This window comes from Macaca nemestrina, chromosome 19 (assembly GCF_043159975.1).
Source record: "Macaca nemestrina isolate mMacNem1 chromosome 19, mMacNem.hap1, whole genome shotgun sequence".
Lineage (NCBI taxonomy): Eukaryota > Metazoa > Chordata > Mammalia > Primates > Cercopithecidae > Macaca > Macaca nemestrina.
Window position 1 is genome coordinate 22,724,550 of NC_092143.1, and position 232,562 is coordinate 22,957,111.

Here is a 232,562-nt window from a genome sequence, read left to right on the forward strand (position 1 = left end):
TTCAGAATCTTATCAGATAAATTTAACAAAGGAATTTAAATAATTAAAAAGAATCAAGCAGAAACGATGTCCCAGGAGACAAATGTGCACTGAGATGAGAAAAGCGTGAAAACACTGAAATGTTAGAAGAAAAGATAATCCAGATGTGTTGATCCCAACCTTGGCTGCACGCTAGAATTACTTGAAATCCTTTTTTTTTTTTTTTTTTTTGAGGTGGAGTCTCACTCTTGTCACCCAGGCTGGAGTGCAGTGGCGGGATCTCAGCTCACTGCAAGCTCCGCCTCCCAGGTTTACGCCATTCTCCTGCCTCAGCCTCCCGTGTAGCTAGGACTACAGGCGCCCGCCACCTCGCCCGGCTAGTTTTTTGTATTTTTTAGTAGAGACGGGGTTTCACCAGATTAGCCAGGATGGTCTCAATCTCCTGAACTCATGATCTACCTGTCTCGGCCTCCCAAAGTGCTGGGATTACAGGCTTGAGCCACCGCGTCCGGCCAGAATTACTTGAATTCTAATGTGAGCAGTTGTAAATCCTGATGCCTGGCCACACTAAACCAATCAAATCAGTAATTTTGAAACTCCACGGGTGATTCCAGTGTGCCTGCAGACTTGCCCACCACTGGTCCAGAACAGCCCTCGACAAACCTTAACCTGCATATAAATCATTTGCTTTTTTTTTTTTTTTTTTTTTTTTTGAGACAGAGCCTTGCTCTATCACCCAGGCTGGAGCACAGTGGTGCAATCTTGACTCACTGCAACTTCTGCCTCCAGGGTTTAAGTGATTCTCATGTCTCAGCCTCCCAAGTAGTGGGGATTATAGGTGTGCATCACTGCATCTGGCTAATTTTGATATTTTTAGTAGAGACAGGTTTCACCATGTTGACCATGCTGGTCTCAAACTCCTGGCCTCAAATGCTCTTCCCACCTCGGCCTCCCAAAGTGCTGGAATTACTGGCATGAGCCACTGCACCTGGCCTGAGTCATTTGCATTTCTTTCTTTCTTTCCTTCCTTCCTTCTTTTTGAGACAGAGTCTGGCTCTGTCACCCAGGTTGGAGTGCAGTGGCTCAATCTCAACTCACTGCAGTCTCTGCTCCTGCGATCAAGCCATCTTCCCACCTCAGCCTCCTAAGTAGCTGGGATTATAGGCACATGCCACCACACCTGGCTAATTTGAGTGTGTGTGTGTATATATATATATACAGTTTGTTTGTTTGTTTGTTTTGTAGAGATGGGATTTCGCCATGTTGCCCAGGCTAGTCTTGAACTCCTGAGCTCAAGCTATCTACTAACCTCAGCCTCCCAAAGTGCTGGGATTGCAGGCATGAGCCCCTGTACCCGGCCAAGATGCTGCATGTCTAACAAGCTTCCAACTGCTGCTGCTGCTGGTCCAGGGACCATACTTTGAGGAACAAGGCTCAAGAAGGTAGGTGGCAGGCCAACATGCAAATGATGAACAAGTAGCAGGATAGCAGGCAAGAGTTTGAGAAGCATCTGCAGCACATTATTTTTTTATTGTGGGAAAATATACACAACACAAAATTTACCATCATAACCATTTTTTTTTTTAATTTGAGATGGAGTTTTGCTCTTGTTGCCCAGGGTGGAGTGCAATGGTGCAGTCTTGGCTTACCGCAACCTCCGCCTCCGAGGTTCAAGCTCCTGCCTCAGCCTTCCAGGTAGCTGGGATTACAGGCCCCTGCCACCACGCCCAGCTAATTTTTTTATTTTTAGTAGAGATGAGGTTTTACCATGTTGGCCAGGCTGGTCTCGAACTCCTGACCTCAGGTGATCCATTTGCCTCGGCCTCCCAAAGTGCTGGGATTACAGGTGTGAGCCACCACGCTGGGCCTCATCATAACCATTTTAAAGTATACAGTTCAATGACATTAAGTACAATCGTAATTGTGCAACCATCACCACCATCCACCTCCAGACATTTTTCATCTTCCCAAAGAACTACTCTGTCCCCATTAAACACGAACTCCCCTCTAACCCCTCTCTCTAGCTCAGTGGTCCCCAACCTTTTTGGCACCAGGGACTGGTTTTGTGGAAGTCATTTTTTCCACAGACCAGGGTGGGGGATGTTTTTGGGATGATTGGAGCTCATTACATTTATTGTGCACATTATTTCTATTATTATTACATTGTGAAATATAATGAAATAATTATGCAACTCACCTTAATGTAGAATCAGTGGGAGCCTGAGCTTGTTTTCCTGCAACTAGATGGTCCCATCTGGGGGTGATGGGAGACAGTGACAGATTATCAGGTATTAGCTTCTCGTAAGGAGTGAACAACCTAGATCCCTTGCATGCGCAGTTCACAGTAGGGTTTGCGTTCCTGTGAGAATCTAATGCCGCAGTTGATCTGACAGGAGGCGGAGCTCAGGCAGCAATGTGAGTGATGGGGAGTAGCTGCAAACGCAGATGAAGTGCCACTCATCACTCGCTTGCTAGCCGCTCACCTCCTGCCGTGTGACCTGGTTCCTAACAGGCCACAGACACTCGTACTGGTCTGTGGCCTGGGGGTTGGGGGCCCCTGCTCTAGCCTCTGGCAAACACCATGCTACATTCTGTCTCTATGAATGTAACTATTCTAGGGACCTCACATAAGTGGAGTCGTACAGTATTTGTCCTTTTGCGACTGGCTTGTTTTACTTAGCATCATGTTCTCAAGGTTCATTCACATGTCAGAATTTCTTACCTGTTTAAGGCTGAATAGTATCTCATTGTATACATAGATGCATTATTTTTGAGCAAATTGATCTCTGTAAGAAAACTGATCAGCTGTTTTGATTATAGAAGAACATACCCAGGGTGCTTCAGAGCAAAGGGAATCTATTAAACAGCACCAAAGTCACTCCCCTAAATGGGCTGTCCTTTGTAATACGAAGATGACCTCCTTCTAGGGGTTCTGATCCGCCATCCTTTTCCCATTCAACATCAGTCGGGAAATTCCTGGTTATCAGTGGCATAACACGTTAGTTAGCAAGTAGTCAGCTCTGCACTGTGATGACGAAGCTCAAAGCTAAGCTGCTGGAATAGGGCCAGAAGGATGAGGTCACCAGCGAGCCTGACTCGCATAATCTCAGGTGACCTCAAAGTGACAGAGAAGCTTTCAGTGGATACGCCTCAGTGACAACTATGCAAAAGCAGCAGACCCTCTGGGGACAGCACTAGTAACCAGTTTTTCCTGGTAGAGGTACTGCTGCCTTAGAAAAAGGAGGAAAAAAAATCCCCCGAAGGAAATGAACAAGGAGTTCTTTGCTGAACTAAATGAAAAGGTTGACACCCAAAAATAAAACAATGTAAGAACATTCCAAAGGAAATACTGGATCTGCATTTAGAAACATGAGAACTTATTTCCAGCAAGCCAGTAAGAACCAAACTGACCACCTGTGGGGAGGGTTTTTTTTTTTTTTTTTTATCACTCTCAAATATCAGGAAGCTTTCCCCAAGGTCCAATCCTGATATAATCTCACCATGATCCCTGCGGTCTGGGGTTGACTTTTTCCTTGGAGTATAAACTTTTCCCTGTTGCTCTTTTTCTGTGCTTATTTGGCATTTGTGAAGAAGGACTTATCTAGTTAGCGCTTGAACAGGAGGGGATTTTCTGCTCTGTATTCCAGAAACAGCCTAGCAGGATCTTAGGTCTGAGAATTCAATGGGTCTGGGATGGAATGCTTCCTCTTTGGGCAAGTTATTTATTCATACTACCACAGTTTCATTTATCTCATTGGTAAAATGAAGCTGAAGATCACTTCCATATAGGATTAGCATAACGATGACATGAGATAGTGTTTATAAAATTGTCTGGTCAATTCTCAAAAGAAGACAACCAACAACAAACGTATGAAAAAAAGCTCAACATCACTGACCATTAGAGAAACGCAGATAAAAACCACAATGAGATACCATCTCATACTAGTCAGAATGGTGATTATCAACAAACCCAGAAACAACAGATGCTGCTGAGGCTGTGGAGAGATACGAACACTTTTATATTGTTGGTAGGAATGTAAATTAGTTCAACCATTGTGGAAGACAGTGTGGTGAGTCCTCAAAGACTTAGAACTAGAAATACCATTTGACCCAGCAATCCCATTGCTGGGTATATACCGAAAGGAATATAAGTCATTCTATTATAAAGATACATGCATGCATATGTTCACTGCAGCACTACTCACAATAGCAAAGACATGGAATCAACCTAAATGCCCATCAATGATAGACTGGATAAAGAAAATGTGATACATATACACCATGGAATATTATGCAGCCGTAAAAAGGAGCGAGATCATGTCCTTTGCAGGGACATGGATGGAGCTGGAAGCCATTATCCTCAGCAAACTAATGCAGGAACAGAAAACCAAACACTGCGTGTTCTCACTTGTAAGTGGGAGTTGAACAATGAGAACACATGGACACAGAGCGGAACAACCCACACCAGGGCCTGTCGGTGGGGTGGCAGGGGAGGGGGTGGCGGAAGGAGGGAGAGCATCATGGTAAATAGCTATGCATGCTGGCATTAAATACCTAAGTGATGTGTTAGGTGCAGCAAACCACCATGGCACACGTTTACCTATGTAACAAACCTGCACATCCTCCACATGTATCCTGGAACTTAAAATAACATTTTAAAAAACTAAAAAAAAAAAAAAAAAAAAAATCAATAAAAGTGTCTGGTTACAGGGCACACTATAAATGTTGGTATGGATGTCCTTTCTGTATTTCTAATACAGGCACTGCTAGGTAGAGGGAAGCCAAAGATGAGCAAAAGCAGACAATGCCCACCCTCAAAGGGCTTCCAGTGTAGAGGGAAGACAGAATGGGAAAGGAACAGAGTGCTATTAGAATTATGACAGCTATGATGAGACTCTTTTGGCGAAGCTTTCTCCTGAAAGAGACCACTGACCTGCAGCCTGGAGGGTAAACTGGCCTTAACCAGGTGAGCGATAAAGCCTGTTCCAGGCCAAGGCCTCAAGGTGGCAAGTGACAGTGTTTGAGAGAAGACAGGATAGCTGGAGCCAAAAGAGAGAAGTTGAGACAGAGTGGAGGGAGGTGCCAGACTGGGCGGAGTGTTGATAGCCATGCCAGGTAGCTTTGTCTTTATTCTGAGACCATGGGGAGTCCTTGGGGGCAGGCAGTCATTGTTGAAGGCTAACATTTCACTTTTGGAAAACTCCTTGGTCCCAGAGACAGACGATGGCAGACCAGGATGGTGATGATGGAGACGGAGACAAGAAGATGGATTGGGAGCTTTGGGGGCCATAAAACCATAGGTATCACATGGTATTTGCTCTAGACGCATTTGGAGAACAAATTGATGAATAGGATTGATGACTGGCCCAGACATCAGTCTGAGACACAGGAAAAATGGTGTGTGTATAATTTGGCTATAACAAGGAATGAAGGAGTGTGCACAACTTGGATGAGCCCCAGAAACGTTCTGCTGCGTGGAAGACATCAGTGACAAAGGACCATGTAAGTGATTCCATTTCTATGAGATGTTAAGAATAGCAAAAACGATTGAGACAAAGGAAATCAGTGGTCGCCAGGGTTGGGGAAATTGAGGGGTGACAGCCAAAGGGTATGGGGTTTCCTCTTGAAGGGATGAAAATGTTCTAAAGTTGATTGTGATGATCATTGAGCAACCCTACGAATATACTAAAATCCACTGAATTGCACATTTTAGAGAGGTGCATTGTATAGTATATAAATTATCTCTTTCTCTCTTTTTTTTAGCTATGTCCTACAGGAAGGAGTAAATTATATCTCAATAAAGCTATTACCAAAATAAGCCACATGGAGAGAAGAGTGTGAGAAGAAGGCTCATGGTCATATGTACTGCTGCTCACTGCCTGAATAGTCCAGTGGGCATGATCCCCAGGGTGCTGAGATGGGCATTTCCTAACCCAGCATCTTCCCTGGCCCTTAACCCCACTCTCTGATGTTAGCCCTGACTCCTTCCAGATCAGATGAGATGGTTCTGTCTTCAGACTTCCAGGAAAGGAAAAGAGAGGACAGTGTATTCTTTTTTTAAAATTAATTAACTAATTATTATTATTATTATTTTTTTTTTTCTGGGACAGAGTCTCGCTCTCTCACCCAGGCTGGAGTGCAATGGCATGATCTTGGCTCACTGTGACCTCCACCTCCCGAGTTCAAGTGATTCTCCTGCCTCAGCCTCCCGAGTAGCTGGGATTACAGACATGTGCCACCATGCCTAGCTAATTGCTTTTGTATTTTTTAATAGAGATGGGGTTTTGCCGTATTGGCCAGGCTGGTCTCGAACTCCCAACCTCAGGTGATCCGCCCACCTTGGCCTCCCAAAGTGCTGAGATTATAGGCATGCACCAACATGCCCGGCTCAGCAGTGTATTCTTCTAACTACTTCATTGCTACCTACTTCACTCTATGGATCTGGGGCAAAGAACTGTCATGTGACAGCAGCTGCCACTGAACAGTGACTAAGGGAAGGACAGAAACTCCTACTCATCCTCCAGGTCTCTATTTAGATGTCACCTTCTCCAAGAAACCTTCTGGGACTTCCAAAAATGAGTCAGAGCCCCTTCTCTGTCTTCTCACGGGCCTTCCCCCTCGTGAACACTTGTCCTACCAGGGACTGATGGCTTGTTTCCTTGCTCTCGGCTCACTGAGCTCTCACCTCCTCCAGGGCCAGCACTGAGGCTTGCTCACCAGTTGTATCCTCAGCACTGTGACAGAGGCTTGTGCAGATTTTATGGCCACAGCAGCCAAAACAGATATGGGTCTGAGGGAGGTGCTAGGAGTCCGCTACTGCGGGGATCAAAGCAAGCATGAATGAGCACGTGCAGATGACCTCACGCTTCCCTAGAGCAGGGATCACGCCTGCATTGCTCAAGCTCTGGGCGTCTCTCCTCCTTCCAAAACAACTCCAGGTTGTGCACAGAGGTGACACACACTGACTGGCCAACCTCTCATCTCCTACCCTGTGGGGGAGCCAATGCTCATACCAAAGTGCTTTTATTTTATTTTTCCTTTCCATAGATTGTCTGAATTTTTGAGATTCTGGGTTTAAATGAATGAATACTTCATATATTTTATATATATATAAAAATATATATATATATATAAATATGTTATATATATATATAAATATGTTTTTTATATGTATATACAAATAAATATGTTATATCTTCCTGCTGAGGATGGTTGAGTTTTAAGGTTGTTTGCATCTCTCCTAGACTTTACCCTGTTTTTTACTCACTGTGTTCTTTCTTTAAAAGATGGAAAGCTTAGTCTTCTCATTTATTCCAGCCAGGAATGTATTCAGCTGTGAGTGACAGTGAACTGAGAGCTAGTTGGCTTAAACACATGAAGATTTTATTTTCTCACTTAAAAATAAGTCCAGAGTGGGGCAGTCTGGGCTGAGGGAGTGGCACCATGATGTCATCAGGGAATCATACTCTTTTTATGTTTCTGGTCTACCCTCCTCAGTAAATAGCTTTCATCTGCAAAGTCCCCTCAGATCCAAGATGGCAACCACTTAGCAGCAATCATCATCACATCGCTGACTAGAAGACGAAGGAAAAGGGTGTGTTTCGGGACTTTCAGAGAGTCTTTGGACGTCTCATGTAACATTCTGCCTACACTTCATGGGTCAGAACCTTATCATATGGCCACATGCCGCTGAAGGGAGACTGGGACACATGGTCCTTTAGCTGGGCATGCTGCTGCCACCAAATTATATCAGGATCTGTGACTGGGGGAAAGTGGAGCATGGATGGTGGAGCAGGTGAAGTCTCCATCCTCCACCATGCAATTAGCTTCCACTGCTTTGTGAGTGCAAATGACATTCCAAGTGAAAGTCTCCTTGCACCCGCATTGACAGGGCTTCTGTGCCTTTTAACCTGGGTCCATCTTTTGGTTCTAGAACAATGGGCAGTGGCCCCTTTTGGCTTGAGGGGGTCTAAACACTGCCTGCTCCAAGAGCTCAAGACAATCTCTCTTCCTCAGACTTGACTGCAACTGCTGCCTAAAATTTCACCACCAAAGAGTTACGCCGTTGAGACGAAATAGTAATTTCTATTTTAAATGAAGGTCCTCTGAGAAGGGTTAACACATAGAGCTGCACCCTGTCATTCCTCTTTCATCTAGCAGGAGCGGAGACAGCGAATCATGGGGAGAGGAGAGACAGCAGTCCCGTCACAATCACAGACGTCATTGCTTGAAGAGGGAGGGGCTGGGTTGAGCCTGGGCAGGACCCGGAAGATCAGAGGGTGAGTTTTTCCAGCACCTCAGTGGGGAGAGACAAGCCCATGAATAGAAGCTATTGTAAGGGAATGTAGAAAGTGGCCCTAGTAACTTAGAATCAAAGACTTCGTTTTGAAAGGGAGCTTAGCGATCATCAGGTCAAACATACCCATTTTACAGACGATGAAATGGAGTCTGAAAAAGGCCAAGTGACCTGACTGAGGCCCACAAAGGGCTAGTAGCAGGCACAGGTGTCCAACTCTCCTGATTCCTAGTCCAGGAATCGTTAGAAGTTGTTGTTTTCTTTCTTTCTCCTTTCTTTCCTTTTCCCCTTCCTTCCCCTGCCCTCCTCTTCCCTCCCTTCTCCTCCCCTTCCCTTTTGACAGGGTCTTATTCTGTTGCCCATGCTACAGTTCAGTGGCACCATCAAAGCCCATTGCAGCCTTGACCTTTTAGGCTCAAGCAATCCTCCTGCTTCAACCTCCAAAATAGCTGGGACTACTACAGGCACATGCCACCATGCCCAACTCTACAAAATTTTTTTGTAGAGACAGGGTCTCACTATGTTGCCCAGTCTGCTCTTGAACTCCTGACCTCAAGCGATCCTCCTGCCTGAGCCTCCAAAAGTGCTGGGACTATAGGCATTAGCCACTGTGCCCAGTCACAGGTTGTCTTTTATTTTTGTTCCACAGAGGACTAGGGCTCCTTGGAGAGGGCTGAAGAGGAGAGGAAGGAGGGGTGAAGCTCTGGGTCCTATCAAATGTGAACCCAGGTTTCATGGAGGCTGAAGTTTATACAATTGAGGAAGAGGAAAGTTCTTTAAGGAAAAAAAAAAAATTACAAAATTTGGCCAGGTGTGGTGATTCATGCCTGTAATCCCAGCACTTTGGGAGGCCAAGTTGGGTGGATCACCTGAGGTCAGGAGTTCGAGACCAGCCTGGCCAACATGGCAAAACCCCGTCTCTACTAAAATAAATTAGCCAGGCATGGCGGCATGCACCTGTAGTCCCAGATGCTTGGGAGACTGGGGCAGGAGAATCGCTTCAACCCAGGAGGCAGAGGTTGCAGTGAGCCGAGATCATGCTACTGCACTCCACCCTGGGCAACAGAGTGAGACTCTGTCTCAAAAAAAAAAAAAAAAATTATGAAATTAATAATGTAAAATTAGGCATAAGGTTTTGGAGAGTCTCTGAAGTTTAAGTGTCACTAGGTTTATGGTAAACCTGACACAGGGGCCATCCATTGTGCCAATCACGTCAGGTGATCCAGTCTCTTTTGTTTTACACATGATTCTCCTGTTTTGAGGTGTTAGAGTTAAAGAAAACAACAACCGAAAGCTGAATATAAAAATGTTTAAAAACTATCATTATGCATATCACTGTCACTCAGCACAGCTGAGGACCAGATAGGTTAGTCCACACAATCACCTGCCAGCGTTTGATTGCCTACATCTTTGAGAAATTAAGTATTTTAGGTGAGTCACAGGAAAGATGCTTGTGTAGGCCTTCAGTGCTGGGACTCAGAGAAGCACAGCAATCCTGTGCTTTGACTCACAAGATGGAATGTGAGCAATTCTTGATCAGGTGCCCCACAGATGTCATGGATTGTTTAGATTTGAATACAAGTGGATTTTTAAACTGCTATCCAATGAAGTATACCTTAAAAAGCCAAGATTTTCTTCTGCATTGTTTCAGAACTGTTAGGAACTGGATTAGGAAATATGATTTGAAGGAGAGAAAATATGAATCACTTAATCATCAAAATTCCCACCTTTTACTCATTCATTTGTGATAAAAATATTGAAGATTGTGATTAAATGCCTATATGTTTTGTGTAAGGAGAGCTCATCATCATATTTTGTGAATTAATTTATCAGATTAGCTACCTTGGCTCTAAAAGGTAAGCAATGCTTTTAGTCAGTTCTAAATGTAAAGAAAATGTGAAGAGGATAGGTTGGGCAAGGCATCAAGTGGTGGGAAGAGAAGTCTAGGGATCCAGAGAACAAGAAAGACTCCAAATGGAATGGCCTGGAAAAGATGTTTCATTGTTGCCAAGCTTACCCCAGGCCAATTGCAGTTGGATAAAAGTAAGTGTAACTGAGAAAGATAATCCAAATTCAAATCTTTTTGTTGCTGTTTTTTAAAAAATGCATCCTAAAAAACTGCATTACTTTTTTCTTTGAAAAAGTAGGCTAGGCATGGTGGCTCATGCCTATAATCCCAGCACTTTGGGAGGCCAAGGCGAGCGGATCATCTGAGATCAGGAGCTGAAGACCAGCCTGGCCAATATGGTGAAATCCCATCTCTACTAAAAATACAAAAAATAGCCGGGCATGGTGGTGTGCGCCTGCAGTCCCAGCTCCTCAGGAGGCTGAGGCAGGAGAACCACTTGAACCTGGGAGGTGGAGGTTGCAGTGAGCTAAGATTGCACCACTGCACTCCAGCCTGAGCAACAAGAGTGAAACTCCATCTCAAAAAAAAAAAAAAAAAAAGAAAAGAAAAGAAAAAGAAAAAGTAATGCATGCCTACACTAAGGTACACTACAGTAATATTTTAGAATCAGAGGAAAAGCTTCCAGAAAGTGGAAAGCTGGTTACATACAAAGGATTGGGAATCAGAATAATATCAAGCATCTGACAGCAACACTGGAAATCTAGAATATATTGAAAGAAAGCCTTCAAAATTCTAAGAAAAAAAAATGCATTCCAACCTAGAATGCTATACCCAGCCAAACTATGAATGCAGACAAAACACATTTTTAAATACACATGATTTGCAGGCCCCGTGGGTTGCTTCTCCAACAGCTATTCCCCCAATCCCTTCTTTCCTATTGTCTGAGACCTGTTCTCACAATAGAAGATGTGAATGATATATATTCATTTTCTGAGACTTCCGTGTAAGTAGGATATGACCCAGTTTCTGACAAATGAAATTAGCCAGCTGCTGTAGCCACCTGTGACCTAAAGAGGACACATCATCATTGCTGTGATGAAGGCACAGCAAGGGTATGAAAAGTGCCTGGGTCCTGATGACATCATTGAGCTGCTAACCATTCAGAGAATTAGAGATGAGATAATAATAGTAATAAAAATTCTATTTGTATTCCAGAATACTATTATTTATAGTTGAAGGCATCCTAGCTGATACCGTAGGCCTCAAAAAAGTTCTCTCTCGTGTTCTCTTTTTCAGATGTGCTCCACCAGAACTAACAAGTACAACAAAAAACGAATTCTCAGGATCATGACAGTGATCATTCCATCCTAGAGAAAGAGGACACAGTCCACAGCCAGAAATGTCTCATGGGGAAAAAAATGCAAACAGCTGAATTTTGTGTCTGGCCATACTGAGAGGCACTTTATGGTTATGTGAGAAATTTTGGAACTGAATTAGTGATAGGCACATGGAAGACGAAGTACATGAGGGGGAAAGGCAATTACTAACTCAACACAAATCTAAGAAACTTTATGAGAAAGGAAGTGCAATGATACTATACCACATGGCTTAACTGCAAACATTATTTCCATAGTCATAATAAGGTGTCCACTGAAAATTGATTTAGCTATAAGTTGCAATCTAATTATGATTTGAAATTGGAGTAGGAGCAAGAGTTTGTATGGGAGGGTGTCAGGAGTGGGATTCGTAAGCCAGTTAAATCTGCCTCACTGAGAGGAATTCAATAGATAATGTCTAAAATGGGAAAACATCAAGACATGGCCAAAAGAGCTTGTTATTAGTAATATGAAAGTGAATGAGCCTGGACAACATGGTGAAACCCCGCCTCTACTAAAAAATATAAAAATTAGCCGGGCGTGGTGGTGGTGGCCTGTAATCCCATCTACTTGGGACGCTGAGGCAGGAGAATTGCTTGAACCTGGGAGGCGGAAGTTGCAGTGGGCAGAGATCGTGCCACTACGCTCCTGCTTGGGCAACACACACGGAGACTCCACCTGTGGAGGGCGGGGAAAGAAAATAAATGTGCCAGGCGCCGTGGCTTACGCCAGTAATCTCAGCACTTTGGGAGGCCGAGGCAGATGGATCACAGGTCAGGAGTATGATACCAGCCTGGCTAAGATGGTAAAACCCCGTCTCTACTAAAAATACAAAAATTAGCCGGGCGCGGTGGCGGGTGCCTGTAGTCCCAGTTACTCCGGAGGCTGAGGCAGGAGAATCGCTTGAATCTGGGAGGTGGAGGTTGCAGTGAGACGAGATCACGCCACTGCACTGCAGCCTGGGCGAAAGAGCGAGACTTCGTATCAAAAAAAAAAAAAAAAAAAGAAAAAGAAAAAGAAAAAAGAAAAGAAAAGAAAGTGAATGTAAGAACCAACTAAAAGTTTAAAACGAGTGTCTCTGGAGAGTATCATTTGAGCCTGAGAAAAGAGGGCAATGACAGGACTGTTGTCTTCCCTTAGAAACTCTGAAGTACTATTTGAGTTTAAAATATATATATGTGTGTGTGTATGCGTATTTTTTGCCAAAAAAATTAAATTAAGAAAACATCCAGAAATATGGTAAAAAACAAAGGTTCTACAGTTTAAAAAAGCAGGGAAAAATACAATAAAATAAAATAGTTTCAACTATACAAACATATATGTGAAAATTAGTCTCCCATCATAAAGATGAGGACCATTATTAACTCCTTGTGTATCTTTTCAGTCTATATATACACATATGTGTGTGTAATATATGACATATATTAACATATGTTACACATACATAGAATATATAACACACATATTACATTATATGCATATAATGTACATTATATTATATGCATAAAATATACATTATATTGTATACATAATATACATTGTAATATATACATACATTAAACATTATATTATTTATTACATTATATTATGTATGTTACACAAATGGAAACCTATAAACATTGTACACATGAATTTTATTTATGTATACAGAAATAAACTAGAGTTCCTTAATTTTTTAAAAAATGGCAGATTAGTATGTTATTGCATGGAAGTAACCTCTGTGAATGGACACTGAGGCCACTGTTGGTCTTTTGCAGAAAAGGCATGCAGGCATGAATATATGTGTACATTTACCTTTGTATAAATGTTCAAGTATATCTCTAGGATAAATTCCTAGACATAAATTCTTGGGACACATGGCCTGTATCTTAAAATTTTGATATAGTTCTGAATTTCCTTTCAAAGAAGTTGCATAATTTGTACCCCTACCTACAGTATGTGAGTGCCTGTTTCCTCCTAAACATTGCCAGTGTTTGCAACACCAGACTTAAAAAAAAAAACAACAAAACTTTGCCAATGTGATAAGCAAAAATTTGTTTCTCGTTGTTTTACTTTGCATTTAATTTGCTTTTCTTTAACTGGGAGGGACAGTCACTCATGCTCACTGGAAATTTAGGAAAACACAGAAGGCTATGTTCATACGCACGGTACACTCCTGTGATTTTATGGAAGAATTTGAATACCCTTCTTTTTATCACTCCAGTGATAGCAACAAAGGCTTACTCATATCCTAGTTCTAACAAGACAAAAATTGTTTGTATGCTGAGGCACACTGTTTCTAGAATGAAATACAGACGAACAGATTACAGCCTGCAAAATAACAGGAACCAGATAGAAATATGACCTTCAGAAGCCCTTAACATAGTGGTGGGTTGTGATAAATGAGATATTTCTGGAAACCGATTTGGTAAATGCATAAACATCCAAGAATAACAAGTGATTAAAGAAATCATCAGCAGGAGAAAACACTATACAACTATTGAGAATTATGACTATGCCAACCATTCATTCATTCTATAAGAATTGATAAGCACCTGAAATGCTCTATTTAATGCTCTATGCCAAAAGAGATCAAAAAGAATAAGACTCAGGCTGGGTGCGGTGGCTCACACCTGTAATCCCAGCACTTTGGGAGGCCGAGACTGAGGCGGGCAGATCATGAGGTCAGGAGATCGAAACCAGCTTGGCTAACATGGTGAAACACCGTCTCTACTAAATATACACAGAAGATTAGCTGGGCGTGGTGGCAGGCGCCTGTAGTCCCAGCTACTCAGGAGGCTGAGGCAGAGAATGGTGTGAACCTGGGAGGCGGAGCTTGCAGTGAGCCGAGATGGCACCACTGCACTCCAGCCTGGGCGACACAGCGAGACTCCGTCTCAAAAGAAGAAGACTCAGTTTTATGTCTAATGGGCTCACGGTGCAGTGAGGAACGAGATAGGTAAACAGTGAAAATACATTGGGAAGCTTTCCCTAGAAGTCAGGGGCAAAATGCTGTGGAAACAGCAAGAGCCAACTAAATGTTGGAAATTTTCATTAGTTCGGGGGAGACTAGGGCAAAGCTTTCCCAGAGGAAGCCACTTGGGAACTGAGATGTGAAGGATGACAGGATCAGGCAGATGAGGTAGGGCATTTCAAACAGAAGGCGTAGCAAGTGCTCTTCAGAATCTAGTAAATTTCAGCTAGAAGCAGTGGCTCAGGCCTGTAATCCCAACACTTTGGGAGGCCGCGGAGGTCAGATCACTTCAGGTCAGGAGTTCAAGACCAGACTGGCCAACATGGTGAAACCCCATCTCTACAAAAAAATACAAAAACTAGCTGGGCGTGGTGGTGCGTGCCTGTAATCCCAGCTACTACTTGGGAGGCTGAGGCAGGAGAATCACTTGAGCCTGGGAGGTGGAGGTTGCAGTGAGCTGAGATCGTGCCACTGCACTCCAGCCTGGGCGACAGAGTGAGATTGTCTCAAGAAAAAAAAAAAAAAATCTGTTTAAACTTCTATTCACAGCAGCCTGGAATTAGCCACATTTAGGGTACAGGTCAGGAAGGATGAGGAATAAAGTCCAAAAGGTAAATGTGTTTTCATGACACAATGGAAAATGATGAGAATAGAGCCTAAGATAATACATACAAACTTCCTACAGTTACATGAACACATGGCTACATATACAAACAACAATCGCAAGTTATTTTGGAAAATTATTCATGAACTGTCTGTATTAATTATACTCATTAAGTTTAACTGATTTACATTATCAACATCAAGTCAATGTAATGTTTATTACATTTCCATAAAGAAAGACAGTAAGTAGTTTATTAAAATCTCTTCCTTGTAGAAAAGAACGGTAGACAATCCTACACATTTGCATGCTTATGAATACGAAAGAAAGGGAAGTGAATTTTAATAACATGATAAGTCCTCCTCTAACATTTTATGCATGTTAAGTCTGGGTGATTGCCAAAATAATTGAGACACATTTAGTTACTTGATGTTTAATATTTCTTTTGCAATCTAATTTCTTATTTTAAAATGTTAGTCAGAAAAAAAGAAGTCACTAAGTAGTAAAGGAAGTGGAAAGCCCAGTCACTCAGAAGGAATGTTGGAAAACTCATTGTGCCAGAGAAAATAGAATATATCATCTGTATCTGTTGTTTTAAAAGCCATTTCGAAGGATATGGGGCAGATATTTGAAAATTCTAATGTCACTTATTGCTAGGACAGATTCACATAAGAGGTATCTTAACAGATGTAAAATGCTGGAGCTGGTCTGGATAATGACTGTGAAGAACTTTTAACTGAGTTAATCTTGACTGCCAAGCAGGGGTTACAATAGCACCTAGTGCAGCATGAACCTTTCCATTGGAATTAAATGCTTAAGCTTAAATGACCACTGGGCTTAGCACAGACTGAATACAAGCAGTAACACCTCCCTTTAAACGTATCTTTTTATCACTTATCTTGTCAAAAAAAAAAAAAATTCCAGGAAATAAATTTTCAGTAAAACTGAGCTAGCTCTCTTGGCAACCTCCCTGGCTTTCCTATCCACATCATGCAAATGTACATAAGACTGCTGCCAAGAAAAGGAGGGAAAAAAGAAACAGGAAATTATGAACTATGAAAGTTGAAAATCATTGTTACCCTCTTTTAGAAATGGCTATTTCTGGGCTCCATGGCTGCAGTGAGCAATGGTCACCACTGCACTCTGGCCTGGGTGCCAGAGGGAGACCCTGTCTCAAAAAAATAAAAAATAAAAAGTAAAAAGAAATGGCTGTTTCTGTTACATTTCATGATTTCCCCCAGCAGCTTGTTGGTTACTAAATGAGAGTGACTTCTAAATAAAACCAGCGTGTTTATTCAATCCCATCTGAGAACGCTGAGAAAGGGTTGCTGAAGCTGGTGGAATCAGGGCTCTGCCAGGACAAAGAAGTCACCTCTCAGTGACTCATGTAAGATGCATTTTAAAATTGTTGCATGTGAGACACTTCCAATGATTGCCCTGACAAGGCACCCCAAAATTTGGCATGGTTCTTTCAGAAGGGATCAGGTCGGTTTCCGGGTGAGCTAATTCCTTCATCAGCAACACCAGCTGATGCACTCTGAGAACCTCCTTCCTAAGACGCGGAAAACTTACATAGGGGAAATGTTCTAGGATAAGGTTGTGGAGTTGTGTGGGTGTTTTGTTTTGTTTTGTTTTGCTTTTTTGACACAGTGTCTTGCCCCGTCACCCAGGCTTGAGTGCAGTGGTACAGTCACAGCTCACTGCAGCCTTGACTTCCTGGGCTCAAAGGATCCTCCCACCCCAGCCTCCTGAGTAGCTGGGACTACAGGTGCGGGCCATCACGCCTTGCTAATTTTATTTTGTATTTTTCGTAGAGAAGGGATTTCACCATGTTTTCCAAGCTGGTTTCGAACTCCTAGGCTCAAGCAATCCACTGGTCTTAGCCTCGCAAAGTGCTGGGATTATAGGCCTGAGGCACTGCGCCTAGGATAAGATTTTAACATGCCTCCATCTAGTGGGTTCCATGCAAGATGGATTTTCAAAGGATTTGTCTCATCAAAGATGAAACTCTACTTTCTTGCAAGTCTTTTTTCAAATGCAACTTTTCGAGAAGCCTACCCTGACCATATTATTTAAAACTGTGACTCATCCTCCCACTCCTAATCTCTTAATCCTGCTTTATTATTATTATTATTATTATTATTATTCGCTCTGTCGCCCAGGCTGGAGTGCAGTGGGGCAATGTTGGTTCACTGCAACCTCCGCCTCCAGGGTTCAAGCAATTATCTGCCTCAGCCTCCTGAGTAGCTGGGATTACAGGCGCCCATGACCATGCCTGGCTAATGTTTTGTATTTTGAGTAGAGACGGGGTTTCACCATCTTGGCCAGGCTGATCTTGAACTCCTGACCTCGTGATCCACCTGCCTTGGCCTCCCAAAGTGCTGGGATTACAGGCGTGAGCCACCGTGCCTGGTCTATTATTTTTTAATGTATAAATCTTAAACATACAGGTCAATGAATTCTTGCATATGTGTCTACTCATATAATTACCATTCAGATTAACAACTTTTTACAGCGTTCCAAAAGGCAGCTCCTTCAGGGACCTTCTCCCAGTCCAGCCTGTTCTATTTTTTCAAAGCATTTGCCACCTTTTAAGATGGTGGCACAGTGGCTCACGCCTGTAATCCCAGCACTTTGGGAGTCTGAGGTGAGTGAATCACAAGGTCACGAGTTCACGACCAGCCTGACCAACATGGTGAAACCCCCGTCTCTACTAAAAAATACAAAAATTAGTCTGGCCTGGTGGCCATGCCTGTAACCCCAGCTACTCGGGAGGCTGAGGCAGGAGAATTGCTTGAACCCAGGAGGCAGAGGTTGCAGTGAGCTGAGATCACACCACTGCGCTCCAGCCTGGGCAACAGAGCGATACTCTGTCTAAAAAAAAAAGATACTTGACTGGCTCGTTGATGTACCCAAGCAACTAGAAAAGTGCCTGACACATAGTAAGCACTCAATAAATATTTGTTGAATGAAAGAATATAATTTTATTTCAAGACAGAGACTCACTCTGTTGCCCAGGCTGGAGTGCAGTGGCACAAGCTTAGCTCACTGCCTGCCACTTCAGTCTCCCAGGTTCAATCGATTCTCTTGCTTCAGCCTCCTGAGTAGCTGAGACCACAGGCGCCCGCCATCAAGCTTGGTTAATTTTTGTATTTTTAGTCCAGGCGGTGGCTCATGCCTGTAATCCCAGCACCTTGAGGGACCAAGGCAGGTGGGCCACTTGAATTGGGGAGTTTGAGACCAGCCTGGGCAACATAGTGAAACCCTGTCTCTATAAATAAATAAACAAGTAAATAAATGGAGACATCAGAATGATACCGATCAGACCTAGGTACAGGTGTGGATTGGATGCGTCCTTGTGTAGTCTCTTCTATGTAACATTTTCTTGGACAGGTTGAGCACTTGGTAGTGGATCTGCAAGGAGGGGGTGTCCCCTTTAATCTGGAATCGCTTCTTGATTCCTTAGGTTTGCTGGCATGTATCCAGATAGGGGCAGAGTCTTCCTAAAGGGCTTCCCTCCTTTGGAGTCTGCTGTTCCTTGCATGCCATAACCCAGTCTTGAGAACCTGACCTACCTTCCATTGCTCCCCTCTCCCAGTCAGTTGCAGGTTGTGGCCACTTTGTGCCGTATCTCTCCTCTGTGGTGTCCCTTGAATTTCCCCCTTTTCAGTTCCCCGGGCAACCCCTCCGTATGTGGTTGTCCCAGCCTCCCAAGTGATTCTCCCATCTTTAGTCTTATCCTCTCTAGACTGTCTCCCTATTATTTTTGCTAAAACACAGCCTTGATCATGTTCATGGTCTGGTCCTAAACTGTCAGTGGTTTGCAGGTGCTACCAAAAAACACGTCTAAATGTCTTAGATCAACCAATGTCACCAACAGGCCCCATGTTCTCTTGCATCGGCACCTTTGTTCTGTTGTTAGCTTCAGAAAAGAAGTGCTGGAAGAGACTATCTGGTCCAATCTCATTTTACAAATGAGGAAACTGAGGCCTGGAGAGATTGAGTGATTGACCAGCAACTAGTCAGAGAACAAGTTTGGCTCATGAAAAGGAAGCCCAGAGCAGCCTCGGGGTTGGCATCAGACAAGATCCAGCCAGTCGGCCACCCGTTGAATACCCTCTCCACACAACTCTGATCCCTAAAATTGTGGATCTTTGAGTTCCATCAAGCACGGCCTCCTGTAGGAAGCCTCTGTGATGATCCAGTTGGGAGTCTGGACTCTGGGGCACAGATGTGAGCCTCTAGGTGACTGGGAATCTGTCTAGGAGTCCTGGTTCCTCTATTGCATTTTAAGCAAACTCTGATCTTTGACTTTCCTCAATTCTTATCTCAACGACTCCGTCCATAGTCGGGGAGCCGTAAAAGTCTACTCAAGAAGGAGGGTAATGTCTATACTGCCGGGGAGGCGCGATTCACCCGCTCAGACACCAGTCAGCGACGAGACACTGAGTCCAAAATTTCCACCTACGTTGCGTGGTTCACGTGCCGCACCTTAACTCCTTTTGACTCCAACCCCAAAACACTTGAGAGCGTTTGGACTCGGCAGAAAGCCTGCTGGCTGCAATCACAGGATACGTTTCTGGAAGTCTTGAGGTGCGGCCTCTTTCTTCACCCTCCACGCGGCGAACCTTGACGCGCACTCGATGACCGGTCCCCAAACGTGACTTGGCATCAAGAGGACACAGCTCTCCTTACCGAGGGAGCTCAGGTCCCGGGCGCGCTGCGGCCCCGCCAGCTTTCCAGGCTGGCTCAGTCCTCGACCCAGGGTGACGGCCAAGTCAGCCAAGGGCGGCGGGAAAGTGACGCTGGGCTGGAGAGGCGGGGTGGCGAGTGCGGCCCCCGGGGAGCCGGGAGCGGCTGCAGCAGCCAGGTCTCAAGCTGGGCCAGGCAAGGGGGTCGCGGGCTGGACTCGGAAGACTGACGCGGGTGCCCACCTGACTCCAGGACTCACGGAGGGCGTGGGGCAGGAGCTGGACCTGGGCCGCCTCGGGCCGCCTCGGGCCGCCCCGGGGCTTGCAGTCCAGCCCCTCTCCGCCCTGGGGAGGGAAACAGGGAGGGGAGAAGGCCGAGCCCGCCTCCAGCCCCAGCCCCAGCCCCAGCCGGGCTCGGCGGCTGCGGCTGCTGGAGGGTGACGAGAGGCACCTCCCCGAGCGGAGAAACCAGTTTGGCCGGTCCCGCGGAGCGGAGAGAAAAGGGCGGCTGCAGAGGAAGGGTGCACCGACGCGGGGCGGGGAAAGGCGGAGGAGCCACTGCTGAGCCACGAGAGCCGGAGGTGCCGCCGCCAACTGGACACGCTTCCCGGGGCCCCCGGCCAGCCCCCGTGCGCCATGCAGCGCTAGCGCGGCGGCCAGGGCTGGGGCCGAGCGGGTGGTGTCTGCGGCCAGGTGCGCAGCGAGCGTTCGGAGCGGCGGGCACCCGGCGGATGCCCCAGCCGGGGCCCAGCGAGCGCCAGGTAAGGAGGGGAGCGGCGCCGGGGGCCCCCGGACCTCCTCAAGCCCACTGGCCCGGCGGTGTCCTGCAGGTCCCCTGGCCGTTCCCGCCGCACTTTGGAGATAAGGGATGCGGCGGCAGCAGCTGTCCGCGCCCTAGTACTCCCGAGCCCGCACAGGTGGGTGGAGGTTCTGGGAGCCCCCGTGGCCTCGGGGACTGCGAGACACGGCCAGCTGGGCGGGCAGCGCTGCGGAGAGTTCCGTGGGGTTTCACTTGCCTAGAGGAGGGAACTCTCGGGGTGTTTGGGTTCTTCGATCGGTAGCTACACACACGTCCGGGGGTTAAGCCAGGTAGGGCTTGCGGCTCTTTGGGGGATGCCGCTGGCTTCTGTGCGGTGGCTACCGCCCCTCTGGGAGTCCCCAGTGACCAGGTTCTGCTGGGGCGCTCTGTGGGAGCAGATGCCAATGTGTCCGAAAAGGACTTGCGGACCAAACGTACCTGACCGCAGCCCACCTGCCGGAGGGATGGAGGGGTGAGATCGCTCTCCTCCTCAGCTCCTGCGGCAGGGCAGGGTACGCGCAGACAGCTTCCGTGCGCTTTATTGTGGGATGGGGAGGGGAGGTGATGGGGAAAACCGACACTGTTTTTCCGGTGACTGTCGGGTCGCGTCCGCCAGCCCAGCTGAGATGGCTGCAGGCATCTCCTTCCCTCAGCAGTTTGGTGCCCGGCGCTGTCACCTCGCTGTGTGCACGCAGAGGGACTACTTGTTGGAGGGGCGCGGGGAGATGTTGCAGAGAATGGCCCAGTGCTTTCACACGCCCCGCCCCCACTTCTCCAACTTTCTCCTTCTCCCCAAAGTGAAAGAAAAGTCCTGAAGTGTCCGCCCAACTTTTCCAAGGGAGGCGTGTGCCTGTGTTCCCTGCCGGGGTTGGGCGGGGGTGGGGGGAGGCTCGGAGCGCAGATCCGTGACAGCTGTACGGGGCAGACTGAGGTGCAGTAAGGATGCAAAATGGGAGAGAGGGATTGACACGCAAAAGTAAGGGAGACTTGGGCCGCCTTTCTGCCGGGTGAGTCCCCGCTCAACCCTACCCGACCCCCTTGGCCTGCACACGCTGCCCCTGGGGGGCTGCAAGCCCTTCCTGGGTAGCTCCCCACACCGCCGAGTCCCTCTGCCGGAAACTGGCCTCCCTGTTGGCGTGGGAAAATATTCGCTCTCATCTTCCTGGTTCTATTGCCTTCAAAATTTTGCCCCTACCCATGGGAAATTAAAAAGAAAACACTAGTGGGATGTTTGGAGATCACCCAGCACACGATAGGTTATCGATGAAGGTTAACTGCTTTCAGGAAAAAAACTAAAAATACGACGCGTGATAAAGCCTCTAGGGATAGTGAATATGAGCCCGTAAAAATGGGGGACACAACAGCGGATGTGAAGGAGAAGCGCTAATTTTCATCGGCTAAGGAATACTTTTGTGTTAGACCTAAGAAGCCATTCATTAATTCTGGGCCTATTGTTGAAGGCTTTATTAAACCCTATTATAAATGCATAGACTGTGCACAAGATGATTAATGCTTGTTAGCTGATTACTTTCTGGGGGAGAATTCCCGCCTGCCTGCAGTTAACTCCTCTGAATCCTCTTAATGATTTCCATTATGTAGTGGAGCTTTCCTTGCTATAATTTTGGGAAAGAACATTAACCGCTTTGTGCATTTGTCATTTTCCAGTGGCTGTATTTTAGTAACTTTTAGTGATTCTTTGTGTGGGTTATAAAGGGCCGAGCAAGACTCGTGTGGTTATTACTGTCCAACACAGATGCCACCTGTGTGAGGTCAGCTCTGGCTCCTTTCAAGGTTTCCTTATGGATTTTAAGGAACATACACAGCTGTGTGCACTTGTTAGTACATCCTAGTGATAGAACTGGGAGAGGTTTCGTTTTGTTTTTTGTTTAATAGAGGTTTTAAAATAATAATGTGGTAAAGCAAATGGCTTAGCAAAAAGAAGTCTTCGGTAGTAAGGCAAGTTCAGGACTGATTTTATGTTTAATCTGATTTTCAGTCTAGGGCATCTTAGTGCTAATGGAGTCACTACCAGATCTGGCTATAGAATGTTCCTTTCCTTTCCTTCCGTCCACTCCTCTTTCCTCTTTCTTTTCCTTCCTTTTGAAGCAAGGAGAAGTGGAAAACATACGAATTTAGATGCCCACAGATTTCAGTTCTTTTAATTGCTAATTGTATAACCTTAAATGAATTCTTAAGTTTTCTGAACCTCTGTTGAGGGCAGAAGATACTATCAATCTCTTTGAATTGTTGAAGGAATTAAATCAGAGAACATATGAATATTCTTTATACATAGTGTTTGAATGTTGGTTTCTTTCTTTATTAGACTGATATCTAAAAATACTATTATTGCCAGTATCTGGTATATTTTTAATATTTTATTGCTTTACGAATTAAAATTCCAATTTAGTTTTTATTAACCAACATTCTCAGAATGCAGGTAATTCTTATAACTCTAGAGAGATTTTTACGAGTTACCTTTGCTCTTCGGCGTCGGTCACTGAAAAAGAAACCGATGCACTCATGAATGCAGAGGAACTTGCTTTTTAGGTACCAGAACAAGTTGTTTTTTAAAATTTTTTTATAAATCAAGCAAATAGAGACAGAGCCTTGTTATGTTGCCCAGGCTGATCTAAAACTCCTGGCCTCAAGTAATCCTCCTGCCTTGGCCTCCGAAAGTGCTGGGAAGTGCTGGGATTAGAGGCATGAGCCACTGTGCTTGGCCCTAGAACAATTTATGTCCCAAATCTCTCTAAAAAAGAGATGCCTTTTAAATTGCTTAAGCACTTAATTTTAGAGTTTGTTTCTATACTTGCTTCTAGTTTAGTCTCCTGGAAAGTTTTTCTTTGTGGTGTCTTCAGGTATCTTGTGAGTTTTCAGGTCTGTTGACATTTCGTTAGATTAACTGTATTCATGCCTGTAGGCTTTTTCTTACTTATTAAGTAAAAATTAATTTGCTATCAGAAGTTAACATAAAAAGAAGATAGGTTATCTTTTCATTTCGTTAACCAAGTTACTCCTGAATCCCCATTCCTGTGCTCAGCTAAAAGTAATACCTAGTCTAAGATCTTTTGAGGTCCTCTGTCACTGAAGACCTGGTATTGTGGAGGAAGATTCTGAAAGCATATGTATGTGCATGTATGTATATAGATATGTGCATGTATATATACGTGTGTATGTGTACATATCAGTCTTGTTTCTCATTTTCTTTTCTTTTCTTTCTTTTTTTTTTTTTTGAGACAGAATCTTGCTCTGTCACCCAGACTGGAGTGCAGTGGCGTGATCTCACTGCAACCTCCTCTTTGCTGGTTCAAGCGATTCTCGTGTCTCGGCCTCCCGAGTAACTGGGATCACAGGCGTGTGCCACCATGCCCAGCTAATTTTTGTATTTTTAGTAGAGACGGGTTTCACCATGTTGGCCAGGCTGGTCTCAAACTCCTGGCCTCAAGCAGTTCACCAAAGTGGCCTCCCAAAGTGCTGGGATTATAGGCATGAGCCACTGCACCATGCCTCATTTTCTTAAAAAACAGATAACTTTTATCATCTGAATCTTAAGGCCATATTAGTACTTTCCCTGATACTTATAAATGCATTGCACTTTTAAATATGTTGCTGCCCAACCCTTCCACAATGAGAAATACGTTTCATAACTGGTCCCTGCAAGCAGTCCAGAGGCAGCAGTGAAACAGAGGTTGCCGGGCTTGGAGGCCTTTGACCTGGATTGAAACGCAGGCCTCATAGCTTCCTAGGTGCATAACCTAGGGCAAGTTACTTTGCCTCTCTAGGCTTCAGTTTCCTAATCTGTAAATGGGATAATAATAGTACCGCCTCACAAGGCTGTGATGAGTTCCAAATGAGATAGCTGAGGTAGAGGACTTAGCACACAGCTCAGTAAAAGGTAGTCATTAATACATTGTTGTGTTGTTGCTATGACTTTGTAAATATCACTCACCCAGTCATTGCCTTTCTCCTGGGCTATGTAGGAAACAGGAATCATTCTACAAGTTAGTATTTACTTTGCAAACATCATTTGCACCAGGCACTGGAAAGACAGAGTTCCCCAGAGCAGGGGCAAGGTTCTAATCTCCGATCTACACTATTGTTCTTAAGCCCAGGTGGCTCAGAGGACCAGAGTGCTCGTTTGCCTCTTAACCTTGCAGGAGAACTTGTGAGGGGGCCTGGTTGCTGTCTCACCTGGGTGCTACCTCCTCCGGCACGGTAGAAGCCCGAGGAATGCTCCTGAGCCCCCTTTACCCCTCACTTCAGTTGTCTCTTCTCTCCCTCATCCTCCACACTCCTGTTTTCCTATTTTTAATTTTTGTTTATTTATTTATTTTAGACAGGGTCTTGCTCTGTCATCCAGGCTGGAGGGGAGAGGCACGAACATGGCTCACTGCAGCCTTGACCTCTTGGGTTCAGGTGATTCTCCCACCTCAGCCTCTCAAGTGGCTGGGACCGCAGGTGTGTGCCACAGTGTGCAGCTATTTTTTTTTTTTTTTTTTTTTTTGTAGAGACAGGGTCTCACCATGTTGCCCAGGCTTCTCTTGAACTCTTAGGCTCAAGCAGTTCTCCCGCCTGGGCCTCCCAATATGCTGGGATTACAGGTGTGAACCACCATGCCTGACCCACACTCCTGTTTTTTTTTTGTTTTGTTTTTTAATTACTATTCTGTTTAAAACTTGACAGTTTCTGAACCCTGTGGCTTCTTGAAAGGTTCATTGCTCTCTGTGGTTTTCTTAGTTGTGGATCCTGGGTAGGCATTGCTAATGACAGAGAACCTTGGTACCTCTGCTTCATGAAAGTCTATGGGGTCCACAGAGGGCCTGAGTTGGGTTTCTTCTTTGGTGAGAAAGCAGATCAGAGGCCTGGCGCAGTGGCTCACCCCTGTAATCCCAACACTTTGGGAGGCTGAGGTGGGCGGATCATGAGGTCAGGAGTTCGAGACCAGCCTGGCCAACATAGTGAAACCTCGTCTCTATTAAAAATACAAAAATTAGCTGGGTGTGGTGGCATGTGCCTGTAGTCCCAGCTACTCGGGAGGCTGAGGCAGGAGAATTACTTGAGCCTAGGAGGCAGAGGTTGTAGTGAACTGAGACCTTGCCATTGTATTCCAGCCTGGGCGACAGAGCGAGACTCCATCTCAAAAAAAAAAGAAGGAAGGAAGGAAGGCAAGCAAGCAAGCAAGCAGATCGGGTGTTTGCTCTCTTTCTGCTAGGGACCTTGTCCCTCTTTGCATGGAGGGATGGTTTCCTTAGGTCCCGGGGGGACAGCCCAGACCACTTCTGCTGGGAAGATCTGTGTTCTTCTTTTTTTTTTTGAGACGGAGTCTCGCTCTGTAGCCCAGGCTGGAGTGCAGTGGCCGGATCTCAGCTCACTGCAAGCTCCGCCTCCCGGGTTCACGCCATTCTCTGGCCTCAGCCTCCCGAGTAGCTGGGACTACAGGCGCTGCCACCTCGCCCGGCTATTTTTTGTGTTTCTTAGTAGAGACGGGGTTTCACCGTGTTAGCCAGGATGGTCTCGATCTCCTGACCTCGTGATCCGCCCATCTCGGCCTCCCAAAGTGCTGGGATTACAGGCTTGAGCCACCGCGACCGGCCGATCTGTGTTCTTTATCAGTCTTTCAATCTAGTATATTTGCATTTAATAGGTGACAAATGGGCCTGGAAGCTGTGGTGGGGAAGGAGTGGGAAACCAGCTGTCAGTCTGACATTGACTCCTGGAGAGGAGGGTCACCTGTGTTCCCAGGCAGCCTTTCAGTGGCGAAGGCCACCATCCCCCCAGCGTGACTGGGAAGCCTGGCACTTCTGCATTGAGTACTGTGGAGCCTGACCTTTGGCTAGTAGCTTGGTCTTTATCGACAGGGCTGTCGTTTATGGCTTTGTTACTTTGCTGCCGAGTGTCTTTCGTTCCACCGGAGTTGCGGTTTGTTTGATTTTGTGCAAGTAGTGTTTGAAAACAGTTTTCTAACCTTTGTTAAAATTGAGTTGCACTAGAAAATCCTCTTTGGAAACCCTCAGGCACCAAATACTGTCCTTCACTTAGTATCAGAATGTCTCTTCTTGCTGTTTAGGGAAGCTTCCATGGATTGGATGCACTATTTATTTTATAGAGTGTGGTGTGATTTGTGTACAAATCCTTATTTTCTCTTCCTGGAACTTAGTGAATTACTGACATGATCCTCTGAGATTTCTGTGCATGATCTGTAAATCCAGGAGGAACACTTAACATTTTCTATAAGAACATGGCTCACACCGGTAATCCCAGCACTTTGAGAGGACAAAGCGGGCAGATCATGAGGTCAAGAGATCGAGACCATCCTGGCCAACATGGTGAAACCCCGTCTCTACTAAAAATACAAAAATTAGCTGGGCGTGGTGACGCATGCCTGTAGTCCCAGCTACTCCAGAGGCTGAGGCAGGAGAATCGCTTGAATCCGGGAGGCAGAGGTTGCAGTGAGCTGAGATTGCACCACTGCATTCCACCCTGGCGACTGAGTGAGACTCTGTCTCAAACACAAACAAACAAACAACAACAACAACAACAACATAGGTAACCCTTTGACTTGGGTGGTTTAAATATTCACTCACCGGGGAGATGGGTAGGTTTTGTATATTTCATGCTGGGAAATAATGCTCCTATCTTTATATTGAAAAATTAAAGTGTGAGTCCTCTAAGTCAGGCACTAGTAGCTGCTGTATCAACTTCCAGATGCTATAACAACTTCCAGTTTTTTTGTTTGTTTGTTTGTTTGTTTGTTTTTAATTTAGAGGCAGGGTCTCAAGATATTACCCAGGCTGGTCTCCAACTCCTAAGCTCAAGTGATTCTCTCACCTTAGTCTCCCGAGTAGTTGGGAATACAGGCATGTGCCACTGCACCCAGCAACCTCCAGAACTTTTGTTACAATAAGGACTCTTAGGTGTGTGAAGTTCATCAGACTACAAAGATTGTAAGAATTAAAAGAAAATCTGTGCCCTGATTTGTACCAGTACAACTTTGAGAGGAGGAGAGGTTCCTCATGATCTTGTCTTCTTAGTGTAGAAGTATATTTCATGGGAATTTTTTTTTTTTTTTGAGATGGGGTCTCACTCTGTCCTCCAGGCTGGAATGCAGTGGTGCGATCTCGGCTCTCTGCAACCTCTGCCTCCTGGGTTCAAGTGATTCTCCTGCCTCAGCCTCCCGAGTAGCTGGGATTACAGGCATGGCCACCAGACTGGGCTAATTTTTGTATTTTTAGCAGAGATAGGGTTTCACCTTGTTGGCCAGGCTGATCTTGAACTCCTGACCTCAAGTGATCTGCCCACCTTGGCCTCCCAAAGTGTTGGGATTACAGGTGTGAGCTACTGTGCCTGATCTTTTTTTTTTAATGTAAAATATGCATAACATAACATTTACCATTTTGATCCTTTTTAAGTGCACAATTCGGTGGCATTGGGTACATTCACACTGTTGTACAACCATCACCACCATCCACCTTCAGAACTTTTCATCATCTCAAATAGAAACACTGTCCACGAAAGAGTAACTACCCCTTTCTTCCTATTTCCTGGTCCCTATAACCTCTATTCTGCTTGCTCCATGAATTTGACTATTCTACAGTACCTCAGGTTAAGTAGAATCACACAATATTTGCCCTTTTATGACTAGCTTATTTCACTAGTGGAATGTCCTTAAGGTTCATCTATGTTGTAGCATGAGTCAGAATTTCCTTCCTTTTTAGGGCTGAATAATATTCCATTGTATGCACATACCACATTTTGTTTACTCATTCATCTGTGATGGATATTTGGGTAGTTTTCACTATTGTAATTTTTTCAATTAAAAAAATTTTTTTAGGACAAGGTCTCACTCTGTGGCCCAGGCTGGAGTGCAGTGCTGTGATCATAGCTTACTGCAGCTTTGAACTCCTGGGCTCAAGCCATCCTCCCGCCTCAGCCTCTCAAATGTCTGGGACTACAGGCACTCACCACCACAGCCAGCTAATTTAAAAAAAAAAAAAAAGTGTGTGTGTGTGTGTGTGTGTGTGTGTGTGTGTGTGTGTGTGTGTGTGTGTAGAGATGGGGGTCTTGATATGTTGCCCCAGGCTGAACTCCAAGGCTCAAGCTATCCTCCTGCCTTTGCCTCCTAGTATTGATATGACAGGTGTGAGTCACCACACCTGGCCCACCTCTGGCTATTGTGACTAATGCTGCCATGGACCTGGGCATACATGTATCTATTTGTTCATGTCAGTTTTTGAGCCCCCTTTACTCAGTTTGGTAAAATGTATCCTTCGTAAATGAGATGGGCAGGGCCACATATTATAGTATTTATTACCATGCTTTCCTCCAGAGTAGCATGGAAATAAGAATGCAGGGAATGTGGGAGCAGGGTGGTGTTGAAGACACCTGAAGGCAGCACATGCCTCTCCTTTTCACCTGCAGCTGCTCTCACTGAGCTGGCAGTCATATGCCATTCTTTCTTTCTTTTCTTTTTTTTTTTTTTGAGACGGAGTTTCGCTCTGTCGCACAGGCGGAGTGCAATGGCGCAATCTCAGCTCACTGCAACCTCTACCTCCCAGGTTCAAGTGATTCTCCTGCCTCAGCCCCCCAAGTAGCTGGGATTACAGGCACGCACCACATGCCTGTCATATGCCATTCTATCATCCAACTGGCCTGTGCTATGGGTGACTCTTTCCTCTGTGTCAGGGTGGGTGTAAAAGCCCCGGGGTTGTAGCCCCACCATCTGGCCATCTCTGCTAACCACAGCCACCTTCCAGAGATGACATTCCATAGAATTGACTTTTTTTTTTTTAATTTTAATAATGTCAAGTTGTTTTTCCCCTTAGGGTAGAATCCATGGCAAGGCAAAAGGTCAGTTACAGACTATAGCATGGCAGAGTTATCCAATGTTCCACCTCTATAACAATGTGCTTCTAGGTGTCCTGGTATAAAAGCCAGACGCCTTTATGTAATAATTAGATGTCAATCTGTTAAAGACACCTTAATCTGTAGTTTCTAGAGAACAATAGACTCTCATATGAGTTTATACTCATACTGTGCCCTGAAAATTAGTCAAATAAAGATTTGCGTGTTTAAAAAGCAGGTTTTTAAAGTAAAACAAAACACACAAAAACTCATCAAAGCTTGAAGCCAACCAAAAATACTATCCCTAGGTGTCCACCCACTTTCCTGTTTAATGCCAACTCGCTGCAGAGGCCCTAGGGTAAGAGTACTTGGCTTATCTAGCTGTTCCTCCAATGAGTGAGTGGGGAAGGGAAGGAGAAGAAGGAGGTAAAGGCAGAGAGGAAGGGGAGCCAGGTCTTGCAGAGCTTGCCAGGCTGTGTAAGGACTTTGGCTTTGATTTCTTGGAAGATGGCGGCTCAGTGCAGGGCATTGCTCCTTGGAGTGGCGTGATCTGTGTGAAGACCCGCCCGGGCAGAAGGCTCCCAATCCAGGAGTTCAAGCAGGAGACAAAGCCAGGCAAGTGAGGGTGGAAGCTTTTGCCAGGGGGGTAGTGTCCACCAGGATGGTGGCTGTGGAGCTGAAATATCAGATTCTTGAGAAAGACAGAGAAGAAAGGACACAGAGAGAAGGGGATCGGACACAGGCATACGTGCAACTTTTATTTTGATAGATCGAAGTGCCAACAGGACTTCCGGAGAGATTGGATGTGGGGTGTGAGAGAGAGAGGAGCCAAAGATAACCTTCTCGGCAGAACCTGGGTCGCAAAAGGAAATCTGAGTTTCAAATGCTGGAAATTCGCTGGGCTGTGTTCAGATCACTTGCAACTAGGTTATAAAGAGGCTCCTCAGAAACATACATATAAGGCTTTGGTTCAGAGAACTTTGTGTTTACCATCAGCCTGTCTTCCTAGTTTGGAGGAAAGGGCATTGTTAGAAAAGAAAGTCGGTTTTCAGGAAGCAGAGGACTTGACTTCATTGACAGGAGAGTGGCCTGTAACCCACAGGCTGTCCTGCCAGGGCGGCTGTCGCAGATATTGCCACTCACAAGCCCCTAGTCCCCTTCCCTATCCTGTTGTCTTTTGCCTAATTGGGAGGTTAAGCTCTTTCCAGCCACTCCCCATCTCCATACACATGGATTTTTTGTTTTAAACAACTATATTGAGATCTAATTCATGTACCATACAATTCAGCCTTTTAAAATATACAATTCAGTGGTTCTTAGTATATTTACAGAGCTGTGCACCCATTGCCACAATCTGTGTTAGAACCTTTTCATCACCCCCTAAGAGAAATCATGTACCTTTGAGCTGTGCCTCGTTTATCTCCTTGTCCCTGCAGCCCTGGCAGCCTCTCATCTACCTTCTGCTTCTACGGGTTTGCCAATTCTGGACATTTTGTGTAAATGGAATCGTATGATATGTGGTCTTTTGTGATCATCTTTTTACACTTAGCATAATGTTTTTAGTGTATATTATGGTCGGGTACGGTGGCTCACACCTGTAATCCCAGCACTTTGGGAGGCTGAGGTGGGCAGATCGCACAAGCTCAGGAGTTCGAGACCAGCCTGGGCAACATAGTGAGACCCTGTCGCAATTTTTTTAAATTGTAAAAAAAAAAAAAAAATTAATAAAAAATTTCATCCATATTGTATTGTTTGTCAATACTTAATTTCTTTATATTGTCAAACACACTAGCTACTTTTGCACATGATACATTCTTGAAAAAATGCACAGGCAATGGAAATGTGTGCTAGTTGCAAACAGACTGACATGTTATAAAAGGAACGTTTTGTGCCCAGAGAGCTACAAATATGTGTGTGTGGATGTAAGTGTGCATTTGCTCACCTTCACAATTGATTACAGAGTGCACAGTGACTCTAAACACAAGGGGCCTTCTGGTGGCCTAGTGATTTTCTTTCATTCAGTGATTCAACAATTGCTTATTAAATACCCACTACATTGCCAGGTACTGCCAGTAAATACAGTCAGGAACAAAGCAGACGTGCCCTTCCCCTCAGGGAGCTTACAGGGTTGTTGAGAGTTCGATGAGAGATAGAGACTAAACAAAATACTGAACAAAAGAGACATGAAACAATTCGATATTAGAATTATAATCTGTGATAAGGGCCTTAAAGAAAAATAAGATATTTCTAAGAGAATAATGAGGACCTACTTTAAAATGGCCTAGGAGGAACCCAGGCATCCACTGACAAATGAATGAATAAACAGAATTGATGTATCCATGTGATTAGGATATCTCTCAGCCTTAAAAATGAAGGAAATTTTTGCTGAGCACAGAGGCTTATGCCTGTAATCTCAGCGTTTTGGGAGGCCAAGTCTGGGGGACAACTTGGGACCAGAAGTTCGAGACCTAGCTTAGCCAACATGGTGAACCCCTGTCTCTACTAAAAATACAAAAATTAGCCAGGCGTAGTGGTGGACACCTGTAATCCCAGCTACTCGGGAGGCTATGACACAAGAATCACTTGAACCCAGGAGCGGAGGTTACGGTGAGCCAAAATCGTACCACCGCACTCCACCAGGGACAGCAGAGTGAAACTCGGCCTCAAAAAAAAAAAAAAAAAAAAAAAAAGAAAAGAAAAGAAAAAGAAAAAAGGAAGGAAATTTTAATACATGCTACATGGATGAACTCTGAAGACATTATGCTAAATGAAATAAGTGAGACACAAAAGGACAAACAAATATTTTGCGATTCCACTTATACGAAGTGCCCAGAATTGTCAAGTTCATAGAGACAGAAAATTGAGCAGCGGTTGCCAGCGGCTGGGGCAAGGGGATAATGGGGAGTTAGTGTTTAATGGACCCTGAGTTTCACTTTGGGAAGATGAAAAATTTCTAGGGATGGGTGGTGGTGGTAATTGCAGAATCATGTGGATGCACTTAATATCACTTAGAAGGCGTTAAAGGCCGGGCGTGGTGGCTCATGCCTGTAATCCCAGCACTTTGGGAGGCTGAGGTGGACAAATTGCCTAAGGTCAGGAGTTCAACACCAGCCTGGCCAACATGGTGAAACCCCATCTCTACTAAAAAATACAAAAATTAGCCAGGTGTGGTGGTGCATGCCTGTAATCCCAGCTACTTGGGAGACTGAGGCAGGAGAATTGCTTGAACCCAGGAGGTGGAAGTTGCAGTGAGCAGAGATCGCACCACTGCACTTCAGCCTACGCAACAGAGCAAGACTCTGTCTCAAAAAAATAAAATAAATAAAATAAAAGTAGTTAAAATGGTAAATTTTATGCTTTGTCTATTTTAGCATAATTTAAAAAATGGCCCAGGGAGTGGGGCCTCTTGAAGGAGGTTATACTTAAGTTGAGACCTAGAGGATAAGAAGGGACCAGTCAGGGGAAGAGTGGTCCAGTCAATGGGAACAGCATGTACAAAGGCCCTGGGGTGGGTGAGAGCTTAGTACTGTGCTCTAGGAATTGTGAGAGGCCAGAATACCGGGGGTGACAGCTCGGGCTGCCATTGTATGAGGGAGGGAGGCACCAAACTGCAGAGAACCTGATAGGAAGTCACTAACATATTTTTAAGCAGTGGAGTGATGTGATTTGATTCCTGGTTTTGGCTGATAATCCAGAGACTATAATATGGGGAATGGGTTGTTTGTGGGGGTGGGAGGGGGGGAGTAGGGCAGGATATGAGGCCAGAAGCAAGGAGAGGAAATTTGGGAGGCTGCTGCAGTGTCCATGAGAGAGAGGGTGGGGGCTTGGGCCCGATAATGGGAGTGGGGATGAGAAGTGGAAGGTAGGAGCTTCACTTCACAAGGGGAATCCTGGTCTTCGTGATGGGCTGGATTTGAAGACGTAGAAGAGAACTGTCGATAATTCTCAGATTTCTAACATAGGTGACAAAAGGTGATGGTGTCACTGAGGGAAGGAGTAGTTTTAGAAGATGAACGTAGCTTCGATCATGTTTAGTTTGAGTTGCTGGGACACCTGGGTGTGGTCGGAGGTCAAGCATTGGTGATTCAGAAGTCTGGGCTGGAGACACAATTTTGGGAATTGCAGCATAGGATTGAGTTTAAGGAGCTGCTTGTGGATGCTGGAAGCGCTTCAGAAGCCAGTGCTTCCTATCGTTGGTATCAGCCTTTTAGTTTGGACTAATTTTTATAAAGTAATCAACTATGTTTTGGCCTCAAAGTATGTACATGTGAGCAAAAAAAAAAAAAAAAAAAAAAAGCATTTGTGCAAAGTCACAAGCCCTGCTTTATGGACAAAGATGACAGGGTGGAGGGCTGATGCAGGGCTGCCTAGTGGACGAGACCACCATACATGGCTCAAAACGTTCTCATATGTGGGAAAGGGGCTCTTTGTATGGTACAGGAACTTGCTAAAGCCAGGGAATTTCTTGTAGAAAACCGACTTTTAAAATTGGCTGGTGTGGCCTGACTTAAAAACCAAATCACTCTTTTCACGTGTGTAGGGTGGTATAACAAAGTAGTGCTGCTTTTGTGCTTAATGTACTGTATTTCCACATGTTGTATCGACCCACTTAGGCCCATGGTGTATTAATTTCCTGGTCTCTTTTTGCAAACAAAGGAATTATAACTTGCCTGAAGTCTCAGAACTAGTAATTGACAAAACCAGAAATTGCAGTCGTGTTTCCAGACTCACAAGGCGAAGGTTCTCTCCAAGAACTCACAGGGGAAGGTTGGAAAATCGATCCAAATGACTCAGAGATAGAGTTGCCAAATTTAACAAATAAAAATACAGGACACAGTTCAGTTTGAATCTCAGACAAACGGTCAGTAATTTTTTTTAGTATAACTATGTCCTATGCAATGTTTGAGGCTGACTTATACTGAAAATGATGCGTTCTTTATGTTAATGTCCAACATAACTCTGTGTCCTATATTTCATCTGGTAACCCACCCAGAAATGAACTCTTGGAACACAAAATCATTTGTAATTTGTGGACTTTATATTCAAGCTCCTTATAGAAACTCCTGGATCTGCCAAGCATTTTGTTGCATTTGGGGGTGGGAGTGGGAGGAGGACTGATTTTCCTATTCTCCTTAAAGGGCTGTGTTGTGATATTTTTTCCATCTTCAATAACTATGATTTGCAATAAACAGCAGCCCGGTTTTGGGAAACAAGCCCAGGAGATGTCAGCTCTGGTGAGTCACTGAATGGTTGGCTGACCTCAGCTAATAATAGCAATTCTTTACATTTTTAAAGCACTTCATAGTTTTAAAATCTCCTCATTTGGGAGTTGGCAGGACAGGAATTATCCCCATGGAACAGATGAGAAACACAAGGGAAGCAGGGTTTGGGGGAGTGGGTGGTGCCAGGAACTGGGTTAGGTACTCTTTTCCTAACTTCTAGTTCAGTGATGAGCAGTTAATTTTCTTTTCTTTTTTCTCCTTCCTTCCTTCCTTCCTTCCTTCCTTCCTTCCTTCCTTCCTTCCTTCCTTCCTTCCTTCCTTCCTTCCTTCCTTTCTTCTTTTCTCTGTCTCTGTCTCTCTCTCTCTCTCTCTCTCTCTCTCTCTCCCTTTTTCTTTCTTTTTAAGATAGCGTCTCACTCTGTCACCCAGGTTGGAGTGCAGTGGAGCAATCTTGGCTCACTACGACCTCTGCCTCCCGGGTTCAAGCGATTCTCATGCCCCAGCCTCCCAAGTAGCTGGGATTACAGATGTGCACCACCACATCTGGCTAATTGTTTGTATTTTTAGTAGAGATGGGGTTTCACCTATTGGCCAAGCTGATCTCGAACTCCTGGCCTCATGTGATCCTCCCGTCTTGGCCTCCCAAAATGTTGAGAGCCACCACGCACGGCCGGTTAATTTTCTAAGATCCATTTTTTTTGTGCTTCAAATGATGGACCTGATGTTTTATAGGATACCCTCTCATTGTAATTCCATGCCTCTCTGTGACCTCATTTGTCATAAGCTTCCAATTTTAAGATTTACAGGTTGTAAATAATTTCAAGCATTGTAGGTCCAGATGACAATAAAATATATGTGTTTCTGGTAGCGGGGATATATAATAGGTTTTATTTTGTTCATTCCCTACTCACTTTGTCTTGTTTTAGAGATGGATCTCACTCTGTCGCCCAGGCTGGAGTGCAGTGTCTAATTATGGCTCACTGCAGCCTCAGACGCCTAGGCTCCAGGGATCCTCCCGCTTCTGCCTCCCAAGTATCTGGGACTAATATTCACTTTTATCCAGTACTGTTATGTCTACACAATGGATACTATATAGGTCCCTTTAGAAGATCTGCAAAATTTCAAATGAGGCTTATTTATTTCAAAGATATTTTTTCTCCATTTTGATAGATGTTAAACCTCCAGAAAAAATACTGACATTCAAAAAGGTACCTAACCCCTAAGGTTTGACAAACTTTAGAGCAATTTTAAAGGAATAGACTTTTTAAAAATTAAAAATCAGTAAATAGCAGCAATCAATGGACTCTAAAAGCCGGCTTTGAAAAAGAAGCTCATGGCAAAGAAGCTAAAATTGCAAGAGGAAATGGTATAGCGGGGCCAACGCTCCCCACCCGCAGTGTTCTACATGGAGCTCCACCCGCAGTGTTCTACATGGAGCGCCACCCGCAGTGTTCTAGATGGAGCTTCACCCACAGTGTTCTACATGGAGCTCCACTGCAGTGTTCTAGATGGAGCTCCACCCACAGTGTTCTAGATGGAGGTCCACCCACAGTGTTCTAGATGGAGCTCCACCCACAGTGTTCTAGATGGAGCTCCACTGCAGTGTTCTAGATGGAGCTCCACCCACAGTGTTCTAGATGGAGGTCCACCCACAGTGTTCTAGATGAAGCTCCACCCACAGTGTTCTAGATGGAGCTCCACCCACAGTGTTCTAGATGGAGCTCCACCCACAGTGTTCTAGATGGAGCTCCACTGCAGTGTTCTAGATGGAGCCCCACCCACAGTGTTCTAGATGGAGCTCCACTGCAGTGTTCTAGATGGAGCTGCACCCACAGTGTTCTAGATGGAGCTCCACCCACAGTGTTCTAGATGGAGCTCCACCCACAGTGTTCTAGATGGAGCTCCACTGCAGTGTTCTAGATGGAGCTGCACCCACAGTGTTCTAGATGGAGCTCCACCCACAGTGTTCTAGATGGAGCTCCACCCACAGTGTTCTAGATGGAGCTCCACTGCAGTGTTCTAGATGGAGCCCCACCCACAGTGTTCTAGATGGAGCTCCACTGCAGTGTTCTAGATGGAGCTGCACCCACAGTGTTCTAGATGGAGCTCCACCCACAGTGTTCTAGATGGAGCTCCACCCACAGTGTTCTAGACGGAGCTCCACCCACAGTGTTCTAGATGGAGCTCCACTGCAGTGTTCTAGATGGAGCTCCACCCACAGTGTTCTAGATGGAGCTCCACTGCAGTGTTCTAGATGGAGCTCCACCCACAGTGTTCTAGATGGAGCTCCACTGCAGTGTTCTAGATGGAGCTGCACCCACAGTGTTCTAGATGGAGCTCCACCCACAGTGTTCTAGATGGAGCTCCACCCACAGTGTTCTAGATGGAGCTCCACTGCAGTGTTCTAGATGGAGCTCCACCCACAGTGTTCTAGATGGAGCTCCACTGCAGTGTTCTAGATGGAGCCCCACCCACAGTGTTCTAGATGGAGCTCCACTGCAGTGTTCTAGATGGAGCTGCACCCACAGTGTTCTAGATGGAGCTCCACCCACAGTGTTCTAGATGGAGCTCCACCCACAGTGTTCTAGACGGAGCTCCACCCACAGTGTTCTAGATGGAGCTCCACTGCAGTGTTCTAGATGGAGCTCCACCCACAGTGTTCTAGATGGAGCTCCACCCACAGTGTTCTAGATGGAGCTCCACTGCAGTGTTCTAGATGGAGCTCCACCCACAGTGTTCTAGATGGAGCTCCACTGCAGTGTTCTAGATGGAGCTGCACCCACAGTGTTCTAGATGGAGCTCCACCCACAGTGTTCTAGATGGAGCTCCACCCACAGTGTTCTAGATGGAGCTCCACTGCAGTGTTCTAGATGGAGCTCCACCCACAGTGTTCTAGACGGAGCTCCACCCACAGTGTTCTAGATGGAGCTGCACCCGCAGTGTTCTAGATGGAGGTCCACCCACAGTGTTCTAGATGGCGCTCCACCCACAGTGTTCTAGATGGAGCTCCACTGCAGTGTTCTAGATGGAGCTCCACTGCAGTGTTCTAGATGGAACTCTTAGGCCCACTTTTTATCAGATGAAGTTGTCGTCTTTTAGATTTTTTTGTGTGAGTCATAAGGAAATCAGTAAGCATAAAATGGCTTTAATTGCACTTGGCAGAGGACTAAGGGTATATAAAGATTGGTGACCATTGTGAGAACTAAAGTACATTTTATTTGCTTGTAAAATTTTGTTTACCATGATATCTTAGGCATTATACAATGATTTCCGGTCCAGAATACCCTTAGAATTTAATATGAATATTACAAAGTTTCTTGTCTTCAAAATTTTATATTTGAATACTTATTTTAATATCGCTTAAATATATTTCTAACATAACATCCTGTCTGGCAGTCTTTGTAAACTCTCAAATTTGTCCAAGTTCTAAGTTGTTAGGGGTCATTTTTCTGTTCCAAGTTGATACTGTTCTCCATATCTGCTATATTTCAATACCCCTTACTAGGCATTTAAAAAGATAATAATATCTCTTTCAAGCAAATCTTAATTTTTAAAAACACCCTTTAACATTTTTTTGCGTTTCTAGTTTCCATGAACCAGTAGAGGAACACATTGTGTTATTGAAATAAAGGGGCTTCGCTGGGCACAGTGGCTCACACCTGTAATCCCAGCACTTTGGGAGGCCGAGGTGGGTGGATCACTTGAGGTCAGGAGTTTGAGACCAGCCTGGCCAACATGGTGAAACCCTGTCTCCAATAAAAATACAAAAATTAGCCAGGTGTGGTGGCACGTGCCTATAATTCCAGCTACTCAGGAGGCTGAGGCAGGAGAATCTCTTGAACCCGGGATTCAAGAGGTTGCAGTGAGCCGAGATTGCACCGCTGCATTCCAGCCTGGGCAACAGAGCAAGACTCCATCTCAAAAAAAAAGAAAAAAAGAAATAAAGGGGCTTAGATTAGAAGATACCCAGCAACATTCTCAGCTTGAATGTCCTGTTTATGTTAAATTTAGTGGATTCTCCCCTCCTCTGCCCTGGACCAATTGGTCTCCACTTAAAAGGTGATCCTGGGATTTTTGTTTAATTTCTTTGCTTGTTTCTCTGACTGTTACAGGCACATTTTCAGACTAGCTCTGAGCATCGTATAGTTGCAAATATTCCAGGAGGTGCTACCTCCTCCTGGAAGATTTTCTGATTCCTTCGCTTTCCCACACCAAGGTGAGGGACCTCTCCTTTGTTCTGGTGGTTCCCTGTCCATTCTCATCCTAGCATGGGTGGTACCATCTCGGAGGTGGTAGCTGGCTTTTATCTCAGATGTGGCTTGATCAGTGGTGGTTGCCTAGACACTGGTTCTCAAAATATGGTCCTGGACCAGCCATATCAGCACAACTGGGGGTTACACTCTAGACTCGCTGACTCAGAAGCTCTAGGGTTAAGACCCAGCAGTCAGTGTCCTAACAAAACTTCCCGGTGATTCTCGTGCCTACTCCAGATTGAGAATCCCTGGCTAAGAGGTGTTTGATGAGCAGGATTCTGAGGTCATGTCCAGCCACAGCAGGAAAAGGTGTGTTAGGATTCCTTAGTCCTGTCACCTTGAGCAGGTGAGAAGCAGGACAGATGTGGGCCCAGGGGTGTAGCATCCCTGAGTTATATTGTCATTGCTGGTCTACTTGTCTGTATTTACATTAGTGGCCACCTCGGTGAGACTAGCACCTTGGCAAGACTCATGTTGTAGCTCAGCCCCCAGCGCAGTTCTTAAATTGTAGCAGCTGTTCTATAATTACATATTAAATAGTGAACTCAGAAACATGCCTTTCCACACTGAGAGGCACTAGCATTAGCTGCCATTATTAGAGGCACGTTTTACGAGAGAGAAGGCCATTGAACAACATCGAACCAATAATTGTTGGCTATTTTTATAGTGACTCTACAATAAAAAGAATCCACCGTAGCCTAATTAAGTGAATTTTATGACTTTTACTCCTTCCTAAGTTGCCAGAGGAGAATAATCAAGTTCTTTCTTAGACTTCATAACTTAGTAAAATAGTCACAAACACAAATAGATACTTACAGCCGGGCACAGTGGTTCACGCCTGTAATCCCAACACTTTGGGAGGCTGAGGCCAGTGGATCACTTGAGGTCAGGAGTTTGAGACCAGACGGGCCAACATGGTGAAACACCATCTCTACTAAAAATACAAAAATTAGCTAGGCGTGGTGGCGTGTGCCTGAAATCCCAGCTACTCAGGAGGCTGAGGCAGGAGAATCAGTTGAACCCAGGAGGTGGAGCTTGCAGTGAGCCGAGAACACACCACTGCACTCCAGCCTGGGCAACAGAGCAAGACTCCATCTCAAGAAACAAAACAAACAAACAACAACAAAAATAGATATTTAAAGATTTTTGCACTAACTTTTGGTACTTATTGCCATATTTTGGAAACGTAACAAAAATACCAGGAATTTTTTTAAGCATCTACTTGGGAAAAAATGGACTCTTGTGGCATTTTAGTTTGGGTTAGAGATATTTTTACAAATGGTACTTGGAAATAAACGCCATCCCATAACTCTGAGCTATGAAATATTTACATACAGGGGAAAAACCAGCTAACAGCTGTATCCACTCATTGTTCTATTTTGGGTTTATGTTGTTGTCAAAAGACAAAGGATAGAGTTTTCAAGATCTTGTGTATTTTGGGGTTAGTATAACTCCAATTGTTTCCCAATTCGATGAGGCAGCAGCCACCTTAATACTAGGTCTGGTTTTTTAAAGTCAATTTTAGGTGCTTGTCAACAAAGCCGGAACATGAGAAAGTTGAAATGATTTGTGAAGCTCTGATCCTGGCCTGCCTGTGAACTTTTTGAGACAGAAGACAGGCAGCAGTTTATTAAAGACTTTGTAAAAGTATACTTAACTTAGTCAACCAGATGTGACTTTTGCTCCCTGGGGAACATTTTAAGTTGCCACAATTCAGGATGCTACAACTATCTAGTGGTCAAGGCAAGGGATACTTCTAAATATCCTACAATATGCAGGTCAGCCTCCACAACAAAGAAGTATCTTACCCAAAATGTCACTAGGGTTGAGGTTGAGGAATTCTACCCTAAACCATGGGTAGGAGTCCTCTTAAAACACTATGGTCCCACAGGACTTAGTCATAGGCACGTTTCATACTCTCCTGCATGCCCCTAAACACAGCACCTTGAGCACTGAACTCTGACATCAGTTGAGAAGATGATACCCCTCTAGCTGGTGCTTAAGCCTTCTGGCTTAAGCCTGGACTCGATCTCTGACCCCTTTCTCTTCCAGACTGCATCCCGCCTTCATTTCCAATCCATCTCCAAGGCCTGTTGCTTCTACCTCTGGAAGACCTTGACTCCACCCAATAACCTCTATCTTGGCTGCCATCCACGAGGTTCAAGCTGTCATCCTTCCTCTCCTGGACCATTCCAGTAGCCTTCTCACATGAGGGCTACGTTTCTACCCCGCCCCTTCCAAACCAGAATACCCACTCAGATCCTGCCAACCCTTTCAGTAGCTCATGCTGTGGTTTTAACAACAGCCACCTTCTCTCCACAGCTCACCATGCCCAGCCTGCCCCGACCCTGGCTTCCCCCTGCAAATTCCATTCTTTCTCTACTTCAGTTTCTGAAGCATGATGAGTCCCTTCCTGTCCCAGGAACTTCAGATTTGCTGCTTTCTCGCTTGAAAAGCTCTTCCTCTGAACGGCTCCTTATCTTTTGCCTTTTGGCTAAAGTGTCATTTCTTCAGTGTAGTCTCTGCCCACCCCAGTTAAAGTTAAAGTAGGAGTCCCTCCTGAGTTATGCCCTCTGCTCCTCTTTCTTTCTTGAGTAGCAAGGATGTAGAGAACAGGGGAAGCCCAGAAATACTGTTGAAATGACAACAGCTCTGTCACCATGTGCCCTTCAATGTATGGTAGAGGAGACAGCTTTTGTGTTTTCTTCAATGCTTAATTTCCTTTTTTAGTTTTACTTTTATTATTTGTTTTAAGACGGGGTCTTGCTCTGCCACCCAGGCTGGAGTTCAGTGGCGCGATCTCAGCTCACTGCAACCTCCGCCTCCCAGTTCAAGCAATTTTCCTGCCTCAGCCACCTGAGTAGCTGGGATTACAGGCGCACGCCACCATGCCTGGCTAATTTTTGTATTTTTAGTAGAGATGGTGTTTCACCATGTTGGCCAGGCTGATCTTGAACTCCTGACCTCAAGTGATCCACCTGCCTTGGCCTCCCAAATTGTTGGGATTGCAGGCATAAGCCACCATGCCTGGCCCTCAGTTTCCTTTTATATTGTCTCTTCTTGTGAATATCAGGAGTCTTGCTTCACTTAAGGCAGCATCTACCAGGCATATTTGATATTTTTAAAGTTCTTATTCCCCGCAGTCTTTCTGTATTATTAAAGGAAATAAATACATAAAAAAGACTTGTTTGTTAAACCATATGTGTCCACCCTGTTGTGTGCCTGTCATCAGTTTCAGAGGACCACAGTAAGCACGTTAGCACTTTTGTTAAACATAAAGATACGTAAATATTATCTTATCCATGCCTGCGTTCCATCAGATGCCCTCTTTCCCCTGTAATCTTTACAGTTTCTATTTTGTAGTCTCTCTATAGAGCGTTCTTAACCTGGACAGTGTGTTCTCTGTCACCTATCATACTTCTAGGAATGTCCCTGCCTCCCATCAGCCAGTGCATCTTTAGAAAAGACAAACTAGGCTGGGCACGGTGGCTCACGCCTGTAATCCCAGCACTTTGGGAGGCTAAGCTGGCAGGTCACCTGAGCTCAGGAGTTTGAGACCAGCCAGGCCAACATGGTGAAACCCCGTCTCTACTAAATATAAAAAAATTAGCTGGGCATGGTGGTGGGTGCCTCTAATCCCAGCTACTTGGGAGGTTGAGCCACGAGAATTGCTTGAACCCAGGAGGCGGGTTTGCAGTGAGCCAAGATTGTGCCATTGCACTTTAGCCTGGGCAACAAGAGTGAGACTCTGTCTCAAAAAAAAAAAAAAAAAAAAAAAGACAAACTAGAATTAATCTGAGCCAGGTATCATTTAGACAGTAAATCTGTTTTCCTAAAAGAATCATATTATAGTCAAGGCTCAAACAAATAGATTTCACATTATCTGGAGCCTTTCTAAAAATGCATAAACCAGAGGTGACTGAAGAATTTTCTGTCTGTGTGTATGTGCGCCATTCATTCTTGACTTTTTGATAAATGAGATTCTCAAGTTCACCTGGGAAGCATCAAAAACATTGATGCCTGAGTTCTCCTTGCCAGAGAGTCTTATTAGCCAATCTGGGATAAACCTGGCTGATTCTCTCATGCATAGTCAAGACAGAGAACAGCTTGGAAAGTAGACACCCTATAAAGAGTAGACTCTTAATAGGATGCCTACACGCATAAAAAATTTACTTGGGTTTATGGAAATGTCTAGATATAAACCTGTGGGGAAAATGATGGAAATAAATGAATAGTGTAACTTAAGGATGCTGGATTGGCGTCTGCAATGCAGCAGCTGTGGGTGGCCTTGATTAGTTTTACCTAATTTCATAGCTCATATATGTGTAGTTATTTGCTACTGGCAAACCATTGCTTCATCTTATTTTCGCAAATTCTATAGACAGCAGGTTATCTTTGCATCTTCTGCCTTTCTGCTCCATTCTCCAATTAAATGGATTTCACTGCAGCAGCTTTCTGGCCTATGGCAGAGGCCTCCCATGTGCTTCCCAGGCTGGGTTAGGTATGGTTTTGCTAAGCCTCCACTGCAACCTGAGCATATTGTCTTCTCCTGGCATTTACTGTATTTTAAATATTATTATTACTGTTTTTTAGAGATGGGTTCTCGCTCTGTTGCCCAGGTTGGAGTGCAGTGGCTTGATTATACACAGCTCACTGCAGCTTTAAATTTCTGGGCTCAGGCCATCCTCCAGCTTCAGCCTCCTGAGTGGCTAGGACTACAGATGTGTGCCACCATGCTTGGCTAATTAAAAAAGAAAAAATATTGTACAGACAGGGGGTCTCCTTATGTTGTTCAGGCTGGTCTCAAACTCCTGGCATCAACATCAAGTTATCCTCCCATCTTGGCCTCCTAAAGTGCTGGAGTTACTGGTGCGAGCCACTGCACCTGCCTATGTTTCCCATATTGAACTGTAACAGTTTGTGTTAGGATTTAAGTTATGGTGAGAGATCACCATATCTTCTTCATCCCTAGAGTCCACAACCTAGTGGGCATTCAATAACTGATTAATTAATGAATATATTAATTTCCACTTTACAGATGGAGACACTGAGGCACAGGGAGACTAAATACAAGTTCAGCACTCTCACCTCCCCTAATCTTTCTGAGCTCTGGATTCCTCTTGTAAAAATAAAGAATTTTGGAGATTTTTTTCTAATAACCTATATAGCTCAAAAACAGGTGGTTCTGTTTTATAATTTTAACAACTCTGCAGTGTTGCCAAAACTCAACAAAGTGCTCTCCAGATGGAGTGAAATAGTCTCAAGAATAAAGATAATGATCAAAGTAATTCACCTACTGGCAAGAATGGAATTCACATTACACTTCAACCTAGATCAGGAACTCAGTCCCATCTTCTGAGGATTAAAAATCACCTCGGGAGACTTTAAAAAAGTAGAAGTTCCTGTGTTTTATCCCTTCCCTTTCTGGAGTTTCCCAAGTGATTTTGAAGAAGGCCAATCAGCATTTAAGCTTCCTTTTTTGGTGTTCTTGGAGATTACTCATATCTGACCAGCAGTGGTTATGTGAACGGTCTTCATGTCTGATTTTAACATTTTAAACAGTGGACTGACCCAAACACAACTCTGTTTGGGCAGCCGGCCACTGACCAGGCCACATATATCATACATACCTTGCTGAGACAAGGAAATTGTCTTCTGTAGAAATTCTGACGGAACCAGAGACGTGGCTGTCGAGGCTGGACTCTTGACCAGTTAGAAATCATTTTCCTAATCAGTTATGTCAGGATGAGGGGTGGGCACATGCTGGAAAAACAAAAGAGAGAAAGGTGAAACCACAGCTTGCTTCTACTGGGGTGAAACTGTCCACAGAAAAAATAAAGGTTTTTTACATATCGTGTACAATATCACCTCCATCAGGCAACCTCTTGGTTGAAGCCAATTAAGAGATTTTGAAGGTTGCAAAATGTAAGGATTGAACAAGTGTATTTCTTAGAGTTTAAATGAAATCCCTCCAGCGTTTAGAAGTGGCAAACTATAGGGACTCCTGATTGCTAAGTAATTATGACTTCCTTTCCCTCCATCTTTCCAGAAGCTTGTTTTCATTTCCGGTTCGCCCACGCTCCACACCCCCACACCTGCCTGCCTGAATTGGAAGCCAGCCCACCATAGTTTTAATTGTGAAATTCCCGAAGCTGTTAATATATGTAAACATACAACAGGATGTTTCCCACAGCGTGCATAGTGACTTGGGAGACAGGCCAGAAGACCTCTGTTTTCAAACTGGGTGAATTCTATGAAGTCTTCAGTTAGGTTTAGAGGTAATTATACATTTATGCATTTTTATTTTAAAAGGACTTTAAACAAATTTCACAAGTTGGATATTTTTGAATCCTTTCAAGGGTTTACTCAAGTAAGCAAAAGATTAAAAACGAATGTTTACCTTTTTCTAGCTTCAGATTTTAAACATTTCTCTACATTTATTGACATCTTCCAAAACAATTTTACATAGATAGACAAATTTGTGAAATTTGAGATTCATAATAAATCTGTTATGAGAATTAGAAACATGGGCTTCAAGGCCAGTTGGTTTATTCACCATCTAAGCTCTAGCATTTGTTTATATGCTGTGGTGATTTATGACAGGTTTAGCCAAAAGAGACTGTTTAATATTATAAGTGTTAATTTACCTATGTTATTTTTTTTCATTTTTTGTTTTTTTTTTGAGATGGAGTTTTGCTCTTATTGCCCAGGCTGGAGTGCAGTGGGCAATCTCGGCTCACTGCAACCTCTGCCTTTGGGTTTTCAAGCACTTCTCCTGCCTCAGCCTCCCAAGTCCCTGCGATTACAGGCGTCCGCCACCACACCCAGCTAATTTTTTTGTATTTTTGGTAGAGACGGGGTTTCACCGTGTTGGTCAGGCTGATCTCGAACTGCTGACCTCAGGATCCACCCCCTCGGCCTCCCAAAGTGCTGGGATTACAGGTGTGAGCCTCTGCGCCCTGCCCTGTATTTTCTTTCATTACAAAAGTTAAGAATGGATAATTATACCAAAAATAAAGTAGAAATACCATGTTCGGTGTTGCTAACATTAAAAAGTGAACATTAGGCTATACCTGACACCAACTTTGGATTTCAAAGGTTAATTTTACATTTTCTTTTTGCCCCTTCTGGGAGCCTTTCAGCTCTGTCTGTGAGTGCTCCTAATTATCTGCCTCTCTCGATGCTGGTTTGAGTGAAGTAATTTCTCTCTGCTGCTGGACCTCTTTTTTTTTTTTTCCGAGAGAGGGTGTCACTCTGTCACCCAGCTGGAGTGCAGTGGTGCAGCAACGGTTCACTGTAACCTCGACCTCCCAGGCTCAAGCGATCCTCTCACTTCTGCCTCCAGAGCAGCTGGGACCACAAGCACATGCCTAGCTAATTTTTGTATTTTTTGTAGAGATGGGGTTTTGCTATGTTGCCTGGGCTGGTCTCAAACTCCTGGGCTCAAACAATCTGCCCACCTCGGCCTCCCAAAGTTCTGGAATTACGGGCGTGAGCCATTACACCCAGCCCTGCTAGACTTCTTATGCTTGGTCCATAAGAGCCTTCTCAAGTTACTTTTGGCCAAATTTGGAACCTTTCTAAAATATCTCAGGATTCTTGTTAAGTGTAATTTGTGATTTCTTCTGTTTCTGGGAAATCCCCTCCCTTGAGCAGGGGTTAGACCTAGTGATGCCCTTCTAGTGAATAAAATATGGCCACGGTTATGGGATGTCACTTCTGAGGCTGGGGCACAGAAACACCCCACTTTCCTCTTGCTGCTGCTCTCTCACCCTCTCACTTGCTGTAAGAGAAGCCAGCTGCCCCATGGAGAGACATGCATGGCAAGGAACTGAAGCTAGCCTCTGGCCAACAGCCCATGAGTACAGAATCCTGCCAGTAACCCTGTGAGTGAGCTTGGAGGTGGATCTCCCCAGGCAGACCTTTAGATGACTGCAGCCCTGGCACACACCTTGACTGCAGCCTTGCAAGGAGATCCTGAGCCATACCCAGGTTCTTGATCCATTGAAACCGAGATGATAAATACTTGTGGTTCAAACTGCTAAATTTCAGGGTATTTTGTTAGGCAGCAACAGATAACTAAGGTAAGGGCAAAGATTTACAGTACAATTAAAGTTGCCGCTTGCATGTGGGGAGCTCACTACCTGGTAAATGCTTCTGTTGTCAACCATCACTGAAAAGTCAAGATGTGATACCATCATGTTTGTTATTTCCTGATAAAGGGCTTCCACAGTTTCCAGGCTTCGGTTTTGTTCCACCTATTATTTTGTTTTTTCATTTAATTTTTGGAATAAGTAATACATGCAAATGGTGCAACCTTCAAAAGGTACAAAAGGGTATTAAGTGTCAGTCTTGGCCAGGTGACGTGGCTTACGCCCGTAATCCCAGAACTTTGGGAGGCTAAGGTAGGAGGATCGCTTGAGCCCAGGAGTTCATACCAGCTTGGCCAACATGGCAAAACCCCATCTCTACAAAAACTACAAAAAATTAGCTAGGCATGGTGGCACAGGCCTGTAATCCCAGCTACTTGAGAAGCCGAGGTGGGAGGATTGCTTGAGCCTGGGAGGCAGAGGTTGCAGTGAGCCGAGATCCCAGTGCACTCCAGCTTGGGCAACAGAGTGAGACCCTGTCTCAAAAAAAAAAAAAAAAAAAAAGTGTCAGTCTTCCTGCCTCCTTTTATCCCAGTTACCTAGTTCTCCTACCCAAAGGCACTGGCCATCACCAGTTTATTGGTTATCTTTTTAGAAATCATCTTTGTGTTTACAAATATATACATTCATATATCTTTTTTCTCCTGAAACAAATGACAGTGGAATTTGACTTTCAATGGCCTGTCTCAGGAAGATGGTAGACATGTGACAGATTGAAATCTTACATAGTTTCTGCATTGGATTCCAGCATTTGGATTCCAACTCTCAATAGATTAGAACTTAGTCTGGCTGGGCACTGTGGCTCACACCTGTAATTCCAGCACTTTGGGATGCTGAGATGGGCAGATTGCTTGAACCCAAAAGTTCAAGACTAGCCTGGGAAACATAGCGAAATCCCATCTCTACAAAAAATGTAAAACTCAGCTGGGTGTGGTGGCACATGCCTATAATCCCAGCTACATGGGAGGCTGAGGTGGGAGGAATCACTTGAGCCCAGGAGGTCGAGGCTCCAGTGAGCTGTGATCACACCACTGCACTCCAGCCTGGGCAACAGTGAGACCCTATTAAAAAAAAAAAAAAATTGCCTGAGAAAACAGATGGAAAGGAAGATAACAGATTGCATGACGATCGGCCTGGAGTAGGACTTAGAGAAGCCATCTGGAGTATTGAAGACATCCACATGAACAGCTTTTGAGGAAGCTTCCACAATGGAGTATCTTGTTGACCTTTGAGGGAAGAGGGGGTGAAAACATATTAGAAAACGTCCCAGACAATTGTTCCAGCCTTTTCTCCCATGTTTTCTAGCCAACTTCTCCCAAAGAAGGCTTCATATTTTGAAAAACAATTGCTTTTTTTTTTTTTTTTTGGTGACTTGGTTCCAGTCACTTACAAGGATCTAAGGTGACTCTGAGTTAGACAGGAAATGAGTCCTGAGAACAGATGTGAGGGGGAAAGAAAGGGCTTGCTGTTTTCTGTCCCCTCCTTTCTCTCACCAGAGCAGGCAGATCTGGGGGACTGTGGCTGGTTGTGTGGGTGGACTCCCAGGCTCCAGAACAAGTCACTCTTTCCCTGCCTGGCCCTGAGACCTCGTCACTTATCTTAACCTCTTCATGTCTCTGTTTCCTTCCTGCAAGGTGAAGGTCATTAAACGAGATAATTAAAATGACTTTCAAGAGTGGTGGAAGCCTGACTCAGGTGAATCACATGAATACGAGGTGGTACTATAACAGTCATTACCTTTAAAATTGTAGCGGCATGCCCAGCACGACACAGTGGAGGCAAAGGCTCATTGGACAGAACTCGGCTGAACACCAATGTTAGTTTTGTTTCTTTAATGTGTAGTATCGGTTCCAAATGGAATTGAATCATCAAGTATGCTTACCTGGTTTGTTATGCCAAGTAACAAGATTGGCCAATCCTTCTTATTTATTGTTCAGAAACTATGGAAGAAAGCAGCCAACAAATGATGATGGTTTTTCAGTGACTCATGCCTCCTTTGATTAGAATCCAATGTAGCCTACTCCTTATCCTGGCATCATTACTAGACATTGCCTTTTATTTTGACTAAAGGAGCACACGAATGGATAGATTTTAAAGAAATGCCTAGGCTGGGCGCAGTGGCTCACGCCTGTAATCCCAGCACTTTGGCAGGCCAAGGAGGGCGATCACCTGAGGTCAGGAGTTCGAGACCAGCCTGACAGACATGGAGAAACCCCATCTCTACGAAAAATACAAAATTACCAGGGCATGGTGGCGCATGCCTGTAATCCCAGCTACTCAGGAGGCTGAAGCAGGAGAATCACTTGAACTCAGGAGGCAGAGGTTGCAGTGAGCCGAGACTGCCCATTGCACTCCAGCCTGGGCAACAAGAGCGAAACTCCATCTCAAAAAAAAAAAATTTTTTTAAGCCTGGTTGTTTCACTGCTCCCTGACAGAATCTCTTGCTCTAGGTAGAACAACCAATTTCTTATTTTAGGCTACTCATCTGTGACCTTGATAATATGGAGTTAGAATTCCTTCCTCCTTTCTATTTCTTTCCCCCTCGCTGTCTCCTTCTTTCTTTCCTCCCTTCTCCTTTCCTCCCTCTCTTCCTGCTTCTCTCCTTCCTTCTCCCCTTCCCTCCATTTCCCCTCTCTCCTTCCTCCTTCCCTCCTCCTTTCTTTTTCTTTCTTTCCTCTCTCTCCCCTTCCTTCCTTCTCTTTCTCTTTTCTTTTTTTGAGACAGGGTCTCCCTCTGTCACCCAGGCTGGAGTGCAGTGGCATGATCATTGCTCACTGCAGCCTTGACCCCTGGGCTCAAGCAATCCTCCCTATTCAGCTTTCCAAGTAGCTGGGACTACAGGCACATGCCACCACACCCAATTAATTTTTGTACTTTTTGTAGAGACGGGGTTTCACCGTGTTGCCCAAGCTGGTCTCAAACTCTCCAGGCTCAAGCAGTCCACCCCTCTTGGCCTCCCAAATTGTTGGGATTACAGGCATGAGCCATCACACCTGACCTCTCTGGCTCTCCTTCCTTCTCTTTCTCGTCTCCTCTGTGCCAGGTACTGCCCTGGGTGTTCATCATACAGCAAAGAGAAAAGAGACAAGATCCCTGCCCCTGTGGAGGTGGCATTCTTGTGTGGAGAAGAGAATAAACACACTAATATGTGGTATTAACATTTATCTCATGTTGATGATATGTGCAAGGAAAAATAAATAAGCGTGAAGGGCAAAAGAGGTGAGGGCTTACTATTTTGTCCAGGTGACTCAGGGAGCCTCATTAATAAGATGACCTTCCACTTAGTCAACAAACATCTGTAAGGTAGTTACTGTGTATTGTACTCTATTCTAGGTGCTGGGGATGTAGCTAAACAAAATAAGCTAAAATCCCTTCGCTCTGGGAGTATACATTCTGGTCAGAAGAGATTATTAATAAATAAATTTTATTTTATTTATTATTGAGATGGAGTCTTAGTCTGTCGCCCAGGCTGGAGTGCAGTGGCACAATCTCAGCTCACTGCAACCTCCGCCTCCCAGGTTCAAGCAATTCTCCCGCCCCAGCCTCTCAAGTAGCTGGGACTACAGGCACGCACCATCATTCCCAGCTAATTTTTGTATTTTTGTACAGATGGAGCTTTGCCATGTTGGCCAGGCTGGTCTCAAACTCCTGACCTCAGGTGATGCACCTGCCTTGGCCTCCCAAAGTGCTGGAATTATAGGCATGAGCCACTGCGCCCAGCCTAATAAATTTTAAAGTCTGATAGCAGATGAGAAGTGTTATGGACAACAATGTAAAGAAGGGGGACCGGAAAGGCTGGGGTTTTTTAATATGGTGGTGATTGATTGGGCTCCTAAAAAGGTGACATTAGAGCTAGGACAGTAAGGTGAGGAGCTATTGGGGAAGAGTGTTCCAGGTACAGGAGCAGGTACTGTGTGGCCCCAAGCTCCAGGACCAGGGAGACACCAGGGTGGCTGTAGGTGAGAGGAAAAGAGGGCAGATAGATTTTGGGTTTTACTCTGAGAGAAGTGAGAACCCATTGCAGGGTTTCGAGCCAAGGAGTAACTCCAACTGATTACCTTTGGAAAGAATCAGCCTGCCCCCCGTGTTGCAGTTAGACCGAAGGGCGTGCTTTCTGGGGCTACCTCTAATCCAGGTGAGGGAGAGCAGAGCTTCAGCCAAGCAGGTTGCAGGGAGGTAGGGAGAGGTTTTAGGTTCTGAAAACATTTGGAAGGCAGAGCCTAGGGCTTGCAGATGGATAGGGAGCAGGGTAGGAGGGAAGATGAGACTCCAGCATGACTCTAGGTGTTTGGCATGAGCACCTGCGAGATGGGGTTGCCTTTTACTTACTGCTGGGAGGAAGCCTGGGGGATAATGGAGTTATGAGGGAAATTGAGGGGTTCAGTCTTAGGTTTGAGTAGACACTTGAAGTTTGAAATTTAGCTTCTTTTGGCAATATGGAAACATTTGGGGGCACCACCCTCTTCTTGAACAAAATGCTAATAAGTGCGTATAGAATGTCGGGGCCAAATAAGAACCTTTGCAGAGTTCAGCTGCCTGCAGCAGTTACTAAGGCTAGAAATTGGCACTTTGAAAAAAGTGTTTTTCCTCCCAGACCCCCTGCCCGGATGAAGTGAGTTGTGAAAGGCTGCCTCTGCCTCCGCCTCCGAAAGTTCTGCCATAAATCCCATCCTTTCTGCCTGCACCACCTTATTAGCCTCTGCCTTTAGCCCCTGTCGCCAGAGGACAGTAGGGACTTTCTGCAATCTTGTCTTGGCACAGATTAACACCATCTCTTCCTGGAGTCCTTGGTCAGGGTTATCATTTCTTTTTTTTCTTTTTTTTTTTTTTAGACAGAGTCTCGCTCTGTCACCCAGGCTGGAGTGCAATGGTGTGATCTTGGCTCACTGCATCCTCTGCCTCCTGGGTTCAAGAGATTTTCCTGCTTCAGCCTCCTCCTGAGTAGCTGGAATTACAGGTGTGCACCACCACACCCAGCTAATTTTGGTATTTTTAGTAGAGATTTGTTAGTAGAGCCTTGGCCTCCCATAGTGCTGGAATTACAGGCGTGAGCCACCGCGCTAGGCCTAGGGTTATCATTTCTAAAATGCAAATCTGATTAGAACAGTTTCTGCTGTAGAGGCCCCAGGCTCTTTGCACAGACGGTTCCTGCACTTCTGCTCCCCACCTCCTTACCTCTGCAGATGCTTCAACTTCAGGGACCAACTCACTTGTTCCAGAATAGCTTCCTAGGCCCCCTTCCCTGCTCTATGTCCTCATTGTCCCTGTTTCTTCTCCATCACAGTGGACATGCTACTGTGGTCTGAATTCTTAGGGTTTACCTTACTCCAGACTTTAAGCTTCACAGGGACAGGAGCCACGTTCCTCACCAGCAGCTAACTGAATACCTGTCACAGCGTCAGGAGGTGGTGTTTACTCAATGCACGGGGGAACTCGAATGGCCTCTCCCTGCTTAGCACACAAATTCCAAACACCTCTAGCACCCAAGGCCTTCCCAGCCTTGCCTCAGTCTGCTTTCCAGTCTCCTCTTTCAACTCTCTTCCTCCTCCTCCCCTGTCTACCGGCGCTTTAGTAACTCTAAACTAATCCTGCGTGCCTTCAGTGCTGCAGAATATTTGCCCCCAGGGATTTCTTTCCAGAAATGCCTTTCTCCTCTCACTTTCTATTTCCCAACCAGATAGTGGCCCGGCTTGGGATTTGACCTTCAAGGCCAACTCAACAACCTTCCTCTCTCTCTCCATCCCTGACCATCAAGTATAATGACTGCTTTCTCTTCCACTTCTCCCGCTAGCAATACTCATGGTGAATGTCATGGTAAGGTGTTTATTTGCCACTATTCATGCATAGACTACACACTTATGAGGATGTGGTGTATATTTCATGTGTTACTTTAGATACTTTGTAACTTTATATACATATATACTTAAAGTACTGTGTATACTTTGTATATATATAATGCATAATTTGTTTATTGGATTGATGGGTGGGTAATAGAGGAACAATGGAATTTTACATTTTAGAAGGCTTGTTCCTTTAATTATCTTAGCTCTTTTATAAAGCACTGATATGTAACAAAATTACAGGTTTGAACTCAGAAAGCTTGCAAAGTTTTTGCTTTTGTTTTGTTTTTAGGATAACTTTAGGGAGATTTCTAAGTATTGTGTAGGTTCAGTTAACCAATATAATATGTTTTTTAGGAGTATAAACATTATAGAGATGTCTGCCAAATAGTCAGTATGTTGATTGTAGCTTTAATTGTGAAAACTGAAGTGGGAACAGCTAAAGGCAGAGCTAACTGGTTTCCTCCCAGGTATTTATCATGAGTTGTGTGCCTCAGGCTGTGTTCCCTGTTGAATGTGGTTTTTCAGGTTGTTCCGACAGCACTGCTAAGTGTGCCCTTTGACATCACTAGAGAACTAATTTATATTGATGGTGCCACTCATATCTTTGGAAACTGGATGTGTTCTGATCAGCTCATTGATTTCTAACCTGTAGGACTACAGTAAAATTTAGACCTGAGTCACCACGCAGAGCCTCCTGCTGCTGTGTGTGACCTGAGTGAATCAAAATATGCCTGGACAGCTCATTATTTAACAGAGAGAAAACTCTGCCTTTGGCTTTTGAAGAGCAGATGCCCAAACGTAACTTGTCAGCCTGATTTTTTGGAAGCTTGAGCAAGGGAAACCTGGTAATCTCAGACCATTTAAAAAGTGAATTGAAGGATCAGGAAGTAAGGGAATTGCCTAACAATAGGAGATGCCCCACACCCAGTGCTGAGAGAGGTAGACTATATACGATTCATAAAACTGTCTGAATGCATGATGGACTACTCCCATATCCTCTAAAGGAGGTAGTCTGACTCCTACAGAAACAGCTCCATTTTGATTTTAGGAGGTGGTTGTGATATAAGACTTACCATCTTAATTCTGCCATCAGTTGCAATCAGCATTAATTGCAGATCTCTTCCTGACAAAAATTCAAGTCCAGGCATGGCGCAGTGGCTTGCATCTGTAATTCCAGCACTCTGGGAGGCCGAGGTGAGCAGATCACTTGAACGGGAGTTCGAGACCAGCCTGGCCAACATGGTGAAACCCCGTCTCTACTAAAAATACAAAAATTAGCTAGGTGTGGTGGCATGTGCCTGTAATCCCAGCTATCAGGAGGCTGAAGCAGGAGAATCGCTTGAACCTGGGAGGCAGAGGTTGCAGTGAGCCGAGATCATGCCACTGCACTCCAGCCTGGGCGACAGAGCAAGACTCCATTACAGAACAAAACAAACAAAATTCACATCCATGTTCCTAGCAGAATGGTGACTTTAACTCGTATCTGACTGTCCCTTTGCTGTTCTGTCCTTAACATTGGGGCATGTTGACACGTTTTCACCTACAGGTATGTTGCCATGAACTTGCGATCTGCCTCAGTAGGCGAGCCCCAGTGTACCTGACCCTGCGTGTGGTTTGCCCCCCAGGGGTAGCGTCCCCACTGGCTGGCTTGCTGTGCACCTCAAGGTCCCTGTCTCAGACTCTCCTTCTCTTCTATCCCATTTCTACCCATCTGGAGCTCCTGCCTCAACAATTTGGCTCCAGGGGTATTCTGTTCTGAGGGTGGGCTGGCTGGAGGCAGGAGAAAGAAGCCTTGTGTCTCACAGAGTGAGGACAATCCCAAACTGGGTGGAGGCATCACACATAGTGACTAAATTCTGTGGTGCCATTGCATATAGAACACAGGCCTGTCAAGGCAAGTGGCATTTTGTGGACTGCTCTGGACAGATCTAAACAAATTTTGAGACATCTAACTGAAATGTGAAATCTTGGACTACAGTTCCCATTGGCAGCTCGGGTGGGTGGGCACCTAGGGAGGCTTGCTAGGCTGAGGCACTTCTGCCTGAGTGCAAGAAAAAGCAGTTCTCATTAGCCAGGCATGGTGGCACGCACTTGTAGTCCCAGCTAGTCAGGAGGCCGAGGCGGGAGAATTGCTTGAACCTGGGAGGCAGAGGTTGCAGTGAGCTGAGATCGCACCACTGCACTCCAGCCTGAATGACAAAATGAGACCCTGTCTCAAAAAAGAAAAAAAAAACAAAAGCAGTTCAGCAGTTCTCAGCATGAGCGTTTTATGAGCAGGGTGCTGGGCTAGCTGGGTTTTAATCTGGGCTCGACTTCACACTTGTGAGACCACGGACAAGTTTCTTGACCTCAGTGTCTTCATTTACACAAGGGGAATAACAAGACCTATGTTATTGGATCCTTGTACATTTAAATGCATTTGTGTGTGTTAAATGCTTGCTATGGTACTTGACACATAGCATTGGCTCAATAAATGCTAGCTGGTGCTATCATTAATACATTATGAAATCAGAATTACAAATAAAGGTTCTTCGATCAGATCTACTATTTGCTGTGCATTTGGGATGCCCTGGGCTCAGTGCTCCTGAATGAGCTTACTTTCCCCACACCCATCTCAATTATCTACTCTGGAGTGATCTTTGGCTGTTTCTTGCCATTTGAGATAGTCCGATGGCATTTATGACATTTTAAAAATCAACTTAGAGGAAAGTGTGTGTGTTTTCATGAATTAAGGCTGAAACCAGTTGCCTGCTGGCTTAATGAAGTACTAGCAGTTTCTTGCTTTACCCCAGCACCTCCAAGGAGCCTTGCACTGAATTTCTTGCTGGTGGGTCTTGGTTTTAACTAAACGAGGAATTGGTGAATGAATGATCTTCCATTCATAGTGGGTTTGGAGTGGGAAGGTCCATGGGCATACCTAGAAAGGCTCTAGAGGAACTAGCTTTATTTGAACCCAAGGAAGGGGTTTAAGAGCAGAGCAGGGAGAAGGGAGCCAGTCAGATCTGGCAGGGCAGGCCCAGGAGGAGATACGGCTCTGAGGATGGAGGAGATGTGAGGCAGGCAGAATGCATGGCTCTGAGGAATGGCGGCCAAGCCTTCCTGGCCATCAGAGGTTTTGAGCAATGCATACACTTGGTTCTGCTTTCTTTCTGAGCTGCTCCTCCCCTTAATATGCCTGGGTCAGACTACGGTTGAGCAAGGAAGCTGTCTTGTCTGAGTGTGCTTCCCAAAGCCACCTGTCCCTCACCATCAAGATCGGGATACTCAGCCACCCACCTTACTCAATGGGAAGCTGCCCACCTGATCCTTCACGGGAAGTGGGAGGTGGGCTTTTTTTATCCAGGCTGGTCAAGTCCTTGCAGAGCAGCTGGGAAAACAAGAACATCTCTGAATTTTTATTTGTAAAAATTATCATCTACCTCTGGCTTCTTGGGCTTTTTAACTGGTTACAGTGTTTGCTGCTATGGTCAGCCCAAGGGTTAAGCCTTTCTCTTGGGTGTGTGTTTCATTTTACGGCATAAGTCATTTCCTCCTTGCATCAATTTCCACTTCTATCCTTGGCATAGGGATTTGTTACCAGCTTGGCTTGCAACTATCTCTTGTGTTTTATTTTTAGAACTTAGAGTAAGGATTAGCTATGTAATATTTTGAATCCTTCATACTGACTTTAGTAAAATACACAATAGAGAAAGGTTTAAAAGCTTAGTTTTTTTTGTTTTTTTTTGTTTTGCACATAAACAGTAAAAATGGCCTTTTAGAATTCTAATCTGGACTATATTTTCCTCTCTCAATTCCCTTGACTGGTTATTTTTAGGATTTATGGATAGCTTTGGAGAATAGGTATGATTCTAGGATTCTTCCTAGTGGCTTAAGAAAATTCTTTTTTCTTTTTTTTTTTTTTTTTTGAGACAGGGTCTCACTCTGTTGCCCAGACTGGAGTGCAGTGGCGTGATCTTTGCTCACTGCAACCTCCGCCTCCTGGATTCAAGCGATTTCCCCGCCTCAACATCCCCAGTAGCTGGGACTACAGGCACATACCACCACACCTGGCTAATTTTTGTATTTTTTAGTAGAGACGGGGTTTCACTATATTGGCAAGGCTGGTCTTGAACTCCTCACTGCAGGTGATCCGCTTGCCTCAGCCTCCCAAAATGCCAGGATTACAGGCATGAGCCACTGCTCCCAGCCAGAATTCCTTATATCTCATTACAAAAGTGACATCTAGGATATTTGTAGATTGTACATAATGTATAATCGTTAACTGTCTAGCTTTATACCCTATAGATTTTTAAAAAATCAATTTAGAGCTCTGTGTGTATATATTTGTATGTGTGTGTGTTTTCATGAATGAAGACCCAAACCAGTTGGTTGCTGGCTTCAGGCAGTAGAACCGAAATGCCTGGCAAGTCTTAGATCTAATCCTGCTTATACTTCATTTCCTGGACCAGTGCTGGCTTAGGGAACTTTCCGGGATGATGAAAGTGTTCTGCCTTTTTTTTTTTTTTTTTTTTTTTTTTAGATGGAGTTTCGCTGTTGTTGCCCAGGCTGGAGTGCAATGGCACGATCTTGGTTCACTGCAACCTCTGCCTCCTGGGTTCAAGCGATTCTCCTGCCTCAGACTCCTGAGTAGCTGAGATTACAGGCGCACACCACCACGCCTAGTTAACGTTTTGTATTTTTAGTAGAAACAGGGTTTCACCATGTTAGCCAGACTGGTCTCAAACTCTTGACCTCAGGTGTTCCACCCGCCTCGCCCTCCCAAAGTGCTGGCATTACAGGCGTGAGCCACCGAGCCCAGCCCGAAAGTGTTCTGTCTCTAGCCACTAGTCACGGGTGGCTTGTTGAACACTTGAAATAAGGCTAGTGCGACTGCTGATCTGGCTTCTAATTTTAGCTAATAGCCACACATGGCTCGTGGCCACTGTACTGGATGGCACAGTGGCCTTGGGTTGTTCTTACCTGAGCAGCAGAAGGCTTTCTGAGGAACTGGAGCTTGGATTGTGTGAGATGGTCCGAGAATTAGAGGGGCCTGTACCACTGCCCCCTTCCCCACATGCTTAGACTGCGACTCTACTGTACCTATGCCTTCTCCCGGAGGCGATGAGCTCACCTTAGTTCTTAGAGCTTCAATTCTTGAATGCTGCAAGCCTGCCTGAGGTTGGCTTCCTGTTACCCTGTGGATAAACTCTAGGCTCCTAATGCCCTTTTTGATAGATCTCACCTCTCTCTTCCTTACTCATTACTTTCCCCATCACTCTCTGACTGCCCATGACATGGAAAGATTTGCAATTTCAAGAACAGGCTGTTCTTACCTCTAGACCTATGCAAATCGGACACTCTCCACCTGAAATGCTCTATCCCTTTCGTGCACCTGTCTGACTCCTACCTGTCCTCTAGGTCTCAGGTTATATCTCAATTTCTGCACCACCTCCTCTGGGAAAGGTTTCCTTGACCTCTCCTAGGACAGATGGGTGCCTTTACCTACTATGTGTACTGAGTGGATTCCCATCACAGCACACTTGATTGAAACTGCTTATTTACCTACGAGTCCCTCTTCCTGCCCTAGAGCTTCTTAAAGGGTGGTCCCTCTACTGGCAGCACTGGCATCACCTGGGAACTTGATGGAAATGAAGAGTCTTAGACCCCAGCCCAGTCCTCCTGAATCAGAAGTCCTGAGCATAGGGACTAGCAATTTGTCCTCAACAAGCCCACCAGAGGATTTTTCATATGTGCTAAAGTTTGAAAGCCATTGGGCTGAACTCTTAGCCCCATGAAGGTAGGATCCATGATTTTTGGTTTGCCACTGTCCCTAGCTTTTAGCACACTGCCTGGCTAGATACTTGAGAAACACAGCCAGAGAAGAAATCCCAGTTATTCTTTTGGCAACTTGTCTGATCAGGAATTTTTTTAGTTGAAATCAGTTTAAATCTCTTCTCCTTTCTCCAAAGGAGATAAAGAACAACTGAGCACTTTAAAAAAAATTATTGTCATCCAGATTCGGTGGCTCCCACCTGTGGATCACCTGAGGTCAGGAGTTCAAGACCAGCCTGGCCAATATGGTGAAACTACGTCTTTACTAAAAATGCAAAAGATGAGCCAGGTGTGGTGGCAGGCACCTGTAATCCCGGCTACTGGAGAGGCTGAGGCAGGAGAATCACTTGAACCCGGGAGGCAGAGGTTGCAGTGAGCCGAGGTAGCACCATTGCACTCCAGCCTGGGCAACAAGAGCAAAACTCTGTCTCAAAAAAAAAAAAGAAAAAAGAAAAAAAAAAGGAAGAAAGAAAGAAAAGAAAAAAATATATTGTGGTAAAATATACACAACATAGAATCTACCATCTTAACTTTTCTTTTTCCTTTTTTCTTTTTTCTTTTTTTGAGATAGAGTCTTCCTTTGTCGCCCGAGCTGGAGTGCAATGGCGTGATCTCAGCTCACTGCAACCTCCACCTCTGAGGTTCGAGCGATTCTCCTGCCTCAGCCTCTTGCTGCCACCACGCCCGGCTAGCCTGCCACCACGCCTGGCTAATTTTTGTATTTTTAGTAGAGACGGGGTTTCACCATGTTGGCCAGGCTGGTCTCAAACTCCTGCCCTCAGATGATTCAGTCAGCTTCCCAAAGTGCTGGGATTACAAGTGTGAGCCACTGTGCTCGGTCTTAACCCTTTTTTTTTTTTTTTTTTTTTTTTTGAGATGGAATCTTGCTCTGTCACCCAGGCTAGAGTGCAGTGGCGCGATCTTGGCTCACTGCAACCTCCACCTCCCAGGTTCAAGCGATTTTCCTGCCTTAGCCTCCTAAGTAGCTGGGACTACAGGTGCCCACCATTACGCCTGGCTAATTTTTTGTATTTTCAGTAGAGATGGGGTTTCACCATATTGACCAGGCTGGTCTCAAACTCCTGACCTTGTTATCTGCCTGCCTTGGCCTTCCAAAGTGCTGGGATTACAAGCACGAGCCACTGCACCTGACCCAACCATTTTTAATTGTACACTTCAGTGTCTTTCAGGGCATTCACATGGTTGTGCAACCATCACCACTATCCACCTCCAGAACTTCTTCATCTTCTCCAACTGAAGCTCTGCACTCATAAAACAACTCCCAACCCTTGGCAACCATCATCCTACTTTCTGTCTCTGAATTTGCCTACTCTGCATTCCTCACATAAGTGGAATCATACAGTATGTGTCCTTCTGTGACTGGTTTATTTTACTTAGCATAATGTCTTTAAGGTTTATCCATGTCATAGGATGCATGTGCCAGGATTCCCTTTTTAAGGACAAATGATAGTTCCTTGTCTCTATGCCACATTTTGTGTATCCAGTTATCAGATAGCATTTGGATTGTTTCTACGTCTTTGCGTTTGTGAATATCGCTGTTGTGAACATGGGTCTACTGTATAAATATCTGCTCAGATTCCTGCCTTCAATTCTTTTGGGTATATACCCAGAATGGGATTGCTAGATCCAATGGTAATTCTATATTTATTTTTTGAGGAACCGTTATGCTATTTTCCATAGTGGCTGCACCATTTTATATTGCCACTGGCAGTGCAAAAGTGTTTCAACTCCTCCACAGCCTCATCAACACTTATTTTCTGTTTTTTGACAACTGAAAGTGAAAAGTTAATCCAAGAATAGTGTCAGGCCAGGCATGGTGGCTCACACCTGTAGTCCTAGCACTTTGGGAGGCCAAGGCAGGTAGATCACTTGAAGCCAGGAGTTTGAGACCAGACTGCCTAACATAGTGAAACCCCATCTCTACTAAAAATATAAAAATTAGCCAGGTGTGGTGGCGGGAGCCTGTAATCCCAGCTACTGGGAAGGCTGAGGCAGGAGAATCACTTGAACCCAGGAGGGGGAGGTTGCAGTGAGCTGAAATTGCACCACCGCACTGCAGCCTGGGCTGCAGAACAAGACAAGGAAGGAAGGAAGGAAGGAAGGAAGGAAGGAAGGAAGGAAGGAAAGGAAGGAAAGGAAGGAAAGGAAGGAAAGGAAGGAAAGGAAGGAAAGGAAGGAAAGGAAGGAAAGGAAGGAAAGGAAGGAAAGGAAGGAAAGGAAGGAAAGGAAGGAGGGAGGGAGGGAGGGAGGGAGGGAAGGAAGGAAGGAAGGAAGGAAGGAAGGAAAGAAAGAAGGAAGGAAGGAAGGAAGGAAGGAAGGAAGGAAGGAAGGAAGGAAGGAAGGAAGGAAGGAAGGAAGGAAGGACTCCCTGGATCAGGTGGCTGCACAGTCATGGCGGAGGTGACCAAAGCCACATGTCTCTAGTTCGTCGGGAAAGGTGATTGGGACAAAAATGCAAAAGACTGCTAAAGCAAGAGTGACCACGCCTGTTCTGGATCCCTATTTATTAAAGTATTATAATAAGTGGAAAGCCTCCTTTGTTCATCATGGCCTTTGGCAGTGCACAGCTGGGGATATCATGCTTCTCAGAGCTTTACCCGTCCCATGAATGAAGCATGTGAAACATGAACTGGCCAAGAATGTTTTCAAAGTTGGAAAAGTCATAGATCCAGTGACAGGAAAGCCCTGTGCAGGAACTACCTACCTGGAGAGTCTGTTGAGTTCGGAAACTACGCAGCTAAGCAAAAATCTGGAAGAACTCAGTTATCTCTTTAGCACAGTGAAGGAGGAGTGGAAGAAGGAGCTAAAGGGAGAGACTGATGTGTTTGTATTATGGAAAAAGAAATTTTTCCAAGCTTCATCACAAACAACAACAACTACAACAACAGAAGAATTGTGTCAGAGGAAGCGAAAGTTTTTCCAAACTTTCTTAAATTTATTTACTTGGTCATTAAAACCCATACCTTGAGCACTTATTGTGTGATAATGAGAGGCGACAACATGCTAGCAGCCCTCGCTCTCAGCACCTCCTCCAAGCAGTGGGACATTTACTATCGCCGAGTGGTGGGCACCAACGGACCCCTTTCGCTTGCTATTCTGTCCTATTTTTCCTTAGAATTTCGGGGGCTAAATACCAGGCACCTGTACGGCCAGTTAAAAGTGACTAGCGCAGCCGCTGGGCTAAAGACACGGGTATCAGGCTTTCTGGGAAAGGGCTCTCAAACAACCCCTGACTCTTTGGAGTTGGGAGCATTGATTTGCCTAGAACCAGCTTCCGCTTTTCCTGTACTTCTGGGCTGAGCCGAGGGTTGACAGAGAGGAAAGCCATGCAGCTCCGGGGTCCCGACAACAAGTTGGTTGACCCCGCGGCCATGAGCAGAACTGTCAAAGGCATGTCACCCAAGTGAGACTCGCCCATCTCTCCTATCTATCCTGACCCTTGCACCCCTGGGTCCTAATGCCTGCCAGACAAACTTCCTCTCCTCTCTCTTCTCTGAGGCTAGTCCTGCTTCTAAAAATCACTCCCTGTCTCTGGTGCTTTTCTATTTTCTCCTATAAGAACAACTTCTAGTATAAACTCCAGGACTCTGTTACCTTCTTGAGGCACCTGGGCTCACCAATCAGAAAGACATAATTTTTGCCCAAAGCCCCGTTGTAGGGGGGACTACCTGGAATTTTAGGATCCCTTCTCAGACAAGCAGGCCTAACAAAAGCTATTCCTGAAGCTAGGATATGGGGAGCCTCAGAAATTATATCCTTCCTATTCATATAAGTGAGGACAAAAGGTGCCACTCTTCCAACCCTGGAGATCCCTTCCCTCCCTCAGGTTATGGCCTCCACTTGATTTTTGGGGCACAACATCTTCATAGGACAGGGGTAAAGTCCCAATACTAACAGGAGAATGCTTAGGACTCTAACAGGTTTTTGAGAATGCGTCGGCAAAGGCCACTAAATCTGATTTTTCTCAGTCCTCTTTGTGGTCTAGGAGGACAGGCAAGGTGCAGGTTTTCGAGAATGTGTCAGTAAGAGCCACTAAATCCGATCTTCCTCGGTCCTCCATGTGGTCTGCTGCTGCGTCCGTGAGCACAACTCTTCCTATCAGCAGGGTCCAGGGACCGTTGTGGGTTCTTGGGCAGGAGTTGTTTCTGCTGCTGTGTCAGTGAGCGCAACTATTCTGATCAGCAGGGTCCAGGGATCCTTGCGGGTTCTTGGGCAGGGGGAGAAACAAAACAAACCAAAACCACGGGCGGTTTTGTCTTTCAGATGGGAAACACTCAGGCGTCAACAGGCTCACCCTTGAAATGCATCCTAAGCCATTGGGACCAATTTGACCTGTAAACCCTGAAAAAGAGGTGGCTCATTTTTTTTCTACACTGTGGCTTGGCCCCAATATTCTCTCTGATGGGGAAAAATGGCCACCTGAGGGAAGTACAAATTACAATACTATCCTGCAGCTTGACCTTTTCTGTAAGAGGGAAGGCAAATGGAGTGAAATACCTTATGTCCAAGCTTTCTTTTTATTGAGGGAGAATACACAACCTTGCAAAGCTTACAATTTACATCCCACAGGAGGACCTCTCAGCTTACCCCCATATCCTAGCCTCCCTATAGCTCCCCTTCCTATAAATGATAATCTTCCTCTAATCTCCCCTGCCCAGAAGGAAATAAGCAAAGAAATATCCAAAGGACCACAAAACCCCCAGGGCTATTGGTTATGTCCCCTTCAAGCTGTAGAGGGAGGGGAATTTGGCCCAGCCCGGGTACATGTCCCCTTCTCCCTCTCTGATTTAAAGCAGATCAAGGCAGACCTTGGGAAGTTTTCAGATGATCCCCTGATAGGTACATAGATGTCCTACAGGTCTAGGGCCAACCTTCGACCTCGCTTGGAGAGGTGTCATGCTACTGTTAGATCAAACCCTGGCCTTTAATGAAAAGAATGCGGTTTTAGCTGCAGCCTGAGAGTTTGGAGATACCTGTTATCTTAGTCAAGTAAATGATAGAATGACAGCTGAAGAAAGGGATAAATTTCCTACCGGTCAGCAAGCCATCCCCAGTATGGATCCCCACTGGGACCTCAACTCAGATCATGGGAACTGGAGTCGTAAACATCTGCTGACCTGTGTTCTAGAAGGACTAAGAAGAATTAGGAAAAAAGCCATGAATTATTCAATGATGTCCACCATAACTCAGGGAAAGGAAGAAAATCCTTCTGCCTTCCTCGAGCCGCTACGGGAGACCTTAAGAAAATATACTCCCCTGTCACCTGAATCACTTGAGGGTCACTTGATTCTAAAAGATAAATTTATTACCCAATCAGCTGCAGATATCAGGGGAAAGCTCCGAAAGCAAGCCCTGGGCCCTGAACGAAATTTGGAGGCATTATTAAACCTGGCAACATTGGTGTTCCATAATAGGGACCAAGAGGAACAGGCCCAAAAGGAAAAGCAAGATCAGAGAAAGGCCACAGCCTTAGTCATGGCCCTCAGACAAACAAACCTTGGTGGTTCAGAGAGGACAGAAAATGGAGCAGGCCAATCACCCGGTAGGCTTTGTTATCAGCGTGGTTTACTAGGACACTTTAAAAAAGATTGTCCAATGAGAAACAAGGTGCCTCCTCGTCCCTGTCCACTATGCCGAGGCAATCACTGGAAGGTGCACTGCCCCAGAGGATGAGGGTTCTCTGGGTCAGAAGCCCCCAACCAGATGCTCCAACAACAGGACTAAGGGTGCCCGGGGCAAGCGCCAGCTCATGTCACCACCCTCACTGAGCCCCGGGTATGTTTAACCATTGAGGGCCAGGAAATTGACTTCCTCCTGGACACTGGCATGGCCTTCTCAGTATTAATCTCCTGTCCTGGATGACTGTCCTCAAGGTCCATTACTATCCGAGGAATCCTGGGACAGCTTCTAACCAGGTGTTTCTCCCACCTACTCAGCTGTAATTGGGAGACTTTGCTCTTTCACATGCCTTTCTTGTTATACCTGAAAGCCCCACACCCTTGTTAGGAAGGGATATATTAGCCAAGGCTGAAGCTATTATCTACATGAATATAGGGAACAAGTTACCCATTTGTTGTCCCCTGCTTGAGGAGGGAATCAACCCTAAAGTCTGGGCATTGGAAGGACAATTTGAAAGGGCACCCAGTCCAAATCAGGTTAAAAGATCCCAACACTTTTCCTTATCAAAGGCAATATCCCTTAAGGCCTGAAGCTCATAAAGGATTACAGGATATTGTTAAACATTTAAAAGCTCAAGGCTTAGTAAGGAAATGCAGCAATCCCTGCAACACCCCAATTTTAGGAGTACAAAAACCAAATGGTCAGTGGAGACTAGTGCAAGATCTTAGACGCATCAGTGAGGCAGTAATTCCTCTATATCCAGTTGTACCCAACCCCTATACCCTGCTTTCTCAAATACCAGAGGAAGCAGAACGGTTCACTGTTCTGGACCTCAAGGATGCCTTTTTCTGTATTCCCCTGAACTCTGACTCCCAGTTTCTCTTTGCCTTTGAGGATCCCACAGACCACACGTCCCAACTTAGGTGGACAGTCTTGCTCCAAGGGTTTCGGGATAGCCCTCATCTGTTTGGTCAGGCACTGGCCCAAGATCTAGGCCACTCTCAAGTCCAAGCGCTCTGGTTCTTCAGTATGTGGATGATTTACTTTTGGCTACCAGTTCAGAAGCCTCATGCCAGCAGTCTACTCTAGATCTCTTGACCTTTCTAGCTAATCAAGGGTGCAAGGTGTCTAGGTCGAAGGCCCAGCTTTGCCTACAGCAGGTCAAATATCTAGACCTAATCTTAGCCGGAGGGACCAGGGCCCTCAGCAAGGAATGAATACAGCCTATACTGGCTTATCCTCGCCCTAAGACATTAAAACAGTTGCAGGGGTTCCTTGGAATTTTGCCGACTATGGATCCCTGGTGAGATAGCTTGGCCCCACTATACTCTAATCAAGGAAACCCAGAGGGCAAATATTCATCTGGTAGAATGGGGACCAGAGGCAGAAACAGCCTTCAAAACCTTAAAGCAGGCCCTAGTACAAGCTCCAGCTTTAAACCTTCCCACAGGACAAAACTTCTTTTTATGTGTCACAGAGAGAGCAGGGATAGCTCTTGGAGTCCCTACTCAGACTCGTGGGAGAACCCCACAACTAGTGGCATACCTAAGTAAGGAAACTGATGTAGTAGCAAAAGGCTGGCCTCACTGTTTAAGGGTAGTTGCAGCACTAGCTGTCTTAGTGTCAGAGGCTATCAAGATAACACAAGGAAAGGATCTCACTGTCTGGACTACTCATGATGTAAATGGCATACTAGGTGCCAAAGGAAGTTTATGGCTATTAGATAACCACCTACTTAGATACCAGGCGCTACTCCTTGAGGGACCGGTGCTTCAAATACACACGTGCGTGGCCCTCAACCCTGCCACTTTTCTCCCAGAGGATGGGAAACCAATCAAGCATGACTGCCAACAAATTATAGTCCAGACTTATGCTGCCCGAGATCGTCTCTTAGAAGTCCCCTTAGCTAATCCTGACCTTAACCTATATACCAATGGAAGCTCATTTGTGGAGAATGGGATACGAAGGGCAGGTTATGCCATAGTTAGTGATGTAACCGTATTTGAAAGTAAGCCTTTTCCCCCAGGACCAGTGCCCAGTTAGCAGAACTAGTGGCACTTACCTGAGCCTTAAAACTGGGAAAGGGAAAAAGAATAAATGTGTATACAGATAGCAAGTATGCTTATCTAATCCTACATGCCCATGCTGCAGTGTGGAAAGAAAGGGAGTTCCTAACCTCGAGGAACCCCCATTAAATACCACAAGGAAATCATGGAGTTACTGCATGCAGTGCAAAAACCGAAGAAGGTGTCAGTCTTACACTGCCAGAGCCATCAAAAAGGGGAAGGAGAAGGGAGAACAGCAGCATAAGCAGCTGGCAGTGGCAGCAGAAAGGAAAGAGAGAAAGAGAAAGGTGGGGAGGGGGGAAGAGACAGAGAGAAAAAGAGGGTGTCAGAGAGAAAGAGAGAAAGAGACAATGAAGAAGTCAAAAAAGAGAGATAGAAATAGTAAGGAAAAAATGGTGTGCCCTATTCCTTTAAAAGCCCCCAGAGTAAATTTCTAAATGTCTACCCAGCCAAGGCATATTCTTCTTATGAGGAACATCAACCTATATCTGCCTGCCTCCCCACTAACTGGACAGGCACCTGTACCTTCTTCTGTCGAAGTCCCAACATTAACATTGTACCAGGAAATCAGACCTTATCAATACCCCTCAAAGCTCAAGTCTGTCAATGCAGAGCCATACAACGAATACCCCTACTTACAGGGTTAGTAATGGCTACTGCTATAGGAATCAGAATAGCCGGTTTATCTACTTCATATTCCTACTACCACACACTCTCAAAGGATTTCTCAGACAGTTTGCACTCCATCCAAGGCTTCATTTTATTTTATTTTATTGTTTTTTGAGACAGAGTCTCACTCTGTCGCTCAGGCTGGAGGGCGGTGGTGCAATCTCGGCTCACTGCAACCTCTGCCTCCTGGGTTCAAGCGATTCTCCTGCCTCAGCCTCCTGGAGTAGCTGGGACTACAGGCGCTCACCACCATGCCTGGGTAATTTTTGTATTTTTAGTAGAGACGGGGTTTCACCATGTTGGTCAGGCTGCTCTCCAGCCCCTGACCTCATGATCCACCCACCTCGGCCTCCCAAGGTGTTGGAATTATAGGCGTGAGCCACCGCACCCAACCAACTCCATCTTAAATAAAAAAATAAAAAGTATCTTCCTTATTACCTTGGTGAACAAAGAGGAGGATATAGTATAGCCACATTTCCTTGTCAGAAGCTTCATGAAGATGAGAAGAGGTTGCAGGAGGTTCGGGTTAAGTGCCAGAAGGTGCATTACTCTTAGACTGGATCTTGTGGAAGCCACTAACTGCTCTTTCCCTTAAAAGAAACCATGTTCAGTTTGGTGAAGGTGGAAGAGCAAGGCGAAGGTGGAGATGGGCTGGCCACAGAGGGGGTTCCTCAGGCATCTCTGGGGCTGCAGACTCTGTTCCCAGCTGGCAGGGCCTTAGGGTCAGGCCCTTTCCCTCTGTGGATCTAGGACAGGTAGAAGCAGAAGCTATTCAAGTATCTCATCCACCCAGGCATTATTCTAGAGTGATTGTGTTTATGCAATGTTAATCCTGAGACTTTGTTAATCATGATATTACTGTACTGAATTCATCTTTGGCTTTCTACCAGGACTTAAAATCACTATGTGGGAGGATAATTTTTAGTCATTTCCCCCCCTCCCCCCCCGATCTTTGTATATTGGAGAGATTTGGAGAGATTGGCCAACTTGGAATATCCAGGTACTGCAGTACCAACCTCCTTCTTGCTGGTGTGTAGAGGGTTTGGAGTGATAGCTTCTTTCTAGTGCCTTTGAACTTGGGTGCTAGTGACAAAGTGAGTGGACCTCCTAGCAGCTCTCCTACATGATGGGAATGGTAGGAGAGTGGTAGCAACTGCCAGTCAGAGACAATTAAGCTGCAGTTGGCAGTTGGCTTGCACGGGGCAGGACTAGGAGTTTCCTGACAGTGATGGTGGCCTGTTCTGAGTCATCCAAATAACTTTTTTTTTTTTTTTTTTTTTAAGACTGAGTCTCACTCTGTTGCCCAGGCTGGAGTGCAGTGGTGCAATCTTTGCTCACCGCAAGCTCCGCTTCCCGGGTTCACACCATTCTCCTGCCTCAGCCTCCCGAGTAGAGTAGCTGGGACTACAGGCTCCCGCCACCACGCCCGGCTAATTTTTTTTTGTATTTTTAGTAGAGATGGGGTTTCATTGTGTTAGTCAGGATGGTCTCCATCTCCTGACCTCATGATCCGCCTGCCTCGGCCTCCCAAAGTGCTGGGATTACAGCCGTGAGCCACCACGCCCAGCCCTTCCTGGTTTCTTTGATAACCACTTACCATGAGTTACCAGATTATCTGTCAGGGATTAAAGGTTCACAAGGTGATTTTTGAAAAATTTTCAGTGAATATTTACTTAGTTGCTACTATTGGAGCTACCACCTTAGATTGAAATTTTTCCTAGGGAAGGTCCCTGGAGTCATAAATATCTTGCCTAGAGGTTGATAAATTTACTGCAGTAATTTACCCCAGTTAAGGAAAGCTAGACTTTAAGGACCTAGGGTGGTAGATGAAGACGTCTGTCTTGGAAAACAGAAAAAGAAAGGGAAGTAAGCCATGGTGGGATCTATGGATTTCTTTTTTCTTTTTTTTTTTTTTGAGATGGAGTCTCACTCTGTCGCCCAGGCTGGAGTGCAGTGGCGCCATCTCAGCTCACTGCAACCTCCACCTCCCAGGTTCAAGTGATTCTCCTGCCTCAGTCTCCCGAGTAGCTGGGACTACAGGGGCACGCCACCACGCCTGGCTAATTTTTGTATTTTTAGTAGAGATGGGGTTTCACCATTTTGGCCAGGATGGTCTTAATCTCTTGACCTCGTGATTCTCCCGCCTTAGCCTCCCAAAGTGCTGGGATTACAGGCGTGAGCCACCATGACCAGCCTATGGATTTCTTTAAAAAGTTTTCCAGGAAAATGATTTATACACAGACATAAGACATAAATATTTCTCTACTTGCAAACAGTTGCCTGAGAAGTGACTTCTAGTGATTATAGGAGATATTGCTAAGTGGAAAAAGCAAAGTGCAAAAGAACATATATATTCTACTTTTGTAAAAGAAAAAAGGAAACATATGGAAAAATATAACTATCTTCTTTTTTTTTTTTTTTTTTTGAGACGGAGTTTTGCTCTTGTTGCCCAGGCTGGAGTGCAATGGCACAATCTTGGCTCACCACAGCCTCTGCCTCCTGAGTTCAAGTGATTCTCCTGCCTCAACCTCCCAAGTAGCTGGGATTACAGGCATGCGCCACCATACCCAGCTAATTTTTTTTTTTTTTTTTTTTTTTTTGTAGTAGAGACAGGGTTTCTCCATGTTGGTCAGGCTGGTCTTGAACTCCTGACCTCAGGTGATCCACCCACCTCAGCCTCCCAAAGTGCTGGGATTACAGGAGTGAGTGAGCCACCGCGCCTGGCCTATCTTTTTATCTTTATAAAACACACAGAAAGGATAAACAGAAAACAGTAAAGTCGATCACCAACAAAGGGTGGCTGGGAACAAGGAGAAGGGATTATGTGAGGAAGGTTACTTTTCTAAGACACCCTTTTGCATAGTTTTGGCTTTGGGGAGCCTATGTCCTACATATTCAAACATAAATTTAAATCAAGGATGGGGCCAGACTCGCTGGCTCATGCCTATAATCTCAGCTCTTCGGGAGACTGAGGTGGGAGGATCGTTTGAGCTGAGGACCAAATGCTCCTCCCACTCAAGACCAGCCTGAGCTACATAGTGAGACCCCCATCCCTATTCTTTTAAGTTATATTTAAATATTAGTATATATATATATATAATAGGGATAGGAGAAACTCTAAAACTGAGAGCAACATGAAATGAAGAAACCCAACTGTATTTCAAATGAATTCCATAACCACAGTGAAGAGGGGAAAAACAGAAATAATCCAGGGAGCTATGAGCACAGTATTCTATGATATATGCTCCATCTTGTCACAGTATTCTATGATATATGCTCCATCTTGTCTAAAGTTGGCTGATGAGGGACACTTGCAAAGAAATGTTAAACTCTTATGGTATACTTTATGTAGTGATACTGGCAAAGCAACTCTGAAACAGCTTTAGGTGTATTTTAGCACTGAGCAAATGAGTTATTGTTTTGGAGAGCCAGGGTTCTCACTGAGAAAGAAGGAACATATAGATACGAAATGGGAGATGGGGGAAAAGAACATTGTGGGAATCAATTGGAATTGGAGGAATAGGTATGAACTGATTTCTGAAGTGCATGCATGTATAAGCATTCCCATGTAGCATGCGTGTGTGCATAAGTGTATATGTGTGTGTGTGTGTATATATTTTTTTACTTAGCTTGTCCTCCAAAGGACCAAGAAGCAAAGCCACCCCACTAGTAACAAGCACATCAAGTGCCAAGATCTTGGTCTCTATTATCATTTCCCATTCAAAGGAACCAGGGCTACCGGAAGAAATGGCTGATTACAGGCTGGGGCAGGAGAGGTACAACTTGAGCCTGGAACATCTTGTTATTGTCACATGGTATGGACATGCTGAAAGAATGACGGGAGCCTGTCACAAGGACACAGGTGCTAACTTGAAAGTGCTTTTATTGGCCAAACCAGGGACCATGTGGACACCAAAATAATTATGGACAGTAAGGAATTATATGCCACTGGAAAAAAAATAGGAATTTACACATCCATATTAATTACTAACTGATAAGCGGAAAGTAGGGAGGCTATGCTTACAGCGGCATGCCCAGGCTGACTAATGTGCGTGGAGGGAATGGGTGCTGTGAAATCGTCCTTTCATGGCCATTGTAGTAGAGACTGGATCAGGGGAGTACCGTCCATGAATGTCACGTTTAGGAGGAAATTGTGATAAGGAGCAGGACATTTGCGATGTCTTAAAAGTGTCTCCCCACAAATTACAAGTTCAAAAAATATATACAGTGGAGAAATCAAACAACACGTTGACCACATGACCAAAGTATAAAATCAAAATGCAATCACTGACAAGGGGCGGAGACCTCATGTGCCTCCAGATGTCACATCTGAAAGGACACAGCATCACCTATGTGATGTTCCAGCAAGAACAGAGACCTTGAATTCAATCCCAAAGAAATGACCGAGAAAGCCCAAAGATGGGAGATTCTGTTTAAAAAGAGAGAGAGAGAGAGAGAGAGAGAAGGAATACCATAATCTTTTAATGTCAGTGTTGTAAATGACAAATACAAGTTGTGGAGGCTGGGCGCGGTGGCTCACGCCTGTAATCTCAGTATTTTGGGAGGCCTGTGGGGAAAAGAAAGAGAGATCAGACTGTTACTGTGTCTACATAGAAAGAAGTAGACATAAGAGACTCCATTTTGTTCTGTATTTGAGATGCTGTTAATCTGTGACCCTACCCCCAACCCCAAGGTGGGATGTGCTAGCGGCAATGCTGCTCTTTATGCATTAAAAAGGTTTATGGAGATGTTTACATATGGATATCAAGGCACAGCACTTTTCCTTAAACTTATGTCACAGAGATCTTTATTCATACGTCTTTCTGCCGACCTTCTCCCTACTATGATCCTATTATCCTGCCACTTCCCTTTTCTAAGATGGTAAAGATAATGATCAATAAATACTGAGGGAACTTGAAGACTGGTGCCAGCGCATGTCCTCTGTGTGCTGAGCGCCGGTCCCCTGGGCCCACGTTTTCTTTCTCTATACTTTGTCTCTGTGTCTCATTTCTTTTCTCAAGTCTCTAGTTCCACCTAACGAGAAACGCCCACAGGTCTGGAGGGGCAGGCCACCCCTTCAGAGGCCAAGGTGGTCAGATTGCCTGCGGTCAGGAGTTAGAGACCAGCCTGGCCAACATGGTAAAACTCTGTCTCTACTAAAAATATAAAAATTAGTTGGGCATGGTGGCGGCCACCTGTAATCCCAGCTACTTGGGAGACTGAGGCACAAGAATAGCTTGAACCCGGGAGGTGGAGGTTGCAGTGAGCCAAGATCGTGCCACTGCACTCCAGCCTGGGAGATAGAGCTAAACTCAGTCTCAAATATATATATATATATATATATATATATATATATATATATATATATATGTTGTGGAAATGTTTCAGATTAAAGGGCATGGCTACTTAAAGTAACACCTGATTCTAGACTGCATCCTGTGCTGGAGGAAAAATAATACTATAACTGACATCATTGGGTCAATGACAAAATCAGACTATTAGATAACTGTGAATGTTATTGTTCATGTTAAATTGTCTAAAGTTGATAATTCTACGGTGGTTATGTAAGAGAATGTGAGAGACTATCCCTGAAGTATTTAGGGGTAAAGGGGGATAATGAACTACGTAACTTAAGCTCAAATGGTTCAGCAGGGAGCCTGGTGTCTGGGCGCACGCAAGCCCTCCTCATCTGTCTGTCCCTGGCAGAGCTGCGCTGTTAATTATGTTATGGCTGGGGACTGAATGGAATTGGAATCGCACTGTTGTGACTGTGTAGAGAACAGGAGAGAATATGGGATTCTCTGTTTTCAAGACCTGGAAACAATTAGAATATTGATCACCTCTAACTGCTTTTTAAACAGTTAAAAGTTAAAAGCTCCCTTTGGGAGTTTGCCTATGTAAACTTCGGTGAGGCCAGGCAGCTGACCAGAAAGGGAGACCAGCCTGGGATTCACCGATAATGACTACATCAGTCAGTCAACACACATAATCCAGAATTAACTTAATTAAGCAGTCAGTGTGAAACTGTCAAAACCGCAGGACATTTTATCAAGGGTTTTAATTTTTTTTTTATTTTTACAAATGGAATGCTTCATGAATTCTTTTGTCATCCTTGCACAAAGGCCATGCTAATCTTGTCTACGTTATTTCAATGTTAGTATATGTGCTGCCGAAGCAAGCATATATCAAGGATTTTTTTTTATCTTGGTAGAGAAAAAATTAAAAGATTCAGCATCTGTTATAATCTTTCCCTTCCCAAATGTTGATGTTGTTATATAATGCATGAATTTTACCATTTATGTACGATGCTAGCATTAGAACCATTTAATAAGGCAGTTCTGATGGGAGTGTAACATGAATATATGAATACGTTCAGCTCTGGGTTCTCCAATGCACAATTACACATTGTTGGTAAACAACCTGAGACTATTTTAGGCTGGCTGGTGTAATGTGTCTCTTACTGGCAAGATATACACTGGATATTGTGGCAGAGGTGTCAGATATAAAGACAATTTCTATTTCTCAAAAAAACAAACACCATAAACAAAAACACTTTATCACTCTGAAAAATCCCACATTTACTCACTATGCAAAGATACCAACTCTAAGATGCTTTGTTCATATTATATTCGAAATTCCAGAGTTTGGGGTTTGTGACATGTTTCAGGAGATCTGAAAGAGGCAGTAATGGATACACCCCAGGCTGCTTTGCTCTGAGCAGCTGGTAGAGTAAAATATTTAATGTCTTTCTCACTACTAGGGTGACATTTTCCTGTGGCCTGAGCACAGTAGGTTACGAGTTAGGTATTTCCCTTGCTATTAATGATTCAACACACGAAAGTAAATTTGAGCCCCGGCGTGGGCTGTAGTAACTTCTCAGCTGTCCCTGAAGTGTCAATTTGGTGATGTGTTTCTTCTCCTAGTATTTAGTTCTCTCACATAAGAATAACAACAGCTAATAGTTACTAAGACTTCCTTTGGATCAAGCCCTATTCCAGACCTTTCCATATATTGAATCATTTTATCCTCACAGCAGCTGTAAAAGGCAGCTGCTATTGTTTTTATTCATTTTACAGATGATAAACTGAAGAACAGCAATATTACTTCATAACCTTTTTTTTTTTTTTTTTTTTTTGAGACAGAGTCTCACTCTGTCACCCAGGCTGGAGTGCAGTGGTGCGATCTTGGCATACTGCAACCTCCCCCTCCAGGGTTCAAGCAATTCTCCTGCCTCAGCCTCCTGAGTAGCTGGGATTACAGGCATGTGCCACCATGCCTGGCTAAGTTTTGCATTTTTAGTGGAGACAGGGTTTTACCATGTTGGCCAGGCTGGTCTCAAACTCTTGACTTCAAGTGATCCACCTGCCTCAGGTTCCCGAAGTGCTAGGATTACAGGCGTGAGCCACTGTGCCAGGCCGAAACTGATTCTTAAAAGAAAAAAATTGTAATGCACAAAAAAAACAAGTAAATGCTAAATATTCCTGTTTAACCAAAGAGCAAATATGCCTCCTCAAGTCCAGTGCAAATGCAGTGGCCCCAACTCATAAAACATGGTTTTCTATAACATTTTCATTTTATTAAATATTCAGGAGTATTTCTTTTTTTTTTTTTTTTTTGAGACAGAGTCTTGTTCTGTCTGTAGCCCAGGGTGATGTGTAGTGGTGTGATCTTGGCTCACTGAAACCTCCGCCTCCCAGGTTCAAGCAATTCTCCTACCTCAGCCTCCCGAGTGTAGCTGGGACTACAGGAGTGCGCCACTACAACCAGCTAATTTTTGTATTTTTAGTAGAGATGGGGTTTCACCATGTTGACCAAGCTGGTCATGAACTCCTGACCTTAGGTGATCCATCTGCTTCAGCCTCCCAAAGCACTGGGATTACAGGCATGAGCCACTGTGCCCGGCCTATATTTCATTTTTTAAAATAATCTCCTTCTAGGCCGGGCGCGGTGGCTCAAGCCTGTAATCCCAGCACTTTGGGAGGCCGAGGCGGGCGGATCACAAGGTCAGGAGATCGAGACCACAGTGAAACCCCGTCTCTACTAAAAATACAAAAAATTAGCCGGGCGCGGTGGCGGGCGCCTGTAGTCCCAGCTACTCAGGAGGCTGAGGCAGGAGAATGGCGTGAACCCAGGAGGCGGAGCTTGCAGTGAGCCGAGATCGCGCCACTGCACTCCAGCCTGGGCAACAGCGTGAGACTCCGTCTCAAAAAAAAAAAATAAATAAATAAAATAATCTCCTTCTAACTGTCTATGAAAAAATTATTTAATATCTGAGTTTTCAAGATGGAGCCAATGGCTGCACAAAGCATGTGTTCCCTTCAGAGCCTGTGTTAGTGATTAGTACACATGTGCCTTACACAATGGTGACCTAATGTTAATACACTGGTTTATTTGAAGGAGAGTTTTTGTTGTTGTTGTTATTGGTGTTGTTTTGATTTAGAAAGATTTCAAATGTATGTAGAAATAGGAAAATGAACCCCCTTGTTCATGGCAAAGGCCAATGTTGTTTTTATCTATAGATCTGTCCACTTCCTCTCTCTTCATATTATTTCCAAGCAAGTTCAACCGATGCATCTTTCCATTCAACCTGGTTTTGAAATTTGGTTTGTTTCACTTGTTCATACAGGTGAAAAATCGAGGTGGTTTGCTGAGTATACTTTGAGGAAAGCAAAAATGTGTATCAAAGTAGTTATATTACTGGCTATCTCTTCCCTTTTGACACAAGAGTGATCTTTTTTTGTTGTCGTTTAATCGGGGTTTTTTAAGCACTCCACTTATCTTGAAGTTATTGTCATCTAGAAAATATAGAATGTCTTAAATAATTACAGTTCTGTGAAACCTTACCCTGGGGGCAGGAGACAGTGTGATTGAGGGGAAAGGATGCAGGATTTGGATTCAGATGCTAAGATCTGGTTCTGGTTCCTCTACATCTTATCATTTCTGAGAATCTGGATACAGCCTTGAACTCCGAGCTCGATTCTACATTTGGTAGTTCTTTATGAAAGGTCTACTGTGTGTTACATGCTGTTTTGGACAATGGAGCTATTGCAGAGAATAAAATGAAAATAATCTACTTTTCAACGATGTTTTATAGATAATATGTTATTTGCAAGCTGTGAAGTGCAATTATAAAGGTTTTTATTGTTTTCCTACTCTGTTTTTCACTTGAAAACTTAAGTTCCCTGATGTTTCAGGTTTACAATAGTTAATAATAAACTAAGTTTTATTGAAGGAGGAAATATTATGAATTATATCTATGTGTCTTCTGAATTTCTGATGAAACGTATCACTGGAATGCCTCACTAAGTGGATATCTGGGGCCACATACTGTGCCCACTGCTAAGGGATTTACATGGGATCAAGATTAAGCTTCACGAGGACCCTGTAAGGTAACCATTATCTTCATGTTATAAATGGAGAAGTGGGAGCTTAGTAAGAATAGTTTTCCCAAGCTTCTGCAGGTGGTAGGCCTTAGAGCTGGGATTTCATCCCCTGTCTGTCTATCCTCAGACAGGAGCCTTTAACCATCTCTTGATTCTGCCCCACTTGAGAAATAAGAGGAATAGGCAATGGTCTTGCACCTTTAGATTTTCATTATTATTATTATTATTTGAGACAGGGTCTCACTCTGTTGCCCAGGGTGGAGTGTAATGGTGCAATCATGGCTCACTGCAACCTCTGCCTCCTGGGGTCAAACAATCCTCCCACCTCAGCCTCCCAAGTGTGCGCCATAACTCTGAGCTAATTTTTGTATTTTTTTGTAGAGATGGGGTTTCACCATGTTGCCCAGGCTGGTCTTGAACTCCTGAGTTCAAGCAATCTGCCCACCTCGGCCCTCCAAAGTGCTGGGATTATAGGCATGAGCCACCATGCCTTGCCTGCACCTTTGGATTTTTACTATGTTAGAAAGAAAAACAACCACAGTACAAGCCATAATGCAAAGAATGGTTCAGGCAATAAGTTGTTAAAGCACAAATGATAAAGCCATTACATTGGGATTTGAGGACCTGGAAAAGGAATGAAGGTGCCTAGCTGCCCTTGTGAGTGTACTTGTGAGGTGGGCAGAAGGTGGCTGGAGCTAGGGTGGGGCCTGCAACGGGCAGGGCCAGAGCAGATAGAGCCTCTCCAAGTTCTAACGCGTGTATGAAAATCTAGTAATTTCCATAATGAAGCACAACAGAAATGTCTATCAAATAGATTTTGAAGATAATTTGAAAGCCTTGCAGATCCCCATTTGACTTATGGAAGCCGTTTCTTGAGAGTCCTTGATTCTGATTTCAGAATATGGTGAGTGTAATTGTATTTTGTGTTTGGTCCAGACAGCAAACTAAATTCCCTTTTTTATTTATTTATTTTATTTTTTTGAGACGGTATCTTGGCTCACTGAAACCTCTGCCTCCTTGGATCAAGTGATACTCCTCCCTCAGCCGCCCAAGTAATTGGGACTACAGCTACACCACCGTGCCCTGCTAGTTTTTACATTTTTTTGTAGAGCTGTGGTTTCACCATACTGCCCAGCCTGGTCTTCTAAGCTCATGTGATCCTCCTGCTTTGGCCTCCCAAAGTGCTGGGTTACAGGTGTGAGCCACAGGCACAACCCAAAATTCCTTATTGATAGCCTAAATTACTAATGTTTAAACCATAACGTGCATTGATAATATTTATTTTCTTATTCTATTTTATTTTTTGAGATAGTTTTGCTCTCACACCCAGGCTGAAGTGCGGTGGCACAATCTCTCCTCACTGCAACCTCTACCTTCTGGGCTCAAGCGATTCTTGTGCCTCGGACTCCCAAGTAGCTGGGATTACAGCAGGTGTGCGCCACCACGCCCGGCTAAACTTTTTGTATTTTTAGTAGAGACAGGGTTTCACCATGTTGGCCAGCCTGGTCTCGAAGTCCAGTCTCAAGTGTTCCACCCACCTTGGCCTCCCAAAGTGCTCGGATTACAGGCGTGAGCCACCGTGCCCAAGCCAAACATTGATAATATTTAAATACTCATGTGACACATGCACAAAGTTAGTTGTCGTGGTTAGTGCAACATTGTTTCTGTGCGTGGGGTTTGAGCTTTGGAAAACTAAGACACAAATTCACTGTAGACAGATCTCTTAAGATGAAGGAGGAAAAGAGTAGGTTGGACTTTGAGGATGGATGGGGCCATAGCCAGAACGAGCCTAGGAACAGACATGCGAGGCAGGCCTAGCTGAGGAGCACTTGGAGGTGACCTGTTTTGTGGCCCAAACGCCAGCTTTTGATCTTGAGTGTAGCCCAGGTTTTCATTGATGAATACTGCAAAAGAACCTATGTCACAACACTGAAATATTTGAAAGGATGGCATCATATAAATCCAGAGCACAGTCTATTCACAGCGCTTTTAAAACATCTTTGAAAATATGTTAATTAGCCCCAGATATCTAATAGTAAAGTTCAAATCCATGTGACATTTAAAGGCTTTTCAGTAATTTTCTTTGAGTTGTGCAGTGTGCAGGTACTCCTGATTTATTTCTGACTGCCGATTTAGGGACTATTTAAACCCCTAGTTTATTCTGTCTTTCTTTCTTTCTTTTCTTTTTTTTCTGTTTTTCTTTTTTTCTTTTCTTTTTTTTTTTTTTGAGATGGAGTCTCATTTGTGCTGCCCAGGCTGGAGTGCAGTGGCATGATCTTGGCTCACCATAACCTTCACCTCCCAGGTTCAAGGGATTTTCGTACTTCAGCCTCCCAAGTAGCTGGGATTACAGGCTTACGCCACCACACCCGGCAAATTTTTGTATTTTTAGTAGAGATGGGGATTCACTGTGTTGGCCAGGCTGGTCTCAAACTCCTGACCTCAAGTGATCCTCCCAACTTGGCCTCCCAAAGTGCTAAGATTACAGGTGTGAGCCACTGCCCCTGGCCCTAAACCCCTAGTTTATCCTTAATGTTCTTCTCTCTATTCTTACACTAATTCCATTTTCTTTCCTTTCTTTTTAAAAAGAGCTCTGGGAAGTCAGGAGGATCAATGTGTTAAAATATCGAGTTCAGACCAGTTAGATTTGCTATTGTTGGGAATTTATCCCTGGCATTGATTTATTGATGGACAGCCGAGGGTTTGCTCACAAGAGTAGAGGTGGGGTAGGAAGGAGATGAGTTTGCTGGAAGGGAAAGAATCCCCTAGACAATTCAGCCAGAGCTTGCTTTGTCCCCAGACCTACAGGGGACAATGACAGTGAGCTCTGTTTCCTAAATAATGGATCAATCTTCCTGACTCAACTCAGAGTTCTATAGGGAGTCTTCACCCAAATCAGGTTAATTTGGGGGTAAGTTTTCAGGTTAATAACATGTTGAATATATAAGAGCTTATAATAGCATTAATTGAGTAAGATAAAAATCGTAAATAGTAGTTTGATAACAATAAAGTTAAAGAGGATTGTTTTCTTTATCACTGGAGTCCAGTTGCATTCAAGAAAGTCATTTTCTCTTTATAGGAGATGCAGGTTGATTGACGTCTAGGTCTATGGAGAAGGGGGAATGTGGAAAAGCAAAAAATACGCAAACATTTTGGTTGGCTTTACATTGTATTTTATGTCAGAATCATGTATATATATTCTCTGTACTACTTGCCTCTGTGGGGCAGGGACTGGAGATGGGGTGAGCATTACTCAATCAAACCGAAGCCCTCATCACCATGTGCTACCGCACCCATGAAAGTACACAGAGATTTTAAAGGGGAAGCAAACATTGGTTGGGAGGAGAAAATATCACAGCAGAAAACGTTCTAGAATACATTAGCATTTTTCCTGGGGTCATGTGTTTTTTAAGAGGTGGAACAGAAAACGTCTTTAATGGGCACTTCTTTAAAACTCCAAAACATTTCAAAGATATTTTAATACATGTTGGATACTTTTACAGGTGTACCTTTTCTCTTAAATGCAAATCAAAATAGATGTTTGCACAAGGCCTGCATGAGTCATCCCTAGTTCAGTAGCCTGGCCTTATTTGCATTAAACACCAGTTGCAGTTCCTTCTGGTTATTCTCTGCAAATAACTCTTAAACCTGGGTAGGCTGCAAAATTAAATGAAATTAAATTAAACTTTAAAACAGCATGCTTAACCTTTGGGTAATTAGAAGAGAGAAAAGAAAACATGGTCATTTAGGTCTTATTTATATAACTTGTTATGAAAGGTAACCAGGCCGGGCGCGGTGGCTCAAGCCTGTAATCCCAGCACTTTGGGAGGCCGAGACGGGCGGATCACGAGGCCAGGAGATCGAGACGATCCCGGCTAACACAGTGAAACCCCGTCTCTACTAAAAAAAATACAAAAAACTAGCCGGGCGAGGTGGCGGGCGCCTGTAGTCCCAGCTACTCGGGAGGCTGAGGCAGGAGAATGACGTAAACCCGGGAGGCGGAGCTTGCAGTGAGCTGAGATCCGGCCGCTGTACTCCAGCCCGGGCGACAGAGTGAGACTCCGTCTCAAAAAAAAAAAAGAAAAAGAAAGGTAACCACAGTTTTTCCTTTTGTGCACATAGTCGTTGGCAAAGGTGGATTCAGAATTTAAAGACATCAAGTAACAAATTTGCAGTACCTGACTGTGAAGCCTCTGTTTGTTGGAATTAAGGAATTTGAAAAGCCCTCTGCAATGTTAAAGCTACACATTAAAGCCATATATTAGTTAGCTGGGGCTGCTGTAACAAGGTACCACACACAGAGCAGCTTAAAGAACAGAAGTTTATCGTATCACAAATCTCGAAGCCAGAGTTCAAGATGAAGGTTTTGAAGGGCCATCTTCCCTGTGAGGGTGCTGGGGAAGGATCTGTTTCAGGATTCTCTCCTAGTTTCTGGAAGTTCCTTGGCTTGTGGCAGCATGTCTCCAAGGGATTTTATTCCTGTTACCCCTCGTATGTCCTTGGGCAAAGAATTTAACCTCTCAGTTAGGTTTCTTTTTCTTTTCTTTTTTTTTTTGGATTTCTAAAAATCTTTATTGAGGCTTAATATTAGAAACTTGCAATACAGTCTAACTGATTTTTGACTTTGTTTCTGGGCTATTAATGATTTTATATAAGGCACTATTTGTAATTTCAGAACAAATAATATGGTCACATTTCTTGTTCCTAATAAATTGGTACTACTTGGGATCAATGGATGATTGAAAAGCAACAGCAACAAAAGCCAAAATAGACAAATGGGATCTAATTAAACTAAAGAGCTTCTGCACAGCAAAAGAAACTACCATCAGAGTGAACAGGCAACCTACAGAATGGGAGAAAATTTTTGCAATCTACTCAGTTAGGTTTCTTTATCTGTAGAATGGGGATAATAATTCGATCCTCAACAAACAAACTAAGCTAATGAGAATACATAGTGCAGAGCCTGATGCATAGAACACATAGTTAGCTCTCTGTAAACGCACGCACTGTCATCCTAGGAAAACTTCCTGGGAAGTTTCAGAAGCCTTACATCAGAAGTCTTACCATGGGTCCTTAAACTGATCAGATTTGTAGGAGAAGCTTGGACACACTCCTTTTATTTGACCTGTTCAAACTCCGAAAGCCAGAACAGATAGAATTGCTGACTGTTGGTAGGAAGCTCTGTAGGTATTTCAAGCCAAATGCAAATATTTCCAAGGGACCTATAAAATATTAACCATATGTTTGTAGTAGAATCTTGGTCAAAAACTTAGGATGTGAACTCTGCTGCCTTGGAAGAATTTGTAATCTAAGTTGAGAACTCTAACCTGACTTGAAATACAGCACAAGAGACAGTGATTAAATATCTCAGACCCAGAATTTGTAAAGGTGTTAACCTTCAGATGGAATGAGAGGTAAGACTCTGTTGACCAGTCTTAGATGTTCAGGAAACCATGGTAGTATCTAGAAAAGATACCAAGTAAGTGCCCTAATCATACTTAATATGCCAGTCACCTTAGTGTCTGTTTAAGCTTTGGAACGTGTTTACATATAAATATTTGGAAATTTCAGACATTTACATATGAAAAGGTGCCATGTGGGAATTTTAAGAGCATCTGTTAGCATTTTCAGCTAAGCCACAGCTTTGGATGCAGATCACTAGGGACAGCCACTGACTTTTCTTTCTTTTTTTTTTGAGACGGAGTTTTGCTCTTGTCACCCAGACTGGAGTGCAGTGGTGCGATCTCAGCTCACTGCAACCTCCGCCTTCCAGGTTCAAGCAATTCTCCTGCCTCAGCCTCCCATGTAGCTAGGATTACAGGTGCCTGTCACCATGCCCAGCTAATTTTTGTATTTTTAGTAGAGATAGGGTTTCACCATGTTTGGCCAGGCTGGTCTTGAACTCCTGACCTGAGGTGATCCACCCATCTCGGCCTCCCAAAGTGCTGGGATTACAGGTGTAAGCCACTGCACCCGGCCAGGGCCACTGACTGTCTTTGTCAGTGTCTTTGTCACTGGCCCCTCTCCAGCTGTCTTTGTCACTGGCCCCTCTCCAGGGCACTCAAGGTCCATTGTCCTTAGTGCTAAGCAATGGTTGGGGATCTTTGCTGAGGATCAGAAAGGGCTCTTGGAGGAAAAGGTGGACCCAGACTACATGTCGTGCAGCTCACCATCCTTAGGAGGGAGATGGAATCTTCGGTTTACTAACATACCGGAAAGATATAATACAAGGGACAAAATGTGGCAAGTTTCATCTCTTCTGCCTTGACATGTAAACCATCCCTTCTGAGCTCACTTCCGTGCACCATGGACACTGGGTTCCATGAACCCACTTCCATGCTACCATTTTTGTTTTAGTAATCATTGACAAAGAGACAGAATGATATTAAGACAGTATCGGTGGCCGGGCATGGTAGTGCCTCACACCTATAATCCCAGCACTTTGGGAGGTCAAGGCAGGTGCAACACTTGAGGTCAGGAGTTTGAGACCAGGCTAGACAATACAGTTAAACCCTGTCTCTACTAAAAATACAAAAATTAACTGAGCGTGGTGACGTGCACCTGTAATCCCAGCTACTCAGGAGGCTGAGGCAGGAGAGAATTGCCTGAACCAGGGAGGCGGAGGTTGCAGTGAGCAGAGATCGCACCACTGCACTCCAGCCTGGGTGACAGAGTGAGACTCTGTCTCAAAAAAAAAAAAAAAAAAAAAAAGTAAGCATCAGTGGGCATAATCCTAATCGCCTGATCCAACTTTTCACCCCCTTTGAACAGCACTGGGACAAATCATAAGAGAGCTGGGGACAAACAGACCTGGTAGAAACCTCAATATGTGACCCTAGAGAAGTAAGTCACCTAACCTCTCTAAGCCCACAAAATGAGGATAAGCCCTTCCTTTTGTGTGTGCTGTAAAAATTGCACAAAATGTACCCAGTATATGAGCAATTGCTCAGCAGTGTTTGGATATAGGGGGTGGATAGCTATTATTAATTGCTGATTATTTTGGAAGGAAAAACACACAGAGAATTATGTATCTTTCAGTGCAAATGTTAGCTCTAAAAACAAACGTATTATTTACAAAGCTGCAGTTATAGAACACAATTCTGATTTCTGCCTCACCCCCACGGTTAATACTGTAAAACATTTCCTATGTTTGATCTCATAGTGTTATTACAAATAGCTGTTATTTTTAATAGCTACACTAAAACGTAAAATTTGTAGGTCAGGTGTCATGGCTCATGCATATAATCCCAACACCTTGGGAGGCTGAGGTGGGAGGATTGCTTGAGGCCAGGAATTTGGGATCAGCCCGGGCAATGCAGTGAAACCTCGTCTTTACAAAAATTTTCCCAAAATATTAGCCAGTTGTGGTGTCATGTGCCTGTGGTCCCAGCTACTTGGGGAGACTGAGGTGGGAGGATCGCTGACGCCCAGGAGGTTGAGGCTGCAGTGAGCCATGATCACGCCACTGAGCTCCAGCCTGGGTGACAGTGCAAGGCCCTGCGTCAGAAAAAAAAAAAAAATTGTAAAACCATGAGATCTTGTTGGACACTCATGTGGTTTCCATTTCTGCTTTTTATAACCAATGATGCCAATCAAAAAAATTTGTGGCCAGGTGCGGTGGCTCAGCCCTGTAATCCCAGCATTTTGGGAGGCTGAGGCGGGCAGATCACCTGAGGTCAGGAGTTTAAGACCAGCCTTGTCAACATGGAGAAACACTGTCTCTACTATAAATAAAAAACTAGTCAAGCATGGTGGTGCATGCCTGTAATCCCAACTACTTGGGAGGCTGAGGCAGGAGAATTGCTTGAGCCTGGGAGGCAGAGGTTGCAGTGAGCCAAGATCTCCCCACTGCACTACAGCCTGGGTGACAGAGCAAGACCTCTGTCTCAAAAAAAAAAAAAGTTTGAGTAAGAGTCCTTTTATTGAAGTGTTCCTGTTGGAAAAGGCTCTGTAAATGAGGTGATTGCTTCAAATATATCTTTAGCGTTTTGGGTACATAAAGCGTTGCCATCAGTAATGTATATATTAATTTCAAGGTCAGTAGCAAGGTGGGTGAGGATTCATTCATCTCCACTGCTGACACTGAAAATATTGAATAGTAGCTGGGCATGGTGGCTCATGCCTGTAATCCCAGCACTTTGGGAGGCTGAGGCGGGCAGATCACAAGGTCAGGAGATCGAGACCATCCTGGCTAACATGGTGAAACCCCATCTCTACTAAAAATACAAAAAATTAGCCGGGTGTGGTGGCGGGTGCCTGTAGTCCCAGCTACTTGGGAGGCTGAGGCAGGAGAATGGCGTGAACCTGGGAGGCGGAGCTTGCAGTGAGCCAAGATCGTGCCACTGCACTCCAGCCTGGGCGACAGAGCAAGACTCTTTCTCAAAAAAAAAAGAAAAGAAAAGAAAAAGAAAATATTGAATAGCGTCAACTGAATAGGCATAAAATGGTGTCTATGTTTTCATCAACTTGCCATTCTTTGATTACTAGTAAGAGTAATCTTTTATTGTATCATTTTATGTGTTTATTATTTCTATTTACTTATCTGCCACTTCTACTGCCTTTTCATTCAAACAAGCCATTCCTAGTGAGTCTGGATGGGTAATATAAGTTGTCTCTCTGTAGATCAAAAGTTTCAAAGTTTATATTTTGTTCCAGAAAGCTATGATGATTCGTATGTCTTTCGGGAGTGCAATCCTTGTATTAATAGCTTGGTGACTCTTCTAACATTAAAATGAATTCAGCTTGACAGACTTATTTTACCCTGGGGGGTTTGCTTCCAAGTAGCTGTCAATTATAAAGCTCCTATGACTTTGTTTTATTCAAATGTGAATATAACTTTAAAGCCTAATTATAGAGTCAATAGTAATGGGGTAAAAATGAGACCATTGTCCCTAACAAGTAAGGATGACGCTTGAATATAAAAATAACAAGGCTTTTATCCTGGTAACTTTCATTATTTACTATAAAAAGTACATTGTGGATTGAGGCGGAGTCTCCAAAATAAACATCTGGGGAACTACAGCATTCTTATCCTATGGGAACCAGCCCAGTCTTTTATTTACTTTTTTTCCCTTCCTTTTCTAGACAAAAGAATGGCAGCCCCACCCTGCCTTCATTTTAAGCACATTTTTCTAGCTGCCACCACCCCAATTCAGGCCGGTATTTCTTTTTTCTATTTTTTATTTATTTATTTATTTATTTATTTATTTATTTTGGTACAGAGTCTCACTCTGTCGCCCAGGCTGGAGTGCAGTGGCGTGATCTTGGCTCACTGCAACCTCCGCCTCCCGGGTTCAAGCGATTCTCCTGCCTCAGCCTCCCAAGTAGCTGGGACTACAGGTGCACACCACCATGCCCAGCTAATTTTTGTATTTTAAGTACAGATGGGGTTTCACCATGTTGGCTAGGCTGGTGTCAAACTCCTGACCTCAGGCAATCAGCCCGCCTTGGCCTCTCAAAGTGTTAGGATTGCAGGCGTGAGCCACCGCGTTTGGCCCAGACCTGTGTTTCTTCTTGCTGTGGTTAGATTCACGCACTGAGTGTTGCTGCTGAGTGTGATGGTGGAGGTAATAAGGTGGAACCACTTGGTGTTCCCGGTGAAGAAACTGTGACAAGGAGATGCTGTTTCGAGGGTGACTTTTGAACAGTCTCCCTCCTAGGATCTTACCTTCCCTGCTACTCACACTCTTCCCCCTGTCAGATGAGCGCTGTGCAGATCAGATTTCTTTCTTTTGCCTTCCACGGGCCCTCTCACTCCCTAGAATAAAGCCTTGTCAAGGCTGCATGGGCCACCTTACTTTTGAAGGTGACTCCAAAACGACCTTTCCCCAGCTCTGCTCTTTCCCCCACATCTCCCAGCTGTACTGGTGCTGGGCCTTTCCATTGCATTTTCCTGCCTCTGAGTTTTTTCTTTTGGTTCCTTAGTATCTCTCTCCCACCCACCCCAAGTTCTTGCTCACCTCTGTGACTCCCAGGTTGCCCAGCTCAAAAACCGCCTAGGAAATAATGATTGATCTCACTTCACTCTTCGGTGGCATACACTGGGAAGCATTTTACATTTTAGAATTCATTAGCGTGGGATAGATCTGCCTGTGGGCCTCAAAGGTTGATTGATTTTGCTTGTCAGATTCTTCCTTTGCTTAGGGTTTTCTTGTGATTGATGATGTTGTTAGCAGGCGTGGGGAAGGGAGGGAAGCAGGTGATGTTGGGAGTGGGAGCAGGCTCTGATGCTTCCTGGGCAGAGCCTGTATTCCAGTCTGAATCCACGATTTGCGTTCACTGTACCACAGAGAGCGCAGAGCTGGGATGTGTGTGGAGAGCGCCTGAATAGCTAGGAGTTAAATCACCTTGGGCAAGCTTTGAAACCACCCCAGTTTTTTCATTAGTAAGAAGGTAATGACATTGCCTGGCAACTCGCCTCAGCATAATTCCATGACAATTGCATGAGACAATGTGTATGAAAAATCCTTTGTCCTGGAAGGGGGCTACCTTATATGGATTAGAAGAAATACAATATTACTAGGAAATGCTGGGAGCCCATGGCAATGTTGGACTAAGAAATCCTTTGAACCTTAGCCAGGGGAATGAAAAATCTGCTCATCTCTGAAAGGCCAAGGTGTTGAAATTTCCCCTGTATCTTTTCTAATGACCGCCATTGAAATTGTGCAGAATGAAACAAGAGCCAGGCTTTTTTTTTTTTTTTTTTTTTAATAGAGACGGGGTCTTGTTCTGTCACCTTCCCCGAAGTTCGGTGGCATGATCCTAACTCACTGCAGCCTTGAGCTCCTGGGCTCAAGCGATCTTTCTGCCTCAGCCTCCCAAATAGCTGGGACTAGAGGTGCCCAACTAGTTCTTTAAATTATTATTTGTAGAGATGGGGTCTTGCCATATTGCCCAGACTCCTCTTGAACTCCTGGCCTCAAATTATCCTCCTGCCTCAGCTTCCCAAAGAGCTGGGATTGCAGGTGTGAGCCGCCACACCCAGGCAGCCAATCTTCCTTTGTGAGAAAGGGCTCTGGGGTGGACTTTCTGAGGAATAGGGGGTGAAGCTATGGACCCAGGGCAGCCTTTTCTATCATGTGTAAAGATCCTGGCTGAATTGTCCCCACTACATTGATACTGTTGATCCCTTAGTTTTATGTTATTTATCCCAGGCTTCTAGATTTTTTTCGGTCCTGCCTTGGGAGGAAAAAAAATGTAATCCTGTTCCTGCTGGGAACTGTAATTATGCTGTTTCTATAATAGTATAAAGTTTAAATTTAATGTAGATCTTAGATACATTTTATTACTATTGCTTCATGAGATTCTTTATCTAATTACAACTGTCATCAAGTTTGTCATTTTACTTTCAAGAATACTGAGCATTGGCCGGGTGCAGTGGCTCATGCCTGTAATCCCAGCACTTTGGGAGGCCGAGGTGGGTAGATCACTTGAGGTCAGGAGTTCGAGACCCGCCTGGCCAACAAGGTAACACCCGTTTCTACTAAAAATACAAAAATCAGCCAGGTGTGGTGGCATGCACTTGTAGTCCCAGCTACTGGAAAGTCTGAAGCAAGAGAATCATTTGAACTTGGGAGGCAGAGGTTGCAGTGAGCTGAGATCACAACACTGGACTCCAGCCTGGGCCACAGAGTGAGACTTTGTCTCAAAGAAGTAAATAAAAGAATACTGGGCAGATTCCAAACAGGGTCTGGACTAACTAGGATAATAGAGAAGATTTCTGCTGCCTTTTAGATGGGAGCTCTATGGAATACCTTGGGAATAATAGTGGCCACATTGAGTGCCTGACCCTAGAATTATTACTTGTGACTAATGGTATGTGTATTGGTTATCGATTGCTGTGTAACAAGCTACTCCAAAACTTAGCAACTTAAACCAACATGCATTTATTATCTCATGGTTTCCATGAATCAAGTGTCTGAGCACAGCTTAACTGGGTTCTCCATATCAGGATTTCTCACAAGGCTACAATTAAGGTGTCAGCCCGGCCAGATGTCTCATCTGAAGGCAGGACTGAGGAAGGATCTGCTTCCAAGTTCATATAGTGATTGCAAAATTCACTGCATTCCTTAAGGGACTGAGGACTCCAGTCCCTGCTGGCTGTTGGTCAGTGCTCACTTCGTGTCTTGCCGTGTGAGCCTCTCCATAGGGCAGCTGCTTCACCAAAGCCAGGAAGGGGAAAGAGTTGACTGGCAAGAAGGGAGTCATGGTTTTTTATAACATAATCATGGAAGTGACATCCCATTACCTGCACCATATTCTATTGGTTAGAAGCAAGGTTCAAGGCTGGGGGCAGTGGATCATGCCTGTAATCCCAGCACTGTGGGAGGCCAAGGTGGGTATATCACAAGGTCAGGAGTTAAAGACCAGCCTGACCCACATGGTGAAACCCTGTCTCTACTAAAAATACAAAAAATTAGCCCAGCATGGTGGCGCACTCCTGTAATCCCAGCTACTCGGGAGGCTGAGGCAGGAGAATTGCTTGAACCCAGGAGACGGAGGTTGCAGTGAGCCGAGATCACACCACTGCACTCCAGCCTGGGCAACAGAGCGAGACTCCATCTCAAAAACAAAAAAGAAGCAAGGTTCAGGAACTCAGGCTTATTTAAAAAAAAAAAAGAGGCCGGGCGAGGTCGCTCAAGCCTGTAATCCCAGCACTTTGGGAGGCCGAGAAGGGCGGATCACGAGGTCAGGAGATCGAGACCATCCTGGCTAACACAGTGAAACCCCGTCTCTACTAAAAATACAAAAACTTAGCCGGGCGAGGTGGCAGGCGCCTGTAGTCCCAGCTACTCGGGAGGCTGAGGCAGGAGAATGGCGTGAACCCGGGAGGCGGAGCTTGCAGTGAGCTGAGATCCGGCCACTGCACTCCAGCCTGGGTGACAGAGCGAGACTCCGTCTCAAAAAAAATAAAAAAATAAAAATAAAAATAAAAAAATAAAAAAATAAATAAAAAAAAAAAGAAGAAGAAGAAGAAAGAAGGAAAAGGGGCTGGATACAGTAGCTCATGCCTGTAATCCCAGTACTTCGTGTGGCCAAGGAGGGAGGATTGCTTGACCTCAGGAGTTCAAGACCATCCTGAGCAAACTAGCAAGACCTCATCTCTACTAAAAACCAAAAAAATTAGCTGGGTGTGATGGTGCACACCTATAGTCTCAGCTACTTAGGAGGCTGGGACGGGAGGATCACTTGAGCCCAGGAGATTGAGGCTGCAGTGAGCTTGATCACACCAGTGTACTCCAGCCTGGGTGACAGAGCAAGAACTTGTATCAATGACAACACCAACACCAAAAAAAAAAAACAAAAAAAAGGAAGAAAAAAGAAGCAAAGCACCTCATGTGTATGCCACACTCACAAGGAATTAAAGATGTGAACACCAGAAGGTGGGATCACCAGGGGCCATCTTAGAGTAGTAATTTATATTTAGTATGGAACATATAGTAAGAAACACATATAGCATAGAACATATAGAAATATAATTCATACTTATAAATTATGATATGTTAAATATTTTACAGCATTGTCTTTAATAATAATAATAAACAAAATGAGGAAAAACACATTTCAGAAATAGTCTTTCTTCTTGTGAACTTTAAAAGCCATTAAAAAAAAAAATGATGAAGGACCAGGCATGGTGGCTAACACCTGTAATCCTAGCATTTTAGGAGGCTGAGACAGGATAATTGCTCGAACACAGGAGGTGAAGCTGAGATCGCACCATTGAACTCCAGCCTGGGCAACAAGAGCAAAACTCTGTCTCAAAAAAAAAAAAAAAGAAGAAACCTATCATAGCCAGTAGTATGTCAGTAATGAGTAAGGGTGTATTCTAATAAAACTTTATTTAAAAAACAGTTAGTGGGCCGAATTTGGCCCATAGGCTATAATTTGCCAATTCTTATCTAGACTATAGTCTGGTCTAGTCAAGCCTCCTAAGGACAGAAGCAAACGAGCCTCCTATATGACAGACTCTGGTAGGGGCTAGTGATGAACAAGAAAGATCGGTCCTCACCTGTGATATCTTTAGTACCCTACCAGAAGGCTGGTTTAGTTTTCTGTACATGGTAAAATCTTGGGCAATGGTTTTTGGATGGCCTCAAATGACTCAGACTCCTAAAAAGTTCCATCTTGTATGACTTCTGAACTTAGCTGTTGCTGTTCTCTCCCATCATTGCCCTCGATCTTTCATCCTTAGTCCAGTGACTTTGTGAATCTGTTACCATGTGGTAGGTGTGACCTGTGTAAAGACGGTAAAGAACTTCGGTGTCAGACAACTCTCTGAGCCCTTGAGGACTTTATTAAAAGTTGATTTGCTCTTTCCCCAGATCTTTCAGTGTCAACTGTGTAGTAGGCACTGAGTATTCACAGACCAGTCTGTTCTTGTAGAGCTTATGGTCTGGTGGGAGAGGCAGATAAATAAAAGCAAATACATATTTACAAATCATGGCAAGTGCTAGGAAGGAAACAGAAATGTAAGTGCTCAAGGGGGCCAGTGGTAGCAGGAAGAGGAGGGCAGAATCCTGTTCAATACCATGAGTGGAAGAGGACACTGAAGTGGAGACCTAACGAATGAGAAATCGGCCGGGCGTGGTGGCCCATGCCTGTAATCTCAGCACTTTGGGAGGCCAAGGTGAGCAGATCACCTGAGGTCAGAAGTTTGAGACCAGCCTGACCAACAAGGAGAAACCCTGTCTCTACTAAAAATACAAAATTAACCAGGCATGTTATCCCAGCCTGTTATCCCAGCTACTTGGGAGGCTGAGGCAGGAGAATCGCTTGAACCTGGGAGACGGAGGTTGTGCTGAGCCTAGACTACACCATTGCACTCCAGCCTGGGCAAAAAGAGAGAAACTCTGTCTCAAATAAAATAAAATAAAAAGTAAAATAAGAGTGAGAAATAGCAGTCATACAAAGAACTGGGAGAAGAGCATTCCAGGTACTAGGAAGAGCATATGCAGAGGCTCTGGGGCAGGAAATGCTTTGTTTGCTTGAGGAGCTGAAAGCAGGGCCGTGGGGCTCAGCAATCGTGAGCAAGAAGGAGGGTATAGAAGTGTGGAGAGCCCTTAGAGTCGTGAAAAGAGTTTGGACTTAATTTAAAGTGATGGGAATCCATAGTGGATTAGTGTTAATCCACTTGGGCTGCCATAACAAAATGCCATGTACTGGTTGACTTAAACAACAGTCGTTTATTTTCTCACAGTTCTGCAGACTGGAAGTCCAAGATGGAGGTGCCAGCAGGGTTGGTTTCTGGTGAGGCCTCTCTTTGGCTTGTAGTTGGCTGCCATCCTGCTGTGTTCTCACATGGCCCTTCCTCTGTGTGCATGGAGAAGGAGAGATCATGTGTCTATTTCTCCTCTTCTAAAGACACCAGTCCATGGCCGGGTGCAGCACTTTGGTAGGCTGAGGCAGGCAGATCACTTGAGGTCAGGAGTTCAAGACCAGCCTGGCCAACATGGTGAAACCCCGTCTCTACTAAAAATACAAAAATTGCCGTGGTGGTAGGCACCTGTAATCCCAGCTACTCGAGAGACTGAGGCAGGAGAATCACTTGAACCCGGAAGGTGGAGGTTGCAGTGAGCCGAGATCGCGCCACTGCACTCCAGCCTGGGCAACAGAGCGAAACTCCACCTCCAATAAACAAATAAAATAAAATAAAATAAAGCTATAAAACAGCAAAGCCAGTCATTTTTGCCTCAAATACTCCTCCAATTCATCCCCTCCTCTCCATCTCCATGGCCACCATCACCTCTCCCTGGAAATGCTACCAGATCCCTCTAACTAGATTTTGTTGCCCAGGCTGGAGTGCAGTGGCGTAATCTTGGCTCACTGTAACCTCCACCCTCCCGGGTTCAAGCAATCCTCCTGCCTCAGCCTCCCAAGTAGCTGGGCTTACAGGCATGTGCCACCACGCCTGGCTAATTTTTTTGTATTATTAGTAGAGATGGGGTTTCACCATGTTGGCAGGCTGGTCTCGAACTCTTGACCTCAGGTGATCCACCTGCCTCAGCCTTCCGAAGTGCTGGGATTACAGGCGTGAGCCACTACACCCTGCCTGTTTCCTAGCTTTAATAGTTGACTTATCTGTATTCCTCAAAACTCGCAGTCAGTCAGTGGCTCTGTTCCCTGTGCCTAGCGTAGTACTCTGCATCTTGCAGGTGTTTCCTGGGTGCTGAGTAGATGCACATCTGTCTACAGTGTCCTGGAGTGGCAGTGAGAGACATTATCAAGTTTCCAAATCCATACCGGACACAGCACCTGACCTTAGGAATCATTATTTAGACCTGGGAAAAAACTCTTTATGTCATTTAGGGCTTCAAACAAGTGATTTCTCCCTGTTTTTCTCTTTGGTACACTAAAATGACAGCCAAATTCCTCCCATGTGTGTGTGTTTCACACACATGCACACTGTAGAGAAATCAAGTTGAGGACATTTCTTCACTCTCAGTGTAGAGCTCCCTGCCCCTGCTTTCTCACTGAGCCTGTGCAGATTGTGTGGGTGGCGAGTTGGTCGTGCAAGGCCTTGCTTGCTTTGAGTCAGGGACATGTGGGTTGTCAAATCCATTCCTTTGTGCTTGCTTCCTCTCTCAACCTCACAGGGCTGGAGACAGTGTTAATATCCAGATGCCTGGCAGTTTGGAAGCAATGATGAAAAGGATAACTTACAAAATGTTTGTATAAAATGCACTTAATGCCACAGAACCCTACACTTGAAAATGGCTGAAAGGAAGCTGAGATGGGAGGATCGCTTGGGGCCAAGAGTTTGAGACCAGCCTGAGGAACATAGGGAGAGCGTATCTCTTTTAAAAAAAAAAAAAAAAAAAGCCAGGCATGGTGGCTCATGCTTCTAGTCTTAGTTACTCAGGAGGCTGGGGAGCAGGGTAGGAAGATTGCTGGAGCCCACAGATTTGAGAGTGTAGTGAACTAGGATCATGCCACTGCACTGCAGCCTGGGTGGCAGAGTGAAACCGTGTCTGAGAAAACAAACAATGGTTTGTGTCATCTGAGATGCAAAAAAATAAGAGAGAGAGAGAGAGAAAGAAAATCGACCAACCAACAAAAAGTTTAAACTCTCCAATAGTACACCTTTAAGAAATTTGAAAAAAAAAAACATAGGGTGAAACAAGGCCTGGCATGGTGGCTCATGCTCGTAATCCCAGCACTTTGGGAGGCTTAGGCAGGTAGATTACTTGAGCCCAGAAGTTTGAGACCAGCCTAGGCAACATGGCAAAACCCTGCCTCTTCTAAAAATACAAAAATCAGCTGGATGTTGCAGCTTGTACCTGTAGTCCCAACTACTCAGGAGGCTGGGGGGGAGAATTGCTTGAGCCCAGGAGGCTGCAATGAGAAAAACAAAACAAAATGGCAAAAATGGTAAATTTTGTTACGTATAATTTGCAACAATAAAAAATGTTTCCATATGATACTTTCAGAGTCACATTGTTATATACATTAACTATATATATAGATATATATATCAATGTATATATATACACATTGTTTTATATATATATATATCTCTCTCGGCTGTAGTAACCAAAACATAATATGGGCAAAAAAACAGACACATAAACCAATGGAACAGACTAGAGAACCCAGATATAAATCTCCACATGCAAAAGAATGAAACTGGGCTCCTGTCTCTCACCATACACAAAAGTCAACTCAAGATGGATTAAAGACTTAAAGGGGACCAGGTGTGGTGGCTCACACCTATAATCCTAGCCCTTTGGGAGCCCAAGCCTGGAGGATCATTTGACCCAGGAATTCAAGATCAGTCTGGACAATGCAGTGAGACCCCATCTCTACCAAAAAAAAAAAAAAAATGGCATGATGGCATGTGCTTGTAGTCCCAGCTACTTGGGATGCAGAGGTAGGAAGATTCCTTGAGCCCAAGAGTTCAATGTTGCAATGAGCTATGATCGTCCTACTACACTGTAGCCTGGGTGACAGAGTGAAAACCTATCTCTCTCTTAAAAAAAAAAAAAAGGCCGGGCGCGGTGGCTCAAGCCTGTAATCCCAGCACTTTGGGAGGCCGAGGCGGGCGGATCACAACGTCAGGAGATCGAGACCACAGTGAAACCCCGTCTCTACTAAAAATACAAAAAATTAGTCGGGCGCGGTGGCGGGCGCCTGTAGTCCCAGCTACTCAGGAGGCTGAGGCAGGAGAATGGCGGGAACCCGGGAGGCGGAGCTTGCAGTGAGCCGAGATCGCGCCACTGCACTCCAGCCTGGGCAACAGCGTGAGACTCCGTCTCAAAAAAAAAAAAAAGAAAAAGAAAAAAAAAAAAACTAATTAAACTTTATACTAGAAGGAAACATAGGGAAAATGTTTAGGACATTGGTCTAGGCAAAGATTTTATGGCTAAGGCCTCAAAAGCACAGGCAACAACAACAACAAAAATAGACAAATAGGACTATATTAAACTAAAAAGCTTCTACTCAGCAAGAGAAGCAATCAACAGAGTGCAATGTTTCCTGTTGAATAGGAGAAAATATTTGCAAACTATTCATCCAACTAAGGGCTAGTATCCAGAATATACAAGGAACTCAAACAACTCAAAAACACATAATCCCTGCAGCCATAAAAAAGAATGAGATCGTGGTCTTTTCATGGACATGGATGAAGCTGGAAGCCATCTTTCTCAGCAAACTAACACGAGAACAGAAAACCAAACACTGCATGTTCTCACTCATAAGCAGGAGTTGAACAATGAGAACACATGAACACAGGGAGGGGAACATCACCCACTGGGGCTTGTCGGGGGCAGGGGGGTGGGGCAAGGAGTGGGAGCGCTTTAGGACAAATACCTAATGCATACAGGGCTTAAAACCTAGCTGACGAGTTGATGGGTGCAGCAAATCACCATGGCACATGTATACCTATGTAACAAACCTGCGTGTTCTGCACATGTATCCTAGAACTTAAAGTAAAAGAAAAGAAAAGAAAATAGCCTGTAGTCCCAGCTACTCGGGAGGCTGAGGCAGGAGAATGGCGTGAACCCAGGAGGCGGAGCTTGCAGTGAGCTGAGATCCCGCCACTGCACTCCAGCCTGGGTGGCAGAGCGAGACTCCGTCTCAAAAAAAAAAAAACAACAAAAAACAAAAAACAAAAAAAAAAAAAGAAAAGAAAATAAAGACTTAGTAGGGAAATTTAGATTTAACATGGCGATGCCGATTTAGTGGAAAAGATGACTTTTTAAAAATTTAGCTCCATTTAATAAAAAATAATTTTAAAATAGTATAAACCATGAAAGTATATGTACTGCCAGGAAAGTATACATATAACCAGGAAAGCATAAGCATAACCAATGAAATTGTAAGTACTGCCAGGAAAGCTTGTGCTTGCTACTGAAAAGCTAAGGCCAGAGGTAAAGACTATGGATTTGGGGAGTAAATATTCTTTGAAGGCGGAAGAGAATGGCCTGAGGTGCTGAGGACCGGGAGTGCTAGGAACTCTGCCTCTGTGACTATAGGGCTCTTTAGAACTGTGCCACCGTACAGCATCATGCAATAGAATCTAAGTTATTCTTTGTAATGAATGCCAACAATATTTTTAAATAATAATAATACCATTAAAAAGTGAGCAAAGGACATGAATAGACATTTTTCAAAAGGAAACATACAAATCACCAAGAAGTATATGAAAAATTAATGGTTAATGTTTATTGAGTACTTATTGTAGGCTATGCACTGAGTTGAGCATTTTGCATGCATCATCTCACTTAAAATCATGTATGTCCCAGCCTGGCCAACACGGTGAAACCCTGTCTCTACTAAAAATACAAAAATTAGCCAGGCGTGGTGGTACACACCTGTAATCCCAGCTACTCAGGAGGCTGAGGCAGGAGAATTGTTTGAACCTGGGAGGCAGAGGTTGCAGTGAGCCAAGATTGCACCACTGCACTCTAGCCTGGGCGACAGAGCAATACTCTGTCTCAAAAGATAATAATAATAAAATAATGTATGTAAATTGTTGAGATTTTGGAAAATGAACAAGTGTGTGTGTGAATAACTGGGTGTATGCTATACATATGGCTTAATAACTTACCTATTAAGGTCATTAATGCAATGTCATCAAATACTCTTCTGATCATCTAAATTGTTGCACATTATCCTAGAATATCAGATGCCACAATTTATTTATATAGTCGACAATTGTAACCCAGCTTGCTTTTGGCTTTTACTGTTTTACATAATACTTGGCAAAAATCCTCATATAAATATTTGAAAATTTTGTAAGTGTGCATTTGTGAATGTAAAAATTATTTTAGAGGTCTAAGATTTGGTGCAAAACGTGCAATCAGCTACATAGTTCTACTTGAGGCAATTTTCGTTCAAAATATATCATAAACCATAATACAAAAATAGAGCGTAGACCTCTCCTTGTGAAGCAGTTGTTTTTGCCTTTTTTTTTTTTTTTGAGATGGAGTCCTGCTCTGTTGCCCAGGCTGGAGTGCAGTGGTGCTAGCTCGGCTCACTGCAAGCTCCGCCTCCCGGATTCACGCCATTCTCCTGCCTCAGCCTCCCGAGCAGCTGGGACTACAGGCGACCGCTGCCACACCCGGCTAATTTTTTGTATTTTTCATAGATATGGGGTTTCACTGTGTTAGCCAGGATGGTCTCGATCTCCTGACCTACCCACCTCGGCCTCCCAAAGTGCTGGGATTACAGGCGTGAGCCACAGTGCGTGGCTGCCTTAAATTTTTAATAATTATTGTGCAAGTTATTTAGCATTCCAGTGTTTTGATTTTTCTCCTCTGCTGGGTAGGAATAACAATAAGACTGTTATTCACCATGGTGGTGTGGGAAGTTTCAATGACCCCATGTCTATAAAGTGCTTAGTACAAGGCTTGGCATGCAGTTAACACAAAATAAATGTGAGCTGCTGTCATTAACAATACTGACTACACGGCACCGTGATGCTTATGTAAATGTCAGGCTGTGTGTCTGTAACCTGAGGTATTTGTGTAAATATTTTCCTAAAATAAATATAACTAAGGTTGTTCTTCGCACTTGTTTGGAGTCATCTTATGCGGTAGATGCTCAAGCACAAATTGCAGATACAGAGTGGGCAGCGGTAGTTGGGAAGATAGAAAAGCTAGGGAGTGTTCCTGGGAAGTCAGTAAACTTGGAAGATCTAAGGTTATATTAAAAATGTTGTGTCAGAACAAAGGCTCGGAATGTTAGTGTTAGCAGAAACCAGATATCTTAGAGCAGTGGTTTGTCAACTTTGCCAGCAATCCACAGGAAGAAATTCAACTCCATTAACACCCACAATGCAAATAAACGTGTGAATGTGTACAACTGTGTTATCAAGCAGTACTTATTCTTATTATATGTGCTATAATCAGATATTTTATAGTCTGTTTCATTTTAGTTTAATGTTGATTGTTACCCACTAAATTTATTTCATTGGGTAGAGACCCCCTAATTTTAAATATTGCCTTAAAATATATATATATATATATATACCCTTGTTTAAAAATAAAAGGTTTGCAGTTACATATTTTTTTAAAATCTTACCCAAGCATTTAATCAGTACTGAATGGTTTTGTTCTTATTTGCATGTTAAGTTGAATTTGGGGGTACTATTCCAGAATATTTACATGTCAGTAAGACAATGTTCTGTAAAAGGGGCATTGTAACGGGATACAGGCAGGATTCAACCAAAAACTGGGCAAGAGTCATAATCCACTCTGATTTCTCTTTCCTCTTAAGCAGGTAGTTCCAATTTGCCGGCAGAATGAGTACAGAAAGAGACTCAGAAACGACATTTGATGAGGATTCTCAGCCTAATGACGAAGTGGTTCCCTATAGTGATGATGAAACAGAAGATGAACTTGATGACCAGGGGTCTACTGTTGAACCAGAACAAAACCGAGTCAACAGGGAAGCGGAGGAGAACCAGGAGCCATTCAGAAAAGGTAACCACATGAAGTCCCGGTGACTAGGTTGCTTATAAATCCTCATGTGGGTCGTGGCCACACGTGCCAAAGATGATCGGTCCATTTTGTGTGGTCTAGGAGGGAATCTCTGATGTCTTCTTAGGATGCGACTGACAGAATGGTGGATGGGCTTGGACAAGTACCCATTGTGCTTAATATGAAGGGCTGGGAAAGCATATCTGACAAGTTCTGCAGAGAAAATACATTAAGGTCTTTGTTAGTGTGTATATTTGTTTGTTTGTTCGTTTGTTTGTTTTGTGTGTGTGTGTGTGTTTGTTTTTTGAGACAGGGTCTCACTGTGTCTCCCCAGCTGGAGTCCAGTGGTATGAACTTGGCTCACTGCAGCCTCGACCTCCTGGACTCAAGCGATCCTCCTACCTCAGCCTCCTGAGTAGCTGGACTACAGGCATGCACCACTATGTCCAGCTAATTTTTGTATTTGTGCGTGTGTTTGTGTGTGTAGATGGTATTTCACTATGTTGCCCAGGCTGGTCTCAAACTCCTGAGCTCAAGAGATCTGCCCACCTCAATCTCTCAAACTCCTGGAATTACAGGCATGAGAGCTAGGATGCCTAGCCAGTGTATATATTCTTAAAACGGAGTTATGTGTACAAGAATCTGCATGTTACCGCACCCAGAAATTTTTAAAGGATACATATCAATCAATCTTTAGATGTTTACTATTGGTATTGTTAAACTGGCGGTATGAGTTATATAAATAACCACCCTTTTGTGTGTGTGTGTGTGTGTGTGTGTATGTGTATATATATATCCGTGTGTGTGTGTGTGTGTATGTATGTATGGTCTGCCCAGGGTCAGGTCAGCCTCAGAGGCAGGGCCTAGACCAAGGCCAGCAAACTTTTTCTGTAAAGGGCCAGCAAGTAAACATTTTAGGCTTTGTGGACCACGTGGTCTCTGCCAATGTTTTGCGTAAGTAGCCATAGACAGTACGTCACTGGGGGCAGTAGAACTTGGCTTGCTTTTACCATAATGCCTTTTCCTTTGTGGCTTTTCTATTTCATCTGCTACTGGTTCTCCCACCCTGGCAAACAGATGTGTGTTTCTCTTGTAGCTCTTCTCCATGAGCAAGCTGAGACTTTTCTCTCTGGACCCCAGGTTTGATATCAGGCTGAAAATATTTCTTCCACGGTGTTCCCTAAAATTCTAACTGAACAACCTTAGCATCACATTCACAGAAATCATTATCATAGTGTTCCGGTTTCAGCCCTCCAGACACGCCTCCCTGCAGCCTTAGTCAGAGAAGCCTCAGATTTTAGCTGGTTTTCCTGAGGTCTCTGTTCCTGCCATTCTGCCCTTGCACGTTTTCTAGAAGCCTGTTTTTCCCCCTTGCCAATCCCCACCCCAGTTTCTCTTTCTTGAGTTCTGCTACCTGGATGAGCTATTTTTTTCTAATAATTTTCACCTGTAGAAAATGTGACATGCCATGAAATCCCATTTCTGCAATGATTCTTCCTGTTCCTGTTCTCCCTGTGGGGAGATTCTCAGTGTGGGGAGTGCATATACCCTTGGGAGCCCCATCTCACCTAAATTTGGGGAGGCCATTGACTCCTGTATGTCGTTTGTCCCCTACCTCTCCATAGTAAACATTTAGATGCATTACCTCTTACAGTGGGTTTCCGGATTTAATTTCAAGCTGTTGAGGACTGAGCTTAAGTGCCTTCTCCCCTGAAGCAGAAGGTACTAAAATCATGATATTTGACCAGAATTAAAATGGAATTCCCGCCGGGCACAGTGGCTCACGCCTGCAATCCCAGCACTTTGGTAGGCTAAGGTGGGTGGATCACCTGAGATTAGGAGTTCGAGACCAGCCAGACCAACATGGTGAAACCCCATCTCTACTAAAAATACAAAAATTAGCCAGGTGTGGTGGCATGTACCTGTAGTCCCAGCTACTTGGGACTACAGGAGAATCACTAGAACCCAGGAGGCGGAGGTTGCAGTGAGCCGAGATGGCACCATTGCACTCCAGCCTGGGCAACAAGAGTGAAACTCCATCTCAAAAAAAAAGAAAGAAAGAAAGAAAGAAAGAAAATGGAATTCCCACCCACCTGAACAGGAAGGTGGCCTCTGTCATAACAGGTCCAGACTGGATATTGGTGAACTAGCTAAAGCTGAAGCAGCCGGACAAGTTACAAGGAAGTTCTAGTTGATTGCCCAAACAGTGAATAAAATATGCTTCTTCCTCATTCCTTTCCCCCACAACTGCACTGCTTAGTCTCCTATCACAATTTTGGAATCTCTACCAAATGTAGATATCTGATGGGGTGGCAGGAGAATTGGCTCCATGGGGTCAAGGGTCAACTTCGCTCTTGGTGCTTGGTGGCACGCCATCAGACGTGTAGTCTGGGACACAGCAAAGGGACCGGGATTGGGTGCCTGCAGAAATGTCAGAGAAGCATGTAGTGGGTGGAAACTCTCATCCCCTGTTTTTTACCAACTCTGCCTGCCCATTCTGGTGGTTAGGGTCCTTTCCTGATGGTTCAGTTTGCAGGTCATATGTTTTGTAGATTTCTACTCTCGGCATATGGGCATTAAAAGAGCTCAGTCTTGGCCGGGCACAGTGACTCATGCCTGTAATCCCAGCACTTTGGGAGGCCGAGGCAGTTGGGTCACTTGAGGTCAGGAGTTCGAGACTAGCCTGGCCAACATAGTGAAACCCCATCTCTACTAAAAATACAAAAATTAGCCCAGCATGGTGGCGCACACCTATAATCCCAGCTACTCGGGAGGCTGAGGCAGGAGAATCGCTTGAACCTGGAAAGTGGAGGTTGCAGTGAACTGAGATCTCACCACTGCACTCTATCCTGGGTGACAAAGCGAGACTCCATCTAAAAAAAAAAAAAAAAAAAAATTCTCAGTTTTGAATCTTAGTCGTGTTTTCCAAGGATGGTTTATATTCCTAGGCAATGTGGGTGGTTCTCGCTTCTCAAAACCCATATCAAATGACTTTGCCTGTGACTTTTTACAAAAATTCTTATTCTAGTACCTCTCTGTGCCCTTCCCAAGCACACAGATGATGTTCAGTAAATGCCAGACCTCTTTCCTCCCATTTCCCGTCTGCCCTGCCTCCCTCACAGCCAGTCTGCTCTCCCTCTTTCCTCCCTTCCTCTCTTTGCCCTCTTCATCCCTCTTTCCTCCTCTTTCCTTTCCTGCCATATTCTCATTTGGACAATTTCCCAATTAAGTTCAGTGTAACCTTGACTTCTCTTTCTTTTTTTAATCATCATCTGTCTTTCTTGACATTTCACATCCTGAATAATTTCCTGCAGAGGATCAGTTCTTTAAGACATCAGAATATGAGTCACCCGGCGAGGTACCACCAGGCTGAGTATCACCAGGGACCAGCACCCGTTCCAGCAAAGCACTGCCTAAGCGGCCTGAACTGCGCTCGTTTCTTTAATGAGGATTGTAGAAGTTGCTTTCTTTTTTCTTAAAGAAAGGAAATCCCCTAGCCCAACTAAGCTTTCCTGTTAAACAAGTGTTTTGAGAGACCCATTCGGAGTACTTTTCAGTAAAAGGACCTTTATTGTGTTTTGTGAGAAGGAAGGACAGGCACAAACATGCTGTTAGAATGTGCCATGCAGAAAGATAAGCCCACAGGTTCGAGTGGAGTAACTTTACCCTTTGTCTAAAGATGGAGCAAAGATTCTCAGAAATGAGCAGCAATGTTTTCAGTGCTATGGGATGAGCTCCTTCGTTTCCTGATGAACACACTTCTCAGCATGTGTTCTAGGAAACACTAGTTTTTGTATTTTTGGAGTTTTGTTGTTTGTTTGTTTTTGTTTTTGTTTTGAGACGGAGTCTCTCTCTGTCACCCAGACTGGAGTGCAGTGGCGCTATCTCGGCTCACTGCAACCTCTCCCTCCCAGGTTTAAACGATTCTCCTGCCTCAGCCTCTAGGGTAGCTGGGACTACAGGCGTGTGCCACCATGCCTGGCTAATTTTTTGTATTTTTAGTAGAGACAGGGTTTCACCATTTTGGCCAGGATGGTCTCGATCTCCTGACCTTGTGATCCGCCAGCCTCAGCCTCCCAAAGTGCTGGGATTACAGGCGTGAGTCACCGCACCCAGCCTTAAAGTGATATCTTCATAAAATAATCTGAAATTAAGAATGTGGGGTCTTTAGAGCATCTATGAATTAATATTTAGTTGGAACCAACACAGATAAAGACGGCTCATTGAAACATATCAATCATAGGATATCCTAGGGAATCTGTGAAAAGTGCTGAGGGAGCTGTTCCACTTAATAAGATGCATTTTCCATTTTTGGCACATACCACATTTGGTAGTCTACTCTGGCTACTTAATTTCCTTCTTTCTCTGATTGGCTGTAAATTGCCATCCACCTCCATAGCCTAAGGACACGAGTAATCGAAGCTTGTAAAGCCGCGGGGTGAGGGGTGTTCCTGCACTGAGTGATTACTGATGGGGAAGGGTGGTGATACTGTGCCATCTCATTTTATTCTATTTATTCATTTATTTATTTATTTGTTTATATGATAGAGTCTCGCTCTTGTTGCCCAGGCTGGAGTGAAGTGGTACGATCTCAGCTCACTGCAAACTCCGTCTCCCGGGTTCAAGCGATTCTCCTGCCTCAGCCTCCCAAGTAGCTGGGATTACTAGCGCCCACTGTCATGCCCAGCTAATTTTTGTATTTTTAGTAGGGACGGAGTTTTGCCATGTTGGCCAGGCTGGTCTTGCACTCCTGACCTAAGGTGATCCGCCCACCTTGGCCTCCCAAAGTGCTGGGATTACAGGCGTGAACCACTGTGCCCAGTCTATTCTATTTATTTTTAAGATCTTGGGCAACATGCTCATTTTAGAGAATTTGCTTTCGAGTCATGTAATTTATGATTGAACCTTGGGTACGAATCTCTTTCTCATGGAAACCTAACTCAGCTGTTGGTTTTCTTCCTGCTACTTTGCAGCCCAAGTTCAGAAGTAGATTTTTAATGACAGAAGTCACCATAGGAAGACACTCTCCCTTGCACTAACTGGAGGTTCTCAGTCCTGCCTGTACATCAGAACCTCTTGTGGAATTTTTACAAACTCTCTAGGTGCCTGGACCCAGTCCCTGCAGATATAGAGTGGTTCTGGGATGAGACAAGGGGAAGAATCTATCATTGAAAATGAATTCAGTGGCCTGAATATTTTCTCCCTTTCTGTTGTCTCTTTACTTTGTTGATTGTTTCCTTTGCTTTACAGAAGGTTTTTAACTTGTGATCTCATTAGTCCGTTTTTGCCTTTGTTGCCTTGCTTGTGAAGTATTACTCAACAAATCTTTGCCCTGTTTAGTGTCCTGGAGAGCTTCCCCAGTGTGTGTGTGTGTTTTTTGTTTTTTGGGGTTTTTTTTGAGACCAAGTCTTGCTCGGTCACCAGGCTGGAGTGCAGTGGCACGATCTTGGCTCACTGCAACCTCTAATTCCTGGGTTCCAGCGAGTCCCTTGCCTCAGCCTCCCAAGTAGCTGGGACTACAGGCATGCGCCACCATGCCCGGCTAACTTTTTGTATTTAGTAGAGACAGGGCTTTACCATGTTGGCCAGGATGGTCTTAATCTCTTGACCTCGTGATCCACCCACCCTGGCTTCCCAAAGTGCTGGAATTACAGGCATGAGCCACCACGCCTGGCCTTCCCCAGGGTTTTCTTGTAGTCATTTCATAGTTTGGTCTTAGATTTAATTCTTTAATCCATCCATTTTGATTCAATTTTTGCATATGGCAAGATATGGGGTCTACTTTCATTCATCTACATATAAATATGCAGTTTTTCCCTGCATCTTTTACTGAAGAGACTGCCTTTCCCCAGTGTATGTTCTTGGCACCTTTGCTGAAAATAAGTTCACTGAGGATGATGAATTTATCTCTGAGTTCTCTATTCTGTTCCATTGATCTATGTGTCTGTTTTTATGCCAATACCATGTTGTTTTGGTTATTATAGCTCTGTTGTATAATTTGAAGTCAGGTAATGTGATTCCTCCAGTTCTGTTCTTTTGGCTTAGATTAGCTGTGGCTATTCTGGGTCTTTTGTGGTTCCCATACAAATTTTAGGATTGTTTTTTCTATTTCTGTGAAGACTGCCATGGGTATTTTCATAAAGATTGCATTGAATCTGTAGATTGCTTGGGTAGTATGAACATTTTAACAATATTCCAATCCATGAGCATGGACTATCACTCCATTTTTCTGGTGTCCTCTTTAGTTTCTAGCATCATTGCAATCAATTTATAGTTTTCATTGCAGAGATCTTTTACTTCTTTGGTAAACTTAATTCTTAGGTATTTTATTCATAGCTATTGTAAATTGGATTAATTTCTTGATTTCTTTTTCAGATTGTTTTTCATTGGCAAATAGAAAGGCTACTGATTTCTGTATGTTGATTTTGTATTTTGCAACATTACAGAATTTGTTTATCAGTTCTAATAGTTTTTTGGTGGAGTCTTTAGGCTTTTCCAAATATGAGCTCATATCACCTACAAACAAGGATAATTTGACTTATTCCTTTCCAATTTGGATGCCCTTTATTTCTTTCTCTTGTCTGATGGCTCTAGCTAGCACTTCTGTTGAAAGTGGGCATCCTTCACATGTTCCAGATCTAGGAGGAAAGGCCTTTAGTTTTTCCCCATTCAGTTTGATACTTGCTATGGGTCTGTCATATATGGCTTTTATTATATTGAGGTATGTTCCTTCTATACCCAGTTTTTTGAGGATGTTTATCATGAAGGGATGTTGAATTGTATCAATTATTTTTCAGCATCTATTGAAATGATCATATGGTTTTTGCCCTTCATTCTGTTGACATGACATACCACATTAATTCATTTGTGTATGTTGAACCATCTTTGCATTTCTGGGATAAATCCCACTTGGTCATGATGAATGATCTTTTTAATGTGTTGTTGAATTTGATTTTCTAGTATTTTGTTGAGGATTTTTGCATCAATATTCATCAATGATATTGGCCTGTAGGTTTTTTTGGTTTTGTTTGTTTGTTTGTTTTTGTTTTTTGATGTGTCTTTGTCTGGTTTTGGCATCAGGGTAATACTGGCCTTGTAGAATGAGTTTGGAAGTATTTCCTTCTCCTGTATATTTTAGAATAGATCGAGTGGGATTGGTATTAGTTCTTCTTTAAATGATTGGTAGTATTCAGTAGTGAAGCCATTGGGTCCTGGGCTTTTCTTTGCTGAGAGACTTTTTATTACAGCTTTGATCTTGTTACTTGTTATTTGTCTGTTTGGGTTTTGGATTTCTTCATGATTCAATCTTGGTAGGTTTTATCTATCTAGGAATTAATCCCTTTTGTTCTACATTTTCCAATTTATTGGCAAATAGTTGCTCATAGTAGCCACTATTGATCTTTGAATTTCCATGGTAACAGTTGTAATGTGTCCTTTTTCAGCTCTGATTTCATTTATTTGGGTCTCTCTTTTTTTGCTTTTTTTTTTTATTTTATTTTATTTTTTTTGGTAGTCCAGCTAAAGGTTTGTCAATTTTGCTTATCTTTTCAAGAAACTAACTTCTTGATCAGGCACAGTGGCTCACACCTGTAATCCCAGCACTTTGGGAGGCTGAGGTAGGTGGATCACTTGAGCGCAGGAGTTTGAGACCAGCCTGGCCAACAGGGTGGAACCCTGACTCTACTAAAACTACAAAAATTAGCCAGGCGTGGTAGCACTTGCCTATAGTCCTGGCTGCTCCTAGCTACTCAGGAAGCTGAGGCACAAGAATCGCTTGAACCTGGGAGGCGGATGTTGCAGTGAGCCGAGATCACACCACTGCACTCCAATCTGGGCAACAGTGAGACTCTGTCTCCAAAAAAAAAAAAACAAACCAAAACAAACAAAACAATTTTTGTTTCATTGATCTTTTGTATTGTTTTCTTTGCTTCAATGTCATTTGTCTCTGCTTTGATTTTTATTGTTTCTTTTCTTCTAGTAACTTTGGGTTTGGTTTGCTCTTGCTTTTCTAGTTCTTTTTTTTTTTTTTTTTGAGACAGAGTCTCACTCTGTTGCCCAGGTTGGAGTGCAGTGGTGCGATCTCGGCTCACTGCAAGCTCTGCCTCCTGGGTCACACCATTCTCCCGCCTCAGCCTCCCAAGTAGCTGGGACTACAGGTGCCCGCCACCATGCCCAGCTAATTTTTTTTTATTTTTTAGTTGAGACGGTGTTTCACTGTGTTAGCCAGGATGGTCTCAATCTCCTGACCTCGTGATCCGCCCGCCTTGGCCTCCCAAAGTGCTGGGATTACAGGCATGAGCCACTGCACCCAGCTCTAGTTCTTTCAGATGCATCATTAGGTTGTTTGAAGTTTTTTTTATTTTTTGATGTAGGCACTTATAGCTATAAACTTCCCTCATAGTTCTGCTTTCATTGTGTCCCACAGGTTTTGGTGTATCATGTTTCCATTATCATTTGTTTGAAGAAATTTTTCAGTTTCCTGTTTAATTTCTTCATTGACCCACTGGTCATTTAGGAACATGTTTAATTTCCATGTTTTTGTATAGTTTCCAAAATTCCTCTTATTATTGATTTCCAGTTTTATTCCATTGTGGTCAGTCAGAGATGTTTGATATTATTTCAATTTATTTTAATGTTTTAAGACTTGTTAAGTCTTATATATGACTTGTTAAGTCATATATGTGACTTTATATATGTTCTGTCTTTGAGAATGATCCATGTGCTGAGGAAAAGAATGTGTATTCTACAGCTGTTGTATAAAATATTTTATAAATATCTATTTGGTCTATAGTGCAGATTAAGTCTGATGTTTCTTTGTTGATTTTCTGTCTGGAAGATCTGTCCAATGCTGAAAGTGTAGTGTTGATGTCTCTGGCTATTATTTTACTGGGGTCTAAAACTCTCTTTAGCTCTAGTAATATTTGCTTTACATATCTGGGTGCTCCAGTGTAAGGTGGATAAACATTTACAATTATTATATCCTCTTGCTGAATTGACCTCTCTATCAATATGTAGTGACTTTCTTTGACTCTTCTTATAGTTTTGTCTATATATTTTGTCTGATGTAAATATAGGTGTCCTGTTCTTTTTTGCTTTCCATTGGCATGGAATATCTTCTTCCATCCCTTCATTTTCAGTCTAGGTGGAGTATCTGTTGTAGGCAACAGATAATTGGGTCTTTAAAAAAAAAAAAAAATTCTATTCAGCCACTCTATGTCTTTTGATTGAGAGTTTAGTCCATTTACATTCAATGTTATATTGATAAGTAAGGACTTACTCTTGCCATTTTGCTATGTTTTCTGGTGGCTTTGTGGTCTTCTCTTCCTTCTTTCCTCCCTTCCTTTCTGCCTTTTAGTGAAGGTGGTTTTCTCTTGTGGTATGCTTTAATTTCCTGCTTTTTATTTTGTATGTATCCATTGTATGTTTTTTGAGTTGAGGTTACCATGAGGTTTGTAAAAACTGTCTAATAACTCATTATTTTAAGCTAAAAGAAAACTAATAAAAACTCTACACTTTAACTTCCTCCCTCTGCTTTTTAACTTTTTATTATTTCTATTTATATCTTATTGTGCTATGACTTGAAAAGTTGTTCTAGTTACTATTTTTTATCAGTTCATCTTTTAGTCTTTCTACTGAAGAGTATTTTACATATCACAGTCACAGTGTTACACTATTCTGGGTTTTTCTGTATACTTAACTGTTACCAGTGAGTTTTGTGCCTTCAGGTGATTTCTTATTGCTCACTAACATCCTTTTTCTTTCTGATTAATGTACTCTCTTTAGCATTTCTTGTAGGACAGATCTAGTGTTGATGAAATCCCTCAGCTTTTATTTGTCTGGAAAGGTCTTCATTTCTCCTTTATGCTTGAAATATATTTTCTAGGGTAAGAGTTTTTCCTTCAGCACTTTAAATATGTCATGCCACTGTCCCCTGGCCTATAAGGTTTCCACTGAAAAGTCTGCTGCCAGACGTATTGGAGTGCCAGTGTATTTTATTTGTTTCTTTTCTTTTGCTGCTTTTAGGATCCTTCCTTTTATCCTTGACTTTTAGGAATTTGATTACTAAATGCCTGAGGTAGTCTTCTTTGGGTTAATCTGCTTGGTGTTCTACAACCTTCTAGTTCTTGGATATTGATATCTTCCTCTAGGTTTAGGAAGTTTTCTGTTATTACCCCCTTGAATAAACTTTCTACCCCTTTCTCTTTCTCCACCTCCACTTTAAGGCCAATAACTCTTAGATTTGCTTTTTTAAGTCTATTTTCTAGATCTTGTAGGTGTACTTCATTCTTTTTTCTTTTGTCTCCTCTGACCATATTTTCCAATAGCTTGTCTTCCATCTCACTAACTCTTTGTTCCACTTAATCAATCCTGCTATTAAAAGACTCTGATGCATTCTTCAGTATGTCAGTTGCATTTTTCAACTCCAGAATTTCAGCTTGACTCTTTTTAATTATTTCCATCTCTGTTACATTTATCTAATAGAATTCTAATTTTTTTTGGTGTTGTCTTGAATATCTTTGAGTTTCCTCTTTGTTGAGTTTATCTGATAGAATTCTGAATGTCTTCTCTGTACTATCTTGAATTTCTTCGAGTTCCCTCAAAATGGCAATTTTGAATTTTCTGTCTGAAAGGTCATTAAGTTTTGTTTCTGCAGGCTTGACCCCTAGTGCCTTATTTAGTTTGTTTGGTAAAGTCATGTTTTCGATGCTTGTGGATGTTCATCAGTCTGGGCATTGAAGAGTTAGATATTTACTGTAGCCTTCACAGTCTGGGCTTGTTTATACACATTCTTCTTGGGAAAGATTTCTGGGTATTCAAAAGAACTTGGATATTATGATCAAACCCATATCTGCCTTAGGGGGCATCTCAAGCTCAGTAACACTGCATTTCTTGCAGACTATCTGAAAGAATTATCTGGATTATCAAGCCCAGACTCTTGTTCTTGTTGCTTACTTTCTCCCAAACAGAATCAATCTCAATCTCTCTCTCTCTTTTTCACTATCCCTCTCTCCCCCTTCCCCCTCTCTCCCCTCTTCCCTCTCCCCCTCTCCCTCTCTCTGTCCCTCTGTGCTGGGCCACCCAGAGCTAGGGGTGTGGTGATACAAGCACCACTGTGGCCATCACCACTGAAAATGTACTGAGTCAGACCTCAAGCCGGCACCGCATTGGGTCTCACCATGGCCCACTCTAACCGTGATCTGGCTACTGCCTATGTTCACTCAATGCCCTGGGGCTCTGCAATAAGCAGGTCTTGAAACCAGTCAGGCTAGCTTTAAGCCAGTGAGTTCCCCCAGGCTGCAGCCAGATCCAGAGATGCCATCTGGGAGCCATGGACTGGAGTCCAAAATCTTAGAAATCTACCTGGTGTCCTATCTATTCTACTGTGGCTGAGCTGGCCTCAAACCATTAGCCAGTCCTTCCCACTCTTCCTTCTCCTTTCCATAGGCTCAGGGGCCTCTCCCCATTTCACCACCAACACAGGCCCATGAGGAGGGCTGCCAGGTTACTGCTGATGTTCAATAAAGGCCTACAGCCTCTTCAGTCAGCTTGTGGTAAATGCTTTCAGTCACCCTTCAGCGCAGTGAGCTCCCTTCTGGCAAAAAGCAAGTCCAGAGGTGTCATCCAAGAACCTAAGGCCTAGACTCAGGGACCCCAAGAGCCTGTTTGTTGCTTTACCTCACTGTGACCAAGGTGGTACCTAAAGTGCAACACAGGCTGGGCGCAGTGACTCATGCCTGTAATCCCAGCATTTGGGGAGGCTGAGGCAGGCAGACCACTTGAGGCCAGGAGCTCAAGACCAGCCTGGCCGATATGGTGAAACCCTGTCTGTACTAAAAATTAAAAAAAATAAAAAAAAAAATAGGCTGGGTGTGGTGGCTCACACCTGTAATCCCAACACTTTGGGAGGCCAAGGTGGTTGGATCACGAGGTCAGGAGTTTGAGACTAGCCTGATCAACATGGTGAAACCCCATCTCTACAAAAAATACAAAAACTAGCCGGACACAGCTGGGCACGGTGGTGCATGTAATCCCGGGACTTTGGGAGGCCGAGATGGGTGGATCACTTGAGGTCAGGAGTTTGAGACCGGCCTAACCAACATGGTGAAACCCTGTCTCTACTAAAAATACAAAATTAGCCAAGCATGGTATTGCGTGCCTGTAATCCCAGCTACTCGGGAGGCTGAGGCAGGAGAATCACTTGAACCCAGGAGGCAGATGTTGCAGTAAGCCAAGATCGCACCACTGTACTCCAGCCTAGGCAACAAGAGTGTAACTCCGTCTCAAAAAAAACAAAAATTAGCCAGGGATGGTGGCATGCACCTGTAATCCCAGCTACTCAGGAGGCTGAGGCAGGAGAATTGCTTGAACCTGGGAGGCAGAGGTTGCAGTGAGCTGAGATTGCACCACTGCACTCCAGCCTGGGTAAAAGAGCAAGATTCTGTCTCAAAAATTAAATTAAATTAAATTAAATTTTTAAAAAATTAGCTGGGCATGGTAGTGCACACCTGTAATCCCAGCTACTCAGGAGGCTGAGGCATGAGAATTGTTTGAGCCCAGGAGGTAGAGGTTGCAGTGAGCTGAGATCACACCATTGCACTCCAGCCTGGGCAACATAGCGGGACTCCATCTCTGAAAATAAATAAATAAATAAAGTAAGTGCAAGACAAAGTACCCTTTACTTTTCCCTCTGCTTTTCTCAAGCAGAAGGAATCTCTCACCATGGCCACCACAGCTGGGAATGTACTGGGTCACACCTAAAGCCAGGACGTCTCAGCCTCAATTAAGGCCCGCAGCCTCGGATATTAACTGGGTATTGCTACTGATTATTCAGGGCTCAGAGGCTCTTTCATCAGCAGGTGATGGACTGCCAGAGCCGGGTCCTTGCCCTGCAAGGCAGCAGGCTCCCTTCTGACCCAGGATGTGTCTAGAAATGTTGTCTGGGAGCTAGGGCCTGAAATAGCCTCATGACTCTGCCTGGTGCCCTATCCTACTGTGACTGAGCTGGTATCCAAGATGTAAGACAAGGTTCTCTTTACTCTTCCCTCTCATCAACTCAAGCAGAAGGAAGAGGTCTCTTTTGGAGCAATGAGGTTGGCAGGGAGCAGCCGCCTAAGCGTTCCGCCGGCTGCTCTGGCTGGTGTCTCAGTAGGTCATGTGCCTGCTAAGTCAACTGCTCCAAGTCCAGCTCAGCACTAGGACTTGCCTAAGAGTTGTCGTTCATGTTGGCCTACACTGCCTTTCGAGTTTGTTTAGAGCCCCAGAGAACTTTGGCCCTCGGTGACGAGGCTTGCGAGAATTCAAGTTCTGACCAAGGTACGGGAGATTTCCCTCTGGCTAGGGCTGGTCTAAATGCTCCCTCTATGGTCTGGCAACAGCTGAGTTCAGCCTGGTTTTGCTTTCTACTGTCTGTAATAGTGCAGCACGGAGTTTAATGCAAAGCCTGGTGCTGGGGTTGAGGGAGGGGTGGCATTGGCAATTCAAGACTATCTTTCCTGCCCTCTTCAGTCCTTTTTCAACAATATAAAGTTAAAACCAGGTGCTGTGAGTGCCTGATGTTTTGGTTCTTTTAAAGGTGCTTTTTTTTTTGTAGAGAGTTGTTAAATTTGAAGTTCCTATGGGAGTTACAATTAGTGCAAGCTTCTATTTGGCCATCTTGCTCCTCTCCATATTCGCTATATATATAAGCCAATAGAGGGAAGGAGTGGAATCACAAACATTGCTTTAAAACAGTAATACATGTAAATGAATCCAATTAGAAAAGGGTCCAGAATGGGCTGGGCACGGTGGCTCAAGCCTGTAATCCCAGCACTTTGGGAGGCCGAGACGGGCGGATCACGAGGTCAGGAGATCGAGACTATCCTGGCTAATATGGTGAAACCCCGTCTCTACTAAAAAATACAAAAAAACTAGCCAGGCGAGGTGGCGGGCGCCTGTAGTCCCAAATACTCGGGAGGCTGAGGCAGGAGAATGGCGTGAACCCGGGAGGCGGAGCTTGCAGTGAGCTGAGATCCAGCCACTGCACTCCAGCCTGGGTGACAAAGCGAGACTCCATCTCAAAAAAAAAAAAAAAGAAAAAGAAAAGGGTCCAGAATGAAAATGAAGTTTTCCTTCCTGCCTCTTCTGTCCCTCAGTCATGCAGTTTCCTTTCCAAAAAAATACTGCTGGACTGGGCACGGTGGCTCACACCTGTAATCCCAGCACTCTGGGAGGACAAGTCAGGAGGATAGCTTGAGGGCAGCAGTTCAAGTTCAGCCTGGTCTGCAAAGCAAGACCTCATATTTACAAAAATTTTTAAAAATTAGGTGCACTTTTGTCTCAGCTACTCCAGAAGTTGAGGTGGGAGGATCGCTTGAGCCCAGGAGTTCAGAGGCTGCAGTGAGCTGTGAGCATGCCACTTGCCACTGCACTCCAGCCCAGGTGCCACAATGAGACTTTGTCTTTTAAAAAAATAACAAAAAGAAACTACGGCTACCAGTTTCTCAAAATATATCCTTCCAGAGAGATACACATGCTTGCATGCACAAAGAATGCTTACAAACTTGTTTCCTTATGTGCCCATACACATATGCAGAAACATACTTGTGCGTATGTGTGTACACATATGCATTCATATTGTGTATGAATTCTGTGCATCACATAGCTGAAAGCACAAGATGGCAGATACCCTTATGCTTTTGCCTCTTAACAGTGTAATTTGGAGGTCATTCCTATCATATTTATGGGGTCACCTCATCGTTTTTTTGCGCACCGCATAGGCTTTTATTGTAATCATGTTTAACTGGCTACTCCTAGTAGGCATTTATGTTGTTTCTAGTCTTTCTCATAAATAGGGCTGCATTGAAAAGCCCTGCAGTAGGTACGTGGGGGATATTTCCTAGAAATGCGATTGTTCGCTCAGTGCATATGTGCGTGTTAAATTTTCAGATCTGGCCAAATTGCTCTCCATAAAGGTTACCTCGGAGCGTCTGTGTCTCTGCTCTCTTTTCAACCTAGAATGTCATCCCAATCATTACCATGTGCCAATATTTTGCTATTACAGGGTAAAAACTACTATCTCTGTGAAGAATTGCATTTCTCTTTTAGGAACTTGAATATCTTCTCACAGGTTTAAGAGTCATTTGAGGCCAGGTGCAGTGGCTCATGTCCTTTATCCCAGCACTTTGGGAGGCCGAGGTGGGCAGATCACCTGAGGTTAGGAGTTCAAGAGCAGTCTGGCCAACATGATGAAACCCGGTCGCTACTAAAAATGCAGAAATTAGCCAGGCGTGATGGCGGGCACCTGTAATCCCAGCTACTCGGGAGACTGAGGCAGGAGAATCTCTTCAACCCGGGAGTCAGAGATTGCAGTGAGCTGAGGTTGCATCATTGCACTCCAGCCTCAGCGAGAGCAGCATTTGAATTTCCCTTTGTATGAACTGTCTTTTCATGTCCTTTACCCATTCTCTCTTCAATTATTTCTATTGTTTTTTTTCTTCTTCCTTTGATGTTAGACTTTTTATCTTCTTGTTTTCCTTGTTTGCTGCAGTGTGTACCAACCAGCACAGCTTCTTGGTTGTTGGTAGGTCTGTAAGCAAGCATTTGGTGCCAGCACAGAGAGGATGAGGGGAGGGCTGCACTCATCTGCTCTTCCAGATGGAAGTGATCAAAGGACGTGGTGATCATGGGAACACTGTGGAGAGCACGTAGCCACATTTAAATATATTGACAACACATCCATTTAGTAGACTCGGGCTGACTTTGAGCCACATGTCACGTGGCAGCTGTTAAAATCATCTCTACATGTACATGGATGGTTTTGATGACACACCCTTGTTAGCTTTGTAGCTTTTAGCTAAAGGGCCATATGGTGAAGGTGCATTTCTTGCTGGTACATTTCTTATTTCTTCTCTTTTCTTTGTCAATATATCCATTCTAGAAAATGAGATGAGCCAGGCACAGTGTGGTGCATGCCTGTAATCCCAGCTGCTCTGAAGGCTGAGGCAGGAGGATCACTTGAGCCCAGGAATTTGAGACCAGCAGAGGCACTGGGCAACATAGTGAGACTCCATCTCTTAAAAAAAAAAAAAAAAGGAGAAGAAGAAAAGAACAGAAAAAGAAAAAGTGGCCAGGCATGGTGGCTCAAGCCTGTAATCTCAGCACTTTGGAAGGCCGAGGCAGGTGGACCACCTGAGGTCAGGAGTTTGAGACCAGCCTGATCAATATGGTGAAACCCCAGCTCTACTAAAAATACAAAAATTAGCCAGGCATGGTGGTGTGCGCCTGTAGTCCCAGCTACTGGGAAGGCTGAGATAGGAGAATTGCTTGAACCTGGGAGACAGAGGCTGCAGTGAGCTGAGATCGCGCCACTACACTCCACCCTGGACGACAGAGCAAGACTCCGTCTCAAAAAAAAAAAAGAAAAGAACAAAGAAAAAGAAAGGACAAAAAAGAAAATGGGGCAAGATGCCTACTTTTTCTGTAAATTATCTTTGTAGTCCAAGTGTCCAGTAAAGTTATCTGTTCCAAGCAGACACTTAAAATAAATGTTTGCTCAAAAAGGTCAATTCCTCTGCGTGCTGTTTTGTTGCCCTTCCAAAAGGCATGTGCGTCAGTGCAGCACTTCTTGACTCATGTTAACAGGTGTTCTGTGATTTTTTTAAAAGTGCCTGGGATTATATTAATTTTAGAAAAGCTATTTTAAATATTAAAGCATTTTGAAACATTTAACTTATAAAATACAATCAGTTTATTTGCTACAGGGCTTTCTCACAGCCTTTAATGTACCAGCAAATCCATTGAACTTCCAAGAGAGGGTTGCAAGGTGCTGTCTTCTGCAAGTGTGTTTGTCCACAGAACTCTGTTTTCATACTTTCATGGTATCTCATTGAAATACAGCTCAAGCAATTAGCCTAAACTCATAGATGAACCGAGTAGACATCAATTTCTTTGTCCCCTGATTTGTCTGAATTAGGCCAAACAAGGATCTTTAACTGGAAATAGGGTTATTGATTGCTTGACTGCAGTCAGATTTCTAAAATTGAGTAAAAGCGTGTTTGTGGTTCGATTGCAGACAAAGACATACTGGTTACTTTCTCCAGGCTCCCCACAGTATTGGCAGAAGCGTAAAATTAAGAGATCAAGGTCATTTCTGGTAACCCCTCACTGCTCCTACTCGAGGTCAGATGCCAGCCTCTCTGTCTGAATCATCCAAACCAAATTGGCCAGGGATGAGGATATAGTGCTGGGACCAGTCAGAGCTACCACCAGCTGATGGCTTAATTATGAAGCCAATTTACAGAGCCACAAGGGGGATGGACCAGAGGCAGGGTGGGAAAGCTGTTTATGTCCAGCTCCTTGACAGGGCAGTTTCTTCTTTCTGCTTGAGTATTTCTAAAATTGACTTTTAAAAAAATCCCTTATTGGCCTTTTCTGTCTTCTTGAAGAATCTTGTCTGTTGTTCTTCTCAGCCTTCCTGAAATTTGGAACAGTGGTTCTGAACAGTGTTCTAGAACACTGGTGGCTGGGATGTGTCACAAGTCATCTGTGAGCTAAAGTAAACCGAGAAAAGTGCATGCATTTGCAAATTACCACCAAATAGAATGGATTCAAGAGTACCTTATATAAGATCTTGTCTACCTACTTTGAGATCTCCTTTTTGAGTGGAAGGCGCTGTTCTGATTGCATACATGATTACAGTGCTTATGAGTGGCTTTATATTTCCATTTTTATTTTCCCTTTTGATAAGATTGCACTTGAGCTACAAAGATACCAGGAACATTTTCATTTGTAATAACACAACTGTTATGATTACCCGATGAAAGGCAGCCAAAATGATGCGAGAAAAATGTTCAATAGTGATATTGTGGCTTTAAAAAAGCAATCAGGTTAACTATTTGCATTCCTCAATAGTCTACACTTGTTACTTTCTTTTTTTTTTTGAGACAGAGTCTCACTCTGTCACCCAGGCTGGAGTGCAGCGGCACTATCTCGGCTCACTGCAACCTCTGCCTCCCAGGTTCAAGAGATTCTCCTGCCTCAGCCTTCCAAGTAGCTGGGATTATAGGCATACACCACCACACCCCACTAATTTTTTGTGTTTTTAGTAGAGGTGGGGTTTCACTGTGTTGGCCAGGCTGGTTTTGAATGCCTGACCCCAAGTGATCCACCCTCCTTGGCCTCCCAAAGTGCTAGGATTACAGGCGTGAGCCACCATGCTTGGCCTACACTTGTTACTCTTGCCATATAGTCTGTATTTCCTTTGGAGTAGGAGTCTAGAAAATACATCATTTTGCTGGGCACAGTGGCTCACGCCTGTAATCCCTGGCTCATGCCTGTAATCCCAGCACTTTGGGAGGCCAAGGCGGGCAGATCACCAGGTTAGAAGTTCAAGACCAGACTGGCCAATATGGTGAAACCCCGTCTCCACTAAAAATACAAAAATTAGCCAGGTGTGGTGGCAGGCACCTGTAATCCCAGCTACTCAGGAGGCTGAGGCAGAAGAATCGCTTGAACCTGGGAGGCAGAGGTTGCGGTGAGCCGAGATCACACACTGCACTCCAGTCTGGGTGACAGAGTGAGACTGTCTCAAAGGAAAAAAAAAAAAAAAGGATAATACATTATTTTAAAAGTGAAATATAATATTTTCAAACGTATATATTTTTATTATTATAGTTGTTAAGACTGATATTTTTGTAATTTTTTACTTTCAAGTGTCTTTGAATATATTCCTATCTCCACAAATAGTTGTGCCACATCCATCATTCATTTCTCCTCTCTGCCAATTTGGTGGGGATTCGTCAAAACCTAGTTCACTCCATTATGTGCGTCACTCAAGGGAGCTTCATCCAGCATGCATGTTCATGGAGAACTTGATGCCAAAGAGGTGCTTCCTCGTTTTCTTTCTTTTCTTTTTTTTTTTTGAAATGGAGTCTTGCTCTGTTGCCCAGGCTAGAGTGCAGTGGTGCAATCTGAGCTCACTGCAACCTCCACCTCTCGGGTTCAAACAATTCTCCTGTCTCAGCCTCCTGAGGAGATGGGATTACAGGTGCCCACCACTGCACCCAGCTAATTTTTGTATTTTTAGTAGAGACAGGGTTTCATCATCTTGGCCAGGCTGGTCTTGAACTCCTGACCTCGTGATCCACCCGCCTTGGCCTCCTAAAGTGCTGGAATTACAGGCGTGAGCCACTGTGCCCGGCCTGCTTCCTCATTTTCTTCCTGATTTATAGTATGCTTGCCTCAGCTTTCATAGCAGCGGCATGCTTATTCCTTCCTCTAGGCATCAAGGTATCAGCAGGATCGATTTCTTCTGAGAGCTACAAGGGAGAGGTCTGTTCTAGCCCTCTCTCCTTGGCTTGCAGATGGCCATTTTCTCCCTGTGACTTCACATTGTCTTCCGTCTATCTCTGTGTCCAAATTTCCCTTTTTGTAAAGGTATCAGTCATGTTGAATTAGGGTCCTCTCTAATGACTTCACTTTCATTTGATTACATCTGCAGTGAGCAGTTTCCTCAAATAAGGTCACATTCTGAGGGATGGAGATTTAGGACTTCAACATTTGAATCTGGGGAAGACACAATTCAACTCATAACAACATGTTAATTTGGTACTTATGAACTTCTCTCCCTTTTTTTTAAAGAATGTACATGGCAAGTCAAAGCAAATGATCGCAAGTACCATGGACAACCTCACTTTATGAACACAAAGTTCTTTTGTATTAAGAAGAGTAAATATGCGGTGAGTTGTTAACTTTCTGAATTGTTTTTATTAAAATGCAGTTTCTTCCAGTAGCTGGCATGCTTACTACCTTCTTGCTACACCTGCCTTCTATGTAACCACCTGCCTGGGCCTATTGATAATCATTATTATTTCTATAGAATGTCATTTTTATTGATGTTTATCTTTGGGGTGCGTAGAGGGTGACTTGAAACAAAACAGAATTATGTAGATTGAAATTGTCTCTCTTTTTTAAATTTTAAGCTCTCTAAAAATGTTTTATGAAAGAATATACAATGACGGCACAGAAACCTCCTGTTTGAAAGTAATGGGTTTCAAAGGAATCTCTTAAGAACTTATCTTCCCCTTCTCTGCCTGGAATGGATTTAGAGATTTTAAACATATTTTCGACTCAGAAATACTTATTACCTTTGGAATGTGATAAAGAATGCTTAAAGATTAAACATGAATTGCAAAAATTAGCCTGGTGCGGTGGCATGTGCCCATGGTCTCAGCTACTCGGGAGGCTGAGGCAGGAGAATCGCTTGAGCCCAGGAGGCAGAGATTTCAGTGAACTGAGATTGTGCCATTGCATTCCTGCCTAGGTGACAGGAGTGAGACCCTGTCTCAATAATAAAAATAATAAATATTAAGTGTGGGCTTAAATGTTGTAAGATGTGTGTTTTAGTTCCAAGGGCTTCCATAACAGAGTACCACAACTGGATGGCTTAAAACAACAGAAGTTCACTCTCTCCCGAGGCAGGGATCAGAAGTCTGAGATCTCGGTGTTGGTAGGGTTGGCTCCTTCTGGAGCCTCTGCAGGAGAATCTGTTCCCTGCCTCTCCCCTGGCTTCTGGTGGCCACTGGCAATCCTTGGAGTTCCTTGGCTTTCAGATGAAGTCAATGCAATCTCTGCTTCCATCTTCAAGGGGCACTCTTCCTGTGTGTGTCTGTGTGGCAGCTTTCCTCTTATGGGGACCCCAGTCCGAATAAACACCTCATTAAATTAGAGCCTGTCCTAATCACGTCTGACTTCATCTTGATTATCTCTGCGAAGATCTTATTTCCAAATAAGATCCCACTCGTAGGTATTAGCGTTAAGACCTGAACATACCTTTTGCAGGACACAATGCAACCCACTACAGTACCTTTTGCTCTTTCTTACGTAGTAGGTCTTCTGTCTCCTCACTTAAATAAAAGCGTCACTTTTCCTGGCTTTTGCCATGTTGTTGTCTACCTTTACCCTGTTTTCTAACAGTCTCCAATGGGTCAAGGAATCTGACAGCGTGATTTATTTGGTCACAGTCTGATGTATGTTTCTTCTTACTGCCTCTGTCATAAGACTCCAAGTAGTCATTGTGAGGCTTGGCTGCTTGGCTAGAATTAAAAGCTTAAAAGAAATGTCAGCATCTTTCTTTTCTTTTCTTTTCTTTTTTTCTTTTCTTTTTTTATAAGGCAGAGTTTCACTCTGTCGCACAGGCTGGAGTGCAGTGGGACGATCTGCAACCTCTGCCTCTCAGGTTCAAGTGATTCTCCTGCCTCAGCCTCCCAAGTATCTGGGACTACAGGTGTGCACCACCACGCCTGGCTAATTTTTGTATTTTTAGTACAGATGGGGTTTCACCATGTTGGCCAGGCTGGTATCAAACTCCTAGGCTCAAGTGATCCACCCACCTCGGTCTCCCAAAGTGCTGGGATTATAGGCATGAGCCACCGCACTCAGCCAAAATCCTCAATATCTTTCTGATAGATTATGTTCCTTTGTCACTGTAAGCTGTGGGACTTAGTGATTTTTGCAGATGTGTATACATTGTGATAAATACAGCATCATTTAAAATGACTCTTATTTTTTCCAACAGAATAATGCAATTAAAACATACAAGTACAACGCACTTACCTTTATACCAATGAATCTGTTTGAGCAATTTAAGAGAGCAGCCAATTTATATTTCCTGGTTCTTCTTATCTTACAGGTAATGCCTTTTGCTATCTTAAATCTGTTTGAATTATAGTGACTCAATAACATTTAAGCTGTAGACACATATAATGCGAATAATCTTGAAAGTGTTTTATATTAGCATCAGGGTTCTGTATATAAAGGAACAGTGCCTCATACACAGAACCAGCTCAATCAGTGCCATATAAACAGGGAAAGGGAGCAAATGGAAATATTATTCTAATTCTGTATTATTAAAAATTTCATGTTATACTAATATTGGTGTTAAAACTGCTATCCCTGAAGTGAATAAAACTAAAATCCAGCCAGGCGCAGTGGCCTACGCCTGTAATCCCCGCACTTTGGGAGGCCGAGGCGAGCAGATCACCTCAGGTGAGGAGTTTGAGGCCAGCCTGGCCAACATGGTGAAACCCCATGTCTACAAAAATACAAAAATTAGCAGGACATGATGGCAGATGCCTGTAATCCCAGCTACTTGGAAGGCTGAGGTGGGAGAATCACTTGAAACTGGGAGGCGGTGGTTGCAGTGAGCCGAGATCATGCCATTGCATTCCAGCCTGGGCCACAGAGCAAGACTCTGTCTCAAAAAAAAAAGAAAAAACAAAAGGCTGGGCGTGGTGGCTCACTCCTGCAATCTCAACACTTTGGGAGGCTGAAGAGGGTGGATCACCTGAAGTCAGTAGCTCGAGACCAGCCTGGCTAACATGGTGAAACCCCGTTTCTACTAAAAATACAAAAAATTAGCCAGGCATGATGGTGCGCGCCTGTAATCCCAGCTACTCAGGAGGCTGAGGCAAGAGAAGCGCTTGAACCCAGGAGGCAGAGGTTGCAGTGAGCTGAGATCCCACCATCGCACTCCAGCTTGGACAGCAAGAGCTAAACTCCATCTCAAAAAAAAAAATAAATAAAATCCTTACTTTGTAAAATTATTTGCACCTTAACGTTAAACCTATTTTTGTGCTTGTCTTTTATTATTGTATTTACATGCTGAATTTCCCCCAAAAAAGATCGTTGATTTTTTATTAAAATTTTGGTCATAAATTTCAGTAAGTTATTTTTGTGAACTGTTTTTACATTTTAAAAGGCCTACTTAAATTTTTTTTTTTCCTAATTGTGGCAAAGGATCCAGTTATCCGGAGAGCATGAGTTTAACTGTAATCGAGGGAACTCCACACACACTAGTTAGCGCCAGAATCAACCTTTAGTGTCTGCTGTGCAGATTACAAAGCTCAAGCCCAGAATATACACCTGGTTTCACCAGATTCTTTTTTTTTTTTTTTTTTCCACTCTTGTTGCCGAGGCTGGAGTGCGGTGGCACCATCTTGGCTCACTGCAACCTCCTCCTCCTTCTCCTGGGTTCAAGCGATTCTCCTGCCTCAGCCCCCCGAGTAGCTGGGATCACAGTTGCCCGCCGCCATGTCCAGCTAATTTTTGTATTTTTAGTAGAGACAGGGTTTCACTATGTTAACCAGGCTAGTCTGACTCCTGACTTCAGTTAATCCACCCGCCTCAGCCTCCCCAAGTGCTGGGATTACAGGCATGAGCCACTGTGCCTGGTACTTTACCAGATTCTTTACAGCAAGCGTTGGATTTGGAAAACTTACACCTGCTGGGATTGACCCTCTAAGGTTTTATGAAAATGGGGTAGAATGTGTGTCTAGGTGGGGATGGAGGATGCGTGGAGAGGAGGGAAAAAGAAGAGGCGATACTAAGGAGAAATGGATACGCAATGATTTAGGAAACTGAAAGACCTGCAAGTCAGATAGTAAAGGATGGCCCTGTTATGAAAGGAGATGCTTAGACAGCTGTGTGTAGAGGTTAGCACTGCAAACTCTAAGGTGCAGCTCTATAGGAAGTAGGCCATTTTTCCTTACTTCCTTCTAGCAGGGGAGAGGAGTTTCACATATTTACCATGATATGGGAAGAAGGATCTTTCTGTCTTCCAACTGTACCCCAGTTATCTTCTCTTGTTTTTGAAATGGACTTTCGCTTTTGTTGTCAAGCCTGGAGTGCAATGGTGTGATCTCAGCTCACCACAACCACTGCCTCCCAGGTTCAAGCCATTCTTCTGTCTCAGCTTCCTGAGTAGCTGGGATTACCGGCATGTGCCACCACACCTGGCTAATTTTGTATTTTTAGTAGAGATGGGGTTTCTCTATGTTGGTCAGGCTGGTCTCAAACTTCCAACCTCAGGTGATCTGCCTACCTCGGCATCCCAAAATGTTGGAATTACAGGCGTGAACCACCACATCTGGCCCAGTTATCTTCTCTTAAGGTCAGCAATCCAAATTAGGGTAACAGTAATAGCCGTAGGTAGCTTCTTAACTTGTGTTGTCACTACACTTAATTCTTCTAGTCTAGAAGGTCAGGCCTGGCGTGACCTCCATTTTGCAGAGAAGAGCTGAGGCCTAGTAAGCTAAAGTAACTTGCTCAAAGTCCCATAAGCCATAAATGGTAGCGCTGACTAAGCCTTGGATCTAGGAGTTGACTTCAAAGCCTGTCATTTTAACCACTACCTTATATAGCCCACTGATCAGGAGGACGGTTAGGAAATAACTTTATTAAACTTGTGTCCCAATCTTTATCCAAACTTAGAGGCTATCTTGATGGAGGTAGGGCTTCTTGCAAGGCCATCTCACTTTCTTGGATAGGCCAATAGTGATGATCATGAAGGAAGCACTTTCTTCTAATGCCCTCAGAGATACTCTCCCTAATCCCTCACTTTCAGAGGCAGCTAGTACCTCCTGCCATCTTTGCCTCTAACATGGGATCCTCAGAAACCACTGGCTGAGAAACCTGCAGTGGAGAACCTACTATGCATGCATTCCTTACAAGTTAAGATGGCTTTGGCCAGGCACGGTGGCTCACACCTGTAATGCCAGCACTTTGGGAGGCTGAGGCAGGAAGATTGCCTGAGGTCAGGAGTTCGAGACCAACCTGGCCAACATGGTGAAAACCCATCTCTACTAAAAATACAAAAAAATTAGCCAGGTGTGGTGGTGCACACCTGTAATCCCAGCTGCTCAGGAGGCTGAGGCAGGAGAATCACTTGAACCTGGGAGGTGGAGGTTGCAGTGAGCCAAAATTGTGCCACTACACTCCAGCCTGGGTGACAGAGGGAGACTCCATCTCAAAAAAAAAAAGTTAAGACGAGACTTTTCCTTTGCCACTCCTACCCCCTCACCCCCAGTTAAATATGATTTTCACAAAAAATTTAGAGCAACTCTCTTTTAGGTATCATGATACAAAACTTCCTTGGTGTCCAGTTAAGGTCGCAATGAGATGATTTCAGGAGCCACTGCCCTCTAGGCTCTGTTCCAGGTGTCCAGAAGCTAGAGAGAACCACTAGAAGGAGGTTGTCCAGATGCTTAAAGAGCCTTTCCCACACACTCTGCAGGATGTAGACTTATGTGATGACGGAGATGAGACTTGGAATTAGCAAGCTTAGAATTAGCAATAAGTTACCTGTAAGCTTGATATGCCTTCATGGACACACACATAAGCCCTTTTATTCTTTTAGGCAATTCCTCAAATCTCTACCCTGGCTTGGTACACCACACTAGTGCCCCTGCTTCTGGTGCTGGGCGTCACCGCAATCAAAGACCTGGTGGACGATGTGGTGAGGATTTCTCATGCAACCTTCTACTCGTTGCTTTGAATTGACTTTAAGTTCTCATGCCTTCCTTCTGTATTGAGATGTTTAAAACAGCATTTCCCCATCTTCCTTCTCAAGGCTCGCCATAAAATGGATAAGGAAATCAACAATAGGACGTGTGAAGTCATTAAGGATGGCAGGTACTGTGTCTTCTTTAATTAGTAACTGAGTTTCAAGGATGTAATGCACAATTCTGCCTAGAAACATATTCAGAGATAATTATTACAATGTAGAAGGCTATTAGTACATTAACTTTATTTTTTTTTCAAGACAGAGTCTCGCTCTGTCGCCCAGGCTGGAGTGCAGCAGCGCGATCTTGGTTCACTGCAAACTCCACCTCCCAGGTTCGAGCAATTTTCCTGCCTCAGCCTCCCGAGTAGATGGAATTACAGGCGTGCACCACCACGCTCAGCTAATTTTTGTACTTTTAGTAGAGACGGGGTTTCACCACGTTGGCCAGGCTGGTCTCAAACTCCTGACCTCAAGTTATCTGCCCTCCTCAATCTCCCAAAATGTTGGGATTACAGGCATGAGCCACCACACCTGGCCTTAAATTATCTTTTTAATGAGTATGTACCCCTGTTGTAATATATCTAATAAGGATAGTGATAAAAATAGATAAAAAGATGACTACTTTGGGTACTAAATTCCATAGGAAATATTCATTAAAATTTTTAACATATCAACACTTTTAAAAGTTTTAAACTATAATATTGTTTTAAAGATTTTCACATATACAAACGATATACCCAGTGGACATAATGAACCTACTATAATAATAAAATTAATTTATTTGGAGGCAGACATCTAATCACTATATGTTTATCTGCCATTCATTTATGGCCAAAAATGACCTGGAGATTTAAAACACATTTTTAATATATGTTTATGCCCCAGTTCCCCTAATGTCACAAGAATTTGGTATACAATTCTTAACTCCAGGGTTAAAAAAAAAATTTGGCTTATCTTTCAATAAACGAAATTGTAGATGTTTTACATTTCAATATTTCTGAAATTTTAAAATAGAAATTTGCATGTAAGTCTGAAATGACAAATGGATAGGCCTGCGCCTTCTTGGCAGGGCTATTAGAAAGCAATTCTGAATACTGAAATATTGGAGGCAATTCTGTTAGAATTGTGACCCCACTGCAAGGGCTGCTCAAGCCATGGCCCTGCCAGACATGCACCCTAGACTTCCAATTCAAGGCAACCCAGAGCTCCTCTTTACCAGTGTAGTAGCTATGGTACAGGCTAAACATATGGGCTGGCCAGGCACGGTGGCTCACACCTGTAATCTCAGTACTTTGGGAGGCCAAGGCAGGAGGGTCACTTGAGGCCAGGACTTCGAGGCCAGCCTGGCCAACTTAGTGAGACTCCTGTCTTAACAACAACAACCACCTCTTCTGCTAGGCTCATTGGGACACTTATTCTGTTTTACTGAATGAAGTGTTTCCTAATCCTAGAATTGTAAACAAAGCCAATTAAGATCTTTAAATTGTTGTGATTTTGTCTTTTGACACTTGAAAGGTAACTTTGGAACATAATTTTTTTATTTGCAAGGGAAAAAAAGCCACCTAAACATATTTATAGCTTGGTATAGTCTATATTTGAATTATACAGGGTGGAAGTACGGCTGTAAGTCAGGTTATTTTCCTCAGTGTTGACACATAAAAAGTCTTGGAATTAGGCCTTAGTTACTATTTTTAGCACTTGAATTTGCAGTTCTGCCTGGAGGCTCTTGCTCAAAAAACAACTCATTACTGATCGCTGAGTTGGTGCTTTCGTTACAGTTGACTACATTAAATTAACAAACACTTATGGAGCACTTTCTGCATGTTGGAGGCAGGACAGTATCCTTGAGAAACTTACAGGTCAAGACAGAAGATGAGACACCTACACACATCATTCTAATAAAATCCATATCAGAATAAAAAATGATAAAAACAAAATGCTCTGACAGTTCAGGGAAGGCAAAAGTCACTTTAGCAAGGGAATGTGGGGAAAGATGTCAAGACTGAGCAAAGCCCTAAAGATGATGTGCTAGGGAGGCTGAAGGAGTTGTGTAAACACAAGTTGTGCTGACAATACAAAGCTCCATTAGACAACTGACCATAATCCAATTTGTGTATAGCCTCGGGGCCTTAAAGGGAATGCAGTGTCTTTGCCAGTTAAGCCTTTACAATTAAGAAGTTAACAGGCCAGGTGAGGTGGCTCATGCCTCTAATCCCAGCACTTTGGGAGGCCCAGCTGTGTTGATCACCTGAGGTCAGGAGTTCGAGACCAGCCTGGCCAACATGGTAAAAACCCATCTCTGCTAAAAATACAAAAATTAGTCGGGCGTGGTGGCACGTGCCTGTAGTCGCAGCGACTCGGGAGCCTGAGGCAGGAGAATCTCTTGAACCCCAGAAGGCAGAAGCTGCAGTGAGCTGAGATCGTGCCACTGGTTGCAGTGAGCTGAGATCGTGCCACTGCACTCCAGCCTGGGCAACAGAGCGAGACTCTGTTTCAGTAAAAAATAATAATGATAATTAATAAATAAATAATAAAGATAATTTAAACAGTAGAGAGTAGGCAAGCTCTGAAGCCCCCACGAAGACTCTGGCAGGCCCACGTGGGTGCCATAACGTAGGTGCTCCTGTCCCGGGACCAGCACGGAGCAAGTGATGGGTCACTGAGAAGGAACACAGCAGGGACGCGAGTTGGACATAAGCAAAAACAAAAGGCGGTGGCAAGTATTTCCCTGCCACACACATAAGTGGCCCCCATAAACTCTTCCTTACATGACGTAGAGGGAAAGAGCATATCAAAGTCATCATCATTGCTTCCTTCACAGGTCAATACGATTTTCATGCCCACTTAATATGTTTACGTCATGAAAAAGCAAAATTTTATCATTTTCTCTGTGACTTACACATTTTCCAGAATCTGTAACATCCAGAAAGAATAGTAATTCCCTTGCCTGTAACTTAAAATTTCAATAAATCCTCATTATTTTTAATCCTTAGGTTCAAAGTTGCCAAATGGAAAGACATTCAAGTTGGAGACGTCATTCGTCTGAAAAAAAATGATTTTGTTCCAGTAAGTGACCAACTTCTGCTTCTCTCGTTCCTTGTTCTCCCCCAGCCCCTGCGCTCAGCTTCTCCCTCAGGGTCTCGGTGTTATCGGTGTGTTTTCTCTTGGACAGGCTGACATTCTCCTGCTGTCTAGCTCTGAGCCTAACAGCCTCTGCTATGTGGAAACAGCAGAACTGGATGGGTAAGTGTGTCTCAATGGGCCTCATTTAAAGCTGGCCTTTGAAGGCACATTCATTCCATTGAAATCGGAGCATTCTGGACCAGAGGGATTGGTATCTGGCGTTGCCTCTGCCACCTGCTGCCTGTCCCTACCGATCTCGCCTTTGCCCCTCTGTGAAGCAGAGCTCTACCCACCTGCCTGTCACCACCTCTCAGGGAAGGTAAAAGGATCAGACAGGCGCATATCTGTCTGAGCCCTTTATCAACTGCTGAGAAGTGTCCAGACAGATATGAATAATACTGAGGTTATTATCTGTGTCAGAGAATGGAACAGATTTTTAAAGTCTTTACCAATAGGCAATTTATTTACTTATTTTTGAGACAGAGTCTCACTCTGTTGCGCAGGTTGGAGTGTAGTGGAGCTATCTCGGCTCACTGCAACCTCCACACCCGCTGGGTTCAAACAATTCTCCTGCCTCAGCCTCTTGAGTAACTGAGATTACAGGCGCCAGCCCCCACACCCAGCTAATTTTTGTATTTTTAGTAGAGATGGGGTTTCACCATGTTAGCCAGGCTGGTCTCGAACTCCTGATCTCAAGTGATCTGCCTGTCTCAGCCTGCCAAAGTGCTGGGATTACAGGCGTGAGCCACTGCACCTGGCCTCAATAGGCAATTCTGAATTCTTCTTGTGTTGGTTTTGGTTACTATGCTATCATTTAAAAGAGAATAAAGTTCTGTTTTTGACCAGTTTTCTGACCAGTTTTCAAGGCATTTATTGAGTGCTCACGAGGTTGCAGGCACTTTACATATTAGCTCATTTAATCCTCTAAATGACCATGTGAGATGAATATTACTGGTCTGTATTACCCATGAGGAATCAGAGGCCCAGGGAGGTGCAGCAGCCTGTCCAAGGTCACACAGTGAGTGGTAGAGTCAGGACATTGCTCCCTCTGCTCCTCGTGCCTCATGCTCCAGATATGCATACACTGCTTTACAGAGAGCCGAAATCATGAGACTGAAAACTAGGGCTGGCCAGGCGCGGTGGCTCACGCCTGTAATCCCAGCACTTTGGGAGGCTGAGGCGGGCAGATCAGAGACCATCCTGGCTAACACACTGAAACCCCGTCTCTACTAAAAATACAAAAAATTAGCCAGGCATGGTGGCGGGCGCCTGTACTCCCAGCTACTCTGGAGGCTGAGGCAGGAGAATGGTGTGAACCCGGGAGGCGGAGCTTGCAGTGAGCCGAGATCGCGCCACTGCACTCCAGCCCGGGCGACAGAGAGACACTCCGTCTCAATTAAAAAAACAAAAAACAAAAAACTAGGGCTGTCTTTGCTTCATAGATCAGTCAATTGACTGTTGGAAATCTATCACCCTTTTTTTTTTTTTTTTTTTTTGAGAAAAACTTAAAACCAATTAACCACTTCTTAATTGTAAAGGCTAATTGGTTAAAAACCAATTAACCACTTCTTAATTGTAAAGACTTAACTGACAAAGACACTGCATTCCCTTTAAGGCCTTGAGGCTATACCCAAATTGGAGTCTGGGCAGTTGCCTGATGGAGTTTTGTGTTGTCAGGTCGGTCTCAAACTCCTGACCTCAAGTGGTCTGCCTGCCTCTGCCTCCCAAAGTGCTGGGATTACAGGCATGAGCCACCGCGCCCAACTGACTGTTTATTCTGAACTATAAAACTGCTATTATTTCCGTGAGAGATTCTAAAGCTTTACAAAGACATAAGATCCTAATATGCCCTGTCAGAACAGAATGGTGAGGTTGAGAATGAACTTACCTAGTCCATGGAAATTCCTGAGTGTTCCTGAATCCTATATAAAGCCATCAGTCATGAGAAGGCAGCCTCACCCTGTCCCCAGCCTGCCCTTGTGCTCACCCACGACCTTACCTTGCACTATGGTGGGGCAATTGGGAGTAAAGCTACCACCTCCTTTTCCAAATGAAATTGTCTTTCAAAAACATGTGATCCAGTTATTCACTCTGGAAAAGAATTTGACAGAGGCGAAACAGAATTTCTGTAACAAATACGTGTTATAGAATCATCTTAATATGATTAAATATTAGACGCTACCTTTTCAAATAGCCCTTTGGTAGTCCCCGCTGGTGGTAAAGGTCAAGTCAGTGAGAAGGATGTTTGTGGGCACCTCTGTGCTAACCTTCACAACAACAGTGAAGGGAATCAACATTTCCCAAGGTCGGAAATGTTCTCTAGTTCAGGGCATAACTTTATCCAAGCCTGAAATTCCAAGGTGAACAGAGTTTGAAAATAGAAACAGCTAATTATTTAGCCTTCATATCCAGATACAGCTAATGTAACTTTGGATAATTAACATCCATTTCGAACTCGAAAATTTGTTCATTTAATTCTTTCATTTTCCCCCCTTCCTTTAGAGAAACCAATTTAAAATTTAAGATGTCACTTGAAATCACAGACCAGTACCTCCAAAGAGAAGATACATTGGCAACATTTGATGGTTTGTACAAAACATGTCTTACTTTGCTTTAAATTTTAGTTGCTTGGTTCAATTCCTATTGATTAACACCAGAAAGAGTTTTGTATGTGATTAATTATGTGAATCTTATATTTTTAAAAGGTCTTGTTGAATGTGAAGAACCCAATAACCGACTAGATAAGTTTACGGGAACACTATTTTGGAGAAACACAAGTTTTCCTTTGGATGCTGATAAAATTTTGTTACGTGGCTGTGTAATTAGGAACACCGATTTCTGCCATGGCTTAGTCATTTTTGCAGGTACTTTCAGAGTTTCTTGGGAAATTAATCAGCTATGATCTTTAAAGACTTAAAGGAGGGGATTGCTTTTCTGTCCTTTCTCCATCAAGCTATTCCTTTTTTTTTTTTTTTTTTTTTTTTTGGAGACAGAGTCTGACTCTGTAGCCCAGGCTGGAGTGCAGTAGTATGATCTCAGCTCACTGCAACCTCTGCCTCCTGGGTTCAAGTGATTCTCCTGTCTCAGCCTCCAGAGTAGCTGGGATTATAGGCATGTGCTACCATGCCCGGCTAATTTTTGTATTTTTAGTAGAGACAGGGTTTGCCATGTTGGCCAGGCTGGCCTCGAACCCCTGACCTCAGGTGATCTGTCCACCTCAGCCTCTAAAAGTGCTGGGATTACAGGCGTAAACCACCATGCCTGGCCAAGATGAGTAATTTAATTGGTGAGCCAGTGAATTGATTTTTTTTCCCAATTGATAATTACATTGAATTTTCTATTTTCAGGTGCTGACACTAAAATAATGAAGAATAGTGGGAAAACCAGATTTAAAAGAACTAAAATTGATTACTTGATGAACTACATGGTTTACACGGTATTTATTTTTCATCTCAGTAGATCTCTCATCTAGATTGCTGTCTTTTGCGCTAATATTATTATATGTTTTTCTAATACAAAGAAATCTTACCTCTTTAGGTGGAACAGAAAAATTCTTGGGCACTCCAAGCTTCAAATGCAGGAAGAAGGGATTTTTCTCAAAAACACCTCACTTTTTCTCAGAAATGCCACACTTTTAACAGGAGAATCCCCTTGGGAAGGGAAATTTCAGTTGTAGGGTGCCCTGAGTGCTTTGATGACGGGAACTGGAAAACCCGGAAGCCCTAGATAAATTAGTGAAGCTGGGCTCCTGAAATCAATGTAGGGTTGGTTTCATTGCTGTTACTTTCCCATAGAGGCAGTTCTCTTAGAAGCAAACCTCCCCTGGCCCCCCCACCCCGCAACATCTACTGTATAGCTCCAAATACAAGGCAAGGCTTAAAATAAAGTATGTCGAGGACCCCCAAGATCACTCCCAGGTTTGATGATTCACTGGAAGGACTCATAGGCCCCAACACATCATTGTATTCACAGCTGTGACTCATTACAACAAAAGGACACAGAGCAAGATCAGCCAGAGGCTCATGGAGCAAAGTGCAAAGGAAACCAGGCGCAAGCTTCCAAAAGTCTGCCATCCCGCCCGCACTCCCCACCAAGCCACACACACAATAGGCACTTAATTCTCCCAGCAGCAATTAATGACACCACAAGTGAAATGTTGTCTATACCAAGAAAGCCCATGAGAGACTCGGTGTCAAGGGTTTTTAACAAAAAAACTCTAGACTCCCCAAAAGAATACAGATGGTCAGCATAAACCATGCTGTTTGCACAGTTAGGCATCATGAGTTATTCCTTTTTTTTTTTTTTTTGAGATGGAGTTTCGCCCATCTGCCCAGGCTAGAGTGCAATGGCATGATCTTGGTTCACTACACTCTCCGCCTCCCAGGTTCAAGGGACTCTCCTGCCTCAGCCTCCCAAGTAGCTGGGATTACAGGCAGCCGCCACCCCACCTGGCTAATTTTTGTATTTTTGGTAGAGATGGGGTTTCACCATGTTGGCCAGGCTGGTCTCGAACCCCTGACCTCAAGTGATCTGCCCGCCTCGGCCTCCCAAAGTGCTGGGATTACGAGCATGAGCCACTGCACCCAGCCCATGAGCTATTCTCATCAGAGAATAAAAAATAACCGGGAAATCCTCCAAACATCTAAGTTACCAGATACCAGCCCAGGGCAAACCCTGCAAGCAGGCTTCGGAGGAAGCAGTCTCAGACCTGCTATGTTCGCTCTTTTCTGCCCATGTGGTGACCCCAAATATTAAGCACTCCTTCCATTTCCCAACGAAAATTTTTTCAAGTATTTAGTTCAATTTGAATGCATACTTCTAATACTTACTCTTTGATTGCATATACATATTTAAAATCAGATAAAAATAATAATTTAAGAAACCTTTTCCCCTGCTTTCTCGTTTCATGAGAATTGTATTTGAACTTTTCACAGTCATCGCTGGTGTCATGGTTGTGGTTATGAGTGCGGCACTCTCAAAAGCCTGTTGGCACTCTGCTATTTCCATGACAAAGTTGTGAGATACAGCACTTTTGGAGTCTGTGTTCAGAAATTTAAATTTGTCTCTGGAATTTTATTCCCACTTGCGAATCTCTGAGTACCACTAGCAGAGTTGACTTTTTATTCCTTCCATAAATATATGCTCATAACTTCTACAACATAATACTTATCATATTGCTTCTTAAGTGATCTTATTTTACAATGTTATGCAATACTTGTGACATTACACCTTAAGGAATAATGGCCCAAATATAGGTGAAATTTTGTTACCCTGAAAAAAAAATTCTGGTTGGGCGAGGGCCACCTGTAATCCCAGCAATTTGGGAGACTGAGGCAGGCAAATCACTTGAGGCCAGGAGTTCCAGACCAGCCTGACCAACATGGTGAAACTCATCTCTACTAAAAAGACAAAAATTAGCCAGGCATGGTGGCGCATGCCTGTAATCCCAGCCACTCAGGAGGCTGAGGCATGAGAATTGTTTGAACCAGGGAGGCGGAGGTTGTAGTGAGCCACAGTGGCACCACTGCACTCCAGCCTGGGTGATACAGTGAGACTGTCTTTAAAAAAATCTGTTGAATATTTTCTATAAGCATTCCAGTTTTCCAATTCAGCCTTGTTGGAAGTTGTTTCATGCTAAGTAAGATATCTTCCCCAAACAGTATGTTATTGTTCAAAGTAAACATAATTGAGAGAATGCCCTATAATATAAGACTCTTCAAGGATTTGAATATAAGACACCACCTTCTCTTTTGAAAGATAATTTTGGGAACAAAACCTCACCTTCTGTGGGAGATGTAGGATACATCAATCAATCGTAGCAATTAAATAGACTTTCAAAGCGTTATGTTGGCGCTGTTTTTATTTGACATACATTATTTTTACAGACTACTAAATTCTCAAACGTATGAAGTATTGAGTAAAGTTAATTAGCATCTAGGAAATGCAAGAGGTTGGAAATCCGTCTTCAGAATGCATTTAAATGTTTTCTGTCTTCTAGATCTTTGTTGTTCTTAGTCTGCTTTCTGCTGGTCTTGCCATCGGCCATGCTTATTGGGAAGCACAGGTGGGCAATTACTCTTGGTACCTCTATGATGGAGAAGACTTTACACCCTCCCACCGTGGATTCCTCAATTTCTGGGGCTATATCATTGTTCTCAATACCATGGTACCCATCTCTCTCTATGTCAGGTAAGGCTGTCCTCTCTGGCATTTTGCTTTAATGGAAGAATGTTGTACCTTCTCCCAACGTAGTGCCTTCATTTCTAACAATCATTGTTTCAAAGGTCACAAAGAACAGGTAAGAAAATCTCATTCATTTCAGAACTGAGGGTAAGAGAGGAAAAGGAAATTAACATTTGAGTATCCACTCTGTGCCAGGCACCTTTTATCTCATCCTGTTTGCAGATAAGGCTAGGGAATTTCAAAGATCGATTGATACTCCTGTAGTCATTGTCTTATTAGTGAGGTTCCCTTCACACCGGGTTCCAAAGCCCAGACTTCAGAAAGAACCTGGGAGGAGGGGAAGATTTAGCATGTGATGGAAAAACTTAGTTTTCCCTTTCGAAAGTGGTCCTCACCTCTTATCTGAGCCTTCCTTATTATCATCTGCCACACCTAAGGTGGAGAACTTGTGCTTTCTGGCCACTACCTCCTGGTAGGAAAGAAATTTCCTGTCCTTCATCAACCTCTCAAAATGTTCTCTTTTCATCTCAAATCTCAATCACAACAACAAAGTCAGGGGCATATATCTCTGATAAGTGGTAAGCAGCTGATTTGGTGATATTTCTTAATTTTTCACTTTTACTTTTTTTTTTTGAGATGGAGTTTCACTCTTGTTGCCCAGGCAGGAGTGCAATGGCATGATCTTGGCTCACTGCAACTTCCGCCTCCCGGGTTCAAGCGATTCTCCTGCCTCAGCCTCCTGAGTAGCTGGGATCACAGGTGCCCGCCACCACGCCTGGCTACTTTTTTGTATTTTTAGTAGAGATGGGTTTCACCAAGTTGGCCAGACTGGTCTTGAACTCCTGACCTCAGGTGACCTGCCCACCTCGCCTCCCAAAGTGCTGGGATTACAGGCGTGAGTCACCACGCCCGGGATTTTTCTCTTTTTAATAGGAAAGTTCACTGCCCTTGGCTAAACTGACTTTGAGAGCTTTTTGGGAGGGTTAGTGCTTTGGAATAAACCCAGCAGCCAGAGTTCATTCTTAGTTCTGATAAAGAATAGCCCAGAGACATAGGGATCACATACACACCTATAATTAGAGGCATTTATTTTATTTTAGTGTCATTATATGTGCATTTGCTTTACTTTTAATTTGATTACATGTAGTTACTGTTGTTCTTCTAACATGAAGGGAAGCCCTGGGGCAGCCATCCGTTCCACGGCTACTTTGAGAAAAACTGAGATGAGTGTTACCTTTGTCAAGGGAACTGTTACACAGATAATTTTGCCTAAAACTATCAATGTGTATTATAAAAGAAACTGTATACATAATTTTGTATAAAGGTATGTCACATGACAAATATGATTTATTTTCTTGGAGATAAAGGTCCTTTGAAAACATGCTGGAGCAAGTTCTTCCAGATAGTATCTCTGCTTTGACTTCAACCCTCATTCAGAATAAACCCACCCCGCAAGGCCCCAAGTGTGATCTGGTGCTCAGCCTTCCACTCTGCCCGTACCTTTTGCATCTCAGCCCACCTCCCTGTGCTTCTGCCACTCTGGCCCCTTGATACTCTTCCTGCCACAGGGCCTTTGTACCTGCTCTTTTCTCTGCCAGGAGCATCCTTATGTAGGTATCTATCTGCTCCCCTTTCACTAAAAAGGCTTCTACTCAGACAACACCTTATTACCATGGCCTTTCCTGATTCATTCTGTTTCTGACCACTTCTCCTTCATGGAGATCTTCATATCTCCTTACCTTGCTTTGCTTTGATTTTTGTTTGTTTGTTGTTTGTTTTGTTTTGAGACAGAGTCTTGCTCTGTTTCCCAGGCTGGAATGCAGTAGCACGATCTCAGCTCACTGCAACCTCCGCCTGCCGGGTTCAAGTGATTCCGCTACCTCAGCCTCCCTAGTAGGTGGGATTACAAGCACATGCTACCATGCCTGGCTACTTTTTGTGTTTTTAGTAGAGATGGGGTTTCACCATGTTGGTCAGGCTGGTCTTGAACTCCTGACCTCATGATCTGCCCACCTCAACCTCCCAAAGTGTTGGGATTACAGGCATGAGCCACCATACCTGGCCTCTGCTTTGATTTTCTGCAGAGAACTTCTGTCTCTGATACAGCCTCTCTTTATTAGTTTATATATTTGTCTGTCTCTACTAGAAAGTAACCTCCTTAAGAGAACGGACTTTGTTTTGTTTACAGACACGTCCCCTGCACCTAGAATGGTATCTGGTACATAGTAGGCACTTAAGAAATATTTATGGAAGGGAAAGAAGTGGGGAGAGCATTATTTTTCCATCTGTTTAACTTGTTATGGACTTCCTTTGCCCACCTAACAATTGCGGGCTATGTAAACAGCTTCCTTATAACTGAGATAGGTAATGTCCCTTACAGTTTTAAAATTCACATGATCCTTTTATAATATCTTATTTTGGATATTCTATAACCTTATCATAATTTAGGGATCACGATTTGGGGTATTTGCCAAAAGCCTTTTGCCCTATTTGAGAGCGCAGAGGAGTCTGTACCCTAGGATATTCTCACTCCCTCTGCCCTACCACTGAGGGCAAAGGTGAACGCGACCATTCCAGTGCCCCTGGGTGCTATGGGGAATGGGGGAGAAGAGTCAGTCTTGCTGTGTCCACTGCTCTGTCTGCAGTGTTGCTGTGTCATCCATTCTGCTGGGCTGTGGATTCTGAACATGGGTGCCTTGGCTAAATGTGCCCAGGAGTGAGTGGCAAATCTCACTGAGCAATTTTGAATGGAAATTACTTGTCTAAAATCAGCTTGACCCTGACGCCTGAGAATGATGCATGTGGTTAGGAGAAACCACAGGCTGAGTGCATGGCTTGTCTCCTTGGAGAGGGCTTAGTTTGGGCTGATGTAACAAAAGATCTTTGAAATTTATTGCTCACAGTTCTGGAGGCTGGGAAGTCTCAAATCAAAGCATCGGCAGATTCAGGGTCTGGCAATGGCTCACTTTCTGCTTTATAGGCACAGCCGGTGCCTTCCAGCTACATCCTCACATGGCAGAAGGGGCAAGCAAGCTCCTTTGAGCCCCTTATTAAGGGCACTATTCCTATTCGTAAGGGTGGAGCCCTCGTGACCTAATGACCTTCGAAAGGCCCCACCTCAATACTGTTGAATTGGGGACTGGGTTTCAACATATGAATTTGGAGGGGGATTCTAACATTCAGACCATAGCAGTAAATAAGCAGCTTGCTCTTGTCTGTACAATGAGAATAAAATCTCTACTACTTGCCACTCATATCTGAGCTCCCTACGGAAAATGCTCTTCTGTCTTCCTAGTGTGGAAGTGATTCGTCTTGGACAGAGTCACTTCATCAACTGGGACCTGCAAATGTACTATGCTGAGAAGGACACACCTGCAAAAGCTAGAACCACCACACTCAATGAACAGCTCGGGCAGATCCATTATATCTTCTCTGATAAGACGGGGACACTCACACAAAATATCATGACCTTTAAAAAGTGCTGTATCAACGGGCAGATATACGGTGAGTGGAAGCCGTCACTCATTTTCTGGGGGAGTGGGGCTGCCTGCCGTGTGCAGGGCACTACCTGGACCAGAGCCTGTCTCCTGGCATTGCTGGTGCCCTCCCAATGCGGAGTCCTGCTGCTGGGACCATTCTCCAGCTGAGCACCAGAGGAGCACCATGGACAGCACTGGGGACACATGCGTGGGAGAGGACAGCGGCCAGAAGTGGGATCACGGCCGGGGCAGTGGCTCATGCTTGTAATCCCAGCACTTTGGGAGGGTGAAGCGGACAGATCCCATGAGGTCAGGGATTCAAGACCAGCCTTGCCAACGTGGCAAAACCCCATCTCTACTAATAATACAAAAATTAACCAGGTATGGTGGTGGCGCACACCTATAATCCCAGCTACTTAGGAGGCTGAGGCAGGAGAATTGCTTGAACCCGGGAGGTGGAGGTTGCAGTGAGCTGAGATCGCACCGCTGCACTCCAGCCTGGCGACAGAGCGAGACTCTGTCTAAAAAAAAAGAAAAAAATTAGAAGTCTCATTACTATATGATCCAGCAATTCCACTTCAGGTTATATACTCAAAAATACTGAAACAGGGGCTCAAAGAGGTATTTGTACACCTGTGTTCATAACAGCATTATTCACAATAGCCAAAAGATAGAAGCAACCCAAACGTTGATCAGTGGATGAATGGATAAACAAAATGTGGATACACACAATGGAATATTATTCAGTCTAAGAAAGGAAGGAAAATTTGACACATGCTACAACACAGATGAACCTGAACTCATTTATGCCAGAGGTTAAATTTTTTTGAATTTTTGCAATCAGAACTTGGTGATGACCTTGAGCAGTAGGATATAAATAACTCCCACATGCTTAGTGTTCCAATAATGGAACACTAGGCATAAATGAGTTAAGGACATTATGCTAAGTGAAGTAAGCCAGTCACAAAAGGACAAATATTGTATAATTCTACTTATATGAAGTACTTAGTATAATCCAATTTATACAGACAAAGTAGAATGATGGTTACCAGGGGCCGGGGTCAGGGGAATTGGGAGTTACTGTTTAATGGGTACAGAGTTTCAATTTGGCAAGATGAAATAGCTGCACGACATTGTGAATATACTTGATGCCACTGAACCGTATGCTTAAAAGTGGTTAAAATGGGCTGGGTGCAGTGTCTCATGCCTATAATGATAAGACTTCGAGGCCTAGAATTCTAGACCAGCTTGGGTAACAAAGCAAAAATTTTTTACAAATTAGCAGAGTTTGGTGCGCATGCCTATAGTTCCAGTTACCTGGGAGGCTGAGGCAGGAAGATCCCTTAAGCCTGCGAGTTGAAGGCTACAGTGAGTACACCACTGCACTCCAGCACGGGTGACGGAGCAAGACCCTGTCTCAAAACAGCAACAACAAAAATTGGTTGGCTGGTGTGCAGGGGCTCACGTCTGCAATCCCAGCACCTTGGGAGGCTGAGGCAGGCACATCCCTTGAGACCAGGAGTTTGAGACCAGCCTGGGCAACATGACAAAATCCCATCTCTGGCCAGGTACTGTGGCTCACGCCTGTAATCCCAGCACTTTGGGAAGCTGAGGTGGGTGGATCACCAAGTCAGGAGTTCGAGACCAGCCTGGCCAATATGATGAAACTCCATCTCTACTAAAAATACAAAAATTACCTGGGCGTGGTGGTAGGCACCTGTAGTCTCAGCTACTCAGGAGGCTGAGGCAGGAGAATCACTTGAACCCGGGAGGTGGAGGTTGCAGTGAGCAAGATTGTGCCACTGCACTCCAGCCTGGGTGACAGAGCGAAATTCCGTCTCAAAAACAAACAAACAAACAAAAAAAAAACACACGCCTCTACAAAAAACAATAATAAAATGATAATAATGCAAAAATTAGCCAGGCATGGTGGTATGTGCTTGTAGTTCCAGTTACTTGAGAGGCTGAGGTAGGATCACCTGAGCCCGGGGACATCAAGGTTATTGTGAGCTGGGTTTACACCACTGCACTCCAGCCTGGGTGACAGAGTGAAACCCTGACTCAAAAAATCAAACCAAAAATTGGTTAAGATGGTAAATTTTATTATGTGTATTTCACTACAGTTGTTTTGTTTTCTTTGTTGTTTTTGTTTTTAAGACAGTGTCTCACTGTCACCCAGGCTGGAGTGCAGTGGCGCGATCTCAGCTCACTGCAACCCCTCCACCTCCCAGGTTCACATGATTCTCCTCCCTCAGCTTCCTGGGTAGCTGGGATTACAGGCGCACACCACCGCCCCTGGCTAATTTTTTTTTTTTTTTTCCAGTAGAGATGGGGTTTCACCATGTTGACCAGGCTGGTATCGAACCCCTGACCTCAAGTGAACCACCTGCCTAAGCCTCCCAAAGTGCTGGGGTTACAGGCATGAGCCACCACACCTGGCCTACAATTGTTTTTTTTGTTTGTTTTTGTTTTTGTTTTTTTGAGACAGAGTCTCGCTTTGTCACCCAGGCCGGAGTGCAGTGGCGCAATCTTGGCTCACTGAAACCTCTGCCTTCCGGGTTCAAGTGATTATCCTGCCTCAGCCTCCTGAGTAGCTGGGACTACAGGTGTGTACCACCATTTCCAGCTAATTTTTGTGTTTTTAATAGAGATGGAGTTTCATCATGCTAGCCAGGCTGATCTTGAACTCCTGACCCCAGGTGATCCACCCATCTTAGCCTCCCAAAGTGCTGGGATTACAGGCGTGAGCCACCACACCCAGCCAATAGTTTTAAAAGTTGATTTCGGTTCTAATTTTCTGAAACATTTAGAAATTTAATTTTCTGTAAATTTACAAATAATATTAAGGTTAATACTAGATTCAAATAGAGTGTTCTCTATTTTAAATAGACTTAAAAACACAATTGTTTAAAATGATATAGGGATATGTATATATACTTCCTACTTGTAGGAAACTGTACACCGTGAGTGCCTTTTCTCATAAGGAGTATCAGTGAAGATGGTGGGGCACTGAGGGGCTGAGGACGTGGCTCACATGTGTGGATCCTTCTGACTTGGGGGAGGTAAAGCATTTTAAAGGATATGACCCAGGCCCCTAGGAGAAAGTAGTAGGGAGGGACAGGCACCAGTATTTGAATAACTAGACCAGGGGTCACCTAATGTTTTCTGTAAAGAGCCAGATAATAAAAATGTTAGCCCGTCCAGGCCATATATGGTCTTACCTCCACCACTACATAAGCAAAGCCATGTAAGGAGGGGCCTCTGCCTCTGGACACAGGCGGGGAATCAATTTGTTTTGTCCTGTTTGTTTCTCAGGGGACCATCGGGATGCCTCTCAACACAACCATAACAAAATAGAGGTAAGGCCTTTAAGCTGAAGAATTGTTTGGGATGCTAGGGATGTCAGGGTCCCAGCAGGGCCATGCTTCCTTTGAAGGTCTAGGGAAGACTCTTTTCGTTGCCTCTTCCCTGCTCCTGGTGCTTGTCCACAGTCCTTGGTGTTCCTTGGCTTGGAGACTTGGAAACACAACTCTGTATCTCTGCTTTTGTTGTCACATGGTGTCCCCTTGTGTGTCTGTGTGTCTCTGTGTCCACACTTCCCCTTCTAATAAGGATACCAATCATTGGATTAGGACCCACCCTAATTGAGTGTCACCTCATTTTATCTTGATTACATCTGTAAAGACCCTGTTTCTAAATAAGGTCACATTCATAGGTACCAGAGGTTAGAACTTCAGCATATCTTTTGGGGGAACAGAGTCTAGTCCACCACAAAGTACCTTTTTGACTGGTCCTGGTGGCTCATGCCTGTAATCCCAGTACTTCGGGAGGCTGAGATGGGCAGATCAATTGAGTCAAGGAGTGTGAAACCAGAGAAACCCCATCTCTACAAAAAAAATACAAAAATTAGCCAGGTATGGTGGTGCACGCCCATAGGCCCATCTACTCAGAAGGATTGCTTGAGCCCAGGAGGCGGAGGTTGCAGACAACTGAGATCAAGCCACTGCAGTCCAGCCTGGGTGACAGAGTGAGACCCATATATGGTCATATATGTTTCCAAAAAAAAAAAAAAAAGGTATCTTTTTATTGAAGACAGTTGTGAGCCTCTTGACATTTAAGAATGTGCTAAAATCCTAAGGTGGTTTTTGCATAATTGAAACCTTGCCTTTCAAGGAAAGTTCATGTCATGTGTTAAGTGAAAAATATTTTATAAAATTATATTTTGTTTTTCTCCATTTCTTTCAGCAAGTTGATTTTAGCTGGAATACATATGCTGATGGGAAGCTTGCATTTTATGACCACTATCTTATTGAGCAAATCCAGTCGGGGAAAGAGCCAGAAGTACGACAGTTCTTCTTCTTGCTCGCAGTTTGCCACACGGTCATGGTGGATAGGACTGACGGTGAGTATTTCTCTGGCATCTCAGGCATTAGAGACCAGGTTTTTTGTTTCCGGGTAACTCCTGCTTATGACTCAAATGCATGTCAAGTAGTACAAATCTGTCGCATATTCGAATGCAGTGAATGTTTTTCAGCACTTACCACTAGAGGGTTTATGGAAGAGCAAAGTAGGAAACAAGCTTCTTGTCTCTGAAAATGTACATCTTATTCATAGTTATGGCTCCAGGTGTATTTTTTTCACTTTCCAAATGAAATCTTATTGAAATGATTGATACTTGAATTATGATAGAAGAATCTAACTTTTCTTAGCACATTTATTACTGAGCATTTACTGAGTGTGAAAAGTCAAGCCTTATCTATATCAGAAATGGACTCTGAACTTGACTAATCTTTTCTACCAAATAATTTTAGATATATGCTCTTATTCACTAGATTCTGTTATAGTTTGGGTTTGAAATAATATCAGCCTCAGCCTGGATCTCTTCTGGGTGCCTTTTCCATTTAAAGGAGCATAATTAATGTGAATTTCATGGGAACAAGCAGAATGACTTGTAAGTTCCTTTGCAGAATCCTTCAATGCAGTTTGTGCCAGCTTTGTCACAGCAAGTTTGTCCTATATCAAGGAAAGCTAGTCATTTTATCACAAATAGACATAATGATAAGTTATATAGACACACGTGCACTTTATAGAAAGAGCAAAAGGAGTTCCTTTGGTGTTTCTGTAATGAAGCATAGTCTGCCTTCACTTCATTCATTCACTTCATCCACTTCACTACATCTTCCACTTTTTACTTCAGTCAGTGCAGCATACATAAGTCTCTCTTCTCAACCTTGATGTTTCATATGTAGCAGGTATGAAATTTCTAGAGAAGGAATATGCATAAAAACTAAATGTGTAGGCCAACGCATGGTGGCTCACACCTGTAATCCCAGCATTTGAAAGGTCGAGGTGAGTGGATTGCTTGAGCTCAGGAGTTCAAGACCAGCCCGAGCAACATGGCAAAACCCCATCTCACCAAAAAATACCAAAAATTAGCCAGGCGTGATAGCACATGTCTGTAGTGCCAGCTGCTCAGGTGGGGATCGCTTGAACCCAGGAGGTCAAGGCTGCAGTGAGCCATAGTCTCACCATTACACTCCAGCCTGGGTGATGGAGTGAGACCCTATCTCAAAAAAACAAAAAGCAAAACAAAACAAAAAACACCTAAATGTATAGAAGCTGTATGTGATACTTTTCAGCAAGTTGCAAAGAAACCCATTTTCCAAAGATGAATCTAATATTGCAATGAAGCAAGGTAACAGAGTTCAGATTAGGGTGGATACATGGAAGCGTTTATCAGCAGACAATGTGGGGAAAGATAGAAAGGGATGATACCAGGTCATGAATCATGGAAGCAGAGGTCAAAGTCTATTTGACTCGCCAAGCCAATTTTACTCAGTCTGTAAGCATAAAGTATGACGTTACAAAGTCACCTGGTTCTCTTTGGTTTTGACTCATTAGTACAATTGTTGTACTCTTCTCTGAGTACATGATAGTATTTTAAGGGCTAACTGGTCAACTTAGGCCAATGTAAATTCATCCTGTAGTCCCTATTCTATTTTTCCCCAGTGGGATATTATGGGAAGAGCCCTGGACTACGTGCTAGAGATGAGTCAGTCCAGTTTGGGTCCCTGTCTGAGAACCACCTTCTTCGGTGTTGTAGTAAGAAGGTTGGATGTACAAAGTTCCTTCCAGCAGGGCTGGGTGTGGTGGCTCACACCTGTAATCCCAGCACTTTGGGAGACCGAGGCGGGCAGATCACGAGGTCAGGAGTTGGAGACCAGCATGGCCAACATGGTGAAAACCCGTTTCTACTAAAAATACAAAAAATTAGCCAAGCATGGTGGCATGTGCCTGTAATCCCAGCTACTTAGGAGCCTGAATAGGAGAATTGCTTGAACTTGGCAGGCGGAGGTTGCAGTGAGCCGAGATCATGCCACTACACTCCAGCCTGGGCAACAGTGCAAGACTCGGTCTCAAAAAAAAACAAGAACACAAAGTCCCTCCAGCCTAACCTATTGCAACTCTTTGTCCACTGTCAGGTGAGGTCAAGGGTTGTACAGAATAGAGACATGTTACGTTTCTAGTGCAGGAGCTTAGAGAAATTGATTTTGGCTTTTAACCATAAAGTACCAGGAAAGGATCCCTTGAAAGGACCTTGAGGACTACGCCTCCAATTTTTTTTTTTTTTTTTGAGACAGTCTTGCTCTTGTCACCCAGGCTGGAGTTCAATGGCACGATCTCAGCTCACTGCAACCTCCACCTCCCAGGTTCAAGCATAATTCTCATGCCTCAGCCTCCTGAGTAGCTGGGACTAGAGGTGCCCACAACCACACCCAGCTGATTTTTGTATTTTTAGTAGAGATGGGGTTTCCCATGTTGGCCAGGCTGGTCTCCAATTCCTGACTTCAAGTGATCTGCCCACCTTGACCTCCCAAAGTGCTGGGATTACAGGCGTGAGCCACCGTGCCCGGCCACATGCATTAGTTTTCTGCTACTCTGTAGTGAATTAGTGTAACTCAGCTACTGAAAACACCCGTTCATTAGCTTACGGTTCTGTAGGGCAGAATTCTTAGCACGGCATGACTGGGTTCTCCGCTCAGCATCTGACTAAAATCAAGTTTGGGCCATGTTCTCATCTGGAGCTCAGTGTCTTCCACATTCAGTGTGGTTGCAGCAGGATTCAGTTCGCTATGCTTGTAGAACTGAAGTCCCCATTTCTTTATTGGCTGTCAGCTGGCTTGCTTTCCCCTCCCAGAGACTGTCCTCATTCCCTGCCAGCTGGTCCACTCCATCTGCAAAGCCAGCAGTGGAGAATCTCCCTTAAATTGAGCCTTTTTCATACTGCTCCAAGTCTCCCCACAAGAAGAGGTCTGTGCTAAGCTCATCTAATTAAGTCAGGAACACCTGGATAATCTATTTTTAAGGTCAGCTGATTAGGATCGTACATCTGCAAATTCCCTTCACAGCAGTACCTAGATTAGTGCTTGATTGTCTGACTGGGAGAAAGTGAATGTACATCCCTAGGATGGGAACCTTAAGGCCATTGCAGACTCCCGCCTGCACAGAGGTCATGTGAGAGCAGAGTGTGGAAGACTTGGAAGCCTTCACTTCACCTGGAGGTTTTGAATCAATGATCAGAGAGCTTGTCTCAGGAGTTTTGCGCATCACATTGGGTGCGAGAGTCTGAAGCAGGCAGGCACTGGAGATTGGCACAGAGGCTGAAGGTTTGTATTAGCATGGGGTCTTTGGGAAGGATGACAAAGCCATGAATGTGGGAGACACTTGGCAAATCATTTAAAGGGGGTGAGAGGATTGAGGACAGAAAGACATCTGAGAGGTAGGGTTTTATTGTTTATTTGTTTTTGTTTTTGTTTTGAGACCAAATTTCACTCTTATTGCCCAGGCTGGAGTGCAATGGCATGATCTTGGCTCACTGCAACCTCCACCTCCTGGGTTCAGTCGATTCTCCTGCCTCAGTCTCCGACTAGCTGGGATTACAGGCACGCTCCACCACGCCCAGCTAATTTTGCATGTTTAATAGAGACGGGGTTTCTCCGTATTGGTTAGGCTGGTCTTGAATTCCCGACCTCAAGTAATCCTCCAGCCTTGGCCTCCCAAAAGTGCTGGGATTACAGGGTGTGAGCCACTGTGCCCGGATTTTTTTTTTTAAGACTGAATTTCACTCTTGTTGCCCAGGCTGGAGTGCAGTGCCACAATCTCAGCTCACTGCAACCTCCGCCTCCCAGGTTCAAGCGATTCTTCTGCCTCAGTCTCCTGAGTAGCTGGGATTACAGGTGCCCACCACCAAACCCCGGCTAACTTTTTGTATTTTCAGTAGAGATGGAATTTCCCCATGTTGCCCAGGCTGGTCTATCCACCTGCTTTGGCCTCCCAAAGCACTGGGATTACAGGTGTGTGCCACCATGCCCGGCCAGGTAGTTTGTTGTCACTTAATTAGAGTGAGCCGGGTGCAGTGGCTCACGCCTGTAATCCCAGCACTTTGGGAGGCTGAGGCAGGCGGATCACCTGAGGTCAGGAGTTCAAGACCAGCCTGACCAATATGGTGAAACCCCGTCTCTACTAAACATACAAAAATTAGCTGGGCATGGTGGCGGGCACTTGTAGTCCCAGGTACTCGGGAGGCTGAGACAGGAGACTTGCTTTAACCTGGGAGTCGGAGGTTGCAGTGAGCCAAGATCGTGCCACTGCACTCCAGCCTGGGTGACAAAGCAAGACTCCGTCTCAAAAAAATAGTAGAGGGAATCAGCTGAGGCAGTCATGAAGGAGGGAAGAAAGGTGCATTTAGCTTTCTCCTGCCACCATTACCCTGAGGCTAGGGAATCAGGATAATGAGAACTGAGAGGTAGGATTTGTGGTTGGAGCATCTTTCTTTGATTACATCAATTTCACGAGTCACAAATTGTGTGTGAAACACAAAGAAGGTCTTTCTAGTTGCCTCTAAATGTGCCATAAATAAAGAGCTTGCCATAAAGAGTTTTCTTAGGAAGGTGGCTTTGTTTTGTTTTAGTTTGTTTTTACACCTTCAACTTTTATTTTAGGTTCAGGATATACATGTGCACGTTTGTTGCATGGGTATATTGCATGATCCTGAAGTTTGGAGTACAATTGATCCCATCATCCAGGTAGTGAACACAGAACTTAATAGTTTTTTTTCTTTTCTTTTTTCTTTTTTTTTTGAGATGGAGTCTCGAACTATCGCCCGGGCTGGAGTGCAATGGTGCAATCTCGGTTCACTGCAACCTCTGCCTCCTGGGTTCACACTATTCTCCTGCCTCAACCTCCTGAGTAGCTGGGATTACAGGTGCACACCACCACACCTGGCTAAGTTTTCATATTTTTAGTAGAGACGGGGTTTCATTATGTTGGCCAGGCTGGTCTCAAACTCCTGACCTCATGAGCCACCGGCCTCGGCCTCCCAAAGTGCTGGGATTACAGGCGTGAGCCACCGCGCCTGGCCCTGATAATAAGTTTTTCAACCCTTGTTGCCCTCCCTCGCTCCTCTCTCTTGAAGTCCCCACTATCTATTTTTGCAATCTTTATGTCCATGAGTACCCAATGTTAAGTGAGAACATGTGTTAGGTATGTGGTCTTCTGTTCCTGAGTTAATTTGCTTAGGATAATGGCCTAATCTCTATTGTGACAAAGGACATGATTTTGTTCTTTTTTATGGCTGCATAGTTTTTTAGTCCAAGTGTCTTCCAGCAGTCACAAGGTTGGAATTTGGACCAAGTCTCTGACATTCTTCCCATCTCTGTTAGTCTACAATTCTGTGATTCCATTATCGGAAGGTAATGGAAAACATTTCTTTTTTCTTTAATGATAAAAAGATTAAGGTGTTTGCTCTAGATATGATTGTCTTACTTGTGGGAACCTTACCACCTTTTATTATTTTGTTTCTTTTTTCTACTGGAAATGCATTTGCTGTCACTTATGCCATATATCGCTGTGCCAGCTTAAATTGCTGAAGGGAAAGGCTTTGTTCTCACCACTGCTGATTTGTCTCTGGTTGAATACTTTGCCCTCTGGCACTTGTATATGTTTGCTACGTGGCCGGATTTAGGAAGTGCATTTAGAGCTTCTAGTGAATGACTTTCTGGGTGAACTAATATAGAGAGATCCTAAAGTGTCATCTTTAATTATTAATTAGGAAGTGATTAATACTGACTTAAAGAGTGAATCTTCTGAGCCAATTGTGAAGGAAGGAGGTGTGTTTAGCTCTCTCTGCCACCATTACCCCAGAGCACTGACGATTCCAAGTGAGACTAGGGGATAAACAGCTGCTCATGCATCTGTGGCCTTCATCCTGGTCAAAGTATTCTGGAAAACTAAATGCTCTTTCTGTCCAAAGTCATCTGGCCATGGAAATGCTTTTCCTTCTATTTTGAGACAAAATAACTAGAGTAGAAAAATAGAAGATCTTGGGTAGGCAGAGTATTTTTTAAACTTTTTACTGAAGTACAACATGCGTATACAGAGATACGTACATATCATAAGTATATAACTCAATGAATTTTCACAAACTAATACTCTTGTAATGAGCACTCAGATTTAAAAAACAAACAAACAAAAAAAACAAAACAAAACCTTGTCAATCCCCCTAGAATTCCCTTTACATTCCTTTCCAGTGATTAACTCTCCAAGAAAAGTACTTTCCTGACTACGAATAACACAGATTAGCTTTGTCAGTTTTTGGCTTATATAAGTGGAATCATGTAGCATATGTACTCTTTTGTGTATCTGGCTGTGAGATTTATTCCTATTCTTATTGGTTTTTTCCTTTTTCCTAAAAGAGACTGCATCTAGCTCTGTCTGCCAGGCTGGAGTGCAGTGGAATGATCAAAGATCACTATAACCTCACACTCCTGGGCTCAAGTGATCCTCCTGCCTCAGCCTCCTGAATAGTTGGGATTACAGGAATGTGCCACTGAACCTAGCTTATTCTTATTGTTGAAATGTAGTTGTGAATAGAAAACAATTTCCCATTATTTAACTTTTAAACATTAAGATATCGGATAGTGATCAAACTAAGGTTGGTTGGTTGGTTGGTCGGTTGGTTGGTTGGTTGGTTGGTTTCAACTTTTCTTTTCTTTTCTTTCTTTTTTTTTTTTTTCTGAGATGGAGTCTTGCTCTGTCACCAGGTTGGAGCGCAGTGGTGCGATCTCGACTCACTGCAACCTCCGCCTCCTGGGTTCAAGTGATTCTCCTGCCTCAGCCTCCCGAGTAGCTGGGACTATAGGCACGCGTCACCATGCCTGGCTAACTTTCTGTATTTTTAGTACAGACAGGGTTTCACCATGTGAGCCAGGATGGTCTCGATCTCCTGACCTCAGCCTCCCAAAGTGCTGGGATTACAGGTGTGAGCCAACACACCTAGCCTGTGTTTTTTTGTTTTGTGTTTTGTTTTGTTTTGTTTTGTTTTTTTATAAGGAGAATATGGCTATGGTAAAGAAAAAAATAGCCTGGGCAACGTGGTGAGATCCCATCTCTACAAAAAAATACCAACATTAGCTGGGCGTGGTGATATGCGCCAATAGTCCCAGCTACTTGGGAAGCTGAGGTAGGAGGATCACTTGCGCCAGGGGTGGTCGAGGCTTCAGTGAGCTGAGATTGTGCCACTGCACTACAGCCTTGGTGCCAGAGTAAGACCCTGTCTCAAAAAAACAAAAGAAAGAAAGAAAACATACTCTTTCAGAGGGAGGATAAACTGGTACAACCTTCTTGGAAAACAAATTAGTAATGTATACCAATGAGTTTTAAAATTGTCGGTGTTCTGTGGCTCAGTATTTTCCTAATAGGAATCTGCTCTTAGAAAATAAGCCAGGGGCCGGGGCAGTGGCTCATGCTTGTAATCCCAACACTTCAGGGACCGAGGCAGGCGAATCACTTGAGTCCAGGAGTTTAAGAAAAGCCTGAGCAACATGGTGAAACCCTGTCTTTATAAAAAAATACAAAAAATTATCTAGGTGTGGTGGCATGTACCTGTAATCCCAGCTACTTGGGAGGATGAGGTAGGAGGATCACTGAGCCTGGGGAGACTGAGGCTGCAGTGAGCCATGATCGTGCCACTGCACTGCAGCCTGGGCAACAGGGTGAGACCCTGTTTCAGAAAAACAAGAAAGAAAGAGAATAAGCCAGGTGTGGTGACATGCGCCTGTAGTCCTAGCTACTCATTAGGCTGAGGCAGAAGGATCACTTGGGCCCCGGAGATCAGGACCAGCCTGGACAACATAGGGAGACCTCTGTCTCTAAAAGGAAAAAAGAAACAGAAAAGTCTTTGCACACATACAAAAGGGTTATTAAAATGTTATTTTTTGAGAGTAAAAAACTTCGGAAATAAACTAAGTGTCTGTAATGGGAAAATGATAACATGTTTACATCTGTTCAAATGTTTATAAAGAATTTAAAAAGGGATGGCAATATACTCAGATACAGCATTAAAATAATCAAGATGTAAATGTATATTCAGCTTGATAGAAACAATTTCAGATACAGACATTTTAAAAGGCGCTGGAAGGAATGATAAAGTGTCGACACCTGTTGTTTTTCCTGTGGATAGTGGGATTATGGGAATTTTCCCCCATTCTTCGCCAATGTTTCACTTTTAGTTTGTATTACTGTTTATAAGTCAAGATAAAACAAAGAAGTTTCCATCTTGGCATAACCCTTCAGAGTCAATGACTTGTTTTCCTGGGGATGCTTTGGGCTTTGCAGCCCAGCTGACCCCCACAGGAGCCTCAGCGGAGGCCTCAACAACGAGCTCTGCATTTGGTTTTACAGCTTTTCTGGGATTTCTCTCGCTTCCTTGTTAGGTCAGCTCAACTACCAGGCAGCCTCTCCAGATGAAGGTGCCCTGGTAAACGCTGCCAGGAACTTCGGCTTTGCCTTCCTCGCCAGGACCCAGAACACCATCACCATCAGTGAGCTGGGCACTGAAAGGACTTATAATGTTCTTGCCATTTTGGACTTCAACAGTGACCGGAAGCGAATGTCTATCATTGGTAAGTCCCCCTCAGAGTCTGTCTATGAATCGCACATTTAGATATTGCTTGTGCCCATTGTATTGAATGGCACCAGGATAAAGCAGCCAGCAAACAAGCTACTTGGCTCCTGGGAGATTTCTGCAGATTTTTTGAAACTAGTATTGTTTTCTTCATTCTTCACTGTGTTCCCTACTCAAAGGGACAGCCGCAGTATCTCTGAATCTTGCAAATGCTGCTGATATTCTTTTTTAATCTCTCTCTCTTTTTTTTTTTTTTTGAGATGGAGTCTTGCTCTGTCACCCAGGAGTGCAGTGGTGTGATCTCAGGTCACTGAAACCTCCGCCTCCCGGGTTCAAGCGATTCTCCTGCCTCAGCCTCCTGAGTAGCTGGGATTACAGCTGCTGACATTCTTTAACCATGTGGGCTGCCAGATGCTGAATCTGGGGTGGCAGGTGGAACGCTTCTGAAGTAGCAGATGGACATTTGTAGCAGTCTTTTATTTTAAACAACACAAGCTCTTTTATTTTTTGAGCACCTCTGAGTGCTGTCTTCTGTACTTGATGGCAGGGAAGGGAGGGCTCAGCAGGAAAAGATTTCTGAGAAAATCAAGGCTATGCTTATGAATCAAAATCATGCCTGCAATGCAGGCACATAGCAGACCACCAAGTGAAGATGAAAATCACTTCCTACCACTGAACTGCTTTAAATTTGAAGTTTGAAATAATCTCAAACTTACAGAAAAGTTGCAAGAATGGTTTAAAGAACTCTCATACTCTTCCGTATCCAGCAATTGTTAACATTTGCCATATATACATAATTTCATTATATATATATCTATATATACACATACATATATATGTACACACACATACATACAGATTATTGTTTTCTGAGCCATTTGAGAATAAATTGCACTAGAAGGAGCAAGATTACATAATAAAAAAAGAAAATAAAAATATAAAAAAGAGACTAAATTGCAGGCCTAATGTCCTTTCCCCTAAATACTATACTGTATACCATAGTAGGTATTTCCTAAGAATAGGAACACTCACTTATATATACAGTCCAATGATCAGAACCAGAAAATTTAACACAATACAATATTATCTAATCAATAGACTTTTTCAGATTTTACTAGGGAAGTTCATTCTTTGTTTTTCTCATCCAGGATCCAATCCAAGATCACAGGTTACGTTAGGTGATCATGACTCTGAGTCAAGGATGGTTCAATCTCTTTTTGATCTTTCATCCATTGACATTTTTAAAAACCACACACTGGTTATTTTATAGGCTATTCCCCAACTTGGGTTTGTCTGATATTCCCTCATGATTAAAGCTAGGTTACACATTGTTGGCAGGAAGAGTCCGTAAGTGATGCTGTGCTCTTCTTTAAGTATCACATCAGAAGGTGTATATATATATATACACAAACACATATGTATATATTTATGTGTATATATGTGTGTATATATACATATATGTATATATGTGTGTATATATACATATATGTATATATGTGTGTATATATACATATATGTGTATATGTGTGTATATACACATGTGTATATATGTGTGTATATACATATATGTGTATATATTTATATATGTATATATGTGTGTATATATGCGTGTATATATATATTTTTTATATATATATATATATATTTTTTTTTTGAGACTGAGTTTCACTCTTGTTGCCCAGGCTGGAGTGCAATGGTATGATCTCAGCTCACCACAACCTCCACCTCCCAGGTTCAAGCAATTCTCCTGCCTCAGCCTCCTGAGTAGCTGGGATTACAGGCATGCGCCACCACTTCCGGCTAATTTTGTATTTTTTAGTAGAAACAAGGTTTCTCCATGGTGGTCAGGCTAGTCTCCAACTCCTGACCTCAGGTGATCGGCCCACCTTGGCCTCCCAGAGTGCTGGGATTACAGGCATGAGCCACCCTGCCTGGCCAGAAGTTATATTTTATTGGTTTGTCTCATTATTGGAGATGTTAACTTTGATCACTTGGTTAAGGTGGTGTCTACAAGCCTTCTCCACTGTGACTGAATTTTTAACCAATAAAAATATATAGGTTTAACTGTCTATTACACTCTCCTTAGGCACACTTACTGAATGCTTTCTGTGTCCCTCACACAGATCTAGACTGATTATCATGCTTGCCATCTACCTTGACTTAAAATCTAGTTAGCAATGAGGGATGTGTTACAATTATTGCATTAATCAAAAAAACAAAAAAATAAAAAGGTCACAAGGAGGGGTGTTGTGGTCCAAGTATTAAAGGCAGTAAGTGTTGTGAGTTCATAGGTAAGAAACTTCCTTTTGGTTGGATGGAGAAAAATTCTATGAAAGAAAGTAACTAGCACATGGCATAGCATATGGTAGGGAATCAGTAAATATTTGTTGGAAGAATAACTAAGATTATGAAAAACAGAGCTGACTGTGAAGGAATATTTTTATATTTATTTCACTATTATATTCAATGTAGATAATGACTTACCAGTTTTGTTGAAGGCAACACTTTTCTAGAGGAACTGATGGTTTTAAGTTAATAGTGAATTATGAGATAGTAACACTTCAAATTAACTTTGTAAATGTAGTTTTATATTAAGAAATCAAACTTAGCTGGGTGCTGTAGCTCACATCTGTAATCCCAGCACTGTGGGAGGCTGAGGCAGGAGGATTACTTGAGCCCAAGAGTTCAAGACCAGCCTGGATAACATAGTGAGGCCTCCATATCTATAAAAATAAAAATTAGCCAGGCATGGTGGCATGCACCTGTAGTCCCAGCTACTCGGGAGGCTGAGATGGGAGGATTGCAAACCTGGGAGGTCAAGGCTACAGTGAGCCAATATTACACTGCTGCACTCCTCCCTGGGCGACAGAGCAAGACCCTGTCTCAAAAAATATATATTAAAAAAATCAAACTTTGTTGTGTTTATTTCCTTCTTTTACTGCCAGTAAGAACCCCAGAAGGCAATATCAGGCTTTACTGTAAAGGTGCTGACACAGTTATTTATGAACGGTTACATCGAATGAATCCTACTAAGCAAGAAACACAGGATGCCCTGGATGTAAGTTCCACTTTTATTCTTTCTGCAAGGGATTCTGATCTTACTCTCTGACGCTGTCTGTTAAGTTTGCATGAAAGCTGTATGTTAACTATTGACCCTCCCTTTGCTTTGGAATAGTTGGGGTGGAAAGAGCAGCAAAGTAGAAATATAGCCATCTGGGTTCCAGTTCTGCCCCTACCGCTGACTTTCTGGGATATCACCATGGTGCCTTCTCCCAGCATGTGGGTCTTCAGGGTCTATAGGACTGAGGCAGGAGAATGACTTAGCTCTCTTCCAGTGACCTTGAGCAAGCTACACAACCATACTAGGTTGTAGTCTTACTATGTATGTGGCCCCCAAGAACTCCACTAACTTCAAGGTGTAGTGTGAAGGAAGGAAAGCATTCATATGTGGCAGGATGACAGAGCAATGTGTTGGATCATTGACTTTTGATAGCTTTGTTGGTAAAATCACTTTGATCTTAATTACTTCCAAGTCCTTAGGAAGCTGTCTATATGTTTAGTCCCGTGATGTTGCCACTACTCAGAATATCTCTGGATCTTGCACTGTTGTTTGGTACAACAATGGCAGGGAGGCATGGAGGAGATCAGGCAGACCTGGTGTCCCTGCCTCTTTACTAGCTTGTGTCTTTGGAAAAAATGGTAGATATATCATATGAATCATTAATTCCCCCTGTGAAAGAGGGAAGGGATAATTCCTATCTTGGAGGACCATTGCAAGAGAAAGCATCTTCCATACTGGCTAGCACCTAGGAGGTACTTAATAAAGGTTGGAGATTTTTCCCCTTTGCTTTAAGGATCGATTGAGTTTTAGAACCACCCAAACATCCTTCAGAGAAGAGCCTGATTAATATATTGTCTCCTAGACAGAGTCACATTTTAAGATTATATACTGATGTTGATGCACTTAAAACTGATGAGATCTTATGAGGATATGAACGATGACAATCTAATCAAATAAATGCAGAACCTTCCAAAGAATCTTGAAAGCAAATACTCAACCAGTTGAACCACTTCTGCCATCTTGGCTAGACAAGATGTGACTATAGGCCAGGCGTGGTGTCTCACGCCTATAATCCCAGCACTTTGGGAGGCCAAGGTGGGTGTATCAACTGAGGGTAGGAGTTCAAGACCAGCCTGACCAAACATGGTGAAACCCCGTCTCCACTTAAAATACAAAAAATTAGCCAGGTGTGGTGGTGGGCACCTGTAATCCCAGCTACTTGGGAGGCTGAGGCAGGAGAATCGCTTGAACCTGGGAGGCAGAGGGTACAGTGAGCCGAGATCATACCATTGCACTCCAGCCTGGGTGACAAGAGCAAAGCTTGGTCTCAAAAAATAAAAAATTTAATTTAATTTAAAAAAAAAGGCCGGGCGCGGTGGCTCAAGCCTGTAATCCCAGCACTTTGGGAGGCCGAGACGGCTGGATCACAAGGTCAGGAGATCGAGACCATCCTGGCTAACCCGGTGAAACCCCGTCTCTACTAAAAAATACAAAAAACTAGCCGGGCGAGGTGGTGGGCGCCTGTAGTCCCAGCTACTTGGGAGGCTGAGGCAGGAGAATGGCGTGAACCCGGGAGGCGGAGCTTGCAGTGAGCTGAGATCCGGCCACTGCACTCCAGCCTGGGTGACAGAGCGAGACCCCGTCTCAAAAAAAAAAAAAAAAAAAAAAAAATTTTAAAAAAAAAGATGTGACTATAAAGTAATGAGATATTTACTGGTTCTTGTTGAAACTGCTTAAAATGTTTAAATCGGGCTGGGCACAGTAGCTTGCACCTGCAATCCCAGCACTTTGGGAGGGTGAGGCGGGCGGATCACAAGGTCAACAAATCGAGACCATCCTGGCCAACATGGTGAAACCTCATCTCTACTAAAAATACAAAAATTAGCTGGGCGCAGTGGCGCGTGCCTGTAGTCCCAGCTACTCAGGAAGCTGAGGCAGGAGTATGGTGTGAATCCGGGAGCCAGAGGTTGCAGTGAGCCGAGATTGCACCACTGCACTCAAGCCTGGGCAACAGAGCAAGACTCCATCTCAAAAAAAAGAAAAGAAAAAAAAAAAAAAAGAAAATGTTCAAATCGTTCACCATTGAAAAATTGCCAGATACTCTTTACCATTAAAAGGTTTGACCTCAGCTTTAATAATGGCTTCTGTATTTTAGAATTGGTTTGAGGGAATCATGCTTGGTGGAGAGTTCACAGGTGATTGGACTCGTATCACAGTTTGTTGGAACAAGTTATAAAGTTGTCAGGTTCATGCTTACGTCATTACACTACAAGGCAGCTCCCTTAGTCTGATATTTTCCTAGTCATTAAGAGAAAAAGAGAAAATCTTTAAGAGAAAAATCATTAAGAGAAAAAGAGAAAGGTAATAGAAGACTTAGAAGAAAGACAAACTTTTCCCTTTGGAAACTAGAAGTACAGTCCTGGACCCTACAGAAGTTTAGAAAAGCAAAGTCTATTATAAAGTGACGTTTAGGCCGGGCGCAGTGGCTCATGCCTATAATCCCAGCATGCTGGAAGGCTGAGTTGGGCAAATCACATAAGCTCATGAGTTCAAGACCAGCATGATGAAACCCTGTCTTTACAAAAAAAGTACAAAAGTTACCAGGCGTTGTGGTGCACACCTGTAGTCCCAGCTACTTGGGAGGCTGAGGTGAGAGGATGCCTTCAGCCTGCAAGGCAGAGGTTGCAGTGAGCCAGGATTGCATCACTGCATCCCAGCCTGGATGATAAACCCAAACCTTGTCTCAAAAAAAAAAAAAAAGAAGTGACATTTAATCCCCTCTCTAAAATGTATTTGTACAGAATCCGTCATCTTTAATGGTCTCTTTTTAAATTCTGTTAGTATATTACTTCAAAGTAAAATTTCATACTTGATCCTGAATTACATAAAATTAACTATTCTTTGCATTGGTGGATTTATTTTTTTAAATAAAACAGATCTTTGCAAATGAAACTCTTAGAACCCTATGCCTTTGCTACAAGGAAATTGAAGAAAAAGAATTTGCACAATGGAATAAAAAGTTTATGGCTGCCAGTGTGGCCTCCACCAACCGGGACGAAGCTCTGGATAAAGTATATGAGGAGATTGAAAAAGACTTAATTGTGAGTTTTAGCCTTAATAACTTTTTCTTTGATATTCTAAGCAGAATTGAAATTTTTATTAAGTTTTATTGAATATTTGATCTCATGCTTAAGAGATAATTGCAACTTCAACATTTGACACTGGCACAATGGAAGAAGGTAATTTCTTTTGTTCACCAAAATAGGAGCAGAACAGAAGTTGCCATTATGAGAAACCAAAAGACAAAATACATTAGGAGAGATTCTAATTCAATTCCATAATTTGTATATCACTTATTAAAATTCATTATCATTTTTAAACAATAACGAATCTGCATCTAATACTTATTACATTGGGGGAATTACTGAAACAATTCATATTCTGCAAAATCTTGAAATAAGAAAAATATATTGTTTCTAAAAGTTTTCCAAATTTAATACATAGTTTTCATAGAGTTTAGATCAGTGGAAAATATTCAACAAATAGCTAGTGTTGCAACTGGTTAATGTCAGTGTAAAGCCACAAATACACAAGGAAAGTATTTTTAACATCCTTGATTTTGTACTTGCATTTTTATCTTGCTAAATTAAATAGTTCATCCTTTAGGGAAAATGTTTTTAGCTGTGTTGGTTTGCAGTAATTGAGAAACATGGCAGCCTTCCCTGTCAACACTGGCTATTGGCACCAGGAGAGCAGCAACCAGGAAGTATAATTTGCCCTTCTTTTTACAGGTTGGCAACCTGTAATTACAGAAAACTTTTGGTTTATTTGCTAATCCCCCCCCCCTTTTTTTAAAATATACATTCTAGCTCCTGGGAGCTACAGCTATTGAAGACAAGCTACAGGATGGAGTTCCAGAAACCATTTCAAAACTTGCAAAAGCTGACATTAAGATCTGGGTGCTTACTGGAGACAAAAAAGGTAATTCATTGTGCAGGGAAGCATATCTGTTAATTCACAAATATTTATAGCTGCCGTTTCCTTTGCCCAAGATGACCTCCTCAGACTTTTCATCCTGTACAAACACTGTTTCTTTGGGCGGAAGATGCTTTTTCTGAGAAACTCTCCTCTGTTTTTCCAGCACACCCTTCTGCATCCTTTCCTGGTCCCCCTCAGCAGCAGTTTCTTCCTCATAATTTAGCTCCTGGCCATGTCTTGATGATTATAATTGGTCTTATCTCTCCAGCCAGACATGGGCTCCCGTCCTAAAAGGGCCATCCCTCTTATCCCTCTGTCCTTCCAGTGCTTTGACATTTGGTGGGTACAGAGTAGAACAATACAAAGTGCTGAACAATAACTTCAGTTTTCTTGCCAATTTTATTGCTTGGCAATAAAATTGTATACCTAAGGAAAAAACGATTTTAATTTTTTAACTTTAGAACTCAACAAGCACTTGTTTGGTATTGACACTTTACTTTGCAAGCCTTCCACAAGAAATCAAATAACGTCTCTTGCTCTGAAATCGTCAATGGGTTATACACTCTGCAAAATTACAGGAGGCACAGCCCTGACCTTAAATAAATGCCAAATTGGGTGGTAATTTAAAAGGAAGAAAAAAATCTTCACGTAAGGGTTGGTGGAAATTATTATGCTTCCCTCTGCCCCCCTCCCCCTGCCAATAACAGAGTAATTAAACCATGAACTGAAAGTGTTTAGTAATTTAGTGAACATTGGTTTATTAAATAACCAGTTTATATGTTTGATAATATAGCACATTTTATTTATTGAAAACATTTCAAATTAGACTTTGACTTTCACTTGTTTTCTTATAGAGAACAGCATTTTTTTTCTGCATGTAATTCCTATAGATCGCTATAGAAAAACAGCATATTTGTGTGAATCTGGTTATGTTCATGAACTAAAAATTATCATTACTAGGTAAAATCAGTTATTCAGTTCAACAGTAAGAATGAGCCTGGCAAACATGACGAAATCCTGTCTCTAGAAAAAATACAAAAGTATTTTCTATTGGTAGCTTGGTAGCGAGTTGTGCAGTCCCAGCTACTTGGGGGCTGGGGACAGTGCTGAGATGGGAAGATCACTTGAGCCCTAGAGGTTGAGGCTGCAGTGAGCAGATACCGTGTCACTGCACTCCAGTCTAGGCAATGGGAGTGAGATGCTGTCTCAAAAACACAAAATAAAAACAGCAGGAATGACATTGACTTAATTTTATTCTATTGTAGAAACTGCTGAAAATATAGGATTTGCTTGTGAACTTCTGACTGAAGACACCACCATCTGCTATGGGGAAGATATTAAGTGAGTAAAAGCCTGCAGTATGAAATTACATAAGAGCTCATCTTTTCAAATGCAAGGCTGTCTGTAGAAGATAGCAGATATGGAGAAATAGGGGCTACGATATGTCACTTGGGGCAGTTTCCTCAAGTTTAAATGAAGCAAGACAACAAAAGAAGCAGTTCCAAGTAATCAAGGTTCAGCCTAAATTTGAGCAGATTTTACTTTTAGGGAAACTTGGGGCCCTTCAGAGGCCACTTTTCTCCATTCCTTCTTAGCTCAGGCCAGGCGCAGTGGCTCATGCCTGTAATCCCAGCCCTTTGGGAGGCTGAGGTGGGTGGATCACCTGAGGTCAGGAGTTCTAGACCAGCCTGGCCAACATGGTGAAACCCCACCTCTACTAAAACTACAAAAATCAGCTGGGTGTGGTGGCTGGCAAGTGTAATCTCAGCTACTCGGGAGGCTGAGGCAGGAGGATCACTTGAACCCAGGCAGCAGAGGTTGCAGTGAGCCAAGATCACGCCACTGCACTCCAGCCTGGGTGACAACAGCGAAACTCTCTCATTAAAAAAAAAATCTTCTCTGTTCACCTACTGGAAAAGGAAGTGAGCCTGTCATATCCCTAGCAAATTAATATGAATTATAGTCCTGTTTTGCTTTTTCTAGGAACTTTTACTTTTGAAAGGGAAATAGAAGAAAGGAAAAAAAAAGCTTTTGCCCGGAAGGAAATGTGTGGGTGGGTTACATCATGTAGGTCCTCTGTAATCTAGTCTAGGTGGGGCAGGCCTGATAATTCAAATGTCAGCATATGCTGAAACATTTGTTAGCTTTAAATCAGAGTCGCAGCAGACCTGGAAATGTATGATGAAAAAGCCATGTCTTGTTCTGAAGCTATAATACGCTGCACACAGTTACTGCGTTTACTGATGGCCTGACAGTTCCTCAGCTTTTTCCCTACAACACCTCTCTCAGGCCAGCATGAGGTCAGATTAAGCTGTTAACATACACACTTGCGAGGTGTGATAAAGTGATGAGGGAATTGATGGTCAATATTCGTCTTATTTCTCATGACGGTGATAAAGTGTTTTCTAGTTGTTCTAGTATATTAGGTGTTCCGTTAAATTAGACAAAATCAGTAGCCTTATGATCTAACTCAGTTCCATTTAGAACTGATTTAGTTTGTGTGCCTGAGTAGAGGCACATTAACCATGCCCCTTAGTGTTTTTAGGTTTTAAAAAAGTAGCAACAGGCTAGGCACGGTGGCTCATGCCTGTAATCCCAGCACACTGGGAGGCTGAGGCGGGTGGATCACGAGGTCAGGAGTTTGAGGGCCTGACCAATATGATGAAACCCCTCTCTACTAAAAATACAAAGATTAGCCGGGCGTGGTGGCGGGTGCCTGTCATCCCAGCTACTCGGGAGACTGAGGCAGGAGAATCGCTTGAACCTGGGAGGCACAGGTTGCAGTGAGCCAAGATCGTGCCACTGCACTCCAGCCCTCCTGGGTGACAGAGCGAGACTCTATCTCAAAAAAAAAAAAAAAAAAAAAAGGTAGCAACAGACAAATAAATGCTTAATGAGTTTACTTTTAGTTCTGGGTTTCAAGTAATTCGGTTAATTACTATATGCAATGATTCTCAGTGGGGAGTGACTCTGCCTTCCAGGGACCCTTTTTGACACTGTCCAGAGACACTTGTTTGTTTCAACTGCGGAGGAGAAGTACTCCTGGCTTCTAATGGGTAGAGGCCAGGGATGCTGCTGAACATCCTCCAGTGCAAGGGATGGCACATAAAATAAAGGATTATTAGGCCCAGGACATCAAGAGTGCCAAGGCTGAGAAACCTTCTTTGGAAGGAGAAGAACAATGGCTTTTTGCGTGTAATAGTAAGAGTCCTGAGCCAGGAGTTACAAGATAACTGAGTCCTCATTCCATTCTTCCTATCAACTCGCAGCAGGCAAATCACATCACCTTCCTCTGGCTTGATTTCCTTATTTGTAACATGAAGAGATTGGACAAGATATTTAAGGTCCCTTCCACTCCAAAGTTTCATGACTCATTTTTCTATCACATGAAAGTGTTATATGTGGCCTTGTCACATATACCATTTTAACATAAACATTCAATTTGTTGATATAAAGCACTGAGAATTTCTCACAGATATAATTTTGTTTATATGAAAATAAGTTTCTTCCTAACAAACAATAGCCAGTATTCTAATTCAGATCAAGATTGCCTTTCCTTTTTTTTTTTTTTTTTAATGAAAAAGACTCTTTCTGCCACCCAGGCTGGGGTGCAGTGGTACAATCTTGTCTCTTTGCAAACTCCACCTCCTGGGTTCAAGTGATCCTCATGCCTCAGCCTCCCAAGTAGCTGGGATTACAGGCACCACCACCATGCCTGGCTAATTTTTGTATTTTTAGTAGAGACAGAGTTTCACTATGTTGGCCAGCCTGGCTTGGAACTCCTGACCTCAGATGATCTGCCCGCCTCGGCCTCCCAAAGTGCTGGGATTACAGGTGTAAGCCACAGTGCCTGGCCTAAGATTGCCTTTCTTCTGTTGCTGTGTATACATTTTCAACTGTATCTTCCTTTAGCTGTCTTTGAAAAATGGTGAATTACCAACAACATGGTGCCCCCCCATGGTGGACGAATCAAGACTTAGTAAAATTACATGTCACTCAGTTAAAAAAAAAAAAAAAAAAGGCTGGCTGGACACGGTGGCTCATGCCTATAATCCCAGCACTGTGGGGGGCTGAGGCGGGCGGATTGTGAGGTCAAGAGATTGAGACCATCCTGGCCAATATGGTGAAACCCTGTCTCTACTAAAAATACAAAAATTAGCCAGGCGTGGTGGCACACACCTGTAGTCCCAGCTACTTGGGTGGCTGAGGCAGGAGAATTGCTTGAACCTGGGAAGCGGATGTTGCAGTGAGCTGAGATCACACCACTGCACTCCAGCCTGGTGACAGAGCGAGACTCTGTCTAAAAAAAAAAAATAATGGGTAAAGCACTTTGAGTAGACATTTTTCCAAAAAGGACATACAAATGGCTGATAAACATGTGAAAGGATGCTCATCATCACTATTAGGGGAAGAGAAATCAAAACCAAAGCAAGATAATACCTCACACCGTTTAGGATGGATACTATCAAAAACAAAACACAATAGAAAATAAGCATTGTTGAAGGAACCTTTGTGTGTTGTTGATGAAATATATAAAATGGTGCAGCCACTATGCAAAACAGTATGGTGATGCTTCAAAAAAATTTTAAAAAGGATTACCATATAATTCAACAATCCCACTTCTGGGTATATCCACAAAATAACTGAAAGCAGGATCTCAAAGAGATACATGCACACCCATGTTCATAGCAACACTGTTCACAGTAGCCAAGAGGTGGACACAACCCAGGTGCCCATCATTGTGTGAATGAATAAACAGAATGTGGTGCCTCCACATAATGGAATATATTCAACTTTAAAAAAGAAGGAAATTATGACATGTTATATAGATGAACCTTGAAGACATTATGCTAAGTGAAATAAACCAGTCACAAAAAGACAAATACTGTTTGATTTCACATATATGAGGTATCTAGAGTGCTCAAATTCATTCAAACAGAAAGTAAACTGGAAGTTACCAGGGACTGGAGGGTGAGTGAGATGAGGTGTTATTGTGTAATAGGTATAGAGTTTCAGTTTTTTAAGATGAAAAAGTTCTAGAGATTGGTTGGATAACAATGTGACTATAGTTAATACTACTAAGCTGTACACTTAAAAATGGCCAAAGCCTGGGATATGGCGAAACCCTATTGCTACAAAAAATACAAAAATTAGCCAGGCATGAGAGCGTGTGCCTATAGTCCCAGCAATTCAGAAGGCTGAGGCAGGAGAATCACTTGAGCCTGGGAGGTCAAGGCTGCAGTGACCCATGATCATGCCACTGCCCTCCAGCCTGGGTGACAGAGTGAGACCCTCTCTCAAAAAAATTATAATGAAAATAAAATAAACAAAAATAGTTAAGATGGTAAACTTTGTTTTTTTGTCACTTTTTTTTTAAGTCAAAATTATCTCAGAGTCAAGGGCCTATTAAACACTTAAATTTGCTTTCCCCTAGTTCTCTTCTCCATGCAAGGATGGAAAACCAGAGGAATAGAGGTGGAGTCTATGCAAAGTTTGCAGCTCCTGTGCAGGAACCTTTTTTTCCACCCGGTGGAAACCGTGCGTTAATCATCACTGGTTCTTGGTTGGTATGTATCATTAGTGTATCTGTGCCTTTAACTCAGAAGAAAGAAGTTCTTTTGGGGCCACTTTTAGATGCTTTCACATGTTAACTGCCAACCTAAAAGTCTCTTAGCCTATACATGAAAGTGCGATTTTTCCAAGTTTAAGACTTAATAGTATATGATATATGAAAGGATGTATACCAAAGAGGTCAAAGTGGTTATCTTGGTTTATTAATTAATGGGTATTTTTCATTTTCTTCTTTATAGATTGTTGGATTTTCTAAATTTTTGTTGCATATATATTTTATAAGCTGGATGTGGTAGCATGTGCCTGTAGTCCTAGCTACTCTGGAGGCTGAAACAGGAGGGTGGTTTGAGCTTAGGTGTTCAAGGCTGCAGCATGCAATGATCATACTTGTGAATGAATAGCCACTGCACTTCAACCCAGGCTACACAGCAAGACACCATCTCCATTAAAAATATATACATATATATATAGCCAAGCACGGTGGCTCACGCCTGTACTCCCAGCACGTTGGGAGGCCAAGGTGGGCAGATCACAAGGTCAGGAGATGGAGACCATCCTGGCCAACATGGTGAAGCCCTGTCTCTACTAAAATACAAAAAAAAAAAAAAATTAGCCAGGCGTGGTGGTGCACACCTGTAGTCCCAGCTACTCGGGAGGCTGAGGCAAGGAAATCGCTTGAACCTGGGAGGTGGAGGTTACAGTGAGCCAAGATCGTGCCACTGCATTCCAGCCTGGCAACAGAGACTCCGTCTCAAAAAAATACATATATATATATGTGTGTGTGTGTATATATATGTATACACATACATATACATATTTTGATTATAAAATCAAATTTGTTTGTCAAATACAATCAGTGATATAACCCAAAAATTATCCTTCACATAATTTAAATCTTGGGAATGGTACTCCTGGGGTAAAACTAAAATGAATGTAACCTTTTCCCTCTCTGATTTCACAGAATGAAATTCTTCTCGAGAAAAAGACCAAGAGAAGTAAGATTCTGAAGCTGAAGTTCCCAAGAACAGAAGAAGAAAGACGGATGCGGACCCAAAGTAAAAGGAGGCTAGAAGCTAAGAAAGAGCAGCAGCAGAAAAACTTTGTGGACCTGGCCTGCGAGTGCAGCGCAGTCATCTGCTGCCGCGTCACCCCCAAGCAGAAGGCCATGGTGGTGGACCTGGTGAAGAGGTACAAGAAAGCCATTACGCTGGCCATCGGAGATGGGGCCAATGATGTGAACATGATCAAAAGTGAGTCATGCACCGACAGCCAGTGGGGCCCAACGTGCTGGAGAGGAAAAATGGCTGGAATGTGTAGGGGGTGGTTTTTTTTGGTAGATTTTACAGCTTTAGTTTTCATAGAACAGATGTTTCATAAAGCAACTTAACCATGACAACGCCTGTGACCCTACCCCCAGAAAGCCCATAGCCCATCAGGAGGAAAGAGTATCGCTAACAGGGCTCCTGAAGGATGCTAAGAGGAAGATAAGGTCTATGGAGGGGGGAATTTATCCTTATATTTTTCTTCTTTTACATAGATGTGGTGTATTTTTTCCCCTCTATCCCATATTTCGGGTTTATTAAAAGCCCTGATATTGGCTGGGCACAGTGGCTCACGCCTATAATCCCAGCACTTTGGGAGGCCAAGGTGGGCGGATCACAAGGTCAGGAGTTCGAGACCAGCCTGACAAGATGGTGAAACCCCATCTCTACTAAAAATACAAAAATTAGCCAGGTGTGGTGGTGCACACTTGTAATCCCAGCTACTCGGGAGGCTGAGGCAGGAGAATCACTCGAACCCAGGAGGCGGAGGTTACAGTGAGCTGAGATTGCGCCACTGCACTCCAGCCTGGGCGACAGAGTGAGACTCCATTTCAAAAAAACAAAACAAAACAAAACCCTGATATTTAATAAGTTTTGTAAGACATAAATTGTTGAGCTCTGGTGCTTGCTTTGACAATGTCATTCTCCTTCACCTAAGCATTTCTTTCTGGGACTTTCTTCCTACCTTTGGTAAATCTGTGGGAACTTCATCATTGGGTCACCTGGAGTGAGTTTAGAGTTTTAGCATTGAAGAAAAGCTTCCATGTTTTCTCACCATCCTCCTGACCTCCCTAGAAGGCTGCCTTTTGCTGGATGCTAGAAGTTAAGTCCACACAAGTAAAAGATTGAGTCCTGCCTTGCAGAAATACAGTTGTGCTGGTATTAAAGCCTGCAGAACCCCCACGGCCCTCATCTCTATGTCTGAATCCTGTTCCTTTTTCCTCCCTCTGTTACTATAAGGGAGTATCTTGTAATAAAAATACTTAAACTAATGACCTGGATATTCATCCTCATCCTATTGCCAAAATCTGGTGTCACCTCGGGCTTATGCTCAGGTTTCAGTTTTCTCATCGGAAAAGAAAATAATCCCCAATGTCACCTCCAGCTCTGTCGTATTATCACTGAGCTGAAGTATTACCTGACTGTACATAGGTAATTGCATGTTCCTGTGGTGCTTAAATGCATTATATATAACTAGATTTTTCAGTCTATTTTGTGGCTCATGAGTCTGTCTCTTTCTTTTCTTAGTCTCCTCCTCCTCCTCGATGTATACTAAGAATATTCCAACTTTATCTTCCTCAACAGGAGTCAGCTGTATGATGTATGTCATCTTGCCTTCTTTACCAGTGCGTATGTCTGTCGTCACTAGCAGTTTAATTCATCCACACGGGGTTTTTTTTTTTTTTTGCATGTGCTTGCCCTACCATGCAAATGGTATTGCTTGCTTGGAATTAGATCTATCTCTTTCCTCCATAGCCAGCCAGCTCTAGTTTATTTTCCATTACGTACCTTTAACATAACTAGCTGTGCCAAAAGGACAAGTCAAACATGATTTTTATTCAGTTATAAAGTAGTCTTCTAGATAATGGAAGGGGACGGGTTTGCTTTGGAGATTTATCAACTGATTATGTGACTTAGGCTTGAAACATTTTGTTCCTCTGAGTTCAGCAATGAGAGGGATTGCACAAAGTCAACATAGATAATCTTAGAGGGGCTTGTTTTCCTCAAGTTGTTTTAAAATTTTTATTAAGCACTGTTATATGCCAGGTGCATTTAGAAAAAAAAGAAAAAATTAAAAAGGTCTCACTCTGTGACCCAGGCTGGAGTACAGTGGCACAACCTTGGCTCACTGCAACCTCTACCTCCTGGCCTCAAGCAATCCTCCCATCTCAGCCTCCCAAGTAGCTGGGACTACAGGCATGAGCCACCAGGCCTAGCTAATTTTTATGTTTTTTGTAGAGTGGGGAATTTGCCATGTTGCTCAGGCTGGTCTCGAACTCCTGGGCTCAATCTGCCTGCCTCAGTCTCCCAAAGTGCTGGGATTACAGGCATGAGCCTCCGCACCTTGTCCCAGGTACTTTTATATGTAAGTTGTAGAGCATCCCTTTGGGATAATAATATAGGAAACTTTGGGGGTCTCCTTAGACTAACTAATACAAGTAGTATTAGTGCCTTTATGTACTTTGTAAAAGCTGTCATTTCTTCCAACTGCATCAAGAACAATATACAGAAAGATTAGCCAAGTATGGTGGCATGCACAGGTAGTCCCAGCTACTTGGGAGGCTGAGACAGGAGGATCACTTGAGCCTGGGAGGTTGAGACTACAGCGAGCCATGTTTGCGCCACTGCACTCCAGCCTGGGTGACACAGCAAGACCCTTTCCCCAACAACAACAAAAAAGCACACACACACAAAAGCACACACACACACACACACACACACAGAGAGAGAAATTGTTGGTCATAAAGTAGTCGAGTGAAATTCAAGTGTCAAAAAATAATCTGAGCATTTGCTAACATTCATGTTTAGCAGTATAGTCTGGAAGAAGTGAAGGAATCATGACCCACCATGTTTTTGCCCCTAGCAAGGATCCAAGGACTATCACAGACTGCCTTCTCCCTCTATCCTACCTGAAGATATCTCATACCAGCTGGGTGGATGTTGTCTTTTCTTGGTCTTAGACCCTGAGAATATACATGAAGCAGGAGAGAGATAAAGGCAAGGTGGGACATGGTGGCTCACGCCTGTAATCCCAGCACTTTGGGAGGCTAAGGCAGGCAGATCACTTTAGGTTGGGAGTTCGAGACCAGCCTGGCCAACATGACGAAACCCCGTCTCCACTAAAAATACAAAAATTAGCCAGGCATGGTGGCGGGCACCTCTAATCCCAGCTACTTGGGAGTCTGAGGCAGGAGAATCACTGGAACCTGGGAGGCAGAGGTTGCACTGAGCCAAGATCGCGCCACTGCACTCCAGCCTGGGCGACAGAGCAAGACTCCATCTCACAAAAAAAAAAACAAAAAACAAACAAACAAACAAAAAACACACACAAAAAACGGCAAGAGGGATTATTGCTGCAGTGAGGAAATAATCCTTTTGTTAAGGAATGATAAAGGAGTGCCTACCAGTGAATCACCTAACACCCCATTTGAGATTTCAGGAAACTCTAAGTGCCTATACTTAAATATTACAAAAAAGACCAATGTCACCTTGTAGTGTATCTGTTCAGTGCTTTTGGTTGCCCTGGGAACTATGACAGTGTTCATTTCACATTTGTCCTTCGTCTCCTCAGTGGGAAAGTTGAGGACTGGGGCAGGACCAGGGCCTGGGACAGGGGTTCCTCTTCCTCAGCCGCATCAGCCAAGAGAATCTCAGCATTTTCCTCGGTGGCTTGTTCGGGAAAGAAAAGGCCATGGTTTGGCAGGAAAGCACAGTTTGGCAACCATGCTGGTCACAGGAAATATTTGTGTGTTTTCAAAGAGATCGTAAATATTATATGAGATGCAATTTGTTCTGTTTTTTTAGAACTGCAAAGTGTTACTGAAAACGTAGGTTTGGAAACATCATCACAGTTGTGTTTTGAATTGCCAGACCTTGTGTTCTATAACTAGGGCAGGATTTTTGAAGCTTCTTTTTAGTTAGAAACGCCTCAGCTTTGCAGCCACTGTTCAGGGTCTGAGTAACAATAGGTTGTGTTCTCCAACATATCTTTTCTAAATGATCTTGTCTATCTTCACATTCATTACTTTTAAGACCCAGACAAAACTAATCATTCTCTAATTTGAAAGTGTTATTTATGACTATTGGAAGGATTTTATACATTCTGCAAACCTTCCCCCTGTAAAGAAAAAAAAAAATGTCTTAAGGTCCTGGAGGGCCATGAATAAGATTTTGAAAGTTTAATAGTTTCTTAGTTAAAACTCTTTTGATTACAAGTATTGGAGAACAACCAAAGCTAGCTTAAGAAAAAAGTAAATGTGGGGGGGTGGGAGGCGAGGGGAGGGAACCTAGAGGACGGGTCAATAGGTATAGCAAACCACCATGGAACACGTATACCCAAGTAACAAACCTGCACGTTCTGCACAGGTATCCTGGAACTTAAAAGAAAAAAAAGAAAAAAGTAAATTTATTTAAAAAGATACAAAGACACCTCCTGTTGTCCAAGAAGCAGCTAGGCCTCAGGAAGATACTGGAACAAGGACATAGATTTGCACCAGGAACCCGGTGTCTATCTCTCTCTCTCCCCCTCTGTCTCCCTTTCCTTCTTCTTCCCCTCCTTCCCTCTCTCCCCTCCCTCCCTTCTCCCCACCCTTCTCTCCCCTCATTCTCTCTCCCCATTTTCTCCCTCCATTCTCTCCCTTCTCCCCACAACTCTCCCCTCCTAGTTTTTTTCTCTGCCCCTTAGAAATCTTCAGGAAGAAATATATCTATTTTGGCCAGGCACAGTGGTTCATGCATGTAATACCCCAGCATTTTGGGAGGCCAAGGTGGGTGGATCACCTGAGTTCAGGAGTTCAAGACCTGCCTGGACAACATGATGAAACCCTGTCTCTACAAAAATTAGCTGGGTGTGGTGGCACACACCTGTAATCCTAGCTACTCGGGAGGCTGAGGCACGAGTATTGCTTGAACCCAGGAGGCAGAGGTTGCAGCGAGGCGAGACTGCACCATTGCACTGCAGCCTGGGTGACAGAGCAAGATTTCATCTCAAAAAAAAAAAAAGAGAGAGAGAGAAAGAAATATAACTATTTTTTACCTCAAGAATTTAGACCTTAAAATTCTAGACACAAAATAACTGACTTCTAATTCCAGAATATCAAGAGAGAGACTGGCTCAACTTGGGTTTTCTGTCAGTCAGGGTTTAGCATGGGAAACAGACCTCAGTTGGTATTTAAGCAAGAAATGATTAAGACAGGGGACTAGGTACTTTCAAAAGCTCTGGATGGTCTACAGAAGCAGGTTCTAGGCTGGGTCACTGACCAGAAGAGCTTCTACCCTTCTGGTAAGTGGTAAGAGGTTCCTCTAAAGAGCTTCTAATTAAGAAGCCTGTCAACATTCAGGTAGCTGGAAAGTAGATATGAGCTCTGCTGCAGAAATGCCAAAAGAGGAAGGGATGCTGGGCTCCGATTCACTTCTGCTTCCAAGTCATAAGTGGATCTAAACAGTGGAACCTAATTCACAAAGAGCCTAGCTGCAAGGGAGTCTGGGAAATGTAGGGTTTTTATTTCCTTTCCCATCTCTCTAATTAGAGAGATGGTGGAATCAAGTTGGGGGAGCCGATTTGTAGTACCTACCACAAATTATGTATCTGCCCATGACTGATACAGCTGCTGCCAGAGAGGCAAGGACACAGTGTACACATGGGTGCCTGGGGCTCACCCTGTGGGTGGAAGGGATGGCTGTGATCTGGGCAGATAATCCAAATGGAATTCACCACCCACATGAGATCCTTTCCCAAATATTTATGGAGGCCCTACTATGTGCTCTGTTTAGCAACTTGTAACTGACTTTGAGTTGAGTTCAAGAGCTGGGGGCGAGGGATGGTGAGCAAGAGCTTCTGTATTACTGTTCCATCAATGTCTGTCTTTGTTTTTTGTTTGCTATGAAACCTTTTTATCATCTGATGTTTTGCCTCACAATCGGCTTATGATTCACAGTGTTTTCTCCCTCTGCCCTATAGCTGCCCACATTGGCGTTGGAATAAGTGGACAAGAAGGAATGCAAGCTGTCATGTCGAGTGACTATTCCTTTGCTCAGTTCCGCTATCTGCAGAGGCTACTGCTGGTGCATGGCCGGTGGTCTTACATAAGGATGTGCAAGTTCCTACGATACTTCTTTTACAAAAACTTTGCCTTTACTTTGGTTCATTTCTGGTACTCCTTCTTCAATGGCTACTCTGCACAGGTAATGTAATGTTGTTGTTATCATTGTCATTTACTAAGTAGAGCTCTTAAATGAATAAAATTCTCGTTCTGAAAAACCAAATTGTTTCTTCTATATTTGTAGTTTTGGGGCTGTGTCTCCTTACAGTTGGGGCATAATTAAGAATGATCATGACTTCTCTAAATGTTTCTGGTGCTATAAAAACATTTTGCCTTAGAAAGGAAGGGGTTTGGCCAGGCACAGTGGCTCATGCCTATAATCCCAGCACTTTGGGAGGCTGTGGCAGGTAGATATCCTGAGGTCAGGAGTTCGAGATCACTCTGGCCAACACGGTGAAACCCGGTCTCTACTAAAAATACAAAAATTAGCCGGGTGTGATGGCAGGCACCTGTAATCCCAGCTACTCGGGAGGCTAAGGCAGGAGAATCACTTGAGCCCGGGAGGCAGAGGTTGCGGGTGAGCCAAGATTGTGCCATTGCACTCCAGCCTGGGCAAGACTTTGTCTTTTTTAAAAAAAAAAAAAAAAAAAAAAAAAAGGAGGGGATTTGCTTGTATGCTTTTGTCTTTATCTTTGGTTATTTTTTCATGTTACCTTGCCATTAATAGTAGTGATAACAGGGCTGGGTGCAGTGGCTCATGCTTATAATCCCAGCACTTTGGAAGGCCGAGGTGGGCGGATCACCTGAGGTCAAGAGTTGGAGACCAACCTGGCCAACATGGTGAAACCCCGTCTCAACATATAAAAATTAGCCAGACATGGTGGCGTGTGTTTGTAATCCCACCTACTTGGGAGGCTGAGGCAGAAGAATTGCTTGAACCTGGGAAGCAGAGGTTACAGTGGGCCAAGATTGTGCCACTGTACTCCAGCCTGGGCGGCAGAGTGAGACCTGTGTCAGGAAAAAAAAAAAAAAAAAAGAATAGTGATAACAGGCCAGGCGCATAGACTTTTGCCTATAATCCCAACACTTTGGGAGGCTGAGAAGGGGAAATCGCTTAAGGCCGGGAGTTCGAGGCCAGCCTAGGCAACATAGCAAGACCCCATCTCTATTAAAACAAACAAACAAAATGTTAAATAAAGGAAGTAGAGGAGTATGTGCTAACTAGGCTGGCATGTGTCTTTGTTGGTGACGTGGAGCCTCTGTCCTCCCCTCACAGACTGCATACGAGGACTGGTTCATCACTCTCTACAACGTGCTATACTCCAGCCTGCCCGTGCTCCTCATGGGACTGCTCGACCAGGTAGGAGCCTCTCACGAGCAGGGACACTTCAGGACAGATGAGCACGCGTTAGAGAAGTCCCAAGCAAATGTTTCAATGCATTCTTCTGGTTTACTTCTTTCTGATCAAACCCTATTATAATTCTGTTGTCAGGCATCAAGGGTCAAGGCTATGCTTCTTGTTTTGTAGTAAGGAAAGAGGATTTCTCTGTAGTCCCTGCTACTCAGTAGGCTGATGCAGGAGTATGATTTGAGCCCAGGTGTTCAAGTCTAGCCTGGGCAACAAAGTGAGACCCCATCTCTAAGGCAAAAAAAAAAAAAAAGACAGAAAGAGAGAAAAGAGGATTTCTGTGACTGGGGTTGAATTCATTGGCACATATATTTGTTATGTTCCTTTTAGACAGTAAGACCTTACTATGAAGATACCTGAAGGCATGGTGGATCATACCTGTAATCCCAGCACTTTAGGAGGCTGAGGCAGGCAAATTGCTTGAGGTTAGGAGTTTGAGACCAGTCCTGGCAACATAGGGAGACCCCATCTCTACAGAAAAACTTAAAAATTAGTAGGCATGGTAGTGCATACCTGTGAAGTCCCAGCTACTTGGGAAGATGAGGTGGGAGGATCACTTGAGCCTGGAAGGTTGAAGCTGCAGTGAGTTATGTTTGTGCCACTGCGCTCCAGGCTGGGCAACAAACTGTCTCAAAAAAAAAAAAAAAGAAAGAAAGGAAGAAAGGAAGAAAGGAAGGAAGAAAGGAAGAAAGGAAGAAAGGAAGGAAGAAAGGAAGAAAGGAAGAAAGAAAAGGAAAAAAGAAAAGAAAAAAAAGCACCTGAGAGTCCAATATGTCTCTACAATAATAATTTACTCATTTTAAAGTAAGTTTAAATCCTTTCCAAAATTTATGTAGCCAGTGTATATTTTTATCTAATACCAATTCTTAAAAAGAAGTACTATAAAGACTAAAAAATAATAATTTATAATTAACTCATCAACTTGCATGAGAAAATTTTTCCCCAAAGGATTTGCAACAATATATATTCACTCAGGAGGTAAAAATAGCCTCAGGAGGTAAAAATTCACTCAGGAAAAAAAAATATTTTTTGACATTACTAATTTGTTTTCTTTTCATAAGTAGCAAAGTAATAAACTTATACCTAGCTCATCTCTAAATTAAATATTAAGTAATGGTGGTCTAAACAATGAGTTGGAGCTCTGCACACCACAAATATTGCAGGATTGATCGATTATCTTGTTTAGTTTGTGCCTTCCTAAAATTTAACAGCAGGCTGCAACTTTTTGTGAGATATTAATTATAATGTATCTCTGACTGCTTTGACCTGATGAATCAAATATCATCATTTTGTTTTCTCCTTAAGGATGTGAGTGACAAACTGAGCCTCCGATTCCCTGGGTTATACATAGTGGGACAAAGAGACTTACTATTCAACTATAAGAGATTCTTCGTAAGCTTGTTGCATGGGGTCCTAACATCGATGATCCTCTTCTTCATACCTCTTGGAGCTTATCTGCAAACCGTAGGGCAGGATGGAGAGGCACCTTCTGACTACCAGTCTTTTGCTGTCACCATTGCCTCTGCTCTTGTAATAACAGTCAATTTCCAGGTACGTGGCTTGCATTGGCCGTATTCAGTGTCTATTGGTACCTATCTATATTTCTGTATATAGGGTGGCGTGCACATCCAACTGACTCCCACTGCACCTGTGCCACTTACAAAATATAAATGCTATTTTCATCTCTTATACCAAGCACATTTTCTGTTTCTTGCCTGAGTCAAGGATGGTTTAGTTTCTGGTCCAGTATTCAAGTCACATCATGCCTAATGTGCTGAATTCTGTTTTCAGGATTGTTAGATCCTTTATTTCTTGCTAACTCCCCAAAATGAATGCTGTTTTTCTCTGGTTTCTCAACAGATTGGCTTGGATACTTCTTATTGGACTTTTGTGAATGCTTTTTCAATTTTTGGAAGCATTGCACTTTATTTTGGCATCATGTTTGACTTTCATAGTGCTGGAATACATGTTCTCTTTCCATCTATATTTCAATTTACAGGTTGGTATTTTCAAAATTCCAAAAATAAATGTACAGACAAATGTCAGTAGTTTAGATTTTGACATAACTTGTGGTAAGTAATAAAATATACAAGGTGGAATGGCCAGGCGCAGTGGCTCACACCTATAATCCCAGCACTTTGGGAGGCCGAGTCAGGTGGATTGCTTGAGCCCAGCAGTTCAAGACCAGCCTGGACAACATGGCAAAACCCTATCTCTCCAAAAATACAAAAAAAATTAGCCATGCATGGTGGCACATGCCTGTAGTTCTAGCTACTGGAGAGGCTGAAATGGGAGGATTGCTTGACCTGGACGTTGCATCTTCAGTGAGTGGTGATCGCACTGCTGTACTCCAGCCCAGCTGACAGAGCGGGACCCTGTCTCAAAAAGAAAAAAACAAAGCAAAACAAAACAAATATATACAAAGTATTAAGTATTGCTAGTGAAAAATTAATGTTCTGTCTGGAAATTAAGTGGTGATGGTGCGTTAAAAGTGCGTAACATGATGGGAGGAAAACAAATTAAAATAGCTTTACAATAGCGCTGTACATGGTTGAATTAGATAACTTAAGATTTAAAAGGCTAAATAAAAGCCTATTCTTTCTTTCTCATAAAACCTAATATTGGGGCGACATGTGGTGGCTCATGCCTATAATCCCAGCACTTTGGGAGGCCAACACAGCAGGATCTCTTGAATCCAGGAGTTCAAGACAAGCCTAAGCAACATAAGGAGAACTCGTTTCTACCCCCCCCCAAAAAAAAAAATTGAAAAAAAATTAATGGGCATGGTGGTACACACTACACACTGGTGATTCCAGCTCCTCAGGAGGCTGAGGTGGGAAGGATTGCTTGAGCCTGGGAGATCGAGGCTACAGTGAGCCATGATTATGCCACGCCAGCCTGGGTGACAGAGTGAGACCCTTTCTTAAAAAAAAAAATCCCCAAAACCTAGTATTGGTAGGTTTTTGGAAAAGTGAGTATACAAGTATTGCTGGTAACACTGAAATATATTTTAAGTTTTCCAAACATCTGAAAATGCATAAGGGATTATAAAACTTTTTACACATTTTGGCCAGGTATTTCTACTTGGGGAAAGTATCCTAAGATAATAAAACACACGAAGTTTTGGCAAAGCTAATTTGTACAGATGGCTCCACCATAACATTTCTAATTGTAAACAAGAGGAAAAAATGGAAATAACCCAAGACCTAAGAATATTATTAAATTAGCTAATCATACCATGAAATACCAGTATGATGAAATTCTAGAATTCAAAAGTGGTCAACATTATTAGAAATATGTGCGCAGGCCAGGCACAGTGGCTCACCCCTATAGTCCCAGCAGTTTGGGAGGCTGAGACAGGAAGATCACTTGAGCCTAGGTGTTCAAGACCAGCCTGGCAACATAGCGAGACCCTGTCTCTTAAAAAAAATAATAATAAAGTAATAAAAAAGAGACAAATAAGAAATATGTGTGCAGAGCAATAAGTAAATTGATAGAAAACAAAATAGTTACGTGACCAATGATTACAATTGCATAAAATATACAACAAAATGACAAATGCTAGAATGAATTTGAAGTGATAAAAATATCATAAATATTATAAATATAAAATATTAATAAAAATTAATTATGAACTGGAATTCATGAGCTTATTTTGAATAGAGAGCTTGGACTCACAATGAAAAACAATCCCCATAAACTAGTTTCCCTGGCCGGGCGCGGTGGCTCATGCCTGTAAACCCAGCACTTTGGGAGGCTAAAGTGGGCAGATCACGAAGTCAGGAGATCGAGACCATCCTGGCTAATATGGTGAAACCCCATCTCTACTAATAAATAGAAAAAATTAGCCAGGTGTGTTGGTGGGCACCTATGGTCCCAGCTACTCGAGAGGCTGAGGCAGGAGAATGGCGTGAACCCAGGAGGTGGAGCTTGCAGTGAGCCGAGACCGTGCCACTGCACTCCAGCCTGAGCGACAGAGTGAGACTCAGTCTCAAAAAAAAAAAAAACTAGTTTCCCTGTAAAAGATTTAGATTTTTATGACCAGTTGTTGGGTTGTAAAAGTCCGTTGCTGTGGTAACCCTTTCCTTCTTGGGATTCAGCTCAGCTTTTTGTGAACTAACTCTGTGTTTTAAAATACTAGTAACCCAGTTACTTAGCATATTCCCATAGGGAGTTTTTTAATCCCATACACACTTAGCAGGGTAAAAACCACATTTAAAATAAATAAAGACCATTGTTTTTTTTTGTTTTTTTTTTTTTTTTCTGGAGACGGAGTCTCGCTCTGTCGCCCAGGCTGGAGTGCAGTGGCCGGATCTCAGCTCACTGCAAGCTCCGCCTCCCGGGTCTACGCCATTCTCCTGCCTCAGCCTCCCGAGTAGCTGGGACTACAGGCGCCCGCCACCTTGCCCGGCTAGTTTTTTGTATTTTTTAGTAGAGACGGGGTTTCACTGTGTTAGCCAGGATGGTCTCGATCTCCTGACCTCGTGATCCGCCCGTCTCGGCCTCCCAAAGTGCTGGGATTACAGGCTTGAGCCACCGCGCCCGGCCAAGACCATTGTTTTTACAAACTGAGAGTGTAAGTACAGAAAACATGATGAGAAACATGGCTCTAAAAGATGGTCATTTGATTTTGAAAATTGGGTCATGTCTGTGATTATGTGATTGTATTATTGAATTGAATTATTACTTCATCTGACATAAAAATTCAGAAAACAAATTGCAGTGGAAAAGCACGGCTCCAGTCAGGCAGAAGGAGGTTTTAATTCAGGCATTGCCATGGTTGGTTTTGTTAGCTTGGGCAAACTTTTTAACTTCTCCATAACACAATTTACTTATGTGACACAGGGATAATACCCATCTCTCAGAACTGATTCAATGACATGATCTGTATAAAACACCAGGTACTGGCAGTACTAGCATTTTTTTTTTTTTTTTTTTTTTTTTTTTGAGATGGAGTCTCGCTTTGTCACCCAGGCTGGAGTACAGTGGCACAATCTTGGCTCACTACAACCTCCACCTCCCGGTTTCAAGCCTCCAGAGTAGATGGGACTACAGGCACCTGCCTTCATCCTGGCTAATTTTTGTATTTTTGTAGAGACAGGGTTTCACCATGTTGACCAGGCTGGTCTTGAACTCCTGACCTCAGGTGATCTGCCCACCTCGGCCTCCCAAAGTGCTGGGATTACAGGCGTGAGCTACCACGCCCAGCCTGGTAGTGCTATAGCTTTTATTATTTGGAGTTTCAAACCAGAACTAAAATTGAAAAGCGCTTTTTTTTTTTTTTTTTTTTTTTTTTTTTGAGATGGAGCCCAGGCTGGAGTGCAGTGGCACGATCTTGGCTCACTGCAATCTCCACCTCCCAGGTTCAAGTGATTCTCATGCCTCAGCCTCCCAAATAGCTGGGATTACAGGCATGCATCACCACGCCCGGCTAATTTTGTATTTTTAGTAGAGACGGTTTCACCATGGTAGCCAGGCTGGTCTCGAACTTCCCACCTCAGGTGATCCACCCACCTCGGCCTCCCAAAGTACTGGGATTACAGGTGTGAGCCACCACGCCGGGCTGAAAAGTGCTTTTTTAAATCCTTAAATTCAGAAGGCCAGGTGCCGTGGCTTATGCCTGTAATCCCAGCACTTTGGGAGGCCAATGTGGGCGAATCACTTGAGTTCAGGAGTTTGAGACCAGCCTGGGCAACATGGTGAAACCCCATCTCCACAAAAAAATACAACAGTTAGCCAAGTGTGGTGGTGCACACCTATAGTCCCAGGTATTTAGGACACTGAGGTAGGAGGTCACTTGAGCCCAGCAAGTTGAGGCTGCAGTGAGCCATGATAACACCACTGTACTCCAGCCTGGGTAACAGAGTGAGACCCTATCTCAGAAAAATAGTCAGAAGTCTTGATCACCTAACTTTGCATTTTTTTTTTTTTTTTTTTGAGACGAAGTCTCGCTCTGTCGCCCAGGCTGGAGTGCAGTGGCGCGATCTCGGCTCACTGCAAGCTCCGCCTCCTGGGTTTACGCCATTCTCCTGCCTCAGCCTCCTGAGTAGCTGGGACTACAGGCGCCCGCCACCGCGCCCGGCTAATTTTTTGTATTTTTAGTAGAGACAGGGTTTCACCGTGGTCTCGATCTCCTGACCTTGTGATCTGCCCGCCTCGGCCTCCCAAAGTGCTGGGATTACAGGCGTGAGCCACCGCGCCCGGCAACTTTGCATTTTTAATCAATGCAATGTCAACAAATGTGCTTTTTTTCCTTATTTGCTCACTTATGTACATTTGCCTTGTTTCAAATAATTTACCTTCCCAATTTTGCTTTGCTTAGTCTGATTTTAAAATGTCTTTTCTTTGAGTCATAATGGATATTTTGGGGAGTCCAATCTGGTGGTAAAACTTTACCATAAATGATCTATTTATAGATTATGAAATATTAACTATTTTTTTTTTTTTTTTGGAGACAGAGTTTTGCTTTTGCTTTGTCACCCAGGCTGGAGTGCAGTGGCATGATCTCGGCTCACTGCAACCTCCGCCTTCCAGGTTCAAGCAATTCTCCTGCCTCCTGAGTAGCTGGGACTACAGGTGAATGCCACCACACCCAGCTGATTTTTTGTATTTTAGTAGAGACGGGGTTTCACCATGCTGCCCAGGCTGGTCTCGAACTCCTGAGCTCTGGCAATCCACCCACCTTGGCCTCCCAAAGTGCTAGGATTACAGGCATGAGCCACCGCACCTCGTGAAATATTAACTATGTTCTTAGGAAAAAGGGACCACAGTGATTCATTTGCCATGTTCTTTACAGGCACAGCTTCAAACGCTCTGAGACAGCCATACATTTGGTTAACTATAATCCTGACCGTTGCCGTGTGCTTACTGCCCGTCGTTGCCATCAGATTCCTGTCAATGACCATTTGGCCATCAGAAAGTGATAAGGTATATCGAATATAGTCCTCTCCCAAATCTGTCCCTCACAGAAACTAAAGCGTTTCCCAACAGCACCTTTCCTGCAAAATTCTAAGCTCATGGGAAGTTTTGTAAGAATGATTTTTCATGATTGTTTCTCTTTCTTTAACTCTATCTCACAAATAAGTCTTTTGGAATTGGGAATTTAGTGTACTTTCTTTTTAATGCAAAGATTACCAAACATAAACAAAAAAGGGAGAATAGAATAATGAGCCCCATGTATCTATCCCCTCAGTTTAACAATTACTGTGTTAACATTTTGTCATACAAATCAGATTGGGTTTTTTTCTTTATTTAAATAAAAATGTACCTTCTGTAGCAGGACCCTTTGAGCTACAAGGAACCGAAATCTGTGACTCAAAATATCTCTACAGTAGTGCGTCATCATTAATCATTAGCAGACTTCAGGCCCAGCGGATTGAGCAACTTAATGTCAAGAAAGGATTGGGCAGGTTCTTGCCATCTCTCCTCCCAGAAACCTTCATTATTAGCTTCATATGGATGCTGGAAGATGGCCAGAGCAGTTCTGGGCATCACATCCTGACATATCAGTGTCGGGGAGAGATAAGATACTATTCTGTAGCTCCTTAGGGGCCATGGAACTTCTCACCCAAGGGCCCCAGTACAGTGCCTTCAGGTCTTATGTGCCAAAATTAGGTCACTTGCCCATTCTGGACTAGTTTAGTAAAGGAAATCAACCTGCCCACCGCCCATGAGAAATGTGGCTGTGGGGGGTTGGGGGGGTGATCTGAACACAATCAATTTCCATTAGAAAGGAGAGAGCAGAGGCTAGTGAGGCAACCTTCAGTATCTCTCGGGTCTCCCTTTTGCAGTTCCAACAGTACACAGTAACAACCCGGAAAGGCCCTACTGAGTTTTCTCTTTGGCTGTACCCATCTGGTCTGAACTAGAAAAGGGTACTAGCTTCCGGGGAGTGGGAATCTCGGCTTTGCATTTTCTAGCTGTGTGACCTTGGCAAAGTTAGATAACCTTCCCTCAGCTTCTATATATATCTCCAGGTAGGTAGGTAGGTAGAACGATCGATCAATGTATGTATAACTATAGAGAGATGGATATAGATCTATATCATCATATCTATATGTCAATATATCTGTCCATAGATAAACAGATATAGCCAAGCATTGTGACTCACACCTGTAATCCCAGAACTTTTGGAGGCAGAGGCAGGTAGATCACTTGAGGTCAGGAGTTCAGGAGGACAGGACCAGCCTGGCCAACATGGTGAAAATACATACTAAATATACAACATAATAAAAATACAAAAATTAGGTGTGGCAGCGCGTGTAACCTCAGCTACTCAGGAGGCTGAGGCAGGAGGATCGCTTGAACCTGGGAGGCAGAGGTTGCAGTGAGCCAAGATCGCACCATTGCACTACAGCCTGGGTGACAGAGCGAGACTCCATCTCAAAAAAAAAAAAAAAAAAAAAGATATAGACACACACATACACACACACACTATAAAGTGGGGACAGAGCTGCCTGCATCAAAATGGGGCAGGCGTCTGGCCAGCCCTCCTCCCTGGAGTGGACCTTATCTTCATCCCTCCCCATCTCTCCCTCTTGCAGATCCAGAAGCATCGCAAGCGGTTGAAGGCGGAGGAGCAGTGGCAGCGGCGGCAGCAGGTGTTCCGCCGGGGCGTGTCATCGCGGCGCTCGGCCTACGCCTTCTCGCACCAGCGGGGCTATGCGGACCTCATCTCCTCCGGGCGCAGCATCCGCAAGAAGCGCTCGCCGCTTGATGCCATCGTGGCCGATGGCACCGCGGAGTACAGGCGCACCGGGGACAGCTGATCCCTCACCCCCAGGCCGGGACGCGGCCACAGAGCACGTCTATTTTTTTATGAAAGATTCTCAGGACTTCGTGTGTGTGTGTGTGTGTGTGTGTGTGAATTGCATTCGTCACAAAGATATTGAAGACAATAAATAACCTTGGCCGGGCCCGGTGGCTCACGCCTGTAATCCCAGCACTTTGGGAGGCCGAGATGGGCGGATCACGAGGTCAGGAGATCGAGACCATCCTGGCTAACACGGTGAAACCCCGTCTCTACTAAAAAATACAAAAAACTAGCCGGGCGAGGTGGCGGGCGCCTATAGTCCCAGCTACTCGGGAGGCTGAGGCAGGAGAATGGCGTGAACCCGGGAGGCGGAGCTTGCAGTGAGCTGAGATCCGGCCACTGCACTCCAGCCTGGGCGACAGAGCGAGACTCCGTCTCAAAAAAAATAAATAAATAAAATAAAAATAAAATAAAGACAATAAATAACCTTTATAACAAACTCCTTGGGTTGAACTATTAAATAGCAGAGCCAAGAAATAGGACTTTTAAAAGTTCTATTATTGGGCTGGGCGTGGTGGCTCATGTCTGTAATCCCAGCACTTTGGGAGGCTGAGGAGGGGAGATTACCTGAGGCCCGGAGTTCGAGACCAGTCCAGCCAACATGGTGAAACCCTGTCCCTACCATAAATTAAAAATGAGCCGGGCTTGGTGGTGGGCACCTGTAATCCCACCTGTTTGAGAGGCTGAAGCAGGAGAATCGCTTGAACCTGGGAGATGGAGGTTACAGTGAGCCAAGACTGTGCCACTGCACTCTAGCCTGGGTAACAGAGCAAGACTATGTCTTAAGAAAAATTTAAAAATAGGCCGGGCACGGTGGCTCATGCCTGTCATCCTAGCACTTTGGGAGGCCAAGGCGGGTGGATCACTTGAGGTCAGGAGTTCCAGACCAGCCTGGCCAACACAGTGAAACGCTGTCTCTACTAAAAATATAAAAATTAGCTGGAAATTGCTTGAACCTGGGAGGTGGAGGTTCCAGTGAGCCGAGATCGTGGCACTGCACTCCAGCCTGGGCAAGAGAGTGAGACTCCATCTCCAAAAAAAAATTTTTTAATAATAATAAAAGTCCTATTATTCAACTGATTATGTACACTATGGTTGAAAGGGAACGTTCTAATCCGGTCTCAATCCAGGGCAATAGAATTACAAAGCATGTTGTATTTCAGTTCAAATGGTATTGTATTATAAAATTAGTTACATTTTCCTTTCTGTGATCTTCAGCATAATTTCCCAGAGGCTCCTGTTTACCCTCCATAGGCCACCTTAACATATTTTTAAATTTATAGTAGTAACGACAAATGACATCAGTGTTCATCATCTGAAAGCTAAGTGGTTCAATCACTTTTTCAAAGTTGATAGTAGATTGCATGGTTTCATGTTCTCCTCATATTGGTTTAATAATTCTATTTAATCAAGGAAAATAACTTCAGATTCCATAAAGTTTCAGTTTATTTTTGGTTTACTACTGAGTGAGACAGCACATTACATACTTTTACTATCAAATATTATTTTAGCAGCTTCCCATAGTACCAAATGATTTAATTCCCTACTCTCATTTTTTAAAGCATCTAAATATTTCTGGGCTTAAAAAAAGGGTTTTTAAAAACTGAGGATATCAGTAATAAATTGCAGAATATTTTGGAAAGCTTTCTTTTGGAAAGCAAACTTTTGTGCCTGCCTATATGTAAAGTATTTTATAAGGGACTTGAACAGAGACCTCACTCTTTTTCACTTGTCTTATGTCTTGAGAGAAAAGGCTATTGGCAGCCACATTCCTAAGACTGGGGAATGGTGTGTCCTTTTAAATTTGAAGATAACTTTAGGTAATTATGGAAACTCCTCAAAGAGGTAAAAGTAATTTTTTTCCAGACATTTTTCTCATTCTGTGTCTTTCACACACTAGTTTCCATAGTTCAATAATTCTGTTTTTTACCATCGGGCTGTGAATGTTCACAATATCAGTCCCGTTGAATTCCTATGAGGTAATCACAATGTGTATATAGTTCATTTTCTAGGTTTGATAAAAGAATGTATGGCTTTTTATTCTGTGGAAGTAAAATGCTGAACGTTTACAACTTTTCCTTGTAAATAAAAAATTGTAAGTTTTTTTTTTTTTTACAGAAAAGTTAGCTTGTGTAATTCTGTTAGTTTCAGATTTCTCTCCTGTTTTCACAAATTGTGGGAAAGATTGACAATGCAAATGTGTCAAAGACATACTGTTGGGTGCAATACTAACAATTTTAAAATGCAAATTTCTTTGGATAAATTATTTCTATATTCTGTAAATCTGAGATTTAATGTATATTTTGTTAAAAAAATGATTTAGTAAAATCTTTGAAAAGTATAATCTTCTAAAGTATTTAAATTGGCTTTTGTTGTTGTTGTTATTTTTAAGAATAGGGTATGTGACAGAAGAATCTAGTCCCACAAGGTTTCTAGAGGAATGCAGGGGTCCTTTAGTGGTGAGAAAGTCAGGGACAGGGAAACTAAGTGTTAGGGAAGAAGTGATGGAGAAAAGGTGATCAGGACCAGGCACTGTGGCTCACGCCTATAATCTCAGTACTTTGGAAGGCTGAGGCAGGAGAATCACTTGAGGCCAGGAGTTTGAGACCAGCCTGGGCAACATAGCAAGACTCCGTCTTTTAAAAAAAAAACAAAACAAAAAACTGGGTGTAGTGGCATGTGCCTGTAGTCCCTGTTGCTTGGGCGGCTGAGGTGGGAGGATAACTTGAGCCCAGGAGTTTGAGGCTGCAGTGAGCTTTGCTCATGCCACTGTACTGAAGCCTGGGTGACAGAGCAAGACTCTGTCTCTAAAAGAATTAAAAAGTTGGTCAGACTTTAGAGACAGAGGGGTAAAGATTTAGAGTTAGGGAGGTCAGCCGGGCATGGTGGCTCATGCCTGTAATCCCAGCACTTTAGGAGGCTGAAGTGGGTGGGTCACTTGAGGCCAGGAGTTCAAGACCAGTCTGGCCAACATGGCAAAACTCTGGCTCTACTAAAAATACAAAAACTTAGCCGGGTGAGGTGGTGCACATCTGTAGTCCCAGCTACTCTGGTGGCTGAGGCAGGAGAATTGCTGGAACCCAGGAAGCGGAGGTTGCAGTGAGCCATGATTGTGCCACTGTTCTCCAGCCTGGGCAATGGAGTGAGACTCTCTCAAAAAAAAAAAAGGATTAACTCTGGGTTTTTCCAACTGACTTCAACTCTTTAGCCAGAATGAAAGGAAAGGTAACCCTCAACCAAAAGTAAGGGCTGGGGCTGGGCATGGTGGCTCACGCATGTAATCCCAGCACTTTGGAAGGCCAAGGTGGGTAGGTCACCTGAGGTTAGGAATTCGAGACCAGCACGGCCAACATGGCGAAACCCCATCTCTTCTAAGAATAAAAAAATCAGCCAGGCATGGTGGTGCATGCCTGTAATCCCAGCTACTTGGGAAGCTGAGGCAGAAGAATCACTTGAACCTGGGAGATGAAGGTTGCAGTGGGCTGAGATTGTGACACTGCACTCTAGCCTGGGTGACAAAGCAAGACTCTATCTCAAAAAACAAAACAAAAAAAGTAAGGGCTAGGAAGTGAGCAGAGAGTCCTAGAAATACATGATGAATCGTTGGCAGAAAAATGAGCAAAGAGGAGTGAGTAAGGAAGTGGATGGGAGACCTGGGGTTTGAGGCTGCGGGAGTCTGACCAGGCTGTGGGACAGACAGCTCTTGGATGCAAGGGAAGCCGTGACCCCACTAAGAAGGTTCTCTCTGCGTCAGAGATGGGAGACTCTTTGGGAGGCATAATTAGCAGCAGGTGATAGAAAAATATCAGTCTTGGGGTGCTTGGGGTTGGAGGAGATGGGCAAATTACTAGCCTCTGCAATATAAATGGCAGGAAAATCAAGTAAACCTGGGAGATCATCCCTAAAAAAATAAAAGTCACTTTTTCCTGCAATATACTTCTGTATTTAAGTTGTTTGAGGGATAAATGTTTTCAATCAAAGAGCACCACCTAAAGGTTCTTACTCATGTTCAGCACCAGAAACTGCTCAGTAACAACATCTGATGGGAATAAAATGATTCTTGAGAGACTTCAATGTGATAGCAAAATGTACCCTAATGGAATCGAAATATATTTTAACAATTGCTGCCTTCATGTGATGTGAATGAAACTTAGGAAAACCGTCAGCTCCTAAGAGTCCTGCTAGAAAGTTAGGGCTGCACTATAACTTCTGGGGCATTTATAAAAATGAAAAGGCCTGTCAAAACACTGAAAACAATACAACGTAGATCTCAGGACAAAGTGGAGGTTGGGGCCCTTAACAATAACCACTGTAATGCAATCATTTTCTTTCTGCTAAAAAATACAGTAAAGGCCGGGCGCGGTGGTTCACGCCTGTAATCCCAGCACTTTGGGAGGCCCGGGCGGGCGGATCACCTGAGGCCAGGAGTTCGAGACCAGCCTGACCAACATGGAGAAACCCATCTCTACTAAAAATAAAAATTAGCAGGGCATGGTGGTGCACGCCTGTAATCCCAGCTACTTGGGAGGCTGAGGCACGAGAATCACTTGAACCCAGGAGGCAGAGTTTGAAGTGAGCCGAGATCACGCCATTGTACTCCAGGCTGGGCAACAAGAGTGACACTCCATCTCAGAGAAAAAAACAAACAAAAAGAAACAGCAAAAATGATTTTCTTGATTAGATATTTCTCCAAAGAAGAGATATAGCCGGGCACAGTGGGTAGCTCACGCCTGTAATCCCAACACTTTGGGAGGCCAAGGCAGATCACCTGAGGTCCAGGGTTTGAGACCAGCCTGACCAATATGATGTAACACTGTCTCTACTAAAAATACAAAAATTAGCTGGGAATGGTGGCGTGTGCCTGTAATCCCAGCTACTCGGGAGGCTGAGACAGGAGAATTGCTTGAACCTGGAAGGTGGAGGCTGCAGTGAGCCGAGATCAAGCCACTGCACTCCAGCCTAGAAAACAAGAGAGAAACTCCACCTCAAAAAAAAAAAAAAAAAAAGAGATATAAATGGTCAATAAGCATATGAAAATATGCTCAACATCATTAGTCATCAGGGAAAGTCATCAAAATTGAGGCTGGGTGCGGTGGCTTATGCCTGTAATCCCAGCACTATGGGAGGCTGAGGTAGGCGGATCACCTGAGGCCAGGAGTTGGAGACCAGCCTGGCCAACATGGTGAAATCCCATCTCTACTAAAAATACAAAAATGAGCCAGGGGTGGTGGCATGTACCTGTAATCCCAGCTACCTGGGAGGCTGAGGCAGGAGAATCGTTTGAACCCAGGAGGCAGAGGTTGTGGTGAGCCGAGATTGCATCACCGCACTCCAGCCTGGGTGACAAAGTAAGACTCTGTGTCAAAGAAAAAAAAACAAAAAGAAAAAAAAAAAAACACATCATACTAGAAAGGGTTGATTCTCCCTACAATAATTTAAAAATGGCATATATTCCTCATAAAAATGCCAACAGTTTCCTGTAATAGACAGGCTGATTCAAAAGTTCATATGGAAAAATTAATGTCAGAAAACTGTAAGCAATGAGGTGAGACTACTCCTACCAGATATTACGCCATATTGTAATTTGAAAAACAGTTTCAGTGGTATGGTTCTGATGCATGATGACACAGACATTCCACGGAACAGAATAGAAAATCCAGAAATAGACACAAACACGTGAACATTTACTATATAAAGTGGCATCAAAGGTGGGTGGGGGAAAGATGGGCTTTTAAATAGATGGTGTTGAGACAAGAGGGAAACAAATTAGATATCATGCACTGTAGTAGAATAGACTCCAAATAATAAAGAGATTTAAATGTAAAACAAAAAAAACTCATAAAAGTACTTGAAGAAAATCACGAGGAAATTCAAATACCGGAGTGGGTAAAGACTTTCTAATTAAGACTAAAAATCTAAAGCCTCAAAGGAAAGGCTAATAATTTCAAATACGTCAATATTTTTAAAACCCCCATTATGGCAAAAAAAAAAGAAAAAGAAAAAAAGGTATAAGCAAAGACAAATGGCAAAATGGAGAAAAAGTGTGCAAGTCTTAGTTCAGGCTGCTGTGACAAAATACCACAAACTGTATGGTTTATATAAGCAACAGAAATTTTTTCTCACAGTTCTGGCAGAAGCTAGAAGTCTTAGGTCAAGGGATTGACAGATTTGGTGCCTGCTGAGGAAATGCTTTCTGGTTCGCAAATAGTGCCTTCTGACTCTGTCTTTACATGGTGGAAGGGGCCAACAAGCTCCTTCAGGACTATTTTATAAAGACATAATCCCTCCTGATTTAATCACCTCTGAACGTCTCCACCTCCTAATATCACCTTGGAGGTTAGCATTTCAGCATATGAATTTTAAGGGGGCACAAACCTTCAGACCATAGCAGTCAAGGTTGTGAAAAAAAAAAAAAGTCAGAGAAAAAGAAATACAAATGGGGCGGGGTACGGTGGCTCATCCCTGTAATCCCAGCACTTTGGGAGGTCGAGGTGGGCGTATTACTTGAGGCCAGGAGTTCGAGACCAGCCAGGCTAACATGGTGAAAACCCGTCTCCATTAAAAATACAAAAATTAACTGGGTGTGCAACTGTAGTCCCAGCTACTAGGGAGGCTGAGGCAGGAGAATAACTTGAACCTGGGAGGTGGAGGTTGCAGTGAATTGAGATTGCACCACTGCACTCCAGCTTGGGCAATAGAGCTAGACTCTGTCTCAAAAAAAAAGAAATACAAATGGCTCTTAAACACATGAAACGATCTTTAAACTTACCCGAAATAAAGCAGTGCAAATCAAAATGATTTTGACAAGCCATCTTCACCTATTAATTTGGCAAAAACAAGAAAGTGTGGTAATGCACTGTTAAGGCTGTGGCAAAACTAGCCTTCTAATTTATTACTGAAAAGTATATAAATTGAAACTCTAGGAAAGGCAATTTAGCCATAACCATTAATTTTTTTTTTTTTTTTTTTTTTTTTTTTTTTTTTTGAGACAGAGTTTAGCTCTGTCACCTAGGCTGGAGTGCAGTGGTGCAATCTCAGCTCACTGCAACCTCCGCCTCCCAGGTTCAAGCTATTCTCCTGCCTCAGCCTCCCGAGTAGCTGGGACTACAGGCACGTGCCACCACTCCCAGCTAATTTTTTGTATTTTTTTTTTTTAGTAGAGATGGTGTTTCACCATGTTAGCCAGGATGGTCTCGATCTCCTGACCTTGTGATCCGCCCGCCTCAGATTGCCGAAGTGTTGGGATTACAGGTGTGAGCCACCACGCTCCTTGCCATTAAAATTTTAAGTGTATATTCCCTTTGACTTGGCAATCACACTTCTCAAATTCATCTTGCAGATATATTTGCCCACAACGGAAATGACATGTACAGTGATTGTATAATCAAAATATTGGCAGGCAGTAAGCTAGCAATCCATCAGTTTAACTACAGTTAAATGAAATAAGTTCCATCCCAATAACAGGATACAATGAAACTATAATGGGAGCTAAGGGAGAAGAATAAAAGATCTCCATTCATTGTGGAGTGTGAAGAGTCAGGTACAGAACTGTGTATGTGGTGACAACCTTTCATATAAAAAAGAAAAAAGAGGAGGCGATTAAATTGATGTGTAGAGTCAATGCAATTCCAGTTGAAATCCCATGAGATTTTTTTTTGGTAAAAATTGATAATTTGATTCTAAAATTCATCTGGAAATGCAAAGGACCTAAAATAGCCAAAATAACTCTGCAGAAGAAAAACAAGTTGGAGGAAGAACACGACTTGATTTTGAAAGTTGTTACTGGCATGGGCTGAAGAACCACTTGTTAAGTACTATGCTGACTGCCTGGGGGACAGGATCGTTGGGACCTCAAGCCTCAGAGTCATCCGATTTACTCATGCCACAAAGCTGCACATATACCCTTTAATCTATAATACAAGTCAAAATTTTAAAAATAAAATAAATGTGAAATTAGGGCCAAAAAAGAGGAAACTGTTATAAAGCTACAGCAATCAAAACAGCATAGTATTGGCTTAAAGAGAGCAGGTAGATCAATGGAACCTAATAGAGTCCATAAATAAATCCATACATCAGTGGACAACTGATACTGAACAAGGTTACAAAAGCGATGAGGTGGAGAAAGGATGGCCTTCTCAATAAATGGTACCGGGACATTTGATATTCACATGCGAAAAAATGAACTCGGATCCCTACCTGGAACCGTACTTTGTCCTCACAAAAGATCTGAACAGACACCTCAACACAGAAGATATAGGTAAGGCAAAAAAGCACATGAGAAGATGCTCAACATCATTAGTCACTAGGGAAATACATTAGAAAACTTTTTGGGGTGATGGATTTGTTCCCTATCCCCAATTGTGGTGATGGTTTCACAGGTATACATATAAGTTAAAACATATCAAATTGCACATTTTAAATGTGTGCACTTTGTCATATATTTTTTTTTCCTTTTGAGATAGGGTCTCACTCTGTTGCCCAGGCTGGAGTGCAGGGGCACCATCTTGGCTCACTGCAACCTCCAACTCCTGGGTTCAAGAGATTCTCCTGCCTCAGCCTCCTGAGTAGCTGGGATTGCAGGCATGCATCACCATGCCCAGCTAATTTTTGTATTTTCAGTAGAGACGGGGTTTTACCGTGTTGGCCAGGCTGGTCTTGAACTCCTGATCTCAGGTGATCCGCCTGCCTCAGTCTCCCAAAGTGCTGGTATTACAGGCATGAGCCACAGTGCTCAGGCTGTTGTATATTATTTATGCCTAAAACAAAACAAAACCAAAAAAAAGCTGTTTTAAGGAAAGGAAGGAAGGAATAAAGGAGGTAGATTGAGAGGAATATAGTCATATTTTCAACAAGAATCTCTAGATATAAAAGAGACTAGTAGGGCGTGCATGGCGGCTCATGCCTGTAATCCCAGCACTTTGGGAGGCTGAGGCGGGTGGATCACGAGGTCAGGAGTTCGAGACCAGTCTGGCCAACATGGTGAAACCCTGTCTCTACCAAAAATATAAAAATTAGCTGGGTGTGGTGGCGGATGCCTGCAATTCCAGCTACTCGGGAGGCTGAGGCAGAGAATCGCTTGAACCCAGGAGGCAGAGGTTTGCAGTGAGCTCAGATCATACCCCTGCACTCCAGCCTGGGTGACAGAGTGAGACTCCGTCTCAAAAAAAAAAAAAAAAAGAGACTAGTGAAAGTTGTTATGAGGAGTGAGACCTTTAAATATTGAATTATCTTTTCATAGTTTTAAAATTAAAAATACTGAACCATATGGACACATTTTCTATTTCAAAAATTAAACAATAAAAAATAGAAATGATTTTTAGGCCAGAAGGAGTAATTTGAGTTAATATTTTTCCTGCTTAAGTCACAAAGCCTCCCAAACTGAGACTCACCCAAGCCCACAAGCTTCTCCCTAGAGCAGCAACCGCAGCTCTTCACATTGTCCTCTTGGGGGACTGCCAGTGCCCAGAGATGGGGACTTCCTGTTGCTACAGACAGAGTGGTGTGTTTTGTTAGGCCATTTATATGCACACACATATTCTTTGCCCTCAGAAGAGTCTGGGTAACAACTTAAAGTCGTGTCAAAATAGTGGAAAGGACCAGTGGAATTTGAAAGACTGTTTTCAGAGTCAAAGACCAGTATGGATTTACCACCATATTGTCCAATTAATTATCAGCTAAGATGACCTTAGCAATAAGATGCATAGAAAGAAATAACTCTCACAATTTTAAAATTATCAGGAATTTTGCTTTAAAACGTGAATCAAATAGAATGTATTAATAAATATGAGGAAGGAAAATTTTAATATGGAGAGAAATTTAAACTTCCTGATCTAGGATGGTGGTTAAAAATCCAAGGTGCTGGCCTAGCACGGTGGCTCATGCCTGTAATCCCAACATTTTGGGAGGCTGAGATGGGTGGATCATTTGAGGTCAGGAGTTGGAGACCAGCCTGATCAACATGGTGAAACCCCATCTCTACTAAAAGTACAAAAATATTAGCCAGGCATGGTGGCGCATGCCTGTAGTCCCAGCTACAGGGGAGGCTGAGGCAGGAGAATCACTTGAACCCAGGAGGCAGAGGTTGCAGTGAGCCAAGGTCACATCACTGCACTCCAGCCTGGGCGACAAAGCAAGACTCCGTTAAAAAAAAAAAAAAATTCCAAAATCCAAGGTGCTCTGGCCAAGTTTAAAATATAGATTGTCTCACTCCAGATAACCTGTTTATGACTTCCAGTTGGAAAGATGTCAATATTCCTTTGGCCCCTGATGCCGAGACTGTTGCAATTATTCTGGAAGGCTGTTGTAAGCCCTGAAATGTCTCCTTGTTTCTTTTCCATGAGAGGATTAAAGATATTGGATCTGGCTTGTAGAGTGAACGTGCGAGGGTTTTTTGTCTAGCATTTCTCATCAGGAATCAATTCTCCCACTTGATAAGAATCAACCTTTAGAATAGAGGTTGATTTGCCCACTGGGAGTCATCTTGCAGTTTCATTATAAAATGGTTCTGCTGAGCCAAGCTGCATAATGAATAAACCAATCTATGGAAATGCTATCGGAGGTTTTCTGTTACCATCCATTTGGGGGTTCCCACCTACCTTCGGCTTCCTTATTTAAATTTTGTGTGAAAAACATAAAAACTTTGTGCTCATCGAAGAGTTTAATAAAAACAACACAAAGGACTGTTTCTAAAGGAGCTTTGAAAGTTCTAGAAAATTTACATCAAGATTTTATCACTGCAAACATCTTGAGTAAATAGAAACTCAAAAGGGCTCTTTTATATTTACTGAATTTGTCCAAGAATGAGCTATTTTATAGGATTTTGTGGCTTGGGGTGAAAATATTTTTATGACCTAACAGCAAAAAACAAAACAAAAACCCAAACCTGATTAACTAAAATATCATCAGCTGAGCTTCTGAGACCCCCAGAGACCCCTTAAGACTCTCAATTCCAGCTGGGCACGGTGGCTAATGCCTGTAATCCCAGCACTTTGGGGGGCCAAGGCAAGTGGATCACTTGAGGTCAGGAGTTCGAGACCAGCCTGGCCAACATGGAAAAACCCCGTCTCTACTAAAAATACAAAAATTAGCCGAGCATGGTGGCAGACACCTGTAATCCCAGCTACTCGGGAGGCTGAGGCAGGAGAATTGCTTGAACCTGGGAGGTGGAGGTTGCAGTGAGCCGAGATCATGCCATTGCACTCCAGCCTGGGGGGACAGAGTGAGACTTCGTTTCAAAAAAAAAAAAAAAAAAAAGTCTGAATTTCTATAAACTGATACAAGATCGTTCTTCAAGCTAACCAAGAGGACTTCATTGCTTTTAGAGGACACAATTAATTCTGCTTTGAAAGTTTCCCCACCTCTATAGAGAAAATGTTCTTCTCTATTTGACTCTGTCTTCACCTTTCTTAACAGCTATCCCAAATCCCACATCATACCCAGATCAATTCCGTGAAGCAGCTAGCCTGGGCTAAAGTTAATTGTACCTTTAAAAAGCAATAGGGCTGGGCGCAGTGGCTCACGCCTGTAATCCCAAGACTTTGGGAGGTTAAGGTGCGCGCATCCCTTGAGCCCAGGAGTTCGAGACCAACCTGGGCAACAGGGCAAAACTCCCCAAACCCTGTCTCTACAAAAAAAAAAAAAAAAAGAAAGAAAGAAAAAATCAGCCAGGTGTGATGGTGTGTGCTACGTGTAGTCCCAGCTACTTTTGAGGCTGAGGTGGGAGGATCACCCCTGTCTCAAAAGAATTAAAAAAAAAAATAGCTGGGCCTGGTGGCTCACACTTGTAATCCCAGCACTTTGGGAGGCCGAGGTGGGTGGATCAGCTGAGGTCAAGTGTTTGAGACCAGCCTGACCAACATGGAGAAACCCCGTCTCCACTAAAAATACAAAATTAGCCAGCATGGTGGTGCATGCCTGTAATCCCAGCTACTCCGGAGGCTGAGGTAGGAGAATCACTTGAACCTGGGAGGCAGAGGTTGCGGTGAGCCGAGATTGCTCCATTGCACTCCAGCCTGGGCAACAAGAGCAAAATTCTGTCTCAAAAAAAAAAAAAAGAAGAAGAAAAATAAAAATAAGAAGCAGTGGCAAGCCAGAGCATACACAGCCTGGTAAGCCTGTAAGGATGTTGAGGTGAACCCTGAGAGCAAAAGTAAGTCCATGGAAAAGGTTGCTAGATAGAGAATGAAATGACTGTTCATTTCATTCAATAAGTGTTCGCCCTGGCTGGAGTGTGGAGATTAGATTGGAGAGGTGTGGGGGATCCAGAAGATAGGTGGAGAGGCTAGCCAGAGGGAGGATGCGACTTGCATTGCACTAGAGGGAAAGGATGGATGCCAAAGCACAAGAGTGTAGGTGTCAAGGGAGGGCTGTCAGACAGCACCCATTTAATAGCTTGAAACAAAAGACTGGTAATTTGCTGAGATCTGGGGCTGTGGGAAGGCCCTACGGTTTATTATCACTTTACAATTGAAACATCTGTGGCTTAGAAAGGTTAAGAAACTTGACCAGGTTCACCAAGCCAGAAAATGAGTTCTGTGATCTATGGAATGCATCTCTCTGGCTTCATTCAGAGCTCTAACTGTACAGGAGTTACCATTGTTCACCCTCCTTAAAGAGTGAGCATCCAGGGGGACTTTAAAATAATTGTAATTTTTTTAGTGAGAGACAAAGTGCTTACAAGGAAGCAGCTTGCAATAACGAAGCAGCCTGGGAATCACTGAAGCAAATCTCAGTGCTTAAACTTAACTACAGGAAAAGGAAAGTTAAGTTTTCGGTTCCTCAAATTAATAGTTTCATCGTAATGATAATTCCCACTTTTAGTTTGCCATTTACAAGCCAATTTTATTTTTTATTGCATCTATCATCTATCTATAATTTATTTATTAATTAGAGACAGGGTTTCTCTCTGTAGCCCCAGGCTGGAGTGCAGTGGTGTGATCACAGTTCACTGCAGCCTCGACATCCCTGGCTCAAGCGATCCTCCCACCTCAGCCTCCTAAGTAGTTAGGACCACAATCCCATGCCAATCAGCCCGGCTAATTTTTGTAATTTTTGTAGAGGGGTGGGGGCGAGGGGAAGCTCACCATGTTGCCCAGGCTGGTCTCGAACTCCTGGCCTCAAGCGACCCTCCACCTCCGCCTCGGCCTCCCAAAGTGCTGGGACTACAGGCGTGAGTCACCGCCCTCGATCTCATGTAAAATATTACTGAGATTTTCCAACTGTTTCATTGATTTGTTAATTAAGTGCACTCGGCTTGGACCCCCTCGGTCCCTTGGACCGATTCCCAGTCTTGGGACAGGGAACGGAGCCCTAGGGGCGCTCGCAGAGATGTTTGCCTGTTCTCTTTCCGAAGCCTGTTTTGAGGAGCAAAAAACAGAATGTCCAGGAAGGCTCTTTGAAGATGTCTGTGAGTTTGCCTGAGGACAGCTCCTGGAAGGCAGTGTCCCCGCGACTAGGGCGAGCCCCGGACTTCCCACCATCCCAGACTCCCCAACACCCAAAGGCGCGGCGCCGCGAGCAGGACCAAGTAAGAAATACAGCACAACGCGCCTGAAACGCGGAAGTGGCCCGGAGACAACATGGCGGCGCAGGCGTCAAGTACCCTAACCTCGAGCCGGCGGCCAGGTACGGTGGCCTGTGGGGGACGCCACATTAAAAGAACAGAGACGCTCATCCTGCGCCTGGAAGAGCGAAGTGGGGGCCGGTGAAGCGACCTTGAGCGCAAATATGAGTGGGCGCGGAGACCTAACAGCAAGGACCGCAGCGGGAGGCCGCCCCTTGCTGGCCAGAATCGGAATGAAGAGACACGAACAATGCTGTTCATTCTGGCCGTCCCGAGTAGCTGGGACTATAGGCGTGCGCCCACCATGCCAGGCTAATTTAAAAAAAAAAATTTGTGGAGACGGGGGTCGCACTATGTTGCCCAGGCTGCTCTTGAACTCCTGGCCTCATGTGATCCTCCCATCGTGGCCTCCCAAAGGCCTAAGCCACCGCACCTGGCCATTCAACTATTATTTTAGGCCACACACTTCTGGATAATAGAGCATGTATTAGTCTACTATTGCCACAATAAAGAGGTGTAACAAAATGCCTCCCAAACTCAGAGGCCTAACCCAACAATCGTTTATTCTCTCTCATGCATCTGCAGGTCACTGATGTGGGCTGAGTTCAGCTGGACGTGTCCTCAAGCTGAAGACTGGTCCCTGTCTTCTCCATGTCTCTCACCTTCCTTGGACCAGTGGGTCAGTCAGGGCGTGTTCTTCTCATGGTGATTGTTCACAGAAAAAGCGGTCTTGATCCAGACCCCAAGAGAGGGCTCCTGAATTATACGCAGGAAGGAATTCAAGACAAGTTGCAGGGTGCAGTGAGAGTTTATTGAAAGCTCCTCCATTAGAGTAGGGTATCCTTAGGAAGCAAGCAAAGGAATGCCCCATCTTTGTTTTAACTTTTTCTTTCCTTCTTTTTTTTTTTTTTTTTTTTTTTTTTTTTTTTTTTTTTTTAGAGGGACTCTTGCTCTTTTGCCCAGGCTGGAGTGCAGTGGTGCAATCTCGGTTTGCAACCTCTGCCTCCTGGGTTCAAGTGATTCTCCTGCCTCAGCCTCCTGAGTAGCTGGGATTACAGGCGCCTGCCACCATGCCCGGCGAATTTTTGTAGTTTTAGTAGAGACAGGGCTTCGCCATGTTGGCCAGGCTGGTCTCAAACTCCTGACCCCAGGTGATCCACCCGCCTCGGCCTCCCAAACTGCTGGGCCACTGCGCCCCACCTGTTTTAACTTTTTCTTATATAGGGGTTTTGTCTATGTAAAGGCTGTACCTATGTGCATGTGGGCTGACAGCATGACAAAATTTATTATTTTGTTGATGTAAAGAAAACTGTCTTTGACATTTTAGTGTGTAAGTAAGCATAACTATAATTATCTTGAAAGCATATATTGCGAGTATTGGGACATCTGGTCGTTCTGTTGTTACAGGATTGTGTCCTTGCAGGTATCTTTAGGCTGTTTTCTCGACTGTAAACATCTTATGACCATGGGTCATGACTGGCAAGGAATGTGCCTTAGTCTCAAGATGGAGCTGAACTGAAAATGGTGTCACTCTGGCCTTCCCAGGCCCCAGCTTCCCTAATAATGGCAGAAGCAAAAACACAAGTTCAACTGCACAAACACATTGTAAACCTTTGCTTGCATCAGACCTGCCAATATCCTATGGTCAAAGTAAATGCACATGGCTAAGCCCAGCAGAAATGAAGCAGGGAAGTATATTCCTTCTGTATGGGAGAGGGGAGTGTGAAAAGAAAATATTTTGGACCCCGAAAATATTTTCCTTTTTATGAAGGAAAACTCAAGCTGGAAACTGCTTAAGGCAAACCTGCCTCTCATTCTATTCGAAGTTATCCCTCTGCTCACTGAGATATATGCACATCTTACTTGCCTGCTTTGGAAACGGTAATCAGAAACTGAAAAGAATGCAACCGTTTGTGTCTCACTTATCTGTGACCTGGAATACCCCTCCGTGCTTCGAGTCTTCCTGCCTTTGCTTCAAATTGTCCTGCCTTTCCAGACCTAACCAATGTAATTCTTCTATTGATTGATGTCTCATGTCTCCCTAAAATGTATAAAAGCAAGCTATGCCCCACCACCTTGGACACATGTCATCAGGACTTCCTGAGGCTGTGTCATGGATGCACCCTTACCCTTGGCAAAATAAACTTTCTAAATTAACTGAGACCTGTCTCTGATTTTCTGGGTTCACAGGAGCATGTCTGATTACTTTATATAATAATCTAACACAAAGCACATGGTTAGACCACGAATTAATTCCATAGGTATGAGCTCCCTGTCACACTTTCTTTACTAAAAATGTGTCCCAGGGTGAGAGATGCTGCATACCGTAAAGACACATGCAGCATTCTGTAAGTCCATAGATGTGGGTGCTGCAGGCAGAAAAAGCACATCCCTATGTGGACAGAGTCTATACCTGGGAGGCATATTGCTGCCTCCTCCAAGAGTCTGATGTAATTTACTTGCCGTCAAGTGGCCAGCTGGTCCCCCTAAAGAATCGTGTCCTGGCTGGATGCGGTGGCTCACGCCTATAATCCCAGCACTTTGGGAGGCTGAGGCGGGAGGATCACAAGGTCAGGAGTTAGAGACCAGCCTGGCCAATATGGTGAAACCCCGTCTCTACTAAAAGTACAAAAATTAGCCAGGTGTGGTGGTGGCCGCCTGTAGTCCCAGCTACTCGGGAGGCTGAGACAGGAGAATTGATTGAACCAGGGAGGCAGAGGTTGCAGTGAGCCAAGATTGCACCACTGCACTCCAGCCTGGGCGACAGAGTGAGACTCTGTCTCAAAAAAAGAAAAAAGAAAAAAAAAAAAGAATCGTGGCCTATCAGGTTCTCAAACTTGGCTTCTGCTGTTGGCAGGCTGGGCACCTAACAGTGACAGTGGCCAGCCAGATCAGCCAGGATGAAGGGCAGTTCATGAGGCTGAACACATGCATACCCTCTATCCTGTTACTATAGCCACTTCGCATATGGGCTCTTTGAGCAAGAACTGAGATGTTTTGGGAGGAAAAGTCCAACATCCACAGATGACAGAGACTTCCTCCACACCGAATGCCTTCTGATGGATGTTTGCAGAGGACAAGAAATCTTCACATTCAGTGCCCATTCAAAAAGGTCTATCCACATCCCCACCAGACCTCCTGTACCTAATCTTTAATCTTGTTCTTTCTTAGTCCCTGATCAACTGGCCAACCCTCGAGCCAGTGTCCATCAGTCCTTTTTTTTTTTTTTGAGATGGAGTTTTGCTCTTGCTGTGTAGGCTGGAGTGCAATGGTGCAATCTTGGCTCACTGCAACCTCCGCCTTCCAGGTTCAAGCGATTCTTGTGCCTCAGCCTCCTGAGTAGCTGAGATTACAGGTATGTCCCACTGTGCCTAGCTAATTTTTGTATTATTAGTAGAGGCGGGGTTTCTCCTTGTTGGTCAGGCTGGTCTCGAACTTCCAACCTCAGGTGATCCACTCGCCTAGGCCTCCCAAAGTGCTGGGATTACAGGCGTGAGCCACCATTCCCGGCCTGGTCCTTCAGGCCATCCCTACTTAGCTGAGAAGTGGAAAACCAGGCACAGTGCTCAGAGTTCCACCATCTGAGATGACTTCCCTTCACCACTGTCTTTTTTTTTTTGAGATGGAGTCTCCCTCTTGTCGCCCAGGCTGGAGTGCAGTGGTGTGATCTTGGCTCACTACAACCTCTGCCTCCCATGTTCAAGTGATTCTCCTGCCTCAGCCTCCTGAGTAGCTGGGATTACAGGCACCTGCCACCACGCCCAACTAATTTTTGTACTTTTAGTAGAGATGGGGTTTCACCATGTTGGCCAGGCTGGTCTCGAACTCCTGACCTCAGGTGATCCGCCCGCCTCAGCCTCCCAAAATGCTGGGGTTACAGGTGTGAGCCACCTCGCCCAGCTTCACCACTGTCTTTTTAGGGCTTCTTCCAAGTGAGGCTAGAGTAGACTGGTTGTTCATGTCTGGCACGTGCCAGAATATTATGCAGATGTCAACACTAGGCCCATTTTTCCATCCTGCACTAACTGGACATAGAGAAATCCTATGAGTTTATAGGTGTGGGCTGAGGCAGAGGTGGGAATTTAAATGACCCTCTTGTACAGCCTGCTTGTACAGTTCTACATACACTTTTTATTTCACAACGGAATGTTGCTGTGTAAATTCAATTTTTATTTTTTTGTTTTTTAGACAGAATTTCACTTTGTCACCAAGGCTGGAATACAGTGGCCTGATCTTGGCTTACTGGAACTTCCACCTCCTGGGTTCAAGCAACTCTCCTGCCTCAGCTTCCTGAGTAGCTAGATTATAGGAGCACGCCACCACACCCAGCTAATTTTTGTATTTTTAATAGAGACGGGATGTTGCCATGTTGCCCAGGCTGGTCTTGAACTCCTGGCCTCAAGTGATCTGCCTGCCTCAGCCACCCAAAGTGCTGGGACTACAGATGTGAGCCACCATGCCCGGCCAGTAAATTCAGTTTTAATGTTCAGATGAAACTAAATTCATGAAGGGCAGTTCAGATGAATCTCTTGGTGCCACCTGGCAGGAGCGGCAGCCCTCAAGTGAGGATGCAGCCAGCCTGCAATGAGGAGCTAGGGGAATAAGGACCCCAACCTCACATCCCACTTCTGTTCTTCCACAAGTGTTCCCCATTGGCTGCAGCTGATCAGGAGTCAGAGAACGAGGGAGCCCATCAATGTGGTTCACATGAGTCAGCCTCTGGGGCAGAGCAGGATGAAGTGGAGAAATTCATCTGGACAGGCTACTGTGGGCAGCCTCTAAGATAGTACCCAGTGAGCTGCACCCCTGGTATTCACCTCCAGGGCTGGTCTGTGTAACCAGTAGAATATGGCAGAGACAATGACATTTCACCTAACAAGCCAGGTTAGAAAAGGCACTGAAACCTCAGTTTTGGTCACTGCAGTGGGGAGCTTTTCATGGCCCATGACTCCCACCTGCTGGCATCCATGCCCATGTGTAATACCCTTCCTTCGAGTGTATGCTGGACCAAGTGACTTGATCCTAATTAATCAAATATGGCAAAAGTATTGGGATATATCCCTTGTGAGATCAGGCAACTAAAGGTTCTAAATTCCATCTTGGTTGCTGGCTTTAGCCAAGCAAGAGGCCTGTGTGGAAAGAATTGAGGGAGACCTTTGGCCAACACCCACCTGAGTGCGTGTGGAAGGGGATCCACCCCAGGTGAGACTTAAGAATCTCAAGTTAAGCTGACTGTAGCCTTTGGAGAGACTCAGCTCCGAGTCCTCAGCTAAACCGTGCCCAGATTCCTAGTCCACAGAAATGTGAGATAACAAATGCCATTTGATGCTTTGGGGTAATGTATTATAAAACAAAGGTAACTAATATTCTCTCTCTCTCTGATCACCTGCTTTAGGTGAAGTCAGCGGCTGTGTCATTAGCAGCTCTACGGGGAGCCCACCTGGCAAGGAACTGAGGTTTTCTGACCACAGCTTGTGACTGAGCCTGGAGGCAGATCCCACCCACCCAAGCCTTCAGATGACTGCAGACCCTGCCCTCAGCATGATTCATGAGAGACCTGAGCCAGGATCTCCAGCTAACCCACTACCTTATTCCTGACCATCAGACACTGTGCAAGGTAGGGCCTGGCGTGGTGGCTCAGGCCTGTAATCCGAGCATTTTGGGAGGCCGAGGTGGACAGATCACTTGAGGTCTGGAGTTCGAGACCAGCCCGGCCAACATGGTGAAACCTCGTGTCTACTCAAAATACAAAAATTAGCCAGGTGTAGCGGTACACACCTGTAATCCCAGCTTCTCGGGAGGCTGAGACAGGAGAATCTCTTGAATCTGGTAGGTGGAGGTTGCAGTGAGCTGAGATTGCACCACTGCACACTCCAGCCTGGGTGACAGAACTGAGACTGTCTCAAAAGAAACTGCTAAGGTAATAAATGTTTGGGGTTTTAAGCTGCTAAGGTGTGGGATAATTTGCTTTGCAGCAATTGATACTAATTCATGAGCCAACAGAAAACATTCAGCAAAGAGGAAAAGAGAGAAGTTCATAAAATTAGGTGAAATATTCCTTAGGAATAGTATTTGGTACTTTTTTTTTTTTTTTCTGAGATGGAGTCTCACTCTGTTACCCAGACTGGAGTGCAGTGGCACGATCTCGGCTCACTGCAACCTCCGCCTCCCGAGTTCAAGTGATTGTCTTGTCTCAGCCTCCTGAGTAACTGGGATTACTGGCGCGTGCCACCACGCCTGGCTAATTTTTGTATTTTCAGTAGACACGGGGTTTCACCACGTTGGCCAGACTGGTCTGAAACTCCTGACCTCAAGTGATCCACCCACCTTGGCCTCCCAAAGTGCTGGGGTTGATTACAGGTGTGTGCCACTGCGCCTGGACCTGGTTCATATTCTTGATAGGCCCTGAACCTATATATGGAGTTATTTTTTTGGGGACCTTTCATAAAAAAAGGGTTTTCTTTTGCTTCAGGGACAAACTCTGGTAGTCCACTAAATAGAGAATAAAGGGCCGGGCACTTTGGGATGCTGAGGCAGGAGGATCACTTGATCCTAGAAGTTGGAAACCAGCCTGGGCAACACAGAGAGACCCCTCCCCTCCTCCATCTCCACAAAAATAAAAAATAAAAATAAAAATAAACGAGCCAGGCATGGTGGCGTGCACCTATAGTCCCAGCTACTTGGGAGGCTGAAGTGGGAGGCTCGCTCGAGCCCAGGAGTTCGAGGCTGCAGTGAGCTATGACAGCACCACTGCACTCCAGCCTGAGCAACAGAGAAGACCCAGTCTCCAAAAAAAAAAAAAAAAAACACCAAAAAAAAAAAAGTTGAAAATGATGACAGATCCTTTATTAGCACCTCTTACATGCCCGGGCAGTGAACTTACATCATCTTTCACAAACAGAGAAACTGAACCTCATTCAGATTAGGTAATTTATCTGAAGACACAGATAAACCCCTCCCAGCGCCTGAGTCTCGGCGCAATCGGGATGCTTCGCAGCGGGGCAGGGGCAGGGCCCGGAGCCACCGCCATGGCAGCCTGGGGGAACGACGGATTCGGGGAAGCTCAGCCTGGCCCTTCAAGTCCCGGGCCCAGCAAGGGCCAGGACCCTCCCTCCCTGCAATCGGTCCCCAAACTCGCTGAATGAAGCTCATTCAGATTAGATAATTTATCTGAAGACACACGGTTAGTAAAAGGCAGAACCCAGGTTTGTATTCCGAAGCCCTTTTGTTCTTTTCCACCACATTATTATGGACTCCCTAACAGTAATCCTTGTAATTTTTAAATGAACATACACCATAGTTCCTGTCCTGAACACCGAGAGACGTTGGTTCACGGAGGTGAGAAAGTTAACGCATCCCGCTGCGTCCCCTCCACCGCCGCGCACCCAGTCTCGCAGCTGGCATGGTGTTTGCTGGTGACATGAACTCAACCAGCCTCCAGCATCTGGGGATCGGGGTGACATCCTTTGGTCTGGTTTGCAAGAGGACCCGCACGCCTCCAGCTGGGACAGAATTGAAAGGTTCAGAAAGGAAAGCTGGGGAGGTGGGGAAGGAAGAGTGCAAAAGTGACGCTGTGCCACGGTCTCCAGGGCCAAGCAGCCCCGGGCCAGGCTGTGCACTCCGACCTGCGCAAACGCGTGGGGCGGTGCGTCTCCGGATCCGGAAGTTGCCTCTGCCCTCACCAAATATGGCGGCCCCGGCGCCGCTCGCCCGCCTCTCGTAACCAATGGAACCGCGGCGGTCGGTTGATTCACGCAGGCGGTCTCCGCTCTGCGCTCTCTGATGCAACGCCGGAGTCGCGGAAGCCGTTGGTGCACGTCGGCGTGGCAAGACGTCGGCGGTATTGCAGTCTATGTCCTTGGAGGTGACCAGGGCCACTGCAGGCATGGTGCTAGGTGGGTGAGACTCGTGTGGCGCGGTGTTCCCTGCCTGGGGCAGGAACTCTGCTCCATCCGGGTTCCGGCGCTTTCCTTAGTGCGTACTAGAGTGGGCGCCCCGCGAATGTTTGGGGACCGATTACAGGGAGGAAGGGAGGGTCCTGGCCCTCGCTGGGCCCGGGACTTGAAGGGCCAGGCCGGGCTTCCCCGAGTCCGTCGTTCTCCCGGGCTGCAATGGCGATGGCTCCGGGCCCTGCCCCTGCGCCGCTGAGAAACATCCCGATTACGCTGAGACTCAGGCGCTGGAAGGGGTTCAGACACAGGGTAGCCCCTACTCCCCCAGATCTTCAAAGTGATCGTCAGGAAGAGGCTTTAGGATTCCAGTTGTTTTCTCCCAGCCTCATTTTTTTTATTGAGGTTTCCGGGGAGACCATACTGTGCAGTAGAAAAAAAAAGAGAGAGACCTGTATGGATGTCACTGTTCAGACCTACTAGTTGTGAGGCCTGAAATTTTCCAACCTCATAGCTTCTGTTTCCTTTGAAGATCAGAGGGAGCTGGTGTTTATTTGCCATCTCTACAAAAACTGGCACTGGGATATCTGATTTGTATGTGTTATTTTATTTCATCCTCAGTACAGCCTTTCAAGATGGGGATTGTTTTTCTTATTTTATAGATAAAGATATAAGCTCAGAAAGGCTAAGTAAATTCTCCAGAATCACCCTTCCTTTTAAGGTACAAAATCGAAGATTCCAGCATATGTCTGACCAACTTCAAAGCCCTTGTTTTATTTTTGGGTGCCCAGTTGGATAGAATAAATATCACAAAGTGAAATGATCAGAGTTCATTTTGAAAACCTGGATTGTTAACTAATGTTTTTAATGAGATGGATGTTATTGAAATGGAGTGGGGAAATAATTAGGATATTAATTTCTTATGGACCTCAGTAATTTTTACTAATCGATGCTTGTTCTGTTTACAAAGGTAAGGAATGAATAAAGTAGTAAGGTGACTAATAGTTAATGGTCAGACCACAACTTACCCTCATTTTGTCAAACAACAGAGCTGTACGTCTCTGACCGCGAGGGAAGCGATGCCACGGGAGATGGAACCAAGGAGAAACCATTTAAAACTGGTCTAAAGGTAGAGTCTCTTCTCATTAGGAAAATGAGACTGCATTTATTAATGACTTATGTCAATTATCATGTGACTTGTCAAGAATTTAATTTCAAACCCTGAGTTCCAAAGAGAATTTTCAGAAAAGGGAAAGTAAGGAATGCGGACAGATATGTGACTTTAAGATTGTTAGATGATGGAAGTCTAAACTTACTTTAACATTTTAAAAAAAAGGTATCTTCTTTTTTACCACATGGCATTGCTTCTTGGAATCTTTCTCTGCAATGAGTCAGATTGCTGGATTTTCAATTCTTGTAAAGATAAAAGTTCTTTCCTCAATCACAGTGAGCTCATGACCAGGGGGCTCCTGAGAGGACTTTTGGTGAATTTACCACAATTCAGAGTATGATCCTGAGATTTGACTCCAAGACCTGGTTTATACCAGCACACCAAGAATGGATTCTTGGAGCTGACTCATGACTTGGAGCTTGAAGCTAGAATGCCAATTTATTAACGTGCAATTATTTCTCAGGATCTAGAATCCTTGAATGAGTTTAGCTCATTCTCAAAGAGGTTTGTCAAGAACTTGGACTCAGGCCAGATGCAGTGGCTCACGCCTATAATCTCAACAGTTTGGGAGGCTGGGGTAGATGGATCGCTTCAGCCCAAGAGTTTGAGACCAGCTTGGGCAACTTGGTGAAATCCTGTCTCTAAAAGAAACATAAAAATTAGCATGGCATGGTGGTGCGTGCCTGTGGTCCCAGCTACTCCAGAGACTGAGGTGGGAGGATTGCTTTAGCCTGGAAGGTGGAGGTTGCAGTGAGCCATGATTGTGCCACTGCACTCTAGCCTGAGACCCTGTCTCAAAAGTAAAAAAAAAAAAAAAAGGGGGGGGGGGGCTTGGACTCACAACGTGGGTGTTAGGTAGTTGATTGTATCAGGGTAAAGTGTGGCCTAAGACAACCTTCTTAAAATAGACCATGGACTTAGCTGTGAACTCATATGCTAGAATCCATTGGCTACAACTGCCACATAAGGAAGATGGTTAAAAGTTTCTTGGGTCTGGGCTTTGGTGCCTCAGGTCTGTAATCCCAGCACTTTGGGAGGCTGAGACTGGAGGATTGCTTGAGCCCAGAAGTTTGAGAACAGCCTGAGCAACGTGATAAGACCCTCATCTCTACAAAAAATTTAACTTCTTAAAACTTTTTAAATAAATTTAATTTAAAAAATAAAGATAGGATATTAACGCTCCCAAAGTGCTGGGATTATAGGAGTGAGCCATCACACCCTGCCAACTACAAAAATTTTTTTAAAAAAAGATTAGCCAGGCATGGTGGTATGCACCTGTGGCCCCAGCTACTCGGGAGACTGAGATGAGGGTACTATTTCAGCCCAGGAGGTTGAGGCTGCAGCGAGCCGTGATTGTGTCACTGCTTTGCACCCTGGACAGCAACAACAAAAAAGTTCCTTCCTTGAAGTATGTTAGGAAAAGCGGTGCCTTGACCCTCCTTTTTCTGTGCCTCCCTTTTGTTAACTGTGTTACAACATTTATAGTTACTGTCAAGTCCTCCTAACCTGGGAGCATTCTCCTCTCTCCTCTTGTAGATCATACCATATGGTTATACTTTGGTGTGTCATACATGGGTACTTGTTTTTAATTTTTTTTTTTTTTTCTGAGACAGGATCTTACTTTGTTGCCCAGGCTGGATTGCAGTAGCACCATCATGGCTCACTGCAGCTTCAACCCTGGGCTTAAGGGATCCTCCCACCTCAGCCTTCCAAGTAGCCCAGACCACAGGGGCATGTTACCACACCCAGTTAATTTGTTTCTTATTTGTAGATATGAGGTCTACAAATGTTGCCCAGGCTGGTCTTAAACTCCTGGGCTTAAGCAGTCCTGCTGCCTTGGCCTCCCAAAGTGCTGGGGCTACAGGTGTGAGCCACCACTCCTGGCTGGGTTTTACTTTTTAACCACTTTTAAGGGGAAATCTTTAATTTCTGGATTGTTGGTTGCCTCATTTTGCAGCTCCCAAAAACTAGCAACACTGTTTAGATGAACGTTTGCAGAATGTCACTCTTAACAAAAGCGTAGCATTCTGATTTGGGAACTGATAGTTTGGCTCTTTCAATTTCAGTGATACAAAAGGAGGGATCAGTACAGACTGTTGGGTAGTAAGTGAATTCTGAAGGACTTAGATGTATTCATGGGACCTTCTCTCCTGGTTTTGCATTTTAATCAATGGCTTTTTTTTTGTTTGAGACAGACTTTCGTTCTTCTTGCCCAGGGTGGAGTGCAGTGGCATGATCTCGGCTCACTGCAACCTCTGCCTTCTGGATTCAAGCAGTTCTCCCTGCCTCAGCCTCCTGAGTAGCTGGGATTACAGGCACCCGCCACCATGCCTGGCTAATTTTTTTTTAATATTATTATTATTTCTAGTAGAGATGGTGTTTCACCATGTTGGCCAGGCTGGTCTCGAACTCTTGACCTCAGGTGATCCACTCACCTTGCCTCCTAAAGGCTGGGATTACAGGCGTGTGCCACTGCGCCCAGCCCCTACATGTATTCTTACAATGTCTAGTTGTTAAAAGGATGGACTATTGAATGTTTTCTTTTTTTTTCTTTTTTTTTTTTCTTTTTTTGAGAAAGAGTCTCGCACTGTCACCCAGGCTGGAGTGCAGTGGTGCAATCTCAGTCCACTGCAACCTCTGCCTCCCAGGTTCAAGAGATTCTTTTGCCTCAGCCACCCGAGTGACTGGGACCACAGGCGTGTGCCATCACGCCTGGCCAGTTTTTGTATTTTTAGTAGAGACGGAGTTTCATCATATTGGCCAGGCTGGTCTCGAACTCCTGACCTCATGATCCGCCCACCTCAACCTCCCAAAGTGCTAGGATTACAGGCGTGAGCCACCACACCCAGCCCTTGAATGTTTTCAAAAGATCCAGATTCCCTCTTTCTCTGCAGCAGTCATAGAACTGAGAAAAAGTCCGTTTTTACAGGCTGCAGATCTTGCAACAAGAGAGTAATTCATTGCATTTCTTGTTTGGTTTAATAACTTGGAAGAGATTTCGAAAGATTATTTGAGGCTTTAAAGTATTCATCTTTTATATACTTTCAACTGTGTTTTAAAAACCACAAACGATAAACTATCAAATGATATGTAACACAGCAATGCCTGATATGTTCCATTGTTGCAAAGAGGTATTCTACAGTGTGGGAATTTTTCAGATTAAATGAGTTTAGCTTTTTGGGTTTTTTTTTTTTTTTTTTTTTTTTTTGAGACGGAGTCTCACTCTGTCGCCCAGGCTGGAGTGCAGTGGTGCGATCTCGGCTCACTGCAAGCTTCACCTCACGACATTCTCCTGCCTCAGCCTCCCAAGTAGCTGGGACTACAGGCGCCCGCCACCACGCCTGGCTAATTTTTTGTATTTTTAGTAGAGATGGGGTTTCACTGTGTTGGCCAGGATGGTCTCAATCTCCTGATCTTGTGATCCTCCTGCCTCGGCCTCCCAAAGTGCTGGGACTACAGGCGCCTGCCACCACGCCTGGCTAATTTTTTGTATTTTTAGTAGAGACGGGGTTTCACTGTGCTAGCCAGGATGGTCTTGATCTCCTGATCTTGTGATCCTCCTGCCTCGGCCTCCCAAAGTGCTGGGATTACAGGCGTGAGCCACCGCACCCAGCCCCTTTTTGTGTTCTTAACCATTGTTTTGTTGAAAGTTTCAAAAATGTCTGACACTTCTCTGATCTCTCACAGAGGACTACGTTTTAGATGTCACCTGCAGTTGGCTTTTGCTGTCAGGTGTCTCTTCTGTTGTCTGTATATCTGTGCTGGTTGCTACAGCCACTTAAGATCTGTTGCTTGTAGTCTGCTTGTCCTGGAGAACTGTATAGTGTATGCCCGAACTTGCTGGAATTGTTTGTGAGAGGACCTCAGAGCTTCAGCTTTAGCCAGTGTGCTTCTTTTGTTTTTTCTTTTCTTGAGATGGAGTCTTGCTTTGTTGCCCAGGCTGGAGCGCAGTGGCGCGATCTCGGCTCACTGCCAGCTCTGCCTCCTGGGTTCACACCATTCTCCTGCCTCAGCCTCCTGAGTAGCTGAGACTACAGGTGCCTACCACCACACCCAGCTAATTTTGTATATTTTTTTTAGTAGAGACGGGGTTTCACCATGTTAGCCAGGATGGTGTCAATCTCCTGACCTCGCCCACCTCGGCCTCCCAAAGTGCTGGGATTACAGGCGTGAGCCACCATGCCCAGCCAACCAGTGTGCTGCTTAAATGTTCAACCAGTCACTCCGCCGACATCAGCTTTTGGTTGTTGGGGTCTTTATGCTTAGATTGTTCAAGTTGCCTTATACTTGAGATGTTATTTTGATTTTAAGTGTTGTACGATGTTCAAGAACTGTCTTTTTTTCTCCTCCCTACCCAAGGCTTTGATGACAGTAGGAAAAGAACCATTTCCTACCATTTACGTAGATTCACAAAAAGAAAATGAGAGGTGGAATGTTATTTCTAAATCACAGTTGAAGAACATTAAAAAGATGTGGCATAGGGAACAAATGAAGAGTGAATCCCGGGAAAAGAAAGAGGTGAGTCCTGAACTTGCCACAGTGAACGTTGTTAAAGTTAGAACTCTGGAAACAATGTTAACCAACTGCTTCATCTTTAAAATTAGGCAGAAGATAGTTTACGAAGAGAAAAGAACCTGGAAGAAGCAAAGAAGATTACCATTAAAAACGATCCAGCTCTCCCAGAGCCAAAATGTGTAAGTTTGTTTATCTTTTCAAATACCGTGGACTTGGCTACCTCAGATCATTATTTCTGTGTGTGAGGGGCATGCCATGTGGTTTGTTCCTTTACATTTTGTTTTTACTTTCCTTTTATTTTTTATTTCTTAATTTTAAATTTTAATTTATTTATTTTGAGACAGAGTCTCGGTCTGTTGCTCAGGCTGGAGTGCAGTGGTGCAGTTTCTGCTTACTACAACCTCTGCCTCCTGGGCTCAAGCGAGCCTCCCAAGTAACGGGGACCACAGGCATGCACCACCACACCTGGCTAACTTTTATTTATTTTTAATTTTTGTAGAAACAGGCTCCCATATTGCCCAGGCTGGTTTCAAACTCCTGGGCTCAAGGGATCCTCTCACCTCAGCCTCCCAAAGTGCTGGGAATTCAGGCATGAGCCACCATGCCTGGCCTACTTTCCTTTCAGAAGGGACATAGAAAAATAATGTTTTAGAGTTATGAGGCTAGTTCTTTAGGGGTTCATTTTATTACACAGTCAAGTAAATGCATGTTGAATGAATTCTGTCCCAATTGAATGCCAGCAGATGGGGGACCCAGGCCTGACTGCGCTTCATGATGTTGGTCAAGTGATTTAACCCTCTCTAGTGTCGGTGTGCTTATAAAACGAAGAGGTTGAAATCCATGAGTTTCATGTTTATTTAAATAGAGTAAAAGTTTGTGAATTGTGAAATTAGATTCACTCTTCTTCCTTCTGTTCTTTCTGGAACCCAAATAGATTGCTGGACTATGAATGAAAATGGTTTGATTTCCAGTAGTTCTTATTTTATTATTTATTTATTTATGAGACAGAGTTTCGCTGTTGTCACCCGGGCTAGAGTGCAGTGGGGAGATGTCAGCTCACTGCAACCTCCACCTCCCAGATTCAAGTGATCGTCCTGTCTCAGACTCCTAGGTAGCTGGGATTACAGGTGCCCGCCACCATGCCTGACTAATTTTTATATTTTTAGTAGAGATGGGGTTTCACCATGTTGGCCAGACTGGTCTCAAACTGCTGACCTCAGGTGATCTGCCCACCTCAGCCTCCCAAAGTGCTGGGATTACAGGCTTGAGCCACCACGCCCAGCCAGATTTCCAGTAGTTCTTACTGCTGATGAATTTTTCTATTATTTCCTTATTGATGGAGCTGGGGTTTTTTGGCTGCATTCACCAGCCCCTTCCGCTACTCATCTCCTTTCTCCTTCATCCCCCAAACAAAAGTTAGCCTTTTTAGATACCAGGTTCTGGAAGGTATCGAAGAACTGTGGGGTCACGAAAAGGCTCCGTGTGGACTGGGATTGTTGCTATTGTGGGACGCAAGTGCTCCACTTATGACAAATGAATTCATTTATTAATTAATTTCATCTAGCAATACCTGAAATTCTTCTGGGTGTTTCTCATTACCAGTTTTACCCTAAGAAAGAAGACTTGAAGTGTTTTTTTGTTTTAAACCACTCCAGTACAGTGAAATGTGTTTGGTTCTGACCTGCAGTAGAGGGGCTGTCTCCAGTTTTGAACCATTTGTGATTTTTAACACTTTACTACCGTCTGTCTAATATTAGTGAAAAAGTTGGTGTGTATAAATGACATTATTGAACAAATGTTATTTATTTCAATTTGACAGGTGAAGATTAGTGCATTAGAAGGATATAGAGGCCAAAGAGTAAAGGTGTTTGGCTGGGTCCACAGGCTGCGTAGGCAAGGTAAATGGCAAAGCTTTTCCTTCTTTCTAATTTTTAAATATCTCTGGTCTTAGATGAAGAAAAACACAGATTTGCAGGGGTTTTTTTCTGCCTTTTTTTTTTTGAGACAGAGTCTCACTTTGTTGCACAGGCTGGAGTGCAGTTGTGCTATCTTGGCTCACTGCAACGTCCGCCTCTCAGGTTCAAACAATTCTCCTGCCTCAGCCTCCTGAGTAGCTGAGATTACAGGTTACATGCCACCACACCTGGCTGATTTTTGTAATTTTAGTAGAGACAGTGTTTCACCATGTTGGCCAGTCTTGTCTGGAACTCCTGGCCTCATGTGATCCATCGTCTTGGCCTCCCAAAGTGCTGAGATTACAGGTATGAGCGCTTATGCCTGGCCCTCTTTTTTTTTTTTTTTGGGTATGCTGGCTAGAACTCCCCCCAGCCATCCTGCTGCCTCAGCCTGAGCAGCTGCGCTTACAGGCACATACATAGCACCTCACCTGGCTTTAAAGGATAGAGTGATTTATATCTTAAATTTGTTCTTGTTTAAAATGACTATTGAAAGTATAAAAATTTTTAAATGCTATTTTAACAGTTAGCAATTACAGTGATGAAGACATGTCCAGTAAATATTTGTCAAGTATTTGTCAAACTGGGAGGATCGCTTGAGCCCAGGAGGCAGAGGTTGCAGTGAGCAGAAACTGCACCGCTGCACTCCAGCCTGAGCAACAGAGCGAGAAAGGAGATGAGTAGAGGAAGGGGCTGGTGAATGTAGCCAAAAACCCCCAGCTCCATCACTAAGGAAATAATAGAAAAATTCATCAGCAATAAGAACTACTGGAAATCTGGCTGGGCATGGTAGCTCAAGCCTGTAATCCCAGCACTTTGGGAGGCTGAGGTGGGCAGATCACCTGAGGTCAGGAGTTTGAGACCAGTTTTAATTATTTAGCAAAAACCAAGGGGTGTTACCATAGGAAGTTTACATCTGAGTCTGAAACTTGGCCATAGTTTTGACTCTTATAAACTGTGTATTTGCATTCTCGCTTGGCTCTGACATTTTGTTTCCTCTTTCCCTTTTTATTATTATAATATATAAACATTATTACTTTTACTATTTATTATGAGGGATTAGCAAATCTTTCATTAAAAAGTGGGATGGGGCCGGGCACGGTGGCTCAAGCCTGTAATCCCAGCACTTTGGGAGGCCGAGATGGGTGGATCATGAGGTTAGGAGATCGAGACCATCCTGGCTAACACGGTGAAACCCCGTCTCTACTAAAAATACAAAAAAAACTAGCCGGGCGAGGTGGCGGGCGCCTGTAGTCCCAGCTACTCGGGAGGCTGAGGCAGGAGAATGGCGTAAACCTGGGAGGCAGAGCTTGAAGTGAGCTGAGATCCGGCCACTGCACTCCAGCCTGGGCGACAGAGCAAGACTCCGTCTCAAAAAAAAAAAAAAAAAAAAAAAAAAAGGTGGGATGGGCCAGGTGCGGTGACTCACGCCTATAATCCCACTACTTTGGGAGGCCAAGGTGGGTGGATTGCCTGAGGTCAGGAGCTCAAAACCAGCCTGGCCAACATGGTGAAACCTTGTCTCTACTAAAAATACAAAAATTAGCCGGGTGTGGTTGTGGGCACCTGTAATCCCAGCTACTCGAGAGGCTGAGGCAGGAGAAGCAGTTGAACCTGGGAGGCGGAGGTTGCAGTGAGCTGAGATCATGCCATTGTACTCCAGCCTGGGCAACAAAAGCGAAACTCCCTCTGAAAAAAAAAGCGGTCAGGAGGGGACAAAAAATACAAATGAAATGTTTTAAGTAGATTTCAGTAATGGACCTTTGAGACATAAATAAGAAAAAGTGATTTTGTTCAAGAACATTTATGTATCACCCACTGAGTGCACAGTACTACACCAGACATTGCAGGGGATTCAAGGGTGGATAAGGCGTAATGCCTTAACTCATGTTGCCTTCTGTCTTGCTTTCCCCTGGTTTTATGGATCTTGGGGATCATGTAGGATTTGAAAGTCTAAAACACTGAAAATAAAATATTTTACAAATACTGAGTAGTGGTATTACCAGTGGTTACTTCACGGGTAGGGAGCCATGTGGGAGGTCTGAACTTCAGTGTTTAACCTTGGAGTTTCCTTTAGATAAGATTAAGTCATGGCTGGGTGCAATGGCTCATACCTGTAATCTCAGCACTTTGGGAGCCTGAGGTAGGAGGACTGCTTGAGCCCAGGAGCTTGAGACCAGTCTGGGCAACACAGTGAGACCCCTGTCACTACAAAATAATTAGCCAGGTGTGGTGGCATGTGCCTATAGTCCCAGCTATCTGGGAGGATAAGGTGAGTGGTTTGCTGGAGCCCAGGAGGCTGCTGTGAGCTGTGATTGTGCCGCTGCACTCTAGCCTGAGTGACAAAGTGAGACCCTATCTTTAAAATTTTATATATATATATATAAAATTTGGTGCTTTGAGAACAGTCTGCCTAAATTATTATTTCTCATTTTTAGGAAAGAATTTAATGTTTCTGGTGTTGCGAGATGGTACAGGTTATCTTCAGTGTGTCTTGGCGGATGAGTTGGTAAATATTTTCTCTTACTTATGCCTGAAAATTAGATGTTTTCGGTAGATTCCTCTATTGTTCTGGGAATTCTAGAATCTATACATTTATTTAAAATTTTTATTTTGTTGACAATGAATGTCAATAAAACATCACATTGTATACTATAAACATGCAATTTTTATTTGTTTATTATACCTTAATAAGGCTAGGGGAAGAAAACTTTTATGGAAAATTTCCAGCACATTAAAAAATAGAACCATATAAAAAAATCCTCAAATGCTCATCACCCAGCTTCTGTAACTACCAGTATATGGCTAATCCTGGTAAGATATTGCGTCTCAGACATCATATCATTTAAATACACATGCTTATGCATCTCTAAGAAAAATAATGTGGCTGGGCATGGTGGCTCACACCTGTAATCTCAACACTTCGGGAGGCTGAAGTGGGCAGATTGCTTGAACCCAGGAATTTGAGACCAGCCTGGCAGCATGGTGAAATCCTGTCTCTACAAAAGATACAAAAGTTAGTCAGGTGTGGTGGTGCATATCTGTAGTCTCAGCTACTCAGGAGGCTGAGGTGGGAGGATGGCTTGAGCCAGGGAGGCAGAGGTTGCAGTGAGCCAAGACGATGCCACCACCCTCCAGCCTAGGCAATAGAGTGAAACCTTGTCTCAAAAAAAAAAAAAAAAAGAAAGAAAGAAGGACAGATAATATAGTCACCCATTATTATCACACCCTCCACCAAATTAATACAACTACTAAATATGATCTAATATCCAGATTCTTACCAGTTCATACTGCCTTTTTATAGTTGGTTGATTGGAATGAGCATTCTAACAAGATTAACATGCTGCATTTAGTAATATGACTTTGACATTTTCTTTATAACTCTGCTGCTCCCTTTGCATGCTCTTTTCTGCTCTCACCCACCCACTGATAAAGATTTGTTGGGAAAACCCTGGTGGATTGTCCTGTGGAACTTCTCACATTCTGGATTTGGTTGTTTGCATCCTTGTGGTGTTCTTTAACATGTTCTTCTAGTCTCTGTATTTTTTATAAATTGGAAGTTGCAGGTTAAATCTGATTAGGTTCAGTTTTTTGGCACAACTACTTGGGCAAAGCTACGTTCTTTTAGTTGCATCACGTCAAGAGGCACGTAAGGTGTGGTTATGTTTTTTTTTTTTTTTTTTCTTTTTTGAGACAGATTCTTGCTCTGTCACCTATGCTGGAGTGCAGTGGCGTGATCTCAGCTTGGTGCAACCTCTGCCTCACAGATTCAAGTGATTCTCTTGCCTCAGCTTCCCGAGTAGCTTGGACTACAGGCATATGCCACTACACCCAGCTATTTTTTTTGTTTTTAGTAGAGACAGGTTTTTGCCATATTGGCCAGGCTGGTCTTGAACTCCTGACCTCAGGTGATCTACCCGCCTCAGCCTCCCAAAGTGCTGTGATTACAGGTGTGAGCCACCATGCCTGGCTGGTTGTCTTTTTTATGACTAGTGGGTTCAGGTGTTGGCAGCCTGATTTCTTCCTTTCAGAGTCCCCTATCAATTTTTTCCTAATGACTTTAGTAAGAAGTGATTATAGTGTAGATGGGCTCTGTATGGTTTTTGTTTGTTTGTTTGTTGTTTTGAGACACAGGGTTTCTCAAAAAGAGTGCAGTGGCATCATCATGGCTCATTGCAGCCTCGACTTCCCAGGACCAAGCAATTCTCCCATCTCAGCCTCCCAAGTAGTTAGGACTATAGGCGAGAACCACCACACCCAGCTAATTTTTATTTCTCTCTCCCTTTGTTGTCCAGGCTGGTTTTGAACTCCTGGGCTCCAGTGAGCCTCCCACCTCAGCCTCCCAAAGTGTTGGGATTACAGGCATGAGCCACTGTGCCCAACCTGTATGTTACTTTAATAGTCTAGATTTTTATAAATAAATAAATAAACTGTCCAGATATTTTTAAGTGATGTGGGTCAGTGTTGTTTATTCATATGTGTGTAAAGTGTGTATTTACATGTATATGTTTGTATTTACATGTATTTGTGTATGTATAGATAAACCTCTGTCTTCCACAAAAATAGCTATATTTTAATATTAATAATATGTGGCCATCTCACTCTTTATTTTACTAGTATTTGATCAGATAACTTGTTTGTAAATAATCCCTTTGATTTTCTATATGGTAGAATTTTTAAATCAATGTGAATAACTAAAGTTGAGCTTTGACCTTTTTATAGTGTCAGTGCTACAATGGAGTATTGTTGTCCACGGAGAGCAGTGTTGCAGTGTATGGAATGCTAAATCTTACCCCAAAGGGCAAGCAGGTGAGTGGATTGAGTTTTGCACTGGGTGAACGAATAGTTTATTTATTGGTTTGTTTTCCAGTGTCTTGGTTTGTACATTTGGCATATGTATTAGGGTTCTTCAGAGGGACAGAGCTGGTGGGATAGATGTATATATGAAAGGGAGTTTTTAAGGAGAATTCACTCAGAAGATCACAAGATGAAGTCCCACGATAGACCATCTGCAAGCTATGGAGCAAGGAAGCCAGTAGTGGCTGAGTCCAAGTTCAAAAGCCTCAAAAGTAGGGAAGTGGACAGGGCAGCCTTCAGTCTGTGGCCGAAGGCCCAAGAGCCCCTGGCAAAGTACTAGTGTAAGTCCAAGAGTCCACAAGCTGGAGAACTTGGAGTCTGATGTTCGATGACAGGAAGCATCCAGCATGGGAGAAAGATGAAGGCTGGAAGACCTGGCAGGTCTGCACTTCCACCTTCTTCCTCCTGCTCTTTCTAGCGAGGCTGGTAGCCGTTTGGGTGATGCCCATCCACACTGTGGGTGGATCTGCTCAGGAGGCTGAGGCAGGAGAATCACTTGAACCCAGGAGGCAGAGGTTGCTGTGAGCCAAGATTGTGCCACTGCACTGCAACCTGGGCGACAGAGCGAGACTCCATCTCAAAAAAGATATTTGTGTGTATGTGAGTGTGTATCCAGAAAGAATATTCATAAAAATATCAATATAAAACTAAAGTAAGAGAATTATGAGGTTCTTAAAAATCTCAGCTTACCAAAACTTTGACATAAATTAAAATCCTCAATACTGTTAATTTTTTATTTCCTTTTCCTTCTTTCTCTGGACCCCACTTTTTAAAAATGCAGGCTCCAGGTGGCCATGAGCTGAGTTGTGACTTCTGGGAGCTAATTGGGTTGGCCCCTGCTGGAGGAGCTGACAACCTGATCAATGAGGAGTCCGACGTTGACGTCCAGCTCAACAACAGACACATGATGATCCGAGGAGAAAACATGTCCAAAATCCTAAAAGCGCGATCCATGATCACCAGGTGCTTTAGAGATCACTTCTTTGATAGGGGGTACCATGAAGTAAGTATGTGTTCGTCAGCTTTTGCAAACAATAAATTTTTTGCCATTTTGAAACTTGAATAGTGGTGCTCACGATAGACATTGATTTACTCCTTCTTTGCATTTGAACAGATTACTCCTCCATCATTAGTTCAAACACAAGTAGAAGGTGGTGCCACACTCTTCAAGCTTAACTATTTTGGAGAAGAGGCATTTTTGACTCAATCCTCTCAGTTGTACTTGGAGACCTGCCTCCCAGCCCTGGGAGATGTTTTTTGTATTGCGCAGTCATACCGGGCAGAGCAGTCCAGAACACGAAGGCACCTGGCTGAGTATGAAATTGCCTTTTTGTTTTTATTTCTTTTTAGTTCATATCTTTAGAGAAGAAATCTTAGTGTAGGTAAATTATGTCTGTTTAAAAAAAAAACAAAAAACTGATACATTAAGTGGTTAACGGAAGAACATGTAACAAAGTTTTGCCACCTTAGATCATAGCTAAGGTCTCTTTTTTCACTTTGACTTGATCTTTTATATATGAAGGAACAAACAGGAAATTGCTACTCAGTGGAGAAGAGGGGAGTCCACAGCTAATTTGCAAAGCTGGGAATTGGTAGCATTGTTGGAATTTTATGGACAGCTTCCCGATGTTAAAAGCCTTGCTGGAGGAAAAAACAGTGCAGGAGAAAAGCAGTTCTGAACTAGTGTCTTGTTCTTCAGGTACACTCACGTGGAAGCTGAGTGTCCTTTCCTGACCTTTGATGACCTCCTGAACCGGTTGGAGGACTTGGTTTGTGATGTGGTAGATCGAATATTGAAGTCTCCTGCAGGGAGCATAGTGTATGAGCTCAACCCGGTAGGTGCAGTGTTTATGGAAAGAAAAAGTCACAGTCCTTTTTTGGAAGACAATGAAGTCGTCATCCTCAGTTTTTGTAGATTTGATGGCTTGGTGAGCTGAAATAAGTGACTAATTATTTTGAAGACTAGAATTTGATGTTAGTCATTGTCGATAATTGTATAATGTTTTCAGTTATGTAAGAAGAGACTCATGTTTTCCATTTTAGGAATGTCTACATAGTTTTCTAGTCTGACGTTTTCTATATATATGTGTGTGTGTGTGTGTGTGTGTGTGTGTATATGTATTTTTTTTTTTGAGACGGAGTCTCACTCTGTCACCCAGGCTGGAGTACAGTGGCGCGATCTCTGCTCACTGCAACCTCTGTCTCCCAGGTTCAAGCGATTCTCCTGCCTCAGCCTCCTGAGTAGGTGGGATTACAGGAGCCTACCACTACCCCCAGCTAATTTTTGTATTTTTAGTAGAGATGGGGTTTTACTGTGTTGGCCAGGCTAGTCCCAAACTCCTGACCTCAAGTGATCTGCCCACCGCAGCTTCCCAAAATGCTGGGATTACAGGCATAAGCCACCACCCCTAACTGAAGTAAAATTTTATAATAATAATATTTTATAATAATAGTTTTTAATGGAAATTTTAGTGTTAATGTTTACATTTACGTATATACACATTATATTTTTCCTTTCTTCTATAGAACTTTCAGCCCCCCAAACGGCCTTTCAAACGGATGAACTATTCAGATGCTATCATTTGGCTAAAAGAACATGATATAAAGAAAGAAGATGGAACTTTCTATGAATTTGGAGAAGTATGTATTCCTTTCTCTCATTGTTTCCAAGGTGGGATTGGGCTCCAGTTCTCTTCTTCTGGTTAATCAACTAGTAATGTGGGTGGCATCTGCCTGTCCTCAAATAAATGGTAACAGCAGAACCTGCTTCATGGGGTTGCCTGCAGATTCACTGAGTTAACAGAGTCAGCCTTAGGACAGTGCCAGTTCTGTAGCGTCCAGTAAGTGTGAGTGAGTTTCTTTTTTTGTTTTTTTTTTTGTTTGTTTGTTTTGAGACAGAGTCTCACTCTGTTGCCCAGGCTAGAATGCAGTGGCATGATCTCGGCTCACTGCAGCCTCTGCCTCCTGGATTCAAGCAATTCTCCTGCCTCAGCCTCCCGAGTAGCTGGGACTACAGGCGCATACCACCACGCCCAGCTAATTTTATTATTTTTAGTAGAGACGGTTTCACCATGTTGGCCAAGATGGTCTCGATCTCTTGACCTCATGATCCGCCCGCCTCAGCCTCCCAAAGTGCTGGGATTATAAGTGTGAGCCACCGCTCCTGGCCAAGTGTGAGTTTCTAAGCTGCCTTCACGTCTCCTGCTTTGCCTCTTCCCTCTTCCTTCATTGTTCTTCCTTGGCCACAGCTTATAAACTCTCCTTATTCTCTAGGCTGGCAGGAGTGCTTTAGAAGGTTGTGAAGCCTTTGAAATCACATGCAAAATGATGGTATATAGATATATATGTATATTTTTTTTCTGGAGAATGTATCTTTTGCTTTTAAAAAGAGGTTCATCACCTCCCCCAAAACAGTGATTTAAAGCTCCTTAATGTGGAAGATGAGAAAGAAGATAGCCATTGGTTAAAAATGCAAAACCAAGAGAGAAGGTGTTGGAAAAGGTAGCCTAGTGCCCCAGATAAACTTAGCATTTCGGTTTTGCCTGAGAACCACTCTCCCAGCATGCACTTGGATTGCAAGTTTTCTTTCTTTGGGACAGCGTCTCCATCTGTCATCCAGGCTGGAATGCATGGGTGCGATCATAGCTGGCTACAACCTTGAACTCCAGAGTTCAAGTGATCCTCCTACATCAGCCTCCAAAAGTGCTGGGATTACAGATGTGAGCCACCACGCCCAGCTAATTTTTTATTATTTGTAGAGATGGCATCTCCCTATGTTGGCCCAGGCTGGTCTCAAACTCCTTGGCTCAAGCAATCCTCCTACCCTGGCCTCCCAAAGTGTTGGGATCACGGGCGTGAGCCACCGCGTCCGGTTCAAGTTTTCAACACTATGCTAGGCCCTCTTTCCTATGCATTTAACCATTACTTACATAATATTTGCACATCTAATTGTTTTACAGTTGAAATGTGTGTAGCTGCTACTACTTTTGGGTTTTAGAAGGAATTAATAGAAACAATATACTAGGTCTATGTAAAGCACTCTTATTGTTTCTGTGAATTCAGTTTTTTTTCTTTTTTAAAGAGATGGAGGTATTGCTTTGTTGACTGGGCTGGTCTCAAACTCCTGGCCTCAAGCAATCCTCTCACCTCAGCCTCCTGAGTGTTGAGATTATAGTGTTGAGATTATAGGCATGAGCCACACTGTATAGTGTTGATATTGTAGATGTGAGCCACACTGTGCCCAGCCTGTGAATTCAGTTTATGATGTATAATGACAAAATTTTGTATTGAGAACTTGAATACTTTTAGTGTACTTAATACTTAGTAAAATAGTGTAGTTGAGTGGAAGGAACACAAGCTGTGGAGTCAGAAGCCCCCCAGGTGGGCTTAGCTCCCACCTCTTTTGTGCTGTGTAACTGAAGACCAGTGACCCCCTCTCAGGTTCCTTATCTTTACGTTGGAAGTAACATCCATTTTGTAAGATTGTGGGGACTACAGGAGCAAAATGCCTAGCCAGGACAATGGCAGGGGAGCCTGTCAGCATTTACTATACATTGCTATTCCACACACATGAGGACACTAGAGTAGATACATGGCCTTCAGGCTTTTGAGGGGTATGAAATAAGACCTGTTTTCCCCTAACTAAATCTTACGCAGAACCTGCTGTGTAATGCAGATGCAAGCTGAGAGACTAGAGCTCTCCTGCTCATCTCCTGTTGCCTCTCGGCGTCTCCAAGGACGCAAGGGCTCCAGGGCCCGGAGCTTGAAAACAGGTGTGCTGGGTGATTGCTACCTCCATTTCACTTCTTCATTAAACAAATCTACGAGTCTTCTCCAGTTCTCTCAATCCGTTTTTACTGGGACAAGACTTTTCAGTTTTAACTTATGTGTTAACTTTATGTGTAGTACGGAAGGATGTTTTGAGAGAGAAACTAATGAGCTTGAGTCATCATCTAACATTGTTTGGCTAACTATTCCAGGTGTGCTTACCCTTACCAGTTTGACATTGGTTATTTGTCTCATGATTGTGCCTTTCTGTCATTGAAGGCATAACTGATTAATTACAACAGGAAAGAAGGGCAGATAACAGAGAGTTTAAAGATTAGTGTCATTAGTAATATACTCTGTGTGTAGATCAATGATGTCCTAGAGCATTCATGATTACCGTATGCCTTATGGGACTAAGTGGACCTCATTTGCTTCAGAGGTAGACAAAACAGGCCACTGAGAAAAATACTGAGCTGTGTCTAGTCACAGCTTGAGGCTGGCTTTTGTTTTTGTTTTTTTGATTTTCCTTCGTCAAGCAGCATAGTGCTTGAGATATGCTGTCAAGGGAGACAGATCTTTTACACTTCATTAAATAACTGAGTTTTAAGAATATGTTTATTTCTTTTTGAAAGAAATTATTCTTTACACAAATGTGTATGGGTTAAGGGTAGGTGTGTCTCTACTCTGTTGAATTGATAGGAGGAAGGACTGGTACAGGGTGAAGGAGCTGCTTCTGTCTTGTTGCAATCTAAGTTGTAAATGTTAATGAAGTCTTGTTTAACCTCAGGATATCCCAGAAGCTCCTGAGAGACTGATGACAGACACCATTAATGAACCAATCTTGCTGTGTCGATTTCCCGTGGAGATCAAGTCCTTCTACATGCAGCGATGTCCTGAGGATTCCTGTCTTACTGAATCTGTCAGTTTCTGTTTCAAAGAGTATTCATAATTTTGCTTTCTTTTTTTTTTTTTTTTTTTTTTTTTTTAGACGGAGTCTCGCTCTGTCGCCCAGGCTGGAGTGCAGTGCCCGGATCTCAGCTCACTGCAAGCTCCGCCTCCTGGGTTCACGCCATTCTCCTGCCTCAGCCTCCCGAGTAGCTGGGACTACAGGCGCCCGCCACCTCGCCCGGCTAGTTTTTTGTATTTTTTAGTAGAGACGGGGTTTCACCGTGTTAGCCAGGATACATAATTTTGCTTTCTAAGGGGATGGGGACTGTCATCTGGAATCAGATACAGCTCATGGCAAATATATCATTCTCTATCTAGAATGACAATAGTTAAAGACGTTGGGTTTTTCCCCCTCCCCTGATTGAGGTTAACATGCTTGGTTAAATTAGAGAAATGTAAATATTTGAATATTACGTAATCATAGTGCCTCCTTTAGCCCTTGGAGCTTAATCGTAATTTTCATTTGAACTCTAGAGCAATCCTGTGTCTGATCGCTTGAGAGTAATTGTGTATCTTCTTTCACTTACATTTAAAGGTCGACGTGTTGATGCCCAATGTTGGTGAGATTGTGGGAGGCTCAATGCGTACCAGCGATGCTGAAGAAATACTGGCAGGTTATAAAAGGGAAGGGATTGACCCTGCTCCCTATTACTGGTATACAGATCAGGTAAAACCAATTTTTTAAGCACTCAAAATTTTTTTCATTGTAATAATTCTGTATATATTGAAATTTTTTAAAGGGGAGAATTCAGGGTAGTACTTTGGTATTTGAATGAGCTGTATGTGTTCAGCTTCCAGGTTATAATAATGTGGTGTGTGAATATTGCCAGCTTTGTCTTGGCCAAGTTATATGTTGATTTCATTGGAAAACCTGTTTAACGCCTGGCTTGTTGATTGCAACTGAGTTTTAAAAAATTGATCCTACCAGTATCTAGTACCCTTCTTCATTTTCCTCTCATAAAGAGACATTGACTTATTTTAAAAGTTTTTAAGAATTTCTTCTTTCCAGGGTGGTACTTATTCCCTGGTTGATTTTTCATACCAAATTATTTCGTTACACATGGTTCATGAAGGCACAGAGATTAAGTGCTGAGATTACAGGCACAAGCCACTGAATCTGGCCGTAGTTGAATTCTTAACCACAGTGAGCTAACTCCTTTCATGGTGGAAAATCTTAACTACCTCAGATGAAATTTTTAACTAAGTATTTACTCCTCTTTCTTTCTTTCTTTCTTTTTTTTTAAACAGAGAAAATATGGCACGTGTCCACATGGAGGATATGGCTTGGGCTTGGAACGATTCTTAACATGGATTCTGAATAGGTATCACATCCGAGACGTGTGCTTATACCCTCGATTTGTCCAGCGCTGCACGCCATAACCAATTTCTCCAGAAGTGTGGAGGAAAGGTTATGAAAGGAACAGGCTCTTTAAAAAAGAAAACAAAAAGCCAGAATCTTCGTTTTTCTGTTTCATTGGGGTTTTCTCTGTCTGTGTTTCTTTCTACTACCATAAAAAGTACCTCAAATCACCTGAACATCGAGTTAAGGTTATCATCGTAAGAAAAAATATCCATTATGAAGTTTGGGGGAAATACCTGGCATGAAACTGTAGTTAGGGATACATTCCAGCATTTTATTCACTTTATTCAAGTTATTCATTTTATTCAAGTTATATGTATATATAATTCAACAATTTTAGATTATGGTGTAAGATATTCCAGTAACTTAATCTATCTGTGCTTTTAAGTGTACCTGGAATTCTTTGATTTATTTTATTGCATTAATGAGTTAAAGCAAAAATCTTGGGGGAAGAAATTGGCAATATGGTATAAAAATCTGCTCATATTAGAACACAGTATAATTCAGCAGCAGACACTAGAATCAAATGATAGTCTTTTGTATCAGTTATTAATCTTTTCTAAGTCTGCATAGCTGCTTATAATTCTGAGGCATACAAATTGATATGGAAGAATTTGTAAAAACAGAATTGCCTTAAAGGATTTTAAGTAAGAGCATAATTTTGGGGAGAGTTCTTTAGTGATTCACAATATCCCTCTTAGCATTAGTTTAAGGTAAAGAGGCAGACTGATGTTCCCTCTTTCCTGGTAATTCCTGAGTAATTAAGAGTAAGTTCCAAAAGGATTTGTAGCTGGAATCTTAATAACAATTGTCGGTGGCTGTTTGAGTTGCCCCCACCATGTCCTTAGATCTGATCTGTGCTACCTTATTAACTCACAGCAGGCTTACTGAATGGCTTCATTTCAGATTTAGTTGATTTCTCCACCAAATGCATGTCATATATTCTCAATAGGCTGTATTCCCAGCAGTCAATAAATGAACATCCGTAAAAACTCTTTGCTGGCATAATTTTCTTAAAGCTAAACATCTCTGTCACATTAGTTCATGCTTTTGCAATTATTTTATCTTTTTTTGATGTATATATGTGAAATTAAGTACTACTAAATTTAGGTATTGCTAATGTTACATGGTGATGAGAAGGAATGATTTTTTAAAATTAGATATGTGGGTCATGGTTACATCTTTTTTGTAATCATTTTTGTGTTACTTTTGGAGACATTAGATTTTATCCTGTTTTGCAATTAAGTGAAATGACAGGTCAAAATGAGGCATTTAGGCTGGGCGTGGTGGCTCACACCTGTAATCCCACCACTTTGGGAGACCAAGGCGGGTGGATCACCTGAGGTCAGGAGTTCAAGACCAGCCTGGGCAACATGGTAAAACCCTATCTCTACAAAAATACAAAAATTAGCCAGGCATGATGGTGGGTGCCTGTAATCCCAGTTACCCAGGAGACTGAGGTGGGTGAATTGCTTGAACTCAGGAGGCAGAGCTTGCAGAGAGCCAAGATCGCACCGTTGCACTCCAGCCTGGGCGACAGAGCAAGACTCTGTCTCAAAAAAAAAAAAAAAAAAAAAAAAAGGAAGAAATGAGGCATTTATAATCTATTAGGCCTGCATCTTTAAATAAAAAATGCTTGGAAGAATGTGAATGAGCTATAGATTGAACTAGGCAATTCATTTTATCAGAATTTAAGTGAAGAGGTTAGGCTCAGCCTAAATTTTAATGGTGTAAACAGGTCGAGAGTTTTAAAATATTAAGGGAGAGCCAGGATAAGGTATGGATAAGGGAGTTAAGGTCGTGACCTCAGGCCGAGAGACTGAGCACGGTGAGCAGCAAACCTCACAGGTGTGGACTTCACTCCTTCGTTGTGTAGTTACTACCCTAATCCAGGTGTCACAGATGCCATCCCGCTTCCTTGGACAGCTCACAGACAACCCTACCCTCTCAGGACTCCCCATCTCATGACTTTCTCCCTGAAACTCCCTGTTTTTTATACCAAAAGCCCCCTTCACCTTTGGCACTTGTGTGACCTGCTCAGTTTTGGAGACAAATCAGGAGGCTAATTCAATTGCTTAAGTATCAGCTTGCCCTCTTAAATGTCCTTCAGCCATTTCAAGTGACCCAGTTTCCCACCTTGCCGTTCAGTCCCTGCCATCTTGCTGCCTTGTAACAGTTCCTAAAAATGTCCTTAATACGTAGAGTAGTTCAACTCTGTGAAGAAGCAATCTCGGCAGAACATTGGGGTCATTTGGGGACCTCAAAAATAATGGTGTTTGGGCCTTACCCCAGACCAGTTGAATGTGAATTTCAGAAATGGGACCAGGGTATTTTTTAAAAGCTCCCCAGGGGAGGTTGTTGCACAGTGAGGTGAACAGTCGCCAGGTAACTTCCTCCTACTCCTAAACTCAACCTTAAGCCTCTCTTATTATTGCTGTAGGTTCTCTCTTGATTTCATATTAATCTCTGTAGTTGAAATGGGAACACTGAAGCAGGGCTGAGAAACTTTAAAGCTTGAATTTTGAACTGCCATAGAATCAGTATATTTCATCCAGCCCTTCTGGGAAAAAAGAAGGGATGTCATGATATACAAATACTGCAATTTCTAGTATTTGGAAATTGCTGGTTAATGATTCAGTTTCCTTCTACCTTATGGATCGTAACCAACGTGATGATCAGGTGAGGAACATCTTTGAAGAGATTGATAAACTCGGTATGTGGGACAAAGACTAGTTTCTAGAGTCAAAGTCAAGTTTGATTGGATATAACTTAGTACCCCAACTTACAGAAATGGTGTTCAAAAGTTTTAGCTTTTTTTCAGTATTTACCTCCATATTGCTAAATAACAGACTTATATTACTTCATTGATTTTTCAGTTTTAGGCGTTATTTATTGCCCTTCTCTGGCATACGACTATTTCATTTCTTCCTTTTCCTATCCCCACCATTCGTGTTCACCCTTTTCATCTCCCCAACTGTATTAGGCTGTTTTGGGGTTGCTATAAAGAAATAACCTGCAGCTGGGTAATTTACAAAGAAAAGTGGTTTATTTTGGCTTGCCGTTCTGCAGACTGTACAGGAAGCATGGTGTTGCCATCTGCTTCTGGTGAGGCCTCAGGAAACTTCCAATCATGGCAGAAGGCCAAGGGGGAGCCAGCATGTCACATGATGAGAGGGAGCAAGAGATGGGGGAGGTGCCACACTCTTAAGCAACCAGATCTGCTGTGAACTCAGTGCAAGAACTTACATATCACTTCATGAGGAGCACCAAGCCATTTATGAGGGATCCGTCCCCATGACCACCACCTCCCACCAGGCGCCCCCTCCAACACTGGAGATTGCATTTCAACATGAGATGTGGAGGGGACAAACATTCAAACCATGTCGTCATATTTCCAACTTAGTTCAATTATAATTTTGGTTGGGTGCGTAGTTCACAATAATTGCTTTTCTCTTTCTGCCCAACTTTTTATTTTCCCTATAATAAATTTGTCTTATTTTTTTCCTTTAATAATTCAATCACAAAAGATGTTCGCATATATTGGGTTGTCTATCAGTTACTTCTTCCCGTCTTCTGGAGCCTTTGCCTGCTTTAATTTGAACGAGTTGCCCTCTAGGAACACAGCTGTCATCTTGAGATCTTTCATTACCATCCTGGGTGTTCCCTTCACCTTTTTTTTTGTACTGGACATCTTGTTTCCTGTGTTTTTCAGTTTACATCCTCATTGTGGTTGGGCACATCCTCTGGTAATTTTTTTTTTTTTTTTTTTTTTTTTTTTTTGAGACGAGGTCTGGCTCTGTTGTCCAGGCTGGAGTGCAGTGGCACGATTTTGGCTCACTGCAGCCTCCACCAACTGGGTTCAAACAATTCTTCTGCCTCAGCCTCCCAAGCAGCTGGGATTACAGGCGTCTGCCACCACGCCCAGCTTATTTGTGTGTTTTTAGTAGAGACGGGGTTTTACCACATTGGCCAGGCTGGTCTCAAACTCCTGAACTCAGGTGATCTGCCCGCCTCGGCCTCCCAAAGTGCTGGGATTACAGGCCCGGGCCACTGCTCCCGACTGTCCGGTAATTTTTGAGAAAGGGTTCATGGAAGGTAAATTCACTGAGACCTTCTTTGTCTAAAAATGTTTTAAATCTATCTTCACATACTCTCCGTAAAGAATTGTGGGTTAGAAAACATTTTCCAGTGGGGTGCAATAACTCATGCCTGTAATTCCAGCACTTTGGGAGGCCAAGGTGGGAGGATTGCTTGAGGCCAGGTGTTTGAGACCTGGTCTCTTTTGTCTCACTCTGTCACCCAGGCTGGAGTGCAGTGGCGTGATCTTGGCTCACTGCAACCTCCGCCTCCCGGGTTCAAGTGATTCTCATGTCTCAGCCTTCCAAGTAGCTGGAACTACAGTCACGAGTCACCATCCCTGGCTAATATTTTGTATTTTTAGTAGAGACGGGGTTTTGCCATGTTGGCCAGACTGGTGCGAGATCCAGTCTCTACAAAAAAATTAAAATATTAGCTAGGTGTGATGGTGCACCCACTTTTAATCCTAGTTACTTGGGAGGCTGAGGCAGGAGGATCTTTTGCCCTGAGGAGTTTGAGGCTATAGGGAGCCATGATTGTGTCACTGTACTCCAGCCTGGGTGACAGAGTGAGACCCTGTCTCTAAAAATAATAATAAAAAAATTTTTCCTTCAGAATTTTGAAGTTTGGCTTTCTGGTGGTGTTATTGAGAATTCCTAAGCATTCTGATACATGAGCTTAGTTCAGTGTCTGATAGTTCATGGTAATATGTATTGAGACTATCCATTCTAATTGGCCCTTTCAATACAGAAAGTCATGCCCTTCAATTGTGAAAAAGTTTCTTAAATTATTTCATTAAAGATCTCCCCTCTGTTTTTTTTTGTTTTCTTTCTACAACTGCTACATACTAGACCTCCTCCTTTCAATTTTCTTCTTTCTCCTTTCCTTCCTTCCTTCCTTCCTTCCTTCCTTCCTTCCTTCCTTCCTTCCTTCCTTCCTTCCTTCCTTCCTTCCTTCCTTCCCTTCCTTCCTTCCTTCCTTTCTCTTTCTTTCTTTCTCTTTCTTTCTTTCTTTTCTTTCTTTCTTTCTTTCTTTCTTTCTTTCTTTCTTTCTTTCTTTCTTTCTTTCTTTCTTTCTTTCTTTCTCTCTCTCTCTCTTTCTCTCTCTCTCTCTCTTTCTTTCTTTTTTTGAGACAAATTATCACTCTGTCGCTGAAGCTGGAGTGTAGTGGCATGATCATAGCTCACTGCAGCCTCGACCTCGTGGGCTCAAGTGATCCTGCCTCAGCCTCCTGGGTAGCTGGGACTATAGGTGCATGCAGCACACTCAGCTAATTTTTAAAATTATCTGTAGAGATGGGGTCTCCCTATGTTGCCCAGGCTGGTCTTGAATTCCTGGCTTGAAGCAATCTTCACCTTGGCCTCCCAAAGCGCTGGTATTACAGTGGGAGCCACCACACCTGGCCCTTATCTTTATTTTATTTTGACACAGAGTTTTGCTCTTGTTGCCTAGGCTGGAGTGCAGTGCAATGACATGATCTCAGCTCACTGCAACCTCTGCCTCCTGGGTTGAAGCAATTCTCCTGCCTCAGCCTCCCAGGTAGCTGGGATTACAGGCATATGGCACCATGCCCAGCTAATTTTCGTTTTTTTTTTTTTTTTTGTAGAGATGGGGTTTCACTGTGTCCGTCAGGCTGGTCTCAAAATCCTGACCTCAAGTGATCCACCTGCCTCAGCCTCCCAAAGTGCTGGGAATACAGGCGTGAGCCACCGGGCCTGGCCATCTTCTTTATTGAGCTGCTAATGTGAGGAGTTTTCCTCAACTCTTCCCCAGTCCTTTGATTGAGTATTTTATTTCTGTTAACCATAGTAAAAATATATTTTTAAAAATCCTTATTCTGGTTTCAGAAAGTTCTATCTTTAGTTTTTTTATCTAAGTTTTCTAGTTTTCTTCCTGTATCATTCCCGTTTCCTCCATGTTGGATTGCCTTTTTTCTTTTTCTTTTTTTTTTTTTCTGCTTTGTTTGGTCTCTGGTTTTCCTGTTAGAGGCTTTCTTCAGATGGCAGGTGCTGCTTGGTTATCTGCTGATAATTCAGAGATAATTCAGGATAGGAGATTAAAATGTCCATTGGATGCTCCAAGCATGTGAATAGATGTGAGCCTTACTGTAAGCTATCTGGCCTAGGCGGGCTAGCAGGGGAGGCCCATGCCATTGTCTGTTAGGTCTTTCTTCTTAGGCTGATTGGGTTTCCTGTGGAGGGAAAAAGAAGAGGGCTGGGTCTCTGCACCTTCAGTTAGTACAGTTCACTAAGCTGTTTTCTGTGGTCGCCCTGCTCTCAGCTGTGCTTGGGATCTGCAGTCCATAGCCCTCGGTTACCTCTCCAGGAACCAAACATCTAGTTGGCTTTGGGGGTTCTGGGGGAACAGTCACCCCACTGCAGGGTGGGAATCTAGGCAATCTGCTGCTTTAACAGACTATTTTATTTTATTTATTTTATTTTATTTTTTTGAGACAGGGTCTCCCTGTGTTTCCCAGGCTGGTCTCAAACTCCTGGGCTCAAGGGATCCTCCTGTCTTAGCCTCCCAAAGTGCTAGGATTACAGGAGTGAGCCACCATGCCCAGCCTGCTTTAACAGACTTTCGGTATATTTCATTCTAGCATCTCCTTTCATCCCTACTTCCAGTGGTAACTGCTATTGCCAGTCCCGAGCGCCCTAGTGTAATCTGGATGGTTCTTAGTCTAAGGATGGCCAGCTTAGGATTCAATTTTCTTGGGTCTGCTAAAACATTAAGTATTCATCTGCTGCCGCTTTAAAAATTCTATTGTGGTTCACTTTTTCTTTTTTCCCATCCTTTTAGGTTTGTGCTTAAAAACAAACAAAAAATATGAACCATCATGAACAAAACCCCTACCGTCATTTTAGTGGGGTTTTGGGGAGCGAGTGAAACTATACCCCTGTGTTCAAGCCCCATCTTTACCCAGAGGTCATTACTCTGTATTTGAAGACCAATCAAAAGGGAGTGGGCATAAACAAAAGGGAAGAAATGTTCAGTTATTAGCTATTAGGAAGGAAAAAATAGCAAGGAGAATGATGAATTCTCTGTAAATGGGGAAAAAAGCAGTATATAACTCTGAAAGGTTATAAGTGAAATTTAACTGGGTTATGGGAATGGGTAGATACTTATTATTCTTTGACTATGTCTGTTAAAAAAGAATTTCCTTAGTGCATTCAGGTTCACTGACAAATTTGAATTCATAATTGTCTCATAGCTTCCTACAGTGCCTTTAACAAATCCAAGACATGGGTGACAGGAACACCTGGGTGAGTGGTGAGAACTCCATAGGAGCTCTCTGACCCCTGCTTTCTTTTTTTTTGTTTGAGACAGTCTTGCTCTGTTGCCCAGGCTGGAGTGCAGTGGTGTGATCTTGGCTCACTACAACCTCTGCCTCCTGGGTTCAAGTGATTCTCCTGCCTCAGCCTCCCTAGTAGCTGGGATTACAGGCGTACACCACCATGCCAGGCTAATTTTTGTGTTTTTAGTAGACATGCAGTTTTTCCATGTTGACCAGGCTAGTCTTGGACTCCTGACTTTAAGTGATCCACCTGCCTCAGCCTCTCAAAGTGTGGGATAACAGGTGTGAGCCACCACGCCTGACCTGACCCTTGTTTTCTGTCATCTTTTCTCTTGTGAGATGCACGCTGAAGGTATGGAGCCAGCCCCGGCTTGGGAGCCAAACATACCTGGGTCCAAATACTGGCTCTGCCCCTTGCTAGCTGGATTCAGGCAAGTCAGGGGACCTGTGTGACTCTGTTATCCTCATCTGTAAAATAGGGTGGTGCCTTCTCTTTATAAGCCAGTTGCAGTGATTCAATGTCTGGCACTTAACACGGTGAAACCCCGCCTCTACTAAAAAATACAAAAAACTAGCCGGGCGCGGTGGCGGGCGCCTGTAGTCCCAGCTACTCGGGAGGCTGAGGCAGGAGAATGGCGGGAACCCGGGGGGCGGAGCTTGCAGTGAGCTGAGATCCGGCCACTGCACTCCAGCCTGGGCGACAGAGCGAGACTCCGTCTCAAAAAAATAAATAAATAAATAAATAAATAAATAAATAAATAAATAAATGGAAGCCGTTACAGTTATTGTGACTCCTTTTCCAACGGGCTAAATGTGTGTGTGACCCAGAAGCCTGTCTTGACTTTCCTTGTTGCAGCTACTTTAGTTTGTGGCACACAGGACCCAGCCCAGACCTTGACCCTGGCTCACCAGGCTCCCTGTGAGCTGCCCCCTGCCCGCCTCCAGGACTCAGTGCTCGCCTCGCTAAATCCTTCAGATAGTCCCCCTCCCGCTGACCAACCAGCAGCTGCAGAACATATCTTGCTGTCACAGTGCTTGCTGTTCTCCTGACTTGCAAGGCTTGTCCCCTAGCAGCTGCCCCCTCTTCCTGGAAATGATGCGGGGCACCAGCAGCCTCTCCCTCGGGGCTGTCCTGACAGCCCTGCCCCTCGCCTCCTGCCGCTGTATGGAACCGAGAACAGACCTCTGTACCTTTTTATTTCTCTTTGTTTAGATAGCTGCTTCTATGCTGGTGTATAAGCTGCTTATGGGCAGTGGTGGGCTATGCAAGGCACGTAGCAGGATCTGAAAAAATGATGAATGAATGGCTGGCTTCAATCATTATTGCTACATTGATGACCACTAAAAGTTTTTTTTAAAAATTTGGCTGGGCACAGTGGTTCAGGTTTGTAATCCCAGCACTTTGGGAGGCCGAGGAGGGTGAATCACTTGAGGTCAGGAGTTTGAGACCAGCCTGACCAAAGTGGTGAAACACTGTCTCTACTAAAAATACAAAAAATAAGCTGGGTGTGATGGGAGGTGCCTGTAATCCCAGCTACTCAGGAGGCTGAGGCAGGAGAATTGCTTGAACCTGTGAGGCGGAGGTTGCAGTGAGCCGAGATTGTGCCACTGCACTCCAGCCTGGGCAACAAGAGCGAAACTCTGTCTCAAAAAAAAAAAACAAAACAAAACTGTACCTCTTTTTCTTTTGTTTCCTGCAGCATAAAATATATGCAGTTAGAAACAAAACAAAATGAGAACAGCAATGACAAAGAGCCCTCAGCTTTGTCTCAAACTAGCTCCGCTGCTAACTAATATGTTTCTCTTTTTCGGCCTCCTTAAGGCCAGAAACCTTGGAGTTATTTGATTCCAGCCTGTTTCTTATCTTAATATGTCATAACCTGTGCCCATCCTCTCAACTTCTCCATATTTTTTAAATTAAATTTTAAAAATTATTTTTAATTAGAAATTTTAAATGTATTTTTTGAGACAGGGCCCTACTCTGCTGCTCAGACTGGAGTGCAAGTGGCATGATCACTGCTCATTGCATCCTTGGCCTCCCCGGCTCAAGCAATCCTCCTGCCTCAGCCTTCTGAGTAGCTGGGACTACAGGTGCACACCACCATGCCCAGCTAATCTTTGTAATTTTTGTAGAGATGGGGTTTTGCCATGTTGTCCAAGCTGGTCTTAAATTCCTGGGCTCAAGTGATCCTCCCGCCTCAGCCTACAAAGTGCTAGGATTACAGGCATGAGCCACTGGGCCTGGCCTTCTCCATACCTTTTGCTCCTCTGCCATCTTTACTTCCATTGCCACTCTGCTCAATACCTCGATCCTCACCTGTGGCCACTCTGTCCTGCTCGGTCTCCCTGCCTGGCCCCTATTACATCCTGTGACCCACACCCTGCTTGCTCAGTATTCTCTGCCACAGCCCTGAGCAGCTGGTCACCTCCCTGTCACGGCTCTTGATGCCTCTGCTGGCCTATGAAGGGCCAAGCCCTCAGTGCATTCAGGCTGGTCCTTTTGCCTTTTCTCCTAGTCCTCGCCATACCCCGTGCTGTGGCCCCAAGTGAAGGTCTTGCTCCTGGTTCTCATGTGCTCTTCCACCTTCGTGCTGTCTCTGCACGTTCAGCCTATCTCAGTCCTCTTATTGCAAGTTCTGATACCTCCTCGATGGAAAGCCTTCCTTCATCTTCTCAGCCTGAAACCCTCTTTCACTTTTATCAGGGAAACTTCTGCTCACCTCTTGTTACCGCATTATAAACAGATTTACTAGATACATCTATTTGCCCTCAAAATCCTAGGTGAGAAAGGAACATCTCTGGGCATCAGAATTGGAGGAGAGGGGTTAGAGAGAATCTCAAAGTCAGAGCTGTTAGGTTAGGAATCGGGGCTCCTGGGAGAATTGAGCCCAGCCGGATTAAAAAAAAAAAAGTTTCATTAAAGTATAGCATTTATACAGAAAAAGGCATACATCATAAGCATGCAACTCCCTGAGTGTTCACAGTGAACACATCATGTGCCCAGCTCTTAGAATGCCCATGCAGCCATAGGAAGGTGGAGCTAGAACCAGACCCCTCCATGAAGCAGGGCCGCAGAGGCCCGGCACTTCTGTGAAAAGTAATGCAGAAAATTGGCCCTCTAGCCCAGAGAAGCACAAGGAAGCCTGCTGTCTTCCCAGGGCTCTGGGGAATGCCTCTCCCTGGCTGTGAATTTATACACCTGCAGGGAAGAGGACAACCAAGTTGAGATATTCACACAAACTCGGTCTAAGACTGGTGGGACCGCTGGGTCCTGGAAGAAGCAAATCAGAAAGGCCTCTTAGGGACCCTTCCACCACCCAGGAAGCAGAGAACTCTGGAAAAAACACTCAGTATGAATAAGCTAAAAACCAAGCAAACAAAAAACAATGGACACTTTTTTTTTTTTAAGACAGAGTTTTGCTTTTGTTGCCCAGGCTGGAGTGCAACAGCACAATCTCGGCTCACTGCAACCTCCGCCTCCCGGGTTCAAGTGATTCTCCTGTCTCAGCCTCCTGTGTAGCTGGATTACAGGCATGTGCCACCACGCCCGGCTAATTTTGTATTTTTAGTAGAGACAGGTTTCTCTATGTTGCTCAGGCTGGTCTCAAACTCCCGACCTCAGGTGATCCGCCCGCCTCAGCCTCCCAAAGTGCTGGGATTACAGGTATGAGCCACCGCCCCCGGCCACGATGGGCACATTTAGTCACGCAGTGTAAGTGAAGACTGGCTCAGAAACTTCAGTTTATTCCCCATACTGAAGACAAAGTGAACCTTCTAAAACATAAGCACGTATCACTCTGCTAAATGGAGGTCACTCAGAAGACACAATTTTTCATTACCTACAAAGTTCTACATCACTCCGCCCTGGTTCCCCTACTTCCCGCCCCCCTACTCAAGCCATGTGGCCTCCCTGCTGTTCCTTGATAGCCTTGTTATGGGGCTGAGTTGTGTTCCGCCAACAGACACGGTGACATCCTAGCCCCCAGGAACCTGTAAACATGAACTCTCTTATTTGGAAACAGGGTCTTTGCAGACGCAGTCAAGTTAAGACGAGGTTATTAGGGTAGGCCTTTAATCCAAAATGACTGGCGTCCTTCCAAGCGGAGAAGACAGCTTGTGACTGCAGAGGCAGAGGTTGGAGTGCTGCATCTACGAGCTGAGGAACGTCAAGGATTTTTGCCACCACCACGAGCTAAAAAAGGCAAAGAAGGATTCTCCCTTACAGGTTTCAGAGGGAGCACAGCCCTGCTGACACCCTGATTTTGCATTTCTAGCCTTCAAAACTGGAAGACAACACATTTGTGGTATTTTGTTCCAGCAGCCGTAGGAAATGAATACAAGCCTCAAATGTGTTCCAGCGCTTGCTGGTCTCTCTTGCTTGCAAACCCTTCCCCAGACAACGCCCTCATTCCCTGCAGGTCCCTGCTGAAATCCCACCTTTGCAGACAGGCTGGTCCTGACTACACTACTGACCTGAGCAGTTGCAGCCTCTCTCGCTTCCTCCCCCTCCTTTAGCTTTCTCCACAGACCCTAGCCATACCTGACAATATGTTGTATGCCTTTCATCTTTGTTGTAAAACAATCATCTGCCTTGCCTTCTAGAAGGTACGTTCCATGAGAGTAGAGACCGTCCAGTTCATTGCTGCACGCCCATTGCCTGCTACGTGCCTGACATAGAATGGAGTCTCCCATACGTTTGTTTCATAAGCGAATGAGCTGTTTGAGAATGTTGTTTGTTTTCCTTTTCACTCTTTTATCCTCCACATGACCTAATGTTTTGCTCATGGTAAGACAGTCAGGAAATATGGGCAGATGGATTAATAAACCTGTCACCACCACTGGGCTGA

At 43.8% G+C, this 232,562-nt stretch overlaps 2 protein-coding genes, 2 long non-coding RNA genes and 1 other non-coding gene across 13 annotated transcripts; 3 read left to right on the top strand and 2 right to left on the bottom strand.

The window, feature by feature from the left end:
• The first annotated feature begins 20,143 nt into the window (after positions 1-20,143).
• Positions 20,144-179,276, top strand: LOC105477079 (ATPase phospholipid transporting 8B1). Of its 6 annotated transcripts, none has more exons than XM_071085270.1 (28): positions 20,144-20,506; positions 98,140-98,342; positions 117,957-118,054; positions 119,893-120,006; positions 123,511-123,609; positions 123,724-123,785; positions 126,651-126,723; positions 126,830-126,900; positions 129,283-129,365; positions 129,486-129,644; positions 130,128-130,216; positions 132,779-132,969; positions 136,259-136,467; positions 139,758-139,801; positions 140,688-140,844; positions 149,216-149,404; positions 152,352-152,464; positions 155,404-155,568; positions 156,337-156,448; positions 157,711-157,786; positions 161,880-162,012; positions 162,978-163,266; positions 169,019-169,242; positions 170,377-170,460; positions 171,814-172,059; positions 172,369-172,507; positions 177,305-177,435; positions 179,052-179,276. In XM_071085270.1, the coding sequence occupies exons 2-28, from the start codon at positions 98,162-98,164 to the stop codon at positions 179,274-179,276; spliced, it is 3,756 nt and encodes a 1,251-aa protein (XP_070941371.1). In that variant the 5' UTR covers positions 20,144-20,506; positions 98,140-98,161. The 6 variants fall into 6 exon arrangements, with proteins under 6 accessions (XP_070941371.1, XP_070941370.1, XP_070941372.1 ...); XM_071085269.1 differs by having other exon boundaries at positions 20,415-20,506; positions 98,137-98,342; XM_071085271.1 differs by lacking the exon at positions 20,144-20,506 and adding an exon at positions 20,668-21,551.
• Positions 73,115-73,221, bottom strand: LOC112425788 (U6 spliceosomal RNA). Its single transcript, XR_003016935.1, has one exon. It is a non-coding gene; the product is annotated as a U6 spliceosomal RNA (small nuclear RNA).
• Positions 169,736-192,725, bottom strand: LOC105477077 (uncharacterized). Of its 3 annotated transcripts, XR_011616861.1 has the most exons (4): positions 192,403-192,725; positions 188,710-188,805; positions 187,957-188,076; positions 169,736-172,883 (listed from the first exon to the last, which is right to left on the bottom strand). It is a non-coding gene; the product is annotated as an uncharacterized lncRNA (long non-coding RNA). The 3 variants fall into 3 exon arrangements; XR_011616862.1 differs by lacking the exon at positions 188,710-188,805; XR_984454.3 differs by lacking the exon at positions 192,403-192,725 and having other exon boundaries at positions 188,710-189,090.
• A 130-nt stretch (positions 192,726-192,855) lies between these two features.
• Positions 192,856-195,029, top strand: LOC105477076 (uncharacterized). Its single transcript, XR_984453.3, has 3 exons — positions 192,856-192,943; positions 193,467-193,560; positions 194,305-195,029. It is a non-coding gene; the product is annotated as an uncharacterized lncRNA (long non-coding RNA).
• Positions 195,030-200,638: 5,609 nt separating this feature from the next.
• Positions 200,639-221,338, top strand: NARS1 (asparaginyl-tRNA synthetase 1). Of its 2 annotated transcripts, none has more exons than XM_011733430.3 (14): positions 200,639-200,776; positions 201,820-201,899; positions 206,301-206,459; positions 206,546-206,635; positions 208,276-208,354; positions 210,850-210,920; positions 213,134-213,220; positions 214,050-214,271; positions 214,383-214,582; positions 214,968-215,103; positions 215,795-215,908; positions 218,823-218,954; positions 219,519-219,650; positions 220,232-221,338. In XM_011733430.3, exons 1-14 carry the CDS (start codon positions 200,734-200,736, stop codon positions 220,361-220,363), a joined length of 1,677 nt encoding a protein of 558 aa, XP_011731732.1. In that variant the 5' UTR covers positions 200,639-200,733; the 3' UTR covers positions 220,364-221,338. The 2 variants fall into 2 exon arrangements, with proteins under 2 accessions (XP_011731732.1, XP_011731733.1); XM_011733431.3 differs by lacking the exon at positions 200,639-200,776 and adding an exon at positions 201,345-201,364.
• The last annotated feature ends 11,224 nt before the right edge of the window (positions 221,339-232,562 follow it).

What these genes read in the sequence shown, in the direction of transcription:
- LOC105477079 (XM_071085270.1), top strand. Translation starts at nt 98,162, where the DNA reads ATGAGTACAGAAAGAGACTCAGAAACGACATTTGATGAGGATTCTCAG. An exon ending in AGATTGAAAAAGACTTAATT is followed by an intron (nt 155,569 to 156,336) that starts GTGAGTTTTAGC and finishes TATACATTCTAG; the next exon opens with CTCCTGGGAGCTACAGCTAT. An exon ending in GGCCATCAGAAAGTGATAAG is followed by an intron (nt 177,436 to 179,051) that starts GTATATCGAATA and finishes TCCCTCTTGCAG; the next exon opens with ATCCAGAAGCATCGCAAGCG.
- NARS1 (XM_011733430.3), top strand. Translation starts at nt 200,734, where the DNA reads ATGTCCTTGGAGGTGACCAGGGCCACTGCAGGCATGGTGCTAG. An exon ending in TTACCCCAAAGGGCAAGCAG is followed by an intron (nt 213,221 to 214,049) that starts GTGAGTGGATTG and finishes TTAAAAATGCAG; the next exon opens with GCTCCAGGTGGCCATGAGCT. An exon ending in ATTACTGGTATACAGATCAG is followed by an intron (nt 219,651 to 220,231) that starts GTAAAACCAATT and finishes TTTTTTAAACAG; the next exon opens with AGAAAATATGGCACGTGTCC.